Consider the following 234,323-nt stretch of genomic DNA (forward strand, 5'->3'; position numbering starts at 1 on the left):
CCACATCCATCACAGCAGACTGGGCCGCGGCATTGTTAGGAGAAAGCAGCCACATGCTGCTGCCAAAGTTAGCGCTTTGCCCCTTTAAACTGCATTTTCAGATGGGGGTTGGAAGCGGGGGTCCCGCAGAGGGTAAATACCCCCCCCCCCCCCCCCCCCCCCCCCACTTTGAACAACAAAAATAAAATGTGTGCATTTCAACAAAACACAAGTCAACTTTGGCTGACTGCGTCTCGATCGGCCAGGCGCTTTTTGGATCCAATTCGCCTCTTGATTTTTAATTTACCAAAAAATAAGAGTCCCAACAGATTCAATTTGAGAGGGGCGATGTTAGATTCGATAGCTGGGGTTTGAAAGCAAGAGGCACGTTCGTTAACATCCTTTAAGGGGGTGGGTTTCAAATGATCAAATCGCAAGCAAAATTCCCCCAGAATCATTCTCGTTTGAGGCAAAATTAAACAAACCCATTCATTCCCCTCCCTCCCCACTCTCTCTCATTTCTCACCCCCCCCCCCCCCCCCCATTGTTTCTTGTTGTTCGCTGAACCTATTGTTTAGAGCTCTTTCCCCAGGAGGGAGGGGAATCGAAAGGCTTGGTTCGCAAGCAATGTGTGTTTTGTTTTGGGTTGTGATTTCGTAAGAAGTTTTTGTTTCAATGTGTTATAAATCCGGATAAATTTTTTTTGTTTCTGGGTGTGTGAAGTTGCAAAGGAGGGAATCCGAGTCCTCTGAGTTGAGTTGTTGGTGTGCCCGGTGTGATTTATTTTTTTCTTTCACCGTCGAATCGAGGTTTACCGAGAGGTCTGTTCCTCAGCTTCTCAAAACAAAGCTCACACTTTGGTATAATGTAAACCATCAAAATTCACACTCCACCCTCCTCCCCCCACCCTATACTACCGTGGCGATTCTCAGGATGTGTCAACCAGCCCTCAGCGGCACCACGTCTTGTTTGGACTTTATTTTGAGTAATACGTTTGTTTTCCCTTTATTGAAATGCAACAAGTTGTTTATTTCCTCAGCATTACGGGTTTACAGTGAACAACATCTTGCATGCTGTGTTTTTTTTTGCCATTTATGCATATTGAAAAACAAAAGCATTCCAGAAAATCGTTAAACATGTTGAAGTCTGAGACCCCACTCCCAAGATGGAGTGACCACTTCCATTTTATTTTTAAGGGCATCGTACCTTTTAACCTCCCGCTGCCCTTCTCTTTTTTTTCTGTCCACCCCGCCCCCGAAATATTGTCACTGATTTGTTTGTTTTCCCATCTCTTGTGCTTTACCCAAAATAATGTACCCGTCAGTACCTCCGACAGATTGGGTCTTGACACATTTCACATCATGGGCCTAGTGAATTTGCTGGTGGGGGGGGGGGGGGGGGTAGGAGGTTCTGCCTGTTCATCGTGATTTCACTGCTTGGTTTTCAACCCTGTTGCTGTCCTTGGTAGCAATTCTTTATTTTAGTTAAATACATTAGTGACTTTGGTTACAATTAGTGTGCAGCATGGATGATCATTTTATTTGTGTTACTGTGTTCACCCTATCTATATAAATGATCAGTTAGATTGTATTACTTTAAAACCAAGGCACACCTGTCTTTTGATTTTCGATTTGGCGGGTGGGAATCACATCAATTTGTCCAGAGTTTCCTCGATGCTTAAACAATCTGATGGTACTGGTGGTTTACAACAATGAATGAATAGCGCCAACGTTGAGAGATTCAGATTCCATGAACTATTATTAGTTCCCATTGTAACTGCAGCATTTTGTTAAGGTTATTAGGATGGTTTAAATGCTGTTTATGAATGCACGTTATCAATATCATTGGCTCTGGAATTATACCATTGTGAGGCAGGGTGATACATACTGTATATGTTGCTTGTGATGCTGCATTTAACATTTTTGTAACATAACTTTGTATTAAACATGTTGGCTTTCATTCAGCTGAGCACTAAAATGAGATTTAGAGACTGCGTGTATGGTACAAGTAGATTATTTGAGAAATGGTGATTCTTGATTCAAAAACAGAGTTAGGAAATACACCAGTATATGCCAGGTTGAAGTTCCAGTTTATGTTGAGTTACCTGACTTGGTTGCAACAATAGTTGGTGCACTATAATTGATCTCAATATTTCCAGTGCAGTATGTGACTATGAAGTGAACGTAGGACCTGGCTGAATGGCCATTTAGCCAAAACATCAGATGGTGTATGGCACTTATGGAGCTGTAGATCAAAATGATGTGGTGCTTTCATGGAAGATGGGGAGACACTTTTCTTTGTACTCGGGGTATAACTACTGAAGTAATTTTTTAATGTGTAAAGATGAAATGCTAAGTGCAGCATGATGGTGCACTGTTAGCACTGCTACCTCATGGCGCTGAGGTCCCCGGTTCGATCCCCGGTCCTGGGTCACTGTCTGTGAAGTTTGCACATTCTCCCTGTGTCTATGTGGTTCTCACCTCCCACAACCCAAAAAATGTGCAGGGCAGGTGGATTGGCCATGCTAAATTGCCCCTTAATTAGAGAAAAAAAATAATTGGATACTCTAAATTAATAAAAGATGTAATGCTTGATATTTAAAGCAAGTCGTGAATGAGGAAGTTTATTTGTTTGCCTGATGTCAAAATTCATTTCAACTGGAGTGCAACAGGTGTACTGAGAGAATGTAAACCTTTGAACATATTATTGCTACTTGTAGGTTAGATTGTAGAAATATTTTGAGTTCTTAGTGATAACTTTGAGAATGAGTTAATACATGCTTGGAAAGTTTGCAAGTCTGATGACATGCAGTTTAAGGAACAGCGCTATTCTTAGTTTAATCTTTATAAATTGAAGAATGAGAACTATTTTATGCATTACTGGTGCAGACCCATTTCCACATTCATTTATAAATTAACAAATGTGTTCTCTTTAAAACAAAATTTAAAATCTTATGCAATGTTGCAAAATAAAGATCACAACCGTGACCTTTTTTATTAGCGTCATTATCTATACGTACATCTGCTCAAAAGGTAATTAACATTAAAGTATTGACATTAAATTGCAGCTCTATTTTAATCTCGACATTTGCTAATCCTTTTGTGGAAATTAAAATGAGCACAATTACTTCGGTAAATAAATAACCACCATTGTTTATTACACTTTAAACTTAACAAAAACTGCAATTGATTAGCTACCATTTATATATTTTGTACTTTTAAAATTATTGTGTGATGTGCTTGCCATGCTTAAAACAGATCATGAGTGTAATTGGTTCTGAAAATAAGCCATGTGGTGTAAATATCCTGACATCTGTCTTGTTTAAAAGCAAAATACAGAGAATGCTGGAAAGCTGAAATAAAACAAAATAAATTCTGGATACATTTTGCAGATCAGGCAGCATCTGTGGAAAGAAACCGCTTAAGGTTTATGGTCTTTCATCAAAAGTTAATGCTTCGGGTTCATGGTCTTTCATCAAAACAGTGAGAAGATAGAAATGTATGCATTTTTAAATCCGTAGAAGGGGAGGGGAAAGGGGCAGGTCTAAATTTCAAATAATTTTGACTTTTTAAACTTCATGGTGCTTGATTAAAAATGTATGATGTTTCATAAAATGTCAAGCTAGTTGAAATATGTTCAATTACATGAAGAGACTGAAAGCCAGGGTAGCATGTGGTGCAGTGGTTAGCACTGGGGCTATGGCGCTGAGGACCCGGGTTCGAATCCCGGCTCTGGGTCACGTCCGTGTGGAGTTTGCACATTCTCCCCGTGTCTGTGTGAGTTTCCCCTCCACAACCCAAAAGATGTGCAGGTTAGGTGGATTGGCCAAGATAAATTGCCCCTTAATTGGAAAAAATAATTGGGTACTCTAAATTTATAAATAAGAGACTGAAAGCCAGTCATTCCAGAAAGCTTGTGGTCGTCGGTATTTGGTGTTTAATAAAGTTGTCATTACCCAGAATACAATAAGATAAGTCTTTTCAAATTAAATGCATTAATGTGCATCAATTGAAAATGTTACTTCTCTGCAGTAAATCCTTTCTGCCTATTCTTAATGGTGACCCACTAGTACCTTAGTGCTGTAATGGTGTGGTCCGCCACACAGGTTTAGATATTAAAGTACATTTGAATGGCAAATTCCCAATCTCAAAGAACAAAGTAAATTACAGCACAGGAACAGGCCCTTCGGCCCTCCCAGCCTGCGCCGATCCAGATCCTTTATCTAAACCTGTCGCCTGTTTTCCAATGATCTACTTCCCTCTGTTCCCCGCCCGTTCATATATCTGTCCAGATGCATCTTAAATGATGCTATCGCGCCCCCCTCTACCACCTCCGCTGGCAAAGCATTCCAGGCACCCACCACTCTCTGCGTAAAAAACTTTCCACGCACGTCTCCCTTAAACATTCCCCCTCTCACCTTGAAATCGTGACCCCTTGTAATTGACACCCCCACTCTTGGAAAATGCTTGTTGCTATCCACCCTGTCCATACGTCTCATAATTTTGTAGACCTCAACCTCTGTCTTTCCAACGAAAACAATCCTAATCTACTCAACCTTTCTTCATAGCTAGCACCCTCCATACCAGGCAACATCCTGGTGAATCTCTCTGTACATCAATTTTCCCCAGGACTCTTCCATCGACCGTATACTGTAGTCTGCTCTTGAATTAGATCTTCCAAAATGCATCACCTCGCATTTGCCTGGATTGAACTCCATCTGCCATTTCTCTGCCCAACTCTCCAATCTATCCATATTTTGCTGTATTCTCTGACAGTCCTCCTCGCTATCTGCAACTCTACCAATCTTAGGATCATCTGCAAACTTGCTAATCAGACCACCTGTACCTTCGTCCTGATCATTTATGTATATCACAAACAACAGTGGTCCGAGCACGGTTCCCTGTGGAATACCACTAGTCACCCTTCTCCATTTTGAGACACTTCCTTCCACTACTACTCTCTGTCTCCTGTTGCCCAGCCAGTTATTTATCCACCTAGCTAGTGCACCCTGAACCCCATACGACTTCACTTTTTCCATCAACCTGCCATGGGAAACTTTATTAAACGCCTTACTGAAGTCCAGGTATATGACATCTACAGCCCTTCCCTCATCAATTAACTTTGTCACTTTCTCAAAGAATTCTATTAGGTTTGTAAGACATGACCTTTCCTGCACAAAACCATGCTGCCTATCACTGATAAGTCTATTTTCTTTCAAATGTGAATAGATCCTATCCCTCAGTATCATCTCCAACAGTTTGCCTACCATTGATGTCGAACTCACAGGTCTATAATTTCCTGGATTATTCCTGCTACCCTTCTTAAACCAGGGGACAACATTAGCAATTCTCCACTCCTCCGGGACATCACCCGTGCTCAAGGATGCTGCAAAGATATCTGTTAAGGCCCCAGCTATTTCGTCCCTCGCTTCCCTCAGTAACCTGGGATAGATCCCATCCGGTCCTGGGGACCTGTCCACTTTTAAGCCTTTTAGAATACCCAAAACTTCCCCCTTCCTTATGTCGACGTGACCTAGAGTATTTAAACATTCATCCCTAGCCTCAACATCCGTCATGTCCCTCTCCTTGGTGAATACCGATGCAAAGTACTCATTTAGATTGTCACCCATTTCCTCTGACTCCATGCATAAATTCCCTCTTTTGTCTTTTCATGGGCCAATCCTTTCTCTAGTTACCCTCTTGCTCCTTACATACGAATAAAAGGCTTTGGGATTTTTGGTAACCCTATTAGCCAAAGATATTTCATGACCCCTTTTAGCCCTCTTTATTGCGCGTTTGAGATTTGTCCTACTTTCCCGATATTCCTCCAAAGCTTCATCAGTTTTAAGTCACCTCGATCTTATGTATGCTTCCCTTTTCATTTTAGCTAGTCTCACAATTCCACCTGTCATCCATGATTCCCTAATCTTGCCATTTCTATCCCTCATTTTCACAGGGACATGTCTGTCCTGCACTCTAATCAAACTTTCCTTAAAAGACTTCCACATTTCAAATGTGGATTTACCCTTAAACAGCTGCTCCCAGTCCACATTCCCTAGCTCCTGCTGAATTTTGTTATACTTGGCCTTTCCCCAATTTAACACTCTTCCTTTGGGACCACTCTCGTCATTGTCCATGAGTATTCTAAAACTTACGGAATTGTGATCGTTATTCCCAAAGTAATCACAGACTGAAACTTCAACCACTTGGCCGGGATCATTCCCCAATACCATGTCCAGTATGGCCCCTTCCCGAGTTGGACTATTTACATATTGCTCGAAAAAACTCTCCTGGATGCTCCTTACAAATTCTGCTCCATCTACACCTCCAACACTACATGAGTCCCATTCAATGTTGGGGAAGTTAGAAACTCCCATCACAACCACCCTATTGCTCCTACGTTTTTCTATAATCTGTCTACATATTTGTACCTCTACTTCACGCTTGCTTTTGGGAGGCCTGTAGTAAAGTCCCAACAATGTTACTGCACCCTTCCTATTTCTTAGCTCTGTCCATATTGCCTCAGTGCTCGAATCCTCCATAGCGTCCTCCTTAATCACAGCTGTGATATCATCTCTGACCAGTAATGCAACTCCTCCACCCCTTTTGCATCCCTCTCTATCCCTCCTGACGCATCTATACCCTGGGATATTTAGTTGCCAGTCTTGCCCTTCCGTCATCCAAGTCTCAGTAATACCAATAACATCATATTCCCAGGTACTAATCCAAGCCCTAAGTTCATCTCTGGATAAAAGCAAATTACTGCGGATGCTGGAATCTGAAACGAAAGGGACAATGCTGGAAAATCTCAGCAGGTCTGGCAGCATCTGTCGGGAGAGAAAAGAGCTAACGTTTCGAGTCCGATGACTCTGTGTCAAAGCTTTGACAAAGAGTCATCGGACTCGAAACGTTAGCTCTTTTCTCTCCCTACAGATGCTGCCAGACCTGCTGAGATTTTCCAGCATTGTCCCTTCCCTAAGTTCATCTGCCTTACCTGCTACTCTTCTCGCATTAAAACAAATGCACCTCAGACCACCTGTCCCTTTGTGTTCATCATCTCTTCCCTGTCTACTCTTCCCCTTAGTCACATTGAGTTTATTATCTAGTACCTTACTGGCTTTCGTTGCTGCCTCTTTACTGACCTCTAACTTCCTAATCTGGTTCCCATCCCCCTGCCATATTAGTTTAAAACCTCCCCAACAGTGTTAGCAAAAGCACCCCGTAGGACATTGTTTCCAGTCCTGCCCAGGTGTAGACCATCCGGTTTGTAATGGTCCCACCGCCCCAGAACCGGCTCCAATGTCCCAAAAATCTGAACCCCTCCCTCCTGCACTATCTCTCAAGCCACGTATTCATTATGACTATTCTTGAATTTCTACTCTGACTGTCTCGTGGCACTGGTAGCAATCCTGAGATTACTACCTTTGAGGTCCTACTTTTTAACTTATCTCCCAACTCCATAAATTCTGATTGTACGACCTCATCCCATTTTTAAACCGATATCGTTGGAGCCTATATGCACCACGACAACTGGCTGTTCACCCTCCCCCTTCAGTATGTCCTGCAGCCGATCTGAGACATTCCTGACCTGTGCACCCGGGAGGCAACATACCATTCGGGAGGCTCGTTTTCGACTGCAGAAATGCCTGTCTACTCCCCTTATGATTGAATCCCCTATAACTATAGCCCTGCCAGTCTTTTTCCCCCCCCCCTTCTGTGCAGCAGAGCCAGCCACGGTGCCATGTGCCTGGCTACTACTGCCTTCCCCTGGTGAGTCATCTCCCCCAACAGTATCCAAAACGGTATACCTGTTTTGGAGGGAGATGACCGCAGGGGACACCTGCACTGCCTTCCTGCTCTTTCTCTGCCTTTTGGTCACCCATTCCCTGTCTCCCTCACCAATCCTAATCTGCGGTGTGACCAACTCACTGAACGTGCTATCCACGACCTCAGCATCGCGGATGCTCCAAAGTGAGTCCATCCGCAGCTCCAGAGCCGTCATGCGGTCTAACAGGAGTTGCAGCTGGACACACTTCCCGCACATGAAGAAGTCAGGGGCATCGGCCGCGTCCCTCAGCTCCCACATTGAGCACGAGGAGCATAACACAGGTCTGGGATCTTCTGCCATTTTTACACTTTACCGTAACTGATTACACATATAATATCAAATAAGGAATAAGTGAAAGAAATAAGGATTTTACTTACCAATCACAATACTTACCAACACACAAAGAGTTAAATTTCTCACAGCTACTGCTAATTGGAGCACTTTCCTTACCAGCCAATCAGGTCACTGCTTTGCTGTGATGTCACTCTTCAAGGTAAGTTTTAAAAGTTTTTTAAAGAGGTAAACTTACCTTCCCAATGACCCCTGGCCACTGCTCCCGCCGAAAATCTGAAGGCCGCTGCTCCTTATCACTACCGTCTTTTTTTTTTGGTTAGACGAGGAGGGCGGGTGGGAGACACTACACGTGTAGTGGCTCGGGTTCAGCCGCTGCCCAAATATATCAGTTCACTCACCTTCCCAGAGCGCAATTCGACCGCTCCCACTCAGCTCCTCCCTCTCACCGCTCCTGTAAGATAAGTTTTTAAAATGGGAAACTAGCTTCCCAACAGCTAACTGCTCTCGCTGCTACCGCTGAAAAACTCTCCGTGCTCTTTAATGAAGTCTCGCCCCTGTCTCTCCGCTCTTTAATGATGTCTCGCCCCTGTCTCTCCGCTCTTTAATGATGTCTCGCCCCTGTCTCTCCGCTCTTTAATGAAGTCTCGCCCCTGTCTCTCCGCTCTTTAATGATGTCTCGCCCCTGTCTCTCCGCTCTTTAATGATGTCTCGCCCCTGTCTCTCCGCTCTTTAATGAAGTCTCGCCCCGTCTCTCCGCTCTTTAATGGTCTCGCCCCTGTCTCTCCGCTTTTTAATGAAGTCTAGCCCCTGTCTCTCCGCTCTTTAATGAAGTCTCGCCCCGTCTCTCCGCTCTTTAATGAAGTCTCGCCCCTGTCTCTCCGCGCTCTTTAATGAAGTCTCGCCCCTGTCTCTCCGCGCTCTTTAATGAAGTCTCGCCCCTGTCTCTCCGCTCTTTAATGAAGTCTCGCCCCTGTCTCTCCGCTCTTTAATGAAGTCTCGCCCCTGTCTCTCCGCTCTTTAATGAAGTCTCGCCCCTGTCTCTCCGCTCTTTAATGAAGTCTCGCCCCTGTCTCTCCGCTCTTTAATGAAGTCTCGCCCCTATCTCTCCGCTCTTTAATGAAGTCTCGTCTCTGTCTCTCTGCTCTTTAATGAAGTCTCGCCCCTGTCTCTCCGCTCTTTAATGAAGTCTCGCCCCTGTCTCTCCGCGCTGTTTAATGAAGTCTCGTCTCTGAACAGGAAAGAACAGAATGTAAGTTATCCAAATTTGACAATGATACAAAAATAGGTGGAAGGACATGTTGTGATGAGGATATTGGGATTCTGCAATGGGATATAGATAGATTGAGTGACTGGGTGAAAACCTGGCAATTTAATGTGGGGAAGTGTGAGGTTATCCACATGGTAGGGAGAATCGAAAGGCAGATTATGATCTAAATGGAGAGAGACAGCAGTTGAGTGAAGTACAGAGGGATCAAGGTGTTCTCGTCCATGAATCACAAAAACTAACAGGCAGGTCCAACAAATAGTTAAAAAGGCAAACAACATTTTGGCCTTTGTCGTTAAGCGGTTGTTTAAAAATTAGGGAGGTTTTGTTACAATTGTACAGCGTGTTGGTGAGGCCTCACGTGGGATACTGCATACAGTTTTGGTCGCCTTACCTAAAAAAAGGATATAGTAGCAATAATTTGGAGGCAGTTCAAAGGAGATTCACTAGGATAATTCCTGCGATGCCAGGATTGTCCTACCAGACTAAATAGTCTGGGTCTGTATTTCTTGGGAGTTTAGAAGAGTACAGGGTGACCTTATTCAAACATTCAAGATCCTGAGGGGACTGGACAGGGTAGTTTTCACGAGTGGAGAGTCTCAAACAAGGGGACTGCTACAAGATAAAGGGCTGGTCATTTAAAACAGATGTGTAGAAACCTCTTCTTGCAGAGGGTGATGAATCTCTGGAATTCTCTGCCCTGGCGGGAGGTGAAGGCTGGACCATTAGAAGTATTTAAAGTGGAGGTGGATCAATATTTGATAGATTGAGGAATAGAGGGCTATGGGGAAATAGCACAGAAAAGGAGTTGAGGCCGGCATGGATCAGCCAGGATCATATTGAAAGAGGCTTGAGGGGCCTGGTGGTTGACTCCTGCTTCTATTTCTTGAGACTAGGTTTGTATTCCAGATTTATTAATCAGATTTAAATTCCATCAGCTGCTTTGGTGGGATTTGAACCTGGGCCTCTGGTCTACCAGTCCAGTGATATTACCACTATGCCACCATCTCCTAAATCCAGAGGAGGAGGCTTAGCAGCTGAAGACATGGCTATCATTGATGGGCCAGTGGAGGCTGGAATCAGAGGTAAACGTATTTGGGGCTGTGGAGGAGAGGATGTTGTAGTACTGGCAGAGCAAAACCATGGAGGGAGTTAAAATACCTGGCTGAAAATATTTAATTTGAGGCATTGTGTGACTAGATTGGCAAGGACATGTGTGTGGGCCAGGATGTAGCAGCGTTTTGGTTGAGTTTAGTATTTCTCCTCTACATATGCCTCTTACATCACTAGTAAATGGAACCATCCCAAGGGAAAATATAGAATACAATGTCATAAAATGTAGTCTTTATTCTTTCATGTGATGTAGGTGTCGCAGGCACAGCCAGAATTTGTTGCTCATCCTTAATTGCCCTTGATCTGAATGCCTTAATTAGACCATTTCCAAGGGCAATTTCAAGTTAATATTCAAGCATAGGTAAGAGCGTTTTTGGTAAGAAATATGCACTCTAATGAGCAATAACACAGGTTGACAAATCAGTATTCCACACTGCATTGAAGCAAGAAAGAGAAATTTGTTTATTAAAACCCAGATGGGAGGAATGCTACTGGAAACCAACCAGCATTATATGCACAACAAAATGTGCAAATTTGCCTTTATGTGGCATCACATTGAAGAGAGAAGATTTAGGCAGAGGACTTCAGAAAATTGATTACAATTCAGTTTCTGCAAGTTTTCTTGGAATCTTGATCCAGCATCATCATTCATCTTTTGGAGCATTATTTAATGGCACCTGATTCTGGTTTGTAATGAGAGTAGTCAATGATCCTTTATCTGTACGTCTGAAAACCAAACTGGCCCCAAAACAAATGCTTCTCGAAAGGCCGTGCAGTTAATTTGTATTTAACAATGCGATATTACAGGTGTAATTAGTGCTAACAGTTAAACAGTCGGGTGTGTAAAAGTGACAAATGGAGAAACAGCCTCGTATTTGTAGACCATAGCTACTTGAAACTATTGTAATGTAATAGGTCTAGGCCTACTGTATAAATTATATTGAAATGCAATTAGCCCCAAGGGCTTTGGCTAAAGAATACTTGACCTGTGCTACACAAGTTCCTGACGGATCAAATTGCGTCTGATAAATAGTGATCATAATTGAGTTGGGTGAAAGAAATAACTTGAGGTGTTGCCTATTTCCAGTAAAGTTGTTGAATCATGTTCAAATGGAGTGCGATGTAATAGATTTTCTAAGCTTAGAATTAGTTTATAAGAACATAAGAACTAGGAGCAGAAGTAGACCGTCTGGCCCTTCGAGCCTGCTCCGCCATTCTATAAGATCATGGCTGATCTTTTCGTGGTCTCAGAACCACTTACCCGCATTCTCGCCATATCCCGTAATTCCTTTATTTTTCAAAAAAACATCTACCCTATCTTTAAATATATTCAATGAAGTAGCGTCTACTACTCCTTTCGGTAGGGAATTCCATACTTTAACCACCACCCTCTGAGTGACGAAGTTCGTCCTTGACTCAGTCCTAAATCTGCTCCCCCTAATCTTGAGGCTATGCCCTCTTGTCCTACTTTCACCTACCAGTGGAAACATCCTTTCTACTTCTATCTTTTCCATTCCCTTCAAAATTTTATATGTTTCTATTAGATCCCCCCTCAACCTTCTGAATTCTAATGAATATAATCCCAATCTACTCAGCCTCTCCTCATACGATAACCCCCTCAACTCTGGAATCAGCCTAGTGAACCTCTTCTGTACCCCCTCTAGTGCACCTCCTCTGCACCCCGTCTAGTGCTAGCGCATCCTTTCTCAAGTGTGGAGACCAAAACTGCGCACACTACTCCAGGTGTGGCCTCACCAGCACCTTGTACAACTGCAACATTACCTCTCTACTTTTAAACTCAATCCCCTCCGCAATGAAGGACAAAATTCCATTTGCCTTCCTAATTACTTGTTGCACCTGCAGACCAACCTTCTGTGACTCATGCACAAGTACACCCAGGTCCCTCTGCATAGCAACACGCTGCAGCTTTTTACCATTTAAGTAATAATCCGTTCTATTGTTACTCCTACCAAAATGCACGACTTCACACTTATTGACATTATACTCCATCTGCCAGACCGTTGCCCACTCAATGTGTCAATGTTCCTCTGTAAGGTTTTACAGTCCTCAGTACACTTTGCTCTGCCACACACCTTCGTGTCATCTGCAAACTTGGATACCTTACACGTAGTTCCCAACTCCAAATCGTCTATATTGACTCCAAATTGACCATCTGATGCATGACATTTATAAATATAAACTAGTAAGTAGTGAAATTCTGAGCACAAGCATCTATTTGGATAATATTACATGAATTTCTGCACAGTCAAGGTTGTAATTTGTAACTATCTGACTGTTCACTTGGCTTGGGTGTTCCCTTGCCTTGCCAAATTTGTAGTTGATTAGTCATGACCGGGAACAGTGGTTAGTCATTGAGGTGTTGTGTAGTGCTACACTGACTGTGTGACATGCTGCCCCTTATGTTTCTTTTATTGAGTAACGTACAAATTAACTGGCCCCTCTTGGCAGTTTATAGGAACTAATGTTCCACTTTGTTGGCACGTGGCCAATAACTGAAAAACCGCAAACCTTGAGTTTTACAAACAAATTTGTGGGCCTTCAATATAAGCATGACCTGATATATCAATCTTTTTTTCAATAAAGTACTTGTATGCTTTTATTGCTTTATTTTTCAGCAGGTAACTTGTTCTTTTATTCTGTGAGTTAGTTTCCAGTGGAAAGGTTGTTATGAATTCTTCTTTCACTTTCTCCTTTTTAACCTTCATGTATCACCAACTTTTGGTGGCACAAAACTTCAAATGAATTGATTTCCTCTGGATCAATTATACCTCCTTGCAGTTGCATGCCTAAACAACAATGTACATACACTGACAAAGGGTAGCGTGATGTTTCAGAGTGTCAGTCATCAATACAGCATGTCACTCCCAATCCAAAGCTAGGATGTGAATGTGCTCAACAGTTTGAAGGACCACGAAGAACAGTTGAGATTTGCATTGTCAGCTGAAGTGCATTGAGTATGTGTCTGCTACCTCTTTATCATCCAGTAGCTTTATTTATACACAGTCCAAGGGCAGCACGGTGGCCTAGTGGTTAGCACAACCGCCTCAAGGGCAGCACGGTGGCCTAGTGGTTAGCAAAACCGCCTCACGGCGCTGAGGTCCCAGGTTCGATCCCGGCTCTGGGTCACTGTCCGTGTGGAGTTTGCACATTCTCCCCGTGTCTGCGTGGGTTTTGCCCCCAAAACCCAAAAAATGTGCAGAGTAGGTGGATTGGCCACGCTAAATTGCCCCTTAATAGAAAAAATAATTGGATAATCTAAATTTATAAAAAAAAAAAATTTTTAAATAAAAAAATTTATACACAGTCCAAAGATTTTTCTAGTGTCCTCTTGTTGAAGGGCATAAAAGCAGCCACTGTCCAAAAGGTATAAAAGCAGCCAATATCCAAAAGGAATATAAGCAGCATCTTCCTGCTAACTTGTGTCTCCGCAGCCAAATCAAAGTGAGTTTACATTTGGTGTTGGTAACTCTGCTTCTTGCCTAATTTCCTCATGGATTAAACACAACTACCTAGTTAATTTAAAAAAAATTGTGGGTGGCTACAATTTTACATAGAACATTTTGACAGTTAAGTTACTTGGTACCACTGTTTTTTCCTTCTAGTTCAGGCTTGGGTGGTTAACTCATCTGTATCATAATTAACGCACAGGAGTACAGTGGTTAGCACTGTTGTTTCACAGTGCCAGGGTCTCGGTTTTGATTCCCAGCCAGGGTCACTGTCTGTGCAGAGTCTGCACGTTCGCCCTGTGTCTGCTTGGGTTTCCTCCGGGTGCTCTGGTTTCCTCCCACAAGTCCCAAAAGACGTGCTGTTGGGTGAATTGGACATTCTGAATTCTTCTTCAGTGTACCCTAACAGGCGCCGGATTGTGGTGACTAGGGGATTTTCACAGTAACTTCATTGCCGTGTTAATGTAGGCCTGCTTATGACTGTAATAAAGATTATTATTACAATCCTATTTGTCAAAAAGTAGCTACTGCAATGACTTGCATCCTGTGTGAGAAGCAAACTGACCTGGGCGAGCTTGGCCAAGCTCTGCAGTTGGTCTTGCTGAGCTTCTTGGGAATCCATGTGAAAACCACTTGAGCGCTCAAAGAAAAAAGTGCAAGTGTCATAGTACAACAGCAATAAGTTCAGGAGCTATAGTACATTTTTAAAAATAAATTTAGAGTACCCAATTATTTTTTTCCAATTAAGGGGCAATTTAGTGTGGCCAATCCATCGTGCCTCCACATCTTTGGGTTGTGAGGGTGAAACACACGCAAACATGAGGAGAATATGCAAACTCCACACGGACAGTGACCCAGAGCCGGGATCGAACCTGGGACCTTGGCGCCGTGAGGCTGCAAGGCTAACCCACTGCGCCACCGTGCTGCGCCACCGTGCTGCCCAACCTACACTTCTTTTAACCCTCAAGGCTGCCATCAAATCTTTTAAAACTAAGTTGGAAAAAAGCTATTTTCTAACTCGCTCATTGTTGTAACACAAATGAAGTAATTCTATGGGTTTGTTTGGACTAAGTTTTAAAAAATTTTCCTGGTTGAGCCTCAACCGTTGAGGTATAGGATTCCCATTTTTCTGAACTGAAATTTGTTTAATTGAAGGGCAATGCTTTTTCAAAAATGTTTCCAATTAAGGGGCAATTTAGCATTGCCAATCTACCTACCCTACACATATTTGGGTTGTGCGGGATGAGACCCACGCAGACTTGGGGAAAAATGTGCAAACGTCCCACAGACAGTGACCCAGGGCCATGATCGAACCCAGGTAATTTGAAGGGAAATGCTGTGTATAGTTGATTATTAAACAAAGTTTGGTTGATTAAAAGAAGCCTACAGAGAACGCTTTAACTCAAACTCCAGTGAATTTCAGTAAATAACCCGTGGTAATCAATCTCCGCTTGTGTAATGCTTATATCTTGGTATCACAGGGTTTGTATGAAGGGCAGTTTTCATGGAGGACACATTGATTTTGCTGTCAAACTTTTAATGTAACTTATTCAGGTTGGTGAATTTACAGTGGCATGTGCATTGAAATTATTAACTAAGTCAAGCTAAATTTTCTTTCTGAATTTCCAAATAAAAGCAGGATGTTAACTTAATATAAGTTACATGTAATGCAGGCACACTGCCAAATGGTTACTGAACTGATAAGATTGTTTAGCCTATATTTCATACCATGAACTCAAAGTTTTCTGGTAAAATAATTGAAATATTGAACCAGTTGTGGTAGTATTCATTTTGTTTTGAATAATAGATGGTCAAAGGCTCTTGTGGAGTACATATGTATATGTATGTCTGTGTGGGGGAGGAGGAGAGACATTGAACTCCAGCACTTTCATGTGAAAATACCCTGAAGGGAACTTCTATTGAAGTAAATGGTGATGCTGGGCTTTACCATGGCTAGAACCCAAATCACTTTGGCTATAATCTTTTGGGTGGATTTGTATTTGTCTTGTAGTCTGTGTTCACCATTTAACATTGTAAAATGTTTTCTGCATTTAAAAAAAAATGCACTTCAAGGTGCAGTATACATAAAAGAATACTGTGGCTTTAAAAGACTCTTTGAAGCAGTTAGAAAACATGCCATAGATTAAATCTTTCAAGCAAGGATGTGGTTTTCAAATCAAGACCAAGTATGTTCTAAGTTGTCTTTAATTATGCATTGATAGTTTTAATTTCTGAGCATTAAAAGTACATTATTATGTTTCAGGACACATTAGAAACATCTAAATGATGTACTACTTTTGGCTCATGTAAATGCCCCTTGGGTATCAACTCATTTTATTACATAATATTTTTTGATGCTGCGACTTGTGCTTTACTGGTTACTCTTCAGTGGTTTAAATACTTATGTGAATTGACAAGAAAAAAGATAAATGATGCTTCCTTTTATACAAGTTTTGAATATTCTATATGCCCAAGAGAAAGATTAATGTACAGAACCTTTGTTTTTGGAAATTGTGGTTGATGTGGTAATGATCCAAGTGACTAACTTTATTCAATGCTTTCGGATCCATCATTATACACACCTATTGCAGGTGATTTGACTTAAAACTACCCAGTTTTTGTAGTGCAGGCTAGATTGTAGAAATAATACTTAGTTTTAATTTAAATATCTTGACGTGCTTCACACAGTGGATTGTCTCCTGACTGGTGTTACACGAGCAAATGTGGCAACAATTCTGTGCAAGCAGCTTCCCATAGATAGTAATCATATAGGTAAAGTGGGTGTGGATGTAAAAAGTCAACACTGCTGCCAGGAGGAGTGGCTGACACCCAACCTGTTCTTCCTCGTGTCACAGATGTAGTGATTTTTTTGAACCACTTATTCAAATTCCCAAATGATTTGGAAATTGTTTTTGTTTTGTCCCCAAAATGTAGCTGCTCCTTTTCAGTTCCGCAGCTATCCAGGGAAATATGCGGGTAAGAAATGATCGAACTGCTCAATGACTGTACAGAGAACAGCAAAGGGGCTTCAGAGCATGATAATAATCTGTATTAGTGTCACAAGTAGGCTTACGTTAACACTGCAATAAAGTGACTGTGAAAATCCTCTAGCCGCCACACGGGCTCCTGTTCGGCTACACCGAGGGGAGAATTCAGATTGTTCAATTCAGGAGGGAATGGTATTGGCAGCAGATGTGCAGTTTCACGATGTAGATGTAACACCCAATTTTGTTTTATTTTTTTTAATAAAAATTTAGAGTGCCCAATTCATTTTTTCCAATGAAGTGGCAATTTAGCATGGCCAATCTACCTACCCTGCACATCTTTGGGTTGTGGGGGCGAAACCCATGCAAACACGGGGAGAATGTGCAAACTCCACATGGACAGTGACCCAGAGCCGGGATCGAACCTGGGACCTCAGCGCCGTGAGGCAGCAGGGCTAACCCATTGCGCCACCGTGCTGCCCTATGTAACACCCAATTATAAACAAAGTTCCCTCCAGAGTATTGACAGCATTGCACACCCTGATTTCCATAGGTCTTGCAATCTATCGACAGATTAGGCAAATAGTAGGATCTGCTTTGCTCCATGGTGGCACTCATTTCTGAGTCAGACGTTTCTGGGACTTGACAACATAATGTAAGTTTATAGTTCAGTCCAGTAATGTGGGGTCAATAAGATGCTTGAATCAAGGCCCCACTTATTTGCTTTGGTGGATGTTATAGGTCCCATGACCTCCCTTTTTAGGGAAGAAAGCTTTGGCATATCTTGAATATGAAAGACACTCTACAAGTGATGTTTTTTTTCTTTTCTTTGTCTCCCACTTGTAAATAGGATAACATTTACTGTTATAAAAGTTTTTGGATTGGGAAGCTGTCGTTATAACATTTGAATGCCTCACACCCGTATTTCCACAAACTCATTGTGTGGCCTCCATTATTGGAACCAGCCTACATCAACAGCGGTGGCAGATCAGATAATGCACTGGGAAGAATTGCACTTTGGGGCTATTTTCTGAAAGTTTTTTGTTATTCCAGGAGCTGTCATGAGCTATGCATGGTGGTAGCTGCAGCAGCATTTCTAGTTGCTGCCATTTGTGTAGGGTCAGTTGACCACTGTTGCCTTAGTACCAGGACCCGGGTTCAATTTCAACCTTGCGTGACTCTGTGGAGTTTGCACATTTTCTCCATTTTGACGTGGGTTTCCTCCGGGTGCTCCGGTTTCCTCCCATAGTCCAAAAATTTGCAGGTTAGGTGAATTGGCCATTCTAAATTGTCCCCTAGTGTCCAACAGTTAGGTGGGGTTATGGCGTTACAGGGAAACGGCAGGGGTTGGGTAGTGTGCTCTTACAGAGGGTCGGTGTAGACTCTGGGCTGAAAGGCCTCCTGCACTGTAGGGATTCTACGATTCTTTATCCATGCATACCTACATTAAAACTAGCCTGAGCATGTGGCACAGGTGTGAGTTCGCTTTGCAGTTAGTTCACATGAAAGCTCCCTTCCACAAATTGGATGCAAGTATAGGAAAGCACACACTTGAGATACTGTCTCGAGACCTGGGCCACATTTTCAAGCAGCTGCTGCTGGTTTCAATAGCAAAGACAACAGCCGATTAACAGTAAATGGGCTATTAGCAGGAATCCTGGCTTGCATTTGTTTCAGCATTGTTGGCAGGAAATGAGTTAAGCACTTTAGTTTTTAGTTTTTTTGTGTCTTCGCTTTAACATTTCAAACAAAAGATGAAAGCTCAGGATGCAATTCCTGTAACAATGTGATGAACTGCTTCCCTGATGTTCCTCCGGTTCAATTAGATTGCCAAAAGGTGTCTGGTCAAGTTAACAGTCCTTGAGTTAGCAAAGGCACCCTAGTTCTTGCTCAATGGAAATGTGAATGAACCTGTTCTTGTCGTGAATGCTGTGTTAGCTTTTGACACCTGTGTCTGACATTGAAACCCGTTGATACGTTTTTCAGCCTTTGATGACACAGCAGTTAAAAACCAAATACAATTGTAATCAACACAGGAAGTCATAAAAGTTGCTCCCTTTTTTCTCCCTGAGGTGTTTGGCTGCAGCCAAGGACCTATGTGTCTGAATCTATTTGCATAAAACATTGCTGGCCATTCCTACACCTTCAGTTTCAGTTGTTAACTTTTCCTAAAAGCTTAACAAATGCATGTTGAATTGGGGCAAAATGCTTTTAAAGATGTTTTTGTTGTTTTAACAAAAGTTTAGTTGGAAGGAAGGTGCATGGGAAAGCTCTGCAACAAATATAATCATATAAATCATACATACACAATTCATTCGGATCATGTCAGTCAGAATGATCTTCATATAAAATAATCAGTTATCCAGTGAGACTTTGCAGCCACCCCCATTGTAATCCAGTGACCTGCTTCAATCAATTCAAACAGTTAAAAAAAATGTAGAATGGGAAGCTTGAGAGTAAATCAGGTGGTTAATCAGAATGGAGTTGACGTTTGGGCTATACAGTACCCAACTAATTGTTGAACAAAAGCAGTTTTCAGAGATTCAAGACTTGTATCTTTTCAGTATTGAATAAGTGTGGGCAGCGCAGTAGCACAAGTGGATAGCACTGTGGCTTCACAGCACCAGGGTCCCAGGTTCAATTCCCCGCTGGGTCACTGTCTGTGCGGAGTCTGCACGTTCTCCCCGTGTCTGCGTGGGTTTCCTACGGGTGCTCCGGTTTCTTCCCACAGTCCACAGACGTGCAGGTTAGGTGGATTGGCCATGATAAATTGCCCTTAGTGACCAAAAAGGTTCGGAGGGGTTATTGGGTTACGGGGATAGGGTGGAAGTGAGGGCTTAAGTGGGTCAGTGCACTTGGCAGTAGCTTGTGAGTGGGATGAATGCCCGCTTTCCCAGCTAAAGTGGTGCCAGACAAGGCAGATAAAAACAAAATAAATACCGGAAGGCCGTAAATGCTCTGGAGAGTGCAGAGGAGGTTTACAAGAATATTGCCAGGACTAGTAAAGTGTGGCTACGAGAAGAAGGTGGATAAGTAGAGGTTGGGCCGAATGGCCTCCTTTGCACTGTATGTTCTATGTACTATAAAAGCAGTTTTCAGTTTGTGTGGTATACAGTTCTACAGCTATTTCTAGATAGACCGTCACTGTATACAGTGATTGATTTTGTAATGAGTAATATCAACCATAGACAACTTCTAAATGTTGTGAAATAGATATGTTTCACAGAAATAGTATTTTCCTTCACAAACAGCACCATTAGAAAGCAGCTCCGATGAATCGGGGGAATTGATTTTTCCACCACAGTACTTTTTGCTCCCTTCTGAATTATTGTTTTGTTTTCCACATAGTATCCTAGAAAGGTTATGGCACAGAAGAAGTGCCTATCAGCCCGAGGACACCCAGATGCTCTTTCTAATCCCACCTTCCTGTACCCGGCCCATAGCCCTATAGTTTAGCGCACTTAAGGTACAGGGGTCCAGGTACTTTTTATAAAGAGTTTAGGGTGCCTGTCTCCACCACCAACTTGAGCAGTGAATTCAAGGCTCCCACTACCCTCTGGGTTTAAAAAAAAAAGTTCTTCCTCATGTCTCCTCAACACCTTCTGCCACTTATTTTGAATCTATGTCCCCGGTTCTCGAATTCTCCACCAAGGGAAACAATTTTATCCTGTCTATTCTATCTCTTCCCCTCATAATATTGTATCCCTCAATTAAGTCACCCCTCGGCCGCCTTTGTTCCAAGAAAAATAACCTCTACTTATCCACCTTCTTCTCGTAGCCACACTTTTCTAGTCCTGGCAATATTCTTGTAAACCTCCTCTGCACTCTCCAGAACATTTACGGCCTTCCGGTATTTATTTTGTTTTTATCTGCCTTGTCTGGCACTACTTTAGCTGGGAAAGCGGGCATTCATCCCACTCACAAGCTACTGCCATGCCTCTCTAGCTGAACTTGAAGGTGCCAGGGACTATCCATGAGTAATTCTCCTCTCTAGTTTTGCTCTTCACTTGCTACCATTGGGAGTATCAGAATCACTGTGAAATTGGAGTGTAAAACAGATAGCATAAAAGATAAAGGAAATTTAGAGACAAGTGAGTTACATACACCATTCTGCTACACCCAGATTCATTAGCCATTTTTACCCTTGCCTATTGGTTTTTCTTCGGTCCCGGATGGTTTATGTCGATTGCCACACGTTTCCGTTTTAACATTCTGGTGTATGTTAAAATTCACAAGACGTTTAGGTGTAAATAGGCATCAGTAAAATGGATTCTCAAAATCAAAAGTGTGTAATTGTGGGCATAGCTTATGTCCTCCTAGGAAATCCCATCCCCCATGCTCATGAAGAATAAAATCTGCTACACGCTCTACATTCTGTTTCCGGATCGTTCATACAGACTAGAGACACAGAAGACTTAAAACTTGCAGATTACCTTGACCAGAAGGGAATAAAGAAGTGTGGAAAAAATATGAAAATACTTTTGTTCGCAACAGATATGGCCTTTGACAGCTACTTTGTGCCGGTGATGAAGCAAGAGTGTATAATTTTATGTATGATTGGAAAGGTCAATGGAGACAGAATGTGGTAATGCTGGAGTTTGAGAAATATTTAATACCTCAGCATAATATTTTACCTGAAGATGAATATAATATCTGGTTCTAAGCTCCTTGCATAAAACTACGGCATTGGAACCAAGAAAGCAGCTGACCAAGCCAGTGATAACTCCGATCAGTTGATATTACAGACGGATATAACATCTTTTTAAAAAGCCAAACAGTTGTGTAATAGCCCAGTAAATGACTTTTAAAAAATTAATTTAAGAGTTCCCAATTAAGGGGCAATTTGGCGTGGCCAATTCACCTACCCTGCACATCTTTGGGTTGTGGGGGTGAGACCCATGCAGACAGGGGGAGAATGTGCAAATTCCACGGCCCAGTAAATGATGAGTGGTGTGAAATACCACAATAAAATGAAGGGATCAGTCTGATCAACAAAGATCATAGATTGTAATTGTTGTCCATCATGAGGATATATTTCCTAAATAAGCGCAATCTTACAGGTGGCACAGTGGTTAGCTCTGCTGCCTCACAGCGCCAGGGACCTGAGTTTGATTCTGCCCTTGGGTGACTGAGGAGTTTGCACCTTCTCCCCGTGTCTGCATGGTCTTCTTTCGGGTGCTCCAGGTCTCCCACATCCAAAAGCTTAGGTGGATTGGCCATGCTGAATTGCCTCATAGTGTCTAAAGGCTGGGGGGGGGGGGTTACTGGGATGGGGAGGGAGGCTAGGTAGGGTGCTCTTTCAAAGGGTCGGTTCAGTCTCAATGGGCCGAATGGCCTCCTGCACTGCAGGATTCTATGAATCTGAGATTTAAAATGATTTATGAATGTGATTCACGTAGATAATGAACATAAATCATAACAAATGGGAGTATTCTGCCCTGGAAGAAACTCCCAGCATTCAGTAAAATCATGGCTGACCCTGATGGTGGCTTTTAATGTTTTAAAAAATAAATTGCGAGTACCCAATTCATTTTTTTCCAATTAAGGGGCAATTTAGCGTGGCTAATTCACCTACACTGCGCATCTTTTTTTTTGGGTTGTGGGGGCGAAATCCACGCAAACACGGGGAGAATGTGTAAAACTCCACATGGACAGTGACCCAGAGCCGGGATCGAACCTGGGACCTCGATGCCGTGAGGCAGCAGTGCTAACCACTGCACCACCATGCTGCCCCTGATGGTCGCTTTAACTCCACATTCCACTGGGCAGCACGGTGGCACAGTGGTTATCATTGCTGCCTACGGCACTGAGGACCCGGATTCGAATCCCAGCCCTGGTTCACTGTCCGTGTGGAGTTTGCACATTCTCCATGTGTCTGCGTGGGTTTCACCCCCACAACCCAAAGATGTGCTGGTTAGGTGGATTGGCCACGCTAAATTGCCCCTTAATTGGGAAAGAAAATAATTGGTACTCTAAATTTATAAAGAAAAAAATACTCCACATTCCACTTTGTCCTCTAGAACTCTTGACTCCCTTGTCCGGCCAGACCTTTTTGTGATCTATCTAGTCCCAGCATCATTGCTGAGCGGTTTAGGGCACAGGGAAGGAAATTAGAGCATACACATCGACCTAGGTAAGAACCAGTAACACTGTGATAAAGGTTTGCAATGAGTTACGTAAAAGCTTGCAGTCTGATGAGCTAAATTTACATCTGCCAGTGTGTGTAAAAATACACAAAGAGCAATAAATGCAGTTTATGATCCTCAAGAGTGTGTCAGGAGGTTGAGAAAGAGTTTCCTATTCTCTGTAGGCCAAACATTGCAACTTTTTTCTGTACCATTATCTACAGAGATGTCCCACTCTGATTCCAGTCTAAATTAAAACCTTTCAGTGCTGGTTGTTCCTTCCTTACTGCTGGAGGCAATAAATGTAACCAGTTAGCACTAGATTACAAGGCCGAGCATTTTATTCTTCTCAGTCATGATACTAATACTGAATTTGAATTCTCAGGCCATCAGTGCCAAGCCTGATTTGCTGGTGTTTGGATTTCCATTTTGTAGAGTAAACAGGGAGAGTACAGAATACCAACAGCTATGTAATATATTGTGAACCATACCCAGTATAATAGGACACATAATTATCTTTCACTGCCATGGAATGGCAAGTTTAAAATTTGTAGAAATGAAAAGTTACATCATTTTACAAAATCCTAGAAATGGTACTTAATAAATACACAAGTTATTTATAGTGCTGATTTCCGAGTATATCTGAGCCAACTACTTTCATTTATAGTGATTTTTCTTGTATGAAAACATTCCAAGCCAGATTCTAACGAACAGTTTCTACCAGACATTTTTTCAGCCTGTCTTGGATAACCGGTTCTGCTGTGAGGAACTAATTCCTGTATAAGTATTGCATATATAAGTAGTATCCATACTGGAGCGTTTGATATGACACTGGGGCAGCGATTTAACAGAAATAAAACAGACTGCCATGTCGAGCGCATTAAGCTGGGTGTTTCCCGGTGGTAGTGAAGAGAATGACCCCGCTATTAAATGGGACTCTGCTTTATTTCTGGGCTACGGCCAGGAATGCTTAGTCCTGCTCCTGCACTAACAAGCTCCTCTATGGACCCCCCCGATGCCCCAACCCACCAATAAGGGGGTCATCGAGCCCCCCGCACCCCACCTCATTAAGGGCAGGGCACCTCGGGGCCCGAATCCTGGCATGAGCTTGATACACCTGGGTGCCCATGTGGCACAGCCAGGGTGCTGCCAAAGCCTGGCTGGCATTAGGGGTGCCAGGGTACCACTTACCAGAGCCCAACCATCCAGGGGCCCTGAGCGCTTGCGATCGCCTAAGTCGAATGGCCTCACTAACACCTTATACAATTGCAGCATAACCTCCCTCGTCTTAAACTCCATCCCTCTAGCAATGAAGGACAAAATTCCATTTGCCTTCTTAATCACCTGTAAACCAACTTTCTGTGACTCATGCACTAGCACACCCAGGTCTCTCTGCACAGCAACATGCTTTAATATTTTATTGTTTAAATAATAATCCTGTTTGCTGTTGTTCTGGTCAAAATGGATAATCTCACATTTGTCAACATTGCATTCCATTTGCCAGACACTAGCCCATTCACTTAACCTATCCAAATCCCTCTGCAGGCTTCCAGTATCCTCTGCACTTTTCGCTTTATCACTCATCTTAGTGTCATCTGCAAACTTGGACACATTGCCCTTGGTCCCCAACTCCAAATCATCTATGTAGATTGTGAACAATTGTGGGCCCAACACGGATCCCTGAGGGACACCACTAGCTACTGATCGCCAACCAGAGAAGCACCCATTAATCCCCATTCTTTGCTTTCTATTAATTAACCAAATCCTCTATCCATGCTACTACTTTGCCCTGAATGCCATGCATCTTTATCTTATGCAGCAGCCTTTTGTGTGGCACCTTGTCAAAAGCTTTCTGGAAATCCAGATATACCACACTGCCTGTTTGTGTCTCTGTCTCTTAGTTGTAAGAAAATGATTCATCTTTACACTGTACTTGCCTTTCTTGCCAACAGCTAGAAAATGGGAGAAGCTCTCCTCTGATTTGGTGCCAAAAGCACATACGTGGAGGGAGTTTGACGTCAAGTACGTACAGGGTGTGCAGCCTGCTCACTGCTGGCACTTATGGCCAGAAGGCTGCATCATTATTTCTTCACCTTTAAAAGGTGGCAGCGGCTGCCATTTTCAATACAAATACTGTAGCGGCCGTTGGACGCTTTGCCTGTGATCAGGACCGCTGCAGGAACGCCATGACCGATCACTCCTCGACCCTCCCGCCACTCACCTGCGACCCACACACTTTGGAAAAACCCTGCTTTGGAGAGTAAATTGTGTAGAGCCAGGAATGGCATTTTACAATTGATTATAGTTGTCAAAGATAATTTCTGTTGAATTCAGGTAATTTTCCATAATCTGTAAAATTCTGATATATGTTTGAGACTTGTGCATTAACAAAAGCCATATTAGGAATCGTCATTGATATTAACAATCTGTTTTTAAACTCACTATTTTTCAATCACTTTACAATACATTTTGAGCATCTTAATGGGGGCGGATGGGGAGACGGCAGTGGGAGTTGCATTTGGCTGAGTAGAGTTTAAGTCAAATATAGCCGGAAATTTTAGAATGTTCAAACTTTGACTTGACAATCTGGTACCAGTTTCCAACAAAGTTGAGTTCTCCTTTAAGTTGTTCTAATTAACACTGAATGCATCTTTTTTGATTTCTGTTACTAATAAATTAAATAATTCTCCCAATGGGTTTTGCAAAATAGAAGTGTTTCCTCTTAATGGATACAATTGCCATAGCACTGATATACAAATGCAATGTGTAGTAATTGTTGGCAACATCCTCTGGTAAAATGCCATTAATACTTAATATTGTTTAATACAGCTGCAAAAATTAGGATTAATTGTTGCATTTCGTCAGTTTTTCCCATCTAATTTATAAAACCAGGTGTGGGCCTAGAAGACAAATTTGGTGCCTTAAATTCCAGTTTCTAATTATATTGACTTTGGAAGGTCTAATTTATGATTGATTAATACGTTTTGTTCATGTTGCGTTCGTAATGTATTGCACTGTGACAGTCAGTTGATGAGTAACTGGATATATTTTAATACAGTATGGCCTGAGGAAACGGGTCGTGATTGGACACTGGCTGAGGGAAGGGAGAGTATGGCCTGAGGAACAGGGTAGTAATTGGACACTGGCTGAGGGGAGGGTGAGGAGGCTTGGAGTAATTTCTTTGATTAGGTTTGGGGTAGAGAAGATGTTGCCATTTTGTCCCACCTTTTTAGGAAGGTGTTGGTTATTCAGTGCAAGTCACCATATTCGAGCTAATTTCCTATACATTCTCTTAATGTGAGTTGCAATATTCATAACCTGTATTTCACACATTTGAATCCATAGAGCTAGATGGAGCCTGCATGTTACTTTCTTATTTGAAAAGTATTAATCTGTTCACAGACTGATGTGGTTCTTAATATCCACATTCCAATGGCATTACAAGCATGATTTTGAATTTTGATTAGTCAGATACTAAAAGGCTTTGCTTTGGCCTGGGGTGTAATCATGTGGCCTCGTAGCTTTACTCAGACTGGTCTAGTGAAGCTTTGGTCTATTGAAGCGTTTTTAATTTCATGGCTTCTGCATATTGAGCTGTCACTAGCCCATTTCTGAATGGGGCAGTCTCCTAATTAACTTGAAAGTCTTCATTATTGAGTGAGATGGCAAATTGCTGGATTTAATTACTTCTTGTCCCTCAGCGCAGGTATGCTTGCATCACTGCGGTTTGACTTTTAAGTTGCAGCCAAGCAGAAATTGAGGGATAATTGCGTGAATTTAACATTTTGTTAGTTCTGGTTCAAAGTGAGCCAAAGCTATGGTCAAAGTGAACCAACTAGTATCTGGGAACAGGTACCAACATGAAATCAATAGCTGCAATATGACTAACTTCACCACCCTGGTGTAGTTTGTGCCTTAAAGATTAATATGCTGGCAAGCATTGTTCACTGTTGAGTATGTATCTGTGAAAGAAAGAAAGATTTGCATACATATAGAGCCTCTATGATCACCTGACATTCTGACATTTTTAGGCACTTTGCAACCATTTTAGTACTTTTGAATTGTTGTCACTGTTGCAATAAGGACACAGCAGCCAGTTTAAAATACATAACCTTTAAAATAAATAACCTTTATTGTCACAGTAGGCTTACATTAACACAGCAATGAAGTTACTGTGAAAAGTTTGCATGCAGCTATATGACAATGGCCGGATCATATTGTTTAGAGATGTTGATTGAGGGATAAATATTGACCAGAAGATGGGGATAATCTCCAAGCTCTTTTTTGAAATAGGGCCATGGGACCTTTTATGTCCAATTGAATGGGCAGTTGAGGCCTTGTCATCCAAAAGATGGAACTCCCGACAGTGGAACACTCCCTCACGAGTGCATTGGAGTGTCAACCTAGAGTTTTGTGCTCAAGTCCAGGAATGGGACTTGAACCCGCAATATCTGACTCAGAGGCAACTGAGCTGGGGCTGATGTAAATAGTGGTGTTATTTCACCAGTACCTGTCAAATGTAAAATAAATTATTTTAGTTTGGTCATAAATCCAAGTAGTGCCGTTGCTACTCAACCACTTTTAGCTCAGGAACACTGAGCTGTGTTTGTATTGTGAAAATAGCACAACAGATGGGGCGCATACGTAATCACATCTGCCACAACACCTACCTTAGAACCAGCGAGGAGGTAACAGGGATCAGCTGGATTTGCAGACTATCCAGATAGATCACTTTGGTGTGTACAGGTGTGTACATCTCCACCTGATCTGGCAACTTGAAATTCAATTGACTCTTGGCGGACACACACACACACCAGCTATACATTCAGAATCTCTTTCCTTAATTCCATGGCGGAATGTGCTACAGGAACACGTGTCTCCTGTGACAGGCTGGTGGACAGGTGTCATCACAGTGCAGCTATGTTTTTGTGATGTTGAAATGTGGATTAAATTATGTCTGCCACCCTGGTCCAATTAACCCTGGGCAATTAACCCTGTTTCACCCAACAAGGCTATAGTCCGTCTTGAATTCCCATGTACAATTCCACATGAGAGCAACTGACAAGAAATATATATTTTAAAGACTCAGCAATTTGTATCATACTGAATTTTAAATACTTTGCAGATTAGAATGTCCTTCTGATTTTAAATTTTGCATGGAGATGCATGTTAAAATTGAAAATGGTGCTAACCTTGAGGCACTTGAATGCAAAGCTGCTATAGTGTTTTAATAAGCATCTTCCTAGTTGATTGTGTATTTAACAAAAGTATGCATTCGAGTGTGATGTCATCAGGGTATGGACTTGCGCGGGTTTTCAGTTCAGCCATGAGGAGCTTGTGTATAGCTGTGGTTGGTGTCTTAAGCCAAACTATTATTATTTCTAATGGTTTCTGAAGTAAAGAAGATTTAACTTTTAGAACGCTTTCGACTCCCATTCTAGTGGTCAAGTTACCACATCTTTCTGGCAACGAGGATTAAAAGGAACAAGAAAGTTTTATACAGCAAGTAGCTAGTTTGCAATGTAGTTGGTGGCAATTGCTGTCAGGACTGTCTGAGTATGTGGCGGGCCATGAGGACTGGATCATGTGGTTGAAACACTTTTTTTTCTTGGTAAAAGGAATTGCAGATGAGGTTCAAAAAGCACTCAATTCAGCTGTCTGTGGGGCAAAGATTTACAAACTAATGAGGAATTTAGCAACGCCACAGAAAATGGGAGACATTTAATTAAAAATTTTTTTTAGAATACCCAATTCATTTTTTTTTCCCAATTAAAGGGCAATTTAGCATTGAACATCTTTGGGTTGTGGGGGCGAAACCCACACAAACAGGGGGAGAATGTGCAAACTCCATACAGACAATGAGCCGGAATCTAACCTGGGACCTCGGTGCCGTGAGGCAGCAGGACTAACTCACTACACCACCGTGCTGCCCTCAACGTTTCATTTGTGGAGTTAGTTGCACTGATTCAGAATCATCACCATCTTAAATTCTCAGTAATTGTCCAATGTTTTAAGTTTCATAGTCATTTTCAAGGGCAGGACTGTCTGTAGCTGCGTTTGTTGTGAACTGGGTCAACTCTTAAGAACATAAGAACTAGGAGCAGGAGTAGGCCATCTGGCCCCTCGAGCCTGCTCCGCCATTCAATGAGATCAATGCTGATCTTTTGTGGACTCAGCTCCACTTTCCGGCCCGAACACCATAACCCTTAATCCCTTTATTCTTCAAAAAACTATCTATCTTTACCTTAAAAACATTTAATGAAGGAGCCTCAACTGCTTCACTGGGCAAGGAATTCCATAGATTCACAACCCTTTGGGTGAAGAAGTTCCTCCTAAACTCAGTCCTAAATCTACTTCCCCTTATTTTGAGGCTATGTCCCCTAGTTCTGCTTTAACCCGCCAGTGGAAACAACCTGCCCGCATCTATCCCTATCTATTCCCTTCATAATTTTTAATGTTTCTATAAGATTCCCCCTCATCCTTCTAAATTCCAACGAGTACAGTCCCAGTCTACTCAACCTCTCCTCATAATCCAACCCCTTCAACCCTGGGATTAACCTAGTGAATCTCCTCTGCACATCCTCCAGTGCCAGTACGTCCTTTCTCAAGTAAGGAGACCAAAACTGAACACAATACTCCAGGTGTGGCCTCACTGAAGGCACTGTTGCTAAGTTTGCAGATGATGTAAAGATCTGCAGAGGGAAAGGAGTATTGAGGAAGCAGGGGTTTGCAGAAGGACTTGTGTCCTTGAAAAGTGTGATGTTATGCACTTTGGTAGGAAGAATGAAGGCATAGACTATTTTCTAAATGGGAAAAGGCTTAGCAAATCAGAAGCACAAAGGGACTTGGGAGTTCTCGTTCAAGATTCTCTGAAGGCTAACATGCAGGTTCAGTCGGCAGTTCGGAAAGCAAATGCAATGTTAGCATTCATGTCGAGAGGGCTAAAATACAACAGCAGGGATGCACCTCTGAGACTGTATAATGCTCTGGTCAGACTCCATTTGAAGTATTGTGAGCGGCTTTGGGCCCTGTATTTAAGGAAGGGTTGAGAGGAGGTTCACAAGAAAGATCCCTGGAATGAAGAGCTTGTCATATGAGGAATGGTTGAGGATGCTGGATCTGCACTCGGAGTTTAGAAGGATGAGGGAGGATCTTATTGAAACTTGTAGAATATGGAGAGGCCTGGATAGAGTGCAGGTGGAGAGGTTGTTTCCACTAGCAGGAAAAACTAGAACCCGAGGTCACAGACTCAGACTGAAGGGACAATCTTTTATAACTGAGATGAGGAGGAATTTCTTCAGCCACAGGGTGGTGAATCTGTGGAACTCTTTGCCGCAAAAGTCTGTGGAGGCCAAATCACTGAGTGTCTTTAAGACAGAGATAGACAGGTTCTTGATGAGGGGAGCAGGGGTTATGGGGAGGAGACAGGAGAATGGGGATGTGATGTGACCATGAATTCACTCGAGACACAATTGGAAGTAAACTGGTTTTAATAGACTTACAACTGAGCCTGCCTGCAACCAGAAGAACTGAGGGCAGGCTCACGGCTGCAGCACTTTATACTTTCGGTAGTGGGAGGGGCCATGGGCGGAGGCGAGGGTGGAGCCCCGTACAAGCTCCTCATCTCCCCCTGTGGGCAGAGCCGAGCAACGGCTCACAGACAGAGCCCACAAGGACACAATACAATACAGTGTGAATTACATTCACCACATTCACCACCAGTAAAAAAAAATCAAGTCCGGCGGGCGTGACAAGTCTACAGGTTGAGCCGGTCCGGTGGCTGAGTCGTCCTTTGGGATCGGCGGAGCACCAGGGTTGCAGCCTCTTCAGGTGGCTGGGTGGTGACGGTCGGTGTGGATACGAGGGTGGTCTCCGGGGGTGTTTCGGTCCGAGCTTCGTTCCTGACCGGTGTGACGGGCGCAGGGGGTACAGCAAACCTATAGGCGTGGGGGGTTGGGTGGGGTGTAGTGTGAGGGGTACCTCGGCGGTGGTGGTAGTGTTGGATCCTGCAGGCGCTAGGTCCCAGAGGGAAACGGTGTCCTGACGGCCATCGGGGTATTCAATAAAGGCGTAGTGTGGGTTAGAGTGTAGCAGTAGTACCCTCTCTATTAGTGGGTCAGTTTTGTGTGTCCGGACGTGCTTCCGGAGGAGAACTGGGCTCGGTGTCCTCAACCAAGATGGGAGCGAAGCCCCCGTGGTAGTGCCCTAGGGAAATCGAATAATCGCTCGTGAGGGGCCTAGTTAGTGGCAGTGCACAGGAGGGACCTAATTGCATGGTGCGTGTCGGGGAGGACCTCCTGCCAGTGGGAGGTCGGGAGATTCCTGGACCGGAGGGTCAGTAGGACGGTCTTCCAGACCGTCGCGTTCTCCCTCTCCACCTGCCCGTTCCCCCTGGGGTTATAGCTGGTAGTCCTGCTCGAGGCGATGCCCTTGTCGAGCAGGTACTGACGCAGTTCGTCGCTCATGAAGGACGAACCCCTGTCCCTGTGTACGTAGCTGGGGAAACCGAACAGGGTGAAGACACTGTGCAGGGCTCTGATGACCGTGTGGGAGGTCATATTGGGGCACGGGATGGCAAAGGGGAAGCGGGAGAATTCGTCTATGCCGTTGAGGAAGTACACATTTCGATTGGTCGAGGGGAGGGGCCCTTTGAAATCGATGCTCAGGCGTTCAAAGGTACGGGATGCCTTTACCAGGTGGGCCTTGTCTGGTCAATAGAAGTGCGGTTTGCACTCCGCGCAGATCGGGCAATCCCTGGTGATGGCTTTTACCTCCTCGGTGGAGAAAGGCAGATTTCGGGCTTTGACGTAGTGGGCAAGCCGGGTGACCCCCGGGTGGCAGAGGTCGTTGTGGATAGCCTTTAGGCGGTCGTCTTGCGCGCTGGCGCATGCGGGACAGGGCATCTGGGGGCTGGTTGAGCTTCCCCGGTCGATATATGATGTCATAATTATAGATGGAGAGTTCGATCCTCCACCGCAAGATTTTATTGTTTTTTATTTTGCCCCTTTGCGAGTTGTCGAACATGAAGGCAACCGATCTTTGGTCGGTGATGAGGGTAAATCTCCTACCTGCGAGGTAGTGCCTCCAGTGCTGTACGGCTTCCACAATGGCTTGAGCTTTTTTGACTGAGGAGTGTCGAAGTTCTGAAGCAGAGAGGGTTCGGGAGAAGAAGGCTACTGGTCTCCCTGCCTGATTCAGAGTGGCGGCGAAAGCGACCTCTGAGGCGTCGCTCTCCACCTGAAAGGGGACGGATTCATCCACTGCCTGCATGGCGGCTTTGGCGATGTCCTCCTTGATGCAGTTAAAGGCCTGGCGGGCCTCAGCTGACAGTGGGAAGAGTGTGGTCTTAAATAGTGGGCGGGCTTTGTCCGCATACTGGGGGACCCACTGGGCGTAATAAGAGAAGAATCCCAGGCACCTCTTGAGGGCCCTGGGACAATGAAGGAGAGGGAGTTGTAAGAGGGGGCGCATACGGTCCGGGTCGGGGCCCAGGACTCTGCTTTCCACGACATAGCCGAGGATGGCTAGTCTGGTAGTGCGGAAAACGCATTTCTCCTTATTGTCGGGGAGATTGAGTTTCTGGGCGGTTTGGAGAAATTGGCGGAGGTTGGCGTTGTGGTCCTGCTGATCATGGCCGCAGATGGTGACATTGTCCAAGTATGGAAATGTGGCCCGCAGCCCGTACTGGTCCACCATTCGGTCCATTGTTCGTTGGAACACCGAGACCCCATTCGTGACACCAAAGGGGACCCGGAGGAAATGGAAGAGGCGGCCATCTGCCTCGAACGCCGTGTAGTGGCGGTCCTCCGGGCGGATTGGGAGCTGGTGGTATGCAGACATCAGATCCACCATGGAGAATATGTGGTACTGGGCAATCTGTTGACCATGGCTGTAATTCTGGGGAAGGCGTACGCATCGAGGGGCGTGAACCGGTTAATGGTTTGGCTGTAATCAACCACCATCCGGAACTTTTCCCCGGTCTTGACGACCACCACCTGAGCTCTCCAGGGGCTGTTACTGGCCTCTATGACTCCCTCACGTAGGAGCTGCTGGACTTAGGGTCTAATGAATACTCTGTCCTGCAGGCTGTACCACCTCCTGCGGGTGGCTACTGGTTTACAGTTAGCCGTTAGGTTAGTGAAGAGTTGCTAAGCTGCATATAGTGAGAGGAGGTAGGGGTTCGCCGAAGCTGAGTGTGAGGCTCTTGAGGTTGCATTGAAAGTCGAGCCCGAGTAAGAGTGGGGCGCAGAGGTCGGGGAGTACATACAGCTGGAAATTAGAGTAGCTGGCGCCCTGAATCGTTAGGGTCGCAACGGTGCGCCCTTTTATTTGGACCGAATACGAGTCCGAGGCGAGGGAGATAGTTTGCCGTGCAGGGAAGATAGGGAGCGAACAGCGTCTTACCAGGTCAGGATGTACGAAGCTCTCGGTGCTCCCGGAGTCGAAGAGGCACGGTGTCCTGTATCCGTTGATTCAAACGGGCATCATCGAGCTCCTGAGGTGTTTCGGATGCGACTGGTCCAACGTGGCTGTGTTGAGTTGCGGGTAGTCGGTGGCTCGATCAGCATTGCTGGAGTGGCCCCGTGATGACTGTCCGCGGAGGTCGTCGAGGTGAACATTGGGTGATGGCCAAGATGGCGGCTCCCGTTGATCGCACGTGGCGGGCAATGAAGAAGATGGCATCCAAGATGGCAGCCCCCGTGTGTCGCAGGTGGCGGGCAGCGTGGGGGAGGATTGCCAAGATGGCGGCCCCCATGAGTCGCACATGTCGGACGGAGGCGTAGTCGGCAGACACGCTGCAACGTTGCGGGGCCTGCGGGCCTGCGAGTTGGGGGAGCGATTGTTCTGGACTGCGGAGGAGTTAGAGGACTTTGATTTCGCCAGGCATACTTTGGCATAATGTCCTTTTCGACCGCAGCTGCTGCAGGTCGCGTAGCGGGCCAGGCAGTGCTGCCGTGGGTGTTGGCAAAAATGGCACGCTGGCACTCCATAGTGGGTGGGTGGCCGTGCGGCACAGGCCTGCGGCAGTCGCTGGTCGGGGGTCCACGATGGGGTCGCTTGGTCTGCGGGGAATGAGTTGAATCTTCCGAAACGCGACCTTCATAGCGGTTGATAGCGCTACCGTGTCCTCCAAGTTCTGGGCCCCTTTTCGAGTAGTCGCTGGCGCATATAGTTAGACCGGACCCCCGCAACGTACACATCACTGACAGCGAGTTCCATATGCTGGGAGGCAGTTACAGCCTGAAAGTTGCAGTCCCGAGCAAGGGCTTTTAAGTCGCGCAGCAAGTCCTCTAGCGACTCTGCGTGACTCTGCGCGGCGCTGGCGGCGGGTAGCGAAAATCTGCTGTGCGTAGACCTCGTTTACCGGCCGCACGTATAATCGGTCGAGCATAGCGAGGGCCTCGGTATACGAGTCAGTACAGTTGAGTTGCGTAGAGATGCGATCGCTCACCCGTGCGTGCAGTAGGCGGTGTTTCTGCTCCTCTGTAGTCTCGGAGGTGGTCGATGCAGCCAGGTAGGCCTTGAAACACCGAAGCCAGTGTAGAAAGATTTCCTTCACCTGTGTGGCCTGTGGGTCGAGTTCTAGTCAATCAGGTTTGAGGGCTGATTCCATAGTAGTTTTCAAAAAGTTTTCCAAGTCTATTAAATTGATGTGACCATCAACTCACTCAAGACACGATTGGAAGTAAACTGTGGTTTTAATAGACTTACAATTGAGCCTGCCTGCGACCAGAAGAACTGAGGGCAGGCTCACATGGCTGCAGCACTTTATACTTTTGGTAGTGGGAGGGGCCATGGGCGGAGCCGAGGGTGGAGCCCTGTACAAGCTCCTCATCTCCCCCTGTGGTCAGAGCCGCGCAACAGACAGAGCCCACAAGGACACAATACAATTATTGTGAATTACATTCACCACAGGATGAGAAACATCGACCATGATTGTGCTGCTCCTCCCAGCTTATAAGCAGAATCTGAAGCAAAGTCCGTCAAAGAAAGTTGTGCGTTGTTGGTCTGAGGAATCACCCGGACGAGCACTCGGGTCTTGCACGGATCAGCTCGTGGGGGTGTTCGCAGACAGAGGAGCAGAAACACCGCCTACTGCACGCACGGGTGAGCGATCGCATCTCTACGCAACTCAACTGTACTGACTCGTATACCGAGGCCCTCGCTATGCTCGACCGATTATACGTGCGGCCGGTAAACGAGGTCTACGCGCGGCAGATTTTCGCTACGGGATGATCTCCTACGGGACTGTTTAGAGTCAGTGGACTGGTCAGTATTTAAAAACCCTGCGACCAGCCTGAACGAGTACGCCACTACAGTAACTGACTTCATTAGTAATGTGTAGAAGACTGTGTGCCAAAGAAGCGAATCCGCGTGTTTCCAAACCAGAAATCCTGGATGAACAGGGATATCCACTGCTTGCTGAAGTCTAGGTGAGAGGCGTTCAAGTCAGGCGACCCTGACCTCTACAAGAAAGCCAGATTTGATCTAAAGAAATCCATCAAAGATGCCAAAAGACAGTACCGGACCAAGCTCGAGTCCCAGGTTAGCCACACGGATCCCCACCGTCTATGGCAAGGTCTACAAGACATAACGGGCTACACAATGAAGGCATGTAAAATTGTCGGCTCGAACACACCCCTCCTCGATGAGCTCAACGCGTTCTATGCCTGCTTTGGGCAAGAGAGCGAGCCCTCCACCCCAGAAGCTGCGGATGAACTTGTATCTGAGATCAACACTGCAGACGCCAGAGCAGCCTTCTCGAAGGTCAACCCACGGAAAGCCACTGGCCCGGATGGGGTACCCGGACGAGCACTCAGGTCTTGCACGGATCAGCTGTGTTCGCAGACATCTTCAACCTCTCTTTACAACAATCTGAGGTCCCTATCTGCTTCAAGAAGACGACCATCATCCCTGTACCAAAAAAAGGCAAGCAGCGTGCCTTAATAACTATTGTCCAGTGGCTCTGACATCCATCATCTTGAAGTGCTTTGAAAGGTTAGTCATGGCACGAATCAACTCCAGCCTCCCGGATTGCTTTGACCCACTACAGTTCGCCTACTGCTGCAACAGGTCCACAGCAAATGCCATCTCCATGGCCCTGCACTCTACCCTAGATAACAAAGACACTGACAATTATTGACTACAGCTCAGCCTTCAACACCATCATTCCTACAAAACTCTTCTCCAAACTCTGTGGCCTTGGCCCCGGCTCCTCCCTCTGCGACTGGATCCTGAACTTTCTAACCCACAGGCCACAATCAGTAAAGATAGGTAACAACACCTCCTCCACGATCATCCTCAACACCGGTGCCCCACAAGGCTGTGTCCTCAGCCCCCTACTATACTCCTTATATATCTATGGCTAAATTCCTCTCCAACTCGATTTTCAAATTTGCTGATGACACTACCGTAGTGGGTCGGATTTCAAACAATAACAAAACAGAGTATGGGAATGAACTGTGAACTGGTGCGACGACAATAATCTCTCCCTCAATGTCAACAAAACAAAGGAGATTGTCATCGACTTCAGGAAGCGTAGCGGAGAACATGCCCCTGTCTACATCAATGGGAACGAAGCAGAAAGGGTCAAAAGCTTCAGGTTTTTAGGTGTACAGATCACCAACAGCCTGTCCTGGTCTCCCCCCCCCCCCCCCCCCCCCCATGCCGACACTATAGTTAAGAAAGCCCATCAACGACTCTACTTTCTCACGAGACTAAGGAGATTTGGTATGCCCGCTCCAACCCTCACCAACTTCTACAGATGCACCATAGAAAGCATTCTTTCTGGTTGTATCACAGCTTGGTATGGAGCCTGCTCTGCCCAAGACCGCAGGAAACTACAAAGAGTTGTGAATGTAGCCCAGTCCATCACGCAAACCAGCCTCCCAACCATTGACTCTATCTATAATTTCCGCTGCCTCAGAAAGGCAGCCAGCATAATTAAGGACCCCACGCACCCCAGACATACTCTCTTCCACCTTCCGTCAGGAAAAAGATACAAAAGTTTGAGGTCACATACCGACCTACTCCAGAACAGCTTCTTCCCCACTGCCATCAGACTTTTGAATGGACCTACCTGGTATTAAGTTGATCTTTTCTCTACACCTTGCTATAACTGTAACATTATATTCTGCAGTCTCTCATTTCCCTATGTGCGGTATGCATTGTTTGTACAGCATGCAAGAAACAATACTTTTCACTGTATACTAATACATGTGACAATAATAAATCAAATCAAATCAAAAAGATTGAATGGCGGAGCAGACTCGATGGGCCAAATGGCCTAATTCTGCCCATGTCTTATGCAATCTAGGAATTTCAGATATTGTTTTTATTAGTATTTGATGCAGTAAGAATTAAAAGCTTGGGTTAGTGTGTATGACTGCTGCAGTAGTGTTTAAAAAAAATCCTAGGTTGCAAGACAGCTAGGCTTTTTAGAGTGAAAGTGCAGTTAAAGCATTGTAAAGGTTTGGGCTAATGGACTATTGTTTCGATTGAGGGTTCCCTGCAGAGTAATTAGAGACGGTGTGTTCAGTTTAGTAAGATGTAGATAATGGGAGGAACCGGGGGCTGAAGCAGTTAGATGCCGAGGTTCAGAGTTAGCCTCTGAGTGGAAGGAAAGCTGAGAAGCCGTTTCTGATGACATACAACCAGAGATTCGGGCAGCACGGTGGCCTAGTGGTTAGCACAGCTGCCTCACGGCGCTGAGGTCCCAGGTTCGATCCCGGCTCTGGGTCACTGTCCATGTGGAGTTTGCACATTCTCCCTGTGTCTGCGTGGGTTTCACCCCCACAACCCAAAAATGTGCGGAGTAGGTGGATTGGCCACATTAATTTGCCCCTTAATTGGAAAAAATAATTGGGTACTCTAAATTTATTTAAAAAAATACAACCAGAGATTCTGCATTGATTTGACAGGGTTCAGGTCTATCTTTTCAAACAGTTACAAAATACATCTCTTTCCATCAAGTATTTCTGAGCCTGCTAACTAGTTAAAAGTGGATTGAGAGTTGAGATGGTTCTGTTGTTTGAGTGAAAATAAAGATAGCAGTTGAGGGTTATTGTGCCACTATTGATTAGCATTGTATAAGGGGTAATTGTAAACTATTTTCTTGTGTGTTGTTAAAGATATTTTAATACTGTGTTAGTAATAAATTTTGTTTTAGTACACCATATTCCTATTTTGCGTGAAAGTGAAGTACCCTTTCCTCACAGTTTTACAAAATGAACCTAAAATATTGGGGTTGCTCTCCAGCATCCTAGTCGTTGTTGGGGTCTGCTCTGCGATCGTTATGTGGACATGGCTGCCAGCAGTTCAAAAGATATTCAGAAGGCACATAGTGGGCCACAGGTGGGTGCAGTGCATCAAATAAGAACAGAGCCAGCAAACAAAAAGGCAAATGTGGTGGAATGTTTCAGGTATGGCGACACACTCTGTGCCAATCATTGCAAGTTCAAGGACGCTGTGTGCTTCAATTGCAACAAAAAGGGATATTTGGCTAAATTGTGCAGGAGTGCTAAAAGCAAGTCAAAGGCTGGGCAGGGAATTTCAAATTCAAAGAAACCTCCATCTGCTATGCATCATCTGGAAAGCACAGAGCAGGAATAGGAGCACTTCTACATGATGCCTAATGTGAGTGAGGCATGCGTGGAGCCTATTCTACAGTGGAAGTCGATGGATAGAAGCTTAAGATGGAGGCGCATACAGGTGCATCTGTCATCAGTGAGGAGACCTCCAGGAGGATTTGGGCTCTAAGTAAGTGCCAGCCCCGTACTTGGGCAGAGATCAACCTTTGTTTTTAAAATAAATTTAGAGTACCCAATTAATTTTTTCCAATTAAGGGGCAATTTAGCATGGACAATCCACCTACCCTGCATGTTTCTGGGTTGTGGGTGCGAAACCCACGCAAACACGAGGAGAATGTGCAAACTCCACACGGTCTGACCCAGAGCCGGGATCGAACCTGGGACCTATGCGCCTTGAGGCAGCAATGCTAACCACTGCGCAATTGTGACGCCCAGGGATTAACCGTTGAACTTGCACTGCTGCAACTATACAATTACTTGGAGCGTTTGAGGTGGACATTGTGCATAACAGCCTAGAAGCAAGAGCACGGCTCCAGGTAGTAAAAGGGTATGGGCCTCGTCCAATTGGGCGTGATTGGCTCAGGTAAATTCAGTTGAAGTGGGGTGAGATAAATCACGCAAACAGAGGATGACATTCCGAGGTTTTCAAAGGTGAACTGGGTACTAGCGTGGCACTACAGTTAAATTGTTCGTAGATCCTCGAGCTACTCCTCGCTTTTTAAAGTTTAGGACACTGCCCTATGAGGTGAAAGGCAAAGTGGAGGAGGAGTTTGAGCAGCTGCAAAGGCTGGGAATCATTGACCCTATTCAGTTCTCACACCGGGCAGCTCCAATTGTACCAGTTCTTAATAGCGATGGTACTGTGCGCATATATTACAAACTTGCCATTAATCAGGTTTTCAAGCTGGACCCGAATCTGTTGCCAAGGGTTGAACGGCAGGAAGCAAGACATTCTGTGGGGCTGCACAGTGGCACTGATGCCTACAGCGCTGAGGACCCGGGTTGGATCCCGGCCCGGGGTCACTGCCTGTGTGGAGTTTGCACATTCTCCCCGTGTCTGCTTGGGTCTGCCCCCCCCACCCCCCACACACACACACACACACACACACACACACAACCCAGGTTAGGTGGATTGGCCACTCTAAATTGCCCCTTCATTGGAAAAACGTTATTGGGCACTCTAAATTTATTTTAAAAACAAGACATTCTCCAACCTTGACACGTGTCAAGCCTACCAACAGCTCTTATTAGAGGAGAACTCAAAACAGCGTAATCAACACCCACAAGGGCATGTTCACATACAACCTCCCGTCTTTTGGGTATATTCCAATCCGGCAATTTTTCAAATGACAGTGGACAGTGTTGTAGGGAATTCTCTGTTGTTGACATGTGACACCTCACCTTATGGCATCGGGGCAGTGCACGCATCTGAATCTCCACGCTGATAACAGCTGAGAAAGGATATTTGCATCTAGGACAGGAAGATCTAGCCGTCGCTTTAGCTGTGAAATGGTTTAATCAGTATATTGTATGGGCATTCATTCACCATATGCACAAACTGCCATATGCCATTGATGAGCCTTTTTGCGTCCCAATTTTAGGGGCAATTTAGCTGGCCAATCCACCTAGCCAGCACATCTTTTGGGTTGTGGGGGTGAAACCCATTCAGACATGGGGAGAATGTGCAAACTCCTGATGAGCCTTTTTAATGTGCCCAGATGCATTCCTCCCATTGCCTCGACAAATTGCAGTGCTGGGCTTTCGTTGCCAGCCTACCAGTTCAATTCGTGTTCAAGGCAGGGCAGGACAATGCAAACCCAGACGCACTAAGTCGTCTTCCTTTACCAGACATGCCAATCAAGACATTATTTCCTCCGACAATTTTCTTCCAATGACTTTCAAGTTCTCCTGTGAATGCCAAACAGATTAAACCGTGGACGGATAGAGATCCTTGTTTGTCTTGTGTGAGAAGATTCCTTATGCAGGGTTGGCCTTTGGTTATAGAGGATAAGGAACTGAGACCATATACGAAATGCAAGGATGAGCTGAGTGTGCAGGATGGTTGCATTCATTGGGGGTCTAGAATGGTCGTTCCACCCCACGGTCGTTTGCAAATCGTAGATGACGTTGATGATGCTCATCTGCGTGTTTCTTGAATGTTAAGCGTGGATGCACCTTTCCACCCAGCTTCGAATGGTTTAACAGAGTAAGATGTTCAGACACTGAAAGAAGGACTGAAGAGAATGGCAGGCGGTTCTTTGGAACCAGGCTCGCTCAATTCCTGTTTCAAATACCATATCACGCCACAAATGAGAACCAGGCATTCACGTTGAATTAGTAGGGAGGCAAAGCCTCACCTGAATCTGCTACATCCAGATGTTAAAGCGAGAGTGGGAAGGAGAGGCATTTCAATCCGGATGACTGTGTCTATGTCAGGAATTTTGGCAGTAACCAATAATGGCTGCCTGGAGTTTTTCTGAACCAAAGTAGTCCAGTATCGTTAGTGGTGAAACTGACGAAGGGAAGGGTCATCTGAGACACCAAGTTCCATCCACGACTCTGCGAAGGCTAGGTTTCCCTATCACGGCAGAAGGAAATGCTGCTGTGGAAATTGAAATGAAATGAAAATCACTTACTGTCACAAGTAGGCTTCAAATGAAGTTACTTGAAAAGCCCCTAGTCGCCACATTCCGGCGCCTGTTCTGGTAGGCTTGTACGGTAATTGAACCGTGCTGCTGGCCTGCTTGGTCTGCTTTAAATGCCAGCGATTTAGCTGAGTGAGCTAAACCAGCCTCTGTGATGGCACATCAGGCGGGGGAGGGGGGAGAGAGAAGTGTTATAGTGTTTTAATAAGCATATTCCTATTTGATTGTGCCTGTTATGTGCATGAGCCTGTGATGTCATCGGGAGCGAGGCCTGCGCAGGTTTTCAGTTTAGCCACGAGTAGTTTGTGTGTATTTGTGTTTAGCTGCTGCTGGTGTCTGAAGCCAAACCAATTATTACCTCAATGTTTTCTGAAGTAAAGAAGATAACTTTTACACCATGTTTTACAACCTTCCTTGTGGTCAAGTTACCACAAAAGCAAAGAAAAAATGAAGTCCAATTTGACTATCAGTGAATGAACTATCTGGGCAGTAATGAAGTCAGATCTCCATGGAGTCCCTTTCATTTCCCTCATTTAGTGTCTTTTCCATTTGAAATCTAGTAATTAAATTGCAGATGCTTGTAAAAGCAAAGTGACATTTTTGAGATTGTTCCTTTTAATTAGGTTTGGGATGAGATTGTCCGGTTCTGCTGACAGCGCACCCCTTAGCGGGTTTTCCGGCGGCATGGGAAATCCCATGACAGTGGCAGGACCAGATGATCCCGCTACCAGCGAACGGTGAGACCTCTCCCGTCACCAGGAAACGCGCCGCGGAGGAGGCCAGGGAATCTCACCCTTTGATTTTTCAAGTAAACCACGTGTCTGCCTTTTCAAATCATTATTTATATTCATAGTTCACACAAAGTGAATGATATACAGTGAAATGAAAAGTAACCACATTAACCAAACCATATTGGTCAGTCAATTTTAGATATTCAATATTATGACTTGTGTAAATTGATTACACATCTGCAAGATTGTCATTGTTAAAGCTTTTCCTGGAGAGAACTTTAGTCTACTGTTATTGCAAGCATCTAATTTCCTTTCGAGAAAGCTGATGCTTTTAATCTTGGGATGGTAACACTGTTCAAATATGCTGACTATAGAGCAGAGTTGACTCTGGGGTTGCATGCAGTTGAAAGAGAATGCATCAAAAGTTCAAAGAAGATAGATCACCGTTGAGTTAATTTGCATGCGTTGTTCCTCTGGCCTGAGTTCTCACAAAGTGAGATGCTGGGAAGAGATGGCGCCTGTCGGGGTCTCAGCTTGAGTCAGGACTGGAGGCTTGGTGTGCTCTTAGCAGTACAATAACTGGAACCAATTTAGAAATGACTTTCCACAGCAACACAGAATTATTCCATAGGCATCAAGAGGAATTGCTGAGGCTGTAAGTTTTTGCGAGTGTTAGATGAAGGAAATTAAATTATATCTTGTTGAATCAGAATTCTATGTATAATTTCATTTGTATAAAGTAAATATCGATGAATATAATTCACTCATCAATAAAATGATATGGTTACACCAAGGGACTGGGGGAAGGGGGGGGGGGGAGGTTCAGCTGCACTCAATGGAGCAGAGAATGTCGAAGGAATATTTAATGGGAATGTTCAAAGTTATGAAGTGTTTGAGGTAGTAACTAGCAAAATATTATTTTCACTCTGGTAAATTGGTGACAAGAGGATATATAATTTGGGGTTATTGCCAGAAGCACGAAGGGAAGATTTAGAATACTTTTGCAGAAAGAGTTATTAGAATGTGGAATATATTAACTTTTAATAGGAAATTAGATAAACAAAAATTTATTAAAGGCTATGAGGGAAGAACAGAAAAGTTACATTTGAATTACTAGCTACAAGTGTTGCTAGGAGCGATGTGGTGCACAGGGACTGAATAGCATTCTGCTTATTTCTTCTATTACAGGGTACTCTATAATGCGAAGGAGTTTCCAATGATTTTATAGCTGTGTGAATTAAATTTCATAGTTTACATGTTTTAATAAAAACACAAGATCTCACTTAGACTAAAATCACTGTAGTTCATGGGGATAGCAACTTATTATTCAATGTCTAAAAAAAGTCCATTATTGAGCATGTTTCAGTAATTAATTATCCTTAATGGTAAATTTAACTCATTTGTAAAATCAAATTTCCAGTGACAAATTGGACATGCAAGAACATACTGGCACCCATTTATAGCACTTCTCCACGGCTGGGAATGCTGACCGTTTTGCCTTCTCCACTCCTCAACTTGGGGGAGGAGCAGGCTTGAGGGGGTGAATGACCTATTTCTGCACCTATCTCTTGCGTTCCTATGTTTCCGCCTGAATATTTCCATCAAACCCCCACAGTGCAGAAGGAGGCCATTGAGCTTGCAGCGACCTGCTGAAAGAGCACTCTACCTAGGCCCATTATCCTGCCCTATTCCTGTAACTCCATGCGTTGATCATGGTCAATCCACCTAACCTACAAACCGTTGGACGGTGGGAGGGAATCCAAGCAGGCACAGGGGAGAAGGTGCAAATTACATACAGGCACCCTGGAATCAAACCTGGGTCCCTGGTGATCTGAGGCTGCTAATCATTGAGAGTGCTAATCATTGTGCCACCGTGGTGCCCTTGCTTGATGACTGGAAAGATGTAGAGGCAAAGCCAACTTTGAAAATTTAGCCCATGGAAGAATTGAAATCCATGAACGCATTGGGGTTTTATCAAAACAAAAACTTGCCTATGTTGCTTGGGTCCCCAGCCACAGAGTTGACAGACGATTCTTAACACATGTGGGCAGCACGGTAGCATAGTGATTAACACTGTGGCTTCACAGCGCCAGGGTCCCAGGTTCGATTCCCTGCTGGGTCACTGTCTGTGCGAAGTCTGCACATTCTCCCTGTATCTGCGTGGGTTTCCTCTGGGTGCTCCAGTTTCCTCCCACAGTCCAAAGATGTGCAGGTGAGGTGGATTGGCCAGGCTAAGTTGCCCTCGGTATTCAAAAAAGGTTAGAAGGGGTTACTGGGTTAGGGGGATAGGGTGGAAGTGAGGGCTTAAGTGGGTCGGCACAGACACGATGGGCCGAATGGCCTCCTTCTGCACTGTGTTCTATGTTCTAATGTATAACATTTTAAAAGTCTATATATATATATATATATATATATATATATATATATATATATATATATATTATATATATATATGAGGCATGAATGAAATGTTTGCACTATAAAACTTGGGTGCTGCATTTATTAAATTGAAGGTGCAGCTTTTATAAAAAGCAGGCATATTTTCTGTTGAAGTACGGCTTAATGAGTAACAATCGGGTACCCGGAATTACAGTCCTAAGTTCCCATTTCCTGGAGATACTTCAGTCATTTACAGAGCAACACCACCTCTTGAGATCGGTGCTCGCGCGCTTTGACCTTCTTGCATGGTTCAATGTTTTACCTCATGTCACAGTGCAATATATCTCCTGAACAATTTCATAGAACCATAATACAGATCTTTTTTTAAATTTTTGCATTGGAAAAGTTATTCGTTCCGATTTTTAAAAATTGTGTTGTTTGCAAGGCAGCTTTCATCATTTTGCATGGGTTGGGATGTTGGCTACGATTATGAAATTCCAAATAATGCAATAAATTCTGTCATTATTTTAAATAAAGCAATGCATTTATATACTGCCATATTGCATAGTGCCTTATTGTTACTGTACCCAGGCCAGACACCAGTTTATATTAGGAGCTCGGACAAGACCTCAACAATTTTTTTAATTTGGGTCGGCACATTGTGCAGTGGTTAGCACAGCTGCCTCATGGCGCCAAGGACCCGGGTTCAATCCCAGCCCTGGGTCACTGTCCGTGTGGAGTTTGCATGTTCTCCTTGTGTCTGTGTGGGTCTCACCCAAAGATGTGCTGGGTTGGTGGATTGGCCATGCTAAATTGCCCCTTTATTGGAAAAAGACATTAAAAAAATTTTTTTAATACAATTTTTTAATTTTGTGAATTGTAAGGAAAGGATACTTAGTTCCAGGAGTGATTCCACTGACACCTATGGATCTTTTATATTAAAACAAACAAATTTACCGCATTAACTTCCAAGAGAAAAACAGCTTTTCAATTAACAGTTAAACAGATCTAACAAACCAACGTCTTTGAGCTTACTTTCCCATCTACCTGTAAACTTTCAATTAAGCAAAATCCCCACACGCAGATCAAATGCCACTTTTTAATACAGTTAACACTCAGTGACTTACACATTTATGCACAAGTCCTTGTGAGAGAAACTTTCGGAAGTCAGTCTGAGAAACACACCACCTTTCCTCCGAAACCAGAGCAGAACCTTAAAAATGTAACTAAAAGCAACAGACACACAGGGCAGGGCTGAAAAATTCCCCCCGTGAGTGAATCACAGCTGTTAACCCCTTACTCACAACTTTAACAGACATACATCTGTATACCTTAACTTAAGTTATTTTAATAACATTGTTGCAATAATGATGTGGAAATGCCGGCGTTGGACTGGGGTGGGCACAGTAAGAAGTCTTACAACACAGAAAGTTCAAGTCCAACAGGTTTATTTGGAATCACTAGCTTTCAGAGCGCAGGTCCTTCATCAGCCTGGCGTTGTAAGACCTCTTATTCCAACAGGCACACAATACAATATATCTAAAACGTTCCTACATTCATCATCATGCTCCGGATTAACGACAGTGATTTACAGCCAAAGGATTACTTTTGAAGGCCACAAGGTCCCACAAGCAGCAGTGAATCAACGACCAATTAATGTAATCTATATTTGGTGCAGTTTTTGAGGGAGGAATGTTAGCCAAAGCACCAGGAGAATTCCTTGAACTTCATATTAACCCCCTCCCCCACAAAAAAGTACTGTGGCGATTATGTTCAAATCTATAGTGGGACTTGAATGTACAACATTGTGATTAGGACACAGGAATATTACCAACTTAAAATAATTTGCACATTGTAGATCCTTTTAGTCAAGCTGACCATGTGGATTATTTCTCCATCTTATTTTCCTGCTACCATTTCTTGCTTTTGCCATTAATCTTCGTAGAACGACATCTTTAATGTAATATAACATTGCAAGGCAGTTCACAGGAACATCATAAACCACAATGACACCAAAGCTTCATAAGTAAATATCAGACGTAGATTTATTGTCATGTGTACCGAGGTACAATGAAAAGTTTTGTTCTGCATGCAGTCCAGGCAGATCATTCCAATGCAACAAAAACATAGGACATGCAATAAATACACAATGTATTACATAGACATAGCCAAAAATCGATGGCCAAAAATGCTTGGTTAAAGACAAAGGTTTTAAGAGTGTCTTAAAGGTGAAAGGGTATATGGAGGATTGCCAGTGCTTGGAGTCCAGGCAACTGAAGGCATGCCACTAGTGCTGGAGCAATTAAATTTGAGGATGTACAAAGAGGCGTGAATTAGAGAAGAATTGAGATCTCGGAAAGTTGTGGGTCTGGAGGAAGTTACAGATGGGGAGAAGTGAGGCCATGGAGTGATTTGAAAATAAGGGTGAGAATTTTAAAGTCAAGATGTTGGTTGACCAGGAATCGTTATAGATCAGTGAGTATAAGTGATGGGGGAACGGGTCTTGTCGCAAGTTAAGAGCCAGACTAGAGTTTTGGATGAGGTCCTGTTTACAAAAGGTGGAATATTGGAAACCAGCCAGGGGTGCATTGGGGTAACCAAGCCCAGAATAACAGTCATGCACCTTTAGGTCAGCTGAGACAGGTGACGTTGAATGATGTTACAGACGTAGAAATCGGCAGTCTTAACACTAATAAGAAATCGAAAGCTCAACTTTGGAACAGATGTGACACCGAGGGTGTGAACAGGCTAGGCTCAATCTCACTCGGGAGAGAAATAGAGTTTGTAGCTGGAGGTCAGAGTTTGGAGCGGGGGTCAAAAACAACAGCTCCAGTCTTCCCAGTATTTAATTGGAGGAAATTTCTGCTCATCCATTGTTAACCATCTGATGATTTAGCAACAGTGCAGGAGTTGGGAGAGGTGGTGGTGAGGTTGAGCTGGGTGTCATCAGTGTACTGTACCGTCAAATAATGTCACTGAGGGACGTCATGTAGACGAGAAGTAGGAGGGGCCAAGAATAGGTCATTGAGACATACAAGAGGTTACGGTGCAGCAGCACAAAGAAACGCCATTGCAAGTGATTCTGTGGCTATGACTAGATAGTTAATAATGTAACTAGGTGTGAGCGGTCCCTCCAGCTGGATGACTGTGGAAAAGCATTTGATGAGGATGGTATGGTCAACTGTGTCCAGAGCTGTTGAGAGATTGAGTAGAACAAGGCAGACCAGCTTACCTTGTCATAGCCACATAGGCTAGCTTTGATAAGAGCTGTTTCAGTATCGTGGCAAAGGGTCAGAATCTAATGGGAGAGATTCAAATACGAAGTTAACATGGGAACCGGTTTCAGAGGTTCAAGGACTTTGGAGAGGGGGGTTTTATTTTTTTTTATTTTTTTATTTTTTTAAATTTAGATTACCCAATTATTTTTTCCAATTAAGGGGCAATTTAGTGTGGCCAATCTACCTACTCTGCACATTTTTGGGTTGTGGGGGTGAAACCCACACAGACACGGGGAGAATGTGCAAACTCTACAATGTGCAAATAAGGCGACTAGGGGCTTTTCACAGTAACTTCATTACAGTGTTAATGTCAGCCTACTTGTGACAATAAAGATTATCATCATGATCATAATACACATTATTGGGGCAGCAGGGTAGCATGGTGGTTAGCATAAATGCTTCACAGCTCCAGGGTCCCAGGTTCAATTCCCGGCTGGGTCACTGTCTGTGTGGAGTCTGCACGTCCTCCCCCTGTGTGCGTGGGTTTCCTCCGGGTCCTCCGGTTTCCTCCCACAGTCCAAAGATGTGCAGGTTAGGTGGATTGGCCATGCTAAATTGCCCGTAGTGTCCTAATAAAAGTAAGGTTAATGGGGGGTTGTTGGGTTACGGGTATAGGGTGGATACGTGGGTTTGAGTAGGGTGATCATGGCTCGGCACAACATTGAGGGCCGAAGGGCCTGTTCTGTGCTGTACTGTTCTATGTTCTATGTTCTACACGAACAGTGACCCAGAGCCGGGATCGAACCTGGGACCTCAGCGCCGTGAGGCAGCTGTGCTAACCACTAGGCCACCGTGCTGCCCTGGAGAGGGGGGTTTAGATGCAGCAGTCATTTGCAGAGATGATGGGGTTAAGATTTTTTTTGAGATGAGGAGTAATGATGGCACATTTAAATAAATAAAAATTCTAATTAAGGGGAAATGTAGCATAGCCAATCCACCTACCCTGCACATCTTTGGGTTGTGGGGGTGAGACCCAAGCAGATATGGGGAGAATGTGCAAACTCCACACAGACAGTGACCCGGGGCCAGGATTGATCCCGGGTCTTTCATGCTGTGATGCAGCAGTGCTAGCCACCGTGTTGCCCGATGGCACGTTTAAAAGAGAGTGGGGGCAGCATGCTGACGCATTGGCTAGCGGTGCAGCCTCACGCCACTGAGGTCCCAGGTTCGCTCCCGGCTCTGGGTCACTGTCCATGTGGAGTTTGCACATTCTCCCCGTGTTTGCGTGGGATTCACCCCCACAACACACAGATGTGCAGGGTCAGTGGATTGGCCACGCTAAATTGGCCCTTAATTGGGTACTCTTAAAAATTTTTAAGAGAGGAATGTGCATCATCACCCTGAAAAGAGAAATGAAATAGAAAGGTGCATTTATATGGCGCCTTTCCTGACTGCCAGACATCTCAAAGCGATTTAAAGCTAATGGAGTACTTTTGAAATGTTGCCACTGTTGTAATCTAGGAAACTCAGGAGTCATTGTGCACAGCAAGATCTCGCAAACAGCAATGTAATAACAACCAGACAACCTTTTTTCTATGATATTAGTTGAGGGAGAAATATTGGCCAAACACCAGGCATAACTCCGTTGCTCTTCGAAATATGGGCCATGTGATCTTTTGTCCCCCTGAGCAAGCAGATTAATGCCACAGCTGAAAGAGAGAATTGTTTGCAATATTGGCTAACGTGGTTTCTATCAAAGTTGATTCATTATCAACTGATGGAAATGCAGTTTGTTTGGGCAGGTGGAGCTATGTTTGTACTGTACGGGGATATCTCTTATAGCTGAATAGGAAACAATAGTCTGTAATTTATTTGTATTGCGAGTATGAGTTTTATTTTTGTTTTTATCGCAGCTATCTTTGTCACTTTTTTGATTGTCTTACACATGCAATCCAATCTGCAGTTTATCATTGGTTTAATACACAGCCAGAGCAATTCCTGGCTTTCAATAATGGTTTGAGGCATAAGATATATTAAATTGGCAAACCTTGTTTAACTTGGTGTTACCCTGCAACCAACCTGAATCTACTCCTTAAATGTGAGGTAATGCATTTTGGAAGGTCTAATGCAGGTAGGGAATATACAATGAATGGTAGAACCCTCAAGAGTATTGAAAGTCAGAGAGATCTAGGTGTACAGGGCCACAGGTCACTGAAAGGGGCAACACAGGTGGAGAAGGTAGTCAAGAAGGCATATTGCATGCTTGCCTTCATTGGCCGGGGCATTGAGTATAAGAATTGGCAAGTCATGTTGCAGCTGTATAGAACTTTAGTTAGGCCACACTTGGAGTATAGTGTTCAATTCTGGTCGCCACACTACCGTAAGGATGTGGAGGCTTTAGAGAGGGTGCAGAAGAGATTTACCAGGATGTTGCCTGGTATGGAGGGCATTAGCTATGAGGAGCGGTTGAATAAACTCGATTTGTTCTCACTGGAACGACGGAGGTTGAGGGGCGACCTGATATAGGTTTACAAAATTATGAGGGGCATAGACAGAGTGGATAGTCAGAGGCTTTTCCCCAGGGTGGAGGGGTCAATCACTAGGGGGCGTAGGTTTAAGGTGCGAGGGGCAAGGTTCAGCGGAGATGTACGAGGCAAGTTTTTTTACACAGAGGGTAGTGGGTGCCTGGAACTCGCTGCCGGAGGTGGTGGAAGCAGGGACGATAGTGACATTTAAGGGGCATCTTGACAAATACATGAATAGGATGGGAATAGAGGGATACGGACCCAGGAAGTGTAGAAGATTGTAGTTTAGTCGGGCAGCATGGTCGGCACTGGCTTGGAGGGCCGAAGGGCCTATTCCAGTGCTGTACCTTTCTTTGTTCTTTGTCCCTTCTTTATGCTTTGTCCCTTTTGTGCTTTCAAATGTCATTTCAAAATGCCTGAATCATCCACTCCACCTCTGGACTTAGTCATTTGGAAATTTTCCTCTTTTATACACACTTCTGCTCTCCTGTTTTGCTGCCCCTTCCTGTAGCTTGGGTTGAAGAATGAAATGAATCACTCTGTGGCATGACCAGTGTTTCAAATGCTAATGGAATTGCCTCCTCTGATCTATATAGCTGTTAGAAATCTAAAATCTTAATTTTTTTTGACATCAGACCTTTCCTGGTATCTTGAGGGATCTGTCTACCGTGACTCCCACATTCATTGCAAATCTTTGTCCATATTTGGCCATTAATTCTATTAATGAGTCAGTACTTTATTCATATGTTCAGTCAATATTTGTTGTGTTTGCGTTGTGTTCTGCTCCTGCGCGCACATTCTGATCTCGGTATGACCATTGTTGAATGGAGACAAGATAATTCCTGATGTCCCAGAAACTCTGAGCTTGCAGACACAACTTCACATGCACAATAGTGAGAGAACTAAGACCAAATTCTCTGCTTATCCACTGGGCAGAAAGTCAGAAGGAATGCAAATAAAATTGGTCACTCTCCATAGTCAGTGAGTAAATATTATTTTGTACCAAAGTTTGATTCTTTTGATGGACAGATATTTAATCTATTAAAGTGTTAACTGAAGGTACTATTTCAATTTTCTACTGTTTCTAAATAATTTCAACTCAGCGCAAGAGGAAAGTATAAAATTGTTATGACACATATGTGATCTTTGAGTTCTGAGTTGGAATGAAATGGAAAGAAAAATACTACAGTGTATCATACTAAGAAGGGGAATAATGTTGAGTAAAATGGAAAATATATTATCAGCAGTACTTGATGAGCTTAAACTGCAAATAAAAAGCTTCAAATAGATGGTAGTTTTGGATCTCAAATATGTTAACCTGATTGGGTTACATCTGTAGTGCCCAATTGCTGCTGATTTTTATGGCTATCAAATGTATTTCTTGATGTTTTCACTAAACAAACTTGAAGATGGAGTTTGGTTAGCTCTGCATAGGTAATGGAATATGTCAAGTATTACATTGAAACTATATTTAGAAAGCTGCTATAGAGTCTGATTTTATTTTAGTGATGGATGCAGGGAGTGGAGGCGGGGAGTGGAAATGACGGTGTCAATTATTGCTGGTCCAATTAGAACCCAAATATTTAATTATCTGCATTAAATTCTTCTCTCAAAACAATAAATCTGTAATGTGTTGAGTAAAAGCTTGATCCTTTTACAATCTCTCCCTTTAAAATGATCAGACTAGACACACTGTACATGAGAGAGGACTGCCTATCTGTAGGTATATAGATGTAAATAATTCTGTCCAAAACTACAGGAATGTATGTGTGTATAAATTAGACAGCAGTAGGGTGACGCACTGTGATTGTGATCTTTGTCTATAACAGCCGCACGCAATCATGTGTTATTGGAAATAAAGGAAGTATTTTGCATAGTGCATTTTGCAATACAGGAATATGTTATAGAACATAGGACAGTACAGCACAGAACAGGCCCTTCGGCCCTCAACGTTGTGCCGAGCCATGATCACCCTACTTAAACTCACGTATCCACCCTATACCCGTAACCCAACAAACCCCCCCCCCCCTTAACCTTACTTTTATTAGGACACTACGGGCAATTTAGCATGGCCAATCCACCTAACCCGAACATCTTTGGACTGTGGGAGGAAGCCAGAGCACCCGGAGGAAACCCACGCCCACAGGGGGAGGACGTGCAGACTCCTGTTTCTAAATAATTTAGAATAATGTTTATTTAGAAACATTATTTAGAAATTATTTAGCAATAGACTAGTATGTCATGCATACTATCAGATTTACCGATGACTAAGATATTCTATGAAAACGAATATTTTTACATTCAATTACACATTAAATTTGTATCTTATTAAAAGCCCAGAGGTCTCAGCTTTTTACTGTATATGTTGTTGATTTACAGAGTTGTATAGCTCAAGGCACTAAGTTGGGAGATGTAATAAATTATATAGATTGGAGCAGGAAGTTGCAACTGTAGATTAAGGCAGAACTATGGCAAATGGAGTTCACTTGGGAATTGAGAGATTATCCACTTCGGACTTGACAAAAAAAATCAATCTGAATATTTAGGCAATGGTGAGAGACCAAGAGCAGTGTTGGGGCAAAAGGATTTGGATGTCCGTGTACCAAAGTCATTAAAAATCCCGGCACAGGTACAAAAAGTGATAAAACAGGTTGATTGAATGTTAACCTTTATCTCCAGCAGGTTTTAATTCCGAGAGGAAGTGACCGTTCAGTTGTGCAGAGCTTGGATGGAACCCTCTCTGGAGTATTGGATTACATTTTGGGGGTCAACCCGTCGAAAACTTACATAAATAAAAGCAAATTACTGAATCTGAATCTGAAACAAAAACTGAAAATGCTGCACGACCTCAGCAGGTCTGACAGGCGCTAACGCTTCGAGTCTGGATGACTTTGACAAAGATTTGACAGAGTCATCCAGACTCAAAATGTTAGCTCTGTTCTCTCCACAGGCTGAAATTGTCCAGCATTTTCTGTTTTTGTCTTAGAAAACTTATGTTGACCTTGGATGGCATATGGCAGAATTCAGTAGAATGGTACCAGCCCTTATTAAAGAGAGGTTGTATCAACTTTATTTGAATTCCCTTGTGCCTTGACCTAAGCCAGATATTTAGAATGATTAAGGGACTTGATAGGGGGCAATAAACTTAAAATGAGATTGGGCTATTCAGGAGTGAAAAAGAGAAGCAGTTTTTCAGACAGTAATGGAAAACTGAGTTCTCTCCCAAAAGGCTATGTGGATGCTGGGTAAGTTGAAATATTCAATACTTTTGTTAGACAAAGGTATCAAGAGAATAGAACACAGACAGGTAAACCAAGTTGAGTTAAACACCAACCATAATCTCATTTGATGGTGGTACAGGCTGGAGGAGCTGAATGGCCAACTCGTCTATATTCCCATTGACGGAAGCTTCTTTCTCCTTGTATATCTAGCATATAAGCAGTAAGGCCATATCTACTAACCCTAAGTTGAGTTTCTCCCACTGCAGTGGAAGAAAGTATAGTGATTCGTAGTATGTTTTCATTACAACAGACAGTTCCTTCATCGCAGATATTATCCAGATTTATTCCTCAAAGTACACGCAGCCATATAAGCAATGTACTGTCCACTAACCTCTAGTATTGGTATTGGGAAGTGCACTTTTGTTAAGCACTTCCCATGCCTTGACAGTGACGTCTGTCAGAAGACTGCCATTGATGAGATCAGAACACCAGATCACTGCCCCAGCTTAGCTTTCCATAAACGATGGCAGTGAATGTTTGACAACAAAGAACTCCACAAGTCAACAAAAGCCCGACTGTACAAAGTCGGTGTGTTACTGATGTACTGCAGTGAGACGTGGACTATCAGTGACACGTCAGAGCGCTAGAGAAGTACTGTAAGCAACACTTTTACTGCATCCTCCAGATTCAGCAGGAGGACTAACAAACAAATGCTATTTTTCTTCTTGAAGCACCCAAGAATTCAAGCAAAGCCGACTACAATTGATTGTACCTGGATGGTCGAAAAGCATCTCCCCTGCCAGATCCTGTTTCCTCAACTCAAATAGCCAATATTCTAGGGGATAAAAAAACAGCATTGACATTAATTTTTTTTAAATTTTTTTTACAAAGTACCCAATTCATTTTTTATAATTTAAGGGGCACGTTAGCGTTGCCAATCCACCTACCCTGCACATCTTTGGGTTGTGGGGGCGAAACCCACGCAAACATGGGGAGAATGTGCAAACTCCACACCGACAATGACCCAGAGCCAGGATCGAACCTGGGACCTCGGCGCTGTGAGGTAGCAGGGCTAACTCACTGAGCCACCGTGCTGTCCAGCATTGACATTAACAATTGGGAGGAGCATGCTACCAATCGTTCAGCTTGTCCACAAAGCTGCTTCATGCTTCAAGTCACAGTGTCTTAATGATAAGGTAGAGCAGCGTTGGAGAAGGAAAGAAAAAGAAGCACATCCTGTACTCCACATCTCACTAGCCTGTGGGACATCTTGCCCCTGGTGCCCGAAAGTCGGCGGGTCAATAATTGGCTCTTTCAGTCACATAGAGACTCACGGCAGAAATTCATGCCCATGCGCAGGCGTCAGCCTGGATCTGAAAGACAACTGATGACAGCAAGTGTTGACATATTCGGCAGTAAACTTCCGTTGTCACACTCTGCCTTCCATCAATACCGTTAACAAAGGTCAAACTCTGAATCCGGGACGGCACGATGGCACAGTGGTTAACAGTGCTGTTTCACAGCGCCAGGGACAAGGGTTCAAGCCCGGCCCTGGGTCACTCCCCATGTGGAGTTTGCACATTCTCCCCCGGGTCTCACCCCCACGACCGTGGGCAGCACTCTTGCTTCACGGCGCCATTGACCCGGGCTCGATTCCCGGCTTGGGTCACTGTCCGTGTGGAGTCTGCACGTTATCCCCGTGTCCGCTTAGGTTTCCTTCGGGTGCTCCGGTTTTATCCCACACGCCCCGAAAGACATGCTGTTAGGTGAATTGGACATTCTGAATTGTCCCTCTGTACCCGAACAGGCGCTGGAATGTGGTGACTTGGTGATAATTGTGGACGATACTGTGAATGTTAACTTGCATCTTCATGCAGGTACTTTTCAAATAATTCGCTGCCATCAAAAACAAAATGAATAATGCAGGCAATGCTTCTAAATTCACATTGATTCTCTGGGCATTTTCCTTTGATTCAAACAGCAATAGAAATTCTTGATGTTTCCTTAAATAGTAGATTTTGTGATCAGCAACAAATTGCTTTTATGTCCCACAAGGCCAAAAGCAGATGGAAGCTGCAGTTGGAGATGCATTAGTTGACTTCAAGGCATGGTCACGAAAGTAGGTTTTAAGGTGATTTTTGAGAGTAGAGAGTATTCCAGAGTGTAATGAAGTTGTTGGGATGCTAACAAGGAAGGACATCTGCCAAACATAGTGCAAATGTTTTGTGCATAGTATAATCAGATGGTGATGTAAAATGTTGCCGATGGAAACCAAACAAAAACCTGTGTCCAGACGGAAGGCAGCACATGTTTGAAAAAAGGAAGACGGAAACTTGGGTCTGGGTCAGGAGCCAAGACACATGCAGTGTTTGAACAAGTGCCTTTCGTGTTTTCGTACAGTTTGAAAGACTTTTGCATAACTACGTAAATTCGGGATATAATTCATAGTGTCTGACAGTGAAGTGCCAAAATACTGCAGATGTTGGAAATCTGAAATAATACAAAATGCTGGAAAAAGCCAGCAGGTATGACAGAATCTAGGGAGAGAACACCAGCTCGAAAGAAGAGTAACATGGACCCGAGGGCAGCACGGTGGCGCAGTGGGTCAGCCCCTGCTGCCTCACGGCACGGAGGTCCCAGGTTCGATCCCGGCTCTGGGTCACTGTCTGTGTGGAGTTTGCACATTCTCCCCGTGTCTGCGTGGGTTTCGCCCCCACAACCCAAAGATGTACAGGGTAGGTGAATTGGCCACGCTAAATTGCCCCTTAATTGGAAAAATGAATTGGGTACTCTAAATTTTTTTTAAAAACATGGGCCCAAAATCTTAACTTTGTTTCACTCTCCACAGATGCTGCCAGACCTGCTGAGTTTACCCAGCATTTTCTGTTTTTATTTAATTAAGTTTGGCGCCAGGTGATGAAGCGGTACAGTAAATAAAATGCAATCTCTAAATGTGAATTTTGTCACACTGAAAGTGACACTGCTAAGTCAAGAGGAACACTGCTTCATCTGAATCAGGAAGATGACATCCACAAAAAATGTCATCTTACCTTCATATGACGTGGCCCATTATCACCACGATACTGTGATTTATTTGCTTTACTTTGATGGTTCAATGCAATTGTCGCCTCTTTGTTTTAAAAAAGAAAGTCTCAGACAGGAAATGTTTTCTCATTGAAAATACTCGCATGTGCTTTCGGATGGAATTTATTTCCTAAGCCCCTGCACCTGTCATTTTGTCCCAGATTTAGTCACCTTTCAACTCAAACCATGGGTCAACCTCTGTCCTTTTAAAAACATTTTCATTGCTTCCCTGCCCCATCTTCACACAGCGCTTTGGGATATTTTCTCGCTTAAATTTGCTGTATGAATACAAGGTGTCCATGATAAAAACAAATTTGAATAAATTAGTTTTTTTCAAACAACAAGTGCCTCAAGTCACTTTGTATGGTAATTTGTTTGAAGTTTAGTTACTGGTCTTCTGTAAGCTAACACAGCCATCGTTTTGTGCTTTTCTCGCCAGCAAGATTGATGTTTATTTTAAATCCCTAGATTCCCTGAAGGTGGTTGCAAGCCGCTCACAACCCCATATAGGTGCTGCAGCATCCCACTACTGCTGAAACTCATCATCACCTTCACGAATCACACTCACTCGTTGCCTAGGTTACACTCCATATAAACTGTAACTCATCCTAAATTCTGCCTGCCTCATTGAACCCTACACCCTTTCAGCTCTCTCCCCAACATCCTCTGCTTCTCCCAATGCGTTAAATTAATAATTGTTGTTTTCATTCACAGCTTTAGCCCCATTTTGCAGCACATGCTGCGTGCTTTTCCATCGTTGGCCAATTCTGCATTTTTCTGTTGGCCATGCCTCAGTTGATAGTACTCTCATCTGCATTGTGTTCGGAAACAAAGGTAATTTTAAGGGATATATACTTGTATTGGTAAACATTAGAAATAAGGTATAGTTTTAGATAAGTTTAATTTATGTTTTGTGTGCCTGGAAGGGACCTGTGGTTAGATTCATTCTGGACATGCTGTGTGTGTGGCTGGTTGGTTACATTCAAACTGTAATAGAGGAAGCTATGGTGCGAAGAGTAAATATAATTGCTCGGCAACTACAGACCCTTGTAAAGGAAAACTTTAATTTGTTCTTTAGTTTTAACTGTAAGTTACAGTAGTTGGTGGCACACAGCTTGAGACGGAACATCTCTCTTAGTTTTGCTAGAAGAAAAGCTGTACTATGGAGAAATAGTTGAGAATGTGCCAGATTTCTAAGGTATAGCAACTTCCGGAAATTAGAGGAATGAAGAGAAACTGGGACCAGGACAATACTGTTCATTTCAAGTCACAGAATTGTAAATGAATTGGCGAGTGAGAAGTCAGAAAAGATACCTGAAGTGGTATCTTATGACAGTTTGAGAGACGTTAATTAAAATAATTGTGGAGCAATCAGTGGCTGGATATAGGAATTTGTGTGTAAAAGCAGTTGAGACAAAAATTCTTAAAGGGCTTGGTGTAAAACCTGGAGTGGATTATCTGGTAAAAGTGGAGCAGAAGCACTGTTCAAAAGAGTCCTTTACAAAACGTGGAGTGGATTTTGGAATGTGATCTACCAATGGAAAGCCTTATCAGAGAAGATTTTAAAGCGTATTTTGGAAGTGGAGTTTGGGAACTCTTAAGTGACGATCATTTGTGGGCGTACTGTATTGATACTGGTCCATTTTTAATCACTCCGCCATATATTCACTGCCTCAGCTCTCTGCTATGGAATTCTTCTCCGAAACCTCTCTGTATCCCCTTTAAGGTACCAAACTTTTTATCGCCTTTTGTAATATATCCTTATGTGGTTGGGTGCCAAATTTTGGTTTAAAACACTGAAGCAGTTTTTCCACATTAAAGCACTTAAGGATTCGGGATCACAATTTCAGCTCACTGATGTTTCAATGTAGGATTGAGAGATTGTACCACACAACTTGTGTTCAAAACTACAGAACCAAAATAAAACCTTTAGTAGTGATCGGAAAAGGGTTACTCATACTCACTTCAAGGGTTAGGGATGCTCACTGGGAGGGGGAAAGGGTTAGGCATACTCAGGGTGGGGGGAAGGGTTAATAATTAATTGGGTGGTGGGGGAAGGGTTGGGAATGCTAATAGGGTGGGGTGTGGGGTTAGGCATGCTAACTGGGGTTCAGAAAAGCACAGTATTAAGGGACATAGGGAGGGCATCCCAGAACATGGAGTTTAGAAAAAAGACTTGTATTTATATGGCATTTCACACCACTGAATGTCATCGTCCAGCCAAGCTAGCATTCACCAACTGTGATGAGCCAGGAATGAATTATGATTTGTAAATTTGGCATTTATCATTTTGTATTGGTAACTGAAACGCTGCAGTCACTTAGGCCTGAAATGTTGTCATTGTCATTGTTGGAAGATATTTCATGCCTGAATATCAACACTGTTAGAACTCATTGAGTGGCACGGTATTACAGTGGTTAGCACTGCTGCATCACAGCTCCAGGGATCCAGGTTCAATTTTGGCCTTGGGTCACTGTCTGTGTGGAGTTTGCCCTTTCTTCCTGTGGTTGCGTGGGTTTCCTCCGGGTGCTCCGGTTTCCTCCCAAGTAAAAACGTGCAGGTTAGGTGGATTGGCCATGCTAAATTGCCCCTTAGTGTGCAAAAGATTAGGATGGGTTACTGGGTTTATGGGGATTGGGTGGAGACGTGGGCTTAATTAGGGTGCTCTTTCCAAGGGCTGTGCAGACTCGATGGTCCGAATGGACTCCGGCACTGTATATTCTATGATTCTATGATTGGAGCTAAATTGAGGTTTGCAGTTTGATTCAGGAATGATGCCATCGCTGGTTGGATCTACCTTTTTCTGGTTTAGTCGGTGTGAAAGATTCTTTGATGCTCAGAAATGACAAGGAATGCTTGGCTTTGTTTTATCAAACAGTAGACATGGTGTTTATGATTTTTCTTCAGTTAAAAGCACATTTAAAATGCACATGGCAAAAAGAAAAGTAGCAGTAGTGTCTACAATTTACAAAATGCACTGCAGCAACACTCCAAGGCTCCTTCAGCAGCACTGTCTAAACCTGCATCCTCCACCACCTAGGCAAAAGGCAGCAGTGATATAGGAGCTTAGAGTTTCTCTCCAAGCCACTCACCATCCTGATTTGGAACTAAAACCTCTGTTCCTTCACTGTCACTTGATCAAAATCCTGGAACTCCCCACCTCTCAAAGCTGTGGATGTACCTACACAACAGGGTTCAAGAAGACAGCTCACCACCACCTTCTCGAGAGCAATTCGGAATAGACAATGAAAGGTTGCCTAACCAGTGACACCCACATCCCATGAAAAAAAACGTAACAATTTTTTGCTGGTCTTAAAACAATCTCTGTGCTAAGCGCCTGCGTTTATTGTACTGGGTTCAGGCCTTGAAACCAGGCTTGTAGGGGCAGTTCATGAAGTTACATTGAATTGGGCGGCCCGGTGATGCAGTCACTGCTGCCCCACGGCGCTGAGGACCTGGATTATCTGAATAATTAACCACCAATAAATTCAATAGGAAACTCAGAAGAAATGTTTTTACCTGGAGGGTGGTGAGAATGTGGGACCCATCATCATGTTTGAGGCAAATATGGTTTTAAGGGGATTCTGGAAAAGTGCATGAGGGAGGAAGGAATAAAAGGCTATGATGGTAGATTAAGTAAGGTTAGAGAGATTCATTACACTGACATGAACCAGTACTGAGCTGTAAATTCAATGTAACTTCAAAAATTCCAATTAAGGGGCAATTAAGTGTGGCCATTCCGCTTACCCTGCACATCTTTGGGTTGTGGGGGTGAGACCCACGCAGACACGGGGAGAATGTGCAAATTCCACACAGACAGTGACCCGTGGACGTGGTTGAACCCGGGTTCTCAGTGCCGCGATGCAGCAGTGCTAACCATTGCGCCACCACACTACCCCCTTCTTTATTTAATCATCATAGAATGATAGAATCCCTACGTGCAGAAGCAGGCATTCGGCCCGTGTGCTGACCACCTGAAAGAGCACCCTACTTGGGCCCACACCTCAGCCCCGTAACCCCACCCAACCATTGGAGACTACGGGACAAACTCCTGTAGTCTCCCAAGGTCAGAATTTAACCTGGTGCTGTAAGGCAGCAGTGCTAACCACTGTGTCACTGCATCCCGTGGGTGAAGAGGGTTTTTTTTTTTGGAGGCATAAAACAAAAACAATAGATGCTACAAGCACTCATTTGGACAGTCAGCGCTGATGGAGAGAACAGACAAGTTAACCTATCGGGTATGGATTCTTTGTCAAAACTGGAAGAAATTACAGATCGATAGCCTTTTAAAAGTAATAGACAAGGGCAAGAGGGAGGGTGAGAGCTCATGAGAGTAAATTAATGGCAAATATATTGGAAAGCAGGTGATTGTTAAATCACCAGTTTATTCATACTAAAACACTATCCCCAACACCACGAGCTCTTATCTTATTAAGTAAACTATTGTGTGACACCTTATCAAACGCTTTATGGAAATCCAAGCATATTAAATATTCTGGTTCCCCTTTATCTTTCCTCGTTACCACCTCAAGGAATTCTAATAAATTTGACTGGCATGATTTCCCCTTCAGGAAGCCATGCTGTCTCTACTTGATTATATTATGCATTTCTTCTTTTTATAAATTTAGAATACCCAATTCATTTTCTCCAATTAAGGGACAATTTAATGTGGCCAATTGACCTACCCTGCACATCTTTGGGTTGTGGGGGCGAAACCCACGCAAACATGGGGAGAATGTGCAAACTCCACACGGACAGTGACCCAAAGCCGGGATCGAACCTGGGACCTCGGTGCCGTGAGGCATCAGGGCTAACTCACTGCGCCACTGTGCTGCCCTATATTATGCATTTCTAAATTCTCTACTATTACATTCTTTTTTTCCTTAAATTTAGAGTACCCAATTCATCGTTTTCCAATTAAGGGACAATTTAGCACGGCCAATCCACCTAGCCTGCACATCTTTAGGTTGTGGGTGCTAAATCCAAGAAAACACGGGGAGAATGTGCAAACTCCACACGGACAGTGACCCTGAGCCGGAATCAAACCTGGGACCGTGGCGCCGTGAGGCATCAGGGCTAACCCACTGCGCCACCGTGCTGCCCCCTACTATTACATTCTTTATAATGCAATCTTAACATTTTCCCAGTGACAGAAGTTACACTGACCTATAGCTCCAGTATTTTGCCTCCCTTTTTGAATAGACATTTTGCATTGGCAGTTTTCCAATCTGGGATTTTTGCAGAATTTAAGGTTTCTTGGAAGATTACTCGCAGTGCATGTACTACCTTTGTAGCTACTTCCTTTAATATCCTGGAATGCAACCCATCATGTCCAGGGAGTTTATCGGCCTTTCGCCCCATTAGTTTCCCTAGTACTTTTTCACTAGTGATTGTTATTGTATTTATTCTATCCCTTACCTCTATCTCCCTTGATTATTGAACTTGGTGTGGATTAGGATGCTGGTAGCAGAGTTTTGGAAACTGAAAGGGGGAGACGAGCGAAATGGAGCGTTGGAAGTCAAGCCCGGAGGACACAAAAGGAATGGGGGAGGGTTCAGCAATAGATGGGCTGCAGTAGGGACAGTAAAACAATGTTACAAAAGTGGGGACCGTGGCCTTTGTATGCAGAGGATATATATGATCAGTTCAGCTTGGGGTCAAATTCAACCAAGGTGGCTGAAGTCGAGGCTGGAATCTGTAGCAAGGGAGCAAAGTTTTTGCTGGACTCTTAAGACGGTGGCTTCAGTCTCGATGTTTAATGGAGAAAATTGCAGTTCATCCAGCCCTGGATGTCTGACAAGGAAGATTTAATACATAACAATAAAACCAAGAGTTTAGTTATGGACTTGCAGTGAGCTGATAAAGATAGTTAATGTCCATTGCAATTGTCTAGTGACTGATGGGGTTCAGGCATATGTGGCTGTGCCTTAATTTCGGTGATATTCCAAAGTCAGCATCTGAACTATTTCTGTTTGTTGCATTATCTTCCAGAAGATTGATGTGAATTTTTGACCATTTGCAGCAATAGGAATGTCACACTGTTTCTGCTTAATTCTTCCAAGAAACCTTTTGTATAACATTTAATAAAGTAAAGATAAATGTCGATGAGAAATAACTTGCAGAAATTCAGAATAGAAAGTGGTTTGCTCTCAGACATATGAGGCCCAGGCTTGCATGTCAAATTGTTATTAACAAGTAATAAACTGAATTTCACCACCTATCTCTCCTGGGAAAGTATTTTTCTCAAATGTTTGCACTTGCAATTCATCAGGGTTAAATTTGTCTTAGCGTCTTCTCTCAATTCCCTAACATCCACCCGTGTTGTCATATCAAACAAACTGAAATAAGAGGGAGGAGGGCTGGAACAGACTTCATGCTGAAGGTCTGTCCATCAATGCAAACTAATTAACTTACTAAATTGCTGTCAATTTTAATTTCCAGAATAAAATTCACACGGTGTATAATTCATTCTAAAAATCGATGGTTTTTTACACCTACATAGACCATACATGCAGAAGGAAGCCATTCGGCCCATCGAGTCTGCACCGAACCACCTAAGCCCTCAACTCCACCCTACCCCCGTTACCCAATAACCCCACCTCACCTTTTTTGGTCACTAAGGGCAATTTATCATGGCCAATCCACCTAACCTGCGTTGTGGGAGGAAACCGGAGCACTTGGAGGAAACCCACACAGACACGGGGAGAACATGCAGACTCCGCACAGACAGTGACCCAGCAGGGAATCTAACCTGGTGCTGTGAAGCTGCAGTGCTAATCAATTGTGTTGCCCTAACATGGAGAGTGAGCAGGATTGTCTACTCTAAGGTTTTAGACCCTTACACATAAACATCTATGCATCTGAATACCAAGTTGTCAATTAATTTTAAAGTATAACATGTGAGGAAAGGGGATATTGAACAAAACATAAATTCTACCAGGACCCCAATAAATGATAACATTTGATCTAATATCACCATTGAAAATTTGAACTGAAGTTACAAGTGTAAATGGTCTCAAACTGCAACTGTTGCACAAAGCCCCTCCCGGTAGTCCCATCGGGTGGTTTGGGTCATATCGGATGCTTCCGGCCGGATTGGATGGGCCAAGGGTTCCCCGGGAACAGGTGCAGAAAGCTGAGAACGTCAGTGCGTCACCATGCCAAATAAGCTAAGCTGATAACCTTGGTTGTCATGCTGCCGGAGGGATGTGTAGGCTTTGGGAGAGGGTGCAGGGGAGGTTTGCCTGGATTTTGCCTGGTCTGGAGGGCGTTGGCTATGCAGAGAGGCTGAATAGACTCTGACTGTTTTCATAGGTTATGGGGTGACCTGATGAGGGTCTGCAGGATTGTGAGGGGCATGGATAGAGTAGATGGGCAGGCTCTCTTTCCCAGGGTGGAGGGATTGGCCACCGGGAGGCAGCGGTTTGAGGTCCGTGGGGCAAAGTTTAGAGGAGATGTGCGAGACATGTTTTTTTATACAGAGGGTGGTGAACACGTTGCCAGGGGAGGGTGTGGAAACATTAACACCGTTCAAAAGGCGAGTGTGGCACGTGGCCTCGTGGTTAGCACTGTAGCCTACGCCGCGGAGGACCTGGGTTTGAATCCCGTCCCTGGGTCACTGTCCGTGTGGAGTTTTCACATTCTCCCCATGTCCGTGGGTTTCACCCCCACAACCCAAAGACGTGTAGGTAAGGTGGATTGGCCACACTAAATTGCCCCTTAATTGGAAAAGATATATAATTGGGTATCTAAATTTGAAAAAATAGCCAAGAGTGCATTTTAACACAGCACGGAGAGAGGCGAGAGTACGGACAGAGAGAGAGAGAGAGAGGAGCTCATTTTAGAACAGCATGGTGAGAGAGGTGAGCGTTCATTTTAAAACAGTGCAGAGAGAGAGATGAGAATTCATTTAAAAAAAAAAAGCAGGGAACATGAAGTGATTGGGGAGTATTCAATTCAATTATCTCTCAAATTCCGTGTATCTATTCGTCATTGTCAAGTTTTTCTGGGAACAATAAGGTCTAATCAATTGAATCCCTTCAGTGCAGAAGGAGGTCGTTCAGCTGTTCGAGGCTACACCAACTCCGAAAGCTCACTCTACTAGACCCACTCCCTCGTAACCCCCGCGCATTGATTGTGGCCAATCTACCTAACCTGTACATCTTTTGGACTGTTGGAGGAAACCGGAACAGATGGAAGAAACCCGCTCAGACACTGGGAGAATGTGCAGACTCTGCACAGTCAACCAAGCCAGGCTCTGGCACTGAGGCTAAGCATTGTGCCACCGTGCTACTTTGCTAGCAGTAATGAAATAAGGAATTGGTAATGGTCAGGTTTATTAATTATAATTCAGAAAAAAATAATTAATTAACACATAATAAAGAGCGACTGCACAATGTTTGTGCTCCTGAACACGTGTAATCCAAGGCAAACATGCTGCAATAAATTATGCATCTCATGGAGCTTCAGTCCAGAGTCATTGCTGGACGGCAAGTTATGGGAACTGTGATGCATCGGGGGGGTGTCACTTTATTCAGGAGGTAGTCACATCCTTATGCGAGGCAGAATGTTAGAGGGACAGAACAATGTAACTGCGTGTCAGGCAGGTATATTAACCCATAGTTAGTGATGGAGGACCCTCAGCCCCTGACTTTTCCCAACAGATACAAGGTGCCCACTATCTGCTTGGATGAGGAGACGACTATTAGGTGGATGAGGGCACTGACCATGGCGCCACCAATTAAGTCATGGGAGTGAAGAGGAAAGTGGTGATGGAAGAAGATGGTATCGTTGGGGGTTAGATACTGTTCTCTGCAACTGCGAGGGGGAGCCAAGGGTTGTGTTCCCTGCCCAGTGCCAGGGTTAAGGACATCTCATGGCTGGGGGAGAACTTGGAGTGGGAAGGGTCCTGTTATCGTGGTTCATGTGGGAAATATCTACATAGCAGAAAATCATTTTTAGTTTACATTAAGATTGATGAAGTAGTGGAATAAATCGAGGTAAATGTTTTTGATATAGTTGTCATTGCAGAGACATGGTTGCAAGGTGATCAAGATTGGGAACTATATATTTCAGGGTACACGGAATGTCAGACAGATAGACAGAATGACAAAGGAAGAGGGTTAACCCTTATAGTAAATTACGTCATAAGTGCATTCGTGAGAAAGGGTCTGGGCTCAAGATCATCAAGTAGAATCAGTATGTGTGGAAATTAGAGTCAAAACATTGGTGGGTGCAGCTTAAGTCCTCTAGCAATAGTGATACCATTGCACAGACCATTCAACAAGAAATTATTGGAGCTTGTAAGTAAGGAAATGTAATCATTGTGGACGGTTTTAATCTTCATATAGACTCAGACAATCAGATTGGAAGAGTAATTTAGAAGATGAGTTTGTGTAATGTTTTCATCACAGTTTCTTTGAGCAACACATTATGCAACCAACTAGGGATGAAGCTATTTCTCGGCCTAGTACTGTGTAATGATGCAGGGTTAAATAGTAATGCCGTAGGAAAAGATCTGCTGGGAAATAGTGATCATATCATTCAATCTCATGTTACGTTTGAAAGTGACATTCTGTACCAAAAATAAAATTCTTAAAGCCCTTTTTTTTATTCGTTCATGGGGTGTGGGCATCACTGGTTGGGACAGCATTTATTGCCCATCCCTGAGGGAATTTGAGAGTCAACCCCATTGCTGTTGGTCTGGAGTCACATGTAGGTCAAATCAGGTGAGGACATTAGTGAACCAGATAGGTTTTACGACAATCAACAATGGTTCCATTCTCATCTTTTAGACTTTAAAGTCCAGTTCTTTTTTTCTTGAATTCAAATTTCACCATCTGCCAAGGCGGGATTCTGAGCATGACTCTGGGTCTCTTGAGTTGCTAGTCCAGTGATAATGCCATTACGCCACTGCCACTGGTTTTAGGGGGAGAACTGGTTAAAGTTAATTGGGTAAATAGACTGAAAGATATGGAGATAAATGAACAGCGAAAAATATTTAAACGATTCAAAGTACTCAACAAAAATTTTGAAAACCAGAATCTCAGCAAGGAAGACCCATATGTGGCTTAATCTGGAAGTCACTGATGTATTAGATTTTTTAAAAAAGCTTACAATGTTGTGTAAGAGTATTTCCTGTGATTTCCTTTGGTTCCCATTTCTTTTTATTATTTTTGCTCCATGGCCCTTAAGGAGTCAAACTCAAGCAGCCTGCTAGTCAGGACAGTGTGTTACAGGTTTTGTATCTCAGAGAGAAAAACAGACTGGTCGTGTGAATCTTGGGAACTGGTTGTGAAAGAAATCGGTTTGATTGACTGGCTGGCAACCTGTGGGTTGGTCAGGGGCAGTGTTCTGCCTGACAACAGTCAGTGATTGGTTCTTGTGTGCCTATGAGAGAGATTGGCAGAAATGATTAGACCTTGAAAGATGAAGGAACGGTCTCTCTCTCTCTCTCTGCTGCTTTATCGTCCTAAAACCAGTGAGTGCCTGGCACATCTTGACAATAAACTTGAAATAATCTTGAATCTACAGAGAAAGTAGATAACCTTGCCAGAGAAAACCATCTTGAACCTAGAAGGACCAAAACGAAAGCTTACACCAGAAAGACATTAACTAGAAACCATACAAAGAACAAAGAAAAGTACAGCACAGGAACAGGCCCCTCGGCCCTCCAAGCTCGTCCCGACCATGCTGCCCGTCTAAACTAAAATCTTCTACACTTCCTGGGTCCGTATCCCTCTATTGCCATCCTATTCATGTATTTGTCAAGATGCGCCTTAAATGTCACTGTCGTCCCTGCTTCCACCACCTCCTCCGGCAGCGAGTTCCAGGCATCCACTACCTTCTGTGTAAAAAAACTTGCCTCGTACATCTCCTCTAAACCTTGCCCCTCGCACCTTAAACCTATGCCCCCTAGTAATTGACCCCTCTACCCCAGGGAAAAGTCTCTGACTATGCACTCTGTCTATACCCCTCATAATTTTGTAGAGGGTCTATACTCTGCTGGTAGGAAGGTAGTTCCAGGATTTTGATCCAGTGACAGTGAAGGAATATTGATATGGTTCCAAGTCAGGATGGTGTTCATTCGTTGTTGCGACAACGAATGAACGGGCATCGTGCGACAATCACCAGGCAGGAATGTTCCCTTCCAGTCGGGGAACACTTCAGCAGTCAAGGGCATTCATCCTCTGATCTCCGGGTAAGCATTCTCCAAGGCGGCCTTCAGGACATAGAACATAGAACAGTACAGCACAGAACAGGCCCTTCAGCCCTCGATGTTATGCCGAGAAATGATCACCCTACTCAAACCCACGTATCCACCCTATACCCGTAACCCAACAACCCCCCCCCCCCCCCCCCCTTAACCTTACTTTTTTAGGACACTACGGGCAATTTAGCATGGCCAATCCACCTAACCCGCACATCTTTGGACATGCAACAACGCAGAATTGCCGAGCAAAAACTTATATAGCTAAGTTCCGCACGCATGAGTGCGGCCTCAACAGGGATCTTGGATTCATGTCGCATTACATCCACCCCCCACCATCTGGCCTGGACTTGCAAAATTCCACCAACTGTTCTGGCTTGAGACAATTCACACCTCTTTAACCTGTGATTATCCCTCTCTCTGGATCTGCAATGATTTGATTACCTGCAAATGCTCGCATTCCAAGCATTGTCCAGCATCTCTGACTTTGTCTATATAAATGTTTCTGGAACATACCTTGCCATTCACCTGAGGAAGGAGCTGCACTCCGAAAGCTCGTGTTTGAAACAAACCTGTTGGACTTTAACGTGGTGCTGTAAGACTTCTTACTGTGCATATTGTAACAATGATGACAGACGTAATAGGTTATCTTCTCACTTGAAAGGAATACAACCAACTGCATTAACAAATCGGTTCCCTAAAGACTCAAAAATACATCTCGATGACAGTGCATTAAACTTTGTGTCTTGATGTCATCCATTTAAGTGAAGTACAACTTATTCCTTGTGACGTGGTGGCTCTTAAACCGCATACCATGGTGAATCTAGATCAGAGAGGTAGAAAGTGCTGTTTTCTGGTTAGGTTTTGATGGATTCGAGTAATGTTTTCAATGTTTCATTTTAACACCGATTTCAATTCTCTTTTATGTGGTGGTCTTGTATCAAATTTAACAAGTGCCAAATAACCTGTCGTGTCAGGATACTTTTAAGCACTGCTAGGCCCAGGAAAGGCTGGAAAGATGGCAGCAGATAAAAGACAAGTCCAGAATTCTGTCCAGTTTATGCTGTTTATTAAAATTCAGTTATGCACTGGGTCACTTCAGAACCATCTTTCTAAAATCACACATTGGAATACAACAACTTCAATCCAAACCTCATTCATGATTTTGAGTGAATGCTTTTTGGGATGCAGTATTTGAAAATGAAAATCACTTATTGTCACAAGTAGGCTTCAATGAAGTTACTGTGAAAAGCCCCTAGACGCCACATTCCGACACCTGTTCGGGGAAGCTGGTACGGGAATTGAACCGTGCTGCTGGCCTGCCTTGGTCTGCTTTCAAAGCCAGTGATTTAGCCCAGTGTGCTAAACCAGCCCCTGTGAAACCAGTGGGAAAAAAATTGTTTGATAAGCTATTTGTTTTCAAAAAATGTCAGCTGTGACTGTCATAACACTCTCCTGGATATTAAGTTGTGTGTTCCAGCTTTCAGAGCACTCTACTTAGGTTGACATCACAGGGGCTGGTTTCGCTCACAAGGCTAAATCGCTGGCTTTTAAAGCAGACCAAGCAGGCCAGCAGCACGGTTCGATTCCCGTACCAGCCTCCCCGGACAGGCGCCGGAATGTGGCGACTAGGGGCTTTTCACAGTAACTTCATTGAAGCCTACTCGTGACAATAAGCGATTTACATTACATTACTGCCAGAGGTGCTATCTTTGTATGTGTCATGAAATGAAATGAAAATCGCTTATTGTCATGAGTAGGCTTCAATGAAGTTACTGTGAAAAGCCCCTAGTCGCCACATTCCGGCGCCTGTCCGGGGAGGCTGGTACGGGAATCGAACCGTGCTGCTGGCCTGCTTGGTCTGCTTTAAATGCCAGTGATTTAGCTGAGTGAGCTAAACCAGCCCCTTATCTGCCACTCCAGACACAGTTCTTCTGTTTTTGTTAATATTTATTCCATAATCAGCATTACCACAATTGATTATCTGCTTATTTATCTCATTGTTCATGGGACTTTGCTTTAAGCAAGTTGGCTGTTGCACCTCTTTCCATGATAATAGTAACTACACTAATTGGCTGTAAAGAGCTTTCAGACATTCTGGGTTTACAAAAGGTGCAATATAAATGCAAGCTTTAAACAATGATTTTGCCCGTTAGTTTGTTAGTAGATGCATCCACTCCCATTCCCCTCAGTGAGTAAATGTGCTTATGTGGACAGAATAACCCAGGCCTGGTCTGCTGAGATGAGGAAGCATAATTAGATTGCTTTGAAAAAAAATGAAATATTGGCCGGATTCCTTGCCTTCTTTCTAATTAGTAACTCCTATTGGACGTGCTTGCTCAAAAGTGCACCCATGAATTCAGCCACCATTGTTTCTAGGACCGTCATATTTTACACACAAAGAAACTCCATTTTGCTGATCCACTTGAGGGCTGTTACTTTTGAAGGAACAATATTTCTGAAAAAATTAGCATCTTAAAGAGAGAAAAAAAGAGAGGCTAGGAAAAGATTGGGGAAAATATTGTCCAAATAGTATAGTCAAGCACTTGGTTGATAGTGGCAACACGTGTCAAATTATACAGTTAATACACGCGACTCTGGAATTTTTGGTGTTTCGCGGTTTTGGTGATCACATTCCAAAGTTCCATCCATTTTTCTACGGGAACCACAAACCAATGTTCTTGCATGGCTAAATCTAGTTTGTGATTTTGAAATAGGTCGCACAAGCAATTTGGCCCTTCTGAGTTGCCGGTTAGGACGTGCCTGGTATTCTTGAAACCCTCTTGCATGGTTTCCGCAACCAAACCTGTTCAACCACTTCTCTCATTGTTGCTCGGCTCTCTTGTTCTGTGTTCCATGTTCTGCTGATGGAATTTTCACGCAAACAGAACGTCAAAAATTGTATTTGCACACGGAGTGATACCAGTTCTGAATTTTGTCCGCTAATTTGTTTGGCAAAGGTAACAAAGTTTCAAGTCACCCAATCTCTCTAACTGCATCATCAATTTACACCATTTACCATGCTTGAACTTATGCTACTTTTTTCCCCTCCTTCTTTACCAGGAACTAGAAGAGGCTCTCCTGATAAATGACATTGATTTTCTTGATGACCTGATTGCTTGTTTGCTTCAAGGCTGCTATCAGCGCAGAGACATCACGTATGTACAAAAATCATTTCTTGTTTCCCGTTTGAGAGAATGGTTATAAGCCTGAGAGTTCCATTGCTAATGTTTCTTGTCCAACATGCCAGGAAAATAAATCAAACTTGAAACTCCAAAGGATGGGTTATTTTGTGGTAGCTTTCTTGAGACGTTCAGTTTGGTCCGAATCAAGGAAAAATAACTAGCATAAAATTTGTTCTATGAAGCATGACTAGAACTCCGGAAATGATAAATAGTAAAGTGAAGTTCAAATTCAGTATTGTAAATTTTGGCTTTGGTTTCCATATTGATTTTATATAATGGTTGTTGGTTATAGGACATATGCTTTAATAAATTTATTTTTAATATTATTAGCTGTCCCAGTTTGTCTAAATCATTTTAAAAGTGAAAGCACTGAGGAGGAGGCATCCATCCATCTCGAGAGACAATGGACTGTGCCCAGGGTATATGTCACTTCTGTATTGAACATGGTCTGTTGTAGCTGTAGAGGCTGATTCGTGAGAGCAAGTCCCTTCCACTGCTGGCACAGCTGAATAGCATTAGCCCAACGTCGACTGATGGGTTTTATTTCTGCCGGGCTCTCTTCCACCATCTGGTCATTTCTTGCGTCCTCTGCTTTTTCCACGCTCTTCCTGACTGTTTGTCTCCAGGCAATCCAGTCAGCAACAAGGATTTCCCATGCATCGATTCCAGTCGTCTTAAAGTCTTGTTTCGCAGATATGGGTGAACTGTTCGTCTTGAGCTGATAGTAAGCTCACCAAAAAAGTATGTCTTTGGGCATACGACCAGCATCCAGCCAACAGCTTTGCTGCTAGCCCGAGGGCAAACATGCTGGGGATCCCTGCACGCTGGTGTACTTAAATGTTTGGTGCTCTTGTCTTGCCAGGAGATGCCCAATATTTGTCTGAGGAAACAGCGGTGTAAGCTGTTCGGCCACTTTTCTTGACTTGCCTCGAAAGGGGATAATAACAAACCAAACATTTCTCCAAGCTGTTTTTTAATATATGGGGCGGCATTCTCCCCTACCCGGCGTGATGGAGGGTGCCGGCGTAGGGGAGTAGCGCCAACCACTCAGGGGTCGGGCCTCCCAGTGGGCCAGGCCACTGTGGGGGCACCCCCCCGGGGTTCGATCGCGCCCCCCCCCCACCCCCAGGGCCCGCTCGCGCCGCTGATCCCGCCGTTCCAGAGGTGGTTCAAACCTCGGCGGCGGGAGAGGCCTCCCAGCAGCGGGACTTCGGCCCATCCGGGTCGGAGAATCACCGCAGGAGTCTCTCCGATCGGAGTGGCGAGATTCCTGCCACCGCCACTTCCCGGGTGGCGGAGAATCTCTGCTACGGCGGAGGCGGGATTTTCGGCGGCCCCAGGCGATTCTCCGACCTTGCTGGGGGTCGGAGAATTTCGCCCCTGGTGTGCATTTTTTCAAAAACCGTAAAGTCAGAGCCTCAGCAATGTATACTTAGCACGATGACCCAAAAATATGCGTGGTATGCTCCAAATTGTAATCGATTTGTTATAAATTGAGATGGATTAAATAGTGCTACATCACCCAACAGCCTGTCCTGGTCCACCCATGTTGACACTACAACCAAGAAAACACAACAGCGCCTATACTTCCTCAGGAAACTAAGGAAACTCAGCATGTCCACAGTGGCTCTAACCAACTTTTTTTCTTTTTTAAAAATAAATTTAGAGCACCCAATTCATTTTTTCCAATTATGGGGCAATTTAGCGTGGCCAATCCACCTACCTTGCACATTTTTGGGTTGTGGGGGCGAAACCCATGCAAACATGGGAGAATGTACAAACTCCACACGGACAGTGACACAGAGCCGGGATCGAACCTGGCACCTCGGCGCCGTGAGGCTGCAGTGCTAACCAGTGCTGCCCTGACTCTTAGCAACTTTTACAGATGCACCATGGAAAGCATCCTATCTGGCTGTATCACGCCTGGTATGGCAACTGCCCGGCCCAAGACGTTAAGAACATAAGAACGAGGTGCAGGAGTAGGCCATCTGGCCCCTCGAGCCTGCTCTACCATTCAATGAGATCATGCTGATCTTTTGTGGACTCAGCTCCACTTTCCGGCCTGAATACCATAACCCTTAATCCCTTTATTCTTAAAAAAACTATCTATCTTTATCTTAAAAACATTTAATGAAGGAGCCTCTACTGCTTCACTGGGCAAGGAATTCCATAGATTCACAACCCTTTGGGTGAAGAAGTTCCTCCTAAACTCAGTCCTAAATCTACTTCCCCTTATTTTGAGGCTTTCACCCACCAGTGGAAACAACCTGCCCACATCTATCCTATCTATTCCCTTCATAATTTTATATGGTTCTATAAGATCCCCCCTCATCCTTCTAAATTCCAACGAGTACAGTCCCAGTCTACTCAACCTCTCCTCGTAATCCAACCCCTTCAGCTCTGGGATTAACCTAGTGAACCTCCTCTGCACACCCTCCAATGCCAGTATGTCATTTCTCAAGTAAGGAGACCAAAACTGAACACAATACGCCAGGTGTGGCCTCACTAACACCTTATACAATTCCAGCATAACCTCCCTCATCTTAAACTCCATCCCTCTAGCATGAAGGACAAAATTCCATTCGTCGTCTTAATCACCTGTAAACCAACTTTTTGCGACTCGTGCACTAGCACACCCAGGTCTCTCTGCACAGCAGCATGCTTTAATATTTTATCATTTAAATAATAATCCCGTTTGCTGTTATTCCTACCAAAATGGATAACCTCACATTTGTCAACATTGTATTCCATCTGCCAGACCTAGCCCATAGTTGTGAACATTGGTCGTGAACATTGCCCAGTCCATCACCCAAATCCGCCCCATATCCATTGATTCTGTCTACACCTCCCACTGCCTTGGGAAAGTGGGCAGCATAATCCAAACCCCCCCCCCCCCCACACAAACCAGCTTGTTCATTCTTCCAACTTCCATCGAGCAGGAGATGCGAAAGTCTGCAAATACGCACTACAGATTCAAAAACAGCTTCTTTTCCGCTGTTACCAGACTCCTGAATGACCCTCTTATGGACTGATCTGATTTGTTCACACATCTTCTCTACTGAGTAGTACTTCACTCTGTTTGCCTCACCCGATGCCAATGTATTTACATTGTGTATTTCTATACGTCCTATGTTTTTTCATGTATGGAACGATTTGTCTGGACTGTACGCAGAACAACACTGTACCTCAGTACACGTGACAATAAACAAATCCAATCCAGTCCAACCTAGTTAGCTGTAGCGTGCATTTCTGATTTCATATTCATATTCATAATGTAGATTAGCAATGTTTTTCACTTTTTCTTCCCTTTTATATCAATTTTTTTGAAATTTTACAAATCTGAATTGATATAACATTTGAGCAACTTCATTGCCTGAACTGATGTGGCTTCCACATTTGTGTGTTGCACAATCCAAAACTTTGTTGTTCCTTTATTTTTTATTTTGCACGTTCCTACTTTTATTATGTACATGATTCTTGATTCACTGTCCTTGCATTTAGGGTGTTTCTGTTACTTTGTATACTGGTGTTCAGATTTACTTCCTTTTTCTGTGAACCAGTGGCATCGTTGATCTTTATCTCTTTCTGTAGCGGGATGTAATCTTTTATGCGACTAAGCAGACCTTTAGGTCGAATGCTGTTGCTTTTAGTGTATTCTTTTAATTGTGTTGCTGTATGCAAGCATTAGCTACTTTAGGCATTTTTAAAATTTAAGATAATTATTCAAATTGGTAATGATTGATCCCCAGCTGACAGCACCCCAATCACACTGCCAGGCTGTGCATCCAGCTTGCTCGCAAGTGAGAGGTGACGTACATGCAGTTGACTGCACACCCAGACGGTTAGTTATAAACTGGGAGTATTGGAACTCTTAAACCAGCTCCATTTTTAGTGTTACAGTGCCCAGAAAGTTTCAGTTTTTTTCACCTGACACTACATTGAACTTATTTCAGTTTCACAAAATGAGTATCTACCTGTAGTCCGGTTGGAGCTATCTCTCCTGTAGTGCTCTGCAGTGGAAAATGCTTTGTGTGGCAAGGTGGTGTCATCATCGTGATATCACTGGACTAGTGATACAGAGGCCCAGGCTAATACCCTGGGGACAAGGGTTCATAGAATTTACAGTGCCAAAGGAGGCCATTTGGCCCATCGAGTCTGCACAAGCCCATGGCAAAATCACCCTATCTTTTTTTTTACAAGTATAATCGAGGCGTTATTGCTGTGCGATGCTATTACTCCATCTGCAACTGTAGACTAGGGTCTGAGTGACTCACACGCATATTTATACACAAGCTCCCTGTGGGCGGAGCTAGCCAGCAGGGGCTTACCGGAGGAACCTGTATTACAGGTACAGGTATGCATCCCCCTACTGCAAGTACACATCACTACAGTGGTTATATCACCACATTCACCCCCTGTAAAAAGAATGAGTCCGGTGGGGGTGACTTGTAACTATAATACAAAGGATGAGCTATTTACAAGAGGGTCCACACAAAGAAAACCAAGAGTCCATCCGGTTAGCAGGTTACAGGTTGAGCCGAATCGGCGGTCGGATGTTCCGCTGTGATCGGCGTAGCTGTGGTGGCGACGTCGGCGCAGGCGGTGATGGCAACGATGGTGCAGCTACTGGCGGTGTTGGTGCTGGCTGCTGGCGGGATGACTCCGAGAGCGAGCCAAAATCTTCCGTGTCCTCCAGTGTGGGCAGGGCGACGAGGGATGGACCTGGTGGGGACGAATAGGGGGGCGCCGGGGAGAAGGAGGGTGGCGCAGGGGGGAAAAGGCACGTGGGCATGGGATCGACACCTGAGGGAGCCAGGTCCCGGAGCGAGACTGTGTCCTGGCGGCCGTCGGGGAACTCCACGTAGGCATACTGAGGGTTGGCGTGGAGAAGGCGTACTTTGTCCACCAGGGGTTCCGCCTTGTGGTGCCGGACATGCCTACGGAGAAGGACTGGGCCCGGAGTCGTGAGTCACGTCGGGAGCGACACCCCGGATGTAGCCTTCCTAGGGAAGGCAAAAACACGTTCATGGGGTGTACTGTTAGTTGCAGTGCACAGTAGTGACCGAATGGAATGGAGCGCGTCAGGGAGGACCTGCTGCCAGCGAGCGGCGGGGAGGTTCCTGGACCGTAGGGCCAGCTGGACGGTCCTCCATACCGTCCCGTTCTCCCTCTCTACCTGCCCGTTTCCCCGGGGGTTGTAGCTGGTCGTCCTGCTGGAGGCGATGCCTCTGCTGAGCAGGAAATGACGCAGCTTATCGCTCATGAACGAGGATCCCCTGTCATTGTGGATGTAGTCGGGGAAACTGAACAGGGCGAAAATGGAATCCAGGGCCTTGATGACAGTGGCAGACGTCATATCCGGGCATGGGATGGCTAAGGGGAACCTAGAAAATCCATCGACCACACTAAGGATGTAGGTGTTGCGGTCGGTGGAGGGGAGGGGCCCTTTGAAGTCCACGCTGAGGCGTTCAAAGGGGCAGGATGCTTTCACCAGGCGCGCGCGATCTGGCCGGTAGGAGTGCGGCTTGCACTCGGCACAGATCTGGCAGTTTCTGGTGACTGTCCGTACTTCCTCGACGGAGTAGGGCAGATTGCGGGCTTTGATTAGATGGTACAAGCGAGTGACCCCCGGATGGCAAAGACTCTCGTGCAGGGCACGGAGCTGGTTCACTTGTGCGCTGGCACACGTACCTCGGGAGAGGGCGTCTGGGGGCTCGTTGAGCTTGCCAGGGTGATACAAGATCTCGTAGTTGAAGGTGGAGAGCTCGATTCTCCAATGCAAGATTTTGTCATTCTTGATCTTGCCCCGCTGCGTGTTGTTGAACATGAAGGCTACCGACCGTTGGTCAATGAGGAGATTGAATCTCCTGCCGGCCAGGTAATGCTTCCAGTGCCGCACCGCTTCAACGATTGCCTGGGCCTCCTTTTCAACAGAGGAATGTCGAATTTCGGAGGCGTGTAGGATGCGTGAAAAGAATGCCATGGGTCTGCCTGCCTGATTCAGCGTGGCGGCAAGTGCGACATCTGAAGCGTCGCTTTCTACTTGGAAAGGCAGTGTCTCGTCTACTGCGTGCATCCCGACCTTGGCTAAAATCACCCTATCTTAAGGCCACACCTCCAGCGTATCCCTGTAACCCAGTAACCCCATCTAACCTTTTGTACACTAAGGGCAGTTTAGCACAGCCAATTCACCTAACCTGCACATCTTTGTGGACTGTGGGAGGAAACCGGAGCACCCGGAGGAAACCCACGCAGACACTGGGAGAACGTGCAGACTCCTCACAGACAGTGAACCAAGCCGGAAATCAAACCTGGGACCCTGGAGCTATGAATCAACTGTGCTAACCACTGCGCCACCCTCAAATCCCACCATGGTGAAATTTAAATTCAATTAACTGATGCATCTGAAATTGATAGCTAATATCAGTAGAGGTGCAAACTATCATTGATTATTTAAAGACCCACCTGGCCTAATGTCCATTTAGGAAGGAAATCTGCGCACCTTATCTGGTCTGGCCTACATGTGGCTCCAGGCCCACAGCGATGTAGTTGTCTCTTTTTTTCAAACTTTTTTTCCCCCACAATTAAGGGGCCATTTAGTGTGGCCAACCCACCTACCGTACACATCTTTGGGTTATGGACGCAGACACGGGGAGAATGAGCAAACTCCACGCACCGTAACCCGGGGCCAGGATTGAATCCAGGTTCTCGGCACTAACTACTGCGCCAACGTGCCGCTCCAATGTGGTTGATACATAACTGCCCCCTGAAAGGGCTGAGCCTGTTATACCAAACTCCTTCAGAAAAATAAATACAACCAGATGGACTGTCTAGCATCAACTTAGCCACCTAGCGCAGTCGACTCTGCCAAGTCGTCTTCACTAACATCGGCGGGGGGGGGGGGGGGGGGGGGGGGGGGTTGTACCAAAATTGGACCATATTGCGCTTCCGGTGACGGCGGCTGGAGGCAGCCGCATATTGGAGGGCTCCAGTTAGGAAACGGCATTTTCGGGGTTTTAACGCCCGGTCCCAGGGGCAACAGTAGCGGCAAAAGCAGGGAGAAGGCACAGTGAAGGGAAATGTCGAAAATAAGTTTTTAAAAAGGCCGCGATAAATGCGGCTGTATGTCCGTCGGGGAGTGGAAAGGTCACCGCGGGGATGGCAAGAAAAGTGGAGGCTGGGGCACACAAGGGGCTAGTTTAGCTCACTGGGCTAAATCGCTGGCTTTTAAAGCAGGCCAGCAGCACGGTTCGATTCCCGTACCAGCCTCCCCGGACAGGTGCCGGAATGTGGCGACTAGGGGCTTTTCACAGTAACTTCATTGAAGCCTACTCGTGACAATAAGCGATTTTCATTTTCACCAGGGGAGGCCACATTGCCCACGGCTGAAGAAATAACTAAGGTGATGGCCGCGGAACTCGAAAAGCAGTTCCCAAAATACATGGTGGCGATGAGGAAGGAGATGGGGGCGGTATTGAAGGTGCTGGTGGAGGAGGAGATTGCCCCGGTGAGGGCGGCGGTATTGAGCGCAGTGGCGGAGGTACGGGAACAAAGTGAGGTGCTGAAGGAAGTAGAAGAGACATTATTGCAGCACAGTGATCAACTTACCTCGATGGGGAAGGAGATGCGGAAGGTGATCAACAGCTAAAATGGCCCACTTGGAAAACAGATCCAGGTGACAGAATCTGAGGATTGTGAAGCTGCCGAAGGAGTGGAAGACCCGAGGCCGACTGAGTATTTTTCCACGATGTTGGCAAAGCTATTGGGGGAGGGGGATGATCCCTCCCGATATGAACTGGATCAGGCTCATCGGTTGTTGAGGCCTAAACCAAAGGAGAGTGAGCCGCCAAGAGTAGTGACTGTGTTTTCGTAGATACAGTGTGAAGGAGAAGGTCCTGTGCTGGGCAAAGCAAAAGCGGGTGGTGCAGTGGGCTGGAGCTGGTATACGTATATACCAGGATTTTACGGTGAAGCTGGCGAGGAGGCGGGCTGCCTTCAGCCGGGTGAAGAAGGCACTGTACATCAGCAAGGTGCAGTGCGGCATAGTATATCCAGCTAAGTGGAGGGTGACCTACAAATCCAAGGACTTTTATTTTGGGACAGCGAAAGCAGCGGAGGTGTTTGCGAAGGCAGAAGGACTGTGGCTGAATTGAGAAATGGTCATGTACCAATGTAGCCTCGTGTAACTGTATTTTTCCCCTGCGGGCTGGTGTATGTGTTAAATGAGCCAATGTTGTATACATTTGGACAAGGGAAGAGATGGGACTTTCACTTTCAATGATGGTTCTTTGGGGCTTGGGTGTGTATCTGGGGTTTGTGTGCTAAAGGGGATTTCTTGGTGTTCCTAGGACCGGGCAATGGGGAAAGAGACCCGGGCGGGGGCCTCCACGCTGGCCGGTTTAAGCCGGTCAATGAACAGTAGAGGTGGGGGGAGGGGCTGCGGCCAACGGAGCCTGGCAGAACAGGGTCCGATGAGTCTAGCCGGGGTGGAAAGTTGGGGCAAGGAACGGAGGTTGGGGGGAGGAGTTTTGTAAGAGGAAGTGGAGGGGAGGAGTCGGGGAGGGGGGTGTTTACAATTCACGGGTGTCATTTGCGGTACTCTTTCAGGGATTGGATGGCATTGAATGTTGGGGGGGGGGGTTTAAGTCTCTATAGGTCAATGGTGACCATAGGCGATTCCTGATTCCTTTTTCTTTCTTTTCCTTTGTTTTTCCCACCGTGGGAGGGTTTGTTTTATTTGATGCATATATTGTCAGGTGGGCCGTTGTTTGGAGTGGTGGGAGGATGGGATCGTTGTTGATAAGGGGATTGACTTTGTATTTGTTACTGTTTACTCCTTGTTGGTGGGGTGTAAATTCTGAAGAAAATGTGAAAATGGAGAATAAAAATACTTTACAAAAAAAGAAATTGGACCTTATTGAGGTGTTGAAAATTCTGAACAATTTTGGCAGGGTAAAGAAGGGTATTCTCAGCTGGTAAGTCAGTGTCTAGGGATCACAATTTCAAGATGGACAGCAAGAGAGCTCGGGGTGAGATGAGAAACTTCTTTACTCAGAGTTGTTGGAGTTTGGAATGCGCTGCCTGGGAGAGCCGTGGAGGTGGATTCCGCAGGCGGTTTCAAAAGAGAGCTGGGTATATATTTGAAAATGATGAAATTAGAGGGCTACGGAGATGTGGCTGGGGAATGGGACTAGCTAGGTTGCTTTTTCGGTAGCTGGTGGAGAGAATGGGCCGAATGGCCTCCTGTGCTGTAAAATTCATACGTCAAATCCGACATAGTCATGCTCACAGGATCATACCTTACAGCTAATGTCCCGATCATCACAATCCCTGGATACATAGGTAGGACAGGCCTTTCAGATGTGGCGGTAGCACAATGGGATGGTCTTGTCCTGGGTATCCTCAACACTGACTCTGGGCCCCGTGAAGTCGCAGGGCATCAGATCAAACATGGGCAAGGAAACCCCCTGCTGATTACGACCAACCTGCCACCATCCCTCGACACTTGAATCGGTTCTCCTTCATGTTAAACACCACTTGGAGGGAATACTGTGGGTGACTAGGGCACAGAATGTGGGAGATGTTGATGTCCATTATGGTTCAGTAGCACCGTTACTAACCGAACTGGGCGAGCACCGAAGAACATATCTGTCTGACTGGGCCTGCTGAAGGTACTGAGGGAACCAAGGGAGAAAAACCTACCAGAACGTCCCCACCAACCTACCTGACACAGATGCATCTGTCCGCGATAATATAATATAAGTTGGTCCTGTGCGAAGGAGGACTGTGTGCTTGTATGACCCATACTGTGGAACCTGGTATCCAGGTATCTTAGATCCCTTGCCACTGGACCACGGCTATGCTTTGTCAAACCATGTGGCAGCTGGTATGAAATGACCATCCCACATTAGAATAACTCATTCACAGGCATCTTCCACTCCTTAAATTGAAGTTTGGTACCTGGAACACCTGGACTCTCATGGACAACCCCAACTGCGGTATACTGGAACTGTATACTGCTATTGTTGCCTTGTAACTCTTCATTTTCAACATTGACATCATCACCCTAAGCAAGACCCAGCCAGGGGAAGACCAGCTGAAGGAACAAGATGGCGGTTACACCTTCTGGAAAGGTAAACCAGAAGAAGATGGATGGCTCCATCGGGTTGGCTTCACCATTAAAAATGACCTAGCTTGCCGCTTCAGTTTGCTGGATAAACAAAGGCCCACCATTGCCAAGAACCAGTGCGCTATAATCTCAACGCATCACACCCCAATTCGGGAAGCCACAGACAAGTCCTTGGCCAGAGTCTGATCTGATCAGACGTTGGAAAGGACATAGACCTTTGGGGAGGTGAAATCGGTAGAGAGTGGTAGGGCAATCCAATACTAACGGTACCCTGCTCATGACAGCCTTGTCATAACCAACATTGTATTCCATCAGAGACACAAATATATGGCCCCATGGCAGCACCCTCGATCCAAGCACTGCTTGACTACTTTATCGTCAGAGCGAGGGACTGCAAGGACGTGTATGTCACTTGCACCATGATAGGATCTGGTGACTGCTGGATCCTCGGCCATCTAATCCATTCTGTGATCAACATCAATGTAGCCCCAACTCGGCGACGACAAGAGAAACCATGCCACAGGAAAATCAACATTGAGGCACTTAAAGATCCTGATAAGAGATGCCAATTCAGCCAGCGCCTCCCTATCAGCCTGATAACTCCTGGTGACCCAGTGATGCAGAATCTTCATAGTGCCTGGTCCACTCTCCAAGCCTCCATAAGCAGCACCAGTAAAGAGATGCTTGATCACTCAACTAGGAAACACCAAGGCTGGTTTGATGAGTCCTGGCCTATCCCTTATGCCATCATTACCATTAAGCCAAGTTCAATGAAGAGAGCTGGAGTACAGACAGGAGCAGCACCACGTATGCCAAAAAAAATAAGGTGCCACCTTGGTGAAGCTACAACATAGGACTACTTGTATCTGAAACAATGGAACCAGCATGTGATAGACAGACCTATGTGATGAGACAACCAGTGGATCAGATCTAAGCCCTGCAGTGCCTTCTCACCCAGTCGTGAATGGTGACGAATAATTAAACAACAATTAATCATTACTTGGGTGAACGTGAGTTAGGAAAACTAGCATGGATTTGTTAAGGGAAAATTGTGTTTAACAAACTTGATGGAGTTTTTTTGAAGAGGTAACGGAGTTGATGTGGACAACGCTGGTGATGTGGTAAGCATGGATCTCCAAAAGGCTTTTGATGTGCAGCACAAGAGCAAAGTTAAAGCTCATGATGTAAAGACCCTTCCTGTTCATTCCCTTCTTTCCCCTTTCTTTTATTTTGCTATTCCGTTTTTGACCTATGGATTTTTGATGGAACTGTGATGAGTAAGCAGCCTGTACGTTTAATTCAAATAGCAGAATCCAGAAGGCTGTAATGACTTAGTCTGGTGATTGCCGATTGGCCAGTGTCAGTGATGACTCAGTTTGATTTGGCCGGTGGCCAATGACTGGGCCCAAAAGGCTGTGCTCTGCCCGGTAACAGGTGGTAATTCGATCTGTTCTCACTGGAATGTTTCAGAGCTTCAAGGGTTGAGTTTTTGGTTTCACTTTTGATTTTGAAGCTTGGATGGAGGGTTTTAATTAATTCTCTCCCACAATAGTCACCTAAACACTCTCCAGAGGGCCGCTGTGAGAGCGAACTCCAGCAAGTTGAGGGACCATTCTCTGCAGGCTGCAGAGGCCTGAAGTCAAACCATGACCTGGAAACAGGCTTTGATGTGAGATAGTGTGTCTCAAGAAAGAAATAGGCCTGAGTGTCAACCTCGAGCTAAAGGCCCAATTTGATAGAACTAAAGTGACTCTCCAGAAGACCTGCTGCCTGTCTGTAAGTACTGTGCTGAATGAATGGCTCTACAAAGAAGACCATTACCATCTGCAAACCAAGGACTTTGATCAACCAGCGTGTTGTGAAGAAAGCCTGCTACAGAACCACCATTGGAAGCAGACTTACCGTTTGACCTTCACTCATATTATTTCCCCCCCCCCCATCTGTGTTTGTCTGTCTTATGTGTGGGTAGAGGATGTGACAGTACAAGGGGGTAGTAGGTTAGCCAGTTGTATTTACTGCATATTTGAAAAATGAAAATCGCTTATTGTCACGAGTAGGCTTCAATGAAGTTACTGTGAAAAGCCCCTAGTCGCCACATTCCGGCGCCTGTCCGGGGAGGCTGGTGCGGGAATCTAACCGTGCTGCTGGCCTGCTTGAAAAGCCAGTGATTTAGCCCAGTGTGCTAAACCAGCATATTTCATCATGGATCCTTGTTATAAATGAGCAGTAATTGTATTTCAACTTACAAACCTAGTGACTGTAATTACGGGGCAGCCAATGGCCAAAGACTTTGGGTATTTTGATAAGAATTATTGGTTAATTCACTTGTGCTGTGACTCCGGGATGAGTGGGGCTGGAATTGACTGTGCACTTGCCCAGGGTGTCATAACAATGGAAATTTCACAATTGGTGATGATACAAACTTCAAAATATTGTAAATAGTGGGGAGGGTAATGTAGATTTCGAAAGGTCATAACTTTGTGGAATGAGCGGACAAGTGGCAGATGAAATTTAATATGGGCAAGTGTGAAATGATTGATTTTGGTATGAAGAATGTGGACAAACAATATGAACTGTTAAAGGGTGTACAGGAGCCAAGAGACCTGGGTTTACATGTGCATATGTCATTGAAAGTGGCAGGACAGGTTGAGAAAATAGTTAATAATGCATACAGCTTCCTAGGCCTTTTTAATAATAGAGGCCTAGATTACAAGAACAAGGAGGCTATGTTTACCGTGTATAGAATGCTGGTTAGACTCTAACTGGAATATTGTGCCCTGTTCCAGGTGCCACACTGCAGGAAAGATGTGACGGCATGAGAGAGAGTGCAGAAAACATTCACAAAAATGGGTCCAGGGGATGAGGAACTTTAGTTGCGTGGATAGAAGGGAGAGTTTGCCAGTTTTCCTTCTGGAAGAAAAGGTTAAGGAAAAAAATCATGCGGGATCTGCACAGAGTAGATAGGGAAAAGCTGTTCCCATTAGTAAAAAGATTGAGAACAGTAGGGTACAGATTTAAGGTAATTGGCAAAAGAAGAAATGGTAACTTTCAAAAAAACGTTAGCATCTGTTCCTGCAGCTTCTTTGTTGACACTTTGTCAAGTGCCGTAATTCTGTCATTATGAATGGTTGGGTTCACAGCACTGAGGACCCAGGTTCGATCCCGGCCCGGGGTCACTGTCTGTGTGGAATTTACACATTTTCCCAGTGTCTGCGTGGGTCTCGCCCCAACAACTCAAAGATGTACAAGATAGGTGGATTGGCCATGTTGGATTGCCCCTTGATTGGTTAATTTCCAAAAACAAAATTTAAAATAAATAAAACCTAGCTATCCTGAGTAGTCACCTGAGTTTACAGTTCGATAAACAGTGCCAAGACTCTATTCATGTATTAGCTGACTTTGATGTTAGGTCTGAATGGAGGTTTTTCCCCCAGATGTTAATCAATTGGGATTTTAAAACTTTGTATGGATTTCATGAATGGGAGTTTTTTGGGCAACTGTGCAGGAGTGAACTTTATTTTTTTTTAAATTTCATCTCCGTGTGGCTTCTCCTGTCTGCCCATGATGAATACTGAATGAGTGGCCATGGAGGGGCATGGGCATTATGCAGTGGGTATGCATTGACATTGAGTGGCATGGGGGTGGATGGCATGAGTTGGAATGGGGGGCATGAACTTGTGTTGACCTGGCATGGAGGTTATGAGGTGGGACGGGTGGAGGCCAGTGATGGCATTGAGTAGGCATGGAGAGTAGGAGGTGCTGTGGATGGGGAAGTAAGAGGGTATGAGCCGAACAGTTTGCATAATAATTGGGACTATCCCTGAGAAAATAGAAGGGCCTTTACATCAGCCTGTCTCAGTACTCTTTCCCCCAGCCCCCATGACTGCCTGTGCTGTGCTGCGCTGCCAGGGCTAATGGGCCTGACTATAGCATACAGCCCCCTGCCCCCAGGAGTGAAAATTGCACATATTGGTTTTTATTCAGGTGGGTGGTCCAAATTCGTGATTCGAGCTACCCGCCTCGGTAGAGAAAATATGGTCCTCTGCGAGAGAGAGAGAGAGCGCAGAGTAATTCCGAGGATGCAGCATTCTCAGGACAGATGAAAATGCCAAGATACAAAGTAAATGGCATTTGAAAAATGGATGAAATTTAAGGCCTATTGTAAAGAGAATTGTTTGAGTACGAAACTGGATGGAAAATGTTTATTTTGTAATGGACAAGAATGGTTCCAAGGATGAGAAACTTCAGTGATGATAAATTGGAGAGTTTGGGACTGTTCTCGTTGAAGAGAAGAAGGCTAAGAGGAGATGTGATGGAGATGTTCAAAATCAGTAGACGTGATGTGTAATAGAAGCAAATGTGATGTGAGGAAAAGCTTTTTCACAAGAGTGTTTCGCGTCTGGAATGCGTGGCCTGGAGGTCTGTTGGAGGCAGGTTCAATCGAGGATTTCAAGAGTGTGTTTGATGATTTTTTTAAATTTAGAGTATCCAATTCCTTTTTTCCAATTAAGGGGCAATTTAGCATGGCCAGTCCACCTATCCTGCGCATGTTTTGGGTTGTGGGGGTGAAACCCACGCAAACACGGGGAGAATGCAAATTCCACACTGACAGTGACCCGGAGCCGGGTTCAACTTGGGACCTCGATGCCGTGAGGCAACCGTGCTAACCACTGTGCCACCGTGCTGCCCCTATTTGATGATGATTTGAAGAGAATCAAATGTGCAGGGAAATGGCACTAAGTCATGATTCTCATTTGGTGGGCCAGTGCAGACAAGATGGGCAGGTCATCTCCTGCCCTGTAACAATTCTATGAACATAGTTGGTTTTAGTGGTAATTTGATAAATGGTTGAAGAAGAGCTCAGGATATTAAGCAACAGACATGTGTGGGTGGAAACTGTGATCAGATGAGGAAAGGAATGAAGAGTGATGAGAGGCATTTTTTACAATACTGAATTGATAGAAATGACATGAATCAAACACAATAGAAAAACGACGAAGCAAGGATGTTCTGTCTCTAAAATGTCAGTTACAGGCAATCTGCGGGGTGGATGGGATTGTGGAGAAATTGTTGAGAAAGCCACGATAAAAAGGTTTTAAAATCTGATCTTTTGATTTGGGCGTCACTGGCAGGGCCAGCATTTATTGCTCATCCCTAATTGTCCTTGTTGAGTCAGTGATTGAACAGCTGCAGTAGATAGAAAGGAACAGATAGTGGGATCAAGAATAGAATCCCATGAAAGTCCATAAACAACAGAGATGTTGCAGAAAAAGCTGTTTAAAAACAAACAAAAGAATAGTATTAAAAGGAATCAATTGGATCGTAGAGCAATAATGTTTACAGGATCCAGCAAAAAAAATTAAGAAAATAAAGAATTCCCTTTCATGACCTCACGGCATCCCAAAGCACTTTGCAGGCATTGATGTACTTTTGAATTGTAGTCATTATTGTAAAGTCAGAAATATGGCAGCTGGCTCCTGTAAACAGCAGCAGTGTAATGTTTAGATCAGATGCTTTTGTGATGTTTGTTGGGGGATATATATTGGCTGGGCCACCATCGTAAACTCCCCTGATCCCCTTCAAAAAACTGCCATTTACCTGAGATATTGAACATCTCAACCAGTAGATGGAACCTCCGACAATCTAGCACTCACCTCAGTGCTGCGCCAGTGTGTGCCAAGAGTTTTCTGCTTGAACCATAGGCCTAGATGACAAAATAATAGACCGACATGGTGGCACAGTGGCTGGCACTGCTGCCTCATGGCGGCGCGAACTTGGGTTCGATCCCGGCCCCAGGTCACTGACCGTGTGAAGTTAGCACATTCACCCCCACAACCCAAAGATGTGCAAGGTAGGTGGATTGGCCATGCTAAATTGCCCTTAATTGAAAAAAAAGGACAAAATAATAGTGGTCAGTCAGAAAACAAGTTTTTCTGGTTTACTGTTGCAGATATTTGTTAAGGAAAGAAGTTGCAAATAAGCCAAGAGTGAATAGAATTGTACTGTTTACCCTTCATTCTAAAAGGCCACTTCACAACAGATAAACAGTGAAGATCAGTTTTCTCATAATCTTTATTATTGTCACAAGTAGGCTTACAATAACACTGCAATGAAGTTACTGTGAAAATCCCCTAGTCGCCACACTCCAGTGCCCGTTCGGGTACACAAAGGGAGAATTCAGAAAGTCCAATTCACCTAACAAGCACGCATTTTGGGACTCTGGGAGGAAACCGGAGCACCCGGAGGAAACCACGCAGACACTGGGAGAATGTGCAGACTCCGCACAGACTGTGACCCAAGCTGGGAATCGAACCTGGGACCCTGACGCTGTGAAGGAACAATGTTAACCACTGTGCTACCGTGCCACCATTATGCATGTACAGGTTTATTGTAAATGTTGCAGCAGGTTTGTTTGTTTAATTATTTTTTTGGTGCCAGCTAGACTCGAGACTTGATTTGGAGATGAGCTTCCTACAAACCAAGATTCAGCCAGAGTTTCTCCATGACTAGTCCGCAGAATCTGGGCTGACACCTGAGTGGGTGTGGTGCAGTATTGGAGCTACTCTACTTCAGTTGTGATGTGAAACCAAGATTCTGTCTGTCTGAATTTCTGTCGCACCACACAAAAAGATAAAATAATAGTGTTTGTGGGGCCTTATTATGTACAGGCTGGCGCTACTTTATGGTGATTGCATATCAAAAGGCAGTTTTTAAAATCCGAAAAAGGTTGATAGGAGAATGTGAGCTCACGGCGCTGAGGACCTGGTTCGATCCCGGGCCCGGTTGCTGTCCATGTGGAGTTTGCGTGGGTCTCACCCCCACAACCCAAAGATGTGCAGGTTGGATGAATTGGCCTCGCAAAATTGCCCCTTAATCGGAAAAAAATAATTGGATACTTTAAATTTATAATTTGAAAAATGAATGGGACAGTTGTGTTAGTTGTTTGAGGATATAACCAGTAGGGTGGATAAAGGGGAACTAGCAGATGTACTGTTTATTTTTTCAAAAGTCATTTGATAGGATGTTACATAAAATTGGGATAATGCAATAATATTGATTGAGAATTAGGGGTACAAAGTACAGTACAGTATAGAGAATATTGATAGGGCAGCACGGTAGCACAAGTGGATAGCACTGTGGCTTCACAGCGCCAGGGTCCCAGGTTCGATTCCCCACTGGGTCACTGTCTGTGCGGAGTCTGCATGTTCTCCCTGTGCGTGGGTTTCCTCTCACCGTCCAAAGACGTGCGGGTTAGATGGATTGGCCATGCTAAATTGCCCTTAATGACCAAAAGGTTAGGAGGGGTTATTGGGTTAGGGGGATAGGGTGGAAGTGAGGGCTTCAGTGGGTCGGTGCAGACTTGATGGGCCGAATGGCCTCCTTCTGCACTGTATGTTATATGTTCCAATTGGTTAATGGACAGAAAACAATAGGAGTGAACATGGTATTTTTGGGTTGACAGGCTGGAACTAGTGGGGTACGGCAAGGATCTGTACTTGCAACTCACTATTTACAATTTATGTCAATGGTTTTGGTGAAGGAACTAATTGTAATATTTCCAGGTTTGGTGACAACACAGTTAGCTGGGAAAGTAGGCAATAGGATGCAAAAAAACTGAGGTGGGATATAGACATGTTGGGTGAGTAGGAAAAACATGGCAGGTGGAATAAAATGTGATGCAAGTGTGAGTTTATCCATTTCTGCTCCTCCAGTAACAGTGGAGAGGTGATGGTGAGGTAGAGCTTTCTGTCGTCCGCGTACATGTAAAAACTAATGCCACGTCTTTGGATAAAAGCAAACTACTGCGGATGCTGGCATCCGAAACAAAAACAGAAAACACTGGACAATCTCAGCCGGTCTGACAGCTTCTGTGGAGAGAGACAGGAGCTAACGTTTCAAGTCAGCATGACTCTTTGTCAAAGCTGGTTTGTCAGCGCCTTTTGATGATGAATGGTTTATCCTTGGCCCCTTCCTTTTTCTTATCTACGTGCTGCCCTCGGCAACATTTTCTAAAGGCACAGCATTTGTTTTTAAAAGTATGCTGGCAACATCCCATTACCTCGTAGAATTTACAGTGCAGAAGGAGGCCATTCGGCCCATCGAGTCTGCACTGGCTCTTGGAAAGAGCACCCTACCCAAAGTCAACACCTCCACCGTATCCCCATAACCCAGTAACCCCAACACTAAGGGCAATTTTGGACACTAAGGGGAATTTATCACGGCCAATCCACCTAACCTGCACATCTTTGGACTGTGGGAGGAAACCAGAGTACCCGGAGGAAACCCACGCACACACTAGGAGGATGTGCAGACTCCGCACAGACAGTGACCCAAGCCGGAATCGAACCTGGGACCCTGGAGCTGTGAAGCAATTGTGCTATCCACAAGGCTACCGTGCTGCCCCATTCCACATCATCACCACTCTCAACCCCTCTACTGTTGCTAAACTATCAGACTGCTTATCTGACATGCAGTACTGGATGAGCAGAATTAGAAAAATAATAAATACTTTTTGAATGTCCTTGTATGAGTCACAGAAAATTAACATCCAGGTGCAACAAGCAATTAGGAAGGTAAATTGTGTGTTAGCTTCTGTGACAAAGGGATTGAAGTACAAGAGTAGCATTTTACTAGAATTATAAAGGGCATTGGTGAGGTCACACCTCGAGTTCTGTGTGCACCTTTGGTATCCTTACCCAAAAACGAATATACTTGCTCGAGTGGCAGTCCAGGCGTTTGCTGGACTAGTTGGTGGGATGAGGGGATTGTCCTGAGAAGAGACACAGGCGCATGTTCTTTGGCGGTTTGAGGAATGAGAGGCAATCTAACTTAAACGTATAAAATTCTTAAGGGGTTCCACGGGGTAAAGGCTGAGAATATATTTACATTTGCTGGGGAATTTAGACTAGGGTTCATAGTTTCACAATAGACAGGTCAACTGTTTAGAACTGATATGAGAAATTTCTTCATTCAAAAGATTGTGAATCTTTGGGACAATCGTGAATGCTCAGTTGAGGTCAATAGATTTTGGGGTATTAAAGGAAGGAACGGATATGGGAATGGTGCAGACAAATGGAGTTGAGGTAGAAAGTGAGCCACGCTCTTGAATGGTGGAGCAGGTTCAAAGGACCAAATGGTCAACTGCAGCTCCTACCTATGTTACGATGGAAATTGATCATAAAAGTAAGGATGTTATGCTTCAGTTATACAGGTGAGACCACATGTAAAATATTGTGTGCAGTTGTGACCTCCTTAGAACATAGAACATACAGTGCAGAAGGAGGCCATTCGGCCCATCAAGTCTGCACCGACCCACTTAAGCCCTCACTTCCCCGTAACCCAATAACCCCTCCTAACCTTTTGGACACTAAGGACAATTTAGCGTGGCCAATCCACCTAACCTGCACGTATTTGGACTGTGGGAGGAAACCCACGCAGACTCCGCACAGACAGTGACCCAGCGGCGAATCGAACCTGGGACCCTGGCGTTGTGAAGCCACAGTGCTATCCACCTGTGCTACAGGAAGGCTGTATAATCGGAGACGGTTCAGTGGAGGTTTACTGGGTTGGTACCTGGAATGAGTAGGTTGTCTTATGAGAAAAGACCGGGCCTGTTGCTGTTGGAGTTTAGAAGTGAGAGGGGGTGACTTATTGAAGTATGAATTTTGGACAATCTTGACGAGTTGAATGTGGAAAGGAGGGGGAGTCCAGAATGGGGTGGTGGAGGCAGGGGCATTGAATATTTTTAAAGCTGTGGTAGAATGACGAGGGCTAGATGGGAATGTGGAATTTGAAACGCTAACACATCTTGACCTTAATGAATAGTTCGAGAGGCCGAATGGCCTCCTTTTTCCTATGTTCTTGTATTCTTATCTGCTGCTTGCCTGAAATTTTTGTACCACCTGTGGATAAATAATGGTGAGTACCATTACCCTCACTGTTATTTAAATATTTAAGCATTAGTATGTCCCAATATTTCTCTTTCAAGTGTCTGTTTTAAGAATGATTGAAATCTGCTTCAGCGTTTTTGTGTGGCAGAGGATTTTTTGAATTGACCCTTTGAGGAATCACTGAGGCAGTGTGAAAATACAAGTTTGTTCTTTCTTACTTACAGTTGATAAGGAAAATACTATTTACATTCCATTGTAATGTGGAGACATCTTGTAGCCTGGCCGTCTGTGACTGAAGTCTCAAGCTGAGCAAATTGAATAGGGCTACACCTAAGCAGCACCGTCTCACAAAGGGCTTCTAAGCAACAATGCATCTGAAGTGACACCTTTGAATGCTAAGTGAATGTAAATCGCCTCCAACTTGCAAAACGTAGCTATCCATGACTGATTTTAACCCTGTGTGACCTGTTTTAACCTTGCACATGCTGCTTCCATTGCTAAATAAAAATTCCAGATGATATTGAGTAGATAGGTTTAACATTTACCAAACATGGCCTTTGATAGCTGGTTTTGTTCTCGTGAATTAATATCCAGCAGGCTAATTCATACATGTGCACTGAAATGCTATGAAATTAACAAGTATGAAATTAAGTCGATAGGAGTTACCGCCTGCCTTTTCTTCCTTTTTCTTGGATAATATCCACATCTAACATATGAGGGTGTGTTTATCACACCCTCCGGACAGCAGGATACACATTTCAGTGATGTTAGTCTACACTTGCCTTTCATAGAGGACTGTCTCGTTACACTGCCCAGCATCTAATTTTTAAGCTGTGTTGTTCTGGATTGCAGCATATTAATGAAGTCAAAAATTATGTTGCTGCACTGTCCAGGAGTAGATATTAAGATCGGCTTAAGAGCCCTTTGCCACGATCATTTAAAAAGAAAATGAAATGACTATACTGCATAGGAAATGCTGCATAAATATTATCCTTTAGAGATATATTTTATCTTTGAAGCATACAATATGAAGCCTCACCTGCCATGATGTTGTGCATGTGGATGCTCAAATTTTCTGTCCATTTATTTAAATGTCACTTCCCAGAATGTTCACAGTCACAAAAAAACTAATGGGGAATTCCGAAGAAAGTTCACCCAAAGGATGATGAGAAGGTGGAGCCCATTGCCACAGGGAGTGACTGAAGTGAATAGTATTCATGCATTTGAAGGGAAACTACTCAAGCATTTGAAGGAGATGGGGATTGATGGTTAGAATGGTAGATTTAGATACGCAAAGATGGGCAGGAGGCTTGAGTGGAGCATAGGGCTGCACGCTAGCACAGTGGTTAGCACTGTTGCTCCGCAGTGCCAAGGTCCCAGGTTCGATTCCCAGCTTGGGTCACTGTCTGCACGTTCTCCCCGTGACTGCATGTGTTTCCTCCGGGTGCGCCGGTTTCCTCCCACAAGTCCTGAAAGACGTGCTTGTTAGGTAATTTGGACATCCTGAATTCTCCCTCTGTGTACCCGAACAGGCACCGGAATGTGGCGACTTGGGGATTTTCACAGTAACGTCATTGCAGTGTTAATGTAAGCCTACTTGTGACAAAGATTATTATTATTATAAGCACTCGCATGGGCTGATTGGGCTGAATGGCCTGTTTCTGCGCCATATATTTTATGTCCAGGTACTATGTAATGTAATCCTGGTGAGTGCTATCTAACACCAGCAAAGGTGGAAAGTTTGCATTCTGTATATTGAAAACTTTCTTTCCAAATTAATGATGTGCTTGTTCCCCAGACCTGACAGTTGTGACATGTACCTAGAAGACATTATTAAACATCGATGGGAGCTTGAGGAAGGGAGGCCGAACCCACTGAAAAACACCAAGTTCAAAGAACTACCCATTCGATTGCGCGTTGAGTTGTTGCACAGGTTATGTGACTACAGATTGGATGCAGATGACGTGTTTGATCTTTTAAAGGTACCATTTTAAATGAAGGGATGGTTCTTGCTTCACACCATGCACTAAGCTAACTACTTACAGAGCCTCTTATCTAATTTTCCCATTCCCTGAAGTCATTTACTCCTGTAGAGCCCCCCACAGGATCCCTCAAATTCTTCACTCAAGAAACACTTATTCCTTTATGAGCGCAGATTGTAAGGGCTGGCACACTATTTGCAACTGCCTGGATGAATCATGACTTCTTAAAGCTCAGCAGTAGCAAAAGTGAAAAGCTGTTCAATTATCCTCCACATGTGTATACTTCTGGATCTGCCACAAATCCATCAATCTTCCAGGCTGCTTATTAAAGCGGAGTCTGGGATTCTTCAACCCAAACCCGCCTTTGGATTTTTCATGTGCTTCTAATGTCATTGAATTTGACAGCACACAAGGAGAACATTTGACCAATCAAGCCTGCAACAGCTTTCTCAAAAACTTACTAAATCCTCTTTTCTTTTCTAACATCTATTCACTTTACGTTTAGCTGTTCTTATGGATTCTGTTATCTCATTGTTTTCGATCTAGGTCTTGAACCCTCTAGTTTTAGGAAAGTTCAAACCTTTCCATTTAAAGACTGCTATCTTAAATTTATGTCTGCTGGCTATCCAGTGGCAAAGGTTGTGCCCTACTGAACTCGTGAAACACTCTCATAATTTTGATCCTATATTCACCTCTGCTGAAATGAAAAGGTTTTAGCGCCTTTCATTCCTGGTGCCAATTTAGTAAATCTTTCTACCCTTTCCAAGTTATTAAAATCCTTGCATTCCCCAACACTCTCTGCTCAACTATTTATTTTGAATAATTTAGTCTATATTTATTCTTCTCGTGCTTGAGGCTGGTGTTGTTTGTGGCGAGTGTGATTTTGCTGTGATGCCTGGTAGCTACTAACATATTCAAAAATAATCTGTTACTTTATAGCTGAGCTGAGTTCCTGGACAATATGGTGTGCAATTTGCTGAGTATTTTAAAAGTGTACGACTTATATTTCGCTTTGATTTGTGTCTTTGCCTATCAGGGTCTGGATGCTGACAATTTGCGAGTTGAACCTTTAGGAGAAGATGCCTTTGGAGCAACCTATTGGTATTTTTATGGCACTCGTTTATACAAGGAGAGACCACCTTTCGCACTGGAGAAAAACCAAGCAGAAGAAATGTAATTATTAATCCGTACTTTGTTTACATAAATTGGGCTATGGCCGGGATTCTCGGAGCCTGCGCCGGGTCGGATACTCGCTGGAGGAGGGGGGGGGGGGGTCGAGGGGCGCGAATCAATCCCACCACACTGCTCTGAAGCTGAGCCGGCAACCAGAGACGTGTTGCGTCTTTTCGTCCGACGTCACTTCGTCCAACGACACTTCGTCCACGTCTTTTGGTCCAACGTCTTTTTGTCCACCCGTCTTTTGGTCCAACGTCACTTCGTCCAATTATCCAATTACAAATTAACTCCGTATAAAACCATTTAATTGATAAAATGCAAGTACAATACAGCAAGTGAATTTAATTGCTAAAATGCAAGTAATTGATAAAATGCAAGTTGAAAAATGCAGTTTAAAAAATCTAAAAATGCAGTTAAAAAATCTAGAAGTTTATTAATTACTTAAAATTCCCGAATTAAGAAAGAGACCGGTAATAAAAATCCTTTATTGCATATTATACCTTGCTATGTGCATTAGAGAAGATTTCTATTTACAAAAAGTTAATGTGGGGAGTGGAGTGGAGTGGAGTGCTACTAAGCAAGTTACAAAAAGTCAAGTTACAAAAAGTCTTTTACAAATAAAATCATCCGACAAAAAAACGTAACAAGTCACAAAAAGTCTTTCACGAAAAAAATCATCGGACAAAAAGACGTTGGACCAAAAGACGGGCGGACAAAAAGACGTTGGACCAAAAGACGTGGACGAAGTGTCGTTGGACGAAGTGACGTCGGACGAAAAGACATAGCACCACCAGAGAATCAGTGGCAATCGCGCTGCAGGTCGGGGGCCGCCCCCGCGGTGATTCTGCGCGCTCGACGGGCCAGGCGCCCGCCGGCGTCATTTGCATATGGTCCTACCCGTATAGTCCTACCCGGTGGGACCTCTGTGTTCTGGTTGCAGGGGCTGTCATGGAAGGGGGGGGGGGGGGGGGGGGGGGGGGGGGGGCGACCGGGGGGATGCCTCCACGGTGGTCAGGCCCGCAATCAGGGGCAACTGATCGGCAGCACCCTTAATTCCGGGCGGGGGGGGTGTCTATGTTCATCCGCGCTTGGTCCATGTAGGGTTCCACCATGTTGCCCGGCGCGCTGATGACCACGGCATGCATGCGCAGACCCACGCCGGCCATGTAGGGCTGACTTTCAATGCCGGAGCAGCGCACAGCAGTCGGGCACCGTTGTAGCCGCCGAGGACGGGGAGAATGACTGGGCCATAGACGCCGGCTTTGCACGCGCCGGTTTTGACGCCGGTGTCAACGCTTGGCCGGGATTTCGGAGAATCTTGGCCTATGTGTTTGTTGTTCCCATGCATGTATTTTCATTGGGTTAAAACTGCCACTCTTTCTGAAACAGGGCTTTGGTGAAACAGATGAGGTTACGGTGAGGGTGGTGGAACAAACGCATGCAGTCATTGTACCTGCTGAGAAGGTTTTTAAAAATTGGATAAAGTGTAGCAAATATGATCCCAAATGTGACTAGTAATCGAAATTGATTTCTTTTTAAAATATCCAAGATCCTTCTTTGGGATTATGCCGATGTTCATTCACCGTTGTGTGTGTGGGCAAGGTAATGGCAGTGACTGCTGGTGACCATGTTATTTCTAAGATTTTCAATCCTACAGGGAAAATGGAAAATTAAGTACCTGTAATTTCACTTACAAACTGCTGGACCTGAAACCTAAAAAGCGAGGCCGACCATCAAAACAGAAAAAACTAGAAGATATTTATTTAGCAGCCATGAGGTGAGTTGTTTCACATTCACTGTGAATAGCACATTGGCTACTGGATAAAGTGTGGCCGACTCATTCTAATTCACATCCAACACTAAAATAGAAATCTGCTCATTTCAATTCAATACTTGGGAGATTGTCAAAGCAGAACTATTAATTAGTCCATAGCATTAAAAGAAGCTGGAAGGCGCGGGGGGGGGGGGGGGAAATCACATGATGTACACACGGGAGCGGCTGTTTTTTTCGTAAACTCTAGCACTACTCATCTTTTAATCCTTTGTTTTATCCTGATGCACAACCCATTATTATGTGATTATTATTTGTTTTATCCTGATGCACAACCCATTATTATGTGATCTGAGGTGTATATCCTTGTGCTATGTTCTGGGAAGATCCTGGTTAAATTCTGGCGACTGGGAGCTCGGTTAAGTCAAGAAAATCCTTGTTTGATTGAGGCGGTCGGAGATGGCCAAGGTGTGCGGCCCAGTTCGCAGTGACCGTTTCGCTGGTGGGCAGGCCTATACTTCGGTGATGCTATTGTCGTCATGATGATGGCTGCCATTGTAAGTGAAGTTAGGAAGTTTGTTTTTCCAAATTTAGAGTACCCAATTTATTTTCCAATTAAGGGGCAATTTAGCGTGACCAATCCATCTAACCGCATTTTTGGGTTGTGGGGGGTGAGACTCATGCAGAAGCGGGGAGAATGTGCAAACTCCACACAGACAGTGACCCGAGGCCAGGATCGAACCTGGCACCGTGGCCCCATAGTGCTAACCACTGCACCATTCTGCTGCCCAGAGTGAAGTTATGGATGACGATCTTGGTCCCCTGGCACAGGTTATTTGTGCTCACATTGATTTATTGTGAGATATCCTAAAAAGAACGGATAAAGCGGAGAAGAGAATACTGTCAGACAATAGGTCTGTTTCCTCTGTGGGGGCTCACCTACAACCCTTGGAAACCCTGCTGCGTGGTATATCATAAGTCCTGGTTGACTTGGGGCGATGGGGCCTAAACGGTGCCTCTGATTTGGCGGAGACGAATGAGGTTTTTTGTTTTGCAAGTCTTGGGCACTGTGCACGAATCCTTGGCTTAGTGGCTCCTGTATACAAGAATGTACACTGCCAAGCAAGGTCTTGTAACAATGGCAGTATCCTGGTATTCCCTTTTTTTTCTGGGGTATCCTTTCATTGCTTGGGGGTCTTGGAATACTGAGTACGGTCCTGATTTGATGTATTTTACCCCATTAGCGATCCCATATATTTTGTAACAGTGTGGTGCCATGTGCTCATGGGTTTATCCTCCGATCCCCCACTGTTACTGGTATCCTTTCTTTACCTGTACAAAAGCAAACGCTGACTACGACAATTATAATGCTAAACCATTTGTATGAATATTTACTGGTCTCTTCTGTACGTCGGCGTCTGCTTTTGTACAGTTAAGTCCTGTTGGAATGTAGAAAATTTGCATAAATCAAGCTCGCACAAACAACATTTTAATAATGACCAAATAGCCTTTAGTTAGGGGATAAATATTGCTCATGACACTGGGGAAACTCCTGCCATGGGATCTCTTTGGTCCACCTGAGACAGCAGAAAGTGCCTGGGTTCAGCATGTCCTACAGTCAGCACCACTGACAGTCTAGCACTCCCTCCAGTATCACATTGGAGTGTCACCTGAGATCTTACCTTCAGCCTCTGGAGTGGGAGTTGAATCCACAACGTCCTGATTCAGTCGAGAGTGCATCTAACTGAACCACAGTTGAACATCATAACATTTCAGCCAAGTCTGTAGGCTGTAAATGTGCAATCATCCTTGCAAATACTTTTTTTCCCCCACTCCCCTGTCTCAGAAAATATTAATGTATTTTACATTCTAACACTTCCTTGGCTGACTTCCGGTGAGAGATAAGAGCAAGACATACGAAAATGTATGTGGCTATGCCTTTGCTTTTGATGCCTTTCACCTGTGTTTTTTTTGGGGGGGGGGGGGCTGTTTGATGACCACACGTCTGCTGTGGGCTCAGGGAATTGTTACTGGGTGGAGTCTTGTAGAAATCATCGATAAATGAGCCTTGTAGAAGGCTAAGGAGGGTGGCCCATCGAAGGAAGGTGAAGGAGGGAAGGTGGCTGGCACGCCCGTAACACATTGACTAAAGTGATGGCGCATGCGAATTGATCGGCAATTTGAGTGGCAGGACAAGGAGATAAGAGAATCCTTGAAGCCACTGTCAAGGAGGCACTGGGCCCAATTCAGCAGTTGGTGAAGACCTCAAAGGAGGTTAAAGAGCAGGGCACGACTTTGAAGGATGTGGAGGAGGCCCTGTCACAGCAACAGGATTGGCTTGCATTGTTGGAGGTGTGTTCTCTCTCCCCCCCCACCCCCCTCATGAGCCGCCATTAGGGGCTGGTTTAGCACAGGGCTAGATCGTTGGCTTTGAAAGCAGACCACGGCAGGCAGCAGCATGGTTCAATTCCCATACCAGCCTCCCCGAACAGGTGCCAGAATGTAGCGACTAGAGGCTTTTCACAGTAACTTCATTTGAAGCCTACTTGTGACAATAAGCGATTTTCATTTAATTTCATGAGCGTCGATTATCAGTTTCCATTATTACAACAGAAGGAGCTGGTCTTGGAGTGGGTGAAGAAGGTTTGAAATATCGACTGGGACAGGCCACTGTGCGGATACATCAGGACGTTGGGATTGAGCTGGCTCAGAGGAAGGTGGCCTTCAACAGGGCAAAAGCTGTTTTCTGTAGCGAGGGCGTGCTGTTTGGGGTGGTGTACCCGGCGAGGTTGCGGGTCACCATGGACTCGAAGGATCGCTTCTTTGATGCGCCGAAGCAGGCGGAGACCTTCATCAGAGAAAGGGTGGGGCCGCTGCGAGATGGCCTGTTCAGGACTCTGGGTATGAAGGGGTGATGTTTGTGTTCTGTACTCTGCGCCTTTGTGCATTGTGTGTTTTTGGTGTTGTTTGGAGGAGGGTGGTTTAATCAAGATAAGGGGATCCTTATGTCCTGTGTGTTTTGCGCAAGGTGTTGGTGAGCCAGATTTTTCATTCGTGGTTTGACGGTAGGTGAAAGGGGGTGGTGATTTTGGTTAGTAAGAGGGTTCAGTTTCTAGCAGGGATGGTGGTGGCGGACCAGGGGGTTGCTTTGTGATGGTAGCATACCGGACGGGAAGGCAGTGGTGTTAGTGAGTGTGGATACCCTGAATTCGGGCGATGTTAAGTTGATGGAATGGCTTTTGGCTGTCATTCTGGAGCACCAGCTGTTTTTAGGGGTTATGGTAACTGCGTTTTAAATCCAAGTTGGGAAGGTGGTGCAGTGGTTAGCACTGCTACCTCATGGTGGCGAGAGCCCAGGTTCGGTCCTGGCTCTGCGTAACTGTCCGTGTGGAGTTTGCACATTCTCCCCGTGTCTATGTTGGTCTCACCTCCACAATCCAAAGATGTACAGGGTTAGGTGCATTGGCCTCGCTAAATTGCCCCTTAATCGGAATTTAAAAAAAAATAAAAAGTAAATCCAAAGTTGGACAGCTCCCGGCCAAGGTGGTTCTCTCTTTCGGGGATGGTGAAGGTGTTGCCGACATTCATGGATGAGGCAGGAGGGGTGGATCCCTGGCAGTTTGTGAACCCAGAGGTAAAGAGGGCCTCTGGCAAGTGGAGAGGGATTGTGGGGGATGGAGGAAGTAGATCACATGGTATGTTTGTATGCTGATGATCTTTTGTTGTATGTAAGGGACCAGGGGACGGTGATATAGGGAACTTGGAGAGGTTCGGTTTATTTTTGGGATATAAATTGAATGTTGGGAAGACTGAGTGCTTTGTGGTTGGTCCCGTAAGGGGGAGGAGCTGAGGTGAATGAGCAGCCCTTTTGATGCAGTGGGACTAACATTCACTTCATGGGGGTTCAGGTGGCGCGAGACTGGGTGCGGTTGAGGATGGATTTGCAGAGATGGGATAGGCTTTCATTGTCTCTGACGGCCCAGATAGAGGTGATTAAGATGAATATCTTGCCAATATTAGTGTTTGATTCAGCACCTTCTGCCTAAAGTGTTTTTGCAGGGTCTGGAGCGGCTCATAATGGGGTGACTGCGATTCGGAGGGGGATCTTGCAGAGAGAGGGGCAAGGAGTGGGGGGGGGGGGGGGGGGGGGCATCTGGTGCTGCCACACCTATTGTTTTATTATTGGGCTGCCAATGCGTAGATGATGTTGGGTTGGCTCGGAGACCAGGACGTTGTCTGGGTATGGATGCAGTCGCGTTATGTAAGGGGTCGTGCCTGGAGGAATTGGGGATGATTGCGCTGCCATTCATTCCAGCGAAGTATTTGGTGGTCAGCTCTACGGCAAAGATATGGCGGCAGCTTCACCGGCATTTAAAGCTTGGGGGGGGGGGGGGGGGGCTGTCGAGGTCGTGCCCTATCTGAGGGAAGCATTTATTTCCGCTCGGGAAAACTGATGCCACTTTGGGGGGTGGAAAGTTAAGGGACTGGACTGGGTAAAGAACTTATTTTGGAGGGTCGGTGTGCTGACTGGGAGGAGCTGAGGGAGAAGGTCGGCCTTAGAGGAATGGATATTTTCAGGTGTGTGATTGGGCTCGGCGAGCGTTCTCCACATTCCCAGTGGCATTGACATCCACTTTTCTGGAGAAAATTGTTTCATGTGCAGAGTCGGAAGAGGGACAGCATGTCTGGGTTAAATGGATGGATCATGGGGAAGAGCAGGAATTAGTGGAGGAGGTGAAGGTTAGGTGGGAGGAGGAGCTGGGTCCCATTTTGGAGGAGGAGGAGGTGTGGAGTGAGTCTCTCCGTAGGGTGAACGCTACGTCACCCTGAGTGAGGTTAAGTTTTGTACAACTGTTCAGGGCACATCTCACCAAGATCAGAATGAGTCTCTATTTTGAGGGGGTGGAGGAGAGGTGTGAGCGGTGGGTGAGGGGAGCCTGCAAACCATACACACGTTCTGGTCCTGCCCCAAGTTGGTTGGTTTTTGGGAGCCTTTTTAAAAACCTATATCAGCAATTTTAAAGGTGGATTTGGAGCCCTGCCGATTCATTGCAATATTTGGGGTGTCAGACCAGGTTTGGGGGATGAGGGGGGGGGGGGGGGGGGGGTAGACGCTTTGGCATTTGCCGCACTGCTGGTTCAGTGGCAGCTCCTGCTAAGTAAGATCATGGATGGTCTGCATCCTAACTCCATCGCCCACCTGAGCTTCGTATCTCTAAATAACTCAGGATAGCAATCATATTCCTAAATAGCACATCAGGCAAGATCAGTTTTCTAATTTGAAGCCAACACAACAGTCAAAAACTTGGCAGATGGATGTACTATAGGTAAATGTGAAGCTCTGCACTGTGGTAGGAAGAATAAAGGAGCTGAATTTTATTTAAATGCAGAAAATTACAGAAAACTGCAGCTCAAAGGGATTTGGGTGTCCTTGCGCATAAATCACAAAAAGCTAGCATGCAAGTTCAGGTGATTGGAAGGTAAATTGAACGTTGGCCTTTAGTTCAAAGGAAATGGAGAATAAAAATAGGGAAGTCTTACTAAAACTATATGAGGCGCTAGTTGACCATGCCTGGAGTTCATAGAATCGACTGTGCAAAGGGAGGCCCTTCGGCCCATCGAGTCCGCACCGGCCCTTGGAAAGAGCACCTACTTAAGCCCTCACCTCCACCCTATCCCAGTAACCCCACCTAAACTTTGCCTACGGGTAAATTGTTTTTAGCATGGCCAATCCAACTAACCTGCACATCTTTGAACTGTGTAAGGAAACCGGAGCACTCGGAGGAAACCCACGCAGACACTGGGAGAACGTGCAGACTCTGCACAGACCAATCACCCAAGCCAGGAATCGATCCTGGAGCTGTGAAGCAACAGTGGTAACCACTGTGCTACCGTGCCGCCCATCATGCAGAAAGAAACTGAGGCTCAGAGGTCCCCTTAACTAAGGAAAGATACGCTGGCTTTGGGGGATGTCCTGAGAGAGTTTACTAGGTTGAGCCTGGGTATGGAGGGATTTTCTTAGGATGAGAGTTTGAGTGGGTAGGAACTGTACTCATTGGATTAAAGAACGAGAGGCAACCTTATTGAGACATATACGATTCACAGGGGGCTTGACAGGGTAGATGCTGAGGGGTTGTTTCCTCTTGTGGGAGAGTCTAGGACAGAGATATGGCAGAATTTCTCCTGAGGCTGTGGAATTCTTTACCGCAGAGAGCTGCAGAGGCTGGATCGTTGGGTATGTTCAAGGCTGAGGTAGACAGGTTTTTAATCAGTAAATGAATCAAGGGTCATCGGGATAAGGCGGGAAAGTGGAGTTGAGGACTATTATTTCAGGTCAGTCATGATTTTGTTGAATGGCGGAGCAGATTTGATGGGCTGAATGGTCCTTTCCAGTTCCTATGTTTTATGGTCTTAGGCATTTTAAAAACTCATTCATGGGGTTTGGACATCGCTGGCCAGGCCAGCATTTATTGCTGATCCCTAATTGCTCTCGAAGCTGGAGGTGAGCTTCCTTCTTGAAATACAACAGGCACACACAGTGAGGGTCCCAGGATTTTGATCAAGCATCAGTGAAGGAAAGGCGGGTCAAGATGGTGAGTAACTTGGAGAGCAACTTCCAGCTGCTGGTGTTCTGATCCATGTGCTGTCCTTATCCATTAAAGGAGCCTTGGTGAGTTGCTGCAGTGCATCTTATAGGTGGTGCACACTGCTGTCACAGTGTATTGTTGGAGCATGGGGTGCCAATGAAGTGGGCTGCTTTCTCCTGGATTGTGTTTAGCTTCTTGAATGTTGGAGTGCACGCAGCAAGGCCAGTGGAGAGTATTCCATCACGCTTGTGTCTTATGGACAGGCTTTGGGAATTAGGAGGTGAGCAATATGCCACAGAATTCCCAGCCTCTGGCTTTCTCTTTAAGCCACAGTATTTATGTAGGCATAATGGACTGAATGGTCTCTTTCTGTATTGTGTTACTCTATGATAAAATAGTGCTTTCAGGTTAAGCAAGAATGAAAAAACCTTGCATTATTGTTACAAATTTGAAACCTGTAAGGTTATATTTTGGGACAGACTCTTTAATTTAGGGTAACGTGGAAGATTGAACAGGGAATAATGTGACCTGCTCTGAATTCTATAAGCCTCGGTATCTTATTTTTAAACGTGAAAGAGGGGACCAGGTTTAAGAAGAAGAGGGGCGGCATAGTGGTTTAGCACTGCTGCCTCGCAGCACTAAATGGCCGGGTTCAATTCCAGGCTTGGGTGACTGTCTATCTGGAGTTTACACATTCTTGTCTAAAGGATGGAATCTCCAACATTGCTCTCTTACTGCTTTGAAATGTAGATCTAGTTTATATGTTCAAAGTTTCGGCAATGGTGGCCTCACCTGTCTGGCTTCGAGGTGAGATTGCTGTGACTAAACTGAGTTTGACATTTAATTTATATTTCAGAATTGATACTTTAATCTTAAAATACAGTTTTCAACTGAACAATGAAGCTGAGTTTTCCCAAAAGCGTCTTCACTCCATTGCTGCGTTCAGTTTCTCGCATTTTCTCCTTAATCTCTCACCATTCTTTATTTTCTTCATTCTCTTTTTTTTGTTTTTTGTATCTGATTATTTCTATCTGTCTTTCTCACTGCTTTGCACCTCGGTCTGTCCCAGAGCACAATCTGACTCCCACTTGCTAGACCTCTTTCCCAAATAGCACTGCTCTTATTACATTCCTCTCCCTAATACCCCTGCTCTACTCTGCACCAGTGGGCCAATGGGCCTGAGCTTGGGACAACTGACTGATTCATGTGGATTTTGACCTGCGGACAGTACCCCAGTTCACCATCTCTGCTAAATAAAGAGATTGACATCTATCTGTACCTACGCAAAAAAAACTTAACTAAATTTTTTTTAAAATATTGCTTAGATTAGTTCTGACTGTGCCCTTGATCTTGCCATTAAATCCTTTTTGCAGAACTCGTATCGTTAAAAATGTTTCCCAATGCTTCCTGTGGCAGCAGTGGTGTAGTGGTATTGTCGCTGAACTAGTAATCCAGAGATCCAGGGTGTTGCTCTGGGTGGGGACCTGGGTTCAAACCCCAGCCCGGCAGATGGTGAAATCTGAATTTAATAAAAATCTGGAACTAAAAGTCTAATGATGACCATGAAACCATTGCCGATTGTTGTAAAAACCGAACTGGTTCACCAATGTCCTTTAGGGAAGGAAATCTGTCGCCCTTACCAGTTCTGGCCTTCATGTGACTCTTTTTTTTTTAAGTGCCCCCAGGGATCTAAAACAAATACTGGCCCAACCAGCGACACCCACATCCATGAAAGGATTTTAAAAATCACGTGAAACTGGGCCGGCACGGTGGTGAGCACTGCTGCCTCACCACGCTGTGGTCCGAGGTTCAGTCCCGGCCCTGGGTCACTGTCCGTGTGGAATTTGCACATTCTCCCCGTGTTTGCGTGGGTCTCACCCCCACAACCCAAAAGATGCGCAGGGTAGGTGGATTGGCCACGCTAAATTGTCCCTTAATTGGAAAAATATATAATTGAATACTCTAAATTTATTTTTTAAAAAGAGAAACTGGTATTCTAGGCATCTTATTACAGGTTAATAACCATGATTTACCTTTCAATAATAATCTTTATTGCCACAAGTAGGCTTACATTAACATTGCAATGAAGTTGCTGTGAAAAATCCTTAGTTGCCACATCCCGGTGCCTTTTTGGGTACACAGGGAGAATTCAGAATGTCTAATTCACCTAACAGCACGTCTTTCAGGACTTGTGGGTGAAAACCGGAGCACCCGGAGGAAACCCACGCAGGCACGGGGAGAACGTACAGATTCCGTACAGACAGTAACCCAAGCCTGGGATCGAACTTGGGACCCTTGCGCTGTGGAGCAACAGTGCTAAACCCTGTGCTACCATGCCATGCACCCATCCCACTCCCAGACAGACACTTGTTCTCTTAGAGGATCCATTCGCAGAGACTTTTATTGGCTAAAGAGTTCCTTTTGTTTACCATTGTGTCTTGTATATTTGTACATTCCTTTTTGCAATTTTCTGTCAGAGAGTGAAAAGAAGACCACTTCCTCGTGGAGATGGCCTGTGCTGGAGTTCAGAATGATATAGTAAGCTGACGTAGCTGAAGGGTGTAAGATAAATGGGTTTTCCTCAAGTCGGTTTTCAGTTTACTGAATGGTATTTTACAGCGAATCCAAAATTGTAACCCGAGAAGTGCCTCCTATAGAAGACTCGCGACAGGGATATAAAAGCCGTGGTAAGCAAACGATACTTTTTTGAATTATTCTGTTGCTTTGTGTAAATCTTTTCATTATTATGATGCATGTTTCATGCTACATATTGAGCTGATTCTTATATGTTATAAATTGAACAAATTTTAATGAAGAAAATCATTAACATCGGTGGCATGGGAAATTTAGTTTTGAGTTTTGAATAGGATGTTGCAGTAACTTTGAGCGTAGAGCTGCTGAGCGAATGCTGGAAGAGGGTTTACAGTTTGGTCTAATATCATGCTGGTTGTCCTTCACATAGGCTGTGATGTCGCATTCAGGGTTTGGACAAATGTGGAATAGAAATGGGAGATGTAGAAGTGGTGGGGGTTCTGGCAGTCTCAACTGTACTAATACCTAGAATTTATAGATAAAAAGCCTGCACTCTCTTTGATGTACCTCCTGTTTGTTTGTGTGTGGGATGTGGTGTGTCAATTAAAGCTTTCACACCACTTTCCATGAACTAACTCTTATAGTGCATTATTAGTTCAACCAGAATGAGACCATGTAGAATATTTTACAGTTTCAATTACCACAGGTTGGGCAAGCACAGGGCAGGACTGCTGTCTTGAAATTTGTTTTCACAATTTGGAAGGGAAATGCTCAACTGCCACAAGGCTTAATGGATGGTGATTTCGAAACAGTTTTCTGCTTTTTGAGGACTGTCAGAAACAGCTACCAAATGAGCACCAAGTAGCAAAGTTGTTAAAGATTTATTTGTGTTTGGAAGAATTTACTTACAGGTTCCCCAATGTGAAGTAGCAGCCCCACAATCTTTACCATCCAGTTTCAATGGTTGGCTTCCGGGCTATGATTATGCACCATAGAATCTTGAGAAAATGATGAATGAGTTGTTAAGAGGTCACTCTCTCTTGTGCCTTTCATGTATCCAGAGCCTGTGACCAGAGGGAAATCAGGCCTTCCCTTATAACCTCGATGCAATCAAAATAACATCAGATGAAAAGAAATTGATTTGTATATCATTCTCCCCTGATCCTTATTTTGTGTAACTGCGGTAAAGATCCAAGCTGGCATTACAGGGAAAGTGATACTGAATTCTGCTTTCAGCCACCTACTTCCAATATTGGAGATACAAAACGTTACTGTGTCAATGAGCATCTCCAAATTAAATTTTTATTTGCTGTTGTGCTCTATTCTTTTGTGGAAAAAAAAGAGTGATGAGGCGGTGCTGGGAGGGAGGGAGATATCAAACCCATCATGAAATCGCATGAGAAGGTTTCATGATCGTGACCAGACTTGTGTAATTGTCATCGAAGGTGAAATGTAAGGTGGGTGTTGAAAGGTTTTTGTATTTTTCAGATATTACCACCTTTTCTGGCCATACATCTTCTGAACTACATACCTCCTCATCTCTCACTTTTAAAGATTGACTTGCTCCTGTATTCCTTCAGATTTTAATCTGCCTACCAACTCCAATTTGTACACATGAGTGTACCTTACTATCGCAAATAAAATATTTCAGCAGATCTGACGCCTGCTTACCAACCAACCTCTCGATAGGCTGTACACTCAGTTGTAGCCATGGATTCTTTTGCCACTTTAATAAGCCCCTCTGGCTTATCCTGTTTTAAAGTCTGTCATCCCATTCCTCCTCTTAAGCCACCAACAATGTGCCTTTGTGTGTCCAACTTTAACACAATGAAAACATTTAGGTTTTCTCATCTCGCTCCCACCCTAATAAGTCACCTTTTAAAAAAAAAAAAAAAAATTTAGTGCCCAATTGATTATTTTCCAATTAAGGGACAATTGTAGCGTAGCCAGTCCACCTACCCTGCACATCTTTGGGTTGTGGGGGCGAAATCCACGCAAACACATAAGTCAGCTTTTTAACCAGAGGCAAAATATCTTTAATATCTCCAACAATACCTCCTTTGCCTTGACTACCAGCAGATTTCTCATTTTGCCAGTTTTGAACCTTCAGGCCGAAAACGATGCTGAAAACCAAACATTGATTTAGGAACTAATTCAAAATCATCTGCCATTTCTGCTGCCTGTCGAGCTGTGCTGCCCCTTCACTGTCCCACATGAGCTTTCACTACCACAAGAAGTGAGTCTTTAATTTCCACCAGAATAATCATTTCCCTCAGAACTTCAAACGTTTGGTCTATTTTTAATACTCTTATCTCCCCCACCCCCTCAAAATTATTTTGTTCGATTCTTTCAAATTTTATATCTGTCTGACCTGGTTCTTTCCTTGGATTTCTTTTTTAAAATAAATTTAGAGTACCCAATTATTTTATCCAATTAAGGGGCAATTTAGAGTGTTCAATCTACCTATCCTGCACATCTTTGGGTTGTGGGGGTGAAACCCACGCAGACACGAGGAGAATGTGCAAACTCCACACGGACAGTGACCCAGGGCCGGGATTCGAACCCGGGTCCTCAGTGCCGTAGGCAGCAATGCTAACCACTGTGCCACCGTGTTGCCCTTTTCCTTGGATTTCTAAACTTCTGTCTGTAGGTTTCTGGCACTAGTTCATACGCACTTAAAGTGCCTTCTGTCACATCATCATAATCCTCAGATAACTCCTTTCATAATGATGCAAACACTTAACTACCTCTACCTACCAATTTTGATTGAGTCAACCACATCCATATAGTTTTGTCCAATTTAATTGTTTAGCTGCTTTCTCAAATTAGATTTTTTTTTAAAAGGCTTCCATGTCTTTCTCGTCAAACCTTGGCAGTGCTTGAACATATTTAAAAGTATCCCCATTAGGATCTGGACTAGGAGGGGATCACCTCTCCCTCTAAATCTTCTTCAACGTCTTCCGTTAACTCCCAACCTTTTAAGTTGATGTACCCTGTGCTTTCCCTTTTCCTCTCCTTCAATTCCATTTTCTGAAGGTTAAATTCACTCTGCTTTTGTCTCTCTGCCCTCTCTTCCCTTTTCTTTTTCCAGATCCTCTCTTTCCTTTTCCTTCTGCCATTGCCGCTCATTCCTTTTCCTTTACTTCCACTGTTGCTGCTCTCCCCTTATCTTTTTCCTTTTCTTATTCCAATTCAAGCACTCATTTCTTTTTCATATTGCAGTATTCCATTTGTAACTGGATCATCGCTAATTCCAATGATTCAGACTGCGTCTCTTCCAAATTTAAATGCTGAACTATGGCTTTAATTATCTCTACCTTCCATACCCCTGCAGGTATAGTCAACTGCAGCTTGTCAGACAAATCCAAAAGCTTTGTTTTAGCCACCCTTTGTAAACCACCCAGAGAGAGTCTTCAACACCAAGGAAACTCTTAGCCATTGAACGAGCCATTTTACACATCACTCGCTATAAAACTAACGGCATCAGCACCTGCAAGAAAGCAGCAACTCCTCACATTAGCTGTCTTTTAAATTCAATAATCTCAAACCAACAAGGATTTATACTTTTTATTCCCAGCAGAAGAGTCCCAACTTTGTAGGATTCCTGATGAGAACCCCAACTATTTGTAATTTGTAAAACTGAGGGAAAGATGACTGCACCACAAGAGTGGCAACACTGACCAATTGGTATTGTTAATGTTAAAACAAACTTTAATTTAAACACCAAAATCAATCACATTAGCAACAAAGTAATAGCTTATCAGCCTTTTGGCTAAGATCAGGACTTTTCACAGTAACTTCATTGAAGCCTATTTGTGACAATAAACAATTATTATTATTATCATCAAGCGTCAGATCAAGCCCAAGATTAGGTGCAATGCCTTTTCTTAGATCTTGAATCTATGCCTCTCTTGTGGAGGCTATGAATTGGCTTCAACATGAATTGTTTTGGGAGCAAGCACTGAGATGGATTAAGGGTTTGCCCTGTCTAGTCTGCACATTGGCTTTGTACCTTTTAAGGATGGGATTTTAAAAAAAACAAAGCATTAGCTCTACAGTTAAAACGGTTCTACAAAAAAGTAAATCTTTAACTTACCCCCTTCACCTGAAACTATATATATTCCAATTAAGCAACCAATATAGTTCTTGCTTTTCTCTGTGTAGAGATCTTGGAGAGAACCTTTCTGGAGCCAACTCAACATTTCTGTTCAATTTATGGCAAACTGACAGATCTGGCTCCTCCCCTTAATAACATCATCTCTACCTTAAGCATAAGTCATTCTACTGTCTCCTCCCACAAGATGTCCCATGACCTGATTAGCCAGGACCAAAACCTAATGCCTTATAAATGATCTACATCCCAGGGATCCTCCAAACCCGAAACAATATTCCATTAGCCCACTATCTGTAAATGAGTAAATGGTTAAAATTAGTAATTACCTTACTTTTACAACCCCTTTAATCACAGTTTTAGCACTCATATTGGTGTATGCATCTTAAACCCGTTTTCTTTTTTTCAATTAAGGGGCAATTTAGCGTGGGCAATTCACCTAACCTGCACATCTTTGGGTTGTGGGGATGAGACCGATACATACACGGGAAGGATGTGCAAACTCCACATGGACAGTGACCCAGGACCAGGATCGAACCCGGGCTCTTGGCGCCATGAGGCAGCAATCCTAACCACTGTGTCACGGTGGCACCCTTTAAACCTGTTTTCTAATGGCATTTCTGCAACAAATATATAATATAACAATTTCTTGCAGTCATGACAGTCCCACCTACATAATTTTTCCCAGCAGATATTTCCCTAATAGGAAGGAGGCAAGGAGGTATTACTGTTTCACTGTTACACCCATTATTCTATATCCCGCAGGGCTATGGACCAATTGTCGGAAAGTTGGATTGAGCTGGATGACTCTTTTTTGTCTGCCGCCCACACAATGGGCTTAGTGGCCTATCCAGTAAAGTTTCTATGATTGTAAGGCTACACATAAATAATTTTGCATCTAGGAAGGATGACTCATTCATGCAGTTTGATTGGATATTATTTTTTATAAATTTAGAGTATTTAACTTTTTTTTTCCAATTAAGGGGCACATTAGTGTGGCCAATCCACCTAGCAGGCACATCTTCGGGTTGTGGTGGTGAGACCCATGCAGACACTGGGAGAATGCGCAAACCCCACATGGACAGTGACCTGGGGCCGGGATTGAACCTGGGTCCCCAGCGCTGTGAGGCAGCAGTGCTAACCACTGTGCCACCGCACCTCCCTTTTTGATTGGATGTTAGATAACATAGTGGGGCTCCTTCTCAATGAAAAAGTATTCTCTTTGTATTCTCTCGTGTGGTGGTCTTCAGAGCATGGCACGGGTGGTATTCATAAATGTGCTAAAAATGAAGCAAAATATATTCATCATCATGGACTTACCCATTTTGATATCCATCATGAATTATTTTTATTGACCAGTAATTTGTCTCTTGTGTTTCCTCCTCAAACTCGGGAAAGATCTTACTTGTTGGATGGAAGTAAGATGTTGCATGTGTTAAGCCGCGTTTATTATTCAAACTTTTCCTCCAGATCCATTGAAAACCCATGGAAGTTGTGGCATCTGGGAGCTGGTGTGTCAGACAGAGGAGGAATGGAGGAAATTAACCGACGGCCTCCAGACACACACTTCTCTTAAAGAAAGGCAACTGCATGCGACTCTCACTGAAGACTTCCTCCCTGAAATTTGCAATATGATTGCTTACAAGGTTAGTCGACACAATCGAATGCTTCATTGCAGTAACTCAGAATTCAGTTGTGTACAAGTTGTACAAGATACCATCAATAACTTGCTTACTTTGTAACTTTTATTTCCTTTAATAGGAGAAACTGCATCTTAAAATTGGTTTCCATTGGGAAATTAGAATAATTTATTCAAAGCATATGATGTTTTAGTTTATTATATTGGCCTTGTTTGACAGATAGTAACCAAGCTTGGTGAATAGAAATGTAACTGTGGAGAGCGTTTTTACTTTAAAAACAAGTCATCCCCAGAATGTTATTAACACTTTGTGCAGTGCCCTCGCAGACTACTTCCTGTGGTGAAACACTGGTGCTTAAATTGACTATTAAGAGTGACCTCTTACTCTTTGGATGATTAGTTATACACTGCTTTGTGACAATAGGTCAGCTCTCAAGATTGCACATAAGGCATTTAAACAAATGTAATATAAAGCAAACTTCCAGAAGAAAGCAATTACTGCTCTTTACATAAGCAAGAGATGCCTAGTAGCAGTACGAGTAAGCATCATATGACCCACTCTGCTGGCATTTCAGGTCTTGGTTCAACTCTGTTCTTTATGCAATGAGTTTCGGTCACTCTGTACAGCTAAGGGCCTTCGGTTGGAGGCGCTCACTCAATGTAGCTATATATTGCCTATCTAAGCCTTCAGCTTTCAAGCTTGCTACAGGTAGTTGTACAGCGGTGATGCCATTAAAAGTTGTGGAAGAAGCTAAAAGTTGTGGAAGAAGCTAAAATCATGTTTTATCTCATGTTGAGAATATTTTTAGGCAGAAAGTGAGGAACGGAAAAGGGGAGTAAGAAGAAATAATGCAAAATTAATGTAACATTTCATTAAATCTAATTCTGTTCTTACCAAATATGGTAAAAAGCATATTTAGTGTGTAGTATACCTATTAACAAAAATTTTATTTGTTCTATATTACGTTCGAGCGTTAAGGCAGTACGGTGGCACAGTAATTAGCACTGCTGCCTCGCGGCGCCGAGGTCCCAGGTTCGATTCCGGCTCTGGGTCACTGTCCATGTGGAGTTTACACATTCTCCCCATGTCTGCGTGAGTCGCACCCCCACAACCCAAAGATGTGCAGAGTAGGTGGATTGGCCACGCTAAATTACCCCTTAATTGAAAAAAATGAATTGGGTACTCTAAATTGTTTTAAAAATTAAGTTTGAGAGTTGCTACACTATCCTATTAAAGGACTTTGTTTTGGTCCTTGTTTAATTTAGATCACACTCTTGAGTGTTGAAAGCAAGCTGTATCAAATTGTGATTTCATCGAACTTTGACCGGGTGTAAATCACTACATTCCTCCTCAAAGTCGACAGTGGATTCACAGAATACTAGTGCCTGGGAGGGGTTCGGGGTGGGGGGGTGGGGGGGGGGGGTTTGGGGGGGTGGGTGGGTGGGGGGTTGGGGGGGGGGGGTGAGAGTTGGGGGGGTGGGGGGTGGGGGGGGGGGGGTTGGGGGGGGGAGGTGGGGGGGTGGTGGGGGGGTGGGGGCGCTATGATGATGTCGCCCGACGTCAACCGACGCGCCACTTCCGCAGCGGGTGAAACTGACGCGTACAGCGTCACTCCGCTGCTGGCCCTTTCGGGGCGGGAGATTTCTGGCTGATAAGCGGGCCCCGACGCCTGAGTCACCAGCGCTGTTTTTGCCCGCCGGTCAAGGGCGTCACAATGGACTTCGGTGAATTTCGCCCCAGATTTGTGTCCCCTCATAACCGACCCTTCAACTCGGGGGAATAGCTGCTCCCTATCCATCCTGCCCATGCTGGTCATTATGTTATACATTTCGATCAGGTCGCCCCTCAGTCTTCTGTGCTCCAGGAAAAACAACCCTATCCTATCCAACTTTCTCATAGATACATAGAAGACAGGAGCAGGAGGAGGCATTTTGGCCCTTCGAACTTGCTCCGCCATTTACCACGATTATGGCTCATCATCCAACTCGATAGCCTATAGATGCATAGATTTAACTTGAAATGTTCCAGCCCAGGCAACATCCTGGTGAATCTCCTCTGCACCCCCTCCAGTGCAATCACCTCCTTCCTATAATGTGGCGACCAGAATTGCACACAGTACTCCAGTTGTGGCCTCACCATAGTTCTATACAACTCCAACGTGTCCTCCCTGCTTTTGGAACCGATGCCCCAATTGATAAAGGTAAGTGTCCCATATGCCTTTTCACCACCCTATTAATCTGTCCTCTGCCTTCAGAGATCTATGGACGAACACGCCAAGGTCCCTTTGCTCCTCGTAACTTCCCAGTGTCAGGCCGTTCACTGAATACTTCCTTGCCAAATTTCTCCTTCCAAAGTGTGTCACCTCACATTTTTCAGAGTTAAATTCCATCTGACACTTTTCTGTCCATTTGGTCACCCCATCTATATTCTCCTGTAACCTAAAACACTCAACCTCACTGTTAACCACCCGGCCAATTTTTGTGACATCTGGAAACTTCTGCTGATCCTACCCCCACATAATCATCAATGACATGCATATAAATGACAAACAGTAGGGGACCCAGTTCAAATCCCTGTGGTACGCCACTGGTCACTGGCTTCCAGTCACGAAAGCAGGCTTCTGTCATCACGCTCTGTCTCCTCCAGCTAATCCAAATATGAATCCACCTTATCAAGCTACCCTGTATCTTATGTGCATTTGCCTTCTTGTTTCATGTCCAAAGAACAAAAGCAAAATTTACCTACTTACACCCCAATTTGTTCTTTAAAATGATATTGCCAACCTGAGTATGGGTGACTTCGAGAAACCAAATGAAAGGGTTGCAATACAGGAAGCTGCCGTACAAGCAGAAAACTCTATGATTTTAAGATTGAGCGCTGTTCAATGTTAAAAGGTCAAGTCTTGGAGCTTAGATTGTTGCAAACATTCCAGTTTTGTGATTTTCCTTCCAGACTTGACTGTTCAATTTGATCGTTATTTCAGAAATAAGTAAACCATGTGACTCTACAACTTGTATTTTTTAAGCTTGTACTGTAACCATTTATAAAATATCTTGAACAAAATAGTTCTTAGCTACAGTTGTCATTGACTAACAAATCAAGGTAAATAATGAAACTTTAGAGAGAATACGGAGAAAACTAGCAAGAACAATAGCTGAAGATTGTATTAACTTCATAACTTTAAAGTTAGTACAGATGTGAATTGCATTACCATTGAGAAGTTACTGCGTTATTCTGGGGTCAAGCATGGTGAGATTCCTGAGAAAAATATGAGTTGAGGTTTTTTAATATTCTGGGAAAACTAAATTTGGTAGTTTTACAAAATATAGCCTCAATGTATTCCAAAAGTGAAACCAGAGGAAGTGCCTGGAAAGTACACAGGCAAGAGTGGGATTGGACACCATTAGTAGTTTTCCGTGTTGTGCAGCCCATTTGGAACAGATTACTGATAGATGTATTATCCATGGACATAGAGCCAAGAGGATTCGACAAGTTTCTGGCGGAAGGAGTCATTGGGGCACAGCAGGTTAGTTTGTTACATCAAAGGAAAGCACTTTTTATTGTTGGAGGCCAATCCCTAGAGCCGCAAGACATCACTGCAGGACTGTTCACAGCGCTGTCCTCCAAGCCCAGATTCATTGTTCCATCATTGACCTCCCCTCCTTCATTAGCTTAAAAGCTCCATTTGCAATGTATTGGATAACGCAGCAGTCCACACCAAGATTGAACAAAAGCTGGACTTCACTGAGGATTGGGCTGATGAGTGGCATGTAAGATTGGCACTTCCAGGCAATGACCATCTCCATTGAAGGAGCCTAACCAATACCCTGTTGACATTCAATCCATTATTATTGCAGAGTCCCTGACCATTAACACCCCTAGTGTTATGACTTTAAAAAAATAAATTTAAGAATACCCAATAATTTTTTTTTCAATTGAGGGGCTATTTAACATGGCCAAACCACCTAACCTGCACATCTTTGGGTTGTGGGGGTGAGATGCAGGGAGAATGTGCAAACTCCACACGAACAGTGACTCAGGACTGTGATGGGTCCACTGCGCTGCCGTGCCGCCCCCCCCAAAAACCTAGCGTTATTACTGACCAAAAACTCACCTGAACTAGCTTCAACCTTTCCTAAGTGAGTGAATTCAAACCCCAATGTATATAGCTATGAGACAGGTCACAAACTGTCTAGGGCAGGGGTGGGCAAACTTTTCCGTGCAAGGGCCGCATTCAGAAATTCACAATTCACAAAGGGCCGCATAGTATATTAAGTAAAATAATTACGTCACCCGGTTATGATTCTGGGCGCCTCATATAGAACATAGAACAGTACAGCACAGAACAGGCCCTTCGGCCCTCGACGTTGTGCCAAGCAATGATCACCCTACTCAAGTCAACGTATCCACCCTATACCAGTAAGTAACCCAACAGCCCCCCCACCCATTAACCTTTAAAAAAAAAAAAAAAAAAAAATTTTTTTAAAAAAAAAAATTTTTTTTTTTTTTTTTAATGACTTGGTGGGCCGCAGAAATACCTTTGGCGGGCCGCATGCGGCCCGCGGGCCGTAGTTTGCCCACCCCTGGTCTAGGGTGAGTGCCTCCACCTGATTTCCAAAAGCCTTTTCACCAACTACAAGACACAAGTCAAGAATGTAATGGAAGCTACTATGTAGCTGCAATAACAGCTGGGAAGCTCCACAATTTCCTGTCTGCCTGATCGACATCTCATCCAATGACCTGAACCTGCACCCCCTCCACCGCTGGTGTACTGCTGCAGTGTTTACTATCTACAGAAAGTCGGCACGGCTTCTTTGACAGCCACTACCTTCAGCCATTACATTTCAAATCCATTACCTTCGCCACCTGTAGGAATAAGGAAGCAGGTGCATGGGAGCATTACCTCCTGAAGTCCCTCCTAAAGACACACCACACTGATTTTGTTCAAATTTTTGGAACTCCCGACCTAACAGCATTGTGGGATACTGTCGCAGTTGGAGAGGAAAGCGCATTGCCATTTACACAGAGAATCTAACCACTTCCCCTGATATTCAATAGCATTACTATTGCTGAAACCCCCACTGCCAACATTCAGGGGGTTACCATTGACCAGAAGCTGAACTGGACCAGCCGTATAAATACTATGGTTAAAAGAGCAGCTCTGAATCCTGTGGTGAGCAACACCTTCTAACTCCCAAAGCCTGTCCACCATCTACAAAGCACAAGTCAGAAGTTTAATGGAATACTATCTACTTCCTGGCTGAGTACAGCTCCTACAACTCTCAAGAAGCTCAACACCATCCAGAACAAAGCAGCCCACTTGATTGCTCTTCCTCCCACAAACATTCAATCGGTCCACGGATGATGCACAGTGGCATCAGTGTGCACCATCTCCAAGATGCACTGGAGGGGTCTTTGATTGCTGTCCGGTTTCCCAAGGCAATGGGAGGTGTAGACAGAGTCATTGGATGGGAGGCAGGTCCACGTGATGGACCGGGCTGTGTTCATGACTCTCTTTTAGTTTCTTGGTGTCTTGGGCCGGGCAGTTGCCATACCAGGCCAAATAGTAGGATGCTTTCTATGGTACATCTGTAAAAATTGGTAAGAGTCAATGTAGACATGCCAAATTTCCTTAGTTTCCTGTGGAAGTATAGGTGCTGTTGTGCTTACTTGGTTATATAGAATCATAGAATTTACAGTGCAGAAGGAGGCCATTCAGCCCATCGAGTCTGCACCGGCCCTTGGAAAGAGCACCCTACCTAAGCCTACACCTTCCCCTATCCCCATAACCCAGTACCCCACCCAACCTTTTTGAACACTTAAGGGCAATTTAGCATGGCCAATCCACCTAACCTGCACATCTTTGGACTGTGGGAGGAAACCGGAGGAGGAAACCCACGCACACACGGGGCGAACATGCAGACTCCGCTCAGACAGTGACCCATGCCGGGAATCGAACCTGGGACCCTGGAGCTGTGAAGCAACTGTGCTAACCACTACGCTACCGTGCTGTCCGACCATTGTAGTATCAACCATCTCCACCTCAGCACCATTGATGCAGACAGGCGTGTACAACACTTCACTTCCTGAAGTCGATGACCGACTCCTTGGTTTGCTGACGTTGAGGGAGAGATTTTTGCCTTTGCACCATACCATGAGGTTCTCTATCTCCCTCCTGCACGCTGACTCATTGTTTGAGATCCGACCCATTATGATTGTCTCATCAGCAAACATGTAGATGGAGTTGGAGCCAAATTTTGCCACACAGTCATATGTGTACAGGGAATATAATGGGTGGTAAATACGCAACCTTCAGGGGACCCGGTATTGAGGACTATCATGGAGGAGGTGTTGTTTATCCTTACTGATTGTGGTCAATGAGTCAGGAAGTCAAGGATCCAGTTGCAGAGGGAGGAGCCAAGTCCTACGTTTTGGATCTTTCATATGAGTTTGGCTGGGATTATGGTGTTGAAGGCAGAGCTGTACTCAATGAATAGGAGTCTATGTAGGAGTTCTTGATATCGAGATAGAACATAGAACATTACAGCGCAGTACGGGCCCTTCGGCCCTCGATGTTGCGCCGACCTGTGAAACCATCTGAAGCCTATCTGACCTACACTATTCCATCTTCATCCATATGTCTATCCAGCGACCACTTAAATGCCCTTAAAGTTGGCGAGTCTACTACTGTTGCAGGCAGGGCGTTCAACACCCCTACTACTCTCTGAGTAAAGAAACTGCCTCTGACATCTGTCCTATATCTACTACCCCTCAATTTAAAGCTATGTCCCCTCGTGTTGGTCATCACCATCCGAGGAAAGAGACTCTCACTGTCCACCCTATCTAACCTTCTGACTATCTTATATGTCTCTATTAAGTCACCTCTCAGCCTTCTCCTCTCTAACGAAAACAACCTCAAGTCCCTGAGCCTTTCCTCGTAAGACCTTCCCTCCATACCAGGCAACATCCTAGTAAATCTCCTCTGAACCCTTTCCAAAGCTTCCACATCCTTCCTATAATGTGGTGACCAGAACTGCACACAGTACTCCAGGAGCGGCCGCACCAGAGTTATGTATAGCTGCAGCATGACCTTGTGGCTCCGAAACTCAATCCCCCTACCGATAAAGGCTAACACACCATATGCCTTCTTAACAGCCCTATTAACCTGGGTGGCAACTTTCAGGGATTTATGTACCTGGATGCCGAGATCTCTGTTCATCTACACTACCAAGAATCTTGCCATTAGCCCAGTACTCTGCATTCCTGTTACTCCTTCCAAAGTGAACCACCTCACACTTTTCCGCATTAAACTCCATCTGCCACCTCTCAGCCCAGCTCTGCAGCTTATCTATGTCCCTCTGTATCCTATAACATCCTTCAGCACTATTCATAACTCCACCGACCTTCGTGTCATCTGCAAATTTACTAACTCATCCTTCTGCACCCTCTTCCAGGTCATTTATAAAAATGACAAACAGCAGTGGCCCCAAAACAGATCCTTGCGGTACACCACTAGTAACTGAACTCCAGGATGAACATTTGCCATCAACCACCACCCTCTGTCTTCTTTCAGCTAGCCAATTACTGATCCAAACCGCTAAATCACCTACAATCCCATACTTCCGTATTTTCTGCAATAGCCTACCGTGGGGAACCTTATCAAACGCCTTACTGAAATCCATATACACCACATCAACCGCTTTACCCTCATCCACCTGTTTGGTCACCTTCTCAAAAAACTCAATAAGGTTTGTGAGGCATGACCTACCCTTCACAAAACCGTGTTGACTATCGCTAATCAACTTGTTCTTCTCAAGATGATTATAAACCCTATCTCTTATAACCTTTTCCAACATTTTACCCACAACCGAAGTAAGGCTCACAGGTCTATAATTACCAGGGTTGTCTTTACTCCCCTTCTTGAACAAAGGGACAACATTTGTTATCCTCCAGTCTTCCGGCACTATTCCTGTCGACAAAGACGACATAAAGATCAAGGACAAAGGCTCTGCAATCTCCTCCCTGGCTTCCCAGAGAATCCTAGGATAAATCCCATCTGGCCCAGGGGACTTATCTATTTTTACACTTTCCAAAATTGCTAACACCTCCTTGTGCACCTCAACTCCATCTAGCCTGGTCGACTGAACCTGAGTATTCTCCTTGACAACATTGTCTTTCTCCAGTGTAAACACTGACGAAAAATATCCATTTAACGCTTCCCCTATCGCCTCTGATTCCACACACAACTTTCCACTACTATCCTTGATTGGCCCTAATCTTACTCTAGTCATTCTTTTGTTCCTGATATACCTATAGAAAGCCTTAGGGTTTTCCTTGATCCTATCCGCCAACACCTTTTCGTGTCCTCTCCTCGCTCTTCTTAACTCTCCCTTTAGGTCCTTCCTGGCTAACTCAAGTGCCCTAACTGAGCCTTCATGTCTCATCCTAACATAAGCCTTCTTCTTCCTCTTGACAAGTGCTTCAACTTCCTTAGTAAACCACGGTTCCCTTGCTCAACAACTTCCTCCCTGCCTGACGGGTACATACTTATTAAGGACACGCAGTAGCTGTTCCTTGAACAAGCTCCACATTTCGATTGTACCAGGGATGAGTGTAGGGCCAGGGAGATGGTGTCTGCTGTGGACCGGTTGTGGCAGTATGCAAGTTATTAACGTTAGCAGCCATAACTAGTTCTTTGCTTCACCCCGTGTCGAAACTTTAGTCCAGTAAAACCTCGAAGTTATTACCACCGTGCCAATCGTTATGGCAGATAGAGATGAAGTCGCTGTCGTGCAGCACCTGTGTCATCAAAACCACTGCGGGCTCTTGCGAGATGTTGATTTGTTTCTGTGTGAATGCGTGGCTATTAGTTTATTTTGGAAGAGTAGGGTGATGAGGAGGAGGTTAGTAACAACAGGAAAGTGGCTTCATATAATAACAAAACTGTGCGAAACAGTGGCCCAGCGGGGCAAACTGAAATCAAAAGTTGTAATGATTAGCTTATAGTGACTGACAAGTATCAGAATATGGCCTGTGATCAATCTATCAGGTCTGTATCCTGAAGGGGGTTATAGTAGTGCCAAGCATGGTCATTAACGGGCTGTGTGTAATAGCTGTGTTTTAGACCTTTGACCTCTCCTACTTTCATTTCCAGGAGAAACAGCTGCAGAAGAAGCTGTCTGAAATGGCTCCCAGGAGAATATCTGACCGCCTGACCCTTAAACGGTTGCAGCAGGAAGAAGAGGTAAAGCAGGTCAAGTTCCAAAAAAGCAGTTTGAGAGATAAACTTGGTCATTTTGTTAATCCTCATAAACCTCTCTGGGTTTGAAATTCCTCTTCAGTAGCCGGCCTCAGCTACTAATAGAGTGTTCTTCACTGAATCAAGCACCCCAGCCAAAATCTATATCTGATGGTATTGGAAGCATTCTGGATTCCAGCACTCCTTCAAAGACCCAGATTGTTTTGTGTATGTTGCCTAGACATTCCGAAACCAGCAAAGTAATTTATTTATGAAGTAATACATCTATTGTGCCAAATGGTAGAATATGGTTCAATATTGAGCTACCTGCAAGAATATCTGAAGGAATTTACAACTGCATTGGCACGCTTTAAGAATCAAGATCCCCCCCCCCCCCCCCCCCCCCCCATTGTTATAAAAATAATCGGATAATCACTTAACAAATGCCAGAAATATTGCAGCTGAGCAATCCTTTAGGAGAGTAGCTCAGTGATTGGATTCTTTCTGATTTCTTTTCCCCCCTCCCTACCTGTAGGCAAGTATCAGGTTTTCATTTGCATCTTGCAACAACAGCCCGGCTGAGATTGGGAACTCGGGAAAGTGAGCTTGGGGCATTAAATAGCAGTGGTGGGTAAAATAAAGGGAAAACCCAAAGGTGTTTTATAAGTATATTAAGGGCAGAGGTTGAGCAGGGTAAGAGTAGGGTGACAATTTGTGTGTGGAACCGAAAGATATAGGTGAGGTTTTAACTGAATACTTTCCATATGTGTTCACTATGGGGAAAGGGTGATGTAGGCATAGAAATCAGGGAGGTGCATTGTGGTTTACTTGAGTGACTTAACATTGAGAGGGAGGAGGTATTAACAGTTTTAATGGGCCTAAAAGTGGATAAATTCCCAGGGCCAGATGAGATGTATCAAGTTGCTGTGGGAAGCAAGGGAAGAGATTGCAGCGGCTCTGACATTTCAAATCTTCTCTGGCCACAGGAGAGGTGCCAAAGGACTGGAGGACAGCTAATTTGGTGCCATTATTCAAGAAGGGAAGTAGGGACGAACCAGGAAATTACAGTCCAGTGAGTCTAACTTCAGTGGTAGGAAAACTACTGTAAAAAAACAGGCTTAATCTTCACATGGAGAGGCGAGGATTAATCCAGGATAGTCAGTATGGCTTTGTCAAAGGGAGATCATGTCTAATTAATTTGGTTGAATTTTTTGAGCAGGTGATTAAATGTGTTGCAGATGGTAGTGTGTTTGATGTAGTTTGCATGGACATTAGTAAGGCTTTTGACAAGTTCCCACATGGGAAGCTGATGAAGTTGATTCCATAGGATCCAGGGCAATTTAGCAAACTGGGTCAAAAACTGGCTCAGTGGCAGGCGGCAGAGGGTGATGGTTGAAGGTTGCTTTTGTTATTATTTTTTTTTAATTTAGAGTACCCAATTCATTTTTTCCAATTAAGGGGCAATTTAGCGTGGCCAATCCACCTAGCCTGCATATCTTTGGGTTGTGGGGGCGAAACCCACACAAACACGGGGAGAATGTGCAAACTCCACACGGACAGTGACCCAGAGCCAGGATCGAACCTGGAACCTCAGCGCTGTGAGGCCGCAGGACCGTGAGGTGCTGTTTAGCACAGGGCTAAATCGCTAGCTTTGAAAGCAGACCCAGGCAGGCCAGCAGCATGGTTCAATTTCCGTACCAGCCTCCCCGAACAGGTGCCGGAATGTGGCGACTAGGGGCTTTTCACAGTAACTTCATTTAAGCCTACTTGTGACAATAAGCGATTTTCATTTCATTTCAGTGCTAACCCACTGCGCCACCATGTTGCCCGAAGGTTGCTTTTGTGACTGGGAGCCTGTGTCCAGGGGTGTTCCGCAGGGATCGGTGCTGGGTCCCTTGTTTGTAGTACACATGGGCTGGATGTGAATATTAGAGGTATGATAAGTAAGTTTGCAGAAGTCACACTTGACGTGGGTCTCACTCCCACAACCCAAAAAGATGTGCAGAGCAGGTGGATTGGCCACACTAAATTGCCCCTTAATTGGAAAAAATAATTGGGTACTTTAAATATATTTTGCAGATGGCACAAAAATTGGTGCTGTAGTAAACAGTGAAGAGCAAGACCCTAGATCACAGGACAATATAGACAGGCTGGTTAAATGGGCAAAAGAGTGACAAATGGAATTTGACCATGAAAAGTGTCAGGTAATGCATTTTGGGAGGATTAACAAGGCAAAGGGATACATGGTGAATGACAGGACCCCAGGAAGTACAGAGGATCAAAGGGACCTTGGTCTGCAGGTTCACAGATCTTTGAAAACAGCCGGACAGGTAGATAAGGTGGTGAAGAAAGCCTATGGGATTTGTGTGGGTTTCGCCCCCACAACCCAAAGATGTGCAGGGTAGGTGGATTGGCCACGCTAAATTGCCCCTTAATTGGAAAAAATGAATTGGGTACTCTCAATTTATTTTTATATATATAAGAAAAGAAAGCCTATGGGACTCTTCCTTTATTAACCGAGGCATTGAATAAAAGAGCAGGGAGGTTATGCGGGGACTGTATAAAATGCTGGTTAGGCCCCAGCGAGTACTGTGTGCAGTTCTGGTCACCACATTACAGAAAGGATGTGATTGCACTGGAGAGGGTGCAGAGGAAATTCTCCAGGATGTTGCCTGGGCTGGATTGTTTGATCGAGGGATACTGGGTAGGCTGGGGTTGTTTTCCCTCGAGCAGAGCAGGGGAACCTGAGTGGGGTATGTAAAATTATGAGGGACATAGAGTCGATAGGAAGGTACCTTTTCCCCCTAAGTTGAGGGGTCAATTACCAGGGAACATAGATTTATGGTAATGGGCAGGAGGTTTAGAGGAGATGTGAAGAAAAACATTTTCACCCAGAGAGGGGTTGGAATCTGGAACTTGCTGCCTGAAAGGGTGGTAGAGACAGAAACCGTGACAACATTTAAGAAGTCTTTAGATGAGCATTTGAAATGCCGCAGCATACAGGGCTACGGACTAAGTGCTTTAAAATGGGATAAGAATAGTTAGGTGCTTGATGGTTGGCATGGATGCGATGGGTCCATGTTGTAAACTCTATGACTGAGTTTGCAGCTTCCTCTGAATAGTTTAACTGAGGAGTCCACAAACCCGCCGGTGTCAAAGAGTATCCTCGAATGTTGTATCAAATTCACAATATCTAGTTGATCATCTTAAAGACGCTACCAACTGTAAAATGCTTTAACTGTCTTCCTGACAACGGTGTTGGAACCCAACCCTTTCTGGCATCAATAATGGTTTAGGAGAACAATGTCCCTCTTAAGATGTTCATTAATTCATTTGTAGGACTTATCATCTGGTTTTACTGGGTGAACTAATTTCTGTAGCAGCATAAATCTTTCTGGCCAACTGAACTGACAAGTGTTTTAGATCCTCCGGTGTCTGATTTGCTATCAGAAATAAGTGGAGTCGTTCCTCATATGAATTTCATACTTCATAATCTCCATCAAACGCGTCCATGGCACCCGTTTTTCCTGACATTTTTGGATCCCAGTTTCCTCCCAATTGTTGGTAAGTATGGCACAAATGATCCGTTGAAGAAACAACTGTGAATTCTTTCCCCTTTTCCCGATTATATTACAACCTTTTGCCCAAGTAGTGTCCCATGCAGAGTCGCTAGACTTCGAAAGCTCTGTTTCCCACACCCTGCGTAGCTTCACCACGTGCGCATTCCCTGCTTCGCCCAACGTGTATGTGAGTCCGGTTCCGAGAACCTTCTGATGCCCTTCCACAGTTAGTCAACTAAATCTTCTTTCTAGCAATTTTTCTGCCTCAAACCTTCATCGGCAGTTTTCTGTTCTGTTATATTACTTTGTTGCCGCAAAGAGAAGAGGTATGAAGCTGCCCGTGCTCTGGATTCTTGTAAAGCACGGAGAGGTTTATTAAAAGATGTTCCTCATAGAATTGGTGGCACGGAGCACAATGGGTAGCACTGTTGCTTCACAGCGCCAGAGTCCCAGGTTCGATCCCGGCCCCCGGGTCGCTGTCCGTGTGGAGTTTGCACATTCTCCCTGTGTCTGCGTGGGTCTCACCCCCACAACCCCAAGATGTGTAGGGTAGGTGGATTGACCACGCTAAATTGCCTCTTAATTAGGGAAAAAAAGAACGGGGTGCTTCAAATTTATATTAAACTATTACTTCACCCCATTGCTCTGATTCACTGAACATTTTACATGATTTTTATTGAATTTATTTTTAGCTGAAAGTTGAACGAATTACCGAGTCTACATTTTGATCTATATTTTGATCTACTGAAAATGTTAATAGGGAAAGAGTATAATAGGGAAATTGAGTATGATGATATGATATAAAAGCCAACGAGATGTTAATGCACATTCCAGGAAAAAATGTCTGCTATTGCAAAGGTAGAAGAACAGAAACGAAGAGAAGAGGAAGCAGAACGGCAGCTACTGTTGGCCGTGCAGAAGAAAGAACAGGAGCAGCTCATGGAAGAAGAGAGGAGAAGGGAGTTTGAGGAAAGAGTCAAAGCTGTAGAAGGTATATATCTGCAATAAGTTGTGTCAAAGCAATAGCAGTAAATTATTTCATGGAGCAGGAATGCAGCCAACAAGCTGTATAACTGGTTCCCACCCATAATTACACAGAGCACTGCCCAAAAGTAAGGAATGTCAATTGGTTACACGTCAACTATTTACCAAACCTGATTGAAAGACATTTTGGAGAGGTTTACGTAGGTGGCTGACCTCGAGCTTGGAGAATGGTTGTTTTTGTATCTTTGCACGCTCTTCCCATGGATAACTCTGCAGTAGCAGGAGGATTCATAGGTTGATTAGCAAACTGATGAGCTGTAAAGGGAATCCTGGTTGTGACAACCGTTATCAATCGATAAGATGGTTAGTTCTACATGGTAGCATGGATTTGTGGGATCATAACCATATGGTGAGGGTGGGCATCCGCACCCACTTGCTGCGACTATGCCACTGTATGTAAACTTACAATTCGGAGCTGGCATTCCAGTCTGTACTCACTGGCACAGTCTGGAACCCTACACCTCCCTACGCAGAGATAGGAATGCTAGCCACGATGTAAAGGGCACATTGGTACTGGAGAATGGTAAAAGTAGCTGTTGGTACGGAACAAGGGTGCTTCAACTAAGCAGAAAAGTGTGTTGTATTTTTTTTTCTTCAATGACATGGACTAAAATGACGTCAGAAAGAGAAGCAATGTAATTTAAAGAGCAGGATTCAACTGTATTAGAGTCACAGATGTTTACAGCCTGGAAACAGGCCCTTCGGCCCAGCTTAGAAATGTACAGCAACGCCAGATGGAAATTTCAGCGGTTATTTTATGTTTAAGATTCATCTTCCAATGTCCTTATTACATTTCCCTAATCCAAGTAGTCCGGTTATTTACTTTTAGTCCTCCTTACCTGTAAGCCTTATATATCTGCCTTTATAGCAGACTTGGACATTCCTAAGCTTTTCAAATGATTTATGTTCTGCTCTTCATCCAGGTCGTGCTAAAAGGAGGAAGATGAGAGAAGAGCGAGCGTGGTTACTTTCCCAGGGAAAAGAATTGCCTCCCGAACTTATGAACTTGGAGCCATTGTTCCCGATAAAGAAAGATAAGAAGACAAAAGACTTGTATGTATTTTCGTGGGCGGCGCATAGAGAAAGTTCAGTTCAGTGTTCTATGCAGTTTCCGATTCTGCCTGAAAACTGGTGAAACAAAATTTACATAGAACCACAATAATGTGGAAGCAAGTTGCTTGATAGTTAATGGAATCAAGCTGGGAAACCCCATCTGGATGGTATTTATGAGTTTGATAATTAAATAAGAGGAAGAATTGTAAGGTGTTTGAAATTGAATTAAAGGAATCATTATGCACATGAGGGTGGAAGCCATATGGCAGCCATGCTTTCTCATCGATGAGGATTCAATGGTTTCTATTCTGGCCATAGACCAAAAGGAACGACATTCCCAAGTTAATGTTCGTTTTAATATTGACACTCAAACACTACTCTGAAGCACGAATCAAGACCACCAGAATTTTGGAATTTGAAGTGGTACAGGATAAATTTTACATTTGTATGTTTCTGATGTAAAACCGCACTCGTCAGGTACACAAGGAGAAATTATGTTTGGCACACTCAGTTTCAATTTATTACATGAAATTTAAAGCACATTTAAACTAACTGGTCCATGCTGGTGTTGATGCTGTACACGAGCCTCGTCCCAAATTACTACTACTAACCCGAGCAAAATATCCTTCTTTTCCTTTCTCCCTTGTGTATTTATCTAGCTACCTCTTAAAGGCAACTTGGCTGTTTTTCTGAACTACGCCTTGTAGCATATTGCACATTCTAACCACCTGTTAAATTTAATTAATACAAAATCATAGGCACAACATGCATAATTTCCCAACATGTGCTCCCAGCAGGTGAGGTTTCAAGCCAGAAGCACACAACTGGTAAGTTTCCCTGTTTGCTTAAAGCTGTGTTCAAGCTCCACAGCAAAATAATGTTAAGCATTTAAAGGACGAACTATCCCCACTATATTTTCTGTGTCTAAACTGTATTCCACTTACTATTTCTCCCCACTTTCTCCATCACGATTCACAACTGAAACTAGTATGTGGGGATCTGTAACATGTATTGTGCTATCTAATATTTCTGTTAACTGCCAGAAGATTCATCAGAATCACAGGTGTTACCAAGTATCCTGGGGTGTTGCTCAAACACAAACTCCAGATGAAGATCGTGGCTGTCACCAGTAGACAACTCTTGCTTATACCATAGAATCATAGAATTTACAGCACAGAAGGAAGCCATTCGGCCCATCGAGTCTGCACTGGCCCTTGGAAAGAACACACTACCTAAGCCCACACCTCCCACCCCATCCCCGTAACCCCACCCAACCTTTTTGGACACAAAGGGCAATTTATCATGGCCTAACCTGCACATCTTTGGACTGTGGGAGGAAACCGGAGCAAACTCACAGACACGGGGAGAATGTGCAAACTCTGCACAGACAGTGACCCAAGTCGGGAATCGAACCTGGGGCCCTGCAACTGTGTACCGTGCCCAAAGTCTTTGGCCCATGACTGCCCAATAATGACAGTCACCAGGTTTTGTAAATGTAAACACAATTACTGTATATTTATCACAAGAACTTTCATGAAATATGCATCAAATACAACCAGTTAAATATTAACTAATTCCCCACTTTAACTTGCCCCCCCCCCCCCCCCCCCCCCCCCCCCCCCTCTAAATATTATATATACGCACAAGACAGACAAACACAGAGGAAAGAAAGGGGTAAGAAAAAAAAAGTCTTTGTTTCAGATGCTGGTTTCCAGCACCGTACTCCTCTTCAAACCTTGCTTTCAGTTTGTGGTTTTATTGTAGATTCATTCAAGTCTCTAGTTTCAGAAATACGCACTCTCGGGCCTTTCTGGCGAGAGAAGATTCTTGTCTTTGTTTGCAGCCTTCACTGGCCAATCAATCAAACCAAGTCCCGCCCCATCTCTCTCTCTGGTGTTTCCGAGTCTGCAGCTCCAGTTCAAACCAGCAGAGACCAGCAGCATGTTCTCTCCTGTAACCTCTGAATTCTGCTGCTTGCCTTAAAGAGACATGTCCATTAATCATTCACAGTTCAAAAATAATAGCAGCGAAATAAAAGCAAGGGGAAATGAGGGAATAAACAGGGAATAAACCCTTACAACCCCCCCCCCCCCCCCCCCCGGCAAGGGTTTCCCTCCGGAGTGGGGTGGCTTCGATGGGAAATCCCATTGATAAGTGGCGGGAATGTGGAATCCTGCTGCGAGTGAATGGCACGCCTCCAAGAAACAAGTGGCAGGGTGGGGGGAGAATCCAGCTCATCCAGTAAAGTTCATCGGTGTTATGTAAAATCAGTTTTTGTTTAATGTTTTTGTATCTTCTGTTATAGATTTGAACTGGATGAAGATTACATTGCTATGTATAAAGGTAAGTGAGTATTTTTTAAAAGTTTGTTTTTGAATAACTTTCACAAATATCAGTATTATTTGCATTATATGTTGAGATCCGTTATGTTCTTCCTTCCATCAGTGCTGGATGCAGTGAAAGCCCACAAGGACTCGTGGCCCTTCCTTGAACCTGTAGATGAATCTTATGCCCCAAATTACTACGAGATAATTGAAGTAAGAGAATTGTACTTGTCGCATTCCATTCAGTCATGTATTGCTTATGTGTTAAATGTATTTTGAATGGGTCTTCTCTATTTAACAAAAACACAGAAAAAAATCAGACACACTTTATTGAGAGCAGCAAAGTACAACTATCACTACTTAACTTGTGGGTTTACAATGATAAAGGTTGTGAGGTTTTTATAGAGTTCATTAGGCACAAGATCTCCGAATGAGGTTTCAGAAGAAAGATGGGATCATTTATACCCACTTGGTTTGAATTAATATCAACGATTATATTCCTTGCTTATCCTTGTTTGCTTGGTGGTAAATAATGGGAAACTAGAATTTGTATTGGTTTCATCTGTTTGTCAATGTGCATTGAATTGTGGCATAGAAAATCTGATCATCTTTGGATTCCTCATTTCCAGCTGCAGACTGTAAAAGTGATCCTAGAGTTGCCCCGGTATTATAAATTAATGTTGTGCATTGAGAAACTACTGGTTGCTTTGTAGCACCTCGAGAGGCGTGCAAGTACTTGGCAGCTTCACGAGTAAGCTGAGTTAATTAATGTGAAAAAATCTGATCAGTGATAGCAGAGTGGAACCCCATTTTTAGCTAAATTCGCATTGTTTTGTGCTCGTCAAGATTTGGAATATTTGTGCTAAGCCCTTCCTTTTCAAGCACCTCCACGTTAGCATTAAACGCACCCTAGACCAGTGTGGAATAGTTAGATGCAAATTAATGTGCCAATTATGCTGCTGTGCAACTTCAGAAGATTATCTGCTGTAGCAGCTCTGACGTTTTTTGCTATTTTCGACATGCGATGAGTATGATCGGCAGTTAATGTTGAATTAAGAACAGTTTTGTGCCATCAGTCTATGCCCATTAGGAAGTGGATTACAATTGCCCAAACTCATTTCACTCGACTGAATTCTGATGGTGAAGCTGCAGTGGATTATTGATACTTACATGTACTATAGGACTGCAATCGAGAACGATGTAACTGAACCCACCGGAGAGATTAGCCAAGAAAAGCAATGGGCTTTTTCTTCTGTCTTCATAGAATTTACAGTGCAGAAGGAGGCCATTCGGCCCATCGGGTCTGCACCAGCTCTTGGAAAGAGCGCCCCACTTAAGCCCACACCTCCACCCTATCCCTGTAACCCAGTAACCCCACCTAACTTTTTTTTTTTTACTTATGCAAGAAATTTATTTGAAAAAGTACAGTTTACAGCAGGGGTGGGCAAACTTTTCCGTGCAAGGGCCACATTCAGAAATTCACAATTTTAAAGGGCCGCATAGTATATTAAGTAAAATAATTAATATTTTCAATAGCCAAAATAAAAGGTCTTTAATGAAAAAAAGCACATTTATTTGAAAAACAAAGTAACTCAGTAAGTAACAGAACAATGAGAATGATGCATCTGACTGCAGTCATTTACCAGTTTGTTGAAATCAGGTGTCAAGTTGCTTGTGCTGATCCTTAACACTGACAGAAGCACAGCCTAGCCGAGTCAACGATAAAAACGCGCGTAGTGGGGTGGATGAGTGGGGCTGCCTTATTGGTCGGTTTAGTTGGGTGTGCGACCAATAGGAGTCCAGGTTACAAACAATAATAAGGCTTATTGTTTGTACCTGGACTCCTATTGGTCGCACACCCAACTAAACCGACCAATGAGACAGCCCCACTCATCCACCCCACTACGCGCGTTTTTATGCGGCCCGCCAATGAGGTGCCCGGAATCATAACCGGCATTTTTGAAAAGCCGCTGAAGGAAATGCGCTTATTGAATAAGCGCATTTACTTCAGCGGCTTTTCCCCGGCGGCTTTTCAAAAATGCCGGTTATGATTCCGGGCACCTCATTGGCGGGCCGCATAAAAACCTTTGTCGGGCCGCATGCGGGCCGTAGTTTGCCCACCCCTGCTTTACAGCATCAAAAGCAACTACTTTTTCCACACTCAATGGGGGAATGTTTTCATCAACAAATCACAGAGTTCTTCAAATTCAACTCCCACCTTGAAGATTCTGAAATTGTTTTACGTTAGCCATCTGACCCAATTGTCAGCGTGTTGACTGGCTATGAATGCCGATTGTCACATCTGACCCAAGTTTTCAGCATTGTCATTCTGTCTAGGAATGCCGATCGGCACATCTGGCCTGCAGGAAGAAATACCATGTTAACCAACATAGAATTATGAATTGGCCCAAACAAATTATTTTTCTAGTAACCCCACCTATCTTAAGGGCAATTTATCATGGCCAATCCACCTAACCCTGCACATCTTTGGATTGTGGGAGGAAACCGGAGCACCCGGAGGAAACCCATGCAGACACTTTTAGCGCAGTCTCCGCACAGACAATGACCCAAGCCGGGAATCGAATCTGGGACCCTGGAGCTGTTAAGCAACTATGCTAACCACTATGCTACCGTGTTGCCCTTTTTGAGAAACCTTGACATGCACATGAACCGTTTTTCTCAATCACCTTCTTTAAACCATATTTTTAACATTTTCAGACGCCTATGGATCTATCCACCATTGAAAGAAAACTTAATGAAAAACAATATAATGTGAAAGAAGAATTTGTTGCTGATATGAAGGTTATGTTTGAAGATTGTCTGGAATATAATGGTGAAGGAAATGGTGAGTTTGGAGCGATAGTTTATTTCCATCTTTATCAATATTATTTGAAAATTAGTTTTAATAAAGCAAGTGAATATCAAGAACTGAATTCACCCAGGAATTCTACATAATATCCCAAGAGGTGAGAGTGCGTACGGTGTGCACAGTAAATGAGTTAGCGCATTTCCCCTTTCATCTCTTGGACCTCAGTAAATATCCCCTGTAGATTAATAGCTGGTTTGCATTGTAGCCATCTGGGATGGCCACTTCCAGAATACAAAATGGATGTTTGCAAAGACTATAGGGAACTATGGACAATGCTAAGAAAGCAGGAAGGCACAGAGCCTGTATGCGTATTGGAACCACAGCCCCCAGACGAGACTGAAACTGTAAGGCAATTAGCATATTGATGGCCCATCTCTGGGAACAAAGGAATGACATTCAAGTAACCGATCTAGCCCCAGACATCGCGGCGCCAGTTCCCCAAGCCGAAAGCATAAACAAAGCAAGGCCAACGGAACCTAGGACACGCCCAGCCATCAGGGCACCCACCCCTTTATTGGTCAAGATCAATACGAGTGATCAAGATACGGCCCAATTAAGTGGGGCCAATTTCAAGGCCCGCCCAAAAGCGCGCGAAGCCCCTTTGGGTATAAGCAGAAGCCCCCGAGAGAGAATCGCTCTCTTGGACTCGGCTCTCGAAGTGGAGAGACCCGTCCACCAGCTGCACCAGAAGCAGTAAGTCCAAGGTCAACGCTCACCATCAGACGGACGACCTTAGCTGTTCTCCTGTTATCTGTTCGTAAGCCAACAGCCTCAGATCCGAACAACGGCCATTGTTCCTCTGACTAAGTGGGCACCTGAAGTTAAGTATAGGCGTTAGCGTTAGAGATAGTTTAGTTTATGGTATTTTGTGCATGAGTAGATATTACTGTGTGTGTAAATAAATAGTATTGACTTTGAACTAACTAACTGGTGCATTGGTTTTTTGATCAGTATTCGGGTTTGAACCCTGTGGCGGTATTGAAAGATACCTGGCGACTCTAGAGCAAACATAATTAGGATTAAGGAAGGCGACCATATTGACCTCTGTATTTAGAACAAGATAAACAGAGCAACATTTACTGGCGACCCAGATGCGACTCGACCTAGAAGTAGCCTAGTGACTCCGAGAGAACCCAAATTTGAAATAGAATCCAATTGGAAACCGAGAAACCACAAGTGTAAGACCAATACTGATCAAACCATCAAGATTCGGAAGTGTGTTATTTACATGCGTGCTAACAGGGATACAAGGTAAACGTGAGAGATTTTGTAGCGTAAAACTGTCGGGAGTTTTGTAGGCCGGAAATTAGCATAAGCTGTGTCTACATCACCACTTCATCACCCCCTGTTCCAAATTCAGTAGAGATCCCAGAGATAGAGAGAAAAATGGCAGTCAATTTAATGGAACGCCTGATGAACTCCCAGGAATTCGAGGTTGTAGCGACCAGTAGAATAGAACAGTGTGCCGTATGGGAAGAGGAAATCAGAAAGTACCTCAAAGGGAAAGGTTGGCCCCTTTGGAGCGAATTCTGCGCGACTGATGAAACAGGTCCCGGAAGTATAGGGCATACTTGGTGGGAGAACCTGTCAGAGATTTACAAGAGCTTAGGGAAAGCTCGCAAGCCGATGGCAATCATGTCCTGCTTGGCACAACTGCGAGGCACAGAGGAGATAGTTAGGACGCTCTGTAGAGAGAGTGAAGAGAGAGATAAGAGTAGTGAAGGAGACGTGAGCGAATATGAGAACATGTTTTGGGCGTGTCCAAAACTTAGGAGATACTGGCAAGTGTTCGACGACGTCATGTCTGGAGTATTGAACATAAGGGTGGCAATGGGTCCGGATGTGACAATTTTTGGGGTTTCAGAGGCCCTGGAAGTCCGAGGGGAGAAAGAGGCTAACGTTTTGGCCTTTGCTTCCCTGGTAGCCCGGAGACGGATCCTTCTAGCTTGGAGGGAGTCAAAGCCCCGAAGTCGGAAGCCTGACTGTCAGACATGGCAAGTTCCTTGGGTTTGGAGAAAATCAAGTTCGCCTTGAGGGGGTCGGTGTTAGGGTTCACCCGGAGGTGGCAGCCATTCATTGACTTCTTTGCGGAGAATTAATCGTCCGGGAGGGGAGGGGGGGGGGGAGGAGGATTAGGGGAATGTAGTATAGGGGGTCAATTAGGCAGATTTGGGTCGGACGGGTTAGGGCAATTGCACTGTGTACTTTGTTTATTGTACAGTCCTTTTGTCTTCACGTTCTGTAATTCTACTGTTTACATTGCCAAAAAATATCTCATTAAAATTGTTTATCAAAAAAAAAGAAAGGCAAAGATTGGCATTTGCACAGTAAATTTTCACAGGTTTCAAGTTTATGGAACCTTGTTACTAAATTGGGGCAACTTAAAAGGGGAAAATTAGTAAGGGTTTTAGCTGTGTGGGGTATTTATGTTTGTAGTTACTAAAATGTTTACTGTGTGTGTTTAGAAAAATGTTAACAATTTGTAGAATAAACTTTGTTTTTGATTAAAAGTGCTTCAGGTCTCTGTTGAATAATACCTGAAAGGTAGGCCCTTGTGCTCCCCATAACCAAAACCTATAAACAGTTGTAGGTCAGGTGAACTCCATGATATAATTTGGAGTTTTCTAAACCCTGACCCATAACAATAGCAAGTTAGTCACCAGTGGTTATAATTTTAACAAAGCATCTAGGTGCACATACTGCTGTCAAAATCTCGCTTTCTTGTCATACATTTGTGTGAATTGCTTCTCAATATATATTGCCATGTTTGCATCTATACTCAAAGCTGCCTATGTAAATTAACCATAGAGTAATTAGCAATATAGTTGTACCCTTCTTGAAGAGGGGTACTGTTGTGCCTTAATTTTTTAACTTCCAGCAACTCTGCCTGTATTGCAAAGTAACTTCTATGCTCCAATTAACTTGACTTCTCTGCTTCCCAAATTGCTATTAAGTTTTGACAAACTGGAGCTTTGACAAAGGATCATCCAGACTCAAACGGTTAGCTCCTTTCTCTCTCCACAGGCTGTCCGAGCTGCTGAGATTGTCCAGTGTTTTCTGTTTCAGATTCCAGCATCTGCAGTAATTTGCTTTTATCTTGCTGTTACGTTTTACTGTTTCATTCTAAATAATATTATAAAACTCATGTTTTATACATGAATAACAACAAGAATGTGTAACTTTAGAATGGGGGCTGAATTAGATCTATATGTGCTGTCCGGCTGTCTCCTGTCATCTAACTCTGCTTCACCCCGAGTCTTGAATGCCTATGTGCAACAACACACAAGCTATTGACTGGAATGTAATATTTGTGCCACTTGTAGAATAAGAGCATGAAAAGACTGATCTTTTTTATTTCATTCTTCTTGGCACTTGTTCTGCAATCCCTTTCCTTCTGATAGGTTATTTACTCTTTAGTTTAAAACAAGTAACAAAATATTGAAGGATTGGGGAGGAGTCAAAGAAACAAGTTGTGAACTGACTCATTACTGATATTGTCCAAATCTTCCAGGGTAAATGCATTGGGCTAAGGGAGGAAGATAATTGTTCTTGTTTATTGGATCTGAATTTTACTTGTAAAGTTAATAGGCTTAACATTGTAAATCCAGGAGAAATCTTGACTTATGAAACTTGTGTGATAAACTGAAAAGGAAAAGACTGTTTACAGTGCATATTAGTTAAACTAGTGATATAAACAAATAAGAGTGATGCATTGTATGCACTTTGGTTTTATATTCGGTCGCTTTTTAATAAAAGGTGTCAAACCTAATCAGGATGCATGATCATAAAATCCTCCATCGTATCAGTTTGAAGGTGTGGGAGAATTGAAATCCACAATTGAACGAAATAAAAGTAAGCGGTAAAAATGCCATAGTCCCAGATGACCATAGGCTGCTTTCCCCTTTGAGGGGGAGAGCTGACTGGTGGTGATTTAACCCGAGGACCACCACACCTCAGACAAGAGGCAAGGTTGAGACGGCGGGCCTTCATGAGCAAGGCACCCCAGGCCTGACCCCTGGCTTGGGCAACCTAGCACCTGGTCACCTTGGCATTGCCAGCCTGGCACTGACACTACCAAGGTGCCTGGGTGGCAATGTCAAAGCACCAGGCTGGCGATGCCATCCTGCCCAATGCCCAACTACCCGGGGGTCTCCAATGGCCTGGGAGGGGAACCTCCCCCCCAGGTGACGTTACGACAGGTTTGCATCGACCAGTCTGAAAAAGTGCCCTGCAAAGCCTCTCTGGCGTGGCCGTTGGGTCCCAGGCACCAGGTGAATCAGTCACAGACATATCTAAATGAGCCGAATGGCTTATTTAAATATGCATATCTGAATCTTGTCAGTGTTGCGCATCTTGCGTGTCGCAATGAGGCTGATAAATCACTCCCCACATCTTTTCTATATTTTAATATTGTTGTCCTGAGCTAACAGGTTTACCACTAAGTTGTATCAGTCATTTCTGAGCCATAATAAACTTTCATTTTGCACAAAATTGAGAACTTTGTTGATGAGGGTGCTTTTGGATGAGTCTCCTCACTATTTATCAGTGAATTTTCATCTTGTAATAGAATACACCAAGATGGCTGAGGCTCTGGACAGGTGTTTTAACAAATCGATGCTGAAACACTTCCCTGCAGAAGATGCTGACAGTGATGAAGAATTTAATTTAAGGTGGGACGACAGGGAAAAGAAAGACCGGAGACGAAGCAAGTCAAGCCGCTTTGGAAAAGAAGCCACTGAAACTTTCAATAAAACTAGCGATGAATCTCTAAGAAGACAACAGAAACAGATAAATGGTGAGGGGCACAATGTTGGATCTGAAGTGAACAGTGACCAGTTGCAGGATGTGCCTTCTTTAAGGAGATTGGGACTAGTGAATGGACAGACCTACCCCCTCACACCACCATACAAGGGAATGTCATGTGCTGAATCCCCACGTCAAATGTATCATCACCAAGGCCAACAAGTAAGATGTCATTCTTTTTCCTTGAATATTACAGTTTTGTTTGTGTGCATACGGTGTGTATTCAGGCTAGAATTGTGTTCCAGCCCTCAGGGTTGGTAAGTAAGCAATTAAGTTAGTAACTTTTTTTGCCCCTTTAGTTTCCTGCCATCTTTATCTAAAGTCCTTGACCCTTCGTGTTCAGTGCCAGCTATTTAAATCACTTACATTGTTTATTTATGCACATAGGAAGTTAAGGTTGGAAGGCCACACAGCAAAGCTTGGTCATATTTACTGTCATCTGACATCTTTGAAAAAGCGTGGCTATTTATTAAAAGCCACGTCCAGCAGTCCAGAAATGCTGAGGTCAGTTATAGCAGCCCTTCGGATTTGTTTGGATAAATGTTGAGGAAACTTTCAATGATCCTGTGTGAAAGGGAGCATCAACCACAGTGGGCATCTTTGTTGCTCATTATTGATTTTTTAAAAAATATCGTGTCCCAGGGTCTCTGAATTCAATTATTAATACTGACATTAGACTAATTAAAACCTTCACCAACACTTTTTCTGCCTTTTCCAATCAAATGAATATTGTTTCTTCTCATAGTTATTTTGTCATTCAGCTACAGAATCAAACAGAGTCTAGCTTCTTATCTTGGCATTTATCATTAACATAATGTTAGACAAGGGTGGCACAGTGGTTAGCACTGCTGCCTCACCGCCGAAGACCTGGGTTTGATCCCAGCCCTGGGTCACTGGACTTTGCACATTCTCCCCGTGTTTACGTGGATCTCACCCCCACAATCCAAATATGTACAGCGTAGGTGGATTGGCCACGCTAAATTGCCCCTTAATTGGAAAAAAAATCAAAGAATTCACAGTGCAGGAGGCCATTTAGCCCATCGGGTTTGCATCGGCTGTTGGAAAGAGCACCCTACTTTTTTATATATATAAATTTAAGAGTATCCAATTTTTTTTTCCAATTAAGGGGCAATTTAACGTGGCCAATCCACTTACTCTGCACATCTTTGGGTTGTGGGGGAATGTGCAAACTCCACACAGACAGTGATCCAGAGCGGGGATCGAACCTGGGACCTCGGCGCCGTGAGGCAGCAGTGCTAACCACTGTCCCACTGTGCCGCCCAAGGGCATCCTACTTAAGCCCACACCTCCATCCTACCCCTGTAACAGAATAACCCCACCTAATTGGGTACTTTAAATTTATGTTTAAAAAACATAAAGTTAGACAGAAAAAACACAAAAAAAGCAATGAATCCAATAATTTAAATCCTGAAAGAGATTCCTTCAACTGAAAATAAAGCATTACTGTTGGTGACATTAGCAGGTAAATATTCAACAAGCTTGTGTGACATTCTCCTGTCTTCACTGGGAATATTAATCCATTTATCTTGAAAGATTAACACCTCTTCTAAAATGGCAGGGAGGAATTGCCTGCTAGGCATTTGACAATATAACCAGCAGTAATTTCCAAGTAATTACATTTTAGAATAAACAGGTAACTGCAGGTGAGTCATGAATTTCTGCATCACAAAGCCGTCTTCCAACCCGTAAAACCTTGTGTAAAGCAGGAACAACCCCAACAGAACAATTCATAACGCTGTCGAACTTGTGCTCAAGTGTTGTTTGGGCCAGGAATTACAATTAGGCTGCATTTGAGTTGACCAGGTCAATACTGTTGCCAGGTGAGGAGAAGTCTAGTACCTTTTTTTTCTTTGTATTAGAATAAGGATGGAAAAGGTCTGAGGTCTGACTATTAAAATAGGACAAAACGTTGTCCACTTTGACTGAGTAATTCCCACCATGAGTCAGAAGATTGTGTGGGTTGGGGGGGGGGGGGGGGGAGAACTCGAACCAAGTCCTGTTACCCCCCCCCCCCCCCCCCCCCCCCGAGCTTTGTGGCCTGCATTGACTCATGTTTTGGGATAGGTTCAATTTTAAAATTGCCATTCAAATGCTACCATGGCCTTGCTACTCCCTATCCCTTAACCTTTATACCCATACTGGGCAGCACGGTGGCCTAGTGGTTAGCCCTGCTGCCTCACGGCACCTGAGGTCCCAGGTTCGAATCCCGGCTCTGGGTCACTGTCCGTGTGGAGTTTGCACATTCTCCCCGTGTCTGCGTGGGTTTCGCCCCCACAACCCAAAAATGTGCAGAGTAGGTGGATTGGCCACGCTAAATTGCCCCTTAATTGGAAAAAAAATAATTGGGTAATCTAAATTTTAAAAAACAAAAAACCTTTATACCCTTACAACCCCCTCATATCTGCACTCCTCCAATTCTAGCCTCTCGGGCATCTCCAGTATCCTTCACTCTACCATTCACAGCTGTGCCTTCAGTCTCCTCTGCCTTAAGCGCTGGAATTTCCTTTCTGATTCTCTCCATGTCTTTGCCTCTCCTGCTTCCCTTTAAGTTGCTCCTTAAAATTGACCTCCTGGACCAAGCTTTTGGTCACATGTCCTAATGTGGCTCTGAGTCAAGTTTAATCTGACGTCACTCCTGTGAAGGACCTTTGGATGGTTAACAATGTTAAAGCCACTTTATAAACACTAGTTATTATTTTAATAAACTCCATGGCACTATTTGTGTTAGCTATGTGGAGAGGCTTGGAGTGTTTTCGTTAGAAAGACCGCGATAAGGGCAGCACGGTGGCGTAGTGGTTAGCCCTGCTGCCTCACGGCACCGAGGTCCCAGGTTCAATCCCGACTCTGGGTCACTGTCCCTGTGGAGTTTTCACATTCTCCCCGTGTCTGCGTGGGTTTTCCCTCCACAACCCAAAGATGTGCAGGCTAGGTGGATTGGCTATGCTAAATTGTCCCTTAATTGGAAAAATAAATGAATTGGGTACTCTAGATCTATATAAAAAAAGAAAGACGGAGGTTGAGGGGTGACCTGATAGAGGTCTACAAGTATCTGGAAGAGCATGGATAGAGTGGATGGGCAGGCACTCTTTCCCATGGTGGAGGGGTCAGTCACCATGGGGGTGTAGGTTTAAATTCTGTGAGCAAAGTTTAGAGGAGATGTGCGAGGCATGCTTTTTACGCAGAGGATAGTGAGTGCCTGGAACGCGTTGCCAGGGGAGGTTGTGGAAGCAGATACATTAACGGCGTTCAAAAGGCATCTTATCAAACACATGGATAGGATGGGTATAGAGGGATACGGCACTAGGAAGTGCTGAGTGTTTTGGCAAAGGTTGGTATCGTGACCGATACAGGCTTGGAGGGCCGAAGGGCCTGTTCCTGTGCTGTATTGTTCTTTGTTCCTGTTCTTTGTTCTCTTTTTGTTCTTTTATGAAGAGCAGGAACTTTTCCTGTTGTCCTGACACATTTATCTCCCATTCAACATCACTAGAAGAGATTGGGGTCATTTATCTCATCACTGTTTGTCTAACTGCTCTGTACGGATTGGCTGCTGCGTTCCCTCCGAATGAATGACTAATATTTCAGTGTACTTTATTGGCTTTGGGATGTTTTGAAAGTTCCTCCCCCACCCCATTCAGGATGGTAGCCCACGAATTGAAATATTTTCCTCATCTAGAGACCCTGTATGTTTGGATCTCGGCCTTCGGTGGAACCACAGTATCGATATTGTTCCCCAAGGGAACCACGACTGGCAGACCAAGTACGGCAACAGCTACATCACCAATTTATCATGCAGGTAATTGCCAAAGAGCTTTGCTCTGTATATATGATATTGTATGTGATCCTCAATTAAAAAGAGGAACAAGTATTTATTGTGCAGATGGTGAAGCACATACCTTATAAGAAACTATATGATTAAAAGCTAAGTTTGGTGGGTTTTGAGCCCATTTCTGGGTGAGCTGGTGTTGCAAATAATGGCACAAAAATAAGAAACAACTTGTGGGCCCAGGTTCTCCCTGAGAACCGGCGAAGAAATTTGCAGAAACTGGACCTAACCAATCCACTTGCTGTGAAATCCCAATGGTAACTCCACAAAAGCTGCTCAGATGGTGTAGGTCGTATATTTGCAATGTTTTTCCTTGGATTCATTTCTCACAAATGAAACATCCAGGACGTGAAAAGCACTTTTTAATTGAGGGACAATTTCCACAGGCAAAATAGCATTTAAGATTTTGGTTTCGAAACTTCGGGTGGCGACATGGAGGTGGAGGTCGCACATGCCGGAGCGTTAATGTTTTTACCCTGCTCACCCAGTTTTGGGGGGGAATTTTATATGAATGACCTCCAGTAAAGTCGGTGTTAACAGAGGATATCGAAACCCCATCAGAAGAAGAATGTGGCACTACTCCCTCCGCCTGAGAGCTCAGGTGTGGTGCAGAGTAGTGTGGGAGGAACGATGGCGGGGCAAGCTCGCCGGGTGGGGTTACGCCCATTACAGTGGACACGCTGGCCTAGGTGATGGCGGTGGAGTTTGAGCAGCAGTTTGTCGAGCATTTTGAGCAGCATGGGAAGGAGATGATGGCCTCGCTCAAACTGTTGGTGCGTGATATGTTGGCCTCAATGAAGAAGGCTCTTGGAAAGACATCAAAGGCTGTGCAGGAGCAGGGAGAGGTGCTGAAGGGGTTGGAGGAGGCATTGTCACGGCACAATGACCGACACCTCATCTATCAGATGAAGAAGGTCTTGAGATGAGATGAGCAGAATCGTGAGGTGAGGGGTGAAGGCAGTGGTATTTACACGTACCAGGATGTCATGGTGGAGCTGGCAAATCAGTGGGAAGCCTCTAATAGGGTGAAGGCAGTGCTTTATAAGAGGAATGTGTGGTTCGTGTGGTCTACCCGGTGAAGCTGAGAGCTATGTATAACTCCAGGGACTATTGCTTTGAGACCGCGGCAGAGGCGTTCATAAGGGCTGAATGATTGGGACTGAACTAAGTTTGGACTTTGTTTTCCTATGTTGTAGTTGGGAAGGGTGGTTTGGGGACGGTGGGATAATGTGTTACAGGGGAACGGGGATTTCTTTCCCCTTTTGTTTGGGGTTTATCATTTGATTGGTTTTGGGCAGCAGGATGGTGCAGTGGTTAGCATTGCTGCCTCACAGCGCCACCATCCCAGGTTCGATCCCGGCTCAGGGTCACTCCGTGTGGAGTTTGCACATTCTCTCCGTGTCTGGGTGGGTCTCTCCCCCACAACCCAAAGATGTGTAGGATAGGTGGATTGGCCACGCTAAATTGCCCCTTAATTGGAAAAAATGAATTGGGTACTCTAAATTTTTTTTTTTTTTTAAAAATGTTTGATTGGTTTAGAAGGACTTGGTGTGGGGGGTGGTTTCTGTCAGTTTTTGTACTGGGTATATGGGGGGAGTGAGCTCTGGCAGGTGCTAGCAAACGTAAGTTGACTGGTGAGCGGGATTGGGGGAAGGGCCATGGCCGGTTGTCGCCTGTGTAGGCAGGTTTCAATGGGCCATGGGAGGTTTGATGGAGGGGGGGGGGATGAGGAGTTATGCAGAGAGGAGCGGTTTCAAGGCAAAGTGGTTGGGGGTTTCTGGGAAAGGGAAGGAGGGTAGATGGCAGACGGTGACTAGGGATAGGGCTTGGTCCCACCTGTGGGGTAGAGCTGGAGACCATGGTCATGGCTGATAGGAAGTGGGGGGATGGGAAGAATCCGAATGGCAATGTGTAATGCGCGGGGTTATTGGCGTTTATAAAGAAAATGGGGGCAGCGAGTATTCCTTGTTTCCGCCAGTGCATAATGTATACTCCAGGATTGACTTTATTATGTGGAGGTCGTTATTGTTGGGGTGGGGAAAGCGGAATTCTCGGCAATTGTCATTTCAGATCATGCTCCGCATTTGGTAGATGTGGTCCTGGAGAGGGGGCTGGCACTGAGGCCGGCGTGGAGGTTGGATGTGAGGCTGCTCGTGGATCCGAGTTTTGTGTGAAGGTGTCAAAGGTGTGGGGTTTAATAATAATCAGGAGATCTTGTTGTCGGTACTTTGTGAGGCGTTGAAGGCAGCGGTAAGGGGCGAGATCATCTGGTATATGGCACAGGTGGATGGGGAGGCAAGAGAGGAGTGGAAGTGGCTGGGAGATGAAATCTTGGAGGTTGATGGGAAGTATGCGGAGGATCCCATTCCGGAGCTTTTGCTCACAAGAAAGGACCTGCAGACGCAGTTTGAACTTTTGTCCACAGGGAAAGCGGTGCACCAGTTGAGGCTTCGAGGGGTCTGGTGTACGTGGACGGGGAGAAGGTTAGTCGCTTGCTGGAGGGACAGCTCCGTTGGCAGTCGGCCTCCTGGGAAGATTGTTCGGGCCTGGGACGGGGCGAGGGGGCTGGTGCTGGAGGGTATTTGAGGAGTTTTATAAGCAGTTGATAGGTCGGAGCCTCCAGGGGATGAGTCGGATAAGAGAGACATCTTGGAGGGGCTGGAATGTCTTAAAGTAGGAGAGGAGGTGAAGGTGGGAGGAGCCAGTGGGAATTCAGGAGCTTCAGATGAAGATGCAAGCGGGTAAAGCAGTGGGGCCGGATGGGTAACCGGTGGAATTCTATAATATGGTTTTGGATAGGCTGGCTCCGCTGTTGTTGAAGATGTTTGAGGATGCGGTGGCTAAATGTGCTCCCGGAGGCGATGGGACAGGCATCTATTTCAGTGTTGTTAAAGAATAAGGACCCGGTGGAGTGTGGGTCGTATCGGCCAATATCTGTGCAAAATTTGGATGCCAAGATTCTTGCCACGGTGTTGGCGCTGACATGATGAGTGCCTTGCGCAGGTGGTTGGGAGGATCAGACAGGGTTTGTAAAGGGTAGGCAGTTGTCTCCGAATGTGCGGCGCTTGTTAACCGTGATGCTCTCCCCATCAGAAGGGAGGGAGCTGGAGGTGGCGCTTGATGCAGAGAAGGCGTTTGATCAAGTAGATTGGAATTATTTTTGTGGAATTGGACAGGTTAGGGCAGAATTCTCCCAAGTCCCCGATGGTGGGTCCAGTGGCGGGGGGGAGGGGGTGGAGGGGGGGGGGGGGGGGGGGGGGGGGGCAGAATGCGGTAAGAGGCCCAGACATCTGTTTGACACTAGCGTGAATTTCCTTGGGATATTCCACTGTTGCCCGCCACGGTTAATCAGGAATCCTGCTGGAGGCCAGCATGGAACCCATTTGCGTCCTGTGAATGGGATGCTGATAGACTCCCTACAATACAGAGGGAGGCCATTTGGCCCATCGAGTCTACACTGACCGTCCGTAAGAACACCCAGGCCCATGCCCCCACCTTATCCCCAACTACCCACTTTGGATACTAAGGGGCAATTTATCATGGCCAATTAACCTAACCTGCACATCTTTGGACTCTGGGAGGAAACCGGAGCACCCGGAGGAAACCCACACAGACATGGGGAGAACGTGCAGACTCCGCACAGTTATTCAAGGCTGGAATTGAATCCAGGTCCCTGGCAATGTAAGGCAGCAGTACTCACCATATGCCACCCTAAATGAGTGGGGAGATAAGGCCCAACCACCTGTGCCTGATTCTCCGGGATGCGGGTGGGAAAACAACACCGGTGTGAAACATCTTCAGAGTTCAGGATGGAGCCTGTCGCCAACCCTGGACCTCTGAAGCACCACTGCAGTCGGTATGGGGAACATCTGCAGGTGAATCTAGCCTATTCGGTGTCGATCTCCCAGCCTCTCAATGGTCAGAAGATTTGGTCTATATTCCCGCTGGCCTCTGTGGCGGTAAACGCTCCACATTCCGACCTGCGCCATGGGATTTATTCCTCACATGGGCGAAATGTGCCCTGAAAACTAGCTGTGTTTATTTTTGCTGTGACACTAGGGGGAGTTCTTGCTGTAGGTTCAGTTTCAGCGTCAGGATGTTTCAAGTGCTATAATGCTCTCTGCTGCTGAGTTGTGATTTTTTTCCGGCTGGTGTCTACTTTACAACAAAATCTGTTCCTTGAAAAATTGCAACTACTTGGGAGTGACTTTGAAAGTCGGGATCCTCATTTGGATAGTTTCAAATATCATCAGGCTTTTAAGAAAAAAAGTTATGATCCAATGTGGGGCTGGCAACTATGACCATGGGATTATCTACAAGTGAACTGACCAGGCTGTGTAGGAACCCCCTGCACAAAGTCTTTCTAGCTTGTTCCAAAAATCAAAAGAAAAATATCATTTAGCGGTTAAGGTTGCAGTTGAGCTAGCCTGGGAGGAAAACTGCATGTACCTACCAAATTGGTTGAAGAACGTGCATGGGAGCATAGTGGTGCATAGTGCACCAGTGACGTAGTGCGGGTCGAGTGCTGCGCCAGGGGCCATCGTGGGGCACAAAAGACCATTCGGCCCAAGGCGCCTTTGCTTTCTCTCTCTGGAGCACTCCACCTCGCCCCATTTTCCCACTCTATCCCGTTAGCCGGCAAGTATATTTCCTTCAAGTACCCGTTTATTTTCCCTTTGAAATCATTGGCTCAGCACCCTCTTGGGCAACAAGTTCCAGGTCATTAGACCAAAGGACATAGGAGCAGAATTAGGCCACTCGGCCCATCGAGTCTGCTCCGCCATTCAATCATGGCTGATATTTTTCTCATCCCCATTCTCCTGCCTTCTCCCAATAACCCCTGATCCCCTTATTAATCAAGAACCTATCTATCTCTGTCTTAAAGACACTCATTGATTTGGCCTCCACAACGTTTTGCGGTAAAGAGTTCCACAGATTAACCACCCTCTGGCTGAAGAAATTCCTCCTCATCTCTGTTTTAAAGGATCGTCCCTTTAGTCTGAGATTGTGTCCTCTGGGTCTAGTTTTCCTACAAGTGGAAACATCCTCTCCACGTCCACTCTATCCAGGCCTCGCAGTATCCTGTAAGTTTCGATAAGATCCCCCCTCATCCTTCAACGAGTATAGTCCCAGAGTCCTCAACTGTTCCTCATACGACAAGTTCTTCATTCCAGGGATCATTCTTGTGAACCTCCTCTGGACCCTTTCCAAGGCCAGCACATCTTTCCTTAGTTACTGGGCCCAAAACTGCTCACAATACTCCAAATGGGGTCTGACCAGAGCCTTGTACAGCCTCAGAAGTACATCCCTGGTCTTGTATTCTAGCCCTCTCGACATGAATGCTAACATTGCATTTGCCTTTCTAACTGCCGACTGTGTCTGCACATTACTGCATTAAATCACTCTTTTTCATACGTCTCTTGCCCAAAACCTTAGATCTGTGCTCCATCACCTATTTTCTTTCTAGTTTACATTATCCAAACCTGTCATATAATCTTATGCATCAATGTAGTTTACATCAAACTCCACTGGTTGGGAACTGCTCATAATCTTGGGGGGGGGGGGGGGGGGGGGGGGGGGCTTATTTACACTAGAATTTGAATTATTCAGCAATTTGAATTAAATTACATATGCACTGAATTCCCACTAATTAGCAATCCAATGATCAGATTTTAGATGAAAAGGCTTTCAGAGGAGTGGACTGTACTCCTGTGTGATTGATGAGGTTCTGTAAAAACCAGTGTACCTGTGAAGTCCAGAAACATTCAATATTAACTATTGCTGAACCTTTGAAAGTCTTATCTGTTTGTCATTATTCCCTATTACGAGTATCTCTGATCCATTTACAAGGTTGGTGTTTTCTATGGTATCATTTGACTGTAATCATGGACAAACCTTTAACCTGTTACAAACTCCTGAGGCCTCTCCAGCTCCTGACCTGCTGCGGTCCTTCCTTGCACCTTCCTGTTGGCTCGTAAGGAATGCTGCACAGGCACCCATCTCTTCATCCTCGTCCATAAAGGGAAAAGGAAAAGAAATAAACCTGCAGTCTGAACCGTGACTTGAGAACCAGCTTTTAGTAAAGTAATAAAAATACTTGAAGCAACTTACTCTATTCCTAGGGTCTAGCCATAGATAATGGATTGTTTCGAATCGCTAGCTTTCAGAGCACAGCTCCTTCCATCAGGTGACCACTCACCTGAGGAAGGAGTTGTGCTCCGAAATCTAGTGATTCGAAACAAACCTGTTGAACTTTAACCTGGTATTGTAAGACTTCTTACTGTGCCCACCCCAACGCCGGCATCTCCACATCATAGATAATTAATGACACCGTGGTTAGCACTGCTGCCTCACTGTGCCAGGGTCCCAGGCTCAATTCCCGGCTGGGTCACTGTCTGTGAGGAGTTTGCACTTTCTCCCCGTGTCTGCGTGTGTTTCCTCCGGGTGCTCCAGTTTCCTCCCACAGTCCACAGATGTGCAGGTTCGGTAGATTGGCCATGATAAATTGCTCATTAGTGTGCAGGTTAGGTGGGATTACAGGGATAGGGCAGGGAAAAGGGCGTAGGTAGGGTGCTCTTTCGGAGGGTCGGGGCAGACCTGATGGGCCGAATGGCCTGCATCTGCATCTTTCGCAGGGCCAGAATTCCTGGAGTTGCTACTGAATTCATAGAATTTATAGTGCAGAAGGAGGCCATTCGGCCCATCGAGTCTGCACCGGCCCTTGGGAAGACTACCCTACTTTTTTTTCCAAATTTAGAGTAGCCAATTAGTTTTCTTTTTCCAATTAAGGGGCAATTTAGCGTGGCCAATCCACCTAGCCAGCACATCTTTGGGTTGTGGGGGTGAAACCCACGCCGACACGGGGAGAATGTGCAAACTCCATACAGACAGTGACCCAGGGCTGCGATTCCAGAGCACCCTACTTAAACCCAGACCTCCACCCTATCCCAGTAACCCCATCTAACTTTTTTGGATACTAAGGCCAATGTAGAATCGCCAATCCACCTAGCCTGCACATCTTTGGACTGTGGGAGGAAACTGGAGCACTCGGAGGAAACCCACGCACACACGTCAGCGATATCCGAATAACAAGAACAAAGAAAAGTGCAGCACAGGAACAGGCCCTTCAGCCCTCCAAGCCCATGCCGACCATGCTGCCTGACTAAACTACAATCTTCTACACTTCCTGGGTCCGTACCCCTCTATTCCCATCCTATTCATGTATTTGTCAAGATGCCCCTTAAATGTCACTATCGTCCCTGCTTCCACCACCTCCTCCGGCAACGAGTTCCAGGCACCCACTACCCTCTGTTTAAAAAAAACTTGCCTCGTACATCCACTCTAAACCTCGCCCCTCGCACCTTAAACCTATGCCCCCTAGTAATTGACCCCTCTACCCTGGGGAAAAGCCTCTGATCCACTCTGTCTATGCCACTCATAATTTTGTAGACCTCTATCAGATCACCCCTCAACATCAGTCGTTCCACTGAGAACAAACCAAGTTTATTCAACTGCTCCTCATAGCTAATGCCCTCCATACCAGGCAACATCCTGGTAAATCTCTTCTGCACCCTCGCTAAAGCCTTCTGGTAGTGTGGCGACCAGAATTGAACACTACACTCCAAGTGTGGCCTAACTACGGTTCTATGCAGCTGCAACATGACTTGCCAATTCTTATATTCAACGCCCCGGCCACTGAAGGCAAGCCTGCCATATGCCTTTTTGACTACCTTCTCCACCTATGTTGCTCCTTTCAGTGACCTGTAGACCTGTACACCTAGATCTCTGACTTTTCAATACTCTTGAGGCTTCTACCATTTACTGTATATTCCCTACCTGCATTAGACCTTCCAAAATGCATTACCTCACATTTGTCCGGATTAAACTCCATCTGCCATCTCTCCGCCCAAGTCTCCAAACGATCTAAATCCTGCTGTATCCTCTGACAGTCCTCATCGCTATCCGCAATTCCACCAACCTTTATGTCGTCTGCAAACTTACTAATCAGACCAGTTACATTTTCTTCCAAATCATTTATATATACTATGAACAGCAAAGGTCCCAGCACTGATCCCTGCGGAACACCACTAGTCACAGCCCTCCAATTAGAAAAGCATCCTTCCATTGCTACTCTCTGCCTTCTATGACCTAGCCGGTTCTGTATCCACCTTGCCAGCTCACCCCGATCCCGTGTGACTTCACCTTTTGTACCATTCTACCATGAGGGACCTTGTCAAAAGCCTTACTGAAGTCCATATAGACAACATCCACTGCCCTACCTGCATCAATCATCTTTGTGACCTCTTCGAAAAACTCTATTAAGTTAGTGAGACACGACCTCCCCTTCACAAAACCATGCTGCCTCTCACTAATATGTCCATTTGCTTCCTAATGGGAGTAGATCCTGTCTCGAAGAATTCTCTCCAGTAATTTCCCTACCACTGACGTAAGGCTCATCGGCCTGTAGTTCCCTGGATTATCCTTGCTACCCTTCTTAAACAAAGGAACACTGTGGGACATCACCTGAAGACAGTGAGGATCCAAAGATTTCTGTAAAGGCCTCAGCAATTTCCTCTCTAGCCTCCTTCAGTATTCTGGGGTAGATCCCATCAGGCCTTGGGGACTTATCTACCTTAATTTTTTCAAGAAGCCCAACACCTCGTCTTTTTGGATCTCAATGTGACCCAGGCTATCTACACACCCTTCTCCAGACTCAACATCCACCAATTCCTTCTCTTTGGTGAATACTGATGCAAAGTATTCATTTAGTACCTCGCCCATTTCCTCTGGCTCCACACATAGATTCCCTTGCCTATCCTTCAGTGGGCCAACCCTTTCCCTGGCTACCCTCTTGCTTTTTATGTACGTGTTAAAAGCCTTGGGATTTTTCTTAACCCTATTTGCCAATGACTCTTCGTGACCCCTTCTAGCCCTCCTGACTCCTTGCTTAAGTTCCTTCCTGCTTTCCTTATATTCCACACAGGCTTCATCTGTTCCCAGCCTTCTCGCCCTGACAAATACCTTCTTTTTATTTTTGACGAGGCCTACAATATCTCTCGTTATCCAAGGATCCTGAAGTTTGCCGTATTTATCCTTCTTCCTCACAGGAACATGCCGGTCCTCAATTCCTTTCAACTGGCGCTTGAAAGCCTCCCACATGTCAGATGTTGATTTACCCTCAAACATCCACCCTCAATCTAGGTTGTTCAGTTCCAGCCTAATATTGTTATAATTAGCCTTCCCCCAATTTAGCACATTCACCCTAGGACCACTCTTATCCTTGTCCACCAGCTGAACTTACTGAATTGTGGTCACTGTTCCCGAAATGCTCCCCTACTGAAACGTCTACCACCTGGCCAGGCTCATTCCCCAATACCAGGTCCAGTACAGCCCCTTCCCTAGTTGGACAGTCTACATATTGTTTTAAGAAGCCCTCCTGGATGCTCCTTACAAACTCTGCCCCGTCTAAGCCCCTAGCGCTAAGTGAGTCCCCGTCAATATTGGGAAAGTTGAAGTCTCCCATCACAACAAACCGCAACATTGTGACTGCACACTTCTTATCCCTGATCTCTACCCATATAGCCTCACTGCTCTCTGAGGTGGCCTCCAGCAGTACAATCGTGATATTCTCCCTAACTAGTAGCACAACTCCGCCACCTCTTTTACATCCCCCTCTATCCTGCCTGAAACCTCTAAATCCTGGAACGTTTAGCTGCCAATCCTGTCCTTCCCTCAACCAGTTCTCTGTAATGGAAGCTCTAAGGCTGTAAGGTGTTCAGCAACATCTCCCTGTCGGCTCTGCCTCAGAGCCATACACTGAGGCAGAGCAGACAGGGAGATGTTGCTGAACACAGCGGGTCTGGTGGCCTGAAGTGCATATGTTTTAATGCAAGAAGTATTACAGGTAAGGCAGATGAAGTTAGAGCTTCCATTACAGAAGCTGAACCAGTCCAACAGCAAACGTATATTTCCAAATGTCACTCTTCAGCTAACCCACTTCGCAGATCAACGGGTTGAAAATAAAGTTTATAACATCAAGACACTACAAATCAAATGTTGCACCGTAAAATGATTGAAGGTGTCTATAAAGCTATTTTCATCATGGACAATTATTTACTTGGAATCCTCAACTCCTCTGTAATATCTAGGAATGTCAGCGAGGATAGATTAAAAGCTAAAGTTAGGGCAGCACGATAGCACAATGGTTAGCACTGTTGCTTTACAGCTCAGAGAGCGGGGTTCGATTCCCAGCTTGGGTCACTGTGGGTCACTTTCTGTGCGGAGTCTGAACATTCTTGCCGTGTCTGCCTGGATTTCCTCCGGGTGCTCCGGTTTCCTCCCACAAGTCCCGAAAGACGTGCTTGTTAGGTGAATTGAACATTCTGAATTCTCCCTCGGTGTTTCTGAACAGGTGCTGGAATATGGCAACTAGGGGATTTTCACAGTAACTTCATTGCAGTGTTAATGTAAGTCTACTTGTGACAATAATAAAGATTATTATTAATATTATAAACCCCTTGTTACAATTCCTAAAATGTTGCTGTTTTAACATATCAACACAAAACAGTATAATTCTCAACAACTTGGGAACTAGTCTTTGCTCTGCCTATAATAGTTATTGAGTCTGTTTTTCCAAATGATTTGACAAACATTGTGTGACTTCCTTAAAATGTTTGAGAGAGATAAATTGTTGAACTACGATATATTTTTGTCTAATTACAGCATCAAGTGACTGTGAATGAACATCAGGGGCCCCGGATGGTGGGACCTGGAAATAAAACAACTTATGCTGGACCAGTACATGGACCCTCTCTAGGTCCTAGACCCCCATCGGTGCCACCTGGAACAGTGAGTGCTCCACCTCAGGAAGGAAGTATGTACCCAAGCCAACCATTTCAACCAGGATATACAGCCCATCGCCTAGAGAGGCCACTTCATCAGCCAAACTCTGATTTTCAGGGGAGGCATGTGTACAACCCATATGGTCATCCAAATGGCCCATGCCATGGACCTCGTCACGCATGGAATGGCCATAATGACGGCTCAATTGAAAGATCTTTAGGACCTGTTGAAAAGAATCCACTGGTTGGTCCAGGTCAGTCCCTACAGTCACAACATCGCCCATTTTCCCAACTGGTGGAGCACAATCTAATGAGACCATCTGTGCCACTCAATCACTGGCCAGAACAGCCAGGTTGTCTACCTCAGAATGGGCCACCCGGATATCCCAGACTTCCGAATTCGCCCCAAACACCCAATATGCAGAGAATGCCTCCTCCTTTCCTAAGACCTCCACATCAAGGGCTCCACATTGATTCGATGCTGTCTAGTCCAGAGATGATTGCAATGCAACAACTTTCTGCCCCAGTCTGTCCGCCAGGACATTCTTCAGTATATCTTTCTGACCCACATGCACCAGTACCACAACAACAGCATGGTGGAGCCCAGCAGCATATATCTAGCGTGCAACCTCTCGAACCAGCATTAGAAGACTGTGCTGATTCATTGGAAACACCACAGGATACTGAGATGCCAGAAGATATTGATGAAACTCGAGGTAAATGTGCTTACATGTCCAAAGCTGAAGTCCAGGTGATCAACTGTACATTTTGTTTGTTTAAAGAAAGACATTTTGAATGGGGTTTTTGCAGAAGCTAAAATTAAATGAATTGATTCCCTCTGTGACACCCTGGTTCACTCCTCTATCACCCCCTTCCCATGCATCGCAGGAGGTGTAGCACTTGGCCATTTATCTCTCCCCTCCTCACTGTCCAAGGCCCCAAACAGTCCTTCCAGGTGAAGCAGTGATTTACATGTACTTCTTTCAATTTAGTCTACTGTATTTGTTCCTCAAATTGCGATCTCTACAGTGGGAGACTAAACGCAGCATGTATAACCGCTTTATAATGCACCTTTGCTCAGTCTGCAGACAAGACCCTGACCTTCCTGTCACTTGGCATTTCAATTTGCCATATCGTTCTCATGCTCACGTTTCTGTCCTCAGCCTGCCATAATGTCCCAGTGAAGCATAATGCAAGCTGGAGGAACATAATCTCATCTTCCAGTTAGGCACCTCATAGTCTTCTGCACTCAACATTGAATTCAACAACTTCAGATCTTGAACTTTGCCCTCTATTTTGAATTTCCGCTCGAGTCAGATTGTATTCTCGTGTTGCTTTCAGATAGCACTAATCTTTATTCTGCTATTAACACGTACTCTGACCAAGCTTTGTGTCTTTAATACCATCATTACCGCTCCTTTTGCCTGTGTTACGTAACATTGTTGTTGTTTTATCTCCCTGGGCTCTAACCTATCCATGGCCTCTTTTGCTCCACGGTACGCTAGCACAGTGGGTAGCACTGTTGCTTCACAGCACCAGGGTCCCGGGTTCGATTCCCAGCTTGGGTCACTGCCTGTGCAGAATCTGCATGTTCTCCCTGTGTCTGTGTGGGTTTCCTTCTGCAAGTCCCGAAAGACGCACCGTTAGGTAATTCGGACGTTCTGCATTCTCCCTCCGTGTACCCAAACAGGTGCCAAAATGTGGCGGCTCGGGGCTTTTCACAGTAACTTTATTGTAGTGTTAATCCCTACTTGTGGCAATAAGATTTTTTTTTTAAAACCTGTCGCTCTCCCCATTTTCAACAGCATAAAATCCATCACATTCCTACACGTCTTTAGTTCTGAAGAGGACTCGTGTTGGACTCAAAGTTAACTCTGTTTCTGCACAGATGCTGCCAGACATGAGTTTTTCTAGCACTTTGTTTCTATTTTGAATTTCCATCTTCCGCAGAATGTTGCTCTTCTATAAATTAACTTTGTTTCCTCCCATCGCTATCCTCTTCCTCACACAAATGTTTTGAATTGACATGTTTATTTTGCACATCATTCTCCAATGAGCCGCAGTCAATTAATATGGGAGCGAGTCACCACTAGTTCAATCTCACCCCTCTCCCTAACCCCAACCTCTCCTGCAAAGATTAAAGATTAAAAATCTTAAATTTGATAATAGCCGTTGCTGAATGTAATTTGTTTGTCCTTGAACAGAGACGGAGCCAATCAAAAACACGTCGGCCGGAGGGGAGCAGAAACAGCAATACAAAGATTCAGGAATCTCTCCTCCAATTACTGAACAGACAACCGCACAGCCCCCCGAAGGTGACATCAAACTGAACTCGGCCAACTTTACTGAACCAGGAACAAGCGAGAGTCAAAGTAACGGGTTAAGATCCATCAATATCGAAGAAGGGGACACGCAAGACATCAAATTGAAAGATATTGCCAGTCCGGTTGTAAAGACACAAAAGGGGCCAAACAAACAAATTTCAGACTCAAAAAAAAGGGCTGTGAAGAGCAGGGCAAAGAACAATAAAAAGCTCAGTGGCAGAGTAGGCAGAGAGAAAAAAGTAAAAAATCAGAAAGAAGCTGAGGTCAAGGATCAGAATGATAACCAGGTTAACCAAAATGTTTCCAACTCCACACATTACACTGAATCCTCAGACCAGTCAGCTTCCACAAGTTTGGTGAACACAAATGAGAATTCTGTGAAAAATGCCAACGCTTTAACACAAGGCAAACAGGGAAAAAATAATGGAAATAATGCTGGGATGTTGGGAATGATGCCCCACACACAGTACGGACATAATCCAGACTACTCTGTTGCTGGTCAGTATGGTATGACCCGTGGCTGCAGGCCCTTTGGACGAAGCATGGGCGGACCCCAGACATTCCCGAACCGGCAGCCTTTTCCAAATCCAAATTTTCCTCAGCAGTTGTCACCAGGGATCTTCCCTGCATATCAGCATCAAGTCCAATGTTATTCATATCATGCTTCCCAGCAGCAAATTCAATCGCCGTACCACCAATATCAGCATCCTCATTATTACGCATACCCTCAAGGGCAGGGTTATCCTACAGAGGACTGGCCCCAGGCCCTATCCCCAACAGGCCATCATCTCCAGCAGTCTAGCCACTTATCAGTGCAGAACGGAAATGGGAAAACACCAGGGCCTGGCGTTCCTTTGCCAGGTTCGGAGGGGTCGGTGGACAGTCATGCACCAGCAAATGCAACACAAGAAGGGCTGAATGGAAACTCTAAAGAAAACAAAGACACCAGCCAGGGGACCAGCAATATGTCACACACCATAAAGGAGGAGAAATTAAACAAAGAACAGGAAAGGCCCGAAAGTCCAAAGGAAATTCTGGATTTAGACAGTCATAATGCTGCTGCTAAAAGACAGAGTGCACAGCCAGGTGGACTGATATACAGGGGGCCTGGAATGCATCCAGGAATCCAAGGGCCTCATGGCATTCTTTCACATTCATCTGTCTATCCAGCTCCCTCTCCATCTCTTTTCAACCCAAACCCTTATGCAACTCGGCGACCTCCTCACTCCATGTTGGGGACGTCACGTCATCGTATCCCACCTCATCAGATAAATGGCCAGCCACAAGCCAGAATGCCTTTGTACAGTCGATCTGATGAAAGAATGGGTCAGTATCATAATATGATGATGCAGCAACAGGGAACCCGACCACCAGAAGAACCTTACAATATCAGAGGGTAAGGCATCTAACTTGTATGTTGTTTTTTTTCCCAATGTGCAATTCTTTTTTTAAAGAACTAAAATAACTGTAACAAGCCAAGTTCCATTCAGTTATGCAGAGCTTTTAAGTTTCAATTGGCTTCTTCAGAATACTCCCCCATACAAATCAATTAAATAATTGTTGGTCTTGTGCCATTCTCAGCCTATTGTTGATGCAGAATTAATTGGCAAATTAAGTTCAACGTGGATAATTGTGAGTTGGTACGTTATGATAGGAAGACTAGAGAAGTGGAAAATTGGACGGTGGAAGTCTAGCTGGGGAAGCAGATCCCAATTGTGTACAAATACATTAATCATTGAAAGGTGCAGCAGAGGTTAGCAAGGTCAGAAATAAAAAGCAGACCACGGACAAAGTTTATTTTCAGAGGGGTAGAATTGAAAAGGAAAATCCTGATTGAGCCTTGATTAGACCACTCTTAGAGTAATGTATGCAGTTCTGGTGACCATATTATAAAAAGGATATAGAGGCACTTGGATGGGTGCGCATAAGATTTACTATGACAATACTAGAAATGCTTGAGTGTGTATGAGGAAAGGTTTGATGAGCTGGACAACTTTTTGATAAGAGTGGGTGCAGAGAGAATGTTTCTTCTTGTGGAGAATAGCTTGACTAGAGGCCATCGATATAAGATAGTCACCGAGTAATCCAATAAGGAGTTCAGAAGAAACTTTTGGATAGTTGTAAGAATGTAGAACTCGCTACCACAAGGGATGGTGAAAACAAGTAGTATAGTAGATGGATTTAAGGGAAAACGAGACAAGCCTATGAAGAAATAGAGAATAAACGGTTGAGAGATTTAACTGAGAAGAGAGGGGAGGATGTTTGAGTGGAGCATAAACACCTACATAGACTGGTTGGGCCTGTGCCATATATTCTATGTAATTCTGCATAATGCTATGGAAATTAAACAAGCAAGTTCTCCTGAACAAAAATTTGAAAAGCATCCTTTTTAAAAAATGATCTCCAAATAACGCTAGGCTTTGCAAGATAAGACGAACAAAGTTTTGTGTTTGGTTCCTCTGGTGAGAGAAATTAACAGGGAACTTGGTTTTTAAAAAATAAAGGAAGACGAGGGCAGCACGGTGGCACAGTGGTTAGCACTGCTGCCTCACTGCACCGAGGTCCCAGGTTCAATTCCGTCTCTGGGTCACTGTCCGTGTGGAGTTTGCACATTCTCCCCGTGTCTGCGTGGGTCTCACCCCCACAACCCAAAAAGATGCGCAGGGTAGGTGGATTGGCCACACTAAATTGCCCCTTTTAAAAAATAAATTTAGAGTACCCAATTCATTTTTTCCAATTAAGGGGCAATTTAGCCTGGCCAATCCACCTAACCTGCACATCTTTTGGGTTGTGGGGGTGAGACCTACGCAGACACGGGGAGAATGTGCAAACTCCACACGGACAGTGACCCAGAGACGGGATTGAACCTGCGACCTCAGTGCAGTGAGGCAGCAGTGCTAACCACTGTGCCACCGTGCTGTCCCTTAATTGGAAAAATTAATTGGGTACTTTAAATTTATTTTTAAAAATATAGGAAGACCATATTCAGACTCGGCGACTGGTGAGTGAAATTATGGGGTGGGATTTCCGGCCACGCCCATCCTGAGATCAGAAATTCCCGCCCGAGGCCACCGGACCTATAAATGGTCCCCGTCCCGCCCATGACGATTCTTGCAGTGGGTACGGCAGAAAACTCCCACCCATTGTATAATGCAAAGTTAGAATGAGCTGTTGGAACTGCAGTGAGAAGTTATTCTGGGTCCCAGCTGCTTAGTGTAATTGAACAGCTTGGGGCTCCTAATTGAAGGAAATTGTGAAGTTTAGCACTCTATTAAATTTAAACTGCTGGGGCAATTTTTACTTCAAATTAATTTTGCAATTTAAAAAAGATATTAAAACAATTCTAATTGCTATATCGGAATAAGCGATTTTACCCATTCAGACATTATATTCGTGTTGAAACTATTAATATTGCATGCAGATAGTTTTGGGATTTATGGTTCTGTGTCGGAAAGGAAAGTGCTCTCGAGCCTTTCATACAGTGAATGCTGCACCGCATCACAGTTCAATACAGGGCAGGCTTTGGCAAAATATATGTTACAAGATTTGACTGGCTGAGTGAAGGGAGACAAAAGTGATAACAAGGACAGACCACCAGTGGGACATGATTGGCTGAATAGTCTGTTCCTATACTGTTTCATTTGTTGTTCTCCAGCACCATCCTAAGTAATGAGGTCAGAGCAATAAGCTTGGAAATGTTGTGCTCTAGCAGCATCTTCTGAGGAGCTGGTTCTCTGCTGGAGGCTAACGGTCACTTTCGCCACTTGTCGTACGGGAGCAGCATGAGCAGACAACAGTCTGCATGTGCAATATTGATAATTGAGGAAAGATGTTTCTTCTGAAGATTCTTGTGTTAATCTATTACTATAGACTGTGAAGAGCCAATACGTTCCCTAGTGTTTGCTGAAATAGAGTATCTCATTTGGAGCAGCCTTTAGTTTACCTGGGCCGATGAGAGGAAAATTAAACAAAGGCTTGAAGTCCTCCTCCTCATCTGTACTGGAAGTAGCTGGTGTGCAGATGTTGGATTGAATATAAGGATAGATTTGGTTGTGGCTTCCCTTCCCTTTCACCCCCCACCTCCCCCAGGCGCGCACGCACACACACACAGAATGGTGACTTGGGCAAGGTACAAGAAGGCTACCAGCTACTGAGCAACTATATAATATAAATGTTTTAAAATATCAACATTTTTCTCCCCTACAGGGAATGTAATGCTTCTCTTCTATCAGTAAAAGAGAAATTATCAACCACGTTAACATTGTAATTGCAAAGCACGTGGAGAGGGAGAATCTAAAGAATGCCTTTAAACTGGGCAAAATACCTCCCCCTCCACTTTGGTGTCTTTAGGTGTCTTTGTGCGTGGGTTTCCTCCGGGTGCTCCGGTTTCCTCCCACAGTCCAAAGATGTGCGGGTTAGGTGGATTGGCCATGCTAAATTGCCCGTAGTGTCCTAAATGTAAGGTTAAGGGGGGGTTGTTGGGTTACGGGTATAGGGTGGATACGTGGGTTTGAGTAGGGTGATCATTGCTCGGCACAACATCGAGGGCCTGAAGGGCCTGTTCTGTGCTGTACTGTTCTATGTTCTATAATGGGGAGAGGGTGTATGGGGAGGGGTACAGAAGGGAAATATACTCCTTCGCAAGTACAGGAGCACACAGGTATGCGACTGAGTTAGAGCTTAATAAAACATTAAGTGATCAAAATCGATAGCGGTGCAAAAGACTGGGATATATCTCAATAGAATTAAGTGTTACAATTTATCACCTCTGAAAATGCTTCGATTAAACACAGTCTCCTGTGGAGAGTCGAGCATAAAGTAGAACAATGTGCAGTTGAGCTTAACAGATTTTATATGTTAACGTATCTATTTAAGCTAGTCAGATGTATAATGACAAATATTATTTCATTTTTTTTAATTCAATGGATGTGCCCATCACTGTTACGGCCAATATTTATTGCCCATTCAGGGGCTGGTTTAGCACACGGGGCTAAATCGCTGGCTTTTAAAGCAGACCCAGACAGGCCAGCAGCACGGTTCAATTCCCGTACCAGCCTCCCCGAACAGGCGCCGGAATGTGGCGACTAGGGGCTTTTCACAGTAACTTCATTGAAGCCTACTCGTGACAATAAGCGATTTTCATTGAGAAGATGGCAGTGAGCCTCTGTCTTGAGCCACTATAAGTCTGTGGTGTGGGTACTCCCACAGTCCTGTTCAGAAGTTCCAGAATTTTGACCCAGCGACAGGGAAGAAATGGAGATATATTTCTAAGTCAGGATGATGTGGAACTTGAAGGGGATCTTGAAAGTGAGTGCTTGAAATGGACTGCTTTATTGGTGTCAAGCTTCTAAAGTATTTGTGGAGCTGCACTCACCCCAGTAACTGGACCACATTCCATTGCAGCCCTTACTTGTGTCTTGTAGGTGATAGAAAGGCTGTGGGGAGGTGAGTCACCGAATGTTTAGCCTCCGATCTGCTCTTATAGCCACAATATACTGCTGGTCCTGTTAACTTTCTGGGCAATAGTGACCCCAAGGATACTGATACTAGGGATTTCAACAGTGACAATACCATTGAATGCCAAGAGACGGTGGTGAGGCTTTCTCTTGTTGGAGATGGTCATTGCTCAGCATTTGTGGTGTGAATGTTGCCACAGTTTAAGCCTGAAGAAAGCTGGCAGGGCCTTACTGCATGCAAACATAGACTGCTTCATTATCTGAAGATTTGTAAATGATACTGAACTCTGCAATTACCAGTAAACATCCACATTTCTGACTTCATGATGTAAAGATGGTCTCTGAAGATGGTTGGGTCTAGGATACTACCCTGTGGAACTCCTATAGTAATGTCCTGGGGCCTAGATAATTGGCCTCCAACAAAGAGCCTGGTAGTGTAGTGGTCAGGGAAAGAGCAAAGTATAGTACGTGAATACCGATCCTGTCTATGCATTGCAAAAGGGAACTGGGCAAGAGGGGAGAGATTCCAAGGGCAGGTTGTCAGACATCGGTTATTCTGGAGATACAGAAACAAAAAACAGGAAATGCTGAGGCAGCATTGATGGAGAGGAAAATAACACATTATCAGAACTGGAAGAAGTTGAGATGTAACAGGTTTTAAGCAAATGCAGAGAAAGGAAGGAAGGGTCTATGTTAGGTTGAAAGGTAAGTGTGATTAAATGGTGAAAGGGCTGATGGTGCAAAGCAAAGGGGGTGGTAAAGGGACAAGTAAAGAAATTAAAGTTGAATCTCGAGAAGCTGAAACATGACAAAAGCAAAATCATTGCCATCAATGCTGACCAAAAAGAATGGGAGCCGTGATTATGACTCAATTGTTAAACAGTTTGGATGGCTGCAAAATTCCTAATTGAAAGGTGAGATGCTGGTCCTGAAGCTTACATTTGAGTTTTGTTAGAATTGCGCAGGAGGTGGGCAGCATGGTGGCGCAGTGGTTAGCCCTGCTGCCTCACGGCACTGAGGTCCCAGGTTCGATCCTAGCTCTGGGTCACTGTCCGTGTGGAGTTTGCGCATTCTCGCCATGTTTGTGTGGATTTTGCCCCCACAACCCAAAGATGCGCAGGGTAGGTGGATTGGCCATGCTAAATTGCCCCATAATTGGAAAAAATGAGTTGGGTACACTAAATTTATAAAAAAAAGAATTGCGCGGGAGACTGTGGGCAAGGCTCCCCGAGCGAGAATGGGATGGAGGTTTAAAGCCAGAATCATTGCTTCCAGACTGAAGGGAGGTGTTCTACAAGATGATCAACCATCTACATTTGAAGTCCCCAGTGCAGAGGAGACTGCTTAATGAGCAGTGAATACAGTATACAAAATTAAAAGACTACAAATGCATCATTGGCCTGAGTTTTACATTCGGAGGTTGGGCACGTGATTGAGCCGACTGAACACAAAATAACATCAAATTAAGTTGGGTTTGCTTTTCATTTCTGCGCGCACAGTATCAAGGTCAGCAGGCACACAGGAGAGCCTGTTCTGCGCCTGGTGACAATTATACGGCCAAAAGCAAGTGATTTTACGTTGCTCATGTGATTTTTCACTAGTTGCATGGGCAAGACGAGTGGGTGGCCAACATGCTTTTATCAAATCCTCATCCAACTACAGGACAAACGGCCTCCGGAGCACAAACATTTTTAGTCTCACTGTGAATTTGTTACTGTGCCAGTGCAGAATTTTCAGGTTTTCTTTGGATTATGCTTGTATTCAGGACCGTAACTTCCCTGGAAGGTTTGTTGAGAATTGCAGCATAGTGCACCCTTGTACACAGGTCCTTGTGCATCTGATACAATGGCGATTGTACACTCATCTGGTGGGACCTCCTGTGAAGTGGATGATTGGGGTAAGAGGGAGAGGAGGTCAAGTGAGCGCAAGTAACATCCCAGATCTTTGAGGGGAGAGGCACAGGTTCAGCTGGTGCAGGGCCAGCAGAGAGGTCAAGGCAGTAGAGTCTGCAGAAGACACCATTACCCAGCAGGTAGAATGTACAGGCAGCGTTCCAACTATCTCCAAATATCTGAGGTCCAGTGCTGAAGGAGGCTTCACCTCTCTCTGGACACTGTGACAGCAACATGCAAGATGATTGGCCAGAAATCGCCTCCAACTACATGGACGGACACCCCATGCCAGTGGTTTTGGAGACCACTGTGGTCCTCACCTTCTACTCCACCAGTTAGTTCCAGGGGTCAGTGGGAGGGTTTGTTTAGGGTGTCCTAATCAGCTGCACACAGCTGCGCCAAGTTCATTACAGATGCTATCTTCAGACATGTCAGCACATTCATCCATTACCCAACAGGCTGAGAGAACCTGACAGAGAGACCAAGAGGCATGGCAGCGTTTACCCTGGCAATTCACATGATGCTTGCATCTTGCTGCACTCTCAGGTACGGAATCTGTTCATGGCTCCTGCACAATTGGATGGATGGCTGGGTGATGTGGGCTATCCCTTGAAGTGGCTGATGACCCCACTACAGCTCCCAGGAACAGAGGCGGAGGAGAGATACAACAGGAGATATCCCTCCACAAAGATGGTGATAGAGAGGGCCATTGGGCTGCTCAAGATGTGCTTCAAAAGCCTGGACCGATCAGAGGGAGCATGCTCTAGAGCATGTCTGCCTTACAGTCGTAACATGCCGCGCCCTGCACAATCTGGCACTACCAGTGGAGGCTGAAGAAAGTAAGACAGCTCCGCAGGCCAGAGCAGATAACTTCAGTGATGGGTCTGATGAAGAGTCCGTGGTGGCACAGGGTGACACATTGGAGGCAAATGAGGTGAATGTTCAGGGAGGCAGGGACACCAGCCTTGACCTTGCCAACCTTCAGCTAGGCATCTCAAACATTGGTGCTTCCTCATGCCAATGGCACTGTCTCCTTTACAAACAGTCGTGATATGTTAGACCAGACCAAAACAAGCCTGTACTGCATCTGGCACCTATTTCAAACAAAAAACCAACGTAGCCCATTAAAGCAAAAGCAATGTTTATGTTATTATCGATGCACCAATGTAGAACATACAATGCTGATCTTGATTTGATTTATTGCCACGTGTACCAAAGTACAGTGAAAAGTATTTTTCTGCGGCCGAGGGAGCGTACACAGTATGTACATAGTAGACAAAGAGAATAATCACCAGAGAATGTTGACAAATGGTACATCGACAAAGTAATTGGAGCTGCCAAACTGAACACAAATTTCAAAATAATGAACACAAATAATGTCACCCGTAATAAGTCCCTTGTTGTGTTCAGGGTGCCTTCAACTTACTTTTGCAGGTGTTGTTCTCACTGAACCCCCTCACTGACACTGGCATTGGAGGCAGCCTGCTGGCTCGGCTTTTCTGGTGGCTGTGATGATCTTGACTTGACGATTGTCCTCTGGCCGGTGGAGCCTGAGCACCCTGGACACGTAATCACCAGGGCATCTCAGATGTAGCAGCCACTAGAAGAGGGGCGGAGGAGCTGGTGCTCTCATCTAGAGCCCTCTGAGCAAAGCCCACAGAGGTGAGAGGCACCTCGTCCACCAGCATGAGGTATGTTTGGACCTCCCTGCTGAACATTGATGGACGCGTACCTAGCAGAGAGACTAGACATCTCTCACACTGGCAGTGACCTCCTGAAATCACAGTCAGTGTGCTGGATTGCAGGTCAGAGTGTCACCACAGGAACCCCTTATTCTGTTCCTGGAGCTGCCTCTCCATGAGAGTCGGCACTCTGTCAATGGAGGAGGCTCTGCACTCCGTGCTCAGGGTCAAGTGCAGAACTGATGCTCCACATAGACTCCTTCATGACAGAGATCATGGTACACAGACCCTCATGGATCTGCACTAGATTGGGCACATTACAGCACGTTTTTCAATGCTCCATCACATTTTGGTTTCTCTTTTCCTAAAAGGGCAAAATAAATTTCTTCATGAATGCTCTCTCCCTGAAGGTCCATTTCAGCTTGTGGATCGGCAGAACATCAGCGACAGAGAATCTGTTAACTGTCATTTTAGAAACAAAGAATCGAAGCTATTAAATGACCTGGAACTTATTTTAATTGCCTAAAGTGAAATTGTTTTGATATAATTGGGAGGAGGGATGTCTCGGGTATGATATTTTTCCTGTTGACCATTTTTCAGATGCTCCCATCCCCTGCAGTGTTAACGTGGTTGATAAAGAGTACTGTGGACTTACTGATTACAGAATGGAATTTACAGCCCTGATTTTGCTCAGGAGAAAGTTTTTTAAAAAATAATAATATTCCCTCATCAACCGCTGAATGCATCTGTCTCCTGTCCTTGAATTCTGGAAATAACATTACTCAAAGTGGTGTGGAAACACTAAGAGTTTTATGTTGCTTGGCTTTAATAGGATACCTGTACAGGAGCACCCATATCAGAAATCAGTGTCAGGAACAGAAATGGGGAAGGAAGTTGAGCAGAAGATGCCTACTTCATTTGCTGATCAGGTAAGTAATTGTTGTTCCACGGTGTTTGGAAATACCCTGAACTATTTTTATTTGCCGCGTCCTATATTCCTTACGTTTCAATAGTTTACATTCATACGGAGGTTTGAAAAATACCCCAAGGCAGAATCAAAAGGAAGTATGTCACATCAGAGAAGGAAATAGTAGGGGAAGGCCATTTGACAGAATAAATGGGCTTTATAGAGGAACTTAAATGAGGGTAGATAAAGGAGTAGGACTTATAAATAAATTTGATTTGAAGGTTTGGGTTTTCTTGTGTGATTCCGATTCAGATACAAAATTAGTTCCTGTGTTTCTAATTTTAAATGATAGTTAAAAGTGAAAATAAAGGAATAGCTTGATTAATAAACTGTCTCTAAATATGAATTTGTTTTGGGAATAATATCATCCTGATTCTATCCAGCTCTATTCCGACAATAATTTCTGAATCTTCGAAAGGAAAACACTTGCATTTATATTTAAAGTTTCAGAGTTAACGAACCCAAGTGCAAGGTTTGGCCATTGCGGTGCATCAGGGAAGAGGAGAAGTTACCCTGGAGTTAGATGCTGTTCTCTGCAGCCAGGAGCATGATCCCAAAGACTGGATTTACCTGCTAGGGTGAAGGACATTTCTTTGGGGCTGGAGAAGAACTAGGAGTGGGAGGGAAGGTTTCACATAGCTATCAATAGTAAGAAGTCTTACAACACCAGTTTAAAGTCCAACTGGTTTGTTTCCAATCACTAGCTTTTGGAGCAGTGCTCCTTCCATTCACCTGAGGAAGGTGCAGTACTCTGAAAGCTAGTGATTAGAAACAAACCTGTTGGACTTTAACCTGGTGTTGGAAGACTTCTTACTGTACTCACCCCAATCCAACGCCGGCATCTCCACATCATAGCTACCAATGACAGAGGAAAGAGGAAGAAAGAAATTGTGACGTAGTGTGTGAGTAACTCGGGGCTAAATTTAGAAACAGAACTACAAAGGCGATAGCCTCTGGATTACTACCTGAGCAACAAGCCAATTCATAGAATCATAGAATTTACAGTGCAGAAGGAGGCCATTCGGCCCATCGAGTCTGCACCGGCTCTTGGAAAGAGCACCCTACCCAAGCGCACACCCCCACCCTATCCCCATAACCCAGTAACCCCACCCAACACTAAGGGCAATTTTGGACACTAAGGGCAATTTAGCATGGCCAATCCACCTAACCTGCACATCTTTGGACTGAGGGAGGAAACCGGAGCACCCAGAGGAAACCCACGCAGACACGGGGAGAACGTGCATACTCCGCACAGACAATGACCCAAGCCGGGAATCGAACCTGGGACCCTGGAGCTGTGAAGCAATTGTGCTAACCACTATGATACCGTGCTGCCAATTGGCAGAGGGTAAATAAGATCAGAGGGTTAATTGTGTGGCTCAAAGGAATGCCATAGGAATCCGTGCTGGGGACACAATTATTTACAATAATATAATGACTTGGACAAAGGAAGTTAATGTATTGTTGCCAAGTTTGCCAATGACCCAAACGCAGGTGGGAAGGCAAGTGGTCAATAGTCTATAGAGGGATGTAAATAGGCTAAGTGAGTGGGAAGATACTTGGCAGGTGGAATATAATGTAGGAAATTGTGAGGTTATGCACTTTGGTAGGAAGAATAAAGGAGCTGAATATTATTTAAATCGAGGAAGCTGCAGAACAGAGGGATTTTGGGATCCCCATACATAAATCACAAAATATTAGCAAGCTAGTTCAGCAGGAATAGGGAAGGCAAATGGAATTGTAATCATTGTTTTAAAGGGAATGGAGAATAAAAGGGGGGAAATAGGTGCCCTTCAAACCTTCACCACCATTTAATATGATCATGGCTGATCATGCAAATTCAGTACCCTACTCTCGTTTTCTCTCCATATTTGATCCCTTTAGCCGCAAGGGCCACGTCCAGCTCCCTCTTGAAAATATCCAGCGAACTGGCCCCAACATTGTTCTGTGGCAGAGAATTCCACAAGTTCACAACTCTGACAGAAGAAGTTCTTCCTCATCTCAGTCCTGAATTGCTTACCCCTTATTGCTGTGACCTCTAGTTCTGAACGTCCCGCATCTAGCCTGTCCAGTCCCATCAGGACAAAGAACAAAGAAAAGTACAGCACAGGAACAGGCCCTTCAGCCCTCCAAGCCTGCGCTAACCATGCTTCCCGTCTAAACTAAAATCTTCTACACTTCCAGGGTCCGTATCCCTCTCCATAGACTTCCCTCTCCGTAGACTTCCCTCTCCAGGACTTTATATGTTTCTATGAGATCCCCTCTCATTCTTCTAAACTCCAGTGAGTACAAGCCCAGTCCATCCAGTCTTTCTTCATCTGTCAGTCCTGTCACCCCGGGAATTAGTCTGGTGAACCTTCGCTGGACACCCTCAACAGCAAGAATGTCCTTCCTCAAACTAGGAGACCAAAACTGCCCACGCAAAACTCATGGTGTGGACTCACCAAGCAAGACATCCCTACTCTTAGAACCATACCACATTCTCGGGCATCTCAAAGCACTTTATATTCAGTTAATAATCTTTTTCAAAGTGCCATTGCACCACGTTTATTAGCGTGTTGCATTATCACAGCATATCCCAGAGAGCTTTACAGCCGAGGGGGTACAGGGCTGGTCAGTATGCTGGCGCAGTTGGTAACACTGCTGTCTCACGGCACCAAGGTCCCAGGTTCGATCCTGGCTGTGGGTCACTGTCCGTGTGGAGTTTGCACATTCTGCCCATGTTTGCGTGGGTTTCGCCCCCACAACCCAATGATGTGTAGGGTAGGTGGATTGGCCACACTAAATTGTCCCTTAATTGGAAAAAATGAATTGGGTACTCTAAATTTATTTATTTTAAAAATAATAATATTATAATAATTATATAATGTAATCTAATAAATATAATCTAAAATATAATATAAATATAATGTCTATATAACATAATAAATATAATATATAATATAATAATCTTTATTGTCACAGTAGGCTTACATTAACACTGCAACTAAGTTATTTGAAAAGCCCAGAGTCGCCACATTCCGGCGCCTGTTCGGGAGAATTCCAGGAGAATTCAGAATGTCCAAATTATCTAATGGCACGTCTTTCGGGAGGAAACCGGAGTGCCCGGAGGAAACCCACGGCCAATAAGCCTCCAAATTGAAAATTGTATTTTAAAGTTAGAAAATAATAAATGTATTGAAAAATATTTATTTGTTCTAAAATTAATGAGAACGAAGAACAGTGCAGTGCAAGAACAGGCCCTTCGGCTCGCCAAGCCTGTGCTGATCATGATGCCCTAATTAAAAGAAAAACGTCTGCCCTTAAAGTTTCCCCCTTGAACTTGCGTCCCCGTGTAATTGACACTTCGACCCTTGGAAAAAGCCTCTGACTATTATGGGAAGCTTATGCCTCTCATAATTTTGTAGACTTCTATCAAGTCTCTCCTCAGCCTCCATCTTTCCAGTGAGCTTCTATAATGACCAGGGCAAGTAAATATATTGTTCCTTTCCGACTTTGATATATCATTCATTAGTTCTCTTCGCATGCTATTTAAATGAAACTATTTACCTGCTAAACAGGCCTTTGTCCACTTTTAGTCATATGAATATTTTAACTATAACTGCTGCTTGGTAGAACATGTTAGCTGTTCTTTATTTGTATTGGTTGAATGAACACCGATGTCCTTTTTTTACCCCACAGAAATGAGCAAGATGGATGATTGCAAGTGGAGCCAAGATCTAAGAGGACATTGTTGTGACAGCATTTCAGTGTTCTAGTTCAATGGGTAGATGCAATTTTTCATTTAAAAAAAATAGGTATTATGAGAAAACTCAGGTGTAAAAAATGTACTTTAAATTGTAGCATTTCTATCTGTGTAGGGATTTGGTTAAACTGGTTTACAAGAATAAATGATGCCTTTTTCTCGAGTCTGTTGAATGTATCTATGAACAGGTAGCAACTAAGTAAGCAATATCTCCTGGGTGTATCACTGCAGTAAGGTACCAAGCATCCTTTTTACAAACTGAGAGTCATTTTGGAAGATTTTTGTGGAAATCCATTCTTGTTACCAATACATACAGCCGCTGTTTTTTGTGATGCAGTAGTTTAGTTGCAGGGTTGCAAGCTTTAGTTTCTATTTTGTATATTTTTCCCCTGGTTTATTCTATAATGTTATAGTTGTTACACTAAATTGTTGACATGAAATCCATTCTGCACTGTTGCACAGAATGTTTGTTCTATGTTTCTTTGTTTAATATTGTCTTTTTTTTGTAACATTTGATGTGTTCTCTGCTGCTGAAATTGTAATATTTAATCGCCGGTCTCAGGTTTGCTCGCGGTGACTATACCACAAATACTAAATCCCAGTAAGAAACCCGAGACAACACTAAAATAAACTTTATTTAATTTAAATATTTGATACAGGTTCACCAGCAAGACATTAGTTCCTGTACTCTATAAATCAACTGAGGTAGAAGGTAGGATAGACTAAAGGTCTTATTCCTGTTGGATGCAATCAGCAACTCTTATGGTATTGCAGCCTCGAAGACACAATATGATGGTTATGTGTGTAAAAGTTTTTTTAAAAACCAGTTGGATACTGGATTAAGTCGGTTAATTTCTGGATACCACCACACCTCACACCATCAAAGTAGCCATTTTCATTTTGGCTGTCACATGGGCAAATTAATTTATCACAAAGAAATTAAGATTCGGCACATTAAGGTGCATATTATCAGTGTCCTCTCTCTGTTGCCCTCTTGTGTACTTACTGATCAGTACAACTGGTGGTGACTAAACCGCCCCAGTCAAAATGATTTGCCTCTAGTCCTCTTGAGTCAACATGAGAAGCAGTTCATACGCCAAGATGGGGTGTGGTTCACATTCAACAACAAAAACAAAAGTTTTATTTTCAAAAGAAAATCTGCTGTAAGAATTCCTAAACCAGGAGTGTGGCTTCAATCAGTCAGCTATAATTCACCACTTTCACCCTCCACAATCATCTAGACAGAATACATTGGAGCAGAGATAGAGGGGACAGCTTTGGCTACTGAGAGACTCCCTGGACTAGGATAGGGAAAAGCAACAAGGGTTCCCAGTCCAGATCACGGTCGGTCAGTCCCTTGTTGGAAAGCACATGCGTATGTGGAATTAATTCAGGGCAGGTTTGGGCTAGCTTATAATTTCACGTAAATGTTTGCTGACACGTGATGTTTGCACTCTTAAATGGAAAATTGCCGTTTTTGAGTTACCAGATTGCCAGTGCTCATCAGTGCTCACTTATAAATATGGAACTTGCATTTAATTGATGGCTTTCATGTCCTTATGATGACATAGCCAGTGAATTACCTTTTCCTGTATAAAATTTTGTTACTGTTGTTTTGCAGACAAACATGCAGTGAATTTGCACACAGCAAGGCCGACACACACCAGTGAGACAAATGACCTGTTTTTATGATAAATGTTGGCCAGGGCTCCGGGGGGGGGGGGGGGGGGGGGGGGGGGGGGAGTGCTCCTTTTTAGACAGTAGCATGGGGTCATTTTGCATTCACTCAATCCAGGTAGACACGGTCTCAGTTTAGCGTCGCATTCAAAAGACGGCACCTCCCAACAGAGCAGCACCCCCCTTGATACCGCACTGGAGCGTCAGCCTAGATTATCTGCTCAAGTCCTGCAGCGGGCCTGGAACCCACAACCTTCTGACCTAAATGTTAGTGTCCTATCACTGAGCCACGCTGGCACCTGATGTCAGCACCTTTGAGAGAGCAGCAATGCAAGGCCATTGGAGCCTGTTTCTCGATTTGTGACTGTCTATGAAGCTACTTTAATTGCTTCCAGGAATTCTGGGAAACCTATGCAGCAATAACCCCACTTTCCTTTATCAATGTCTTGCTGTAGCATTTGATATTCGCAATGTATTTGTCTTGTCTGGAGGCAGCTAACATTACAGCCACTTAAAACACTCCAACAATTGATGATCTCTGATAGACCATGTAGTTTTTAGCCATTTTTTAATGATATAAAAGACAATAACATACCTCAGACTGTCAGTCCTGCAGTCTTCCACCAAGTCTGCACTAGCTACAGCCAGTATTTTACTCTTTTCCGAGGCACTAGATGCTGGGAAACATGAAACCTATTTATTTGTACTTTATATTTTGTATATGTTGAAATTTTTTAATGAAATGCAATGTCAAGTCACTTTGGTTACAGTTGTGACACATACCTCAGTTGTTCTCTACTCGGGCCCTTATGTAAGAAAACATTTTTATTGTTGCTTGACTGACATAGATTATTTTCCATATGAATTTACTATTTTCTATATTGTACATATTTAGAATAAATGTTTGCAAATCTCAGTCTAGTAGAATCATGTCTGTATGTTGTTGGACACCAAAACATTTATTTGAATCAATGATTCAGTCATGAATGCAAAGTATAAATCTTTCAGAATGTGCATACAAGTATAGTTCTGGCATTATTATTAAAATTAAGATACAGAACACTGATGAAGGAGCTGCGCGATGAAAGCTAGTGATTCAAAACAAACCCGTTGGACTTTAACCTGGTCTTTCAAGACTTCTTACTGTGCTCACCCCAGTCCAACGCCATCATCTCCACATCATCCTGAAAAAGATCCCTTTATCCCCCCCTCTCTTCCTTCTGCCAGTCAGCCAATCCTCTATCCATGCCAGAATCTTACCCTTAATACTCATATGTACCATGACCTTTATCACCCTCCACCTTTAGGATGCGCTGCTGTCATAGAATCATAGAATTTACAGTGCAGAAGGAGGCCATTCAGCCCATCGAGTCTGCACCGGCTCTTGGAAAGAGCACCCTACCCAAGGTCAACAACTCCACCCTATCCCCATAGCCCAGTAACCCACCCGACACTAAGGGCAATTTATCATGGCCAATCCACCTAACCTGCACGTCTTTGGACTGTGGGAGGAAACCGGAGCACCCGGAGGAAACCCACATACACACAGGGAGGATGTGCAGACTCCGCACAGACAGTGACCCAAGCCGGAATCAAACCTGGGACCCTGGTGCTGCCCCTTGCTGTCATTCAGTAACACCCCTGACCCTGGTCCAGAGAAGCGGCAACACCATCTTGAAGTGACATCTGTGACCACAGAAAGGCCCCCAAACTAGTAGAAAATATTCGGCCCTTCGAGCCTGCTCCGCCTTTCATTATGATCACTATATCCTTAGATTACAATGGATTGGCCTCCACTACTTTCTGTAGTAACAAATTTCACAGGCTGACAGTTCTCTGGGTGAACAAATTTCTCCTCGTATCAATCCTAAATAGTCCACCCCATACCCTCAGACGGTGACCCCTGGTTCTAGACAAACCCACCATTAGGAACATCCTTCCTGCACCTACCCTGTCTAGTCCTGTTAGAATTAGAACAGGGCTGGTTTAGCACACTAGGCTAAATCGCTGGCTTTTAAAGCAGGCCAGCAGCATGGTTCAATTCCCGTACAAGCCTCCCCAAACAGGCGCTGGAATGTGGCGACTAGGGGCTTTTCACAGTAACTTCAGTGAAGCCTACTCGTGACAATAAGCGATTTTCATTTCATTTCATTGCAAGGGTTTCTATGAGATCCCCCCCCCCCCCCCATTCTTCTGAACTCCAGCGAATACAATCATTTAAAAATAAATTGAGTACCCAATTCATTTTTTCCAATTAACGTGGTCAATCCACCTACCCTGCACGCGAAGCCCACGCAAACACAGGGAGAATGTGCCAATCTGGGGCCTTGGCCCAGTGCTAGCCACTGCGCCACCGTGCTGCCCTCGCGAATACAATCCCTTTTTAAAAAAATTTACAGTACCCAATTCATTTTTTTTTCCAATTAAGGGGCAATTTAGCATGGCCAATCCACCTAGCCTGCACATCTTTGGGTTGTGGGGCACAACCCACGCAGACACGGGGAGAATATGCAAACTCAACACAAAGTGACCCAGAGCCGAGATCGAACCTGGGACCTCAGCGGCGTGAGGCAGCAGGGCTAACCACTGCGCCACCGTGCTGCCCACGAATATAATCCTAACCGATTCAATCTCTCCTCATACGTCAGTCCCGCCATCCCAGGAATCAGCCTGGTAAACCTTCGCTGCACTCCCTCTCGAGCAAGAACATCCTTCCTCACATAAGGAGACCTAAACTGCTCGCAATATTCTAAGTGTGGCCTCACCAAGGCCCTGTATCAGGGACAGCACTGTGGCGCAATGGTTAGCACTACTGCCTCATCTAAATCAATATATATTGTGAATAGCTTGACCAATCCCTGCGGTACCCCACAAGTCACTGCCTGACGATTTGAAAAATACCTACTCTGTGTTTCCCGTCTGCGAACCAGTTTTCTTTCCCTCTCAGTACATTCCCCCAATTCCACGCTTTAATTTTGCACACTAATCTCACATGCGGACTTTATCAAAAGCCTTCTGAAATTCCAAATATACTACATCCACTGGCTCCCCCTCATCTACTAGTTATATTTCTCAATGAATTCCACTAGATTTGTCAGGCATGATTTCCCCTTCTGTCAGGTGAGATCCAGGCACCGTAGCTGTCTCTGAAACCCACCTTCAAAGTGTACAAGAGGCAAATTGAAGGAATGTTGTATCTGCCCAATTCTCAGATACTTTAGTGTTTTAATCAAAGTTTTACCCAAAACACAAATATAAAATCAAACCAACTTTATTTAACAACAACAATATTGACTCTTAAATTGACCCAATGCCATTTACTGAAGACTCCCAAGATTCTTTATACTACCGGTAAAGATCTGAGTCTCTCGGGTCTGTCCTTGCGAAGGTTGGTCTCGCCGCTGCTTTCTTCCGCCTTTGGTCTGACGCCCCGACTGTCTCTGCGTGGGGTCTTCGCTGCTGATGTGCCTATTTTTATCTCCCCGCCCTCCCTTCGTCCTTTTGCCATTTCCTCTGGATTTCTGCCAATGAGACCTCGGGAGGATATCTCAGCACCCAATTGTCCGGTTGATGATCATTGGACAGGGCACCTGTGGCACAGGCGTCCATCTCTGCACGTATTGCTTACACTTACCCCGTTGCCATACAAGGTGACGGCAGGAACTCTGGGTGCCCAAAAGTCTGGCTTGATCTGGGCTACTTACCTCTGCATATCAATAGGGTGCGACAATCTCCTCTTGGGTGATTGATGGGGAAGGTCCAGACAGGTTCTGGCAGTTTGTCAGTAGGTTTTGCCCCCACAACCCAAAGATGTGGAGAGTAGGTGGATTGGCGACGCTAAATTGCCCGTAGTGTCCTTAAAAGTAAGGTTAAGGGGGGGGGGGATTGTTGGGTTACGGGTATAGGGTGGATACGTGGGTTTGAGTAGGTCGGGGCAGCAGGGTAGCATGGTGGTTAGCATAAATGCTTCACAGCTCCAGGGTCCCAGGTTCGGTTCCCGGCTGGGTCACTGTCTGTGCGGAGTCTGCACGCCCTCCCCGTGTGTGCGTGGGTTTCCTCCGGGCGCTCCGGTTTCCTCCCACAGTCCAAAGATGTGCGGGTTAGGTGGATTGGCCATGCTAAATTGCCTGTAGTGTCCTTAAAAGTAAGGTGGGGGGGAGGGGGGGGGTTGTTGGGTTACGGGTATAGGGTGGATACGTGGGTTTGAGTAGGGTGATCATTGTTCGGCACAACATCGAGGGCCGAAGGGCCTGTTCTGTGCTGTACTGTTCTATGTTCTAAATTTCCCCTTAATTGGGAAAAAAAGAATTGGGTACTCTAAATTTTTTTCCTTAAATTTATAAAAAAAGGTTACCACAGAAGCACTAGCTGCTGTAAACAGTGGCTCTAAGGTCCCATCGACAGGCCATTAAGGTAAGTGCCTAAGGTAAGTGGAAAGGATTTTGGGGGTGTGGAGGAGGGGAAGATAAAACCTCGGAGTGGGTGAAAGTCGGGCAGCTGATAGGGTGGGCCTTGGAAGGGAGTGTGGTGGTCAAATCGGGGGTGAGTGTCGAGGTGGGGGGGATGTTTGAGGTTACCAATGCTGGGCAGTTTAGAGGTTACAGCCCACTGAGCCCTAACCTTGGGCAGTAACCTTTCATGTGTCAGCTTATCAAATGTAATCATAGAATTTACAGTGCAGAAGGAGGCCATTTGGCCCATCGAGTCTGCACTGGTTTTTGGAACAAGCACCCCATTTAAGCCCACAGTTTTAACCTAACCCAGTAACCCCAACTAACCTTTTTGGACACTAAGTGCCAATATCATGGCTAATCCACTTAACCTGCACATCTTTGGACCGTGGGAGGAAACCGGAGCACCAGGAGGAACCCCACACAGACGCAGGGAGAACGTGCAGACTCTGCACAGACAGTGACCCAAGCTGGGAATCGAACCTGGGACCCTGGAACTGGGAAGAAACTGTGCTAACCACTGTGCTGCCCTCCAAATGCCTATTGGAAATCCAAATACACTCCATCTGTGAATTATTTGTGCTCTCTGTCTCCCTCATTTGCTCAATAGTGGTGTTACAATATACTGGGACCTTTCTAGAATCCAGGGAATATTGGAAGATTACAAACAATGCATCCACTATCTCTGCAGCCACTTTTTCAGATTCGAGGATGGCGGCCATTAGTCCCGGGGACCTTTAGTCACATTTGTTTACCCAGTTATTTTTCTCCAGTGATCTTGATTATTTTAATTTCCTTCCTCCCTTTCACCTTGATTTTCTACAAATCTTGAGAAGTTTGTAGTATTTTCTACCATGAAGACAGATACAAATTAATTGTTCAAAGCATCTGCTATTTCTTTGTTTCCTATTATTAATTCCCCAGTCTCACCCTCTAAGGGACTAATATTCGATTTAGCTACTATTTTCTTCTTTATATACTCGTAGAAGTTTTTACAGTGTTTTTTATATTTCGTGCTAGTTTTCCCTCGTACTTCAATCTCTTCAAAAGTACTGAAAAGCAAGACCTGTTGCCGAAGCTTTTTGTCTGGCACTCATCAGAACAAACACAAGAATGGCAAATTTCAATGGATTGCAACAAATTATACTGCAGGAGACTGTTTGAAGTTTTGCCATGGAGAAAGCAACGGGATGATAGGCTCCCCAAGTTCCTAGGTAATTCAAAAATGGCACAAAGATTGAACGTATTCCATTTGTTTACAGAGAATGTATCTGGTGTATGCCACCTCCAGCAAGCGTAAGTGAGCCAGTTACGAGCTTGACTGGATTACTTGCTGGTGTAGCTATTGGTGCACTCAGGATTGTTCAGCGAGTGCTTCCTAATCACGCCATCACATCTAATAGGGATTTGCAAGCACTCTGCCTATTACGGAGAACATAGGAACATGCTGTCTAATTCAATCAGCCAAATCATTGGGATGTATGCCAATATATCTGGTATTACATTGGCACTGAAATTATACATGATTATAAATGTTGATCAATTGTGTAGTGGGCAGAACGTCTTTTAGGACTGATGGCAGTATCATGTTGATGAAGAGCACCACTTGTGTAGCTGCTAGCTAGTTGTTGCTTGAAACAACTTCATTAACTGTCTTTCAAATTTTTTTGAGATTTTGAACCTTTGCAGGGTAATTTGAGGTGGACTGGTCACTCTTCAAGTCAGGAAATGGCGATATTTGGTCCATTTGAGTTCGTGCAATACACAGTGAACAATGATCTGCTCGGATTACAGTAAGAAGTCTTACAACACCAGGTTAAAGTCCCAACAGGTTTGTTTCAAATACTAGCTTTCGGAGCACTGCTCCTTCCTCAGGTGAATGGAGAGGTAGGTTCCAGAAACGTTTATATACACAAAGTCAAAGATGACTTTGTCTATTTCACTGTTTCTGGAACCTACCTTTTCATACACCTGAGGAAGGAGCAGTGCTCCGAAAGTTACTGGTCTGAAACAGACCTGTTGGACTTTAACCTGGTGTTGTAAGACTTCTTGCTGTGCTCACCCCAATCCAGCCTCCCCGAACAGGTGCTGGAATGTGGCGACTAGGGGCTTTTCACAGTAACTTCATTTGAAGTCTACTCGTGACAATAAGCGATTTTCATTTCATTTCATCTCCGCATCATGGCTGCTCAGATTAGACATTGTCCTAAGGGTAGCTTTGATGAACTCTATTTCTGCATCAAGTTAGCAAGGTGAGCAAATGGTTAGGGCCCTATTTACAAGATGCAGCCAATATCATAGAGCAAGAGCTGTTCAAATCCCAATAGGTATATTGACAGACTAAATAAGCTTGGCTAGACGGTACTGAAGGGCTCCTCAGCTGATAGTGAGTTAGAGTCTTCCAGCTCAAAAGTGAATTTGAGTGTGAGACGGAATACATTACGGAGTACAAGGAAATCTCTGCGCGTGTGGTAGCAAACATATCTACGGAGAAATGTGCACAGGGTCAGAGGTCAGGGCGCTTTCCATCAAAAAAATAATTTCTGTAGAAACCAACGAAAAGGTCAGAACAAGAGGGTGTCCTGTGGTACAAATTGTTGGGATTGTTTTAAATTTGCCATTGTGCTGGTTCTGATGAGTGCTTTCTAAAAAAACACACACATGAATTAGGAACAGGAATAGGCCATTCATTCAGCCCCTCTAACCTGCTCCACCATTCAATAAGATTATGGTTGATCGGGGCAGCATGGTGGCGCATTGGTTAGCATTGCTGCCTCACGGCGCCGAGGTCCCAGGTTCGATCCCGGCTCTGGGTCACTATACGTGTGTAGTTTGCACATTCTCCCCGTGTCTGCGTGGGTCTCACCCCCACAACCCAAAGAAAAAGTGAATTGGATATTCTAAATTTTTTTTAAAAGATTATGGTTGATCTGATTGTAACCTCAACCCCACATTCCCAACTGCAGTCGATAACCTTCCACAACCTTGCTTATCAAGAGTCTATCTATCTCTGCCTTAAAAATATTCAAAGCATCAGCAACACGTCTCTCTTTTGATCAATATTCAAGTTCAGCACCACCAAACGATTGTTTGTACACCATTTGCTCCCAATGCTCTGAGATACCATGAATCTTTGCAGAATTGTGCATCTTGTTTTTTCAGTTTGATATCTTTAACTTCCTTAGTTAGCCAAGGGCAATGCATCCTCCGGAGCTTTCTTTCTCAATGGAATATACCTGTATTTAGCCTTAGGAATTATCTGTTTAGATGTCTGCCATTGCTTTTCTGCTGTCTTGCCTTTTAACCTATTTTTCCATTCCGCTTCAGCCAATTGTGTCTTCGCACCCTTGTACAGTATTTGCATTTTTTGGGGCTGGTTTAGCACAGGGCTAAATATCTGGCTTTTAAAGCAGACCAAGGCAGGCCAGCAGCGCGTGTTTAGTTCCCATACCAGCCTCCCTGAACAGGCGCCGGAATGTGGCGACTAGAGGCTTTTCACAGTAACTTCATTTGAAGCCTACTTGTGACAATAAACGATTTTAATTATCATTTCATTTGATTTATTTAAGTTTAAGACACTAGCCTTCCATTTCCCATAAAATCCAATCATCTAATATCATTCTCACCAAGAGGATCTTTTACTAGGAGTTAATTCATTAACCCTACCTCATTATATATTACCAGGTTTAAAATATCCTGTTCCCTGGTTGGCTCCAAAATGTGTTGTTCTCAGAAACCATCCCAAATACACCCGTGAACTCATCCTTCAGACTACCTTTGGCAACTTGATTTGTCCAATCTTAAGAAGATTAAAATTGCCCATGGTTATTGCAGTTCCTTTCTTTCCAACCCGCATTATTTCTTGGTTAGTTACTGCCAGGGACCTATAAACTATTCCCATCAGTAACTTCCCTTTACAAAACTTTCCAGACAAACCGATCCAAAATTTGATCGTCCGAACCCAAGATCATTTCTCACTACTGTACTGATCTCATCCTTTCTTCCTGTCCTTCCATAATGTCAAATACAATTGAATATTCAGCTCCCAGCCATGATCACTTTGCAAGCATGGCCAGGATTCTCCAAAATCCCAGCCAAGTGTTGATGCCGGCGTCAATGGGCCTCCTGGCCCAGCCATTCAGGGGGCCAGCACGGCATTGGAGTGCTGCGGACTGCTCTGGCGCCGATATGCAGCCCTGCAGGGCCGGCGCGGGTCCGCGTATGCGCGCGACAGGCGTCTCCACACTGGCGCATGCGCGTGGTGGCCGTTTCCGTGCCAGTCCGCGCGGACGGAAATAGGCCGCCTCCAGATCCCGCCCGCCCGCTCGCCGCTCGCTAGCCCCGGATCGCAGGCGAGGCCGTCGTGCGGCCCCCCCACCCCCCCGGAGTCTGTTCCCCCCCTGCACCCCCACCAGGACGGCCACCGCGGCCATCAGTCTGAGCTCCTGCCAGGTGGTACAAGGTTGGAACCACGCTGCCGGAACTCGGCCGGTTGACCGCAGTGAATCGCCGGCCGACCGATGCCGTGTTGACCGCGTTCGCGACTGCTGTAGTTTCTCCGGTCGCCGGAGAATTGCATCCCGGCGTCCGCGTGGTGGGAATTTCTGGCGTCACCGCCGATTCTCCGACCTGGCGTGTCCTGGCCCCTGCAATGCCTATCATACACTCACTTTTTTTCTACTTGTGCTATCAATTCACCCATCTTGTTACAAATACGGCGTGCAATCAGATTATCTTCCCTTACTCTGAATTTATTTACAGGTGCACTTATGTTTATGGGCTCCGTCCTGTCAGGCACTTTCTCATTACCTGTGTCACTACCCTGCACTATTGCATTTTCCTTTCTCTTAACTCTCCAAATCCTCACCCCCAACTATTTAGTTTTAAAGCTCCCTCTACAGCCCTAGTTATACAATTCACCAGGACACTGGTCACAATCCGGTTTTGGCCAATCACTCCATCATCACCAGATTATTTGTTTAAGGAAAATGTTATAAAGAATTTATTTGCAGTCCACAGTGATAGATCAACCTATACTTGATCTGTTGTGTGGGTAATAGTATTTTTCTATGTTTGTTGTGACCCAGCTGGCATAATCAATTCTTTGAGATACAAATTTTCTGTTTCCACCACAGATTCTGTTTTTAGAGATTAACACAAAACACTTGCATTTGTGGAGAAATTTTTCATGTCATAATGCTTCCCACAATGGATTCATCACGGACCGCTGTCCCTGCTAGATAAGCAAAGGTGGCAGCTATTATTCACACAGCCACAGGCCAATGTGTCAAAATCCAACTATAATCTTAGACGTGTGGAGAACAATTATTCTGTGGTAACTGGACCATAATAAGTTTTGAAACATTGAAATCACTACAGTTGTAGAATGAAAAATATAGTTTCATTTTAAAAGAAATTGGATTTTCTGGCATTATTTTGTTGTGAGGGCTGGTGAAGCTGTAATCCATTCCATAGTTTGAAACAAATAAGTAACAAAAGTTGTGATGTAATTTGAGTCTCAAATAATTGGAAACAAATTTCACTCAAAATTACCAAAATACACGCCAGCTTTCACTACTTATGACTTGAACCTTAGTTAAAGATGTTCTAATTCATAAAATGCAGCATTGCGGGTATAGTGATCCTATCATAGGCAATTTACCGACTAAATTTCTGGGTAAAAGTTCCTTAACTAAATTTGGTTGGACAGTATGAGGTGGTGTTCCGGGCAGACCTCATCAAGGCCACAACGAGTTGATTTTTTGAGGGGGTTGAGGATAGGTGTGAGCGGTGCTCAAGGGGGCCTGGGAAGCACATGCACATGATCTGGTCTTGTCCCAAACTGGTGGGCTTTTTGGGGGTAATCCTGAACAGGGATCTGGAGCCCTGTCCATTAGTAGCGATATTTGGGGGACCACCCGGAATTGATGACGGATTTGGGGCGGGGTGGCATAGAAGCGTTTACTTTCGCCCCATTGCTGGCCTGGCAGAGGTTAAAAGTTCAATTAAAATATTTCCAAAAAGAAACTTGCTTGGCCCTTCCACAGGCTCAATGGCGAAATACTCTGCACTGGACCAAGCTATTGTGCACACCAGACCTGATTCCAGGTCGAGTCCTGTGGTTTAACTGGCATCTTTAGTACTCTTGGACATAAAGCTTCATCCATCCGACCTGAATATCACAAATTTGGGCACAGTCCAACTTCCAAACCTCATCCTCTAAAGTTTGTAAATGCAAAATGATGACTTGGCTCAGCTACTGGTGGCACTGGGTGCATATGGAGCTGTTCTCCAGCATATCTTACTGCTTAAAGAGAGACTTGAATGTGGAGAAATAAATGTTTATTTAATCTCATTGTTTTGCTAATGAGGATTTAAAAAAATAAATTTAGAGTACCCAATTATTTTTTTTCCAATTAAGGGGCAATTTAGCGCGGCCAATCCACCTCCCTGCACATCTTTGGGTTGTGGGGGTGAAACCCACGCAGGCATGGGGAAAATGTGCAAGCTCACACGTGGGCACAGCCTTAGAATTAGAGGGGGTAAATTCAGAACAGAAATGCGGAGACATTTCTTCAGCCAGAGAGTGGTGGGCCTGTGGAATTCATTGCCGCGGAGTGCAGTGGAGGCCGGGACGCTAAATGGCTTCAAGGCAGAGATAGATAAATTCTTGATGTCGCGAGGAATTAAGGGCTATGGGGAGAATGCTGGTAGGTGGAGTTGAAATGCCCATCAGCCATGATGGAATGGCGGAGTGGACTCGATGGGCCGAATGGCCTTGCTTCCACTCCTATGTCTTATGGTCTTATGGACCGTGATCCAGAGCCGGGATTCGAACCCGGGTCCTCAGTGCCACAATCCCAGTGCTAACCACTGCGCCACATGCCACCCCCGCTTATGAGGATTTTAACACCCTGAAATTACCCATGTGATGATTAGCAAATGAATGTCTCAAACACCAGCATCCTTCACCTGTTATTTTAACAAAGACCCCAATGTATTTAAAATAAAGCGATTAATATATCTATCAAATAGAACAAAGTATAGTACAGCACAGGATCTGGCCCTCCAAGCCCGTGCCGACCATGCTGCCTGTCGAACCTAAAACCTTCTACACTTCCTGGGTCCGTACCCCTCTATTCCCATCCTATTCATGTATTTGTCCAGATGCCCCTTAAATATCACTATCGTCCCTGCTTCCACCACCTCCGGCAGCGAGTTCCAGGCATCCACTACCCTCTGTGTAAAAAAAACTTCCTCTCACACATCTCCTCTAAACTTTACCCCTCACGCCTTAAACCTATGCCCCCGAGTAATTGACCCCTCCACCCTGGGGAAAAGCTTCTGACTATCCGCTCTGTCTGTGCCCCTCATAATTTTGTCGACCTCTATCAGGTTGCCCCTCAACCCCCTTCGTTCCAGTGAGAACAAGCAGAGTTTATCCAACCGCTCCTCATAGCTAATGCCCTCCATACCAGGCAACATCCTGGTAAACCTCTTCTGTACCCTCTCCAAAACCTCCACATCCTACTGGTAGACCAGAATTGAACACTAAATTCCAAATGCGGCCTAACTAAGGTTCTATACAGCTGCAACATGACTTGCCAATTCTTATACTCAATGCCCCGGCCAATGAAGGCAAGCATGCCGTATGCCTTCTTGACTACCTTCTCCACCTGTGTTGTCACTTTCTGTGACCTGTGGACCTGTACACCCAGATCCCTCTGCCTGACAACACTCTTCCTTCCTGCCACACCAACCCTGGAAGGGGAAGCAACACCTATTTATTTTTGGAGTTGATGTGGGCCAATAAATGTGACCCCAGCAGCTGCTGTTTTACTTTCTCAAAGGCTTCCACCTGTGGCGCCTCCCAAGACCATTTTTGGTACTTTCGCAGCAGTATGTGGAGTGGAGGGAGGAAGGAGGCTAAATTTGAGATAAGCTTCCCAAATAATTGAATAATTCTGGAAAGGATTTCAATTCCATGTTTTTTCTTGGAGTTGGTGCTTCCCTGAAGTCCCTCACCGTTGTAAAATTTAACTTTTTGCAAGTAAGGGGCAATTTAGCATGACCAAGGATGTCATGTGGCACAGTGGTTAGCACTGGGACTGTGGCGCTGAGGTCCCAGGTTCGATCCCGGCCCTGGGTCACTGTCCGTGTGGAGTTTGCACATTCTCCCCGTGTCTGCGTGGGTTTCACCCCCACAACCCAAAGATGTGCAGGGTAGGTGGATTGGCCACGGCTAAATTGCCCCTTAATGGGAGAAAAAATAATTGGGTATTCTAAATTTATAATTTAAAAAATTTAGCATGGTATTGTTAAACGTCTTCTGTCTGCCATCTTTGCCAGCTCCGTACTCCACAAGCCCTGTGGCAGCCCTAAGGGTGTGGAGACAGCGACGGCAGCACATGGGTTTGTAGGGGCCGTCGATGTGGGCACCGATATGCGATAACCATCGGTTCGCTCCGGGGGGGCTGGATGGGGGCTTTCGGAGGTGGCAGTGGGCAGGGATCGAGAGATTAGGAGATCTCTTTCTGAGTTTGGAGGAGCTAGAGGAGGAGTTTGAGTTGCCAGGTGGGAATGGATTCCTGTATCTGCAGGTGAGGGATTTTGTACAGAGGCTAGGACTCGAGCTTTCCACGCCTCCCGCAAAGGGAATTACAGGATAAGGTGATGTCGAGAACAGGAATTAGGAAGGGGAAGGTCTCGGAAATGTACAAGGACCTGATGGAGTGGGAATGAGTTCCTATTGGGGAGTTGAAGAGAAAGTGGGAAGAAGAGTTAGGAGGAGAGTTGGAGGCCGGATTATGGGAGGAGGCCCTGCGGAGAGTGAACGCGGAGTCCTCATCGTGTGCCAGGCTCAGCCTGATCCAATTCAAGGTGGTCCACAGGGTCCATATGACTGTAGCCCAGGTGAGAAGGTTATTTGAGGAAGTGGAGGACAGGTGTAGGTGAAGTCCTGCGAATCATATACACAGGTTCTGAGCATATCCGAGGCTGAGGGGCATTTTGGAAAGGATTCGCGCACATCATGTCAGAGGCCCTGCTGCAATGGAGGGTGGCTCCGAGTCGAGAGGTGGCGATCTTTGGAGCGCCGGAGGACCCGGGGGCTCGGGTGGGGAGAGAGACCGACGTTTTGGCCTTTACTTCCCTGGTGGCCCGGAGATGGATTTTACTGGGATGGAGGGACTCGTATCCCCCGAAGTCGAGGGTGGGGGTTAGCGACATGGTGGGATTTCTCAGGCTTGAGAAAATTAAATTCGCCTTGTGGGACTCGTTACAGGGGTTTGCTCGGAGGTGGCAGCTATTCATCGACTTCTTTGAGAAAAATTAGACTGTCAACGGAAGCCGGGGAGGGGGGGGGGGGGGGGGGGGGGGATGTGGGGAACAGGGGAAGCATGGAAGTGACAAATAATGGTAGGAAACCCAATAGCGGGAGGCCAGGAAAGGATGGAGGTGTGTTTTTATCGGCCATGTTGGTTGGGGTTTGTGTTTGGGGGGATGATGGGTATTTTTATTTTGTTGTGGGCTCTGTCTCTGTTGGATGTTGTTGTTGAAAAATGTTAAAATTATAAAAGGCTCAATAAAATATTTTCTAAAAAAAATGTGACAGGTTCTCCCTGCTGTGTTAATGCGATATCTCCAAAGAATGATAGAAGGCTTTGGGTTATAGTAAATTCACACCAGGTCTACAAGATGGTCAAAGGTCAGAGTCACAGGTGTCTAGGTAGTCTGGCTTTTTTATCCCACTGAACGTCAGGGCCCCGCATGCTGTTGGCAGAATTATTTTTGCTTGTCCTCTCCCACAATGTTATCAGCCTGGAAGAGGTAATGACTGCACACAGGTATTGGGCACAGTCTCCTCCCTTAACATCACCGGGTTCGAGTTTACTGAAGAGAGGATTTTTGTTCCTTAGCGGAGGAGCCGCTCGTTTCCGACTCTGAACGTTGCTCAGAAAAACCTGTTCTTACTCCTTGTCGCCAATGTCGTAACTTCGCCAAGGCCTATCTTCCAACAACAAATCCCTATGTTGCCGTCTCGAGAAAGGTCACATGTTCAAGCCTGGGGACCTAGTGCAGGCCAAGCGGATTTTAAGAATACATTTCCTATTGGGCGATCTACTCCCAGCATAATAGGGGAATTCACATTCGCTCAAAGCCCACGTGGAGACCTCCTGACAATCCCCTGTGTCCCTCGTGGCTACTATAACAGTAAAGCGCTCCCACTGCTGAATACCTCACCAATGCCCAGAGTCTGGCTCATGTGTGAACAGTGATTTGGTGAGCACAGCTGCCACCTTAAATCCATTTTTTTCAAACTTTCTAATTAATGTTAATATAGAAAATATAATGAAGGGCCCTGTGGCAAGTGTTTCATATCCATCAGCAGATCATTTCTTTCAATACAACCCACATCCCATCATCGTGATAATAGCAAACTAAAAGCTCATTATTTACACATTGCAACTGATTAAAATGCAACAGAATACAGGAGTTTGAATTACTCCAACCTCTCGAGAAGCTTATTACAACAAGACCTTTGTGCCAAGGACAAAAACAATCTTTGCTGTTATTATTTAATTTATCTAATGTACTTGTTGAACAGCAGCCAACAGAACTCTGGTTTATAAATCTTTGGTTTGATTGGCCTTGTACCTCGTCCCCTGTCCAGCCCACAACAGTTTTCTTTGGCATCAGTTGAGAAAAGAATTTTTACTCCAGAATATTCAAATTGATTGAATTTCAAAATTAGAGTTGGTGAGTTTTGAAGCAATTCCTTCCGATATGTTAGTGAGGCAGCCTTACAGGATACAGATTCAGGATTATATCGCAAACATTGTATTTATGTCGTACCTTTCATAACCTTGGGGTTTCCTAAAATGCTTCACAACCAATGGAATACGTATTGAAGTTTATTTAAGATAGACAAACAATACTTTATTTGTACAAAAGGCAAATTACCCAAATAATCTGTATTAGTGGAACAAGTGCACAACAGCAGAAGCCCCTTTGAATAAGGTCATTGGGACGAGCACGATAGCCCAGTGGTTAGCACTGCTGCCTCACGGCACTGAGGACCCGGGTTCGATCCCGGCTCACTGTCCATGTGGAGTTTGCACATTCTCCCCATGTCTGCGTGGGTCTCACCCCCACAACCCAAAGATGTGCAGGGTAGGTGAATTGGCCATGCTAAATTGCCCCTTAATTGTAAATAAAATTAATTGGGTACTCTTCAATTTATATTTTAAAAAACATTCACCCATTCCACCAATGGCACACAGTGGGTACTACCGACAAGAGTCACAGCAGCAACTCGCCAAGTTTCCTTCGACAGCACCTTCCAAACCCACAACCTCTACCACCCAGAACAAGCACAGCAGATTCAATGTATAAAAGGTGTTTAAAAATAAAGTGAGCGGAGCAGCTATTAAAACTAACTTAAACAGTCTGTACAACAATGTCCATTGTCCATACAAAGCAGGTGATCATGAAGCAATAATAAATTGGGAGGGAGCAGATATTGAAATGATTACTCGGACAGTGGTTATATTAACATCAGGACTGGGAATTAAACATTGCAAGGTAATGGAATATTTAGAAATGATTGCGGGGTCAAAGGGGGGGGGGGTGGATTAGCTGTGTTGATAAGAGTTGCAAAGGGCAATAGAAAAAAGTGGCGTATTCTTCAGTAAGACAAATATAATTTATGTGGATAGAGGTTAAAAAACAACAACAATGAATCTCACTAATAGAGGTTGTCTCAGACCATTTAGTTGTGGAATCATAGAAAATAGGAGCAGGAGGAGGCCATTCGGCCCTTCGAGACTGCTCGTCCATTCATTATGAACATGGCTGATCATCCAACTCAATAGCCTAATCGCGCTTCCCCCCCCCCCCCCCTCCCCCATGTCCTTTGATCCCCTACGCCCTCAGTGCTATATCTAACTGCTTCTTGAAAACATACAATGTTTTGGCCTCGACTACAAACCTGCAACCTGGGGGTGGGGGCAGTGTTACTACAGGATGACGAGTCAGGAATAGAGAGGCCCTAGCGTGAGGGCGCTGGAACAGAAATTTGGGTTGCCCCCAGGGAATACCTTTAGGTACCTGCAGGTCTGGGCTTTTGTGAGGAAGCAGGTGGGGGAATTTCCGCAGCTACCTGCCCGGAGGATACAGGACAGGGTGGTCTTGGGCGTGTGGGTAGGGGACGGAAAGGTATCGGACATATACCAGGAGCTGCAGGAGGCGGAGGAGGCCTCAGTGGAAGAGCTGAAGGGCAAGTGGGAGGAGGAGCTGGATGAGGGCCTGTGGGCAGACGGCCTGGGAGGGTCAATTCCTCTTCATCCTGTGCCAGGCTTAGCCTGATTCAGTTTAAGGTGGTACACTGGGCACACATGACAGTGGCGAGAATGAGCAAGTTCTTTGGGGTGGAGGACAGTGTGTGAGGTGTTCAGGGAGCCCAGCAAACCATGTCCATATGTTTTGGGCATGCCCAGCACTTACAGAATTTTGGAGAGGCTTTGCAAAGGCTATGTCCAAGATCTTAGACACTTGGGTAAAGCCGAGTCTGGGGATAGCAATATTTGGGGTGTCAGAAGATCCGGGAGTGCAGGAGTCGAAAGAGGCCGGAGTCCTGGCCTTTGCCTCCTTGGTAGCCCGGAGACGGCTCTTGTTAATGTGGAGGGATGCGAAACCCCCAAGTGTGGAGACTTGGGTCAGTGACATGGCTGGGTTTCTAAGTTTAGAAAAGATAAAGTTTGCCTTAAGAGGGTCCTTGCAGGCGGTGGCAACCGTTCCTTGACTTTCTCCCGGAATGTTAAGTGGAGATCAGCAGCAGCAGCAAACCGGGGTGGGGGGAGGGGGAGGGGAGGTTGGGGGGGGTTGGGGGGGGGGGGGGGGGCGGTATGGGTGGTGGATTGATTTTACTTGTAAAGGGCAGATACCCCACCTTGCTTTGTTAATTTGTTTTTCTTTATTACTATTATGTTTTTTGTTGTTTTCTTTCTGTAGTGGTTTGTAAAGAATGCTTGACAGGACAGTGCGTTCCAGGTTTTGAATTCTTTAGAGGAGAAACCAGACTCCTCGGCACTGAGTGAATCTTAGGAACTGGTAGTGGAGGAACTCCGTTCGATTGGCTAACTGGCAACCAATTACTTTTGTTTAAATTTTACAAGCCTGATGAATGTGATCAATTTAACTAAACCAAAGCCATGGGTGTTAATATTAAATCTAATTTCATCTGTGTTGTGACTCTGAGTGAAGTGAGGCTGGAGTTGACCGTTTGCTGGCCCAGGGTGTGGTAACACACTCAACCAACATCATTCCCAACAATCACCCCGGATCGCTTCAAATCCTTCCGACGCCTCACCCAGGTGACTTCTGGGAACTTTCTCCACCTATACATCTCAGTTTACACTTCCTAAAGCTTTGATTCTCAATTGTTGCTCGTCCCCCATTTGACCTCTCACCTTCAGGTGCATGCCCCAGTCACTGCTCCTCCTTGTGCTGGTGAAAGCCTCATCCAAACCTTTGTTACCTCTGGACTTGACCCTTCCTGATTTCCTAACCAGCCTCCCATTTTCCACTAAAGGTCATGGGCTCTGCTGCCCATATCATTACCCATATCACTCCTGTGCTCCCCCACCCAGTTAGGGAGTTCCCAGTTAAGCAACAACTTTATTTTCAAATTCTTATTCCTGTTTTCAAATCCTTCCATAGCTCCACCCCTCCCAAATCATCTCCACCCACCAACTCTCTTAGATATCGGAACACCTCTGTTTCTGCTCTGGCCTCCACCATTGACAGTCACATCTCCAGCTACCAGCTCTGGAAGTTCCTTCCCTGAACCTCTCCGCCTCTCTTTCCTCCTTCAAGAGACTTCTTAAAACCTATCTCGTCGATTTTGCTTTATAATACCCCCATGACGTACCTTGGGGTTTTTTGTCTTAAAGATTCTAGGGAGGTGTTTCTGGAACTTTCTAGCTACATAAAGTGAAGTGGTTACTTGTCTATCTGCCTTAAAAACATAATGTTTTCATACTTGCTCACTTGGATTGGATTGGATTTGTTTATTGTCACGTATACCGAGACACAGTGAAAAGTATTTTTCTGTGAGCAGCTCAAACAGACCACTTAGTACATGAAAAGAAATTAAAATTAAAAAAAAATACATAATAGGGCAACATAAGATCCACAATGTAAATACATCGACACTGGCATCGGATGAGGCATACAGGGTGTAGTGTTAATCAGGTCAGTCCATAAGAGGGTCATTCAGGAGTCTGGTGACAGTGGGGAAGAAGCTGTTTTTGAGCCTGTTTGTGCGTGTTCTCAGACTTCTGTATCTCCTGCCCGATGGAAGAAGTTGGAAGAGTGAGTAAGCCGGGTGGGAGGGATCCTTGATTATGCTGCCCGCTTTCCCAAGGCAGCGGGAGGTGTAGATGGAGTCAATGGATGGGAGGCAGGTTCATGTCATGGACTTGGCTGTGTTCACGACTCTCTGAAGTTTCTGGCGGTCTTGGGCCGAGCAGTTGCCATACCAGGCTGTGATGCAGCCCAATAGGATGCTTTCTGTGGTGCATCTGTAAAAGTTGGTAAGGGTTAATGTGGACATGCTGAATTTCCTTAGTTTCTTGAGGAAGTATAGGCGCTGTTGTGCTTTCTTAGTGGTAGCATCGACCAGGACAGATTGTTGTATTTATAAAGTACTTTGGGTCAAAAGACAACACCATTCAGCTCTGTTATAATCCTGTTTGAAATGCCGGCACAGTAGTTTTGAATCTCAATAATTGCACAATACACCCAATGATTTGCAGGCGACATGGCACAGTGGTTAGCACGGCTGCCTCACAGTTCCAGGGTCCCAGGTTCAATTGCAGCCTCAGGTCACTGTCTGTGCGGCGTCTGCACGTCCTCCCCGTGTGTGCGTGGGTTTCCTCCGGGTGCTCCGGTTTCCTCCCACAGTCCAAAGATGTGCAGGTTAGGTGGATTGGCCATGATAAAATTGCCCCTGAGTGTCCAAAAGGTTAGGTGGGTTCCTGGGTTACAGGGATAGGGTGGGGGTGTAGGCTTAAGTAGGGTGCTTTTTCCAAGGGCTGGTGCAGACTCAATGGGCCAAATGGTCTCCTTCTGCACTGTAAATTCTGTGATCTGTGATCTCTAATGGTTCAGCAGTGCCACCCACTGCATTATAATGGTACTGCAACTATATGCAAATAAACATCAGTAAAATTAGTTGAATGTTTTATTTGTTAAAGATTGAACAAAATAGCTGGTAACTGGCCTGTGTATAGTTACTGCTATCATAATAATCTTTATTATTGTCACAAGTAGGCTTACATTATCACTGCAATGATGTTACTGTGAAAAGCCCCTAGTCGCCATATTCCGGCGCCTGTTCGGGTACACGGAGGGAGAATTCAGAATGTCTAAATTACCTAACAGCACGTCGTTCGGAACTTGTGGGAGGAAACTGGAGCACCCGGAGGAAACCCACGCAGGCACGGGGAGAACGGGCAGACTCGGCACAGACTGTGACACAAGCCGGGAGTCGAACCTGGGTCCCTGGCATTGTGAAGCAATAGTGCTAACCACTGTGCTACTGTGCCGCACAACAGAGGATACAGGAAAAATCAGAATGAAATTCTTAACGCTACTTGGAATTATATTACACCAAAGGGCAATGTAAATGTATTAATATCTGAAACATATAGATGTGTAATAATACTGTCACAACAGTGCATTACACACCAGGGGCTGTTTAGCACACTGATCTAAATCGCTGGCTTTTAAAGCAGACCAAGCAGGCCAGCAGCATGGTTCGATTCCCGTAACAGCCTCCCCGAACAGGCGCCGGAATGTGGCGACTAGGGGCTTTTCACAGTAACTTCATTGAAGCCTACTCGTGACAATAAGCAATTTTCATTTTCAAATTACTTATCGGCATATTGAAAATTTTAAGGGAGACGTGTTTTTAAAAGCAATAGAAGCAAAGATATTGAGCAAATTGATGCCTGATGATGTGCAGGGACCACTTTCTGAAAAATCCCTACATGGATTATACTTGACTGACTAGTCCCTAGGGAACATGGAATGTCACACCTGACAACGGTCCTGGATTTCTTCAAACAGAGATCTGAAAGGGAGATAGGAGAGATGCAAATGAATGAATTTTAATCCCCTGTGTTTGTGGAGACAAAAAACTGATCTCACATCCCAGCAGACTTCCAAAACCTGTTATTCATATATCAGAATGTGTAAAGGGTCTGATGAAGAAAGAATATGGACTCTGGCTGAGAGACGTAGACTTTCAGGAATACACAGGGAAATGGTTGTGTATTAAATTTGTATGTGATACAAAAATGTCGTTCTCGAGAAGGGAGGTGTGAAAGGTCTTGCTTTGACCGATCCCAAGGGTTCTGATGACAACTGCTTGTAATAAAAGTTCAAAATGATTTGTGAACTTTTTTGGAACTTTTATAGTTTGCATTATTTTTTGAACATACACTGTGAAGTATGTATTTCTGTCGCTGGGTCCAAATCTTGCAACTCCTTTCCTAACTCCTCTCCAGCATAATGGATGTACCTACACAACAAGGACTTCAGCAGTTCAGGAAGATAGCTCAGAACCACCTTCCCCAGGACAACTGGGGAGGGGCAATAACGCCCACATCTCGTGAAAGAATACATTTAAAAAAATACACTTATGACATACAGTTCTGTACACGTACTCACAATATTTCAATTTGTAATTTGTTTTCCAAGCACGAGGTGTCCAAAAGAACCTAACTCTAGTTTATACATTGATTCATGCAGTGATTTTAAGGAATATAACTTAAGACATTAAGTGTGGAGTTACTGTATCTTAATTACTCTGTGTTGCTTCACAAACACCAGAGAACTCAAAACACTGACCTACTTTTTGAAATTACAGGCCAATCCACCTACCCTGCACATCTTTGGGTTGTGGGCGTGAAACCCACGCAGACACGGGGAGAATGTACAAACCACACGGACAATGACCCAGGGCCAGGATCGAACCTGGTTCCTCGGCGCCGTGAGGCAGCAGTGCTAACCACCCCGCCGCCATGCCGCCTTTGAAATTTCTATGAGAGACTTGTGTTTTTAAAAGAAGAAGCAAAGATGCTGAGTTGATAATGTGCAGGGACCACTTCTGGGAAAATTCTGACGTGGATTATATTGACTAGTCCCCACCTGAGAACGGTCCTGGATTTCTTCAAACAGAGATCTGAAAGGGAGATAGGAAAGATGCAAATGAATTAACTTTATACCCCTGTGGTTGTGGAGTCAAAAGACTGATCGCACATCTCAGGAGACCCCCAAAACGCATTCATCTATATCTCAGAATTTGTAAAGGGTCAGAGAAAGAACATAGAACAGTACAGGCCCTTCGGCCCTCGATGTTGTACCGAGCAATGATCACCCTACTCAAACCCACGAATCCACCCTATACCCGTAACCCAACAACCCCCCCCCCCCAACCTTACCTTTTAGGACACTACGGGCAATTTAGCATGGCCAATCCACCTAAACCGCACATCTTTGGACTGTGGGAGGAAACCGGAGCACCCGGAGGAAACACATGCACACACGGGGAGGACGTGCAGACTCCGCGCAGACAGTGACCCAGCCGGGAATCGAACCTGGGACCCTGGAGCTGTGAAGCATTTATGCTAACCACCATGCTACCGTGCTGCCCAAGAAAGAACAGAGAATTGGGCACAACACAGGGAAATGGGTTAAATAGTTAGCATCTGATCTGAATGTGCTGCTGTGCCAGTGTGTGAGTGACATAGAAACAGCAGCCAGTCATGTCTGCAAAGATATGCAGGAGACAGATCTCTCTCTCTCACTCTCTTGCTGTGGAAAAGACTCAGCAAAATCCATGATCTAAAGGAAGAGGCAGCTTTTCAGACCCTGCAAAATCCAGTGTCAACAAACTGACTGCTAAACTGGCAAAGCCAGATCCACTGGAATCACCCAACTTAATGGCCGCAACATATTGCCATCCACGTGTCATGGGCAAGCCAAAGATTGATTTGAGAATTCTTGTTAACTTTTATTTGGACTCTTAACATTTCAGTTCTGATCAATGTGTGCACACAATGTGGAGATGCCGGCGTTGGACTGGGGTGAGCACAGTAAGAAGTCTTACAACTGGGGCAGCACGGTAGCATTGTGGATAGCACAATTGCTTGACAGCTCCAGGGTCCCGGGTTCAATTCCGGCTTGGGTCACTGTCTGTGCGGAGTCTGCACATCCTCCCCGTGTCTGCGTGGGTTTCCTCCGGGTGCTCCGGGTGGGGATAGTATTTTAAAAATATTTTTATTCATCATTTTCAATTTTCAATTTTTTTTTAGTGTTTTTATAAATTGAGTGTACCAAATTCATTTTTTCCAATTAAGGGGCAATTTAGCGTGGCCAATCCACCTACCCTGCACATCTTTGGATTGTGGGGGTGAAACCCACGCACACACGGGGAGAAATGCAAACTCCACACGGACAGTGAACCAGAGCTGGGATCGAACCTGGGACCTCGGCGCCGTGAGGCAGCAATTGAGTAATTGTCTAAATGTCTTTTTAAAAATTAAATAATAATAATCTTCATTGTCACAAGTTAGTTTACATTAACACTGCAGTGAAGTTACTGTGAAAAGCCGTTAGTCGCCACATTCCGGCGCTTTTTCAACCCCCTTAATTCAGCCATTTCAACCACGGCAGATTATTCCCTCCATCTCCCACCGTCCTGAAATCGGAGCCCACCCAAGATGGCACCAGCATCACCGAATGGACGTAACAAAGAATAATCCCTAGTCACCGTCAACAATCTCCTCCTCCCCCTCCCCCTCCCCGATGCTAGAAATTCCCCCAGCTGCCTGCTCTGGAACCCACATCTCCCTCCTCCGTCCAGTCCCAAACCGGCCTAAACAGGTCCAGCAACAGCAGCCCCTCCCTCGCTCCCATTCATCCGGACAGTCTCACCCGGCAACCTCAGGGGAAAAGGGAGAAACAAGAAAACATCACTTTACAACAACGTAATCATCCAAACACATTCCAACCATCAGCAATGTCTCCTTCAAACTCCCTCAGTTCAGTCCAAGCCCTTGAGCTTTAATAAAAGCCTTCGCTTCCTCCGCTGTCTCGAAGAAATGGAGCAGGATTCTCTGCTGGCGGGATGCTCCGGGAGCTTCCTGACGGCGTGGGGCTGCCTGGCCGGTGTAACGGAGCATCCCGCCAGCGTGTGGAAACAGAAATGTGGTGCTTCGGGAATCCAGCCCATGGTCTTTGGAATGATGCGTAATTCTCTGCCTCGCACGGTACACCACACCAAACCACACATCGCTCTGACACAGCTCTGGCATCGCCCTGTTAGAGGTCACACACCACCCAGCCTTCCCACTGCACCTCCCAATTCTCCTTGGCCCACTTCCGGGGAACAGGGAATTTCCCAAATAGGCTGGGAAAGAGTGGCGGTGATGCCCCACTTAGCTGAAGAGCCACAGGGCACAGCAGCTGAAGCTCGTCCAACCCCTGTGACCGGAAATATCCCCAAAGTTAGAGAACAGAACAGAGGTGGAAAAATATCCCAAACCAGGCCGAATGTTGCAAAAAGAGAGAAGTCTGTAACCCCCTTTGGGGATAATAATGATGATAATAATATCACTTATTGTCACAAATAGGCTTCAGAATACAACATACAGTGCAGAAGGAGGCCATTCGGCCCATCGAGTCTGCACCGACTCACTTCCACCCAATAACCCCTCCTAACCTTTCTGGTCACTACGGGCAATTTGTCATGGCCAATCCACCTAACCTGCACGTCTTTGGACTGTGGGAGGAAACCGGAGCACCCGGAGGAAACCCACACAGACACGGGGGAGAAGATGCAGACTCCACACAGACAGTGACCCAGCGGGGAATCAAACCTGGGACCATGGCGCTGTGATGCCACAGTGCTAGCCACTATGCTACCATGCTGCCCAACTTGAAATGGAGTTACTGTGAAAAGCCCCTAGTCGCCACATTCCGGCGCCTGTTCGGGGAGGCTGGGTCGGGAATTGAACCCGCGCTGCTGGCCTTGTTCTGCATTACAAGCCGGCTGTTTAGCCCACTGTGCTGATGAGCGCGAGATCTGGATGGCCCACACCATTTTCCCAACCTTGGAGAGAGAGGGAGGGTCCTATGTAGGCGTGTAGATGGTGTGGGGAAGGGGGTGGGGGGGTCAGGGGAGTGAGGGGTGGCGGGGTCAGGGGAGGTGGAGAGGGGGTGGGGGTGAGGGGGGAGTGTGGGGTGGGGGGTCAGGGGAGTGTGGGGAGGGGGTGGGGGTGAGGGGGGAATGTGGGGTGGGGGGCTCAGGGGAGAGGGGGGTGGGGGCTGAGGGGGAGGGTGTGTGGGCTGGTGGGGTCAGGGGAGTGTGGAGAGGGGGTGGGGCCTGAGGGGGGGAGTGTGGGGTGGCGGGTGTGGGGAGGGGGTGGGGCCTGAGGGGGGGGAGTGTGGGGTGGCGGGGTCAGGGGAGTGTGGGGAGGGGGTGGGGCCTGAGGGGGGGAGTGTGGGGTGGCGGGGTCAGGGGAGTGTGGGGAGGGGGGTGAGGGCTGAGGGTGTAAGTGTGAAGTGAGGGTGTCGGGGAGTGTGGGGGGTTGGGGGTGAGGGGGGGGTGAGGGGGGAGTGTGGGGAGGGGGGTGGGGGGTGTGAGGGAGGTGGGGGTGAGGAGGGGTGTGGGGAGGGGGGTGGCGGGGTGTGTGGGGGTGGGGGCTGAGGGGGTGAGTGTGGGGTGAGGGGTCAGGGAGTGTGAGGAGGGTGGGGGTGAGGAGGGGTGTAGGGAGGGGGGTGTGTGGGGGTGGGGGCTGAGGGGGGTGTGGGGAGGGGGGTGGGGTCTGAGGGGGGAGTGTGGGGAGGGGAGTGGGGGCTGAGGGGGAAGTGTGGGGTGGGGGGGTCAGGGAGTGTGGGGGAGGTGGGGATGAGGACGGGTGTGGGGAGGGGGGTGGGAGGGGGTGTGGGCTGAGTGTGGGGTGAAGGGGTCAGGGAGTGTGAGGGAGGGGGATAGGGGCTGAGGGGGGAGGGGGTGGGGGCTGAGGGGGGAGTGTGGGGTGGGGGGGTCAGGGGAGGGTGGGGGGTGAGGTGATGCCTCTCCCAGTTGATGGGCTAGTTGACGATGCAGCAAGAGCGAAGCTTCCACTTGGGGGCAGTAGTGTCATTGAGCACATAGAACATAGAACATAGAACAGTACAGCACAGAACAGGCCCTTCGGCCCTCGATGTTGTGCCGAGCAATGATCACCCTACTCAAACCCACGTTTCCACCCTATACCCGTAACCCAACAACCCCCCCCCCCCCAGCCTTACTTTTTAGGACACTACGGGCAATTTAGCATGGCCAATCCACCTAACCCGCACATCTTTGGACCGTGGGAGGAAACCGGAGCACCCGGAGGAAACCCACGCACACACGGGGAGGACGTGCAGACTCCACACAGACAGGGACCCAGCCGGGAATCGAACCTGGGACCCTGGAGCTGTGAAGCATTTATGCTAACCACCATGCTACCATGCTGCCCGTCATGACCATCATGGGGCACGTTAGGGGGAGAGTCTACCCCTGAAGAGGAGAGTCTACCCCAAGATTAGCAAAATGTGTGGAAATCACGAGCAGAATAACAGGGGTAATGTTGGGGGAACCAGGTGAAACAAAACAAGCTTTAAACCTCGACCAGGGGGTGTGTTGATGAGTGTCTGACGCAGAATCCCCGACACAAGGTGGAAGTTAAAGGACGATTTTCACAGCAACGTCATTACAGTCATTAAACCGACTTGCGACGCTAATAAAGATTATTATTGTTAATCCACTGACCTCCCCTCGCAATTAGACTTGCAAAAGCACCTGGGTTGGGCCAGGAAGGTTATGGGTTACGAGGTAGGTAAATGGTTCAGCCCTGATAACAGCCCAGCCCAACATGAACATTTGCATAGTTACGCTGTTTGTGAAAGACAGAACGAGGTTTAGTCCCAGAGCAAAACATACTCTGCTCCAGCGCAACTCGTTTGTTGTTAGTAATCTGGTAGCTAACAGCCAGATAAAACAACCAAACCCCTTTGATGAGACTTAGTCACAGCAAGGAACGGACACAGAGTAACTGACCAGGTTATTCCTGCCCCCTCGCCTGAGGATTGGTGACCATCAGGTTGAACCAGTCAGGGCGACTTTACTTTCACTGACCAGAGATGACTATAAGATAAAGCAACTTTGAAACCTTAATACAAAACTAATGTGTAAATAAATGTAACCTTTTTGGAGAAGTTTGCAACACAGAATGTAAGGTAAAGTCTCTATAGTCCCAGGTGACCATTGGCTGCTTCCTCCTTTGAGGGGGAGAGCTGACTGGCTGTGACTTAACCTGAGAGTCACCACACCTCAAGCGAGGGGCAAGGTTGAGAAGGAGGGTCCTTCACGAATAACCTCAGCCAGTACGGGAATTGAACCCGAATTGCTGGCCTCGCTCTGCATCACGATGCTACATGCGTTGCCTCTTTGGAAGGTCCAATGCTTGTAGGAATTACACAGTAAATGGTAGAACTCTTGCGAGTGCTGATAGGCAGAGACATCTGGGCGTGCATGTCCACCGATTACTGAAAGTGGCAACGCATGTGGATAAGGTGGTCGAGTAGGCATACGTCATGCTGGCCTTGATCGGTCGGGGCATTGAATATAAAAATTGGCAAGTCATTTTGCCGCTGTTAGGCCTCATTCTGGTCGCCACACGACCAGAAGGATATGGAGGCTTTGGAGCGGGTGCAGAAGCGGTTTACTGGGATGTTGCCTGCATTAGCAATGAGGAGTGGTTAGATAACCTGGTCTGTTTTCACTGGAACGACAGAGGTTGAGAGGCGACCTGATAGAGATCTACATGATTATGAGTGGTATGGACAGAGTGGATAGTCAGATGCTCTTTCCTAGGGTCGGAGAGTCAAGTACTAGGGGACATAGGTTTAAAGTGCGTGAGGAAAAGTTTAGAACAGATGAGCGAGGCAAGTTTTTTTACACAGAGGGTGGAAAATATATGGAAAGCGCTGCCTGGGGAGGTGGTTGGAGCAGGTACGATTGCGGCATTTAAGGGGCATCTAGACAAATATATGAACAGGGTGGGAATGGAAGGATACAGACTCCGTAAGTGCAGATGGTTTTAGTTGAGGTAGGTACCATGGTTGGCACAGGCTTGGAGGGCCGAAGGGCCTGTTCCTGTGCTGTATTGTCCTTTGAACCAGCTGTTCAGCCAAGTAAGATTATTGTGTTCGAGTTTGTTTCTCCAACAATACCAATTAAAAATCACCCATATTGCTGGGAGATTAAATATGATTGCACAAGTTATGTCCATAATTTAGAGACTTGGTTAGATCTCAGAAGATACTATTGATCGGGATGAGGAGAATGAATGCGATGTGGGCTTGTTGTGTTTTATATTTTCCTTCCCTTTGTAATGAAATGAGAAAGAATCTTGTTAAATTTTGTGTCGAAAGTGTTGATGTACCATCGATTGTACGCGAGGCGAGTGATTTACCAAAGTCTGGCTTTAATTGACTAGAACACAGCTCTGCGATCGTCTACAGTGGAAAGGGACGATCGTCAGGCGTCTGACCATTTATACCTCGTTAATAGAGGCGTGGTTAACTCAGCCTCTCGGCCAATCGGTCGAGAGGCACATGACCGACCAGGGCCAATGGTAAGCCGACGTTCTGGCCCAATGGCAGACGAGTATGCAGATCATATCACCACAAGTGTCAAAACAGAGGATTACCACCTGAATTACTTACGGGTGTGAGATGTAGGTGTGCTCACAATCACTGACACCGAGGACAAAATCGTAGGAGCAAGATTCTTTATTCGTTCACGAGTCTGCAGAGTCGGGTGCCTCCAAAAGAGAAGCACACCCTTCTGCCAAATTGCTCCATCTTTTATCCTATTCCCGTCGCATTGTTCCCCTCCCCTCTCGCCTGATTGGTTCAGGATGCTGAGGTGCACATTCTTCCTGATACACCTACCCCATGTTCTTAAATATTCAGGTTCTCTCACTCATTTGCCATATCTTGTTATCTGCTTCTCCCTGTACCACACATTGTTCCTCCCACCCTAACCTCATCAATCCCTCATTTCATGATTTAATCAAACGGCATTCCTCACACTGGGCATATTCAATTTTTAAAGGAAATTGTGTTTTTTAAAGATGGCTAATGACGTGCAGGAATCACTGGAAAATTCCTGTGTGGATCATACTCGTCTGACTAGTCCCCAGGGAACATGGAATGTTGCACCTGAGAGCTGGAGTGGATTTCTTCAAACAGAGATCTGAAAGGGAGATAGGAAAGATGCAAATGAGTGAACTTTAATTCCCTGTGGTTGTGGAGACAAAAGACAGATCTCACATCTCAGCAGACGTCCAAAACCCATCTCCTGTGAGTTTATATCACAGAATTTGTAAATGGTCTGAAGTGAAAAGAACATGGGGTGGGGTTCTCCGTCCCACCACCCCCACCGGCAACGGGATCCTCCCTCCGACCAGCCGGCCAATGGGGTTTCCCATTGTGAGCACCTCTACACCGTCGGGAAATCCCCAGGTGTGAGTGCGCTGCCGGCGAAGCGGAGAATCCCACCCATGGACGCTGGCTGTGAGACAGAGACTTTCAGGAATACACAGGGAAATGAGTTACAAAGTTAGCTGCAGACCTGATCTGGATGTGTTGGTGTGGTGTTGTACCAATGTGTGAGTGAGACAGAAGCAACAGCCAGTCACTCGTGCAGGCAAAAGATCTCTCTCGCTCTGTTGCTTTGTAAGAAGTCTTACAACACCAGGTTAAAGTCCAACAGGTTTGTTTCAAACACGAGCTTTCGGAGCAGTGCTCCGAAAGCTTGTGTTTGAAACGAACCTGTTGGACTTTAACCTGGTGTTGTAAGACTTCTTACTGTGCTCACCCCAGTTCAACGTCGGCATCTCCACATCTGTTGCTTTGGGCAAGGCACAGCACCCCTATTATTCTAGGCTGTCAGCAACGTAGGAAAATTAGTTCATTCAGCCCCCCCAAGCCTGCTCTATTGTTAACTAGATCATGGCTGATAGCACAGTGATTAGCACTGTTGCTTCACAGCGCCAGGGTCTCAGATTCGATTCCCGGCTTGGGCCACCGTCTGTGTGGGGTCTGCACCTTCTCCCCGTGTCTGCGTGGGTTTCCTCCGGGTGCTCCAGTTTCCTCCCACAAGTCCCGAAAGCCTTTACCTTTGACAAAGGGTCATCTGGACTCGAAACGTTTGCCCTTTTCTCTCCCTACAGACGCTGGCAGACCTGCTGAGATTTTCCAGCATTTTCTCTTTTGGTTTCAGATTCCAGCATCCGCAGTAATTTGCTTTTATTCATTGTAAGCCTACTTGTGACACTAATAAAGATTATTATTAAAAGCCACAATCTCAAGAAAACAGGACGGCTTTTCAGCAACATTACAGAATCCAGTGTCTCCAAACTAACTCCTAAACTGTCAGAATAACCCAATTTAACGGCTGCAACGTATGGACTGATTTGTAAACTCATCTCAACTTTTATTTGGACTCTTAACTTATTTATGAACAGCGTATGTGTGTGTTGCATTTTTAAAAAAATAAATGTTTTTATTGGGGCTTTTTTGAGGAAGGTATAATTACCGTTATGTACACAGAATAAGAAACACACATATATATATATATATACACACATTTAGAGGGGAAGGGCACACCCCAACATTAAAAAGAAATACAATAACATATGCAATGGAATAACTGGTGGGGTATTGTGCACCAGCTCGACAGCGGCATCTCTGTACATCTGGCAAAATTACCCACCCCACAGAAGTAGGCGACTGCCTGGGGGGGGGGGGGGGGGGGGGGGGACTGGGGGGGGGGGGGGAGGGGGGGACTGGGGGGGGGGGGGAGGGACTGGGGGGGGGGGGCAAGCACACCTTTGGGTGCCGGGGAGATAATCACAGTGTGCGATATTTGGCTGTGCTGTGTGCTGCTGTCGCCCGCCCTTCCCGGGCGGGTCTCGCTGCCGTCCCACGCTCGCCCCCGCTTCTGCCGCTCCTCCCGTCCTCCATCTCCAGTTTCCTCGTTCCCCGCTCCTGGAGATGTTATGCACGTTTTGGCTTCCCGTGTCATCCCTCCGGCTCCCGCTTCCCTGCCCCCCCCCTCCACGGTTCGCCTCCCTCTCCCCAGGTTTAGCTGTCTTCCCCCTCCCCCCACCGTGGTTTGCCCCTCCCTCCTCAGGTTTAGCCATTCTCTCTCCCCCTCTCCTCCCAGTCCATCTCTCCCCTCCATGCCCCGGCTACCTTCTCCCGACCATTTTCCCGATTCTTGGCCACCCGGCTATTCTTCCTCTTGTTCGTTGCCCACAAACAGGTCCCGGAACAATTGCGTGAATGGCTCCCACGTTCTGTGGAAGCCGTCATCTGACCCTCGGATGGCGAATTTGATTTTCTCCATTCGGAGAGATTCCGAGAGGTCGGACAGCCAGTCTGCAGCTCTGGGCGGTGCTGCTGACCGCCAGCCAAGCAGGATTCTATGGCGGGCGATCAGGGAGGCAAAGGCAAGGGCGTCCGCCCTCCTCCCCAGGAATAGATCTGGCTGGTCTGATACCCCGAAGACCGCCTCTATCGGGCATGGCTCCACCCTCACCCCCACCACTTTGGACATAGCCTCGAAGAAGGCTGTCCAGTACTCCACAAGTCTGGGGCAAGACCAGAACATGTGGGCATGGTTGGCCGGGCCTACTTGGCACCGCTCACATTTGTCCTCCACCTCCGGGAAGAACCTACTCATACGGTTTCTTGTTAAGTGGGCTCTATGTACCACTTTTAGTTGCGTCAGGCTGAGCCTTGCGCACGTGGCGGTGGAGTTGACCCTGTGCAGTGCTTCGCTCCAGAGACCCCACCCTATCTCAATCCCCAGGTCCTCCTCCCATTTCTTTCTTGTTGTGTCCAGTACGGTGTCGGCCCTTTCTATCAGTCGGTCACACATGTTGCTACAGTTCCCTTTATCTAGGATACTTGCGTCCAGTAGTTCTTCCAGTAGCGTCTGTCGTGGCGGTTGTGGGTACGTCCTTGTCTCCTTTTGTAAGAAGTTTTTGAGCTGTAGATACCTTAGCTCATTCCCCCTGGCTAGCCAAAATTTCTCTGTCAGTTCGTCCAGTGTTGCGATCCTGCTGTCCGTGTATAGGTCCCTGATTGTCAGTGTCCCTCCGTCCTGCCTCCACCTTTTGAAGGTGGCGTCAGTCAGTGCTGGTGTGAACCTATGGTTGTTGCAGATGGGAGCCTTGTCCGACATTTTGGTCAGGCCAAATTGCTGCCGCAGTTGGTTCCAGGATTGGAGGGTGGCTGTCACCACTGGGCTGCTGGAGTGTTTTTTGGGTGGAGATGGGAGTGCTGCCCCTTTAGTACTGCACCCCCTCGCGGGTGTACTGGGAAGATCTCGCTTTTGCTCATGTTGAGAAGGCTCCAAACTCTTTCAGGAGCGCAATGATTCCGTCCATGCTGCTCTGTGGGTCCGAGATGTAGAGGAGCAGGTCATCTGCATAGAGTGAGACTCTGTGCTCTCTGCCTCCTCTTCGGATCCCCCTCCAATTTTTTGCTGCCCTGAGCGAGATTGCTAGCAGTTCGATTGCTAGTGCGAACAGCAGCGGGGACAGTGGGCATCCTTGTCTGGTGCCCCTGTGCAGCTAGAAGTTGGTATTGTTGGTCCGTACGCTCGTCATGGGAGCGTTGTATAGGAACTTTAGCCAAGCGGTGAACCCTGTTCCAAGGCGTGTTGCATTGTTAGTAATTTTTCGATGTTCATTAAACAATAAACTTATTCTTTCTTTGACTCAGGAAAGTTTGATCAAATTGGTTCCTTCTAAAATTAAATCCATTTGGACTGGGAAACGGTATCCATGGGGAAAGGGATCCCTTTTAAATTAACCTTCCTGTGACCAACCAAGAGGGTCGAGTAAAGAAGGGGAGCCAGTTCCTCCCTCCCTCACTGCTCAGAACAAAATTGGGATCTCATTCAGGCAGTGAACAAATTAGGGGAACCTCATGCTGGGGGGGGGGGTCGGAATACACATGGTCATATGTTCTGTGATCCCAAATAAGTATACCCCTTCCGATAGTTTATCCACCAACCATTAGAGGGAATTTCCTCTGCTAGTTTTGTTAGCAGAGGTTATGCATGAAATTCTATTGTGTGAATATTTGTGTCAAAATCCTATTTCTTAAAAAATTCATTTGTTACAGGATGTGGGCTTTGCTGGTTAGGCCAGCATTTATTGCCCGTCCCTAGGTGCCCTTCAGAAGGTGGTGGTGAGCTGCCGCCTTGAACTGCTGCAGTTCCCGAGATTTAGGAAGACCCACTGTGGGAGCGCCAGGAATTTGCACCAGCGACAGTGAAGGAACGGCTCCACGTCACGATGGTGAGCGACTTTTACATAGAATTTACAGTGCAGAAGGAGGCCATTCGGCCCATCGAGTCTGCACTGGCTCCTGGAAAGAGCACCCTACCCAAGGTTAACACCTCACCCTATCCCCATAACCCAGTAACCCCACCCAACACTAAGGGCAACTTTGGACACAAAGGGCAATTTATCACGGCCAATACTGGAGGGGTTCCCAGGTATCTGCTGTTCATGTTCTTCTGGTAATGGCCGTGGATTTGGAAGGCATTATCTAAGGAACCTTGGTGAGTTACTGCAGTGCATCTGTAGATGGTACACACGGCTGCTACTGTGCGTCAGTGGGGGTTTTAAATGTGTGTGGAAGGAGGAGCAATCAAGCAGGGCTGCTTTGTCCTGCATGATGTCAAGCCTCTCCAGGGTTGTTGGAGCTGCACTCATCCAGGCAAGTGGAGAGTATTCCATTAAACTCGTGGCTTGTAGATGGTGGACAGGCTTGGGGTGTGGTGGGGGTGGGACAGTATCAGGGGGTAGGATTCACTGCAGGATTCCTAGCCTTTGACCTTCCCTGGTAGCCACAGTATTAATGTGGAGAGTCCAGGTCAGTCTCTGGTCAATGGTAAACAGGATGTTGATTTTACTAAACTACAGCCCAAAATACAAACAACTTGCATTTATATAGCACCTTGAAAGATGTTTCTGGCTGGATCTCAAGGAGTACAGGCAAAGCAGCTGAAGGCATTACTGCCAATGGAGGTGAAGGATAGGAGGGCGTGGACAAAATACTTTATTTGGGGGGAGGATTGTGAAATTCTCAGAGCTGTAGGGGTGGAGGTGGTTTCAGACCAGACAAGATGATGGAAAGATTTGAGCCATGCTGATGATGTGTGAATGGAACTAGGTCCAAGTTAAGAAACAGCAGAGATTTGGATGTGCTTTAATTTAAATAGGATGGGAGAAGAGGTTATCCTGAAGAGCATTAAAGTTGGTGAGCCTAGAGGCAACAGAAACTTGAGAAAGGGTTTTAGCCACAGATGGACCAAGACGGGTGAAATCACACGAGTTGGAAATAGATGGTTGCCAATGTTTCAGACTTTCCAAGCTTAGCTGGAAAAGATAATGAAGAGACTGGTGTGGTCGGCCACAGCATAGCAGAGGTCGGCTGTTACAACATCCTGAGCCAGTGCACAATCAATTTCAGTCCCACTTGACCAGAGTCACAACACAAAATAGGAGCAGGAGGCGGCCATTCAGCCCTTCGAGCCTGCTCCACCATTCATTGTGATCATGGCTGATCATCCAACTCTTGTAGCCTGATCCTAAGTTCCCTCCCCATATCCTTAGATCCCCATCACCCCCAAGTGCTATATCGAACTGCTTCTTGAAAACATGCAATGTTTTGGCCTTGACTACTGTGTGGTAAAGCGCGCAAGGCTGGGGTACTAGTTTTGGATAGCTTCGAGTAGTATCCAATACAAACATGGTAGGCTCGCATTGTAAAATGAGAAATACATCATAAGTTATTGTGCATCCTTGTACCAGGTAGCAAAATGAAAGTTCCCGTCACTTTCATATTTCAATTAATTCCAGGTTTTATTCTATAATTGCACACGAGTAAGTTGCTGATGTGTATTATGAATACATGGCTGCTACTGAATATTATTACATCTCACTATAATGATATTTAGACTATTGAAGCTTTTGTTGATGTGGTCTGATGTTAACCAAAGACCATGTAATTAGTGTAACAAACTGTCACATCTATTATCCAAGTTAGACAAAAATACAAGACTGGAATTCATAAATTTAATGACATATCAAATGGAAACTGAAAAAAGCTTCACAAAATGTTCAGTTATGCTGCCAAGTTGTTATTACCAACCTAATTAAATGTAAAGATCGAGCTACAGAAAGCAGTGTTTAATATGGCCTTTTGATTGCCATTTGCCAATCAGAAGTACCTTGCAAAAAAAAAAAAGTTTAATACCGTTGGAACTTAACTAGCAGGATAATTAATCAATGGTAAAAGTTTTGCAACCTCAGCAAGTACTCCGAATGCACCTTTCCCTCAGGAAGAAACTGCCATTCTAAATATTTGGACATTAGAAAACAAAAGGTAGTTTTAAGCGATTTATTTTTAATTTAGAGGATCCAATTCTCTTTTTTTGCAATTAAGGGGCAATTTATTCTGGCAAATTCACCTACCCTGCGCATCTTTGGGTTGTGGGGGTGAGACCCACGCAGACACGGGAGAATGTGCAAACTCCACACGGACAGTGACCCGAGGTCGGAATTGAACCCGGGCGCTTGCCGCTGTTGAGGCAGCAGTGCTAATCAGGCAATAGAGTTGAAGGGAGCCACTACAGAAAATAATTGCTGGTTCCACTGCCTCTGCGCTACTGTACATGACTATCTAAAGCCTGGTGATAGCAGAGCTAGTCCCATCCAATGTCATCTCCGTCAGATTGGATTACCATTGTCTTCAGTCCATCCTTCAAACTCCCGACAAAGCTTGGCCATAATTTGGGTCTTCTCTGAAGAAATGCAAATATGTTGAAGCTGACCAGTTAGAATTTCAAAAAACAATATTCTTTTTATACATGTAGAACACCAACAATCCCATCTTTTAACAAGCAGAGTAAAACCAACAAGTGGAACAATGGAAAGAGCTTAGGAAGTCAAGTGCAAATGAAATATTCAGGGAAGCAGCATTACCTGAAGTGTGAAAATGGGAAAGGAGAAAGCATATTGTGGGGTCAACTCAAAAAGCATCTTACATATGTGGCTAATTGGGGCCCTGAGATTACCATAAATCATAGATGAAAAATGATAAATGGAGACTACATTAAATATAAAATGGTCACATAATCGAAGCTTTTCACGGAAAACTGCAATTTTGAAATAATTAATTGCCCAAACTAAAAATGCAACAAGCAACAGATTCAGGATCCAGCAAAGAGATGTTTATTTCAGTCCCATATATACACATATACAGTACCTGAAACACAGACTTTCAATTCAATTAAATAGTACAAGATCGACAAATCAACAACATTGGATGCATCATATTTCCTACAGATTTCACTGCTGTTCTATATTTTGGGAAATTGCCAGTCTGCTGCAATGATTGAGGCGGAGATGAAGAATTGCTCACATTTAAGAGAACAGGTTAATATATACAAAGAAATGGAACTGAGGTTGTGACTCCAATTAGTTGGGGTTACTCAATAAACCCCAGTGATCGCCCAATGCCTTTTGCAATCTCCCTTTGCAACAGGTACCAAAACTACCAAATAAGCAGTTTCAAACACACTTTAGACATAACAGCACAGAAAAGCAAGTACAATGGATATATTTCTTTAAATATAGGTCTGTAACTTTTACATCTTTTCATTATATTCAGTATGCCCAGAGACAGTAGGTCTAAAGCACATCATTTAGTCCAGGAACTTGCGGTTTTGATTGGCACCGAACAAAGCCACTCTGATTTCCGGCATCATCTGAGAGACAGATAACACATTAATGTTAGTATTGCACACAGGTACTTTACAATCAGCACAGGCACATTCTAATCTCCATCTGAAATACCTTTAGGTAGCTCAGTATCAACCCACACAAACCAGGAATTCATCAGGCTCACATTTATGATGAAAGGCAGTCATGCTTCAACCCATGTGCTACAAAATATCTCATTAGGACTTCAGAATCATACTCTTGCACTTTGGCTAGCAATCAGAAGTAGGAACTCTAGTCAATTTTACTTTTCAGAACAGGGGCTCGAATGTTTTCACTGCAACTTAGTAGAGATCTGTTGACTGGGAACAAACTAGTGGGGAATTTACTAGTTTGTGCTGCTCAACATATTACTCAGTCAGTTAGCCCACCAAAGTACTAATACTGCATTGCACATCCTACACAATAAAGGAACGAGCAGGGTGAGCAACTCCTTTCAAGCAAACGTTTGTCATTGTATTACCAGCCTAACAATCACTTCATTTTCATGAACACGTTCCTTACCTGCTGTGCAATAAGGTCCAAGCGACTCTCCAAGGTATTAGAAACCTTTATTTTTCCAGTAGAATTATACATCTCAACACCTCCAGCACTGTTCAAAGGTAAAAGAAACATTAAAATTCTTGGCTTTTCTGAAACAGAAAGGTCAGTCCAGCCTACATCAGCTAATTAGTGACAAAAGCAAAAAGATACAGCATGTGGCAGATCAGTTAGCCCAACAACTGTTCTCAGAAAATTACTACACAGTCTATAATTAAGCATAATAAACAGATTACAAAAACATAAACCTTCCTGTAAAAAGGCACAGACTTTGCATAGGACTGTATTCCAATTGAGATTACACTCAGCTGTCAGTAGGTCACAAACATCCCTAAAGGGAGGAACAGGCTGACCAGTTTGAACTTCCAGTAGCTGTAATGGAGTACTGTTACTGAGCAGCATTACATCCGGAAGCTCCAATCCTGTTCAGAGCAAGAATACAACTTGCACCATGCCGATCTAGGGTTTGGAATCTAACAACCACTGGGTCGATGGAACATTCACACGACTGACTCCCGAGATGACTTGTCTATCTCTGACGAAAGGTTGGGCCTGTATATCCATTTGAAGAATAAGAGGTGATTTTATTGATACATCGACGTTTCTGAGGTGGCTTGACAAGGGTGGATACGGAGAGAATATTTCCCTCGTGGTAGACTAGAACTAGGGGACACAGTTTAAAAAATAGGGCATCAACTTGCGGTGGTGGCTATGAAGGAGTAAGTCGCACATTAATTCCCTTTTCTTCCATGTACTGAATAATCTGTTGAGCTGCTTGCAGAAAAATACTTTTCACTGTACCTCGGTACATGTGACAATAAACAAATCCAATCCAATCCTGCTTGGTCTTTTAGACCATTTCCCCCGATTTTTCACCAGACTCGATTTGGAAAATTGACAAGAGGCAATTGTGTACTGAATTCCCACACCGGTGCATGGAGGGGCGGACTAGAAGTGCTCGCAAAGGCAGAAACAGGTGAACAGAGAAGGCTTGCGCTGAAGCGGGAGAAAGCATGGCGGATGACCGGAGTCCTGCCTTTTCAACCCAGCGGTCAACGGAGCAGCTGATGTAATTTATCCAGGAAGGCTTCGCCCAACAGAAGCAGGAATGTTTGGAACAGATTAAAGGATTAATCGTGCGACTGGAACTTAGACTTGATGCCCCAAGATTGGACGATCCAGAAAGTAGAGAAGGCGCAGGCTTAGCAGGAGGAACATCAAACTGCAGTGGAGTTGGAGGTGGGGATGCTGAGAGACCAGCAGAAAAGTCTCCTGGAGAAGGTGGAGGTCCCGCCGGCAGAAGTTGGGAATCGTCAGGCTCCCGGAGAGGTCCGAAGGAGCGGACGCTGGGGCATACATCGCAGGCATTTTCGAGAAGCTGCTGCGGGATGCAGCATTCTCCCGATCCTTGGAGGTGGACAGGGCTCAGAGCGCTGGCGAGAAAGCCGCGAATGGGGAGAATCCCCCCTCAGAGGACAATGGTGGTGGGATTCCAGATATTTGGACAAGGAGCATATTTTACAGTGGGCCAGGCAGACACGGAGCTGTAAATGGGAGAACAGTACCCTGTGGATCTATCAGGACCAGAGTGTGGATGTAGGCAGGAGAAGAGCGGGGTTTAATCAGATAAGGTTGATCCTTTTTAAGAAAAAGGTGAAGTTCGGATTGCATATCCGGCCCTTCTCTGGGTCACGTATGAGGAGCAACATTTTTATTTTGAGTCGCCCGAGGAAGTGCTGGACTTCGCGAAAAAGGAAAGGACTGGTGGCGGATTGAGGACTTTGAACTTTGTGGCAACGTTCACGTTTAAAAAAGTTCTTGTTTTTTTGTTTGTGGACGCTATTTGTAATGCCTTCTGTTGATTTGGGGCCAGTTGCAGAGCTGAATGAGTTAAAAGTTTACATTTGCACTGATGGGGAATGGAGGTGTGTTTGTTAGATGCTGGAACCTGTTTGATCTTTTCTTTGTTTTGCGTTTTTTTGTCGGGCAATTGTGTTGGTATTGTTTTTCATTTAAGTGTGTGTGTTTTGGGGGGGGGGGGGGGGGGGGGGAGGAGAAGAGAGAACAATAGGTGGGAGAATGTCTGGCACCAGGGCAGGGGCCACCAAGCTAGCTGGGCAGGCTAGCTCATGGAAGCGCAGTGGGAGGTGAGCAGATGTTAGGCTTATCGAAGGGGTCGATTTACATCGTGCTGTTACTGGGGGGGGCGGAGAAGGAGAAATGTCTGCTGACGAGGGAGGGACTTTTGCCGAGGGATAGAGAGGAGGTCGGGGGCGGGCCAGAGGAGGTGTGGGGCGAGGGCTGGAGACTGGCCCAAGAAAGGTGATGGCTGATCACCTGGAATGTACGAGGGCTAAATGGGCCAGTTAAGAGGGCACATGCGTTCATGCATTTGAGAGGACTGAAGGCGGACGTTGTAATATGACAGGAAACGCACCAGTGTAACTGATCAGATTAAGGAAGGGATGGGCCGGACAGGTTTTTCACTCGGGGCTGGACCCGAAGACTAGAGGGATCGTGATCCTGATTAATAAGCGAGTGGTGTTTGAGGTGGGATTGATAGTTTTGGATATAGGAGGTCAGTACATTATGGTCAGTGGGAAATTGGAGGGGGTGCAGGTGGGATTAGTAAATGTGAATGCGCCAAATTGGAACGACGTGGAGTCTATAAAGAAGATGCTGGGGAAAGATACCGGGCCTAGATTCACATAAGTTGGCCATGGGAGGGGTCTTCAACACGGTTATTGACCCTGGTTTAGACCGGTCAAGCTCAAGGACAGGCAGGGTGCCAGCAATGGCAAAGGAGTGAAAAGGTTTCATTGGGCAGATTTGTTGGGGGGGGGGGGGGGCACATGAAGATTTGGGCAGCCGAGAGTGAAGGAGTTCTCCTTCTGCTCACACATGGGTAAAGTGTACTCCCGGATTGATTTCTTTATTTTGAGCAGGGCTGTACTGACAGGAGTGGAGGACACGGGGTACTCGGCGATCATAATCTCAGACCATGCCCCGCACTAGGTTGACCTAGAGGTTAGTAAAGACAGTAACCAGCACCCGCACTGGAGGTTAGATGTGGGCCTTTTAGCTGACGAAGAGGTGTGCGGGCGGCTGAGCAAATGTATTCAGAACTACCTGGATGTCAACGACACAGGGAAAGTTCCGGCAGCGGTGGTCTGGGAAGCATTGAAGGCGGTGGTTAGAGGGAGCTGATCTCGATACAGGCCCACAGGGACAAGATAGACAGGGCAGAGACGGAGCAACTGGATGCCCAAGATTGGATGATCCAGAAAGTAGAGAAGGCGCAGGCTGAGCAGGAGGAACATCACAGGTCGACAGGAGGTATGCGGAGACCCCAGAGGCAGGGCTTTTAAGGGAACGGCGGAGGCTACGGGTGGAGTTTGGCTTGTTAACCACAGGGAGGGCGGTGGAGCAGCTGAGAAAGGAGAGGGGGCGTTTATGAGCATGGAGAGAAGGCCAGCAGAATGCTTGCACAGCAGCTTAGAAAGAGGGAGGCAGCTAGGGAGATAGGGAAAGTAAAGGATGGGGACAGGAGTCTGGTTGGAGACTCAGCAGGGGTGAATAAGGCATTCAAGGAGTTTTATAATAGACTGTACAGGTCGGAACTCCCTGCGGGGCCAGAGGAGATGAGGCACTTCGTAGGGGGGCTGAATTTCCCAAAGGTGGACGGGGGGCTGGTAGAAGGGCTGGGGGCCCCGATTGAGTTGGAAGAGATAGCAGAGGGTCTGAAGGCCATGCAGTTGGATAAAGCCCCAGGGCCAGACGGATACCCAGTGGAGTACTATAAAAAGTTCTCTGGGATATTGAGGCCGCTGTTGTTGAGGACATTCAATGAGGCATGGGAGCATGGGGTGCTTCCCCCGACTATGTCACTATGCCATGATTTTGCTGATCCTGAAGCGGGACAAGAACCCGGAGCTGTGTGGGTCTTTCAGGCTGATGTCCCTAATGAATGTGGACGCCAAACTGCTGTCCTCTCGGATTGTGTGCCAGACATGATTGGAGAGGACCAGACGGGGTTTGTTAAGGGAAGGCAGTTGCTGGCCAATGTAAGAAGTTTGTTAAATGTGATCATGATGCCTCTGGAAAGCAGGGAGGTGGAGGTAGTGGTCACAATGGACGCAGAGAAGGCTTTTGATCGAGTAGAATGCGAATATCTGAGAGGGGGACTGGGACAGTTCGGATTTGGGCGGGACTTTATTGACTGGGTCAGGTTGCTGTATCAGGCTCCTGTGGCAAGCGTACGGATGAATAGGACGACATCGGACTATTTTAGGCGGCATCAGGGGACAGACGGTGATGCCCCCTCTCCCCACGCGTTCGCGTTAGCCATAGAGCCGCTGGCAATCGCACTGAGAGCCACAAGGGGCTGGTCCAGGGAACAGTCTCGCTTTATACAGACCACCTGCTCCTGTATGTATCTGACCCAGCAGAGGGGATGGAAGAAATCACGAGGTATTTGGCCGGTTTTCGGGGTATAAACTAAATATGGGGAAAGGGAGATGTTTGTGGTCCAGGCAAGGGGACAGGAGAGGTGACTGGGGAAACTGCCGTTAACAGTAGTTGGGGGAAGCTTTCGGTATCTAGGCATCCAAGTAGCACGGGAATGGGAACGGCTGCACAAACTAAATCTGATTTTCGGAGGTGGGACCCGCTCCCGTTGTCACTGGCTGGGGGGGGGTGCAGACGGTGAAGGTGATGGTCCTCCCGAGATTTCTGTTTGTGTTTCAGTGTCTCCCCATCTTTATGCTGCTGTCCTTTTTTAAATGGGTCAACAAAGTAATCACTGGCTTTGTATGGGCGGGCAAGTAAAAGAAAAAAAAGGGGATGCTTGAGCGGAACCGGGGAGAGGGCGAGCTGGCGCTGCCAAACTTCAGTAAATTACTATTGGACGGCGAATACAGCCATGATCAGGAAGTGGGTGGTGGGGGGAGGGTCTGCATGGGAGCGTATGGAGGCAGCTTCATGCAAGGGCACCAGCTTGGGGGCGTTGATAAAGGCACCTCTGCCGTTCCCGCTGGCACGGTACACCACCAGCCCCGTGGTGATGGCGGCCCTGAGAGTCTGGGGGCAATGGAGGAAGCATGTGGGAGCAGAGGGAGCATCGGTCTGTGATCTCCAATCTGTAATAATCACCGGTTTGCCCCGGGAAGGATGGATGGGGGGTTTTGGAGATGGCAGGGAGCAGGGATTGAGAGGATGGGGGATATGTTCATAGAGCGGAGCTTTCCTAACCCGAGGGAGCTGGAGGAGAATTTTGGATTGGTGAGGGGAAACAAATTCAGGTATCTGCAGTTACGGGACTTCCTACGCAGGCAGGTTTCAACCGTCCCGCTCCTACCACCAAGAAGGATACAGGACAGAGTAGTCTCCAGAGGGTGGGTGGGAGAAGGGAGGGTCTCTGACATCTACAAGGAACTTATGGGGTCAGAGGAGATGCAGATGGAGGAGCTGAAGCGCAAGTGGGAAGAGGAGCTGGGCGGAGAAATAGAGGACTGTCGAGGACGGACACGTTGAGTAGAGCAAACGCATCCACATGTGCCAGGCTCAGCCTAATACGTTTTAAGGTTGTTCACCGGGCTCACATGACAGTGACGGTGTAGAAGACAGGTGTGCAAGAGGGCCAACAAACCATGTCCACATGTTCTGGACATGCCCAAAGCTTAGGGGATTTTGGCAGGGGTCTACAGATGTCATCCACGGTGTTAAAAACAAGGGTGGCACCGAGACCAGAGGTGGCGATTTTCAGGGTGTCGGAAGATCCAGCAATCCAGGAGGAGAAAGAGGCAGATGTTCTGTACTTTGCTTCCCTGGTAACCCGGAGACTGGATACTATTAGCTTGGAGGGACTCAAAGCCCCCAAAGTCGGAGACCTGGCTATCGGACATGGCTAGCTTTCTCTGGAGAAAATCAAGTTCGCCTTGAGGGGGTCACTGTTAGGGTTCGCCCGGAGGTGGCAGCCGTTCGTCAACTTCTTTACGGAAAATTAATCGTCAGCAGAAGGGGGGGGGGGGGGGGGGGGGGGGGGGTGGTTAGCTTAGCTTAGAGTAGGGGGTTAATAAAGGTGGGATCTGTAAGGAAGGAAGATGGCTTTTGCACTTTATAAATTTGTGTACATTTTTTTTTGCTGTTGTAAAACTACAAATACCTCAATAAAATGTTTATTAAAAAAAATAGGGCGCGGGCTGCACGGTGGCGCAGTGGTTAGCACTGCGGCCTCACGGCGCCGAGGTCCCAGGTTTGATCCCGGCTGTGGGTCACTGTCCGTGTGGAGTTTGCACATTCTCCCTGTGTCTGCGTGGGTCTCGCCCCCACAACCCAAAATGAAGTGCACGGTAGGCGGATTGGCCACACTAAATTGCCCCTTAATTGGAAAAAAAATGAATTGGGAACTCTAAATTTTTTATTTTTTTTTTTAAAATAGGGCATCTCCCATTTAAGATGGCGACGAGGAGAAATGTTTTCATTAAGAGGGTAGGTAGTCTAAGGAATTCCCTTCCTCAAGAACATGGTCATTTAATATGTTTTAAGGCTGAATTAGACAGATTTGGGATCAATAAAGGAGTTAAAAGGTTCCAGGGGTAGACAGGAAAGTGAAGCGAGGACAGAGTCAGACGTGATCATATCAAATGGCTAACCAACTCAAGGGACCATATTACACCTGCTCGTAATTTGTACGTTATACCATGTTAAAATATCTACTTGTATGTGAAAACTAACAAAATATGGAATATTTATGTGTCTTTTGGAGTATAAGAGGATACCACTGACTTAGAACAAGGTTACACTCCTAAAACTCCATTTTTGCTAACCCTTTTTCGGCTAAAAAACACTATCATGAGTGGGTAGAAATTAACCTGTCGCTTCAAAACAGAGAAAGCTTCTGTAGATTCTTACATGTCTTCAGGTAGAAAGTTTTCCTGGTCAATGTGAACGTCAAGATCCTTATTTACGCAGTTCTTGTAAATGGGAACATTCTTGTTGATGGCAGTCTGTTCGGGATTTTAAAAAGTGGAGATGTATAGAATTCTGTCACAGTTCATTTCACAGAAAATGCTGTTATAAAATAACACAGGTGGCCCTATATACAGCTCCTTCACTGCAAGGGGACACGAATACAGCATTTCGAGTATACATTTCATTACAATTTGCACAACCTTGGAATTTATAGTGGTCTGGATTTTGCCACAAGCAGAAAAGCAAGGGACCTCAGTGCTGACCTCAAAGAAGGCAACCTATAAATATCTGGTGTGATTTTTCCCTTATCCCGACATTGAATGTATTGGACGGTGATGGCAAAGTACTGTTAAAAACCTTATTCAACAAGGTATAATTAAGAGCTTTTACTTGGGGACTGCCAGTGTTATAGTGGACAAATTCAGCAAATCACATTAATACAACGTCTATAATGCCCCTGTGGAGGAGCTCAGATATATCCATCCAGAAACATGAAGAGGAGAAAGATTTGATAGAGGGGTGAAGGTTGGTACCATTATCATGTTTGACACGGTTATGACACACACCCAATGCTTTTCTTTAAAAAAATTAAAGGTGGTCATTCTCGAAAGACAGAAAACATTCCAGCCACAATATTGGAGGGATTCTAACTGACCCTCCAACTGAAAAGCCCAAGTGTTCTATGCTCGAGCAGGAGTGACTCATTGGAAGGTGACCAATTGAAGATAAATGTGTCTGCATTTCAGTGTTGGAACACAGGCTTTAGATTCTATAATGTTCTACTGGTGATAAAACAATTCCTTATTCATCACGAGTAGCACCATTCGAGACTAAATGTACATGAAAATCTCCCAAAAACCGAACTGAAGTGTACAATATCTGTCCAGAAGTTACTTGTTTTAGGAAATGAAGGGGAGGGAGGAAGAAATGAGGCAAGAAAAATGGGCAATTTGCAGATGAGAAAGTCCTTGTGGATTTCACAGACGATGAGAAGCTAGACGCCAGGCCTTTTAGTTATCACCCATCACATTGCTAAGTGAATCAGAAGCTAGTATCTCAAAAGAAAAAGTATAGTAAGCTGAGTAAATGAGGAGGAGGAGTGCACATTTCCATTGAAGATTTCAAAATTAGGGCTGGGATTTTCCATTTAGGAGATTAACCGTTTTCACCAGAACTGAATTGCATTTGATTTGTGTTTCTATTGGGGGGTGCCATTCGTTCAGGACATGCTAAGGGGCCAGCAATCTGCCAATGTCAATTGACAGAAATTCCTAAATATTCCTATGGCCTAATTCGTTACAGGATTGAGAATGGCCACACCCATCCCGGTGATGATACTGCTGGGGTCTGAGATTCTCCAAGTGGCGGCCAGGGGTGGGTTTCCTGATGACCAGAGGCTCTCTGAGCATTTACAGGACACAGTGAGTAGTCAGCAGGGCAAACAGCCAGGGGCCAGTAAGTAGCACTAAAGAGGTACGTTTAAATCACATACTGCAGCAAGAATGGTCAGAGTCAGGCCATCCGATGCCAGGGAGATTCCCCGGGTCCATGGGCTTGGCACCAAGTTGTGCCCGCTACTCCCCCCAGCCCAGGCAGCCAGACCCCAGAAAGTATGACAATTTTGGAGTTTCCTTCTCGCTCCCCTTCCACAGACACGAAAATACTTACTAATTCGCACCGGCGTGACTTCCGCCTAATGCAAATGATTGTTTCCCCTGGACCCTCCAGAGCAGGGTGCAAACTTAGATATTATCTACAGTGCGTGACCCAAGCATGGCATCGGCACCGGCTGTAAATCACGATTTTTCCGTTGCGTGCTATTCTCCGCCCGATTGGATTTCTTTCTGCTGGTTCCACAAGCAAAGCGGAGAATTCAGCCCAAGATTTCTCCAAAGGTAACAAAATGATTGTTTGTTTTTGATTGGCTCCTGGAGTTACAGCTGTGGAGTGGGAGCAGATGTCAGAAACATCCCTGACCACGGTAAACCGTGTCCAACATTCTAACAGCTGTAGGCATACCTGCAAGCTGAAAGTAGTGGGGAAACAGGCCTGTGGTGCTGCACACTCCCAACAGGAAATATCAACTTTCAGAAAATATAGAGAGAAAGGGAAAACTTCAGAACATTCTGGAAATACTCGGGAGGTCAGAAGTGGATGCAATTGGGGCAGCACAGTGGCAGGCACTGCTGCCTCAGTGCCGAAGTCCCAGGTTCGATCCCGGCTCTGGGTCACTGTCCATGTGGAGTTTGCACATTCTCCCCGTGTTTGCGTGGGTTTCGCCCCCACAACCCAAAGATGTGTAGGGTAGGTGGATTGGCCACGCTAAATTGCCCCTTAATTGGAAAAAACGAATTGGGTACTCTAAATTTATTTTTTAAAAAGAAGTGGATGCAATTTATTTATTTCATTAAAATTTAAGGGGGGAGGGGGCACGGTAGCACAGCACCAGGGTCCCAGGTTCGATTCCCTGCTGGGTTACTGTCTATGCGGAGTCTGCACGTTTCCCTGAGTCTGCGTGGGTTTCCTCCGGTTTCCTCCCACTGTCCAAAGATGTGCAGGTTAGGTGGATTGGTCAAACTAAATTGCCCTTAGTGTCCAAAAATGTTAGGTGGGGTTACTGGGATAGGGTGGAGGTGTTATATAGGATAGGCTTAGGTAGGGTGCTCTTTGCAAGCGCCTGTGAAGGCTCGATGGTCCGAATGGCCTTCTTCGACACTGTAGAGTCTATGATCTATGATCTACCCAATTCTTTTTTCCCCAATTAAGGGGCAATTTAGCGTGGTCAATCCACCTAACCTGCACATCTTTGTGTTGTGGGGTTGAGACCCCCACAGCCATAGGCAGAATATGCAAACTCCACACGGACAGTGACCCAGGGCCGAGATCGAACCCGGGTCCTCACTGCCGCGAGGAAGCAGTGCTAACCATTGCGCCACCGTGCCATCCCTGAACTTGATCGAATTTATGAAGTCATTTAAACTCAAAATGCTGACTCTCTCCCTACACAGAAGCTCTCTGATATGCTGTTACTGGAGTAGGGGTAAAGCTCCACATGAAAAATAGAAATACAGTGTGCTGCTAACACATTCAAACATTATTTTATTCCACCTGTTGAAAATTGATACCATGTGCAGTTCTTACTTATTAAAAATAAAATCACAATAGTTACTCGAACATATGGCCATTGTACCACCCTCACTTTCATAGAATGACAGGTTCAGGTACCGTGTTCTCCAACACTACCATCTTCAGCCAATTGAGGCAAAATGGATGTTCTGGTAATATACCTTTTCCTTATTTTAACTCTAGCCATAACATTTCCAATGTGGTGTGTGCACTATGTACTGACGAACCCACCTCCACTTCATGCAACGGCAATGAAGGAGATAAAAATAACTTGTGTGGAGGCATTCTAAATCCAACCACATGCAAGGTAAATGTGTTAATATAAAGAACAGCAGACTGGCACTAAGCAGTCATTTCATTACCTTAACTGCTGCAATGTCTTGTTTGCGGCAACGAATAATCACTATGGGTTCCAGGAGTTGATATAAACCCTAAATGTAAGAAAAATTACTATCAATTTTAGAGCTACACATTTTACATTGCAACAGAAAATATAAAACCCAGAACATATCTACAAGACAATTTTAATCCTCAAATTAGAGAATAGATCATTTACAATGAATTATGTAAATAGGAAGTTTTATGGTATTGTAAAAGCTATCCTGAAGGCAAGTTACCAGCATTTATAAAAATTTAGTTCCATTCTTGGTACAAATCCATCTTTCTAACAGCCTGAGAAAAAGAATGGCACCTAGAATCTGTCACAAGCAAAAAGTGAACCTCTATCAGTGCCCTGCCCCAGTAGGAGCAACCAGAAAACAGATTGCAACCTAGAATCCAGTATCATTACTAATGATATCTAAATGGGTGTCCATCAGGAAGGATTCAGTCTAAGAAGAGTGATCATTCCAGTCAGTGGAGACAGAAGTCAAAGTGTCTCGGACGTCACCGTCTTCTGCTTGGATCTGCTGCCGGTGCATCGACCGATCCACATCTGCAACCAGTCTGAATCTACCTCTGTGCAAAGGTAAATCACGGCAAGAGCGAGGCAATGTTCTCTGGAACTGGGCTGACCGAGTCCTTGTTCCCTTCAGTCAGGTTGGACGGTCTGAAGGTGCTGGAGACACAGTTCGGAGGGACCAGGGCATGTGTTAGAAACTGGAAGGAGCGGGTAGGTATAATGAACCCAAGACTGAGGGTGTGGGAGCAAAGCTCCGTCTCCATTGCAGGTTGGAACCTGGGCATCAGATACAAGGTACTCTTGGTGTTGCTGTAAATGATGCAGGTCTGGCCCATTCCTCACTCCTGCACAGTGGCAATTACCCCAGCCATTTGCCACATATCCGGTGGGTAGAAAATGGAGCGAGTTCAAAGGGACTCTATGTACAAACCTCTAGATAAGGGGGTGGGGGGAATGTTTAACACCGCATTCATGGGGTTGAGGGAAAGGAGGAAATTTCCCAACACTGTCCTCATCCTGATGGCCACCTTTGTGGGTGGCTGTATCAAGCGGTACGTAGCTGCTTGTTACGCAAACATTGAGTGTCACTCTGTGCTGAGGTTCCACTTGTCACCAGTGTTGCGAAGGATGGGTCTGGTCATGCTGCCGTGTAAGACTCCCATGCCGTTGGACCGTCCCGTACCACCTAGTCCTCGTGGAAATATTTATGCAGAGAAACACCTTCAACCCAAGTCCACCACGCAGTGATCTGTCACTAATGTCCTCGAGGCCCTTCAGGAAAAGGAGATGGTGGATCCTATTGGATGGTTTCCTGAGTAGACTGTCAAGTCCATTGGGCAGAATGCCTCATCGCTAGAACATTCAAACAAGCACTAAGACCTAATTTGGCTGGTGGTGAGAAAGGCCCTCCCAGTCAGATTCTTCCTACACACCCGGAGTCTCACCCACCCACATGTTGCCCTCAAAGTGATTGTGGTGGGGAGGAGAGAGCGAGAGGTGTTTTTTGTCGTGAGTCATCCTGAGCAGCTCCGTGACACAGGAATCTGTGCTCTCAGGCCTGTTCCCAGGGCCGCCGAGACAAACATCAGCTGTTGCTGAGGGGTCAGCAACTCAGTGAAAGGCGCTCTTTGGTCTGCCCGAACCTTGTTGGTCTTCCAGTAGAAAGAGTTGTCCTCGACCCAGTGTTGCAGACGGGCATATTCCAAAGTCCAGAACTATGTGTTGTGGGGTCACTGAAGCTTGGGTCAGCTGCCGCAGTGGCGCGATGGGGAATGGTCGCTGTCTAAAACCTTTCAGCCGGTGAACGGATGGGAGCGGAATGGTACTGAACTCCCTCGAGCTGTATGACTCACACTGGATGTGTACAGTGAATATTACATGTATCACAATTGTATTGAAGCACCTCAGAACAACTTGATCTATGCAGACAACTGAAATACCTTTGCACCGTTTGTAATGACCATTTTGAAATGTCTATGTTTCAGAGAGCAATATGATGTATGTAGAGAACCAGAATATCATTGCACTGTGTGTGATGGCCATTTTGAAATGTTTGCAATGTTCTTTCAGACGTTTTATGAATAAAGTCTTTTTTTGCATAGAAAGACATCTACAGAAATGGTTTCCTCTGTGGGTTTCCTCTGGGTGCCCTGGTTCCTCCCCACAGTCGTGCTGGTTAGGTGGATTGGCAATGCTAAATTGTGTCCAAAAGTTAGGTGGGATTACAGGGATAGGATCTCTTTCAGAGGTGTAGAGCCAAATGACCTCATCTGCACTGTAGGGATTCTATGACATGGGAGTGGGATTGTACTAATGCAGTGGAGATTATAAAAAACAGTTCTCCACATTTACAATATTATCTCCTCCTTACCTGCAGTATAAGTCCATCCAACAGTGTCTGGTATCTTGGAGGGTCTTTCATCACTCTGCCCAGTCTCTGCCTGGCTTCATTCAACAAATCCTGGAAACCAAATAAAAGTTCCCAATCAGAATTTGAATTTGAACTTTGAATTGCTGATAGCGATGAGGACTGTCAGAGGATTCAGCAGGATTTAGATCGTTTGGAGACTTGGGCAGAGAGATGGCAGATGGAGTTTAATCCGGACAAATGTGAGGTAATGCATTTTGGAAGGTCTAATGCAGGTAGGGAATATACAGTAAATGGTAGAACCCTCAAGAGTATTGACAGTCAGAGAGATCTAGGTGTACAGGTCCACAGGTCACTGAAAGGGGCAACACAGGTGGAGAAGGTAGTCAAGAAGGCATACGGCATGCTTGCCTTCATTGGCCGGGGCATTGAGTATAAGAATTGGCAAGTCATGTTGCAGCTGTATAGAACCTTAGTTAGGCCACACTTGGAGTATAGTGTTCAATTCTAGTCGCCACACTACCAGAAGGATGTGGAGGCTTTAGAGAGGGTGCAGAAGAGATTTACCAGGATGTTGCCTGGTATGGAGAGCATTAGCTATGAGGAGCGGTTGAATAAACTCGGGTTTGTTCTCAGTGGAACGACGGAGGTTCAGGGGCGACCTGATAGAGGTCTACAAAACTATATGGGGCATAGACAGAGTGGATAGTCAGAGGCTTTTCCCTAGGGTAGTGGGGTCAATTACTAGGGTCATAGGTTTAAGGTGCGAGGGGCAAGGTTTAGAGGAGATGAGCGAGGCAAGTTTTTTTTTTTTTTTTTTTTTATACACAGAGGGTAGTGGGTGCCTGGAAATCGCTGCCGGAGGAGGTGGTGGAAGCAGGGACGATAGTGATGTTTAAGGGGCATCTTGACAAATACATGAATAGGATGGGAATAGAGGGATACGGACCCAGGAAGTGTAGAAGATTTTAGTTTAGACGGGCAGCATGATCGGCACGGGCTTGGAGGGCTGAAGGTCCTGTTCCTGTGCTGTACTTTTCTTTGTACTTTGTTAAGAAGGTTCTAAGTGTCAACCTGGAAAACTAGCAACAGCTGACAATATACACCACAGACATCTCTGGGAACATGGGCAATCTACATCACCACCAACAATAGTTCTTTTGAATTTCAAAATAATAAATGTGGGCATTGTATTTTTGTTTTCTCAAAAGTGAAAAAACTTGTAGCCTCGGGGCGGGGATCGAACCCGGGACCTCGGCTGAATAGTTGGCCTGCGAGAGATCAAGCAGGAGCCAATAAAACACAATAGTGATCAGAACCCTGACTAATTAATTATTTTCCCTACACAGTCCGAGGACCGGAATGACAATTGCAACAACAAATCTGCTGCCTCAAATCAGCAAAAATGAAGAATTGAAGCCAGTCTGGGTTGATTGGCATCAACAATGCTAAAATGAAAGGGCAGCACCGTGACAAAGTGGTTAGCACCGAGGTCCCAGGTTCGATCCCGGCTCTGGGTCACTGTCCGTGTGGAGTTTGCACATTCTCCCCGTGTTTGTGCATGGGTTTCACCCCCACAACCCAAAGATGTGCAGGCTAGGCGGATTGGCCATGCTAAATTGCCCCTTAATTGGAAAAAATTAATTGGATACTCTAAATATATTTTTTAAAACGCTAAAATGAAAACATATTACTTAATTAATTTTGTTACCATGTATGCATCATGTCTGCCTGAGGACAGACAAGATGACCAGTTTGCACAAATGTTCCACTTGAAGCCTGTAATTTGGATCCAGGTAGTGAGAAACAAGGCGAGACTATTGTCTTTTCTTCTCAATGCAAAAGATACTCCTGTAATTTTACACCAAGGCTAATTTTGGCACACAAGGTAATTGCAGCCGAATCTATAAACTACCACCTCATTAAGGTGTTTCGAAATTCAAACATGCTATAATATCCTTGACCTTAGTGTTCCTTGAAACTGTACTATTTATTGCTGGACAGTATTTTTACCATAACAAATGTTATTGTTAACACAGAAACCCATCGGCCTCAAGATCTGACACTGATTTTTCGCAAGTCCACCGCAACAACGTCAATTCCTAAAGGGTAGACAGCTCTACAGTATTGTAATAATGTTCATGGTTTGTGAAAATAACCATCCGTTGACAATGACATGGTGTCAATAGGACCACAGAGTTATACTGATGCCGAGTGATGAACTGAAAAAAAAGGTTATTGCGGAGATGAATTAACTAATCATTGGCTTGGTGTGTGTGATCTTTACTCCTTAAATGCAGGGAAAATACTATGAAGGCATGCATTTCCTGAACTTTGAGTCTTCATGAAATTGTAGTTTAGTTCATTTAATATATCAGCAATCTTACCGAAATCAGGTCATCTCTGGCTTTGAGGACCTTCAACCTAGCCTGGTTCAGCAAATTGGACATTTGACTAAAAGCAAAAAAGTTACAAAGAACACAGACAGCACGTCAATTCAGTACACCCAACACAGTCAGAATCAAAACAAATTGCATAAAGTGGAATGTTCAGTTTGTCAACAAAATTATCTCTCCCCACCCCCCAAAATTACACATTAAGTGGTTACATATTTTAATTATAATGCTCTCCTAATAATTATACGAGTTACGGTATCTCACCTAAATTAGTAAATCCCATTGATGTACAGCAAGAAATGTTTAAACAGGGCAATTTGAAAAGGACCAAAATATTAACGGACTTATTTTATTTTACTTAGTTCTTACATCTTCTTCTGCTGTTCAATTTGCTTTTCCTTCTTTTCATAATACTCCATGATCTTTAGCCTCTGGGTCTGTACAAGACGGCCCTTTTCAATGTTAAACTCCTCTTCTGCCTGCAAACCAAAAGGATTGATTTTAAACATGGCTCCAGTATCAAATGAACAAAATAAGTAGGATTGATAATGCTATGGGCTTTACAAACTTTCCCTTGCACGGGCTTCAGAGTGAACTCTGTGCATATTACATAAACTACTCTACACCAAATTCTACATTAAAACATGTGGAGATGCCGGCATTGGACTGGGGTGAGCACAGTAAGAAGTCTTACAACACCAGGTTAAAGTCCAACAGGTTTGTTTCAAACACTAGCTTTCGGAGCACAGCTCCTTCCTCAGGTGAATGAAGAGGAGACCAAAACTGCAGTCAATGCATCCACTATTTCTAGAGCCACTTCCTTAAGTAATCAGGGATGCAGATTATCAGGCCCTGGGGATTTATCAGCCTTCAATCCTATCAATTTCCCCAACACCATTTCTCTACTAATACTGATCTCTTTCAGTTCCTCCCCCTCACTAAACTCTGCGTTCACCAACATTTCTGGTATCTGCTTTGTGTCTTCATTTGTGAAGACAGAACCAAAGTATGTGTTTAGTTGCTCAGCCATTTCTTTGTCCCCTATTATACATTCCCCTGTTTCTGACTATAAAGGACTTACATTGTCTTCACCAATCCTTTTCTCTTCACATACCTATAGAAACTTTTACAGTTGTTTTTTTTGTGTTCCCTGCAAACATACTCTTGTATTCTATTTTCCCCTTCTTATTCAATTCTTTGAATTGTTTTTTTTTAAAATTTAAAATACCCAATTCATTTTTTTGTCCAATTGAGGGGCAATTTAGCGTGGCCCCACTGGTAATGCCAGCATTTTCTGCTCCTCTGAAGGTTACTGTGTGATGGTGATGGGGTTTGGGGCCACCTTCTTGAACGGAATTGGTTTGTTGGGCCTTTTCAGATTGTCGTTAAGAGTCAACAATGATAATTATCCCTTTTCATTTAAAAAAATTTACAATTTCTCAGACTGACGGTAGGATTTGAATTCATGCTTGTTAGATTACTAGATCAGAGGCAGTCATTATACAGTATTGCAAAATGTATTACTCTGCAATGATCAGTTGCTTAGTGATGCATTACCAAGAAGCAACAGAACTATGATATTGCACAATCTTCCATTCTGTGTAGATCTGGGTGTACATTTGGATAATCTTCCAAATGTTGTTTCTGAAGCTTTTTCGGTATCAGTTCTCATTCTTTTGTGCAGTTTTCAAGTTTTGAGCACAGAATGAGGAACAGATGAGAACCAATGTGGATTTAGCCATTTAGCAAGACATCATCTGCCACACTCACTGCAGCGAATGCAGAGAATGCTTAGAATCAACTAAAAAATAAACGTACCATCCTTACTGAATTTGTTACATAGGATCGGTGAAGGCAGTGACGAACTTGAATGTGACTTCTCAGAATTAACGGCACAGTAATACGTTGCTTTACAGGGCAAGAAATATTTTTTGGATAAAATATAGATAATATTTTTTGGATAAATACATGAAAGCGTGCAGGGGAAACAAAAACAAATTGGATCATGCAGTTTTTGATAGGTTACTCATCTTTAAAGTGGGAAAGAGACTGCAAACTATTTCTTCAATCCCTACATGGAATTTATCGGGACCTTATTTACAATCAATGCTGCTTGAGTAAATTATACATAATGCAGAATTATAATACTGTAAAGCTGATGGTGTACATAAATATTAGGCTGGAAAAATATAGGTTTCTCACAGGAATGTCAAAATAAAATAAAACCTCACCTTTGCATCTATTTCTTCCGCTTTTTCATTGGCCTCCTGCTCAATGAAGGCCATCATATGTTTGATCTATGGAACAAAAAAAAAAGAGGACACAATTGTAACAATCTCACCTCTACATTCGTACTATTATCATGACTTTTCTCTCCACACGTTTTCCTTGATACAGTGGCAATTGACACCTCACACAGATCTCTCACCCTCCTCTTCCCCCGCCACACACACATACCCTTTAATCAAGAACCTATCTCACCAAATTCCAGTTTACTGCAATATACTGTGCACTGCTAGTTGATTGATTTTGATAGGAAGGTGGTAGTGATGATCGGGCCACAGCTCAATTATGAACAGAAAGACAAACATACTGAGCATATTACAGATGGGTGAGCAGTACTTAGGTTTCTGTCTGGTATGAAACCAAGGACCATTGACATGTGAGTGTGATAACTGCTTATGCTACACTGCAGAAATATGTTGCCAAAAAGGGAAAATATTTACAATTATAAATGTATTAATTTTCTAAAAATGTCAAAAGCAACAGCGCATCCCCCATGCTGAATTTTGAGCATAAATTAGAATGTTCAACAAGACTCACTACTTTTTATATGAACCTTTGACTCGCTCTGTATCAGGACTAGCATCAGATCAACTAATAAAGTTAAGATTTAGCCACGAGTTCTTTAGGGATTCTACAGAACAAAAAGAAATTAAAAACTGAATTTGTTTTAGCTACATTTGGCTGTCAGCAAGTCAGTAATGTCAAAGTGATGTTTTCCCACAAGCAGCTCATGCAGCAGGGTTGAAATGCATCTCTCAATCACCAAAGTGCCAAGCTGCCAAATTAAACAACACAGCACCCAAGGAAATGCTTGGGAATAGTGATATTATGCTGAATTTAAACATGACTACTGCAACCAGCATCGTAGCCACAATTAAGTGAACTATGCTTCATCTGTGCAATCATCATGTTTACTGATAATTTACCAGTAATGTCTACCACAGTGGGTCAATATGTTAATCGGTTGTGAAGCTGGACCATGCAGAACAAGGGAAGGTGAAGCTAAGCCTACTGGATGCACACAGTGTGACACTAAGGGAAAGGTTGATGTCTCCCATGACCAGATAGACATTTCTGACCACAGCTCACAATATAGGGACATAAAAATTACCGCTGGGTGAACAAGTGGAAGGCAAATAGCACTCGTGGAACCAAATTACATCAGGAAAACAATATCTCTGATCAGGGAATGAAATTAGCAAGGAAATAAAACTGTGATGAATCGGAGCATCAACACTGAATTTAAATACAAAATCTCTCACTGGCAGAAGTTAGGCTGCACATAAACAGTATCCCAGTGTATGTTCATCTATCAATTACATGAAGACCAATTTCTGTACCTAAACATTATTTGCCCAGCTTTGCTCCTTTTCCTGTGTGTTTGGATACCGGATGAGAACCCCCAATTTTTTTTTTAAGTTTGTAAAACTGAGGGGAAAGGATACTTCATCCCAGGAGTAATGTCTCTGATCAATGGGTATCTTTTATGTTAAAACAAACTTTAAACAGAGTTAACCACATTAACATAAAATAGTTTTACAATTATCAGTTAAACAGTCCTCAAACAAAAGGAAAAAACACAAACATCCTATCGACACCTGCCACTAATTCCAATTAGGCAACCCAATACAATTCAAATGTCATTTAGAACATAGAACAGTACAGCACAGAACAGGCCCTTCGGCCCTCAATGTTGTGCCGAGCCATGATCACCCTACTCAAACCCACGTATCCACCCTATACCCGTAACCCAACAACCCCCCCTTAACCTTACTTTTATTAGGACACTACGGGCAATTTAGCATGGCCAATCCACCTAACCCGCATATCTTTGGACTGTGGGAGGAAACCGGAGCACCCGGAGGAAACCCACGCACACACGGGGAGGACGTGCAGACTCCACACAGACAGCGACCCAGCCGGGAATCGAACCTGGGACCCTGGAGCTGTGAAGCATTTATGCTAACCACCATGCTACCCTGCTGCTTATTAGAAATAAAGTTAACAAAACAGGTTTATTTGCTTAGCTGTGTAGAGACTTCTGGAGAAAGTTCCTTTCAAGAGCACATTCAGTAACTCAACCTAACAGCATTTGGCAAAATTGCTCTTCAACGCAAAATCCTATAACAGACTGCAGAACTACAGGCAGACCTGGTTCCTCCCATTACCACCAAGTTCCATGACCTGCTTAGCCAGTACTAAATGCAAACCGCAAATTACCTACACTCCCAGGAACCATCCAAAATGTAAACAATGTTCCATTAGCCTATTATCTGTAACCAAGGAAGTGGTTTGAATGAATGATTACCTCACCTTCTACGATACTTTAATTATAGCTTTAGAAAACAGAGAGGGGGTACCTTAACCTAAATTGTTTAATAACATTACTGCAACAGATATATACCTTAACCCCGGATTTTAATAACAATACTAAACATACAAGATAACAACTTCTTACATTCATCGCACGTGATAGCTATAATAACCCCATTGTTACCCTTTTGAGGTTGCACAGCTGCTGTCACTATGCTGACGTTATGTGGATTCTTTCTAATGTTAGTTGAAGTGCATTCAAACTTTTGCTGCATGGCAAAATATACATGTACATGTTCGAATGTACAATACTGACTACCAAAGAAATGTTAAATGAAAAGTTGCCATTAACAAATTTGAAATAAATATTTCATACCCTTTGGGACAGAATACATTTAGACATAAATAAGCCAACTCATCTGCTGTGCATTACTCATCTAGGCAGTTAATAAGAAACTTCCTAGTGGCAAAAGGATTGTAATCACGGATAGTACAGTGGTTAGTACTACTGCTTTGCACCACCAGGGACCAGAGTTCAATTCTGGCCTTGGGTGACTGCCTGTATGGAATTTGCACAGTCTCCTCGAGTCTGCGTGGGTTTCCTCCGGGAGGTCCGGTTTCACCTCACAAAACCAAAGATGTGCAGGTTAGATGGATTGGCTATGCTAAATTGCCCCATTGTGTCCAGGGGATAGGGTGGGGCAATGGGCCTGGGCAGAGTGCTATTTCAGAGGGCTGGTGCAGACTTGATGGGCCGAATGGCCTCCTTCTGCACTATAGGGATTCCATGCCAACTTTTATGGTGAATGGCAATTCCTTTAGTTTATAAAATAGAATTTGGAATTGGAAAGAATGATGGGAACAAATTCAACACTGACGTTCGAAAGAGAATTGGACAAATATTTGGGAGGGGAAAAAATACAGGGCTATTGCAAAAATAAAGCGAGAGAGTGGGAATATTGGCTGGCTCTACCAAAGAGCTGGCACAGACAATGGCTTGACTAGCCTCCTTCAATAGTATACATAGATAGGTTTCATAGGCTATTCGGCCCATTGAGTCAGCTCACACCTCCAAGCCATCCCCACAACCCCACCCAACCCTTTCTATTCTAGTATTTCAAACCAACAATACTTACAGTCTAACCTGCAAATTGTTTCACCATGTCTTTACGGCATGTTCTTGATGGAAAAAAACAAACTTTAAAAAAATTAATTTATGGAATTAGGGCATCACTGACTGGACCTGCATTTATTGCCATCCTTAGTTGCCCTCAGGTGGTGGGGTTCCCAGATATCTGCCCTTGTCCTTCTCGATAGCAGTGGTCGTGGGTTTGGAGGATGCTGCCTGAACAGCCGTGGCAAGTTACTGCAGTGCATCTTGTAGGTGGTACACACTGCTACTGTGTCGGCGGTAGAGGGATTGAATGTTTGTGAAAGTAGAGCAATTAAGTGGGCTGTTTTGTCCTGGATGGAGTTGAGTTTGTGTTTTTAGAACTGCACTCACCCTGGCAGGTGGATAATATTCCATTACCCACCTGATACCGCCCTAAGAAATTCCTGCAGTGATGCCCTGGAACGGAGATGATTGACCTTCAATCACCACAACCACCTTCCTTTGTGTCAGGTATGACTCCCTCCCCCCCGCCCCCGCCCCCGCCTCCCCCCCGCCCGCCCCCCCCCCACCACCCCCATTCAAACTGCCTCCACTTTTTCATGAGCTCCTTGCTGCCACATTTGGTCAAATGCTGCCTTGACAGCAAGAGTAGTCACTGTGATCTCTGGCATTCAGCTCTTTTGTCCATGTTTGAACCAAGGCTGATTAGAAGTCAGGAGCTGAGTGACCCTGGCAGAACCCCAACTGAGCATGCGTGAGCAGGTTATTGTTGAGTAAGGGCCGCTTGATGGCACTTTACTGATGATAGAGTAGATTGACAGGGCAGTAATTGGACGGATTGGATTTTTGGGTACAGGACACAGCTGAGCAATTTTCCACATTGCCGGGTAGATGCCAGCATTGTAATTGTGCTCACACAGCTTGGCTAGAGGCACAATAGTCTCTAGAGCACAAGTCTGCAGTACTAGACCAGGAATATGGTCAGGGCCAAAAGTTTTTGCAGTATCCAGTGCCTTCAGCAATTTCTTGATTTAACATGGAGGGAATCAAATTGGCTGAAGCCTGACATCTGCGATGCTGGAGACCTCCGGAGACCGAGGTGGATCATCAGCCTGGTCTTTTGCACAGTGTACTGGGCCCCTTCATCATTCAGGATGGGGATATTTGTGGAACCTTCTCAAGTTGTTTTAAGCCGCCACCACTATTCACTGCTGGATGTGGCAGGACTGCAGAGCTTAGGTCTGATCCGTTGGTTGTGGGATCTGTGATGAATGTAAGAAAGTCATATTTTGCAGCAATGTTATAGAATCATAGAATTTACAGTGCAGGAGGCCATTCGGTCCATCGAGTTTGCACCGGCCCTTGGGAAGAGCATCCTAATTAAGCCCCACGCCTCGATCCCATCCCCATTATCCCCGTAACCCCACCTAACCTTTTTGGACACTAAGGGCAATTTAGAATGGCCGATCCACCTAACCTGTACATCTTTGGTCTGTGGGAGGAAGCCAGAGCACCCAGAGGAATGAAATGAAAATCCCTTGTTGTCACAAGTAGGCTTCAAATGAAGTTACTGTGAAAAGCCCCGAGTCGCCACATTCCGGCGCCTGTTCGGGAAGGCTGGTACGGGAAACCCACGCAGACATGGGGAGAACGTGCAGACTCCGCACAGACAGCGATCCAAGCTAGGAATCGAACCTGGGACCCTGGAGCTGTGAAGCAACTGTGCTACCCCCATTACTGAACATTGGGGTAAGATGTTTACAGAATGACTGCTAGGGTGGTGATTAAGGTATTATAAAAGTGAGGTAATCATTGATTTGTCGGTGAAGAGTCCTGCTAATAGATTGAGAAACATTTACTTGCTTACAGATAGCTAGCTAATGGAATATTGTTTAGGTTTGAAGGACCCCTGAGGTGGGTAATTTAGGAGTATTCTGTTTGTTCCTGACTTAAGAAATCAAGGGACATCTTGCAAGAGACAAAATAATGCCTTATGCTCTGGATACAGATGATGCAGCTAATATGAGAAGCCAGGTTTGTCTGAAAAGACAGTTGGTCCCAGAACTCCCATCTGAACAGAGGTGTTTCAGTTTTTGTCCTGAAAGGTTCTCTCTCCAAAGATTGAAAAGCAAGTAGAAATCTGGTTGTTAAATGTATTCATGAGTGGTAGTTAAAATATATTGGGTTGCTTAATTGGAACATAGAGGTTTAGGAGGTTAGTTAAGGTTTTCTCTTTTACGAGAACTGTTGTAACTGTTAACTGTAAACCTATTTCTTTGTTGCTGTTGTAGTTAATTCTGTTTTTAAATTAAAGTTTGTTGGGGCAGCAGGGTAGCATGGTGGTTAGCATAAATGCTTCACAGCTCCAGGGTCCCAGGTTCGATTCCCGGCTGGGTCACTCTGTGTGGAGTCTGCACGTCCTCCACCTGTTTGCGTGGGTTTCCTCCGGGTGCTCCGGTTTCCTCCCACAGTCCACAGATGTGCAGGTTAGGTGGATTGGCCATGCTAAATTGCCCGTAGTGTCCTAATAAAAGTAAGGTTAAGGGGGGGTTGTTGGGTTACGGGTATAGGGTGGATACGTGGGTTTGAGTAGGGTGATCATGGCTCGGCACAACATTGAGGGCCGAAGGGCCTGTTCTGTGCTGTACTGTTCTATGTTCTAACAATTGGTCAGAGTTATCACTCTTGTGGTGCAATAACATTTCCTCAGTTTTGCAAATTGAAAATAGTTGGGTTCCAGTCCGCATCCTAACAAATTGCGTGGTTTTGTCTATTACTTGCTGCTTTTGCTGTTTGGCACACAAGTAGTCCTGTGCTGTAGCTTCACCAGGTTCACACCTCATTTTTATGTATTCCTGGTGTTGCTCCTGGCATATCCTCCTGAACTCTCCATTGAACCAGGGTTGATCCCCTGGCTTGTTGGTAATGGTAGAGTGGGGGGACATGCCGGGCTGTGAGATTACAGATTGCGGTTGAATACAATTCTGCTGCTGCTAATGACCCACAGCGCCTCATGGATGCCAAGCTTTGAACTGCTAGATCTGTTCAAAGTCTACCCCATTTAGCACAGTGGTAGTGCCACACAAGATGGAGGGTACCCTCAATGGAAGATGGGGGCGTCGTCTCAACAAGGACTGTGCGGTGGTCACTTCTACCGATACTGTCATGGACAGAAGAATCTGTAGTAGACAGGTTGGTGAGAATGAGGTTAAGTATGTTTTCCCTTCTTGTTGGTTCGCTGATCACCTGCTGCAGTCCCAGTCTCTCAACTATGTCCTTGGGACCCGGTTCACCCGGTGGTGGTGCATTAGGTCCTCTGCCGACAGTACATTCTGCACCTATGCCACCCTAATTGCTTCCTAAGTGGTGTTCAACATGGAAGAGTACTGATGCATCAGCTGATGGTGGACAGTACATGGTAACGAGCAGGAGGAACTCCCTCCCAACTGCATACCACTGTGCCGCCACCTCTGCTGGATCTGTCCTGCTGGCAACGCGTGGCATACCCAGGAATGGTGATAGTGGTGCCTGGGACATGATCTATAAAAGGTAAGGGTGGGAGTAGTTAGAATTGCTGCCTCACGGTGCCAAGGACCCAGGTTCGATTCCAGCCCCGGGTCACTGTCCGTGTGGAGTTTGCACATTCTCCCCGTGCCTGCGTGGGTCTCACCCCACCACAGCCCAAATATGCACAGGGTAGATGAATTGGCCACACTAAATTGCCCCTTAATTGGATTTTTTTTTTTTTTTAATCTTTCAGAAAAAAAAGATATGTAAAGGTATGATTCTGTGAGCATGACTGTCAGGCTGCTGTTGGACAAGCACAAGGCCCCAGATGTTAGTAAGCCGTTGTGGGAGGCAGAGTTACTTGTGGAGTACAATGTAGGCTCGGCCAGACCAAGTAAGGATGACAGGTTTCCTCCCCTAAAGGACATCAGTCAACCAGATATGATTTATGTCCATCAACTATGGTTTCATTACTTTTTTAATTCTTCATCTGCCTTGGTGGGATTTGAACCTGGGTCCCCAGAACATTACTAGTCAAGCGATAGCATCCGGATTTCAAGCGATAATACCACTGTGCCACCACCTCCCCCCTACTTTGCACAACTGAATCTATTCCAATTGCTGAATTGTGGGATGGACATGAAAGCTTCTCTCAAGACAAAAAATGGTTCAAGATCAGCCATAATAATGTATGACTATTCTCATAACTTTATAAAGAGATTAATTTCCAATGACATCAGTTTTCATCCTCTCTTCAGGCAAACAGAGACTCCTCTAAGAAATATGAAACCTGGGACCTAGCACAACTAACTCTGCCTTCCCCCACTGGAACAGACAAGACCATAACTCCTTCCAACCAGGTGCACCAGCTCAAACTGGATTCCAACAGCAAGTACAGTTTTGCTTACTGACAACTCTCATCTGGCTAAACTCAAAACAGAGCAAGGAAGACTAGTTAAAAAAGTGTGAACACACATAAAACAAAATGTTCATCGAAATACATGCCTGGTTCAAAACATTTCCCTATTCTAAAAGCTTCAAAATTGACCAAACTGAATGAAAATGAACAATGATTCAAGGAATTGGTTTATTAGGTTTAACCAACTTATTGTGGCTAGCTCGCTGTTGGCTCAGATGCAATTCTCAGATTGTCAATATTTGTTTTTTTTAATCTTCCATCCATTGCAACGTACTAGGTTACCATTCCCCCCACAAAGTGCAGGATAAAAATTCACATCTTGACAAGTGTTAGTGAAATGTAGAGTTTATTCCATTATGGCTGTATGTTACACTGACACAGGGCAAGGTTCCAACAGCATCTTCGATTGATGGAAAAGCACGTTTCCTGCACATCAATAGACATGAATGGACAGTTGTTTAACAAATAACAACAATACCATCATATCTGCTTGCAAAATTGCTGAAACTGAGTAATTATGTGCATACAGAAAGTGGAAGTCCAATTTCCATCACATGTGCAAAGAAAAAGGGAACAACTTAAGTGTTTAAAATGCAGTAAACAGACAAGGCCCAGGAATATCTGAACTTTATCGCTAACCCTCTGTGCTGTAGGCTTGAACCCCTCAGGCACCCAGTGCTCTTGCCAGGACAGCACACAAACCCTTATTTCATCCCTCCACCTGCCCCTCCCCCCTCCACCTGCCCCTCACCTCCCCCCGCTCCTCACCTCCCCCCTCTACCCGCCCCTCAACCTCCACCCCTCAACCTCCACCCTCCCCCCACTCTGCCCCTCAACCTCCACCCACCCCCCACTCTGCCCCTCAACCTCCACCCACCCCCCACTCTGCCCCTCAACCTCCACCCTCCCCCCCACTCTGCCCCTCAACCTCCACCCTCCCCCCCACTCTGCCCCTCAACCTCCCTCGCCCTCCACCCCCACTTTGCCCCTCACCCTCCACCCCCACTCTGCCCCTCGCCCTCCACCCCCACTCTGCCCCTCGCCCTCCACCCCCACTCTGCCCCTCGCCCTCCACCCCCCACTCTGCCCCTCGCCCTCCACCCCCCACTCTGCCCCTCGCCCTCCACCCCCCACTCTGCCCCTCGCCCTCCACCCCCACTCTGCCCCTCGCCCTCCACCCCCCACTCTGCCCCTCGCCCTCCCCCCCCCACTCTGCCCCTCGCCCTCCACCCCCCACTCTGCCCCTCGCCCTCCACCCCCACTCTGCCCCTCGCCCTCCACCCCCCACTCTGCCCCTCGCCCTCCACCCCCCACTCTGCCCCTCGCCCTCCACCCCCCACTCTGCCCCTCGCCCTCCACCCCCCACTCTGCCCCTCGCCCTCCACCCCCCACTCTGCCCCTCACCCTCCACCCCCCACTCTGCCCCTCACCCTCCACCCCCACTCTGCCCCTCACCCTCCACCCCCACTCTGCCCCTCGCCCTCCACCCCCACTCTGCCCCTCGCCCTCCACCCCCACTCTGCCCCTCACCCTCCACCCCCCACTCTGCCCCTCGCCCTCCACCCCCCACTCTGCCCCTCGCCCTCCACCCCCCACTCTGCCCCTCGCCCTCCACCCCCACTCTGCCCCTCGCCCTCCACCCCCACTCTGCCCCTCGCCCTCCACCCCCACTCTGCCCCTCGCCCTCCACCCCCACTCTGCCCCTCACCCTCCACCCCCACTCTGCCCCTCGCCCTCCACCCCCACTCTGCCCCTCGCCCTCCACCCCCCACTCTGCCCCTCGCCCTCCACCCCCCACTCTGCCCCTCGCCCTCCACCCCCCACTCTGCCCCTCACCCTCCACCCCCACTCTGCCCCTCGCCCTCCACCTCTCACTCACTCACCTGCTTCTGAACATCGGCATCGCTCAGCGCCATTGTGGCCGGTGTTTGATGTGTGTCGGTGGGAGGAAAGCTGCGGGTACCGGGGGCTGAGTGCTGGAGGCGGACTGGCTGCGGTTGGACGGGCCGGTGGCTCGGACGGGCTGGGTGGGGTAAACGCTGCTCTCGGGACCGAGGCCGAGGTTCAGCTGACAGCACCAAAACCCTGAGGCTGGAGGAGGTCACCTGATGGAGCGGGGGCGGGGCCTAGTGACGCGCAGAGGAACGCCCCGTCCCCGCTGACCCACTGCATGATGGGAGATTAGCCCTTTTTCCTTACAAAGATTTTCAAAAAGACGTCTCCTGGCCTGAGGGAGGATGGTTTCTGGTGTAATTCGCTGTGAAAATGATGATTCCAGTCGAACGATTTTTCACCACGTCGGCCAACAGCAATTTGTTTTTATGTATTTGACTTTTGACCCTTGACCCCACAGTTTTCTGGGTAAATTTCCATCCGGTAGACGCTGGTTTTCGGGCAGATTCGGTTATTTGTTTTATTTTATTTATTTTATTTTCCTGATGAGATTTTGGACAAACAGCTGGTTTTTGTTTTTTAAACCGACGTTGTGCCCTTTGACACCGCCCCGGGGGCGGGGCCTCGCTGCCCCGCAAGATGGCGCGCGGCTAAATCACCAACTTGTGGTCGGGCGGCAGAGCGGCGCCTCCTCCCCAGGTACCCGGGCCCGAGTCCCCCTCCCCCCGGTACCCCGGCCCGAGTCCCCCTCCCCCCGGTACCCCGGCCCGAGTCCCCCTCCCCCCGGTACCCCGGCCCGAGTCCCCCTCCCCCCGGTACCCCGGCCCGAGTCCCCCTCCCCAGGTACCCGGGCCCGAGTCCCCCTCCCCCCGGTACCCCGGCCCGAGTCCCCCTCCCCCCGGTACCCCGGCCCGAGTCCCCCGGTACCCCGGCCCGAGTCCCCCGGTACCCCGGCCCGAGTCCCCCGGTACCCCGGTACCCCGGCCCGAGTCCCCCTCCCCCCGGTACCCCGGCCCGAGTCCCCCTCCCCCCGGTACCCCGGCCCGAGTCCCTCCCCCCGGCCCGAGTCCCTCCCCAGGTGGCCCGGGGCCCGAGTCCCTCCCCAGGTGGCCCGGGGCCCGAGTCCCTCCCCAGGTGGCCCGGGGCCCGAGCCCCTCCCCAGGTGGCCCGGGGCCCGAGTCCCTCCCCAGGTGGCCCGGGGCCCGAGTCCCTCCCCAGGTGGCCCGGGGCCCGAGTCCCTCCCCAGGTGGCCCGGGGCCCGAGTCCCTCCCCGGGTGGCCCGGGGCCCGAGTCCCTCCCCGGGTGGCCCGGGGCCCGAGTCCCTCCCCGGGTGGCCCGGGGCCCGAGTCCCTCCCCGGGTGGCCCGGGGCCCGAGTCCCTCCCCGGGTGGCCCGGGGCCCCCAGTCCCTCCCCGGGTGCCCCCGGCCCGGGGCCCCCAGTCCCTCCCCGGGTGCCCCCGGCCCGGGGGCCCCAGTCCCTCCCCGGGTGCCCCCGGCCCGGGGGCCCCAGTCCCCCCCCGGGGGCCCCAGTCCCTCCCCGGGTGCCCCCGGCCCGGGGGGCCCCAGTCCCTCCCCGGGTGCCCCCGGCCCGGGGGCCCCAGTCCCTCCCCGGGTGCCCCCGGCCCGGGGGCCCCAGTCCCTCCCCGGGTGCCCCCGGCCCGGGGGCCCAGTCCTCCCCGGGTGCCCCCGGCCCGGGGGCCCCAGTCCCTCCCCGGGTGCCCCCGGCCCGGGGGCCCCAGTCCCTCCCCGGGGGGCCCCAGTCCCTCCCCGGGTGCCCCCGGCCCGGGGGCCCCAGTCCCTCCCCGGGTGCCCCCGGCCCGGGGGCCCCAGTCCCTCCCCGGGTGCCCCCGGCCCGGGGGCCCCAGTCCCTCCCCGGGTGCCCCCGGCCCGGGGGCCCCAGTCCCTCCCCGGGTGCCCCCGGCCCGGGGGCCCCCAGTCCCCTCCCCGGGTGCCCCGGCCCGGGGGCCCCAGTCCCTCCCCGGGTGCCCCCGGCCCGGGGGCCCCAGTCCCTCCCCGGGTGCCCCCGGCCCGGGGGCCCCAGTCCCTCCCCGGGTGCCCCCGGCCCGGGGGCCCCAGTCCTCCCGGTGCCCGG

At 45.4% G+C, this 234,323-nt stretch overlaps 2 protein-coding genes across 3 annotated transcripts; one reads left to right on the forward strand and one right to left on the reverse strand.

Moving 5' to 3' along the window:
* The first annotated feature begins 57,180 nt into the window (after nt 1–57,180).
* Nucleotides 57,181–166,340, forward strand: LOC119954732 (cat eye syndrome critical region protein 2-like). 2 transcript variants are annotated; one of them, XM_038780254.1, is made up of 19 exons: nt 57,181–57,280; nt 70,719–70,813; nt 92,658–92,841; nt 93,878–94,014; nt 95,675–95,794; nt 104,995–105,062; nt 110,489–110,664; nt 119,813–119,902; nt 124,291–124,447; nt 125,424–125,553; nt 127,859–127,896; nt 127,999–128,090; nt 130,596–130,722; nt 135,314–135,711; nt 139,244–139,363; nt 150,116–150,950; nt 152,439–153,954; nt 162,421–162,517; nt 166,237–166,340. In XM_038780254.1, exons 1-19 carry the CDS (start codon nt 57,233–57,235, stop codon nt 166,240–166,242), a joined length of 4,434 nt encoding a protein of 1,477 aa, XP_038636182.1. In that variant the 5' UTR covers nt 57,181–57,232; the 3' UTR covers nt 166,243–166,340. The 2 variants fall into 2 exon arrangements, with proteins under 2 accessions (XP_038636182.1, XP_038636181.1); XM_038780253.1 differs by lacking the exon at nt 57,181–57,280 and adding an exon at nt 70,508–70,615.
* A 37,486-nt stretch (nt 166,341–203,826) lies between these two features.
* Nucleotides 203,827–232,464, reverse strand: LOC119955254 (V-type proton ATPase subunit E 1-like). The gene is made up of 9 exons (XM_038781295.1): nt 232,223–232,464; nt 222,432–222,497; nt 220,570–220,679; nt 220,192–220,258; nt 217,808–217,897; nt 215,399–215,467; nt 211,851–211,945; nt 204,903–204,990; nt 203,827–204,385 (listed from the first exon to the last, which is right to left on the reverse strand). Exons 1-9 carry the CDS (start codon nt 232,253–232,255, stop codon nt 204,323–204,325), a joined length of 681 nt encoding a protein of 226 aa, XP_038637223.1. The 5' UTR covers nt 232,256–232,464; the 3' UTR covers nt 203,827–204,322.
* Nucleotides 232,465–234,323: the final 1,859 nt, after the last annotated feature.

This window comes from Scyliorhinus canicula, chromosome 20, assembly GCF_902713615.1.
Source record: "Scyliorhinus canicula chromosome 20, sScyCan1.1, whole genome shotgun sequence".
NCBI classification, from domain to species: Eukaryota; Metazoa; Chordata; class Chondrichthyes; order Carcharhiniformes; family Scyliorhinidae; genus Scyliorhinus; species Scyliorhinus canicula.

Excerpts from the sequence above, each read along its gene's own strand:
- LOC119954732 (XM_038780253.1), top strand. The coding sequence starts at position 70,523 with ATGGAATTTTCACGCAAACAGAACGTCAAAAATTGTATTTGCACACGG. Across the intron at positions 95,795-104,994 it reads ATTTATTTAGCAGCCATGAG|CGAATCCAAAATTGTAACCC; the intron begins GTGAGTTGTTTC and ends GGTATTTTACAG. Across the intron at positions 110,665-119,812 it reads GCAATATGATTGCTTACAAG|GAGAAACAGCTGCAGAAGAA; the intron begins GTTAGTCGACAC and ends TTTCATTTCCAG.
- LOC119955254 (XM_038781295.1), bottom strand. The coding sequence starts at position 232,255 with ATGGCGCTGAGCGATGCCGATGTTCAGAAGCAG. Across the intron at positions 220,259-220,569 it reads ATTGAACAGCAGAAGAAGAT|TCAAATGTCCAATTTGCTGA; the intron begins GTAAGAACTAAG and ends TTTTGCTTTTAG. Across the intron at positions 204,991-211,850 it reads AACTTTCTACCTGAAGACAT|TGCTGGAGGTGTTGAGATGT; the intron begins GTAAGAATCTAC and ends ACCTTTGAACAG.